The 283160-nt window shown below is 47.0% G+C and overlaps 10 protein-coding genes across 32 annotated transcripts; 3 read left to right on the top strand and 7 right to left on the bottom strand.

Annotated features, from left to right (window-relative positions):
* The first annotated feature begins 4636 nt into the window (after positions 1–4636).
* On the top strand, positions 4637–20378 carry MIOX (myo-inositol oxygenase). The gene is made up of 10 exons (XM_082239261.1): positions 4637–4703; positions 6722–6802; positions 8038–8118; positions 9099–9261; positions 11745–11812; positions 14760–14869; positions 15211–15278; positions 16519–16568; positions 18597–18709; positions 20240–20378. The coding sequence occupies exons 1-10, from the start codon at positions 4686–4688 to the stop codon at positions 20346–20348; spliced, it is 861 nt and encodes a 286-aa protein (XP_082095387.1). The 5' UTR covers positions 4637–4685; the 3' UTR covers positions 20349–20378.
* A 1968-nt stretch (positions 20379–22346) lies between these two features.
* On the bottom strand, positions 22347–56140 carry LMF2 (lipase maturation factor 2). Its single transcript, XM_082238876.1, has 14 exons — positions 55995–56140; positions 51212–51465; positions 45792–45820; positions 42648–42844; positions 40881–41059; positions 39073–39211; positions 36832–36966; positions 34815–34920; positions 33409–33505; positions 30763–30945; positions 28260–28428; positions 27238–27349; positions 25886–25994; positions 22347–23096 (listed from the first exon to the last, which is right to left on the bottom strand). The coding sequence occupies exons 1-14, from the start codon at positions 56092–56094 to the stop codon at positions 22731–22733; spliced, it is 2175 nt and encodes a 724-aa protein (XP_082095002.1). The 5' UTR covers positions 56095–56140; the 3' UTR covers positions 22347–22730.
* Positions 56141–56336: 196 nt separating this feature from the next.
* On the top strand, positions 56337–89640 carry NCAPH2 (non-SMC condensin II complex subunit H2). Of its 4 annotated transcripts, none has more exons than XM_082238974.1 (21): positions 56337–56426; positions 58977–59178; positions 60232–60333; positions 60454–60509; positions 62201–62282; positions 64181–64252; positions 68130–68209; positions 68799–68935; positions 69095–69187; positions 71224–71348; positions 71438–71503; positions 72729–72795; positions 74659–74766; positions 77047–77100; positions 78611–78684; positions 80097–80202; positions 80490–80558; positions 82503–82558; positions 85312–85413; positions 86665–86814; positions 89361–89640. In XM_082238974.1, the coding sequence occupies exons 2-21, from the start codon at positions 59056–59058 to the stop codon at positions 89499–89501; spliced, it is 1863 nt and encodes a 620-aa protein (XP_082095100.1). In that variant the 5' UTR covers positions 56337–56426; positions 58977–59055; the 3' UTR covers positions 89502–89640. The 4 variants fall into 4 exon arrangements, with proteins under 4 accessions (XP_082095100.1, XP_082095097.1, XP_082095098.1 ...); XM_082238971.1 differs by having other exon boundaries at positions 71221–71348; XM_082238972.1 differs by having other exon boundaries at positions 56344–56426; positions 58980–59178; positions 71221–71348.
* A 3407-nt stretch (positions 89641–93047) lies between these two features.
* SCO2 (synthesis of cytochrome C oxidase 2) lies at positions 93048–97953 on the bottom strand. Of its 3 annotated transcripts, none has more exons than XM_082239242.1 (2): positions 97864–97953; positions 93048–94242 (listed from the first exon to the last, which is right to left on the bottom strand). In XM_082239242.1, exon 2 carries the CDS (start codon positions 94229–94231, stop codon positions 93260–93262), a length of 972 nt encoding a protein of 323 aa, XP_082095368.1. In that variant the 5' UTR covers positions 94232–94242; positions 97864–97953; the 3' UTR covers positions 93048–93259. The 3 variants fall into 3 exon arrangements, with proteins under 3 accessions (XP_082095368.1, XP_082095370.1, XP_082095369.1); XM_082239244.1 differs by having other exon boundaries at positions 93048–94257; positions 97864–97925; XM_082239243.1 differs by lacking the exon at positions 97864–97953 and adding an exon at positions 97296–97432.
* A 4761-nt stretch (positions 97954–102714) lies between these two features.
* On the bottom strand, positions 102715–180263 carry LOC309541320 (uncharacterized protein). 7 transcript variants are annotated; one of them, XM_082239070.1, is made up of 5 exons: positions 127279–129940; positions 125991–126031; positions 109495–109667; positions 106366–106509; positions 102715–105358 (listed from the first exon to the last, which is right to left on the bottom strand). In XM_082239070.1, exon 5 carries the CDS (start codon positions 105228–105230, stop codon positions 103668–103670), a length of 1563 nt encoding a protein of 520 aa, XP_082095196.1. In that variant the 5' UTR covers positions 105231–105358; positions 106366–106509; positions 109495–109667; positions 125991–126031; positions 127279–129940; the 3' UTR covers positions 102715–103667. The 7 variants fall into 7 exon arrangements, with proteins under 7 accessions (XP_082095196.1, XP_082095199.1, XP_082095197.1 ...); XM_082239073.1 differs by lacking the exons at positions 109495–109667; positions 125991–126031; positions 127279–129940 and adding exons at positions 122218–122423; positions 124151–124361; XM_082239071.1 differs by lacking the exons at positions 125991–126031; positions 127279–129940 and adding an exon at positions 116802–116820.
* LOC309542449 (uncharacterized protein) lies at positions 114845–116782 on the bottom strand (the record flags this gene model as incomplete). Its single annotated transcript, XM_082241248.1, has 3 exons — positions 116444–116782; positions 115339–116261; positions 114845–114873 (listed from the first exon to the last, which is right to left on the bottom strand). Exons 2-3 carry the CDS (start codon positions 116159–116161, stop codon positions 114845–114847), a joined length of 852 nt encoding a protein of 283 aa, XP_082097374.1. The 5' UTR covers positions 116162–116261; positions 116444–116782.
* On the bottom strand, positions 132069–255098 carry LOC309541280 (uncharacterized protein). Of its 7 annotated transcripts, XM_082238943.1 has the most exons (4): positions 146408–146571; positions 144708–144836; positions 134803–134947; positions 132069–134332 (listed from the first exon to the last, which is right to left on the bottom strand). In XM_082238943.1, the coding sequence occupies exon 4, from the start codon at positions 134177–134179 to the stop codon at positions 132281–132283; it is 1899 nt and encodes a 632-aa protein (XP_082095069.1). In that variant the 5' UTR covers positions 134180–134332; positions 134803–134947; positions 144708–144836; positions 146408–146571; the 3' UTR covers positions 132069–132280. The 7 variants fall into 7 exon arrangements, with proteins under 7 accessions (XP_082095069.1, XP_082095068.1, XP_082095071.1 ...); XM_082238942.1 differs by lacking the exons at positions 144708–144836; positions 146408–146571 and adding an exon at positions 206292–206458; XM_082238945.1 differs by lacking the exons at positions 144708–144836; positions 146408–146571 and adding an exon at positions 181237–181255.
* On the top strand, positions 148109–157092 carry LOC309541278 (uncharacterized protein). 2 transcript variants are annotated; one of them, XM_082238940.1, is made up of 6 exons: positions 148109–148214; positions 151171–151675; positions 151866–151947; positions 152184–152266; positions 153015–153141; positions 154451–157092. In XM_082238940.1, exons 2-6 carry the CDS (start codon positions 151262–151264, stop codon positions 155623–155625), a joined length of 1881 nt encoding a protein of 626 aa, XP_082095066.1. In that variant the 5' UTR covers positions 148109–148214; positions 151171–151261; the 3' UTR covers positions 155626–157092. The 2 variants fall into 2 exon arrangements, with proteins under 2 accessions (XP_082095066.1, XP_082095065.1); XM_082238939.1 differs by having other exon boundaries at positions 154427–157092.
* Positions 213229–278199, bottom strand: LOC309541299 (uncharacterized protein). Of its 4 annotated transcripts, none has more exons than XM_082239010.1 (3): positions 278030–278199; positions 263410–263501; positions 250929–253696 (listed from the first exon to the last, which is right to left on the bottom strand). In XM_082239010.1, the coding sequence occupies exon 3, from the start codon at positions 253521–253523 to the stop codon at positions 251766–251768; it is 1758 nt and encodes a 585-aa protein (XP_082095136.1). In that variant the 5' UTR covers positions 253524–253696; positions 263410–263501; positions 278030–278199; the 3' UTR covers positions 250929–251765. The 4 variants fall into 4 exon arrangements, with proteins under 4 accessions (XP_082095138.1, XP_082095136.1, XP_082095135.1 ...); XM_082239009.1 differs by lacking the exon at positions 263410–263501 and adding an exon at positions 255573–255717; XM_082239012.1 differs by lacking the exons at positions 250929–253696; positions 263410–263501 and adding an exon at positions 213229–216040 and having other exon boundaries at positions 278030–278049.
* LOC309541317 (uncharacterized protein) lies at positions 230816–241832 on the bottom strand. 2 transcript variants are annotated; one of them, XM_082239060.1, is made up of 2 exons: positions 241629–241832; positions 230816–232717 (listed from the first exon to the last, which is right to left on the bottom strand). In XM_082239060.1, the coding sequence occupies exon 2, from the start codon at positions 232506–232508 to the stop codon at positions 230919–230921; it is 1590 nt and encodes a 529-aa protein (XP_082095186.1). In that variant the 5' UTR covers positions 232509–232717; positions 241629–241832; the 3' UTR covers positions 230816–230918. The 2 variants fall into 2 exon arrangements, with proteins under 2 accessions (XP_082095186.1, XP_082095185.1); XM_082239059.1 differs by lacking the exon at positions 241629–241832 and adding an exon at positions 233659–233699.
* Positions 278200–283160: the final 4961 nt, after the last annotated feature.

Here is a 283160-nt window from a genome sequence, read left to right as displayed (position 1 = left end):
AATTTTACACATTTGCATTCCTCTTTTGTTTTTAACTCAGTACTATGCTCCCTAAATTGTAATATTCATGAAGGGGCCAGGCAAAATTTTTCTTCCTCTCCTATTCAAGCTGCTTTAAATTAAAATAAAATAAGTAATGCGATAGGAAAGAGAGAATGTTGTGAATGTGTAGTTAAACTATAGAATTTGCTCCCACAGGAGGCAATGAAGGCCATCAAAAAAGGCTGCTTTAAAGAAGGATTCGACACATTCACAGAGAGGACTATCAATGGCAACTAGACACAATGAATAGGCTGTTTCCACTGTTGGGGCAGCAATACTTCTGAATCCCAGTTGCTGGAGACCCCAGGTGGCATGTGTGCTCTTGTGCTCAAATTCAGCTTACTGGGGCATCTGGTCAGCCACTGTGAGACCAGGAGACTGGACTAGATGGGTCATTGGCCGGATCCAACAGACTCTTCCTATGTTCTTAAATGTTGGGGAGCCACAAGATGGAAATCTGAGGATCCAAGTCTCCCATTGCCTTGCTTTGTTTTCCTAGCTTTATACCTGCACTAAAGAGGCTGGGCAAACAACTGTTTTCAGAGGCAGGAGCCTCTCTCTCTCTCTCTCTCTGCCACCCCCCGAAACCTTTGCCCTGGATGCCACTTGGCAAAGGAATGTTAGTGCTCTAGCAAAGCATCCCAGTGATTTTCCACTGGTAAAGGATGCCAGCATACCCAAACCTCACATCGCAATGCCATTACATCAATCTATGAATTTGCATATTATTTCAAAGCCCCCAAGTCAGGAACACTCTCATTGCCACCTGTGACTTCCATCGTTTAACTATGTGCTGCGTGGAGATGGGCTTCCTTTTCCTGAGTCTTCCAAAATTTAGCGTAATTTAATGCTAACGAGTGCTAGAGGAAGCAAAGCCTTTCTTGAATCCAGCCACTTTCTCCATGCATTACTTTATAAATGTTTATCATGTTGACTCTCCCTCACCTTTTCTCTAAACTAAAAGGTTGCAGACATCGCGGTGGGAATGTTCAGGGAGGCAGGAGAGGATGTATTGTTTATTAATATCCTTTCTAACTTGTGCTAGCAAGTTCTATAATTTAGCAGAGTTTTACATTCTCCTTTCAAACGCACAGCAGGTAGCTGGTTGCAGGCTTGTGTAAGCCTCTCAATATTAGATTCCTGGTAAGTCCCCTCAAAAAAACGAAGATCATGGCCACTGGTCCCATCACCTCCTGGCAAATAGAAGGGGAGGAAATGGAGGCAGTGAGAGATTTTACTTTCTTGGGCTCCATGATCACTGCAGATGGTGACAGCAGCCACAAAATTAAAAGATGCCTGCTCCTTGCGAGAAAGGTGAGGGCAAACCTAAACAGCATCTTAAGATAAGGTGATGACCTTGCCAACAAAGGTCCGTATAGTAAAAGCTATGGTTTTCCTAGTAGTGATGTATGGAAGTGAAAGCTGGACCATAAAGAAGGCTGATCGCCAAAGAATGGATGCTTTTGAATTCTGGTGCTGGAGGAGACTCTTGAGAGTCCCATGGACTGCAAGAAGATCAAACCTCTCCATTCTGAAGGAAATCAGCCCTGAGTGCTCAATGGAAGGACAGATTGTGAAGCTGAGGCTCCTATACTTTGGCCACCTCATAAGAAAATTCCCTGGAAAAGACCCTGATGTTGGGTAAGATGGAGGGCACAAGGAGAAGGGGACGACAGGACAAGGTGGTTGGACAGTGTTCTCGAAGCTACCAGCATGAGTTTGACCAAACTGTGGGATGCAGTGGAAGACAGGAGGGCCTGGCGTGCTCTGGTCCAGGGGGTCACGAAGAGTCGGACACGACTAAACGACTAAACAACAACAACAAGTCCCCTCTTAAAAGAATAAACACACCACAATCTTGTGTTAGGTATATAAAAGTAGTTTACTCACATTCAGTTCACAGTTGGATCCCTGAAGGCAGACCTACTTACAAAATATATGTGTGTGGGTCTATCCCATATGGGGATAATCTCAGTGTCCTCTGTTGGCTGGAAGCCAACGGAGCATTTCTCGCTAAAAAGCTGCTCCAACGACGGAGGAAGTCAAAGAGAGAAGAGGTGTGCTGCGTGACTTGCCCTTTTGTTACCTGGACAGGTAAGGTCACACCCACCTCTAGTCACATGCAAAAAGAAGTATGCCCCAGCCAGAAGGAAACAGGAAGTTTTCAACTGGCTGGACCAAACATCCCTTTGCATGTCCTCTTTAGTGTGGCATTCAGAAAGTAAAGGAAGGATTGAACTCTGATTAATAAGAATACACACAGAGGCTTGAACCAGCAAGACTCTGGGAAGGGTGCGTATAAATCTCTCTCTCTCTACCCCTCAGCCCAGGTCGTTTTATTCACAAAAGAACTTTTTACAGAGTGTTTAAAAGAACCAATCAGATTTCTTCTGAGCATTTCCACAAACCCACGTGGGGACAAGTTAAACTACTAATGCTAATTAAGCATGGTATAAACAAAGAACAGAACTACAAAGGAAGACATCTGGCAACCCCTGAGGTCATAAACAAGCAATATACATGATAAGGAGGATGGCCAGGAGGACAGCGATCACTATCACCTTCATGGGAGATCTGTTTCCTGGCCCTAAGATTAACATCCTAAGATTAACATATCAGAAAGCTACTTCAAAGAAGCTTGCCCACTATCTTTGATGACCCAGGACGCCTGCCTGGCGAAGCAACTGGGCTGTGTACGTGACTTGTGAAGAGAGAGATGCACAGGTTTGTGGGATTTGGTCAGAAATTATTGTCAATGTATCAAACCCAGTCAACACAATGCATTCATCGTGGACACAATGGCTTGATGCATATTTTATAATTCCTCATAGTAATCCCACCTGACCCCACACTCTGGATATTTGCACTCCTACACTCTAGGAAAACAAGGAATGTTGTACTTGACTACTACTTATGTATCACATCCCACAATTGCAACCGAGATTGGAGAAATTCGTGGAGGAGGATGTTAACAGAGAATTCTGAGGGCTCGCTTGGACAAAAAAACAAGGACACCAGCCAGGAATACCCGAGCAAAACAGCAGCCAGTAGGCTTGGCCTTTATTGAAGACTGTTGTGATAGGACTCCCACCTGCCACCAGGTGGAACAAGATGGAAGCCCCAAACAAAAGAGAACGCAAACTTTTATTAGCTACTAATCCCCGTGTTGCACCCCCCCCAACTACATCACTCATACTTCACGGTTACATCATGAAAGGGGAGGTCTGGTGGCAGTAATCTGAGCTTCCTGGACCTTGCCCCATGGTCCCCCTTGCCCTCCACCAAACACCCATCAAGTGAAACAAAAGAGATATTTACTTTTCCGTGTTTTCCAGCCAAGTTAATCACACTCTTTTGTCTTCATCTGGGTTTGTTATTTCTGTCTGGCACTCAGGTATCAGGATGCCAGGGATTATCACTCAGGCTGAGGGGCTGCTGAGTAGCTGAGCTCACATGTCTATATGAATTTCTGAAGTTTCCCCAGTGAGCCAGTACACAGAGACATTTATCAGTGAATTCTTACATGTGGCATTGTGCAGCAGAGGCTGAGTGATAAGAAGAAACTGTGATGGGGTGTTTTGTGGGGACAAGTTACAAAAGTGATGGTGCTGATTTTGGTAGTGGGCTGCATGTGCATGATATCTGCTGGAGGGGCAACCCCCCCAACCTACCGTATTTTTCGCCCTATAGGACGCACTTTTTCCCCTCCCAAAATGAAGGGGAAATGTGTGTGCGTCCTATGGGGCGAATGCAGGCTTTCGCTGAAGCCTGGAGAGCGAGAGGGGTCGGTGCACACCGACCCCTCTCCCTCTCCAGGCTTCAGGAAGCTCTGCGCAACCCTCAGGAGACCGGCTCTGAGGGTTGCGCAGAGCTGCCTGCAGTCCCGGGATCAGCGCACTTCTCCCCATAGCCAGCCCCACAAGCTCGGGGGACAGTGGGGAGGCAGAGCGCGCCTTCCCGCTGTTCCCCGACCTGGTTCTTCCAGCCCCGCACCTGGGGGGGAAATAAAAAAAAAATTCTTTATTTCCCCCCCAAAAAACTAGGTGCGTCCTATGGGCCGGAGCGTCCTATGGGGCGCAAAATACGGTATACATAAATTCCTGCAACAATGAGAGGGCTATCAGTTGGTTGTGCTCTGGCTCCCCGCTTGGACTAGAAGGGCCATTGGCCTGTCCCAGCAGCGCTCTGCTTATGTTCTTATCCACCTTGACCCAGACAATGAAGGAACAGGGTGCAGGGTCCCGCTTTGCTGCCAGGGTGCTTGGCCATGCTCCGTGGACCTGAGACACAAACACCAAGGCAACTGACCAACATCAACCTCTGCTCTGATCCGGGGAAGCCCAGGGCTTGTTTGTGTGCAAAGTGGGAGGGAGGAGTTGCGTCTGTCCCCCTCATAGGATGCTAAGGAGTCCTCTCCTCCTCCTCCTCCACGCAGGATGCTGCAAACTTCAAAACATTAATCGTTTGCTCGGATGCCCTGCTCAGAAAGGAGTTCGGCCCCTGGCAGGTTAACAGGTGACTTATTGCCCCCAGTTCCGGCTCCTGTTAGCTCAGCCTCGCCTCCTTACATAAGGCCAGAGGCTATAAACAGCCGGGCAGGTGCTGCGGACTCCCCAGAGATCTCCCTCCCCACAGCTGGAAGGATGAAGGTGGTGGACGTGGTGAGTGAGCAGAAGCCCCTCTTTCTCAGCAAAGCTCCTCCGTTGGGAGAAGGCAGAAGGCCGAATGGGGAAGGGGTGCTGGAGGAGGGCTGGAGCTCAGCGGTAGAGCGTCGGCCTCGCATGCGTTCAGACTTTTCTGGGATCCCCAGGTGCAGCTGGAAAAGGCTCCTTGGCAGAAACCCTGGAGCGCAGCTGCCAGTCAGTGCAGACAGTGTGGATCTAGATGCTGACTTGGTGGAAGTAGCTTCCAAGATGAGGCCCCTTCAGAGACAGAGAGCAAAGGTTGGGAATGCAGGGATGGTAAAAACCATATTATGCAGGTCTACTCCTTTCCTCTGGGGATTGGATCCAAAAATATCTCCCTAGCTCTTCGACAAATGCAATTATTCATTTTTATTTATTTCCTGAACTTTGTATACCACTTGGCTGCTTTTTTTAAAAAAGCCCAAAACTCAAAGTTATTAACAAAAGAGCTAAAACAATAAAACTGAATGCAGATTAAAACTTGCATCACCTTTCTAAGCCTCTGGGTATGCGGGTTTTTCTCAGATGTCGGAAAAAAGTGCAGTGAAGGAGCCTGCCTGGCGTCCATAGGAAGAGAGTTCCAAAGTTCCACTAAAAGGGCCAAGTTCTTACAAATGTGGAAGGGATATTATGTGGCGCTTGGAGCGGGGCCAGTTCCGCGAATTGCAGCAGCCAATTGCATGTGTATGGGTGAGACGATCTCGTAGGTCAATTGGCTGCAGGTTGTTAAGGGCTTTGTATACTAATAGCAGCATCTTGGACTTGTCTTGGTAGCAAATCTGACCTGGAGGGGTAAGAAAAAGAGAAAAATCCCACCTCCATCCCTGGATCATAATGTTAGGTGCCACCCTTAGCAGTGAGAGATTCCAGAGGGATCCGGATGCTTCTACTCAGGTTCTGCTTCATTGGAGTGAAGGTCAGACGAGACGGGGAAGGGAGGAGACGGGGAAGGGAGGAATGCCGCCGGCTCGGGGTAGGCATGGGAGTTGCAGGCGGGCAGGCGGTGCACCGAATGTCACCCCTCTCAGTGAGGGCACCCAGGGCGGTCCACCCTCATTGTCCCCCTTCCTACGCCCCTGCTCTGGATAGAAGTGTAAGGAGGCGGTGCTGAGCTGGACTGCTATTTAGGTCTCCTTCTGCCCCTTCCAAGTCCCACCTCTCATGTAAATTTCACAGCGTGTTACCTAATAAGAGAGAACTATATGAAAATGCATCACAGGTGGTACCTGGCAGCAGAAAGGCTGGCAAAAATGAATAAAACATATAATAATAAGTGCTAGAGATGTAAGAAACAAAAAGGAACCTTCTACCATATGTGGTGGACATGCCCCAAAATTGGGAAATTTTGGAGCATGATCCATGACGAAATAAAGAAAATACAAAGAATATCATACAGCAAAATGCCAGAGGCATTCCTTTTAGGAATTTTAAATGATGACCTTCCAAAGGACAAAACTATTTTTTTTCTTATACGCAACATATAAGAAACCTGGTGGCTAAGTATTGGAAAGGGAATAAGTTACCCACTAGGGGAGAATATTTAGAATTAGCCAAATTGACAGATATGATAAGACTAAAGCCAAAAAGTGAAGTGAAAAAGGAATGGGAGTGCCTAAATGAATACCTTAAAATCCAAGGTTCGAGGACAGAAATCTGGCTGAGTCTGGAATAACCTTGTGAAGTGAAAGGATAAGAGGGATTTATATCTAGATGCTAGGATAGAGATGATAAGGAAAACAGGAAGACACAATGAGAGATAAAGGAGGTGCTGTGGAATTGGTGGAAGTCAATGTTTGTTTTTCTTTTTAGTGTTTATATTATTAACTTGTAAGAAATGGATTTGTGGTTGTTTTGTATGCTGGTTTTTGTGTTTTGTGTATTGTTATTTTTTGATATTTTTCGTGTTGTTGTTGTTGTATGGAAAATACTAATAAAATTTATTATTTAAAGATTAAAATAAAAAGTCCCAGCTCTCACAGAGCCTTTTTCTTCAGGGCTGTGACCCTTCAGAGGTGTACAGGCCAGAGGGCGATGTGGAGAATGGGAAGTCCAAGGGGGACTACAGGAATTTCAAGGTGAGTGCAGATCTGCCACAGAAAGGGATCTATTTTCCAAGCAATCTCATGAAGACCCAGGAGAGGAACGGGTGGTGATGCCCACAAAATGTCTCTGTCCTCTCCCTGCCAGAGCAGTTCTGAAGAAACAGCCTCCACCTTGAGATCGAGAAAGCACAATAATTGTTTAATAGAGACATTAACAAGAGAGCCCATGTGGCATAGTGGTTAGTGTATTGGACTAGGATCTGGGAGAGCAGGGTTCAAATCCCCACTCGCCCACAAAGCTCACTGGACGAGCTTGGGAGCCAGTAGCTGCCTCTTGGTCTAACCCATCTCATAAGGTTGTCGTGGAGATGAAATGAGGAGGGGTGAGAACGCCGCCATGAGCTCCTTGGAGAAAAAATTGAGATATAAATCTAGCAAATGAATATATTAACACCACCCAGGCAGCTCAAACATAATAATAATAAAATAATAATAATAATAATAATTTATTATTTATACTCCGTCCATCTGCCTTGGTTTCCCCAGCCGCTCTGGGCGGCTCCCAACAGAATATTAAAAACATGATAAAACATCAAACGTTAAAAGCTTCCCTAAACAGGGCTGCCTTCAGATGTCTTCTAAAAGTCTGGTAGTTGTTTTTCTCTTTGACATCTGATGGAAGGGCTTTCCACAGGGCGGGTGCCACCACCGAGAAAGCCCTCTGCCTGGTTCCCTGTAACTTGGCTTCTCGCAGTGAGGGAACCGCCAGAAGGCCCTCGGCGCTGGACCTCAGCGTCCGGGCAGAACGATGGAGGTGGAGACGCTCCTTCAGGTATACTGGGCTGAGGCCGTTTAGGGCTTTCAAGGTCAGCACCAACACTTTGAATTGTGCTCAGAAATGTACTGGGAGCCAATGCAGGTCTCTCAAGACCGGTGTTATATGGTCTCGGCGATCACCAGTCTAGCTGCCGTGTTCTGGATTAGTTGCAGTTTCTGGGTCACCTTCAAAAAGAAAGAGACATTTATTATACTTTTTTTTTTTAAAGAACCACTCCCTGCCCCAAAAGAGCTGATGCATGTGCCAGTGGCGTAGTGTGGGGGGTGCAGGGGGGGCTGGCCGCACCGGGCGCAACATCTGGGGGTTAGGGTTAGGGGGCACACATCCATGGGTTAGGGGGCGCAAATTACTTGCCTTGCCCCGGGTGCTGACAACCCACGCTACGCCACTGGGATGTGCCAAAGGTCTCTCTCAATCCTGTCTTTTTCAGGATGGGCCCCTGATGAACCGAGTGTACAACACCTACTTACAGATGCACACCAACCAGACGGTGGATTTTGTACAGAAGAAGGTGGGTTTGCTGGGGAGGTGGGGGGTCTCCAGTGGTAAGGAAGGCTCATGACGCCCAGCTTTTACAAGCAATGGAGGGTCCTTCTCTGCAGCTCAGGTATCAATTCTCAAAACGGTTCTGAAAGATGCACATCAAAGGCAAGTGAATCTCTCTGCATACGACACGCCACTCTCCGACCCCTGAAACGTTGCGAACATTTCCCAATATCTACACCAAATGTTTTTGGGCCCCTTCTCCCTTGGCTTCATCAACTCATCCCCAGGGCCCCCTACCCTATACAGTGGTACCTTGCTTCTCAAACTTAGTCCGTTCCGAAAGTCCGTTCCAAAACCAAAGCATTCCAAAACCAAGGTGCGCTTTTCCATAGAAAGTAATGCAAAACGGATTAATCCGTTCTAAACACTTCTAAAAACAATCCCTAAAACAGCAATTTAACATGAATTTCTAACGAGACCATGGATCTATAAAACGAAAGCAATAATCAATGTATTGCAGTCACACAATCAGTCAATAGCTGAACTGGATTCCCCACAGTCACAAAAACAAATTAACCGGAAAAGCCTCAAAAACAAAAACGCAAAATAGATAGCAAAAACAAAAGCCCCAAACTTAATCCGTTCTGGAAGTCCATTTGACTTCCAAAATGTTTGAAAACCAAGGCACAGCTTCTGATTGGTGCAGGTGCACCAGAAACAATAGCCGCATTGGACATTTGGCTTCCTAAAAATGTTCGAAAACCAGAACCCTTACTTCCAGGTTTTTGGCGGTTGGGAACCAAGGCGTTTGAGAACCAAGGTACCACTGCAGATAAGAAAAGCATTGTTCAGGACAGTGGTTTGCATGGCCCACTAAGAAAAACAACAACACAAAACAGGAGCAATTGAATGCACAATTATTTGGAACCACCGATCTACACCTTCTGGCTGAGCTCCCCCGAACCATGGTTCAATAATAGTGTCCTCACAGTCCCCTCTCCCTAGAACAAGGAGTATGGAGGCTGCCGTCTCCGTCGGATGACCATCATGGAGGCCTTGGACCTGCTGGACAACGTGGTCGATGAATCGGACCCCGACGTCGATTTCCCCAATTCCTATCACGCCTATCAAACAGCGGAGGGGATCCGAAGGGCACACCCCGACAAAGGTGAGTGGCTGGCGACTCCACCTGGGGGATAGATTTCTTTTCATCCTTTTTAGTAGTGATTTTATACACACACACACACACACACACACACACAATTGTAACCGTTTACAGTAGTAAGATAAGGTATACATTTCCCCCATTCCTTATTAAAATTTTGGCCTTCCTGATTTCTGACTCTTCTGGTCATTTTAGCCATTTTGGCATAGTCCATCAACTTGATCTGCCATTATTCTCTGATAGGGACTTTATCTTCTTTCCATCTCTGGGCCAATAACATCTGCACAGCTGTGGTCACATACATAAATAGCCTTTTCTGCTCCCTTGGGATTTCAGCACCTGCAATTCCTAAAAGGAAGACTTCAACTTTGTTGTTTTTTAAAAAAGGTTATTTTAAACATTTTTTTCAACTCATTATATATCATTTCCCAAAATCCTTTTACCACCTTACAATTCCACCACATTCCTTACATATCCAGCATACATTTGAGACTGTTTTATACTTTTTTTGCTAATTTGCTAGGAGCTAAATACCATAGACCAGTGTTTTTCAACCTTTCTTGGGCAAAGGCACACTTGTTTCATGAAAAAAATCACGAGGCACACCACCATTAGAAAATGTTAAAAAAATTAACTCTGTGCCTATACTGACTATATATAAAGTAATTCTCTTGAATAGGAATCAAATAAACACAAAAAAGTATTTTATAATTACTTTATTATGAAATAGTAAGTAAACAGAAATATGAAAAATTTTAAAATACTGGGCCTGTTTGGCTGAACACAAAGCTGATATTCTGGCTGGAATCGAAGAAAGACACACACGTAGCTCTTCGTCAACAGCTCTCAGTCTCTGTATTTAGTTTTTATAGCAATCATGCTTGAAAAGCTCATCTCACACAGATATGTAGTGGAAAATGGGAGCAATGTCAAAATAGCTTTGTTTGCCAGAAGGGGGAACTCCTTGGCAGTATCCAACCAAAAACTGTCCAAAGGTAGATCAGCAAATCTTAGCTTGAAACCACGATTTTGTCTCAGTTCAGTTAGTTCCTCCTGCTCCTGTAAAGTCATGTCCTTTCCACCAACTGATGCTGAGCTATAAGGGTCCCTAACCCACTCAAGGCATTCAGTGGAGACTGAAGAGAAATAAAATGACAACTTCTCCAGTCCTCCTGGTGACTCGAGTCACGACATCTTCTCTGCGCTGCTGCGCACACTGTGCTGGGGCGGGAAGGAAGTCAGAAGATGATGTCCTACTGTGATAGGTCCAGGCTGGAGTCTGGACCAATCACAGCCCGGACATAAGAAAAGTGGAGGATGTCCCCCTGAGGAGCACCAATCGGCGCCCCTGCTGGCTGAGGGTGGGGTCAAAAACCCCACCCCACTCCATACCCAGGACACAGTCCGGCGCCCGCCTAGTGGGCGAAAATTTGAATTTTTTTTTATTTAAAAAAAATCTTTCGAATTTTTCAATTTTTCTTTTTTTAAAAAAAATATTTTTTATTGGTTTTACAAAATTTTTTATAGACAATACAAACAAATAAAGAAACAAACAAACATGTATAATTTCATCTCCTTTTTTTCCATAAGCCTCACTTCTCTGACTCCCCCAAACCTCCCCTTTCTACATCCCAATTTCCAAAATTATTTCAGCAAATCCTAAACTTAATTTTATCAAATTTGTCCCTTATTTGTTCTTTTCTTTTACTTAATCTTTTGTCGCTGTAATCTCCTTTTCTTACTAAAAACCTCAACATTTTAGCATTCATCAATTTTGTAATATTTCTTGAGATAAGTTTTAAATTTCTGCCAATCTTCCTCTGCCGTCTCTTTCCCCTGTTCACGGATTCTGTCAGTCATTTCAGCCAATGTCATATAGTCTATCACCTTCATCTGCCATTCTTCCAGAGTGGGTAGATCTTGGGTCTTCCAATGCTTTGCGATGAGTATTCTTGCTGCTGTAGTAGCATACATAAAAAAAGTTCTGTCTTTCCTCGGCACCGATTGGCCAACAATGCCCAAGAGAAAGGCCTCTGGTTTCTTAGGGAAAGTACATTTAAGTACCTTTTTCATTTCATTATATATCATTTCCCAGAAAGCCTTAATCTTCGGGCATGTCCACCAAAGGTGATAGAAAGTACCTTCAGTTTCTTTACACTTCCAACACTTATTATCAGGCAAATGATAGATCTTTGCTAGCTTGACTGGGGTCATGTACCACCTATAGATCATTTTCATAATATTTTCCTTTAAGGCATTACATGCCGTAAATTTTATACCGGTGGTCCACAACCATTCCCAGTCAGCAAACATAATGTTATGACCAATATCCTAAGAATTTTCCAATTTTTCCCACGGCACACCAGGCAACATCTCGCGGCACACGAGTGTGCCGTGGAACAGTGGTTGAAAAACACTGCCATAGACACATCCTTTTCATACAATTTTCTTTCAACGTATAACATGCCTCTCTTTTCTTGCCGCAGATTGGTTTCACCTGGTTGGGCTACTTCATGACATTGGAAAGATCTTGGCACTCGTTGGTGAGCCACAGGTAAGCAGAAAGGTTGCATACTTGCCCAGTCTCCCTCGTGATCCCCGTTAAGCAAGTTGCCCCCTCTGAGGCTACCTTGCCTAATGCTCAGCTCCTGGGTCCCTGGGCAGGAGAGACCATGCCCTCCCCAATCTCCCCCTATCAGGGAATTTAGCAGGGGTGCCTAGGAACCCCAAACGGGGCAAAATTTCACCTGACCCCCTCCTTCCCCACCTGCGTTTGACGTCTGTAATTTTGTATTTTAGTCAACGAACTTACTATACGCTACATAGAAGTGCCAGTCTGAAGTGGCATATGCAGTCATGCTACTTTTATACTCTGCTCAACTCTCTGAGCAAAGACTGACTCTGGGGAGTCCAGGCACTTACACCCAGGGTTTGGTTTCCTAGGAATGAAAGTCAGCAGAGACACTGGTTTATTAGGGATATGGGATGCGGGTGGTGCTGTGGTCTAAACCACTGAGCCTCTTGGGCTTGCCGATCTGAAGGCTGGCAGTTCGAATCCCCGCAATAGGGTGAGCTCCCATTGCTCTGTCCCTGCTCCTGCCAACCTAGCAGTTCAAAAGCACACCAAAAAGTGCAAGTAGATAAACAGGTACCACAGTGGTGGGAAGGTAAACAGCATTTCCGTGCGCTCTGGTTTCCATCACGGTGTCCCGTTGTGCCAGAAGCATTTTTGTCATGCTGGCCACATGACCTGGAAAGTTGTCTCTGGACAAACGCAGGTTTCCTTGGCCCAAAAGCGAGAGGAGCGCCGCAACCCCATAGTCGCTTTTGGCTGGATTTAACCGTCATGGGGTACTTTACCTTTATTTGGGATATCTTCTTCATCTTTCTTCTTTGTAGCCGAGTAAGATTGTCTTCCATAAACACAGTTTTAACAATGAGTCTGTAAGTGACTGGAGGCCAGTTCTGAATCCACACGTCCTTCCACAGTGGGAACATTGGTTTCCGGGCGGGAGTTGATACTGGTGTGGATTTGCCAAGCATGCCTTCCTCTTAGCACGTTTCTCCCTTGCGTCCTGAGTTCGAGTGTCTTCAGAGCCCATGACACCTTTGGTCAAGGCTGTTCTCCAACTGGAGCACTCACAGGCCCAATTGTTGGTGTTTATACTACATTTTTTAAAGATTTGCCTTGAGAGAGTCTTTGAACCTCTTTTGTTGACCACCAGCATTACGCTTTCCATTTTTAAGTTCAGAATAGAGTAGTTGCTTTGGAAGACGATCATCAGGCACCCGCACAACATGACCAGTTATGGCTTTATTGATGCAAGCTGAGCATAAGACGGAGGGGCTCACAGTGTTAACCCCCAACAGATCTTGCTTCTGCATTAATCACAGCCTTGGGGTAAGCAAGTTCTGTGTCTCCAGCTTCCAGGCTGCTCCCAGCTCAGCTCACACACAACTCTTTGGCGATTTCTAGCAGCTAGGTCTGTGGGGTGGAGGAAACGCCCACCCATTAGCCTGGAGGACACACTCATTTAGCTCTGACAGCCGAGCTTATTTTTTATTTGGGGGGGATACTGAAGAGGACCCCTAAACAGCCAGCTAAGGCCATTGCCTTGCAAAGAAACTTGTCTGATTCGTTCAACAACCTCCTCTCTTAGATTCTAACAGATACTGGTCCAAGACCAGACCACACCATCCAGACTGAACCCCCATCCCAAACCAATGCCAATAATAATTAATATATGTTGTTGCGGCTGCAAGATTACTGTATTTTTCGCTCCATAAGACACACCTAGTTTTTATAGGAGGAAAACAAGAAACAGTGGGTGTATGATTTTTGTGGTTCATGCTGTGGCCACAGACATGTGATTTGACAGTGAGTTTGGGGTAGCCCAATGCAAAAATCCTGAGGATCCATGTGGATCCGTGCTTTGTAACCACATTTTGGTGCCATTGCGGCCCCACAAAACAGTGGGTGCGTGATTTTTTTGCTGCAGGCTGAAGCCATGGACATGCTATGTGATCTGATGGAGAATTTGGGGTGACCCAATGTAAAAATTCTGAAGATCCATGGGCGTTTACCTCCCTCCTCCCAGGCAGCCTCCTTTATTGCGTCCCTTATCTTCCTCCCGATCACTTGCCGATCAGCTGCTTCCTTTCAACACTCCCTTCCCTCTTGTTTGCCTTAGTGTCTTTTCCTCAGCTGGAGCAGGTTTTTTGCTCCTCCTTTTCTTCTAATTTCTCTCCTCATTGATTTAGTCTTCCTGTCTCCTCTCCTTGCAAGTTTGCTGTTTTTACCTCCCATGCAGCCTCTTTTATCACTAGCATCCTTTATCTCCCTCCTGATCACTTGCCTGTCAGCTGCTCAGTGGCTTCATTTCAACACCCCCTTCCCTTTTTCTAAAAAAAAAGCACGATCTGCTTTTTGCCCCTGGGCAATTTGGCTCCAGGGACCACACATTCACTCCCTAAGACGCACAGACATTTCCCCTTACTTTTTAGGAAGAAAAAGGTGCGTCTTATGGAACAAAAAATACGGTATATCCAATGAAGTCATCTGTTCATGGAAGAACCTCCACTTACATAACACAACTTTCCCTCCCTCTCTTCCCCTGCCCTTGAATATCTATTCTGGGGGTCCCTCTTCAGGCCTTTGAGGCAGATTTGGGAGTGGTGCAGGGGGGCGTTCAGGGAGAGGAGTGGGAAGCTGCATTGCACCATCAGATGTCCGTGCGCAAACGGGATAAGTTTGGGGGATCTACAAGCCCCTGTTGACAATATTGTGGTTCTCCAGGGAGCCTAGCTCAGCTCATCTCCTTGAGAAAGGTGACACACCCAGTCCTTGCCGGGTTTATTATTGAAAATGAACACAAGGCTGGGATGGAGGCTCAGCAAAACAGGCCAAAGAACAAACCGGTTTGCAGGCACTCTGGATGGCCAAGAGGAATGGGGGGGGGGAGCTCACTGACCTGCTCTTCCTTCCCCTCCATTTCTTGCAGTGGGCTGTGGTGGGTGACACTTTTCCAGTGGGCTGCAAGGTCCAGGACTCTGTCGTCTTTCAGGACTCCACTTTCCACAACAACCCCGACATGACAAACCCCTTGTACAAGTAAGCATTCGCTCACATCCCTGTTTTGTTCTGTGGGCAGGAGAAAGAGAGCCCTTCATTTGGAGGGACAAAAACGTAAGAAGTCCACAAAAATGCCAATGGATATCACAAATGGATATAGAAGTGTGAAGAAGTAAATTGTCTGGAGAGCTGAGAAGCTGAAACCAACAGTTTCTGTAATAGTGGCCTAACCCTCCCTCTCCAAGTATTAATCCAGAATAGCCAGCAGAATCCAAGATGGTCCCCTTTCCTATCTTGCGATAATCCCATTCGTAAGAAGGAGCCTGAGGTACGTTGGGGAGCGAGCCTTGAGATTTGTCTTCTCTTTCTCTCCTCCTCAGCACTAAGTATGGGATCTACCAGCCTCATTGTGGTTTGGAGAATGTCCTGATGTCCTGGGGCCACGACGGTAAGAGCTCCAGCTTTGCATCTGAGGCAGGAGGCTATGGAATGCTAAATTAAAAAGTTAGTTTCAACTAAGCTTGTGGAGAGGTTTTATGACATCCACTGCTTATGAAGCAGTGGAGAGCTTCTATAGCACTGGATCAAGCAAATGATCTCCCTTGCTATCAAATGTATTAACTTTCCTTTCCGCAAAAGTCTGTTCTGTGCCGTGGAGCCTGAATCTGCTGGCTGTTGGACTTGAGTTCGACCGAGCTACTCCTCCGGTCGAGTCCTCAGACGGTGATTAACGACCTAAGCCTTTGATGAGGCTCCAGGTACATTCCCTTACTCAGAGTATCCAAGCAGCAGCAGAAGGACGAAAAATATGAGCTGCATTGCTAAGAGTTTTATTTCTAACTATGCAGACAGAAAATAATATGCATCCTTTCTCTGTGAAAGCAGAGGGGCAATTGGTACAAAGAAACAGGAAACCAGTAAAATCAACATCCGTCTCCTGTCTCCCTTGAGACTTCCAACAGTCTGGAATCTCTGGAATGTAAACAGAGTCTTGTGACTCCAAGCACTGCACAGTGGCACGAACAGAAACCTAACTTCCTCCCCCTTTCTGTGAACACCACTGGGCAGTGTATCAGTACAATCTCAGTACAAACCCAGTTTCTGTGCATAGGTACAGTGTAGATCCCTCGGAACAACCTTGGACAACAAATCAGCAGGAATTTCATTTCCTGGCATGTAGGACACCATTACGAGTCCTTTCTGAACACATTCCCTAGCATGTTGCAGCTTCAATTGCAGGTGCTTCGTGCTTTGCTTACAACCTTCAGAAGTCAGCAAAGCCAAACATGCTTTGTTGTCCTGATAAACCTGGATTGGACACTTTACACTAATTCCCATGTCTTTACACAATTGTAACAACCATTCACAATCCACAAGCAAATAAGACAGTGCATTCAGCTCAGCTTCACAAGAACTTAAGCTTACTGTTGTTTGCCTCTTGCACGCCCAATCAAATAGACCCTGGTTGTACATGTAGCAAACTCCAGATGTGCTTTTCCTGTCTGTAGTGTCACTTCCAAAACTCGCATCAGCAAATATCTCAAGACTGCCAAACTTTCGATTGTTAAACAAAGTCTGTAGTGCATTGTGCCTTTCAAATCGCAAAAACAACGAGCAGTTTAGAAGTACCCAGAAGAGGAGACAAAGCCCCCTTTTGTCTTCTGTTTCTCTTCTTCTCTCCACTCCAGAGTACATGTACAAAGTGATGAAGCACAACAAATTTGCTCTCCCTCAGGAGGTAAGCTGGAGATCTCACCATCTATGCCCCAAATGCATTCCTACTTGTTTGTTCCTACTTGTTCCTGGTAAAATAATAACAGCCAGTGCTTTTTTTCAGGGGGGGGCACACGCATACCCCTAAACATTTTGTGAATCTTTGTACTTTTGTCCATTGACTGTATTTATTTTCCCTGATTTGAACTATAAAATGGTGATTTTCTTGAGTCAAAATGAGAGTACCCCTAAACATTTTTTAAAAAAGAAAAAAAACACTGATAACAACACTTTCTCTGTTTTGCCTTTTGGAAGTTGGTAAGGATTCAAGCACCATCAGCACCTAATGTGAGGCTAAGGGAACTCTATTGGAAGCAAAGAGGGAGAGTCGAGTTTGCTAACACCTGTCTGAGGTCTGTGCAAAGTGTTTCCTTATACAGGGGTTGGTTTTGCTCTCTGCGCTTTTCTTTAAGCTGTCCATCAACAGCATCTCCAAAAAAAAATTACACATCACTTGGGAAGACAGGTGAACTAACACCAGTGCCCCGGGAGAAGCAAAGATCTCCAGTGTTGAAGCAATGATTCTTCAACATCAACTTTGTTGGACTGGTCATATTGTGCGGATACCATATTGATCGTCTTCCAAAGCAACTACTCTACTCCGAACTTAGAAATGGAAAGTGTAATGCTGGTGGTCAACAAAAGAGTTTAAAGACTCTCTCAAGGCAAATCTTTTAAAAATGTAGTATGAACACCAATGATTGGGAAACACTGGCCTGCGAGTGCTCCAGTTGGAGAACAGCCTTATTAAAAGCTCTCTGCCCCTTGCTTGGAGGGCAAGACCTGCCTGGTGCACCCACTGCAGATGGGTGGTCTTGACAGGGGCAGTTCAAGGATACTCATTTTTGCATGTGTGAGCCGTTGCCAGATCATAACCCTCACGTAATATACAATCCTGCTGTACTACCAATGCAGAGCCGGTAGCTATTCCAAGTTAGTCCATTTTGGGTAGAAATTAAAGGGGGGAAGTGAGTCTGCCAAGATTTATTTTTATTCTCAAATCTGCCTTTCGGCAAGAAAAATCTTAAGACCGAATTCCTTATCAGCAATTAATTAGCATGTTGTTTGCTGGAGGGAGAGGTGGTGCAGAAGGAGCAAAGTCCATGTGAGATAAGCAGGTTTATTTCCATCAACAGCTCTCCCACAAACGACTGATAAGTTTCCTTTTGCTTTTTTGCCGACGAAACATTTTCAGAGTTCTTAAATTCTGATGGCATCTGTGTTGGCAGTGCAATGAAGGAGTCTCCCCTGCTTTGACTTGGGGTCACGAAATTAAAAGAGACCTGCTTCTTGGGAGAAAAGCAACGACAAACCTAGACAGCATCTTAAGAAGCAGAGACATCACCTTGCCAACAAAGGTCCGTATAGTGAAAGCTATGGTTTTCCCAGTAGTGATGTATGGAAATGAGAGCTGGACCATCAAGAAGGCTGATCGCCGAAGAATGGATGCTTTTGAATTATGGTGCTGGAGGAGACTCTGGAGAGTCCCATGGACTGCAAGAAGATCAAACCTCTCCATTCTGAAGGAAATCAGCCCTGAGTGCTCACTGGAAGGACAGATCCTGAAGCTGAGGCTCCAAGACTTTGGCCACCTCATGAGAAGAGAAGACTCCCTGGAAAAGACCCTGATGTTGGGAAAGATGGAGGGCACAAGGAGAAGGGGACAACAGAGGACGAGATGGTGGGACAGTGTTCTCCAAGCTACTAACATGAGTCTGACCAAACTGCGGGAGGCAGTGGAAGACAGGAGGGCCTGGCGTGCTCTGGTCCAGGGGGTCACGAAGAGGCGGACACGACTAAACGACTAAACAACAACCCCAGAGATTCTGCCTTGCCTTGGGTGTGTCCAAAAGTCACCCTGCTTGCCTGGGGGGGGGCAGTAGTGGGGTTTTCCCAAAGCTTCAGGGCTGCATGGCTTTCTCTTTGCACACCCCTCTGTGCTCTAAGGCAGTGGAGGCTGATGCAGCTTTGCTTTCCTCTCCCTTCTCTGCAGGCTTTCTACATGGTCCGCTTCCACTCCTTCTATCCCTGGCACACAGGGGGAGACTACATGCACCTGTGCAATGAGGATGACCTCCGGATGCTGCCCTGGGTGAAAGAATTCAAGTACGTGGCTGCAAGCCTACGGAGGGAGAGGCAGGGATGGAGGCATTGGGGTCTCTTCTCAGGAAGCAGCGTGGTTCAGTGGTTAGAGTGCTAGACCAGGACCCGAGAGACAAGGGTCCCCAGTCCCCAGTTGCAAATTCTCAGCCTGGCCTACCTTGCAGGAGTTGTGGGGATGAAGCAAAGACCGAGATGCCACCTCGAGCTCGGAGGAAAAGATGGGTATATAAAAACATCAGTAAGAGAGGGCCCATCTAACTCAGTGCTGTCAGCACTGACTGGCAGCTGCTCCCCAGGGTAGGAAGTCTCCCACGTGGAGATTAAATCTGTGACCTTTGAGGTTCAAAATAGGTGCTCTGGATCATCATCATCACCATAATATATTATTTCTACCCTGCCCATCTGGCAGGGTTTCTCCAGCCACTCTGGGCAGCTTCCAACAAATTATTAAAAACACAATAAAATGTCAGACATCAAAAACTCCCCTAAACAGGGCTGCCTTCAGATGCCTTCTAAAAGTCAGATAGTTGTTTATTTCCTTGACATCTGATGGGAGGGCGTTCCACAGGGAGGGAGCCACCACCGAGAAGGCCCTCTGTCTGGTTCCCTGCAACCTCACTTCTCGCAATGAGGGAACCGCCAGAAGGCCCTCGGAGCTGGACCTCAGTGTCTGGGCAGAACGATGGAGGTGGAGACGCTCCTTCAGGTATACTGGACCGAGGCCATTTAGGGCTTTCAAGGTCAGCACCAACACTTTGAATTGTGCTCAGAGCCAATGTAGGTCTTTCAAGACCGGAGCTACGTGGTCCCAGCTGCTGGTCTCTGTCAGCATTCTAGCTGCCACATTCTGGGTTAATTGTAGTTTCAGGGTCACCTTCAAAGGTAGCCCTACGTAGAGTGCATGGCAGTTGTCCAAGCAGGAGATAACCAGAGCATGCACCACTCTGGCGAGACAGTCCGCGGGTGGATAGGGTCTCAGATGGAGCTGGTAGACAGCTACCCTGGACACAGAATGGACCTGTACCTCCATGGACACCTGTGAGTCCAAAATGACTCCCAGGCTGCACACCTGGTCCTTCAGGGGCACAATTATGCCATTGTCCTCCACACCCACCCACCCCCTGACCCCCAAAAAGAGTACTTCTGCCTTGGCAGGATTCAACCTCAATCTGCACTGTTACTAATATAAACCCATCAGTAACAGAGGGCCCATCTAACTCAGTGCAGTGAGCACTGGCTGGCAGCTGCTCCTCCGGTAGGGAGTCTCCTCCTTGGAGATGCCACTGGAGATGAAATCTGGGACCCTTGGGGTTCAAAATCTGGATCACGACCTGCCCTCTCCCACCTTGGACCCCCAAGCCAGGCAAGTGTTCCTTAATCTTGGGTCCCCAGTTATTGTCAGACTACAAGCCCCATCAACCCTGACCCCTGGGTTCTGCTAGCTAGGGATGATGGGATTTGTAGTCCGACAACAGCCGGCACTCTGTGGGTACCAGGGAGCAACCCCACCTTCCTTATTCCACCCCCTTGCAGCAAGTTCGACCTGTACACCAAGTGTGGGGAGTTGCCCAATCCGTCAGAGCTGAAGCCGTACTACCAGAGCCTGATTGACAAGTACTGCCCTGGTGAGCTTTCCTGGTGATGCTCAGAATGGGCTCTGCTTCCTTGTCGCTGACCCAGGATGGACGTGTGCCAATCTCTCGAGGACTTCACAACTGCAAGAAACAGGGAAACACGTGGGAGGGCAACACACTTCAGGCCGTTTCAGCATGTTTTCTGAAAAACGGCGAAATCCATTCGAAATGGCGCAAGATCCCTCTGTCAAAAACCAATAAAACGCTATTCAAATTGTAATGGACAGAAATCTGCCCTCATTCTCTTATGGGGGACGCAAGAGCCTTATAGAGTCCTTTGTAGGTTCTCCATCAGTCAGAGGCCAAGCAGAGAATATTGAGAAGCAAAGCAGCTAGGAAGCCTGATCTTTACTGAACTGTTGCAACAGGGTGCCCCCTTCACACACAGGACGAGGACCCAGAACCCAGGTGTGCCTGCCCTTATATAGACATTTTAAATTGCCTGCCCTGGAGTCCAAGACCACCCCCAGATACATCATACCTACATCACAGAAATGGCGGTCTACAGCAGAAATCTGAGTGCGTTGTTTACCTCCTGTCTGGCAGGTTACCTGTTAATGGTCACTTGACTGGATACACTGGGGAGCCTGGCCAGTCTTTTGTAATGATAAATACTTAGTTCCCGAGCCAGGTCACAGGCTCACCCTATTCCTACACAGACATACCCTTAAGACAGGATGTGTGAAGGAAGAGACAATGGGGAGGCTTTTTTCCTTTGACCTTGCAGAGAAATGTCTGAGGTCAATTTGGGAGGGACAAAATGGTTTCAGGACTTTCGGGGGGGGGGTGTTTCAGACATGTGGCTTATATATCGATGTACGTGCTTGATTGGTGCATTTATGAACCTTAATTAAGACCTTAATTTTTTTTATTTCAAAATCGGCAGGTTGTGGTCTCTGCTCTTCCTCCACGGCTGGAGGTAGGAAAGCTGAGCACCAGGTTGCTGGAACCTGCAAGGGGGGGGGAGACCACTGCCTTTGGGCTCAAATCCTATCGCAAAATCAGAGTTGGAAAGGGTCCCAATGGTCATCTAGTCCAACCCCATGCTATGCAGGTATCTCAGCTAAAGCAGGTGGCCATCTTGATTGCTGGGTCCCCCCCCCCCCAATCTGGGCATCGGGTTGCTCCCTGCGAGAACAGAATGGGCGCTGGCCTGATCCTGCAGGCTCTTAATGTTAACACAGCATGTTTTGGCTGCACCAGCATGAGATCCGGCTTACTGTGTTGGGAGCCCAACTGGTAGAGTGCCACAAAACTCAAGCAGAGGGTCGAAAAACCTGGCGCGGGTTCGAATCCTCTGGGGGCGCCAGACTCCTCACATTCCCACTCCTGGGGCCCAGACATACACACACACAGGAGAAAGAAAGCTGGAATGTAAAGGCTTTATTTAGAAAATTATAGATCACTCTGTCTCTGGGCGCCGGCAGCGCACCTCCTTCCGGGGGGGGGGGGGCCATCTGCTACAGCCAACAGGCCCACCGAGGCTGCTGTTCAGGGCCCTCCCACTAGAGGGCAGCACAGGGGTGGGGGCGGCAAAGCCAATCTCACCTGCCCCCCCAGGTGGAGGGGGGGAAGGGAGGCACAATTGAGGTCAAGGCAAGGGCCAGGAAAATAGGGGGGGGGGCTGGCCCAGAAAGAAGTTTGTGGGTTGAGGCAAGGCGGCCACGTCTGCTGCCCCTCTTTTGGGGGGGGGGCACCCACCACCTCACAATAGTGCTCAGCAAGAGAGAAAGGGTTTTCCCCTGGGGGGGGGGAAGCTCCCTTGTAAATCCCCCCCACCAAGACCAGCAGACTTTCGCACTCAATGCCAGCTCCAGCAGCAGAGCCAAAAATCCAGGAGAGATATTTTTTTATCTAAAAATGAAGATTTTTTTTGGGGGGGGATACATACTCTCCCCACACCCGGTTTTCAGGCATTCAGCTCCTCGTGAGGAGCAGGAAGAGCCCCAAGAATGAAACCGCGTTCAATAAGCAGCATCAAATAAAAGAGGGGGTTTTTTTTGGGGGGGGGTGTGCAGAGGTGTCTTAAGAGGCCAAAGAGGCCTTTTGTCTAGCCTAGAACAGCCTCATCCTTCGCCTTGGGAAGGGCTTTGGGGGGGCCTCCACCACTTCACGGGCGGCATGTGGGAAAAGCTTTGGGGTGCAGGGAAAGGAAAAGGTTCAACGGGCCCCCAGACCCGAAAGCCCTGTGCAGGTGAAGCAGAGCCCCCCAAACAGGAGGAGGAGCGGGGAGCGAGGGTCAAGAGAGATCCCCAAAGAGACCCGCACCCCAAAAATCTGCGGGCGTTTCTGGCCGAAAGCGGCAGGGCCCTGTGGGAGCATCCGCCAGCCCCTGGAAGGTGGGGTTGGGGGCACAGAATGGGGCACCCCTCCAGGAACAGCACCTATTATTATTTCTTCTTCTTGACGTTGCGGGGTCCGTCTGCGGGGGGCTCGGCCATGCCCCTGGACTTCTCCGCTGCTGCTGCTGCCTCCTTCCTCCTCACTTGCCCGTTCTTCTCGCTGGCGGCCGCCTGGTCTCCTGCGGCCCCGGTGTCCACTTCTGCCCGCTTGCCGCCCTTGGGCTTCCCAGGCCCGCTGGGGGTGCCCCCCGCCAGCAGCCAGCCCCCCGCCGCCCTCAGGAGGCAAATGGCAGCCCCCGTGAGGTACAGGGACCAGATGACGGCCGGGCCGCTGTACGGGTGGAGGTACTCTCGAACTCGCTGCAGGGCCGTCGATAGCGGGGCAGCCGAGGCCCTCTTCGGGGAGGCCTTGTCCTACGAGGGAGGGAAGAAAGTGTTGGCAAGGCAAGGCCATAGCTCGAGAATCACAGAATTGGGACCTCCAAAGGTCATCCAGTCCAACCCACTGAAATGCAGGAATCTCTCCTAAAGCATCCCTCGCAGGTGGCTCTGCTTAGAAACCTCCAAGGAGGGAGAGAGTCTACTACCTCTCCTGGGAGTCTGTCCAACTTGTTGTTGTTATTGTTGTTGTTTATACCCTATCCATCTAGCTGGGTTTACCCAGCCACTCTGGGCGGCTCCCAGTGGAATATTAAAAATAGAATAAAACTTCAAACATTAAAAGTTTCCTTAAACAGGGCTGCCTTCAGACATCTTCTAAAAGTCAGATCATTGTTTATTTCCTTGACATCTGGTGGGAAAGCATTCCACAGGGCGGGTGCCACTACCGAGAAGGCCCTCTGCCTGGTTCCCTGTAACCTCACTTCTTGCAGGGAGGGAACCGCCAGAAGGCCCTCGGAGCTGGACCTCACTGTCCGGGCTGAAGGATCGGAGTGGAGATGCTCCTTCAGGTCTACTGGGCCGAGGCCGTTTAGGGCTTTAAAGGTCAGCACCAACACCTTGAATTGTGCCTGGAAACATACTGGGAGCCGATGTAGGTCTTTCAGGACTGGTGTTATGTGGTCTCCGCGGCCGCTCCCAGTCACCAGTCCAGCTGCCGAATTCTGGCTTAGTTGCAGTTTCCAGGTCACCTTCAAAGGTAGCCCCACGTAGAGCTTACAATATCGTGACAAAATTTTGCATGTCGTCTCAAGATCAAGGAGCAACTTGGAAAACAGCTGGACACCATTCTAAATCAAGGCTGTACTTTTCCAAACTGTACTGGTTTTAGCTACTGATTTCAAAACTGCCCTAATTTGGGAGTGGGGGTTCTTAATATTCAAACCCGTGCAATAGAGGGATCTCTGCTCTCATTGTCAGAAAGTTATTCCTGATGTTTAGCTGCACTTCTGCTGTGGGATGAGCAGGGGAACATCTAGCGAACACGAATGGTTTGGCTTTCACGCAAACAGAACGGAGGAAAAGAATTTATTTTAGAAAATAGAATTATCGATTTATTGTGGATTGATCATTAGTCGGTTAACCTCACTTGTAGGTATTGCAAATGTTAAAAGACTGTACGTGCAGGAACTGGCAAGGGGATAGCTGACGGCTGATAATGGGTTGTTTTTAAAAAATAATAATACTGTAGTATAAGGTTAATTGTAAGGAATGCTATGCGAATTAGGAATAACTTGGAAAATAATGCGGAAGCAAAAAAGAAACTTTGGACACATCAAGAATGGAGGCGGGAAACCAATTTTTGGAAAAATTGTATTAAATTTGTTTTCACATGGGTGATTTGGTAAAAATTTGGAAAATCAATAAAAAGGATTTGGCAGGGCAAGGGGCTCTCCCCACAAAGCGCGAGGAAGCAATCTTCCATCATCAAGCTGCTGAACCCCCCCCCCCCCATTTTCTGAGAGCCAGGAGGGAAGAGAAATGGGGGGGGGGGACTAGAGTGGGGACTCTCGTCTTCTGCCGTGGCAAAGGGGAGCCACACAGGGCTCCCCCCCCACCACACTCTACGCCATTGAAAGGTTCAGGACAGGTCAAAGAAAGTCCTTCTTTACGCAGCCAGAGTTAACCTGTGGAACTCCCTCCCACAGGAGGCAGTGAAGGCGGCTTTAAAAGAGAGTGGGACAAATTCCTGGAGGAGGAGAGGGCTCTGGGTGGCTCCTATGCTCTGGCCTCCACAGCTGAGTGAAGCCATGCTTCTGAACTGCTGTCCCTAGAAACCACAGGAGGGGAGAGGGCTCCTGTGTTCGAATCCTGCTTGCAGGTTTCATTTTGGGACAGCTGGATGGCCCCTGTTGGAAGAGACCCTGAGGATCATCTAGAACAGCCCCAGGGCCGGATTTAGGTTTGAGGAGGCCCTCAGCTCCTGAAGGTAATGGAGCCCTTGATATCTCCAGCTGACCTTTGTCAACAACAAATGGTCGCTGTTTTTTTGTGCATCTCAAGCCATTTGCATATAACAAAATATGTGTTTTATCAAAGTAATTGCTGAACAATTAAGAAGTATATTAATAGTGAAATACAATTAAGAAGTAGTACATATTACTAGTGAAATAATGATTAAGCTCAAACTTAAAATGATTTTTTATTCATAACAAACTTAATAATGCAAACACATTGGCATTGGGTAACAACAAATGTTCCTCTAGAAACACAGTTTACAAAGACTCACGATCTAGTCTCTAGAAACTTGCTATAACATGAAATAATAGCTGTAATTATATGATGCAAATAATTATAAATAGCAGAATGTGGGCACCCTCTGTATAGAAATGAGCAAAGCAGTGATATTTGAGGGAGCAGGCGAGCAGGCGGGGCCCATGACTTACATCACAGGAGCCTACACAACAGAAAACACTGTTGCTGTATGTAGGTTTTATTTTATTTGCTTTTTTATCTTATATTTTGGAAATGTACATCCAGTGGTTTTTTTCCCTTTAATTTTTTGGGGGCCCCCAAGAGAGTGGGGGCTTATACTTAAGCCTGTTGAGCTTATACGTAAATCTGGCACTGCACAGCCCTCTGCAAGGCAGGAATAGGCAGTTCCCCCATACGGGGATCGAACCTGCAACCTTGGCATCATCAGCACCACGCTCTAACCAATGGAACTATCCAAGCACGCCCGATGCTCCCCCGTTCCCCCTGTGCTCACGCACCCCTCCTCACCCTCTTGAAAGGGCATAGATGCTCCCTGCCCCTCAACTCACCTTAAGCCCATGTTGGACCAAGAGGCTGTCCAGGACGGGGTCGCCGAGGAAGACAGCCGGGTAGAATTCCTCCTGCCACTGCCGCCTCCACCACCGCTGAGGGAGGGACCTGAAGGGGGCAGAAAGCGGGAGAATAACTGGGTGCACTTAGAATCATAGAATCATAGAGTTGGAAGAGACCCCAAGGGCCATCGAGTCCAACCCCCTGCCATGCAGGAAACACCATCAGAGCACTCCTGACATATGGTTGTCAAGCCTCTGCTTAAAGACCTCCAAAGTAGGAGACTCCACCACACTCCTTGGCAGCAAATTCCACTGTCAAACGGCTCTTACTGTCAGGAAGTTCTTCCTAATGTTTAGGTGGAATCTTCTTTCTTGTAGTTTGGATCCATTGCTCCGTGTCCGCTTCTCTGGAGCAGCAGAAAACAACCTTTCTCCCTCCTCTATGTGACATCCTTTTCTATATTTGAACATGGCTATCATATCACCCCTTAACCTCCTCTTCTCCAGGCTAAACATGCCCAGCTCCCTTAGCCGTTCCTCATAAGGCATCGTTTCCAGGCCTTTGACCATTTTGGTTGCCCTCCTCTGGTCACGTTCCAGTTTGTCCGTGTCCTTCTTGAACTGTGCTGCCCAGAACTGGACACAGTGCTCCAGGTGAGGTCTGGCCAGAGCAGAATACAGTGGCACTATTACTTCCCTTGATCTAGATGCTATACTCCTATTGATGCAGCCCAGAATTGCATTGGCTTCTTTAGCTGCCACATCACACTGTTGGCTCATGTCAAGTTTGTGGTCAACCAAGACTCCTAGATCCTTTTCACAGATCCCGCCTTGGATCAAATCTATGCTTCCAGCTGCCATAAGAAAGCTGCAGAGATAGCGCAGGATAGTGTGCACCCCGGAAATGATCTCTTTCAGCTTCTGCCTTCTGGAAGAAGGTACAGGGTTATAAAGACTAGGACTAGCCGTGGTGTCTAGATTGTGGTGTCTTTATTCTTTTAAGAGGGATTCAAGGGAACTTACCAGGAACGTGCAATTCAGTCTGAGTCAGACTGAATTGTATAATAGTGAGAGGCTCACACAAGCCTGCAACCAGCTATCTGCTGTGCATGTAAAAAGGGGAATGTAACTCTACTACACAAAGGAACTTGCTAGCGCAAGTTAAAAAGGCTCAGTGGTTTAGACCACAGCGCCACCCGCATCCTTAGCACAAGTTAGGAAGGATATTAATAAACAATATATCCTCTCCTGCCTCCCTGAACATTCCCACGAGAAGATGGTCGAGGAGAGGACGAAACAGCCCCAAAGGATTCCCTGCCCTCTCCCAGAAAGCGCTTCATGTCACTCACCAATCCTGGCCGGCGTCCGTGAACCAGTATTTGTACAGCTGAGCCCGGATGTATGTTGGGGGTTTGGAGCTGAAGGGGTATTTGGAGTCGTCCACCTGCACAAGATGGATCACTGTGGGAGGGAAAGGAAGTTCTTTCAGGCCCAGTGGGTCCGGATGTCCCACCCACTTAGACCCACGGGGCTTTTGTGGGTTTAGGATAAGAACTGTGTCTGCCACCTTGAGCTCCTTTGGAAAACAAGGTGGGATATACAAATGCAATCACAAACGATATTCCTGATAATCACAGGAAAGTTTTCCTCTATGCGACAACAGCTGCCAGGATGCTCATAGCAAAAAATTGGAAAGGGAGAAAAATTCCATCAATGAAAGAGTGGCAAATTAAAATTTGCAAATATATACATCTGGCAAGTCTCACAGCATTCATAAGGGGACAATCGGACTAAAAATTAGTAAAAGAATGGGATTGTGCTAAAGAGTATATGAAAAGATATTGTTCTGGAGTAAGTATATCGGTATGTAACGAATGAAGCTTTGCAGGGTTAAAGAAAGTGAAAAATGGTGCAGAAAATATAAAGATAGAGGTAATCTACATTAGACACAACAATTTAGAAAGAGTAAAAATTTTGAGGTCTTAGAACAAAGGAAGGAGGTCAATATGTACGTAATGGTTAGAATGATAAGGTTTTATTTGTAGTTGTGTGTTTTTTTGGTTGTTTCTTTTTCTTGTTTGTATTGCTTTATTTTGGATTTAATGTTTGTAATTTTTGTTGTAATTTTGCATTGAAAATAAAATAATAATAATTTTTTTTAAAAAAAATGCAACAAATGAATCAACAGCAATAATAACAGAAGGCAGAATTAGACAAACAGCTTGATTGGAATAACTTCCACGGGTCTTAATATTTTAGTGTTCTCGTTCGGGGGGGGGGGGAAGGAGAAGCTGTAGTAAGTCGCCCCCCAATATCAGAATTCTGTAAAATGTGGGAAATGGCCGTCCTCTGACTCTTTCCCTCCTCTCACCTTCTTTCTTGCCCTGTAGGAGGCGGTAGACGAATCCCGTGAACCAGGGGCTGTGCGCTTGGGGAGCCAGGGCGGCAAACCACATCTGCCAGTCGAGGCGCGGTTGGTGCGGGGTCACGACAGGGGGGGCAGCGCTGACGTTGCCCGGCTTGTACATGAACTCAATCTCCTGCAGGCGAGAGGGGCACTGATCACACACACATCGCCTGAAGCCTTATATCCCAGGTCAGCGAGGTTCATTGGACGACCACGAGAAAGTGAGCCTTTGGGTGTCATCAGCCCAGTCCTGCGGGACTCCCTGCCACTTGACACCCAGCAGGTGCCACCCGAGCAAACTTTTAAATGCCTGCTGAAAACTTCTATATTCCTCCAGGCTTATGCAGGCAATTAAGAACATACCAAACCACAGGGATGCACAAATATCTTTACAAATGATATACAGTGGAACCTTGGCTCTCGAACAGAATCTGTTCTGGGAGTCCGTTCAACTCCCGAAACCGTTTGAAAACCAAGGCGCGGCTTGCAATTGGCTGCAAGAGCTTCCTGCGCTCAAGCGGAAGCTATGTCGGACGTTTGGCTTCCGAAAAACGATCAAAAACCAGAACGCTCACTTCCGGGTTTTCAGCGTTCGGGAGCCAAAATGTACAAGTACTAAGGCGTTTGAGAACCAAGGTACGACTGTACATAAATATATATACGTGATATATATAAATGAAACCACCCAAACCCCCAGGATGCTGTGCTTCCACCGTCAGCTGCCTCCCAAGTCATGCAAATGACTCATTAGTCCACCCTGGCTTGTGCCCATCCTCCATGAGGTCTAGCACCTTGTGCAAGCATTGTTTTGCCAAAGTCCTTGGACGGCATCAGCGGCTGCAGGCAGAAAAGAGGCCCGAATCCTCCTCCAAGAGGAGGATAAAAGTGTGTGGTCTAAAATTGCGTGCACCAAAAACTCCTCTCCTGCGGACTCCACCCACATCAGCTTCTCACGACGGGCTTTATTAAAGCAAAAAGGCTAATTGGACAGTGTCTGAAGGACTTAGGAGCAACAGAACAATCTGGCCATTATAAAGAAATTCTGTCCTTGGTATGACTCCCCCCCCCCCTTCTTAGCTTGATTCCCTGGCACCATATTTGTATAAATTAACTATCCCAAAATACAGATGTGCCTTCTTCACACTGGTCAGATTGGATGTGATGCCCTCTGCCGTACTTGAGGGCAGATACCAAAAGATTCCAACTGAGAAACAACTCTGCCCCATCTGGAAACAGTGTCTCATGTTCCCCTGTCCTGTCCCCTTTGCAAAGATCTGAGGAATGAGATCATCACCCCACTCCTACTCACCATCCCAGGCCGCCCATCTGCGGCTACATTGTTCTTTCTTTTATCAGATCAAAATGATCAGACAACAGCAAAGGTTGCTAGGTTTATCGAGGGTGCAGTGAGATTAAGGGCCACTATCTGAACGATAAACCTGGTCATTTGATTGCCCTTTTTATCCACTGTTTTCTTTTTAATTGCATACCGTAGTTTTCGCTCTATAAGACGCACCTAGTTTTTGTTAGAGATAGGTAGCCGTGTTGGTCTGCCATAGTCAAAATAAAAAAATTCCTTCCAGTAGCACCTTAAAGACCAACTAAGTTAGTTCTTGGTATGAGCTTTCGTGTGCATGCACACTTCCTCAGATACACTGAAACAGAAGTTGCCAGATCCTTCTATATAGTGAGAAGGTGGGGAGGGGTATTACTCAGAAGGGTGGTGGGAATGGGAGATTGGCAGATAGCTGAGATGAGCCTGTTGACGACTCTTAACGACTGTAATAGGTCTTAAAGGAAAAGAACTAACTTAGTTGGTCTTTAAGGTGCTACTGGAAGGAATTTTTTTTATTTTGACCTAGTTTTTGGAGGAGGAAAACAAGAAAAAAAATATTCTGAATCCCAGAAGCCAGGACAGCCAGCAGGATCACAGCGCAGCGATCTCACTTGCTGTCCTGGCTTATGGGATAGCCGCGCACAGCCTCTCCCGGGCAAGGGGAGCCCTCATATTTCATATTTCAATTGTTGTATTTTAATTTTTAAGTTGTATTCATTCAACTTGTTTTTATTATTGCTTGTTAGCCGCCCTGAGCCCGGCCTTGGCTGGGGAGGGCGGGGTATAAATAAAAATTATTATTATTATTATCCCCTGCCCAGGAGAGGCTGTGTGCAGATAAGGCTCTCCCCCCCCCCCAGAGTCACACTCCCTTTAAAGAGCGTGCAGTGTGTCCGGCTCTTGGGGGCTTTTGCCCGAGGAGGGAGGAAAAGAGCCGTGCGGCTCTTTAAAGGGAGTGCTGAGCAGAGTCTCCCACCTGCATTCGCCCCATAAGACGCACACACATTCCCCCTTACTTTTTAGGAGGGGAAAAGTGCGTCTTACAGAGCGAAAAATACGGTATATGGCTTGTTTTATGTTGCTATGGCAGTTGGCTAATGCGAATAAAGTTTATCTATCTCCATGAATTACCGTCCATGTTTCCTTGTCATAGCTGCCTTCCAAGACCACCTCGGGTCGCCCGCCGACCCCCGTCATCCGCCGGAAGAGGCCGTAGGAGTTGGCCAGTTGGTAGCGGTCAACAGCGCTGAAGAGCTGGTGGACGCTGGGCCAGAGTTTCCCGTTGGACTCGTACTCAATGTAGGTGAAGGGGACCTGGGGCAAGAGAGAGAGAGAGCAAGGAGGGGAGAGGTTTTTTTGGGGGGTCAGCCTCTCCTGGAGACAACGTTGCTGGAACAGGAGCGGCAAGGGCTTAGCTGTCTAAAAAACATGCATCGGGTATGTGGAACCCCGTCTCTGAATGAATGAAGCCCCGTGTTATAAGGAAAAATTGCTCCTTTTCCCTTATGGTGTACCCAAGAGCCCATATAGAGTCCTTACATAGGTTCCCTATCGGTAGCAGAAAATAATAGAGGCCAACCAGAGAATATTGAGAAGCAAAGCAGCTAGCAAGACTTGATGTTTTCATCCCCCAAAAAGTTTTATAATAATAATAATAATTTATTATTTGTACCCCGCCCATCTGGCTAGGTTTCCCCAGCCACTCTGGGCGGCTTCCAACAAAGATGAAAAATACACTAAAATGTCACATATTAAAAACTTCCCTGAACAGGGCTGCCTTCAGATGTCTTCTGAATGTCAGGTAGTTGTTTATCGCTTTGACATCTGATGGGAGGGCGTTCCACAGGGCGGGCGCCACTACCGAGAAGGCCCTCTGCCTGGTTCCCTGTAACTTCACTTCCCGCAGGGAGGGAACCGCCAGAAGGCCCTCGGCGCTGGACCTCAGTGTCCGGGCAGAACGATGGGGGTGGAGACGCTCCTTCAGATATACTGGACCGAGGCCGTTTAGGGCATTAAAGGTCAGCACCAACACTTTGAATTGTGCTCGGAAACGTACTGGGAGTTTTTTTGATTTGAGTTTCTACTGAAAAGAGGATGCATTTTAATGCTGTATTTTAATCTTGTTTTTAAGTTGTATTTCAATCAATTGTTTTTATACCAGTGTTAGCTGCCCTGAGCCCAGTCTTGGCTGGGGAGGGTGGGGCATAAATAAAATTTAATAATAATGATCTTTATTAAACTGTTGCAACAGGGTCCCCCGGCTCACCCCACGCAGGGAGGGAAAGGAGGAATCCAGAACATTGGTGCGCAAGCTCTTATATAGACTTTTGAAATTGCCTCCCCTGTAGCTGAAGACCACCCCCAAAAAACATCATACATGCATCACAGAAAGAGGTGGTCCCCAGCAGAAATTTGAGTGTGTTGCCTCTCTCCTGTCTGCCAGGATACCTGATAATGCCTTATTATCCGATTGCCTTTTCTGGGTAGCCTGGCCATTTCTTGGAGATGGTAAATACTTAGTTCCTGAATCTCTTACGCACGTTAACAGATACAGTGGTGCCTCGCAAGACGAAAAGAATCCGTTCTGTGATTCTCTTCGTCTAGCGGTTTTTTCGTCTTGCGAAGCAAGCCCATTGACGGATTAGCGGATTAGCGCTATTAGCGGCTTATCTGCTGATCGGATCAGCTGATAAGCGGCTCAGCGGCTTAGAAAAAGGGGGGGGAGGAAAAAACCCCGCAGGAACTCGCAAGGCATTGTCGTCTTGCGAAGCAAGCCCATTTTGCGAAGCCCATTTTGCGAAGCACCTCCAAAACGGAAAACCCTTTCGTCTAGCGGGTTTTCCGTCTTGCGAGGCATTCGTCTTGCGGGGCACCACTGTACTTGCCAGACTGTATTCACAGGGAGGTGTAAGCAGCCCCTACAGTCCAAAGACAATTGGAAAGCTTTCCCCATTTCCTTCCTCCTGGCAGAAAAATCTTTGAGGTCAAACTGGGAGAGTCAAAATGGCTTCAGGATTGTTCTCCTGTACTATTTCAGAGACACGGTTTATATACTTATGTATGTGTTTGCCTTGTACATTTATGAACATTTATTTCATATATGTAAATGTAAAGGGACCCCTGACCATTAGGTCCAGTCATGGCTGACGTGGGTTGTGGCGCTCATCTCGCTTTACTGGCCAAGGGAGCCGGCGTACAGCTTCTGGGTCATGTGGCCAGCATGGCTAAGCCGCTTCTGGTGAACCAGAGCAGCGCACGGAAATGCCGTTTACCTTCCCGCCGGAGCGGGACCTATTTATCTACTTGCTCTTTGATGTGTTTTTGAACTGCTAGGTTGGCAGGAGCAGGGACCGAGCAACGGGAGCTCACCCTGTCGCGGGGATTCAAACTGCCAACCTTCTGATCGGCAAGTCCTAGGCTCTGTGGTTTAACCCACAGCGCCACCCACGTCCCCTTTCATATATGTAAGACCTTAGAATTCCTATAACACCAGGAATCCCCACCACTAGGGATCCCTTTCCAAGTGAGAGCAACTGTTAGGGGGGCTTTGCTTCCCCCCAATTTGCTTTAAAAGGAAACAACAGGACAATATATTCATTCCACAGTGAGATGCAAGGTTCATATTTATACGAAAAGCACCCCTCCCTCCCACTTCTCTTTCCCCTGCCATCGTTCAAAGGTGCCATTTTTCTTTTTTCTGAGTTGGCACATTTGGCAGCTTTCGAGGCCCACGCAAGACGTCATCCCTTTCCCCAAGCTGCCGCCTGATTTACTCACCAGGCTGATGGTAAACATCCCGAGAGCTGCAGTGGCGAAGATGGCCCACTGGGTGGCGCTCCAGAGCTTCCAGAAAAAGCCACGGGTGCAAGCACTCCTGGGGGGGGGGGAGAGAAAGAGGGCAAATAGAGGGGGCAGCAAATTAACTTCTGCCATCTCTTATTTTATTTTACAGTTCAGTTTTTATTCGTTTATAAACAATACATCCAATCACCTCGAAACACCAAAACACAAAAGCGTTACGAACAAACCGCCACCAATACAAAAAAGGACAATATGTAACTGAAAAAGGAAAGAATAAAGCAACTTTCTTCTCCACCTGACGACTTCCTCTGCCTCCTTTATTTCCTTGTTAATCTGGTTTTTTTTTTTAGTAAACTTAACCAACATTAAATGTTTGTATTCTTTTTAAACTTGTGTTATTACAAGAGTTAATCAAAGCATACTAAGGATTTGATGTGGGGACAATGTTCTTTTAAATATAGTCTACAGATGTCCCACTCTTTGTTATACTTTTGGATCGACCGGTCCCTGGCCTTTTCTGTCGTGTTTGCTAATTCTATATACAGTGGTACCTTGCTTCTCAAATACCTTGGTACTCAAACAACTTGGAACCCAAACACTGCAAACCCAGAAGTGTTCCGTTTTGTGAACTTTTTTCAGAAGCCGAACGTGCTCTGTTTTGAGCGTTACGCTTCCGTTTTGAGTATTATGATGCGGTGTGTCTGTTTTTGCTATTTATTTTGCGATCTTGTGGCTCTTTTTTTTTCTTTTTGTGACTGTGTAGAACCCAGTTCAGCTATTGATTGTGTACATTGATTATTGCTTTCATTTTATGGATCAGTGGTCTCATTAGATAGTAAAATTCATGTTAAATTGCTGTTCTGGGGGGTTGTTTTTAAATTTTGAGGTATTTAGTAAAGAGTTACAGTCATACCTCATGTTACGTGCGCTTCACGGTTTTTCAGGTTGCGTCCTGTGGCGACCCGGAAGTACCGTAAAGGGTTACTTCTGGGTTTTGCCGCTCGCACATACTCAGAAGCACCAAATCGTGCTATGCGCCTGCGCAGATACGGCACTTCAGGTTGCGGGCTTTTCATGTTGTGAACGGGCCTCCGGAACGGATCCCATTCGCAACCAGAGGTACCACTGTACATTAGAACTGAAAAATATATAAAATGCTATAATATAAAGGTTAGTTTTGAAAGCCAAGAGGTGGGAGGGAAGGAAGTTGACAGGCTCTAAGGAGCCAAAGAAATGGACAAGAATGATGTGATTATATACGTTTAAATGGAAAAGTAATAAAAAATATTTTTTTAAAAAGGAAAAAAAGAAAGCAGCAGGGACACTGCCAAGGCCTTTCCCCCAAAAGACACTGCTTCCCCCTTTACCTGTGAGGCACTCACCTGTACCCAGCCTGAAGGATCTCCCAGACCAGAGAGGCAAGTCCGATGGCCGCCAGAGGGAGGGTCACCATCCGCAACCACAGCATGAACTCGTGGTAGGTGAAAGCTGGAGAGAGACAGACAAGTTGTCCACGTACGTGAAAAAGCCGGGAGCAGGGGTGACAAGCCCCCAGCCCAAATCAGTGAACTTTAAACTAAGAATCAGAGAACAGTAGGCACCCCTACGGCGTCTCCCGAGACAGACAGGGGCCCAAAACAGAACCACAGATGCACCCTTTCGGAAAGATTCCTGGCTCAGTGCTAAGCTTGGCAAGCAGAATGTCCCAGGTTCAGACTCTGATGGTCTCTCCAGGCAGGGCTAGCACAGGCCTTGCCTGAAACCTTGCTGAGCTGCTGCCAGCCTGTGTCCGGTAGTACTGCGCTGGATGGACCAGGCGTCTTCCTCGATGCAAGGCAGATCCCCATGCTCCGCATTCAAAAGAACTCAGTTTTTGAACGTGGCAGCATCTACACTGCGGAACTCCTTGCCTATTGATAGCAGGCAAGCAGCTTCACTTCACTTTTTTCGGCGCCTCCTAAAAACGTTTTCGTTCAGACAAGAGTTACAGAGTTGGTGCAAGCTCTGTTTTCGGGCCTATCATTATTTTAACTTCAGGAATGCATTAAATTATTGTTGCTCTTTTTTCTGGGTGGTAATTTTATTGCTTTATCTCATTTTTGTAAAGCATGTTGAGGGGTTTTTTATTATTAAAAAAATACAATCAAGCAGTGTACGCATTTTATGAAAGAAAGAATGTTCCCACGAATTGAACAATTTCCTTTATGGTATTAAATTTTCCTGGTGCCCAAATTGGCACATTTTGACCTTAGATCATCAGGCTTTTTTCCAGACCCATGATCATCTTGGTTGCCCTCCTCTGCCCACCTTGCAGCTTGTCAACATCCTTCTTAAATTGTGGTGCCCAGAACTGGACACAGGATTCCAGGTGTGGTCTGACCAAGGCAGAACAGAGCAGGAACATTACTCCCTTTGATCTGGACACTAGACTTCTGTTGAAGTTACTGTTCATTGTCATCGATGGCAAAAGCAACACATTCTTTCCATAGGAAAAAAGCAGTGAAAAGCCCTCGACTATTTATATGGATATTCTCAGGGCTGGATTTAGGTTTGATGAAGACCTCAGCTACTGAAGGTAAAGGGGCCCTTGATATGTCCAGCTGTCCTTTGTCAACAACAAATTGTCACTGTTTTTCGTGTGGAATATATGCTATATAGTAATTTATGGACCCAATAGGTATCTCAAGCCATTTGCACATGTTGCTATGCACCCAGTCCATGCGGAATGTAGGCACCCTATATATAGAAAGGAGCAAACCAGTGATATTTTAGGGTGCAGGCGAACAGGCAGGGCCCATTACTTACATCCTAGGAGCCTACGCAACACAAAACACTGTTGCTGTATGTAAGTTTCCTTTTGTTTTTTTATGTTATATTTTGGAAATGTACACCCAGGTTTTCTTCCCTTTAAATTTTTTTGGGGCCCCCAAGAGAGTGGGGCTGTAAGCTATAGCTTGTTTAGCTTATACGTAAATCTGGCACTGGCATATTCTATTTTCATCCTGCCACGATTATGGCAGCATCTTGCTCCCCGACGTTTCTTTTTAAAAATTCTTTATTACAAAATAATTTACATAACAAAAAACACCATAGACAGACTAACAACCCCTCATTTGACATTGTATACCCTTTAACTTCCGATTCACCTCATTGTGCTTTTTATACCTTACTAGTCTATACGCACTTCATTTTTAATAATTCATTTTGGTTAATTATCAGGAAAAAAATTACTTTATAAATTCCTCAAACTTCAAGATTCAATCCAAAATCTGTGAGGAGATTGGTGTTATTACAGTACTTTTTAAGGTATTCTTTGAACGTTGTCCAATCTTTACTAAATTTCTGGTTAGAATTTCCCCGTGATCCTTGCAAGTTCTGAGTATTCTGACGTTTCCATACCTGCCTTGGACTCAATCAGCTTCTTCTCCCAGTTGACCTTCAGGTCGAAGTAAAGAGCCGTCCAGTAGACCAGCAAGCCATAGGCGCCCAGTTCGGACAGAAGAGACATGACGGACGCCAAGCTGGGAGGCCAAGCTGCGGACAAGAGACAACACGGAGCAATGCAAGGATGGAGGGGGGTGGGGTGGGCATGGAGGGGCAGTGGACACCCCCCCTAGATGGGTCACTGGGCAGAGAGGGCGGAGAGAGCGACTCAAAATCCTTACCTGCTTTGAGGGAAGAGAGTTTCAAGGCTGATGCAGCGGCCCCAACCTCCCACTGCGGGAACTCAAAATATCTATCTTCCTAGAAGTTTGGGGGACAGGAGGTGGGCGGGTGTGGAGGACTCCCTGGTCGTGAATGGGGCAACTGTGTCCCTGAAGGACCAGGTGCGCTCCATCTGGTACGCAGGATGAGACGCTCCCTGTCCACAAAACTGTCTGCCAGAGTGGTGCATGCTCTAGTTATCTCTCGCTTGGACTCCTGCAATGCGCTCTGCATGGGGCTACCTTTGAAGGTGATTCGGAAACTACAACTAATCCAGAACGTGGCAGCTAGACTGGGGACTGGGAGCAGCCGCCGAGACCACATAACACCGGTCTTGAAAGACCTTCATTGGCTCCCAGTACGTTTCCAAGCACAATTCAAAGTGTTGGTGCTGACCTTGAAAGCCCTAAACGGCCTCAGCCCAGTATACCTGAAGGAGCGTCTCCACCCCCATCGTTCTGCCCAGACACTGAGGTCCAGCGCTGAGGGCCTTCTGGCGGTTCCCTCCTTGCGAGAAGTGAGGTTACAGGGAACCAGGCAGAGGGTCTTCTTGGTAGTGGCACCCGCCCTGTGGAACGCCCTCCCACCAGATGTCAAAGAGAAGAAGAACTACCAGACTTTTAGAAGACATCTGAAGGCAGCCCTGTTTAGGGAAGCTTTTTATGTTTAATAGGTTATTGTATTTTAGTGTTTTGTTGGAAGCCGCTCAGATTGGCTGGTATAAATCATCATCATCATTATTGTAGATAGGAAGGAGTTCACTGCTCAGAATTTGCACTAAGGTGGTCTTATTGCTGCTCCCCAGTGGCATCGCCTAAAGGGGTGCTAAGAGGTACCGGGGAGGGAAGGAGGGGGCGATGGAAGTGTGAGTCAGACTTTGAAAAGGTTCCCAAATACTTTTTGGTGCCCGGCCCTCTTGACTCGATAAACTCATCCCCTGCACCTCCTACCCTACAAAAAGCATTACTTAGAATATTGTAATAATGATGATGATTCTATTATTGGTACCCCGCCTATCTGACTGAGCCGCCCCAGTCACTCTGGGCGGCTTCCAACATATAAAAAACCAGAACGTGGCAGCAGACCTACATTGGCTCCCGGGACGTTTCCGAGCACAATTCAAAGTGTTGGTGCTGACCTTGACAGCCTTAAACAGCCTTGGCCCAGTAGACCTGGAGGAGTGTCTCCACCCCCATTGTTCTGCCCGGACACTGAGGTCCAGCTCCGAGGGCCTTCTGGTGGTTCCCTCCCTGCGGGAAGTGAAGTTACAGGGAACCAGGCAGAGGGCCTTCTCGGTGGTGGCACCCACCCTGTGGAACGCCCTCCCACCAGATGTCAAAGAGATAAACAACTATCTGACATTTAGAAGACATCTGAAGGGAGCTCTGTTTAGGGAAGCTTTTAATGTTTAATGCTGTATTTATTTATATTCTGTTGCTCAGAGTGGCTGGGTATAAATTGCTGTTGTTGTTGTTAAACATTAAAAAAACTTTAAACATTAAAAAGCTTCCTGATACAGGGCTGCCTTCAGACGTCTTCTAAAGGTTGTACAGTTACTCATCCCCTTGACATCTGTTGGGTGGGTGCCGCTACCGAGAAGGCCCTCTGCCCGGTTCCCTGTAACCTCACTTCTCGCAGTGAAGGAACGCAAAGCCCACCAAGAAAGATAGTAACACAATATTCGAAAGAGCAACCATGAAATGCACATTGATTCAAAACCCAGTGAAAACTATTTGGCTTAATTCAACACTGGAGGGGGACGACGACTTGATCTGGCGATGCCAGATTCTTGAACTCTGAACCCCCAGTGCCCCTTTGCCTCTTGGCAACCTCTCAGAGGACACCAGCACCCACCTGGGGATCAGATGATACAGACCCTCCCCGTCGCTAGCCCTGGACCCATTTTACAGAGCCACGGAGACCAAAGCCGCTTACCGGCTGCCGTTTTCCTCCTGCCGTGGCCCAGCCACATCCCCAAATGTTCGTCATCCAGGAGGGAGAAGCTCAGCACGATGGTGAGAAGGTTGAAGAAGTTGTAGTTGCCCGTGGCGATGATGAGGAGCTGCAGGAGGACCTGGAAAGGGTTTCGGAAACCTGTCGTTATGATCTTAAACCTAGGTTTTAAAAGACAACCCACCCACCCCACGACCGGACCGGATGCAAACGGACAGGGACAGGGTCTATACAAAGAAGCGCATTTATCAGGGCCGAGAATAGATGTATTTGTAAGAGAATCTCCACAGCCCAGCTGAAAGTTTGAGCGTATTACACCGATCCTGGTCTGACTGCACTGGCTACTGATTAGTTTCTTTTTTATATATATATAAATGTTTATTGGATTTTCACAAATTATAAGAACACACACAATACACAAAACAAACATACACACACAAAAACAAACATGTATAATTTCGAATCCTTCTTTTCTTAAAACTTACTTCACCGACTTCCCCATACCTCCCCTTTCTGTATCCCAGTTCCCAAATTTATTTCAGCAAATCCTCCCCCTTAATTTTATCTAATTTTTCCTTATTCTTTTCTTTTACTTAATCTTTTACAGCTGTAATCCCCTATTTTTTGTAACCGCAACATTTTAGCACTCATTAATTTTACAATATTTCTTAAGATAAATTTTGAATTTCATCCAATCTTCTTCCGCCGTCTCTTTCCCCTGGTCTCGGATTCTGCCAGTCATTTCAGCCAGTCCCTGGCTACTGATTAGTTTCCGGGCCCAATTCAAAGTGCTGGTTTTGACCTATGAAGCCTTAAATGGCTCAGGACCGCAAGACCTCAAGGACCGCCTCTTTCCATATGAACCCACCTGAACCCTGAGATCATTTTCTGAGGCTTCCTCCTTGAGAGGTCCGGAGGGTGGCAACACGAGAATGGGGCCTTTTCTGCAGTGGCTCCCTGTGCATGGAATGCTCTCCCCAGGGAAGTTTGCCTGGCGCCTTCATTATACAGTCATACCTCGGGTTACAGATGCTTCAGGTTGCGTTCTGTGGGTTACGAACCTGCCGAAACCCAGAAGTACTGAAACAGGTTACTTCTGGGTTTCGGCGGCCGCGCATGCACAGAAGCACTAAATCACGCTTTGCACATGTGCAGAATCGCAACCTGCGTGTGCACAAACGTGCCGCTGCGGGTTGCGAACGTGCATCCTGCACGGATCACGTTCGCAACCCGAGTGTCCGCTGTACTCCTTTGGGCGCTAGGCAAAAACATTCTTTTTTAATCAAACCTGATTGACATCCTATGCCCTTTTAAAAAGTGGTTCGTTTTGAGAGGTTGTTATTGGGCTATTGATCTTATTTTGATTTTATATACAGTGGTGCCTCGCAAGACGAAAAGAATCCGTTCTGTGATTCTCTTCGTCTAGCGGTTTTTCCGTCTTGCGAAGCAAGCCCATTGACGGATTAGCGGATTAGCGCTATTAACGGCTTTTAGCGGCTTATCTGCTGATCGGATCAGCTGATAAGTGGCTTAGCGGCTTAGAAAAAGGGGGGAAGGAAAAAAAAAAACAGGAACTCGCAAGACATTGTCGTCTTGCGAAGCAAGCCCATAGGAAATTTGTTTTGCGAAGCACCTCGAAAACGGAAAACTCTTTCGTCTAGCGAGTTTTCCGTCTTGCGAGGCATTCGTCTTGCGGGGCACCACTGTATTGTGTGAAGCGCCCCAAGACCTCCGGGTACAGAGCGGTATATAAATTAAATGAATGAATGAATGAGGTTGCCTGTGGATACCTGGCTGTAGAAGGCAAAGAGGCGGAGGCGCCGCAGAGGAGCGAAGAAGAGTGCTGGGATGGCTATCTCGATGACGTAAGTGGCCACCACACTGAACTTCTGGAACCAGACGGGCAGCTGGTGGACGAACCACGAGGCTGGTGTGGGGATGCACTGGGTCTCGTAGTGGTAGGTTAAAGCTGGGGAGACAAGTGGTTATGGGATGCATAAAAGGATCCGGAACGAGGGGTTCAGAAAGGAGATTCTGACCGAACATTCTGACCACAATGTGGGATGTAATCCATTGGATCAGTCAAATGCAACATTCCTTCTTTCCCTAGAATGGGCACAATTAGGGGGACATCCTGTTTCACAGCATGTGACCTGGGAGATGGACATGGATCTGGCTGACTCCATGAAAGAGCCGAGTCACACAGCCATTTTCTCAGCCTTGATTTCTAGCTTTTGTCTCTCTCTTGTCGCTGTTCTTTTGCTAACGTTAAATAAGCTGGAGTTCTTGTTATTAAATATACCAAGAAAAAAGCACACCAGGAACTCAGGCCATTGTAAGTTTCAATAGCGGGAGTGGTCCCTACTTGCTAATCAAAAGTCAATTTTAACAAAAACTGATCCATTCAAAAGTATGTATTCTGACAAGGATTACAAACTCTAATAGAGATTACAAACTCATGAAGATATGTATAACACAGTAATTCGTTACAGAATTAGAGATAAGAGTTTATGAGGAGAGACAAGTTCAGGTTAGTCCATAGATTCAACGTGAAGGTCTTCGTTTCAATCACTGAGCAAGTCAGAAGTCAGTTATGGATCAGAAACCAGTACGTTCATGGAAAACGCACAGAAAAGCCCAAGATACATGTTGATCTACCCACATGTAGTTGTCATCTCTGAGAAACGTAGAAAATAACAGGATACATTTATCCAAAAGTCTTCAAACTTACACAACCCTTTAAAAATTAGCTGATGAAGGTGAATACATCGAAACAGGATCCTGTCCTGGTTTCTGATCCATCACTGACTTCTGACTTCTGCTCAATGATTGAAACTTAGCTGTTCTTTTGCTGCCTGCTGCTCTCCTGCCACCATTTTCTTACCAAAATGTGATTTTGCTGTCTGCCGGCTCTCAGCCAGCAGCACACGAGTCCAGTCTCCACGTGAGAAGCTCAGTTTCTTTCTGTAACTACTAAGTAAAGCCTAACTTTCAGGGATCAAACCGTGAACTGAAACGTGAGTAAACCTTGTTACCTTACTCAGAAAGACTCTCGTGTCTTTATTCTTTTAAGAGGGATTAAAGGGGACACAAGGAAATAATCTTAACTAGGAGATTCAAACAAATCTGCAAACTAGCTTCCACCTATATCACTTCACTAGTGTGAGTGAAGGAAGGCTAATACTTATTCAATATATCCTTTCTGACTAGCCTTAACATTCCCACAAACAAGAGCTGTTTGAGGTTTAGAATCATAGAATGATAGAGCTGGAAGAGACCACAAGGGCCATCGAGTCCAACCCCCTGCCAAGCAGGAAACACCATCAGAGCACTCCTGACATATGGTTGTCAAGCCTCTGCTTAAAGACCTCCAAAGTAGGAGACTCCACCACACTCCTTGGCAGCAAATGCCACTGTCAAACAGCTCTTACTGTCCCCTTCCTGCTCTTACTGTTTACTACCCCCTTCCTGATTTTATAACACTACAGCTTTCAAATCCAGGCCTTGCCTCTTCGTTTTGCTGCCGCGACTCCTTCGCCTGTGATTTCCCCACTGACCTGTGAGCCCCCACCAGGTGGGGCAGCGGCTGGTCAGCTTCACCACCCCTGAGGCAAACATGAGGCGGAAGAGCAGCCAGCGCAACAGCCAAAAGGTCACTCCGTCGTGGGGCCGCCATGCCGTTGTGCGCCACTTGAGCAGGTGAAGCGGGGCCACCAGAACCGCCAGGAAGCCCGTCTCCAGCAAAAGGCTGTCCCTGGGAGGGGGAGAAAGATACGGGGAGATTGGAGGAGAAATCAGGGGAGGCCATGCGCTCTGAGATGCCGCTCTTCACACAGACACACAGGGTCAAGGCCTGGGTCTCGTTATTTTATTACAGAATGCTTAAGACAACTTTTGTTAAAAGACTAGAAGCCTTTTTGCTAGGTATTACAGGTCAAGTCTTGCCAAAAGAGTGGAAAAGACTATTTATGTACAGTGGTGCCTCGCAAGAAGGAAAACTCGCAAGATGAAAGAGTTTTTCGTTTTTTTAGTTGCTTCGCAAGACGAATTTCCCTATGGGCTTGCTTCGCAAGACGAAAAACGAAAAAAACGAAAACATCTTGCAAGTTTGTTTCCTTTTTCTTAAAACTGTTAATACCCAGGGTGAGTTCGAGGAGCAACTCATAGCACGCGGTGTGGTAGCCTTTTTTGAGGTTTTTGAAGACTTTGGTGATTTTGAAGACATTGGGAAACCGTGCTTCGCAAGACGAAAAAACTCGCAGAACGAATTAATTTCGTCTTGCGAGGCACCACTGTATACCACAACGGCGGCTAGAATGTTAACTAGCCCCCAGATGGAAAGACAACAAGATAGAGTCATGCCAGGGGTTACAGATGCTTCAGGTTGCGGATGCGCCGAAACCCAGAAGTACAGGGAACAGGTTACTTCTGGGTTTGGGCGGTTGCGCATGCGCAGAAGTGCCAAATCGCGCTTTTGCATGCGCAGAAGCGCTGAATCTCAACCGCTGCGGGTTGTGGACACTGCGGTTGAAACGTGCATCCTGCACGGATCAGGTTCGCAAATCCGAGCGTCCACTGTACCAACCAAAGGAGAATGGGATGAAAAACTGATGGAATAGGCGGAAATGCAGCGCCGTCTTTCCCATAGGGCTTAGTGCACCTGGGTGCTGGCCTCCCAGGGGTGCCCCAGCGAGTGGGGGAGCTGGACGGCTTTGCCGGGGGGCTCCCCTTTCCCTGAATGCCCCCCAGCTGCGCCCTGCCAACCATAAGGCTGGCAGGCGTGCAGCTTCCCTTTCAAGCCTCCTCGGGAGGAGAGCGATCCCCGCAGTGGCTTAGGACAGAAGCTGTGCCCCCACCACCCATATGGCTGGAGGGTACGCAGCTTCCCTCCCAAGCCTCTGCTGTCCCACAGCAGCATGGGGGAGAGTTGTGCCCACCCCCCCATGGCTGGCAGTGAGCAGCTACGGGCACCCCAACACTATCCGTGGTAATTTGGGGGCGCTGGGTGGATATTTGCACCCCGGCGCCGCATCTGCTAAAGACAGCCCTGCTGAAATGGCAAAACTAACTGGACAACTAAGAGAAAAGGACCATAGAGACTGCAAAAAGGACTGGGAACCGTTTATGTTGTACAGTGGTGCCTCACAAGGCGAAAAGAATCCGTTCTGTGATTCTCTTCGTCTAGCGGTTTTTTCATCTTGCGAAGCAAGCCCATTGACGGATTAGCGGATTAGCGCCTTATCTGCTGATCGGATCAGCTGATAAGCGGCTTAGAAAAAGGGGGGGTAGGAAAAAAACCCTGCAGGAACTCGCAAGACATTTTCGTCTTGCGAAGCAAGCCCATAGGAGATTCGTTTTGCGAAGCACCTCCAAAACGGAAAACTCTTTCGTCTAGCGAGTTTTCCATCTTGCGAGGCATTCGTCTTGCGGGGCACCACTGTACTTACAGAAACATCGTAAAGATGTGGACTCACTAGCAGCGTTTGAGTAAACGCTTACAATTAAGAAAATAAGCATAAAAGTTAAGAGGTAATAATGGGAAAATAATAAAGGGTAGGATGTAATACGAAAAACTACGGAACAAAAATGGTAAGATTACGATAATATTTAACTAAAAGATTAAAAAAAATTAAGGTAAAATAAAACAAATATTCAAAGAACCAGAAGAGGAAGTTGAGGGAAATCACGGGGGGGGGGGGAGGATAGGGATTTATACATTATTTTTGTGACAATAATGATTGTGTTGGATATCAAATTGTAAAACTTAATAAAATTTATTTATTTATTATTTATTGTTATTTTATTTTATTAGAATCATGCCTTGGTTTTCAAATGCCTTGGGAGTCGAACATTTCAGCTCCCAAACAATCGAAAACCAGAGGTGACTGTTCCGGTTCCTGAACGTTCTTGGGAACCCAAACATCCGACGTGGCTTCCAATCAGCTGCAGGAACTTCCTACAGCTGATTGGAAGGTGCGCCTTGGTTCCCGAATGTTTTGGAAAGTTGAACGGACTTCCAGAACAGATTCCGTTTGACTTCCAAGGTACTACTGTACTTATTAAACCTGTACACCACCCTATAACAGTTGATCTCGGGGTGGTTTGCAACAGAAAAATTAAAAAAAATATAAATTCTGTCCTCCTCACCACCAAAATGCCAGATTCTGCTTCCAAACAAATGACGGCAAGCTTGCAGGATGAAGCAAGGAGGCGCAGAGCCCAGGGGCTACATCCTGCCGCTCAGCTCCTGACGCACAGCGACGCCACGGCCCACTTTGCAAAGCTGTCCGTCCTCTCTGCTCCTCAACATGTAGGAAAGCTTAACCAGGCATCCCCTGCCCCAGATTTTAGCCATCCGTTGTCTCAAGGATTGGATGTGCACGTTCCGTCCCCCAGTTTATGCAAACAATAATTGCATAATTGCTGTCCTCTTTAATCCCCCCTTTTTTAAAGCGGAAGGCTGAGAGTAGAGGACATGCAACACACACCCACACCCACAATGTCATTTGCAGCCTGCCGTCCCCAGCAGGTCAGAGAAAGGAAGCACCACACCCAAAGTCTGGATGTTTAATGTTTTATTGTGTTTTTAATATTCTGTTGGGAGCTGCCCAGTGTGGAAACGCAGCCAGATGGTTGGGGTATAAATATTTATTATTATTATTATTATTATTATTATTATTATTATGCAATATGCCACTTACCACTGGAAATACAGGAAGACCTGTCCAACCTGTGGGGAGAGAAAGGGGAAAGCACACATCAAACGGGGTTCAGACCCCCTCCATCCACTCCATTTCGACTAATTATTTTCTTTGCACCCACCTCCCGGCTGTAGCACCGCTGGCAAAAAACCACCCTGGCAAATCTCACGGTTTTCAGATACAGCCGCTTGCAGATTTCGGTGGCCAGCTTGCCTCTGGCTCTCCCACTAGCGCAATGCCCCTCAAAGGCTCAGGACGCTCCAAATATCTGAAGCTTCGCCTGCTTCCCTACAGACCCTTGTCAGTGGCGAAATCGGCAAAGGGGACCCTCTTGGTGGACCCCCCCCACCTCCCGTCTGCAGAGGTTTGGGTGGAGGCAGCCCAGAGGGTGCCTCTGCGGTGGGACTCCCTCCCCACAGAAGAACTGTCACTAAGCACTTTTCAACAACTGCCAAAGATGCGCCAGTTTACCCTGGCCGTGGACACCCGAGTTGAATACCGTATTTTTTGCTCTATCAGACTCACCTTTTCCCTCCTAAAAAGTAAGGGGAAATGTGTGCGCGTCTTATGGGGCGAATGCAGGCTGCGCAGCTATCCCAGAAGCCAGAACAGCAAGAGGGATTGCTGCTTTCACTGTGCAGTGATCCCTCTTGCTGCTCTGGCTTCTGAGATTCAGAATATTTTTTTTTCTTGTTTTCCTCCTCCAAAAACTAAGTGCGTCTTGTGGTCTGGTGCGTCTTATAGAGCGAAAAATACAGTACTTCTGAATATTCCTATTCTTGAGACTGCAATCTGTTATACTAGTTCTATTTTAAATCGGTGTTTCCCAAACCCATTTGGGGCTACTGCCCCCTTGGTTCCCTAAACTCATCCCCAGATCCCCCTGCCCTATTTTTAATTTTTTTTTAAAAAGGCATCATTCAGAAGAGCGATTTGCACGACCCACCAAGGATGGTAATAGTGTTAGGTATCATTCGTTAAGAAACAGTAAAAGGGTGCAGAGAACTTTAAGGACTTTTTCTGTGAGTTCTGGGTGTGGTTTTCTAGGCCGATTAGGCACAGATGGTAATATGTATAAAGGAAGAAGAAGTTGCAGTTCAAATTTGCCTGCAGAAAGAGAATACCCACACGCTTTGCGTTTGTAGTTTTGTATAGTGGCAATGAAACTTTTGCTTGCATATTTTACACCAGTCTTGTGGTTCTGTCGTCTGTTTCAGCTTCAATAAATAGCACCATAAAATTCAAAGCAGGAACAGCGAGTTGCACCTTTCTTCGAAACCCAGCTAAAAATGGTTTAATTAATTGAGCCAATCTGACGAATTCAATCTGGCGATTCCTGCTTTTCAAAGTCTAACAGTCCTTTACTCCCAACGCCCTTTAAAAATATGCTGGGGAGAGGGATATTATTGGGTTGTCATTTTTATTATGTATCTTGTGCTTTTATACTGTACAGTAATACCTCGGGATAAATGTGCTTCAAGTTAAGCATTTTCAGGTTGCGCTCCGCAGCGACCCGGAGGTAATGGAGCGCGTTACTTCTGGGTTTCGCCGCGCACGCATGCGCAGAAGGTCAAAATGACATCACGCACATGCGTGGAAGCAGCGAAACACGACCCACACACGTGCACTTGCAGGTGGCCTTCACTTCAGGATGCGAACATGGCTCTGGAACGGATCCTGTTCACATCCCAAGGTACCACCGTATTGTGATTTTAGCCTGCAGTAGGGCAGCATACAAATTTAATTTAATTTAGGGCAGTATACAAATTTCAAAAATAATACTCCTGAGCTCCTCTGCTGCCCCTAGCACCCCTCCCCCCCAATAATCTAATTGCCCCCTCTTAGGGACACTAGTTCCCACTTTGGGAACCACTGCAATAGATTGCTTTGACCCTCCCTGAGACCTTAGGGTGAAGGGTGGGCAATAGATCCAACTGAGAATAAATAAGAAGAAGAGGGATGCAAGTGGCAAGCGCGTTGTGCATGCCCGCTCCCTGCGGAACAGTGCAGGTTTGGGTTTCCCCCAATGCTGCAGGCACCCCCCCCCCGGTGAAATCTCCACCAAGATCTTCCCGCAGAGGGCTGCACGGCCCGCCAACTGGACCTGCGCCTCGCCCGCCCCCACGCAGGGAGGGAGCCAAGACGGAGGAGAAGGATGAGGGCCGGCTGCAGATTGCTGGCGCTGAACCCAGCTCCCTTGCCACGGGCTCGGATCCAGAGCCGCTCCACCACCTGCCCAACCCGCCAGGAGGTCCCGGGGGCTGTCAATTGTGACAGCACAATGGCGTGGGAAGAGGAACCCGGGAGGAAGGAGGGAGAGTGCAGGCCTGGCCCCTTTTTCGGAGGACGTCAAGCTCTCGGGATCAACCCAGCAGCTGCCACCTTTGGGTGAAGGATTTGCAATTTGGGGAATAGCAATGGAAGCCGGAGGAGAACCTGCAGGATCAGGCCAACGGCCTATCTAGACCAGAATCCTGTTCTCACACTCAGGGCCAGATTTCGGTATGATGAGGCCCTCAGCTACTAAAGGTCATGGGGCCCTTGATATGTCCAGCTGTCCTTTGTCAACAACACATTGTCGCTGTTTTTGTGTTGAAAATATGCTATATATGGTCATTGATGGACCTGATAGGTGTCTCAAGCCATTCGCACATGTCTTCATGCACCCAGTCCATGCAGAACGTAGACACCCTATATAAAGAAAGGAGCAAACCAGGGATATTTGAGGGAGCAGGCGGGGCCCATGATTTACATCATAGGAGCCTGCAAAACACAAAACACTGTTGCTGTATGTAGGTTTTATTTTATTTGTTTTTTTATCTTATATTTTGGAAATGTACAACCAGGTTTTTTCTCCTTTAAATTTTTTTAGGGGCCCCCAAGAGGGAGGAGCCCTAAGCTGTAGCTTGCCTAGCTTATACATAAATCTGGCACTGATATATTTATCTACTTGCGCTACTAATAGTATAAAGAGCAGAATGTAGGCACCCTATATATAGAAAGGAGCAAACCAGTGATATTTCAGGGAGCAGGCGGGGCCCATGACTTACATCATAGGAGCCTACACAACACAAAACACTGTCGCTGCATGTAATTTTTATTTTATTTGTTTGTTATCTTATATTTTGGAAATGTAAACCCCAGGGGGGTTTTTTCTTTAATTTTTTGGGGGCCCTAAGCTGTAGCTCGCTTAGCTTATATGTAAATCCGGCACTGCTCACACTGGCTGACCAGGTGCCTGCAGGGAAACCCAGAAGCAGGATTCAAGCATGAAACCACACTTCTCTCCTGTGTTTCCCAAGAAATGGCATTCAGGAAAATTGCTGCCTCTGACTGCGGAGACCAGGGCATGGGCCATCCTGGCTATCAGCCACTGACAGCCGTCTCCTCCTCCATGAATATGTCTCAATCTCTTTTAAAGCCATCCGCGTTGATGGCCGCTGATGCCTCTTGTGGCAGGGAGTTCCACAGTCTAACTAAGAGGAACTTTCTTTTGTCTGACCTGGATCTTCCACTTCTTTGGATATTCATGAGTTCCAGTGTTATGGAGGAGAAAAAGCCTTTGTCTATCCACTTTCTCCACCCCCAGAATAATTTTATAAGCTTTCTATCCCGTCGCCTTTAAGATAACCCCCCCAAAAAAACTGCCTGCATCCCTTTGGTGATTCTGACGGCCCTTTTCCAAACCTTCTAAATTCTCAACCTCTCCAAAGCTCTCCCACCCCACTGGCAGAGATTCTCCCATCAACCGGGACGTGGAAGACATCTGGGGCTGGGGGCTGGATCAATAGGGCCAGCACAGAACGGAGAGTCTGTGCCCAGAGGGAGATGTGATGACAAATGCCAATTCTGGTCGCGGGAGGATTCCTGAAATGACCCACCCCTCCCCAGATCTAGGTCAGAGTTTTGTCTGTCCGCTGGAATCCTCTGCGCTCCAACACAGCCTTAAAAGGAAGGAGGGAGAAGACTGCCTGGCGGAGGAGACTGGAATGTCACTCTGAGAAGCTCTAAAAGCAAGGGAATCCCTCTCCACGCTGTGATTCCCCTGACCTTAGGGAAGAACGCAGGAACATCTGAAGTGGTACCCAAAACTCTGGATGAACGGTGACTCAGGGCTTGCTCCTCATCTGAAGCCCCTTCCCTCCTGTTTGAGGGTCTCTATCGGCCTCCCTCTTCCTAAGAAATTCTCGCTCCGTTTTTTTCTTCTGTGTCAGCTGGCAAAAGGACCTAGCGGGGGGGGGGGGGGACGGGACACGACACAGAAGGCAAAGGGAGCACACATTTCACGACACAGCCAAGTTGGAACAATTCAAACCCCACACAAAATATTGCGGGGGCTCCCTTAACTGTGTTATTCTGCTGACTTAAAGCAGTGGTACCCATTGTGGGTGGTACCACCCCTGGGGGGGGCAGTGAGATTACCTGGCCGGGGGTGGGGGGCTAAGAGCAAGGGGGCGAGAAGGGGGCACTGGAGGTGTAAATGGCTATCTGACTTTGAAAAGCTGATATCGCCGGATCAACTCCACCCATTGCATTGATTTAAGCTACATAATTTTAATTGGATTTTGAATAAATGTGCATTTGTTTTGAATTTTACTGATTACTGTTATGTGTATTAATACCTCACCTTCCCCTGATAGGAATGAAATTTTACTGGGCTATCATGTGGGCCGTGCAACCTGCTATCCTGAATAATGCTTTTCTTGGGGGAGGGGGGCATTGGGGGTGAGTTTACGCAACACGGGGATTTTTGACAGCTGCTGGCTTAAACCATTTAACACCCCGTCTTCCCACCCAAGAGACCCTAAAGGCTGCTGAGAATCCAGATTTTACACTCAAGTGGGCTCTGTCCAGTCAACCTAAATTGCATTTGCCAACAGCACAGAACGGCAGGCAAGGGGTTTCGCCTTGGCCCTCTTAGTTTTTTTCAGTGCTGCACACTGCAAACCGCCTTGAGCTCTTGGGCAGAAAATATAGGCGTGCGCCGAGCGAAACGATGCGCAACAATTAAGAATACAGAGGCATTTATTTCCAATACAAAGACACCCCCAGCAAGGAAGAGATTTGCTCTTCGAGGGCCTAATTCCCCCCAAAGTAAGCAGCGGCCCCTCTGAGCTCCCAGGGGTGAGGGTTTGCACACGAGGAGTCATAGGAGAAAAGGCCCCGCTCCTGGGGGGCATTAACGCAGCTTGCCAAAAGGCTGGTGGGGTTTTAAAGCCAGGATCTGACGAGTGAATAAAACTGCCTCTGAAAGGTATCTAAGTCACCTTGGCTCTTTTATGGTTTTGATTTTGGCTGCTTACCTTGGGCTTCCAAGGACACCCCCCCCCACTGCAAAGCACCAGCAAGCAGGCACCTACTGCCCCCTACTGCCGCCACACACACCCCAAGGCCACGCGCCGCTTGCCGCCCCATCATACCTGATAAACGGAGAGGTAGAACGCCCAAAGGGCCAGGAAGACCAGGCTGTCTCGCAGAGGCTCCAGGATCAGGGCCCCGAAGGAGAGCAGCGTCCCCAGCAGGCAGAGCAGCTCCAGACCCTGCTCTGTGTCCAGTCCCAGGCGTGGCCCCAGCCACAGCAGGGTGGGCGAGTCGCGCAGCTGCTCCCAGAAGCCCTTGCCAGTGAAGCGAAGCACCTTCCGGGCAGGCAGGATGCCATCCTTCCCGTAGAGGCCTGCGAGGAGGTCGAAGGAGGAGGAGTTGGCGGCAGCGGTCACAGGCAAGACCTCATCCCGCCCACCCCTTTATGGGGGGGCACAACACCTCCCACCCCAACAGATCCCCCAGCTCCAGCCTTCCCCAATTCGGCACCCTCCTGATGCTTTGAACTTCAATGCCCATCCCTGCAAAACACCAACTAGCCTGGCAGGCCCAACATCATTGGTCCATTTAACTCAGAGTTGTCGGCACAGACTGGCAGCAACACTCTGCGGGTTCAGAGGCAGGGGGCTCTCCCAGCTGGAGACGCCATTAGGGACTGAACCCAGGGCTTTCAGCACAATAATAATAATTTATTATATACATGCCGCCCATCTGGGTTGCCCCAGCCACTGGGCAAATAATAATAATAATAATAATAATAATAATAATAATAATAATAATAATAATAATTGTATTTATATCCCGCCCTCCCCAGCCAAAGCCGGGCTCAGAGCGGCCAACAACAATAAAAGCAACACAATACACATAAAATCACAATCAATTGAAATGCATTCTAAATCAATTCATTCTAAAATGAATTCAAAATCAAATTAATGGCAACCATTGGGCTAGAGTTCTGTGAGTTTTACTGAAGGGGGGGGGGGTCAGGCAGTGCCTTGGCCAAAGGCCTGGCGGAACAGCTCTGTCTTGCAGGCCCTGCAGAAAGATATCAAGTCCCGCAGGGCCCTAGTCTCTTGTTCCACCAGATCGGGGCCACGGCTGGAAAAGCCCTGGCTCTGGTTGAGGCCAGCCTAACCTCCCTGTGGCCCAGGACCTCCAAAGTGTTTTTGTTTGAAGACCGTTAGGTCCTCCGTGGGACATAGAGGCGGTCCCGTAGGTACGAGGGACCTAGGCCGTATAGGGCTTTAAAGGTTAAAACCAGCACCTTAAACCTGATCCTGTACTCCACCGGGAGCCAGTGCAGCTGGTATAGCATTGGGTGAATGTGACCTCGCAGCGAAGACCCTGTAAGGAGTCTCACCGCGGCATTCTGCACCCACTGGAGTTTCTGGGTCAGTCTCAAGGGCAGCCCCACGTAGAGCAAGTTACAATAATCAAGTCTGGAGGTGACCGTCACGTGGATCACAGTGGCAAGGTCAGGGTGAGAGAGGTAAGGAGCCAACTGCTTAGCTTGGTGGAGATGAAAAACATCAAACATAAATTTCCCTAAACATTCCCTTCAGATGTCTTCTAAAAGTCAGATAGTTGTTTATTTCCTTGACATCTGACGGGAGGGTGTTATACAGGGCAGGTGCCACCACCTAGAAGGCCCTCTGCCTGGTTCCCTGTAACCTCACCTCTCGCAGGGAGGGAACTGCCAGAAAGCCCTCGGCGCTGGACCTCCGTGTCCGGGCAGAACGATGGGGGTGAAGACGCTCCTTCACGGATACAGGATCTGAAGCAAGTGTCCCACCCCCTAAGCTACAACCCTTCCCGTGCTGCAACGGTCCCATGCCCCAAAAAGTATGTGTGGAGGAGCCCACCTCCCTAGGAAGGACAGTTGTTGTCTCAAAAGACAACAATGGAGTGCACCTCCGATGGTGAAGCCACACTGCTGTGTTAGAAGCAACAAAGTGACCCACCTCCCCGGGCTGCAAGACTGGGCTGTGTGCCTGGAGGTCTGGGGCTGCCCAAAGGACAAGAAACCCCCTCTGGACCTGGCTGACGGGGTCCAAAGGAAAGGAGAGCTTGGCTGTTGGAGATGCTGCAAGGAGGTGTACAAGGCACCATCTAACTGTCTCAGGGACTCCGGATTTGTGTAGGCTTTGTGCATGACCCTTTTCTAATTGATTTTTGAATTTCATTGTTATTCTTGTTTTTATATTATATTTTATGCTGCTTTTACAATTAAGTGAAAGGAATTTTAAATGGGAATACAAAAGGGGAGGTGTGAGGAAGTCAGGAATCAAGTAAATGAACTATAAGATATGAAATACTGATTTTTCTTTTTTTTAAAAACTGATTTTTACTTTTTGTGTGTTTTGTTTTTGGTATTTTTGTACCCTTTTTTCTTTTTTCTACTGTGGCTATTCTTTGTTTTTATCTTTTATGCTTAAACTTTGTAAACTTTTATTGTCTTTAAAATTCTAATAAATATTATATATATATAAAAAAATACAATTAAGTGTTTTAAATTTGTTGTTAGCTGCCCTGAGCCCAGTTTTTGAACTGGGAAGGGCGGGGTATAAATAAAAATTATTATTACTATTTTCTTCTCCTAACGATGTCCCGCAGAGGCAGCACAGGCTTAGGATCTGAATTCTCCTTCTCCTCAATGGGTTCCCACCCCAGGTGGTTGAGCCCCACCTGCCCCACACTTCCCTCTGCAGAAGCTGCCTTCTTGACCGTTGGACCCATTCTGGGTCTCATCCGCTCAACCCACCACCTGCAGAGGAAGACGCCAACTCACCAGTGGGCCCCAGAGACAACTGGGAGATTTCCCTGAGTTTGCAAGGGGGCAAGGAAAGCCAAAGGACGGCTTTGGGCTGCGCGGGGGAAACTTCCCGCAGCTGAACAGGGCCCTGGGCTTGATTTTCGGCACAGCCTCCAGCCATAAGGAGATTAAGAGCTGGATTTGGAAGCATGAGAGGCCCTTGGCGGAGGTCCCAGAAGCCGGAGGGGAAGGAAAGGCTGGCAGGAAACTTACAGAAAAGGGGAAGAGAAACCAGGAGGAGGGGGGGGTTCAGCTCTGACAGTAGCTGCAGGCAGGATGGGCTGGGCGAGGTGGAAGGCATTGCCTGGCAAAAATAAAAGGTGTGTAAGAGCTGACCGCAAGCCACATGCACTGACACCCTCACACCCCCTCCAAAATCCTGCACCGAGCTTGCACTATTGCAATGTGGATGCCACGTGTTATGTGGAAAGGGGAGGGAGGGGCGCAGCAGAGGGAGGGGAAAGTTCCATAGGATATCCGGCCCTGGAGAAAGGGGGTGGGCTGAGGGCAGTGGGCTCCGTTCCACAGCCGGGACTTGCTGAGAACGGGCAGGATTTGGGTGGGGGAGAAGGTAAGGGGTGGGCTCTTTAGGGCGGATGGGACCGTGAGAGGAGACCTGCAAGATTAGGCCGAGAGTCCGTCTACCCCAGCATCCCGTAGCCCCACAGAGCCAAGAAGCTGGATAGACTGCCGCTGGCCCTGGAGGTTCCATCAGAAGAGTCTGGTTGCTGGATCAGGCCACCGGCCCACCGAGCCCAGGCTCCCCGACAGGAAACCCGCAAGCAGGATTTGACCCTCTCCTCTGGCGTGGTTTCCAGCAACAGGGCCCTGTGAGGAAGGGGGCCGGGCCATGGACCCCTTTAGCTGAAGAGGACTCAGATCAGCCGCCTCCCACCTTTGCAGACTCAAGACCCCCTTCTAACCCAAACACGGATTTGGGGACCCCTTAATCTGTCACCACGTCCTTGCCCAGGGGTCGTACACCTGCTGCAACCCACCTTGGATCAAGACCAGAATTCTAGGCCAGGGATGGGGAACCTGTAGCACTCCAGATGTTGTTCTCCTCCAGCTCCCATCAGCAACATCTGGAGAGTCCCAAGTTTGCCACCCCTGCCCTGAATAAAGCTGTTAGCAATGTTAGGGTATATTTCCACGGTGTTGCATAATCACTCTGTGCTCCTACAGGAGGAATAACAGGACAAACATGAATAATGGGTTCACCCAGCGCCTTCCAGCTGTTTTGGACTACGATTCCAGCTGTTTTACCATATCACCAAAGCTCGCTCTTGTCAACACGGTGAAGAGTCAGGTATGGGGGAAGCTGCAGTCTTCAACATATGGAGGGCACCACGTTGGGGACCCCTGCTTTGTACCAAGCTGCTCCCGGGGAAGCGGAGCGGGCGGTTTCGTCCCGCCTCCACCTGCCGAGCCAGAGGGGTGCCCTGCACAGACCCGGCTCCGCTGCCCGGGCCAGCTCCTCCGAAGTTGCCAGCATCTGCCCCGGTCCTTCCAGGCCCAAGCCGACAGCCACGTCTCCCTCTCTCTCACACACGCGGGGTTCCGTGCATGCTTCCCTCCGGCCTCACCTGCAGCCCCCAGCTCGCAATGCCTAGAATCCTCAGCATCACAAAATGCTCAGAGTCCAAAGGGACCCCCAAAGGTCATCCAGTCCGACCCGCTGCAATGCAGCCAGGCCCGGTTACCGAGGTCACCCGAACCCACACGCCACAAGCTCGACCCCCGAGAGCTGCTACCCACATTTCATGCAGACCCAGCGAAACCCCCGCCCCTGCCCCCAAGGAGCCTCAAAACGCCACTTCCCGTGCAGGAGAGCAAGAGGGCACCTGAGCGCGTGCAGAGTGCAATGGCTCGGCTCAAGGCTTCCCGCTTCTCCCTCGCGGCCCTTAGCACAAACCCTGGCCCTCTTCCCACCCCTTCCCCGGCGGCCTCCTCCCTCTCTCCGGCCCGCGGGGCCCTCGCCGGCCCCCGGGACGGAGGCGAGCCTCGCGTAGCAGCGGCAGGGCCCGAGTCCCGGGGGGAAGAGGGACCCTTCTCGGCGCCGCGCTTACCGGGGACCTGGACGTAGAGCGAGGCGAAGGCGGCGACGTAGACGGCGGCCAAGCCCCGCAGGAACAGCTGGCGGGCCAGGCGGGGCGGCTCGGCTCCCATGGCGGCGGCGGCGAAAGAAGCAGCCTGCGCTCGCGGCTCGCTACAATGTAGCCAACTTCGCCAGGGAGGCGGGCTCAGAACGCCAGGGCCGCCGAGCTGATTGGCTCAGACGCCGCGAGGGGGGCGCGGTTAGAACGCCTGCGCCCAGGCGGGGCGCGGGGGAGGGCGGGGCCGGGAAGAGAGCCGGGGGCGGGGCCTGCGCTTAAGAAACGAGGAGGCGTCGCCGAGGGATCGCGTCACAGGCGGCGCGGCTTCGTGGGCGTCACTGCGCCGCGACGGGCGGGAAAGACGAATTCGCGGAGCGTTGGGAGCGGCGCGCGAGGGAGCGGAGGGTGAGTCCGGGGGAGGGAAGGGGGGTCGGGTGGGGGGGGGTCTCCCGGTCTCCATAGCAACGCCGCCGCCCATTTCCCCCCTCTCATTTACCCCCTTCGTTTAAGTATTCGCGGGTCTCATTTGCTTGTTCATTTATTCCCTTTATTCTTCGGTGGTGTTCTTAGGTTTTTTATAGTTATTAATTTATCTAACAATAATAATAATAAAAATTTATTTATATCCCGCCCTCCCCAGCGAACGCCTTGCTCAGAGCGGCTGGCAACAGTAAAAATAGCACCATTTACATAAAATCAATTCAGAATCAAATTAATTTGTTCAGTCGTTGTTGTAGGAGGTGTTAAATTTTTACACCGCCCAGGGTTTAGGTTTGATGAGGCCCTAAGCTGCTGAAGGTCATGGGGCCCTTGATATGTCCAGCTGTCCTTTGTCAACAACAAATTGCCGCTGTTTTTTGTGTGGAATATATGCTAGATGGTCATTGATGGACCTAATAGGTATCTAAAGCCATTTGCACATGTTGCCATTCAACCGGTCCATGCAGAATGTAGGCACCCTATATATAGAAATGAGCAAACCAGTGATATTTTAGGGAGCAGGCGGGGCCCATGATTTACATCATAGGAGCCTGCAAAACACAGAACACTGTTGTTGTATATAGGTTTTATTTTATTTGTTATCTTATATTTTGGATATGTACATCCAGGGTTTTTTCCCCTTTATTTTTTTGGGGGGCCCCCAAGAGAGTGGGGCCCTAAGCGATAGCTTGTTTAGCTTATACGTAAATCCGGCACTGACACCACCCCTTCATCTTAGGATCATGCGGTGGTTCTTGGAAAAAAAACACCCATAAAATTACTCGGCGTTTTCATTCCCTTTACTAATTCGTTTGATTGTTGCTTCCCTTCATGCATTCGGTCATTCAGTCCACCAATCCACCAATGAATTATTCATTCGTTGAATTTGTGACCTGCTTTTATTTTGCCCAGGGCAACCTAAAGCAACACCCCCCAAGCCACCTAGATATAGCATTAAAACCAAAAGGAAACGACCCACCCAACTCCAAAAGATTTGTTCCTTTAATTGATTGGTTGATTGATTCCCTTCATTTGGCGCCTCTGGTGCACATGCTCTTCAGATGAGCTCTTAGGACTTCCTAACTGCTCCCCTCCCAGCCCGCCTTATTCCCGTGACTCTAATTGAAGCTCTACTTTTAATATACCGTGTTTTAATTGTGGCCACCTGCCCAGGGGAAGAGCAGATAATTAACAAAAACCATAATAACAGTAGGATGCATTTGGCATCAGTGTAAAAATACGGGGTGGAGACCGGAGTGAAAACAGTTGCTTTATTTCAGGCATTTATGTACTGTCTGATAATCAGAATTTCTAAGAGGCACACGGGAAGCACGTGCAAAGAACAGGATAGCAACTTTGTAAAAGTTTGGTGTGTCCCCCCCCCCGGGGCTGTTTTTCTTTTTCTATTTCTCTCTCTTATTTATGTCTCACCATGTTTAGTGCACATATAATTATGTACTTTTTAACTGTCAATAAAGATGTCGGGGGGGGGGAGAGAACAGAAATGGTTTACGACTGGAAGAAAGGGGCGTGCCCTTAAAATACACGCCTTTCCTGTGGTGTGTTTGGAAATTCCCTTGAGACACATGGAACAGGTGGTTCATGAATTGATAAGTGATAGTAGATTCTGCAATCTTGTCCAGCAGGACAGAAAGATTTTTTTAAAAAAAATAATAACAGTTTCAACAAAACAAAATATCAAAACATCTCATTATCCCCCCCCCCCATTTCACCTCCCCATCAAACCCTGCCTCCCTCCTCCCCGGAGACCTCTCTCAGCTCCTCCCTCTGATTTCTCAACTCATATTGTTCTCTGCATACTGTAAAATTGTATAAATCCTTATCTATCTACTATGTTAACAATCAAGAAATTTGTGTATGTTTATTCAAAACCTGCAAAGGAGTCCAATTCATTTCGTTGTCTTTTTAAGTAATGTGTGAAACGTTCCCATTCTAGGACAGAAATATTTAAAAAAACATTATTTCAGGTGTTTACGTAGCATGTTTGCAAATCGCCTTGGGACACATGTAAAAGTTGATATGTAAATTGATGATAAATGGGTAAAGAGGGAGTCTTCAGCATGGGGCAGAAAACAAGATGGAGGGTTCTAAAGCCAGGCTGCTTGGTTTTGCCAAGGTGTGGAGCCTGATGGTGGGTTTGAACCCTGGTCTTCCAGGAGGTCATAGTCCCTACACTCTAACCCAGAGCTTTCCAAACTGTGTGTTAGTGGACAGGTGTGTTGCTCAAACACTCCCTGCCACTCAAACTGAGTGGGGTTAGCTCAAACTCTGGTTTACTAGTAAAACTGAATTACTTTGTTGTGAAATGACGCATATCTGAAAAGCATACGTCGCCAATGTGGGGTGTTTGGAAAGCTCTGCTCTAACCACTGTACCACACTGGCTCCTGTTCTTATTGGGTGGGATTATGCAAGTCTCTCTCTTCTTTATTTTGGTTATTTGTTATCTGAACAGCAGGTCTTCGAACAGCGGGCGGAACCCGAACCTTCATGCCTAAAATGCATTAAACCCCTGGAGTGTGGGTCTGTTCTGGATGGGATTTGCTGCCATGGAGGACGTGGAGTCTCGTTTCGTGCACTTCCTCAAGCCGATAAGGGACCTCACTGCGAACTGGGCGGTGGATGTGGCAGCTCAGCTGGGAGAGTACCTGGAGGAGGTAAGTGCCTCCATTTGCTCCTGCTTTGAGGGAGAGCATGTGTGCAGGGAACTGCTTTGGCATGGGAATCTCATTCTACCTATGGTGTCTCTGCCACTGCAGAGTGAAAGTCTCCTTCTGAACAATACGACCAGCGAGTGAATTTAAGACTATAGATTGAAAATCAAATACGTAATGGAAGGAGATATTTGATACTTATCAAAAGGATGGAGGGAAGTTCAGATTGTGTGTTGTTGTTGTTTTTTCCGGATGTGTGGTTTTTCTTTTTCTTTTTCGTAATTTTTTCTCTGTATTTTCATATATGTCTCTTTTTTGTGTATAACTTTAATAAAAATGCATTTAAAAAAAAAAAAGAAAGTCTCCTTCTAGCTGCGGGCGGGGCTTTAAAGGAAGAGTAGCACCTGTCTTCTGTGTCCAGGGCAGCTGTCTGCCAGCTCCATCTGGTACGCAGGCTGAGATCCTCCCTGCCCACAAAACTGTCTCACCAGAGTGGTGCGTGCTCTGGTTATCTCCCGCTTGGACTACTGCAACGCGCTCTATGTGGGGCTCCCTTTGAAGGTGACCCAGAAACTGCAACTAATCCAGAATGTGGCAGCTAGACTGGGGACTGGGAGTGGCCGCCAAGACCACATAACACCAGTCCTGAAAGACCTACGTTGGCTCCCAGTACGTTTCCGAGCACAATTCAAAGTGTTGGTGCTGACCTTTAAAGCCCTAAATGGCCTCGGTCCAGTATACCTGAAGGAGCGTCTCCACCCCCATCGTTCTACCCAACACTGGGGTCCAGCACCGAGGGCCTTCTGACAGTTCCCTCACTGCGAGAAGCAAAGTTTCAGGGAAGCAAGCTATGGGAGATCCAACATGTCTCCATTTGTTCCCTGTTAAATTGGGATATAAGCAGTACCCTTAGTTGCTTTTCGATGCTGATATGATTGAAGAACAAAATCAAACAAAGCTCTTGCTGTCTGTTAGAATTACTTTGCCGAAACAGAATCTATTATTCCTGTATTCTCTTGTCACCTCATGTATTTATTTATTTTTTTAACCCTGCAGCTGGCGCAGATCTGCATTTCATTTGATAATGGAAGAACCACCATGAACTTTACAGAAGCAGCAATGCTCATCCAAGGTTCTGCCTGCATCTACAGTAAGAAGGTGAGGTGGCTATCAAGAATGCTCAAACTAGATGGACCGTGGAACTGCAACAAAATTGATTGGCTTAGCAAACCTCCATTCTTGCCTCTAAACCTGTTGCCTTTTTTCCCTTTTTTTCAGGTGGAATCTCTCTACTCACTGGTCTTCCAGGCACTTGATTTCATTTCCAATAAGAAGTTAGTTGAACTTTTTTTGAGGGGAGGGAAGATTTTCACTTCGGAGTGGCTAGAGCTCTTCATATTTCTGTCCTGGAATCCCTCACCTTCCTCTGCCCATTGTGCTGCCTTTGACTTAGTTACAGTCAAACCTCGGTTGTCGAACGTAATCTGTTCCAGAAGCCTGTTCGGCTTCCAAAATGTTTGACAACTTCTGCGCAGCTTCTGATTGGTTGCAGGAGCTTCCTGCACTTATGTGGAAGCTGCGTCAGACACTCGGCTCCCGAAAAACGTTCGAAAACCGGAGCATTTACTTCCAGGTTTTTGACGTTCAGGAACCGAAACGTTCCAAAACGGAGGTGTTCGCGATCTGAGGCTTGATTGTATTGCCAAGATAGCTTTGTCTCTCTCCATTGTTTTTTTTACTTTAGACAAATCTTTTAAGTTGTCAGGTGTACTTTTTTCTAATATTGGCAGTAAAAATTTGGTTAGTGGAGCTGAATAGCTTCCTTTTCTGGAAGTTTTCTGGCATTGAGAGTGCTCTAGGTTTATGTCCTCATATTGTGAAGGAGCAATTTTGTTTTGCTGCTTCCAAATGTTTGCCTCTTTTGTCTTAAGTTGGCATGTCTTTCGCTTGCTCGTTTCCTGCTGCCTCGTGTTATGACCGTGGGGCTAGGTGTTTCCACCATTCATAGAATCATAGAGTTGGAAGAGACCACAAGGGCCATCGAGTCCAACCCCCTGCCAAGCAGGAAACACCATCAGAGCACTCCTGACATATGGTTGTCAAGCCTCTGCTGAAAGACCTCCAAAGGAGGAGACTCCACCACACTCCTTGGCAGCAAATTCCACTGTCGAACAGCTCTTACTGTCAGGAAGTTCTTCCTAATGTTTAGGTGGAATCTTCTTTCTTGTAGTTTGGATCCATTGCTCCGTGTCCGCTTCTCTGGAGCAGCAGAAACAACCTTTCTCCCTCCTCTATGTGACATCCTTTTATATATTTGAACATGGCTATCATATCACCCCTTAACCTCCTCTTCTCCAGGCTAAACATGCCCAGCTCCCTTAGCCGTTCCTCATAAGGCATCGTTTCCTTATGACTCTCTGTTTGTTTTATCATAAGAACAATTCCAGAAACACAGCTCCTCTGACGTGCTAGCTTCCTTGCTAGCAAGGAGAGGTGTCATTGTTTTGACATAAAACCACATTTGTCTATGTACTTTGAAACCCACCTACCCCACCATTTGTAGATAGAAATGATCAGTGCAAAGAATTTTACACTGGCTTATTTTTCTGACTGCATCCAACCAGTCATTACTATAGCTGTAAGTAGGCAGAAAGTTCTGTGGTACCAAAGACTCGGGACCGCAATACCTCAAGGACTGCCTCTTCCCATATGAACCTTCCCGGTCCCGGAGATCATCTGAGGCCCTCCTTCGTGTGCCTCCTCCTTGAGAGGTCCGGACGGTGGCAACAAGAACAGGGCCTTTTCTGCAGTGGCTCCCACTCTGTAGAATGCTCTCCCCAGGAAAGTTTGCCTGGCGCCTTCATCCTGAACCTTGCCTGTAGTATTGCCTCGTAACCTGGATTCTGAAATTGCACTCTTCGGGGGGACTTTCATTGGCTTGAAAAAGAGAGGGATTAAAATTTAAAAAACAACAATTTGCTCTGATTTTCCTTTTCTCGTGACTCTTTCAACTCCCACCAATTAGGCGTGAGAAGCAGGCTGCATCAGTAGGAGAAGATGGAGTTGACAGAGATGTCAGCAATGGACCAGCAGCAGAAGAGGAAAAGGTGAGGCCCATTGCCATTGTGCAAGAGAATGTGTCCATATTCTCTCTCCCTCTGCAGGCAAAGCTGTTCTTTTGACGGGGCCAAAGGCAGCAACAGAAACTGGCTGCAGATGGATTCTGTCAGAGCAACGCCAAAGCAGCTCTTGCCTGTGGCTGTTCTGCTTCATCCATCTGTAGAACAGCCTTTGCCAACCTGCCAGCCTTCAGATGCTGGGCTACAGCCTCCCATCAGCTGAAGGGATGTCCTAGTTTAACTGGGGGGGGGGGCACCAGGTTGGCAAAAGCTTTAATTTTTGCTCTTGGTGATGACTGTAGGCTTCTTCTAGTTGCAGAAACGTACAGGAAAATGCTGCCAGTAATCTCTTTGTATAAATTCCAGAGGGGCGGCTGGGCTTGCCTGCTCTAGCAGAAGCAACATTGGAGTCCTGCAGCTCCTTTAAACCTCATAGAATTGTAGATTCGGTTTCGGTCCGGTATACCTGAAGGAGCGTTTCCACCCCCATCACTCTGCCCGGACACTGAGGTCCAGATCCAAGGGCCTTCTGGCAGTTCCCTCCCTGCGAGAAGTGAGGTTGCAGGGAACCAGGCAGAGGGCCTTCTCGGCAGTGGCACCCGCCCTGTGGAACACCCTCTCTTCAGATGTCAAAGAAATAAACAACTATATGACATTTAGAAGACACCTGAAGGCATCCCTCTTTAGGGAAGTTTTTAATGGCTGATGGTTTAATGTATTTTTAATCTTTTGTTGGAAGCCGCCCAGAGGGGCTGGGAAAACCCAGCCAGATGGGTGGGGGAGAAAATAATAATAATAATAGTAATAGTAATTTTTAGAGTTGGAAGGGACCACAAGGATCATGTAGTCCAACCCCCTGCAATGCAAGATTCTTGACCTTGAGATTGAGTTTCAAGCACTGCTGACCTAATGAATGCTTTATGGCATAAAGCAGCTCAGGGCCCTCATTTACGGAACCACCTCTCCTGGTCTGCCCCACAGAGGACCATGAATAGCCCTAGTTTAGAGGTCCCAGGCCCTAAGGAAGTCAGACTATCCTCCACCAGGGCCAGGGCCTTTTCAGTGATGGCTCCAACCTGGTGGAATGCTCTGTCCCAGGAGACTAGGGCCCTGCAGGATTTAATCTCCTTCTGCAGGGCCTGTAAAACAGAGCTATTCCGCCTGGCTTTCAATTTGAACTTAGCCTGATCTTTTATTCCCCTTCCTTCCCTCCCCCTCTGCTTTCTCTGAAGATTACCCGCTCTGGCATCCCACAGCTAATTCTCCCCTGGCCTCCTCACTGGCCCAAGTAGGACCAATTCAGCCAGCTAGCCCTGGTGATTATCTAATGCTTATTTCCCCTAAACTGATTTCTGAATTTTGAATTTCATTGTTATTCATATTTTTATACTGTATTTTATGCTGCTTTTACAATTAAGTGTTTTAAATTTGTTGTTAGCTTCCCTGAGCCCGGTTTTTGAACCTGGAAGGGTGGGTTGTTGTTGTTGTTGTTGTTGTTGTTGTTATTATTATTATTATTATTATTATTATTATTATTATTATTTATTATTATTTATTGAACCGGGAAGGGTGGGTTATAATTAATTAATAATAATAATAATAATAATAAGGTTATATAGATGGAAGTCTATTTTGTCAGGTGCATGTATCTTTTTATGTTGCTTAGATACACTTAATGTCACTTCAAAATTGTAGCCTGCCTTGAGGACTAGGGATGGGGCAGGCTAGATTTTTATCTTTATTTTTAAATGGCAGCCATGGCACCTCCCATTAAAAGCAATTTAGTATGTAGCTTTGGGCAGGCTCCCTTTTCTTCTTCTGCCCTCCCACTCCTTGCTTGCCTAGGCAATGTGCGCCATTGATGGAGTTTCTCTGTTTCTCTGTAGTTCCTCTCTTTGGACGACATCCGCGATACCAGCAGAGCAAGCAATGACATGAGGGAGAACCAGAAAAATAGTGTGAGTAGCCTCTACTGTTCCCATTTTTGATGTCTGAAGATGAATGGAATGGGAGGGGTCAGGAATTCAAGGGGGGGTATGTTGAGCTTCATACAAGTTTCACCACCCCCACCCCCTCTGCCCCACTGCTGAAATTGTGAATTCGGCCACAAGTAGCGCGGTGTGTGTCATAACACATCTAAGTTTAACATGGGGAACTGTGGTTTTGGTATTGGAAGATATAATTATTAATTAAGAGAGGGAGAGGCTGAAAACAACTCCATCTATCTCAACATCTCCTCTTAAAGCCAGCTTTGAGGAAGAAATCTCAAAGCTATTTACCACACATTCCAACATCAGATAAAACAATCCAGAACAAAACATTACTGAAGAAAGTCAGATGTAGATATCCAAAGCAAAGTAATTAACAGGAAATTATAATATTATCTTAAAAGGTTTCAAAGTAAAACGTTGCAAAGAAGGTCAATTGCAGAATGCACCTTGAGCACAGCAAAGTTAAAGAAATAATTGCCTTGAATTCAAAAGAAAACATTACTAAAAAAAGGTCAAATACTAAGTGCACATTTCAAACGGCACGGTTATCAAGAGGATAAAATATTATAAGCATAGAGCATAACTGCTGCTGTCGCCACCAGTTCTGCCAATGGTGGTTCGTGGCCAGGGGCAGCTGTGGAAGCTCAGATTCGATGACCTGGGTCTGCTCCAAGAGGCAGCCAAGATGGTCTCTGGCCTCTTCAGCAGCATTGACTTTTTGTAGCTGGAGTCAGTCCGGGCCCCACCCTCCCAGGCCAGATGGGAGGAAGCCTGCAGGGCAGGGAGCAGATCTTCCAGGGCTCCCAGCCAAGGTGATGAAACTGAAGCAATGGGAAGCTGGCTTATTCTGGGTCAGGCCTTTGGTGCATTTAAGAGAGTTTTTGTCTACGCTGACAGATAGTGATCCTCCAGAGTTCAGACCAGGAACATTCCCGGCCTTGCTTGGAGATGCTGTAGATGCAAGGAGGACCTGTTGCATGCAAGGCATGGCCTACAGCCTTCCTTTCCAAGTCCCTTGCTCATAGATGTTTGTGGCCATTGAAATATCACATTGCTGTGAGTTCCAGACTGAGAACTGTTGCTTCGTGGCTGGCACAAGATGTCAGGTCAGCCGGAAACAGCATTCTTCCTACGTTCTTTTTTTTTTTTTTGTAAGATATTTATTAAGATTTCTTTAAGATATTACAATACAAAATGAAAAACAAAAAAAAACAACAACAAAAAATGATTAAAAACCACTCCATTTTTCTATTACTTATTTTCCTTAGCTTGTTTCCCAGACCTCCTCATACCTTCCTTTTTTGTATTCCAGTTCAATTTGTTGGCTCAGCAAATCCTTACCCTTTTTGTTTATCCTAATCTTTGGTCTTAAAATAGTAACATTAGATTTTTCCCTATTAACAACCCATTTTTTATATTCCCTTAAAGCATTACAGCTGGAGACCACTTAATTTCTATCCAACATCATTCTAACATTCATTAATTTTACAATATTTCTGTAGATAGTCTTTAAATTTCTTCCAGTCTTCTTCCACTGACTCTTCTCCCTGGTCTCAGATTCTGCCAGTCATTTCCGCCAGTTCCATATAGTCCATCACCTTCATCTGCCATTCTTCCCGGGTGGGTAGATCTTGTGTCTTCCAATACTTTGCAATGAGTATTCTTGCTGCTGTTGTAGCGTACATAAAAAAAGTTCTATCCTTCTTTAGCACCAATTGGCCGACTATGCCCAGGAGGAAGGCCTCTGGTTTCTTGAGGAAGGTATATTTAAATACCTTTTTCAGTTCATTATATATCATTTCCCAGAAAGCCTTAATCCTTGGGCACGTCCACCAAAGGTGAAAGAATGTACCTTCAGTTTCTTTACATTTCCAACATTTATTATCGGGCAAATGGTAGATTTTTGCAAGCTTGACTGGGGTCATGTACCACCTATAAATCATTTTCATAATATTCTCTCTCAAGGCATTACATGCCGTAAACTTCATACCTGTTGTCCACAACTGTTCCCAGTCAGCAAACATAATGTTATGTCCAACATCTTGTGCCCATTTAATCATAGCAGATTTCACCGTTTCATCCTGAGTATTCCATTTCAACAGCAAGTTATACATTTTTGACAAAATCTTAGTTTTAGGTTCTAACAGTTCTGTTTCTAATTTTGATTTTTCCACCTGGAAACTAATTTTCTTATCCAAATTATATGTCTCCATTATCTGATAATAATGAAGCCAGTCTCGCACTTTGTTTTTTAATTTCTCAAAACTCTGCAATTTCAATCTATCTCCCTCTTGTTCCAAAATTTCCCAATATTTCGGCCATTTGGCCTCCATATTGAGCTTTTTCAGAGCTTTTGCTTCCATCGGTGACAACCACCTTGGAGTTTTATTTTCCAATAAGTCCTTATATCTTATCCAGACATTAAACAATGCTTTCCTGACATTCTTCCTACGTTCTTGTGCTTTCGACCTTCCGAGTCCAGCTCTGTCATCTTTCTGTCACACTCCTGTTCCCCTAAGCCAGAAGGCCCTGCTTGTTTATGCCTCCTTTAATCACCAAGCGGACCCATCCGATTTCCCCTTTCCTGGAAGGTCTCCAACAGCACTGCGTGTGCTTCCCCCACCCTCCACTGTTCTAGATACATGAAAAGGGCTGTGGCTCAATAGCAGAACATCTCTTTTATGTGGATTAAGGGTAAAGATATAACTTAGAGATAGAGGGTTTTATACTTTCCTTTCTTCATTTTATTCCTTTTTTATGCTCTTCTATTTCTATCTTCTCACTCTATTTTGCTTTTATTGTACTCTATGTAGAAAACTTTTAATGGAAAGGGTTATTTAAAAAAAAATAGCAGAGCATCTATTTTGCTAGTAGGGCGGGGTAAGACTGAAACTCTGAACAGTGGTATCTTGGTTCTCAATCCATTCCAGAAGTCTGTTCCAAAACCAAAGCGTTCCAAAACCAAGATACACTTTCCCATAGAAAGTAATGCAAAACAGATTAATCCGTTTCAGATTTTTAAAACGACCCCTAAAGCAGCAGTTTAACATGAATTTTACTAACGAGACCATTGATCCATAAAATGAAAGCAATAATCAATGTTTTCTACTATAAAATAAATAAGACAGTATTCTAGATGATAAAAATTAAAATTATCTTTTCCTTACCTGCACTGATGATGAACGTTGTTTGGATTGGGGGGCTTTTATCCATTTCCGCAGTCACACAATCTATCAATCCGTAGCTGAACTGGGCTCCACACTGTCACAAAAACAAATTAACCGAAAAAACCTCAAAAACAAAAATGCAAAAGAAATAGCGAAAACAGAAGTGCCAAACTTAATCTGTTCCGGAACTCCGTTTGACTTCCGAAATGTTCAAAAACCAAGGCGCAGCTTCTGATTGGTGCAGGTGCCCCGGAAACAATAGCCGACAGCCGCATCGGAAGTTGGGCTTCCGAAAAGCGTTCGAAAACCGGAACACTTACTTCTGTGTTTTCGCTGTTTGAGTACTAAGCCGTTTGAGAACCAGGGTACCCCCTGTATTGCTGCTTCCAGCCAGTGTGAGCAAAACTGCACTAGATGGGCCCCAATGATCTAGCACAACGCAAGGCTGCTTCCTGTCTTCCTGTGATCCCTTTGCTCACAACTCCCAGCTAGAAAAATGGGGCACTGCCAGCAGCTGAAGAGGAGCACTCAGCTGAAGGGAAGCTCAAGAGCTCTCTAGCCTGAGATGGCCGAGTCTCCAGGAGGCCATAGGTGCTCAGCACCCCTCCTGCCCCAGAGGACGACCCCCACCGCCCCTCTCCCTAGACACGTTGGAACTCGAGTCCTTATCTTTCCAGGCGAACGACGTTGTCCCCTTGACTCCAATGGCCCTGGTTCCACCAGATGACGCAGAAAAGACGAACAATCCCCTCTTCAGGTAAGGATCCCCCGCCCCAACCTTTAATTTTCCTAGTCAGAGGGGATTCTCAATGCGCTCTGGGGGAGGCGTGCCTTCTCATGCTGCCCAGCTCTCTAGGGCTTGTCAGGAGTTCAGCCTACACTCAAGTAGGACCCTGGCAGAGACACCTGCCCGACTGGCATGTTCCCTCCCTCCTGGTCAATCGTTCGGGAGCTTCACAATCTTTCTTCAGCCCGAACATCACAGCGGCCGATGCCCACAGACATCGGCACACTTAGGGATCTACAGAGTTTGTGCAAGTTGTGTAACAGAGCTCAGCAACTCAGCATTTTGGCTAATCAGCTTTATTTACATATAAACACACACGGAGCACTGCAACATGGCTCCCTCTCTCTAGCATCAGACAGCAAAGAGAAAGAACAAAGGACAATAGTCCCACTTCACGGAGCACAGTAACACAAACATCCTGTCTCTGTCACTTCCCACTCTGTGGAGTCAAAACCTACACCGTCATGTGAAAGACAGCAATCCCATGACTGCAAACCTGGAGCAGGGATTCTAACAGGGCTGGCCTACAGACTGAAGAGGTCACTGTGTTTCCTTGCAGCCAGAAGGGGGAGAAGTTGGCGAGCCGGAAGGATTTTCACATGAACATCTGCACTCCTCAAATCACCGGCAGGCTGGAGCTGGTGGGGCTCTCGCCGATACAGGACAGGAACTGGGACCGGGGGATCGGCTCTATAGGTAGGGGCCGGCGCACAGCGCTTCTCTCTTCCCTCTTGCTCCCTTGGAGGGGGGGGATGTTAAGAGCGTAAGAAGGGGCCACATGCCTTGGGGTCGTTAGGGGGATGTTGCTGCCATGCTCTAGGGTGGCCCTCTCAGTCCCCTCTCCTTCCTCTATAGGTGTGCAGGGCCTTCTTCCAGCAGGCTCCACGCCCATGGACGTCTGCGGGTTCCGGACGCCTGTCGCTGCGCTAGACTTCTCCGAAGAAAGCGGTGAGTTGCGCCTGGCAAGACAAACGTCAAAAGATTTTGAATAAATGGACAAGTTATAGGAATTGGATAGCATGGGGGGAAGCCAACCCAAGCATCCAAATTAGAATGAATAATCTGTGCACATGGTTAGAAGAGAAAACAATTTTTGGGGGGGAGGGATCAAAGGGGAGGGAGGAAGGGGGGGAAAGTTAGGATAAATGAGTAGGAACAAAAGTATATACTGTTAGGCATAACTAATAGGAGGATGATTTTGATGCAGGTTATTGTTAGACTTGCGACTGAATGGTTCTTTTGTAAGTTATTTGAAGTGCCTGGATGAAAGTGTGATTATAAAGAATGGGGCGGGGGGGGTGGAGTTGCGCCTGGCTTTCTGGAGGCGACTGAGGGCATCTGAAAAATAAGAGCCCGTATTGGAGATGCTTAAAAAGAGGTTCCTAGACTGGAACTATTCCTCCCAGAAACCCAAAAGAGAAGGGCGCGTGCTCCAAGCAAGAGTCCTTCATTGAAATACAAATTCTCAAAGGGACAGCCTCAGAAATAAGGAGGAGTCTGCAGGGTTCCGCATCCAAAGCCATGTTTTTTGTACACTTCCAGATTACAGACGCCATTTCCTTTCCCCATTCAAAGAATCACAGCAATCTTATTAGTTGCAACCCAAAGTTGTCATCCTGAACCGATCTAAACCGTTTGGCTTTTCAGATCAGCCCTCATCATAATATCATGCGATTACGTATAACAATTTTCTGCTGTCTTTCCTTATTAAGACTTTGACTGATTTTCCTGTTCGTTAAGTCTTCCAATGTCCCCTTTCATCTGTCTACAAAACAATTGAAGGTTGATTGCAATGGCCATGCCTAGCTGATTCTCTTTTCATGCATCTACAATGGCCACGATGGATTCGAACAGTTTACTCTTTCATAGGTACCTAAAAGCAGCTACAGGCCTTTTCAGTTTAGCTAGGCCATAGACTCAAAACGGAACAATCAAAATGCAGTTTTATGAAATTATTATTTTCTCCAGCACCTGCTGGTCAGCCCAATGACCTCGTACAGGATCCTGTTCTCACAGTGGCAAACCGGGTGCGCCCAAAGGAAACCTGAACGCAGAACCCAAGCGCAAGAGTCCTCTCCCCTCCTGTGCCTTCCACCAACTGGAATTCAGAAGCATCGCTGTCTCTGGTTGTGAGGGCAGAGCAGAGCCGTAAATGGCTAATAATAAGAATAATACAATTTTATTTATACCCCACCCTTCCTGGTTCAAAAAACCGGGCTCAAGGCGGCTAACAACAAATTTAAAACACTTAATTGATGCAACAAAAAACAGCATAAAATAGAGTATAAAATGTGAATAACAATAAAATAAAAAATCAATTTAGGGGGGAAATCCATCCAGTAAACATTGGGTGATCACCAGGGCTAGCTGGCTAAATTAGTCCTACTTGGGCCAGCGAGGAGAACAGGGGAGAATTAGCTGTGGGATCCCAGAGCAGGTAATCTTCATAAAAGGGGGAGGGGGGAGGGAAGGAAGGGGAATAAAAGATCAGGCTAAGTTCAAATTGAAAGCCAGACAGAGTAGCTCTGTCTTACAGACCCTGCAGAAGGAAGTGAAATCCTGCAGGGCTCTGGTCTCATGGGACAGAGCATTCCACCAGGTCGGAGCCACTACTGAGAAGGCCCTGGCGGAGGATAGTATGACTTCCTTAGCACCCGGGACCTCTAACCTATAATCATATAGGTTAGAGGTCCATGGACCTTAAGGTCCTCTGCGGGGCAGACCAGGAGAGGCAGGTCCGTAGGTACGAGGGTCCTAAGCCACCCATAGCCCTCTCCCCCTCCATGAATTTCTCCAATCCATTTTTGAAGCCATCCAGGTTGTTGGCCTTCATGGGGGAGGGAGTTCCACCGTTTAACTTCCTTTCCCAAGGAAAGCAGTCGGTATAGGCAGCTTTGCAGCGAGAGCGCAGCCCATCCCACGGCCGCTGCTCTTTTGCCGGGCCGGAAGATCACCTCCCTCCTCTTCCTTTCTCCCTGAAGCAGGTGCAGCAGCGCCCATGGGTGACGATAACGACGACTGCGACAACTTCCTGCCAGCGCTTCCCGAAGACGTCCTGGATGGCTCGCCAGCAGGGGAGGAGGAGGAGGTCCATGTTGAGCATCAGATGGTATTTGGCAGGACGAGGGGAGGAGGAGAGCAGGAGGCTGCCTAGGCGTAGTGACAAACCCTTAGCAATCTTTCCCCTCTGCCTTCTAGAGCATCCCTCAGAGGAAAGGCTACATGCTGCGAGAGAGAAGCCCTGCCCCGGGTGCCTGCGTCAAGGTCAGGGGAACGAAATGCCCCAGCCTCGCGTCATGAGAGCCACTGTGGGGTTGTGGCTACAGCGTTCGCCTACGGCCTGGGAGACCAGAGTTCTAGTCCCCGTGTGGGTGACCTTGGGCCGGTCGCTGACTCTCAGGCCAGCATACCTCACAGGGCTGTTGTGAGGATAAAATGGGGAGAACCCTGTTTGCTGCCTTGAGCTCCTTGAGACACGGTGGGGGTGGAAATGCAATAATATAAGCAAACAAACTTGGGCAGAGGGCTGTCTTTCAGCAAACCCATCAGCTATTATTATTATTATTATTATTATTATTATTATTATTATTATTATTATTATTATTATTATTATTATTGTTATTATTTTATTTATACCCCGCCCATCTGGCTGGGCTTCCCCAGCCACTCTGGGTGGCTTCCAACAAAATATTAAAATCTAGTAATGCATCAAACATTAAAAGCTTCCCTAAAGAGGGCTGCCTTCAGATGTCTTTTTAGCTGGGTTCTCTCGTACGTTGAAAATTTGTCCCAATGTCTTGCATGTGCCAGAGGAAATTGGAGCCACAATTGTTTTGTGCTTGCCGGCATTGCACAAACATTATGAGGGTTTTGACGCCACTTTGGCCAGAGCCGGGCTCAGGATGGCTAACTCCAATAAAATCACAGCAAAAACATAATAGGGGAGAAAGAGAAGGGGGGGGGGACCAATTTTAAATACAGGTTAAAATGCAGCCTCATTTTAAAGTAGCCGATAAATCAAGACCATAAGGGGAGGGAAACATAAGGGTCAGACCGAGTCCAAACTCAAAGGCCAGGCAGAACAGCTCTGTCTTGCAGGCCCTGTGGAAAGATGTCAAGTCCCGCAGGGCCCTGGTCTCTTGGGACAGAGCGTTCCACCACGTCGGGGCCAGTACTGAAAAGGCCCTGGCCCTAGTTGAGACCAGTCTAACCACCTTGCGACTTGGGACCTCCAAAATGTTATTTGTAGACCTTAAGGTCCTCCACGGGGCATACCAGGAGAGGCGGTCCTGTAGGTATGAGGGTCCTAGGCCGCCTAGGGCTTTAAAGGTCAAAACCAGCACCTTAAACCTGACCCTGTACTCCACTGGGAGCCAGTGCAGCTGGTATAGCACTGGATGAATGTGATCCCACGGCAAGGACCCCGTAAGGAGCCTGGCAGTGGCATTCTGCACCCGCTGGAGTTTCTGTGCCTCTGTTTCTCTTCCAGGAGATGCTGGACCCCTGGCGCAGCTTGGACCCCTTCAGCTCCTCCGATGATAAACCCCTGAGGAAAGGTATCTGGAGAGAGGGAGGGAGGCTGGGTGGGTTGGCTGGCTGCAGGGTGGATTTGATTTAAATCACGATTTAAACCACTAGTCAGTAAGACTTGATTTAAATCATTATTATTTTACAGAAAGTCTCATTCTTGCTGGTATCATCTTAATATTGACAACCAGATGAAGGTTTCGTTTTTGGAATAATAAATTTTCAGAGTAGTTTTTACTGATTTGGTTATACTGTTAGAAACACATGGACAGATAATTATGAAATGATTGTTTATATTTGGACAACTTTTCTGCTGCAGTTTATTGGCAGGAGAAAAATAACCATTCCCTTAATAACAATTAAAACAATTTATTTAACTAAAACAGTAACATTGTAGCATATGCATTCATGTTTGTTAGCTGATGTGGTTAAACAGTTTTTTAAATAAAACTTAGGCTGAGTTTTAGCACACATGAAAAACTTAAAACAAATTATTATTTCCTGATTATAGCCTTTGGACTATAATGTAACTCTAAAAATAGTTTTCTGTTTAAAAGATTTTATTTTAAAAATCCAAGTTAAATAAAAAATTACAATTTTAATTATTTTTTTATTTTAAAATAGTTGATTTTTATCCACCCTGCCTGGCTGGCTGCTGCAGAACCCTCCTTAGTAACCCACCTCCCGAAAAACCATCAGTTAGACCCTGTATGGGCTGTGAGGAGAGATTTGCCCCCTGAGGTTTCCTTAAGAAAACTTATTCCATAGAATCATCGAGTTGGGAGGAAGCCCAGGGGTCTTCTAGTCTGACCCACTGCAATGCAGGAGTTGCAACTCAAGAATCCCTGACAGAGGGCCATCTAACTGCTGCTTAAAAACCTTCAATGAAGGAGAGTCCACCGTTTGTGGCAGGAAGTGTTAGAAACTCAGATATACAGTGGCACCTTGGAAGTCGAACGGAATCCGTTCCGGAAGTCTGTTCGACTTCCAAAACATTCGGGAACCAAGGCATGGCTTCCGATTGGCTGCAGGAAGCTCCTGCAGCCAATCAGAAGCTGCAGAAGTTGCATCGGATGTTTGGGTGCCAAAGAATGTTTGAAAACCAGAACAATCACTTCCGGTTTTTGATCGTTCAGGAGCCAAAACGTTCGACTCCCAAGGCGTTTGCAAACCAGGGTACCACTGTATGCTCCAAAAGGCTCCTTAAACCAGGGTTACCGTCCCCAAAACAGAATGCCTCGTTGCCATTTGGGGGCCAGACAGCTCGAAAGTCGTCATTTTTCAACACGACTTTTTGGTTCCTGAAATTCGTGCTGATTGTGCAGATAAAATATAACGGATAGCATTTGAGAGGCTGTGGTATTACTCTGTGAAAAGGTCCAGATCCAAGGATCCCCAGGCATACACTTCCAGATGGTGGAGACGTCAGGCACCGTCCTGGCCCCCGGGCATCTTCACTTGGTCCCAAAGGCCAACAGCTGGGTGCAAAATGTGCCTGGCAAATTTTGAACGCCGGTGGCACGTGACAGCCTTTGGCCATTATCTTGGTCCCTTTGTGGGACGCAGCAGATACTGGAAAGGGACGGAAAACCGGGAAAGTGTTAGACCAGGCTTCCTCAACCTCGGCCCTCCAGATGTTCTGAGACTACAATTCCCATCGTCCCTGACCACTGGTCCTGCTAGCTAGGGATCATGGGAGTTGTAGTCCAAAAACACCTGGAGGGCCGAGGTTGAGGAAGCCTGTGTTAGAAGCCTATAAAGTGTGAAACGTAACAGTAAGAGGGGAGTCTTGGCTGTTGACTGTTGGGGGTTTTCGGTGGGACTGGGAGGGCCTGTTTCTGCCCCCGTGACCCGATGTAGGAGGGCAGCCCCTTCCGCTTCTCTCTCGTTAGGCAAGCCGTTCACGGTGCCACATGCCCTGGAGAACTTGCCTGGCACCAAGCGGAAGAGGAGGCTGCCCAGCAAGCTGCAGGAATTCACGGCCTGGTTTTCAGCTACAGGTGAGTACAGTGGGGCGCGAGCGTGGGGCTGCTGTGGGATTTGACCTTGCCACCTCAGGCTTGCTGTATCCAAGAAGTCTCTGTTTCATGAACGCAGCTTGTCCTCTGTTGTGGATGTGCTTGTTCTGCCCCTGTGCCCCCCACCACGTACCGTATTTTTCGCTCAGTAAGACACATCGGACCATAAGATGCACCTAGTTTTTGGAGGAGGAAACTAAGAAAAAAAAAGATTCTGAATCTCAGAAGCCAGAACAGCAAGAGGGCTCACTGTGCAGCGAAAGCAAGGATCCCTCTTGCTGTTCTGTCTTCTGGGATAGCTGTGCAACCTGCATTCTCTCCATAAGATGCACGCACATTTCCCCTTACTTTTTAGGAGGGGAAAAGTGAGTCTTATAGAGCAAAAAATATGGTAGGTCAGAGGGTGCTGCTCTTGGTAAGGCCTAAGAACCGAAGAGGAGCTTGCTAGTTCATCCCAGCTTCCTGTTCTCACAGTGGCCAACCACTTTTCCTGGGGGAAATCTGCAAACAGAACCTGAACACAAGAGCTCTCTCGCGTGGCTTCCAGCAACGGGTATTTAGTCACATCCTGTTCTAGCTCTTCCAAGTCGTCTTCTTTGGCCATCCCTCGCAGCCAAGTAAGATTGTCTTCCACAAACACGGTTTTAACAGCGAGTCCGCAAGTGACTGTGGAGGCCAATTCTGGATCCACACGTCCTTCCACAGTGGGGACGTTGGTTCCCGGGTGGGAGTTGATCCCGGTGTGGATTTGCCAAGCGTGCCTTCCTCTTAGGACCTTTCTCCCTTGCGTCCTGAGTTCGAGTGTCTTCAAAGCCCATGACACCTTTGGTAAAGGCTGTTCTCCAACTGGAGCACTTGCAGGCCAGTGTTTCCCAGTTATTAGTACTTATACTACCTTTTTTTTAGATTTGCCTTGAGAGAGTCTTTAAACCTCTTTTGTTGACCACCAGCATTACGCTTTCCATTTTTAAGAGTAGAGTAGTTGCTTTGGAAGACGATAATCAGGCATCCACACAACATGACCAGTCCAACGAGGTTGATGTTGAAGAATCATTGTTCAACACGGGTGATCTTTGCTTCTTCCACTACACTGGTAGTGTAGTTCGCCTGTCTTAGTAGTCACTCTTGCAGCTCATAGGGAAAGGGCCGTCGCTTTGCAAGCACAGCATCTCTGGTTCAATTCCCAGATAGGAATAGGAGGAACTCCTTTCCTGAAGCCCTAAAGAGCCACTGCCAGTGTCAACAACACCAAGAGAGGTGGAACAAAGGTTGGACTTGGTGTAACTACTTGGAAGTTTCATCACAACTGAGCAACATACAGATTCTATTAAATAATAATATTAACAAAATTTTATTTATACCCTGCCCTCCCCAGCCAGAGCCAGGGTCAGGGCGGCTAACATCAGTAAAATCACAATAAAAACATAATTGGGGGGGGGGGGCGGAAACCAATTTAAAATACGGGTTAAAATACAATTTAAAATGCAACCTCATTTTAATAGTAGCCCATAGATCAAAACCAGAAAGGGAGGGAAACATTAGGGTCAGACTGAGTCCAAACCAAAGGCCAGGCGGAACAGCTCTGTCTTGCAGGCCCTGCGGAAAGATGTCAAGTCCCGCAGGGCCCTAGTCTCTTGTGGGAGAGCCTTCCACCATGTCGGGGCCAGTACTGAAAAGGCCCTGGCCCTAGCTGAGACCAATCTAACCACCTTGCGACTTGGGACCTCCAAAGTGTTATTTGTGGACCTTAAGGTCCTCTGCGGGGCATACCAGGAGAGGCGGTTCCGTACATACGTGGGTCCTAGGCCGCCTAGGGCTTTAAAGGTCAAAACCAGCACCTTAAAGCTGATCCTGTACTCCACCGGGAGCCAGTGCAGTTGGTAAAGCACTGGATGAATGTGATCCCATGGCAGGGACCCCGTTAGGAGCCTCGCCGCGGCATTCTGCACCCGCTGGAGTTTCTGGGTCAGCTTCAAGGGCACCCCACATAGAGCGAGTTACAATAATCAAGCCTGGAGGTGACCGTTGCATAGATCACTGTGGCCAGATCAGGGCGGGAAAGGCAAGGGACCAGCTGCTTAGCACGGCGAAGGTGGGAAAATGCCAGGTTCTTGCATAGCATCGTCTTTCCCTTTGACCTGACGCATTGCCTGGCCTTGGAAGCGCCTCTGTGCCACCTGGAGCAGGGAGGGAGCAGGGAGGGCCGCTGAGCCAGAGAACCTCTGCCGTCTCCCTCTGAGCATGTACTTCTTCTCTCCCCAGAGCACCACAGAGCTGGCAACCAGAGAAGCAGGAAGAAAGGTGCAGTGTTCCCTGGTGAGTGGGTGCAGCTCATGGGTGGGTGGTTGGGAAGGTCACTGACCTGGGTCCTTTGTCGGTTTGCCTTCCCCTCTTCATTAGCTTGACTTTGCGTTTAATAAGAAACAAGCAAAGCTGCAGGGAGCAAGTTAGAACTATCAAAGCAGTCTCTGCATTTCTTTGGGCTCCACTCTGGGCATCTTCCAGACTCCTCTCCTTCAGGCAGTCCAATTTACAGCCTTGGGGCATTGCTCTCATACAATCCTAGGGTTGGAAAGGACCCCCAGGGGTCATCTAGTCCAACCCCCTGCAACGCAGGAATCTCAGCTAAAGGATCCCTGACAGGTGGCCACCTGACCTCTGCTTAAAAACCTCCCATGAAGGAAAGTCCACCACCATCAGAGGTTTTCCATTCCTCTGTCAAATGGCTCTCGCCATCAGAAGATTCTTCCTGAAGTTTCTTGTCATGTGACTCCATTGGGTGCTCCCCTCTGTAGTTCTCATGTGACCTCTCCTTGGGGTGGGTGCGGCATTTCCTTCTACACACACACACACACACACACACACACATATATATGGTAGCTGAGGGTTAGTCGGATCCCAGGTGTTGCCTTGCAGCCTGTGGGACACCCAACTGCCCATTCATACTAATAAAACCTGCACATGTTCCCACATGGGCGGGCAGGTGTCTCGGGACCCTTCCACAGCCACTGAGCATCTTTTCGGCACCAAAATGTGCACAAAATGTAGAAGCAGCAATGGAGCCCCTCTCCAGAGAGCTTGAAAATAGATGTGACTACAGATTTCATCATCCTTGACCCGTGGCCATACAGCCTGCTGGGAGTTGGAGTCCCACAACATCTGGGACAGGAATCGCCGTTTCTCTGTCGAGGGCAGTGGGAGATGGTTGGGTGTTGGTATAGACCCAGGGGTAGGCAACCTAAGGCCCGGGGGCCGGATCCGGCCCAATTGCCTTCTAAATCCAGCCCGCGGACAGTCTGGGAATCAGTGTGTTTTTACATGAGTAGAATGTGTGTGTTTTTTTTCAAATGCATCTCTGGGTTATTTGTGGGGCCTGCCTGGTGTTTTTACATGAGTAGATTGTGTGCTTTTATTTAAAATGCATCTCTGGGTTATTTGTGGGGCATAGGAATTTGTTCTTTTTTCCCCCTAAAATATAGTTCGGGGCCCCCCACAAGGTCTGAGGGACAGTGGACCAGCCCATGGCTGAAAAAGGTTGCTGACCCCTGGTATAGACAGTTGAGAAGGGAGCTAAGCTGAAGCCAAGCTGGGTTGGGGAGGATTTCAGAAGGGATTTTGGAGTCAGCCACATAAGAATCCGGGGCAGGAAGCCTGGGGAACAGCAAAGCAAGTTCTGCAGAAGAAGGGCTGGATGGAGAGTGGCTTTTCGCTGCTCCTTGCAAAGCTGCTTCCCAGAGCCTGGGAGCAGGACAAGGGGATTTGGGGAGGGGGAGAGAAGCTGGGCTTTGTCGAAGACTCTGTTCCTGATCCTGTCATTTCTGGACAGATCTCGAAGTCCTCTACTTGAATCATGTGAAGGAGCGCTTGGCTGCCCAGAAGAAGCTGCAGAGGATGAGGATGGTGAGGACCTTTCATTCATTCGTTTTAACTTCGCCGCCCCTGATTTCCTGCCAGTGCAGACAAGGCAGTTTGCAATCTGATGAAACACAATCTAATAGGCACACGACTTGCAAGGAGAAAAGGGTGGCAGCTGAGAGTGTTGTCTGTGTTGGGAGCCCACTCTGATCCCCGTAGAAGTGGTCCAGTTTGCTAGCATCTCTGCATGATCAAGTTTATCTAGTGCATTTTTCCTCAAGGTGGGACACACATTGTTCTTGCCCTCCTCATTTAATAATAATAAATTATTATTTGTACCCCGGCCAGAGCAGGGCTCAGAGCAGCTAACATTATATAAATAATACAATATTCGATCCCCACAACACCCCTGTGAGAGGTAGGTTAGGCTGAGAGAAGGCAGTGACAGGCCCCCGGGGTCACACAGTGAGCTTCATGGCTGAGTGAGAGGGATTTGAACCCAGGTCCCAGCCTGATACTAGCCACTACAACACTGCTGTTGTAATGCAAGAAAATTGGTGCTCTTCTTGCAAGAAGAGTCCTGGTGCTCTGGCAAGAGGAATATCTGCCCAATGCCCTCCTCCTGCCCAAATATCGCAGGTTTTGGAGACGCTTGTGAGGCTCGCTAGAGCCCTCTAAGGCCCAGGCTCAGAAGAGGAGCTACTGTCCCTTGTCTAATATTTGGGAGCAATTAAGTTCATTTCCAGTGCTGGTGGAATGGCTAGTGTGTCGGGCTAGGACCCAGGAGTAAGGTAAAGGGACCCCTGACCATTAGGTCCAGTTGTGGCCGACTCTGGGGTTGTGGCGCTCATCTCGCTTTACTGGCCGAGGGAGCCGGCCTACAGCTTCCGGGTCATGTGGCCAGCAGGACTAAGCCGCTTCTGGCGAACCAGAGCAGTGCACGGAAACACCGTTTACCTTCCCACCAGAGGGGTACCTATTTATCTACTTGCACTGGCGTGTTTTCGAACTGCTAGGTTGGCAGGAGCAGGGACCAAGCAGCGGGAGCTCACCCCGTCGCGGGGATTCGAACCGCCAACCTTCTGATCAGCAAGTCCTAGGCTCTGTGGTTTAACCCACAGCGCCACCCACATCCCTCAGGACCACTCGGTTCAAATCCTCAACTCAGCCATGAAACCCACTGGGTGATTTTGGACCAGTCACTGCCTCTATCAGCCTAACTTAACTCACAGGGTTGTTGTTGGGGATTAAATGCGGGGGGGGGGGAGAGATAAGTGGGTGTGCCACCTTGAAGGAAAAAGATCAGATATAACCGCCACAAATGAATGACTAGAATAAGGCTGCTCCCACCTGGGAAGGCAAGCTTTGCTCAAAACCTCATGAAAAGTGACTGACCCTGAGCGAGAACAGGGTGACAGAAACAGGCCTGGTTTTTGTTTTTATCTTTCCCCCTGAAGCAAGATGCGCAGCTGGTCAATCGGTTAGAGGAGCCCGAAGCCCTGGAGGAGGAAGAGGAGCAAGACAACGATGACGCCATGGGCGATATGGATGTCGGAGGGGCAGGTCTGTCCACAGTTTCTGGGCTGAGCGCTGGGAATCTCTCGGGCCTCTCCCCCAAAACCAGGGCCTCCATTTTCAGCCCAGAATTGGCCGTTGCAATGGGGGGCCACACGATGCTCCTTCCACACAGGTCCCCCACCCCTGGTTTAAAGCAACCGGTGGAACGAAGGAACCACATTTCTGGACGCCCAATCTCGGTGCCCATTTGCCCACAGCCGTTGTGCTCAAGCCTTTCCCCAAAGGCTCCCCCCGTCGCACTTGCCTTGACCGCCCCCTTTCTCTGTCCACAGATGACTTTCTGGATCCCGAAGGCGCCCCCCAGGGGGAAGCTGCAGAGGAGGCACCAGTTGGCCTGATAGGTAACAATTGTCAGGTGGCGTTGTTAGCTGGGCTGGGGGCTGGGCCTGTAAGAATAGCTGGAAGCTGGTCAGTTAACCCACAGCCCAATGGGGAGCAATTGGGGGGGGGCAAATCTTGGGTTCAGCACTGAGCAGCTGATTATTATTATTATTATTATTATTATTATTATTATTATTATTATTGTTATTATTATTATTATATTTATTTATTTATACATACATACATACATACATACATACCCCGTCCATCTGGCTGGGTTTCCCCAGCCACTCTGGGCGGCCTCCAACAGAACACTAAAATACAATAACCTATTAAACATGAAAAGCTTCCCTAAACAGGGCTGCCTTCAGATGTCTTCTAAAAGTTTGGTAGTTATTTTTCTATAAACAAAAAACTATAAAAATTACAAACAAACACATCAAAATCGAACAAATCCCCGAACCCAACCAAATATCCATTCCACCCCCCCCCCCCGCAAAAAAGAACATTTTAAAAAGAACTCTGCACCGCTCCGAGTCCTCCTGGGCAGCAACAGCAGCAATGGCAACCATCCTTATGAGGCCTGTCAGGCCCTGTCCTGGGCCAGGTGGTGAGTGGCAGGAACGGGGGGCCCTTAGGCACTTACGCAGGGGAACTATTTGTGTTATTTCTGTTATTTGTGCCAAAGAGCCCTGTGGGGCATAGCCGAATAATTTGGCTGCTTTGCACAACTCACAGCTGCGGGTTGAGAAAGATACCTAATGAATATTTATCCTGCACCAACTGGTGACCAGGGAAGCCTAGGCTTCGAAGTGTGTTGGGGGTGCAGTGAGTGAGTGGCCCCATCAAGAGAAGGCTCTGACCTGTGGTTGTCTGGAGACAATGGAGGAATGCACCTTGGGGGTGCAGGAGAGACATGTTTTGTTGCAGCTGGGGCAGGTGAAGGCGTCCAGTTGTGCTGCTGCTGATGCCCCATGCTGTTTCTTCTCTCTGAGCTCCTCCCAGCCGTCATTCCTCCTCTGGTCACTTCACTGCTATGAATGCACAACTTGTCCACCTTCAGCATACGTGAAGAAGCATCTCCACCCCCATTGTTCAACCCAGACATTGAGATCCAGCGCCGAGGGCCTTCTGGCGGTGCCCTCACTGCGAGAAGCAAAGTTACAGGGAACCAGGCAGAGGGCCTTCTCGGTGGTGGCGCTCGCCCTGTGGAACGCCCTCCCGTCAGATGTCAAGGAGATAAACAACTATGAGTTTTAGAAGACATCTGAAGGCAGCCCTGTTTAGCGACGTTTTTGGTGTCTGACATTTTATTGTGTTTTTAATATTTTTTGTTGGAAGCTGCCCAGAGGGGCTGGGTATAGATAATAAATGATGATGATGATGATCCAGAGCACCTATTTTGAACCCCAAAGGCTCCAGATTTAATCTCCAAGTGGGAGACTCCCCACCTGAGGAGCAGCTGCCAGTCAGTGCCCAGAGTAGCTGGGGAAGCCCAGCCAGATGGGTGGGGTATAAATTACAGTGGTGCCCCGCAAGACGAATGCCTCGCAAGACGAAAAACTCGCTAGACGAAAGGGTTTTTCGGTTTTGCGTTGCTTCGCTAGACGAATTTCCCTATGGGCTTGCTTCGCAAGACGAAAACGTCTTGCGCTTTTTTCTTAAAGCCGCTTGAAGAGGCGCAGTTGCGACGGACCGTGCTTCGCAAGACGAAAAACATCGCAAGACGAAAAGACTCGCAGAACGAATTATTTTCGTCTTGCGAGGCACCACTGTATTATTATTATTATTATTATTATTATGCCTGTCTCCAGGCACTGTGGTCGTCTGCCAGGGATTCCAGCCTCTGGCCCCTGCAGCTGTTTCTGGGGTGCTTTTGGTGTTGTGGGATGTAAGCAGGGCAGTTGCCCACAGCTAATCTGAGACGTTTAGGAGAACCTCTTAATTTCTGCATTTGCTTACAGATCTTGGTGACATCACCCCTGCCATCAACTACGAGGAATACGTGCAAAGAAATGTGGTGCGTATCGTGTGTGTGTTGGTCACGTGGCATTTAGGTGTGTCCCAGGCAGCCACCCATCAAAACACTGGCCAGACTCACACCTGATTATCTTACTTGGTGAGGTGATGGTCTTGCCTGCTTTCAGAGCCATGCCCTGGGGACGCTCGGCCTCACTGTGTCTCCCACCACTTGTTACTGAATTTATATCCCGCCTTTTCCTGTTCCTGGTTCTCCCTTTCTCCATTTTAACTGTACAACAATCCTGTGAGGTTCGCCAGGCCATGAGAGATCATGGCTGGCCCAAGTCACCCAGTGAACTTCATAGCTGACTTGAGATTTGAGCCACGGTGTCAGGCCCTAGTCCTAGACTCTAGGCACTAGCGCGTCTTATTTCTTCCCCTTTTTTAAATTCAAAATTTACTTCTTAATAAAATACAGTGGTACCTCGGGTTAAGTACTTAATTCGTTCCGGAGGTCCGTACTTAACCTGAAACTGTTCTTAACCTGAAGCACCACTTTAGCTAATGGGGCCTCCCGCTGCTGCTGCGCCGCCAGAGCACGATTTCTGTTCTCATCCTGAAGCAAAGTTCTTAACCTGAAGCACTATTTCTGGTTTAGCGGAGTCTGTAACCTGAAGCGCCTGTAACCTGAAGCGTATGTAACCTGAGGTACCACTGTAAAGCAAAGATAAAGAATTTGAGTAAATACTCGTAACGTTACAGCAGGTTGAAAGCAGCATAAGGTTGAACAATATAATTAAATGTACTGTTCCAAAACATTACAAAAAAGCCCGTTTTTCCATAAATATTTTAGGCTGGTTTATATGTATTCTTTTGTAATAAGTTAGCTTAATCATGGTCACTACGGACCCGATTTTCTCAGTTCATTTAGAAATAGTAGGATATATGTTCTTCTCCCCTCCCCCAACACACACTTTTAGCTATTATAATAGCTAAGCAGGTTCCCAGTCTTTTTTGAAGTCTCTGTTGTCCGTGTCTCTCTGAGTTTCCCTGTTAGCTTTGCCAGTTCAGCATATTCCATCAGTTTTTCTTGCCATTCCTCTTCGGTCGGTGTCTTCTCATCGTTCCATTTCTGGGCTAGTAAAATCCTAGCTGCTGGTGTTGCAGGAAGCCTTATTTCTGCCTCTCATACTGGGGACCCCTTGAGACAGGCAGCCAGAGCCCCAGCCATCCAGGGGGCAGCTATTGCCCAAGATAATCTTGGATGAGAGGGCCTAGCAGTGGCAATTGGCCACGATAGTTTAATGCAGGGTTACCAGGTGTCCCTGTTTCCCGGGGACAGTCCCCGGATTTGCGAGTAAGTCCGCGGACAAATTCCATCCCCCGGATTTCATCTAATGTCCCCGGGAAACGCAGCAGTGGCAGTCACAGCAGCCTGGAGCAGTTGGCTCTGGCTGGCTTCAGGAGCTGCTCAGAAGTCCCCATATGACGGTGGTGCAGGGGCTCTAAAATGCCACTTCCGGGCTGCCTCCACCTTCCCTGACCCCAGCAACTAAGCTGTGAAGGGAGGCTTCATGCTGCCTATCGGAGCAGCCTCCCAACTCCTAATTGCGTGCAAGCAGGAGTGGAGCAGGGATCTCTCAGCTGTGAAGGGAGGCTTCATGCTGCCTATCAGAGCTTGAGTGCAAGCAGGAGGGGGCAGGAACCTCTCAGTTAGGCAACGGGAAGTCTCCCTTCCCAGCTGAGGAATCACAGCCCCTGCTGCTTGCACAAAAGTAGGAATGGGATTGGGGCTGCTCCGATGGGAAGGGAGGCATCGCGCTGCCCGGGCCTCATTGCCGCCGCCGCTCTCGGCCCTCCTTCTCCGCCTTCCATGCCTGACCTACTGCGCACCGCTTCCCCACCACCACCGAAGAACCAACAACTCAGGGGCTGCCCAGGCTCAGGGAGAAAGGAGATAGAAGCCACAGACGAAGGGGAAACGTGGCGGTTGAGGTCAAGGCGGCAGCCACCCCTCTGCCACCGCCATCACTGCATCAACAACGTCCTGAACGTGTAGTATTTATTTATTTGAAGTGTCCCCAGATTCATTGAAAAAAATCTGGTAACCTTAGTTTAATGAGCCCTCCATGTTCAGATGCAGTCTACCCTGAGGACAGGACAAAGTGCGTGGAAAGCAGTATCTGGAAACAGCCTCTTTTGGCGGCGGGGGGGGGGGTGCTGCCTAACTTTCTGCCTCCCACTTACTTTGCCTCTCCAGGAAGAAGAGAGGGCTTACTAAGCAGGTTGTGTTCTGCTGGCTTATTATGCAGTAGCAGTTTGGGATTAAAAAAAAAATCAGAGCGGTTGGATAAAAAACAGCTGCCTTGTGCTAGCCTCCCAGCTCTGAGCAGTAGTTGGCCTTTGCGACCAGAGCGCTCCTTCAGAGCAGGATCAGAACCCCACCTTCTGCGGATCTTGAGCGCAAGGCCCTTGGTTTGATGTTTCATCCCCAAAAAGTTTGATTTGATGTTTTCATCCCCAAAAAGTTTGATTTGATGTTTTCATCCCCAAAAAGTTTGATTTGATGTTTTCATTCCCAAAAAGTTTGATTTGATGTTTCATCCCCAAAAAGTTTGATTTGATGTTTTCATCCCCAAATTTTTTTGATTTGAGTTTCTACTGAAATGAGGCTGCATTTTAATCTTGTTTTTAAGTTGTATTTTAATCCATTGTTTTTATACCTGGTGTTAGCCACCCTGAGCCCGGTCTTGGCTGGGGAGGGCGGGGTATAAATAAAAGTTTTTATTATTATTGTTTTTCTCTCCCCAGGAAGTGTTCATCTCGCACTCCCAGAAATACGCCCGAGAGACCGTTCTGTCCCGGCACGTTCGGGACTGGGAGGAGATGGTGGTCCCGAAGCTGGAGGAGCAGGTGAGGCTCAGTTTGGGGGGGCAGGCCTCCCTGACTCCCCCTATTTCCCTGGTCCCACACCTCTTGCCATCTCCCGCCAACAACACCCTCAAGTGCTTTTGTGTAGCTGTAAGGCAGGGGTCGGGACGCGAGTGGCGCTGTGGGTTAAACCACAGAGCCCAGGATTTGCCGATCAGAAGGTCAGCGGTTCGAATCCCCACGACGGGGTGAGCTCCCGTTGCTCAGTCCCTGCTCCTGCCAACCTAGTTCGAAAGCACATCAAAGTGCAAGTAGATAAATAGGCATAGGCACCGCTACGGCGGGAAGGTGAACGGTGTTTCCGTGCGCTGCTCTGGTTCGCCAGAAGTGGCTTAGTCCTGCTGGGCACATGACCCAGAAGCTCTATGCCAGCTCCCTCGGCCAATAAAGCGAGATGAGCGCTGCAGAGTCGGCCACAACTGGACCTAATGGTCAGGGGTCCCTTTACCTTTTAAGGCAGGGGTCAGCAACCTTTTTCAGCCAGGGGCCGGTCCACTGTCCCTCAGACCTTGTGGGGGGCCGGACTATATTTTGAAAAAGATCCGCCGGATAGCAGGCAGCTATCCCGAAGCAGCAGCAACCGCGGCAGCCTCCCCTTCCCACGGCGAGGTGGTACGCGGCTTTGGCCAGGGCTCCAAGGAGCTGGGCATCCCAGCAACTGCCAGAACTACCAGCCGGTAAGCGCTGCTAGTTGGCTGCAGGTGGGGGTGGTCTTATACGGCGAGTATATCCCAAACTCTGTATTTTAACAGGAAAAGTTGGGGGTCATCTAATACGCCCAGTCGCCTAAAACGCCAGAATCTACAGCACTCACATAAAGACTACCTTACACTGCGTTTAAAACCAAAATCGCATTTGGATGGAAACTGTTTCTCAGGCGGCTAGTCCTAGCCTTTGGCCAGGGCATAGCCTGACTCCCTCCCCCGGCAATCTTCGCAGAGCTCTGGCCCAATGGTTGCCAGTGGCCTGAATTAATTAATTTTATAATGAATGATTTTAGAGTGTTGTTTATGTTATACTTTTATACTGTTTTATTGTTGTTAGCTGCCCTGAGCCCGGCTTCGGCTGGGGAGGGCGGGATATAAATAAAATTTATTATTGTTGTTGTTATTATTATTATTATTATTATTATTATGACCCTGTACCCTCTTCCAGAAGGCAGAAGCTGAAAGAGATCATTTCCGGGGTGGGCACTATCCTGCTTCCCTAACCCGCTTCCCCCTCTCCACGTAGGAATCGCACGAAGCCTTGGACATCCACAGCTATGGGGACATGCTGGTGTCCAAACTGGGCACCGTGGGCGAGTGGCACTCCTTCGCCAGCCTGGTGGCGGGGCAGCCGCCTTTCGAAGTCTGCCGCTGTTTGCTGGCTTCCCTTCAGCTGGTGAGTACGGCGTTCCAAAGGCCGGAGGGTGGGGGCCCTTTTGTGGTTGGGGGTTACGGGGTCCACCTGGGTGTGCCACCCCACCCCTTTCCCCTTCTCCTATCGTAGCCAGGTTGCTTTCCAGCCTGGGGGGAAGGGCTGCAGGTCGGTGGGTAGAGGTCAAAGGTCCCAGGCCCATTGGAGGTATTTAGTAATAATAATAATAATAATAATAATAATAATAATATAATTTTTTATTTATACCCCACCCTTCCCGGTTTGGGACGCAGGTGGCGCTGTGGGTTAAACCACAGAGCCTAAGACTTGCCGATCAGAAGGTCGGTGGTTCGAATCCCTGCGACGGGGTGAGCTCCCATTGCTCAGTCCCTGCTCCTGCCAACCTAGCAGTTCGAAAGCATGTCAAAGTGCAAGTAGATCAATACAGTAGGTACTGCTCCAGTGGGAAGGTAAACGGTGTTTCCATGCGCTGCTCTGGTTCGCCAGAAGTGGTTTAGTCAATGCCGGCCACATGACCCGGAAGCTGTACGCCGGCTCCCTCGGCCAATAAAGCGAGATGAGCGCCGCAACCCCAGAGTCGGCCATGACTGGACCTAATGTTCAGGGGTCCCTTTACCTTAACCTTTCCGGTTCAGAATACCGGGCTCAGGGCAGCCAACAACAAATTTAAAACACTTAATTGTGATACAACAAAAAACAGCAAAAATATGGTCTAAAACTTGAATAACAATAAATTCAGTATTCAAAAATCATTTGGGGGGGGAAATCCATCCAATAAACATTACATAGTCACCAGGCCAACTGGCTAAATTAGTCCTCTTTGGGCCAGCAATGAGACCAGAGGAGAATTAGCTGTGGGATCCCACAGCGGGTAATCTTCATAAAAAGGGGAGGGGGAGGGAAGGAAGGGGAATAAAAGACCAGGCTAAGTTCAAATTGAAAGCCGGCCGGAATAGCTCTGTCTTACAGGCCCTGCGGAAGGAGGTTAAATCCTGCAGGGCCCTGGTCTCACGGGACAGAGCATTCCACCAGGTCGGAGCCATCACTGAAAAGGCCCTGGCCCTGGTGGAGGATAGTCTGACTTCCTTAGGGACCTCTAAACTATGGTTGTTCATGGACCTTAAGGTCCTCTCGGGGCAGACCAGGAGAGGCGGTCCTGTAACTACGAGGGCCCTAAGCCACAAAGGGCTTTAAGCAGAGGTTGGATGGCCACCTGCCAGGGATACCTTCGCTGGGATTCCTGCAACGCCAGGGGTTGGGCTGGATGACCCTTAGGGGTCTTTCAACTCTTAAGATTCTGCGATTCATTCCCCGGTGACATCTCTAGGTAGGGCAGAGAGAGAGATGTCTCGGATCCCCGAGAGTGTTGCTGCCAGCCCGTGTGGCCAATACTGAGCTAGGCAGACCCCAGGGACTCGCATGGTGTAAGGCAGCTTCCCTGGTTCCACATTGTAGCCTGTGGGTTAGCTCAGCTGGTAGAGCACGGGACTCTTAAATCTGTGGGTTTGAGCCCCACGTTGGGCAAATGAATTCCCGCATTGCAGGGGATTGGACTGGGTGATGATGATGATTTATTTATTACTTATCTCCCACCCATCTGGCCAGGTCTCCCCAGCCACTCTGGGTGGCTCCCAACAGAACATTAGAATAAAACTTCAAGCATTAAAAACTTCCCTAAGCAGAACTGCTTTCAGATGTCTTCTAAAAGTCAGATACTTGTTTATTTCCTTGACATCTGATGGGAGGGCATTCCACAGGAATTGTGGATCATCTCTCTGTAGTGATGTAGGGATATAGGAAAAGGTGAACAGGTTCTTACTTTTTTATTGTTAACTGCCTTGGGAATAATAATAATAATAATAATAATAATAATAATAATAATAATAATTTTTTATTTATACCCTGCCTATCTGGTTGGGTTTCCACAGCCACACTGGGCGGCTTCCAACAGGAGGTTAAAAATACATGAAAACATCAGTCATTAAAAACTTGCCCAAACAGGGCTGCCTTCAGATGTCTTCTAAAAGTCAGATACAGTGGTACCTTGGGTTAAGTACTTAATTCATTCTGGAGGTCCGTTCTTAACTTGAAACTGTTCTTAACCTGATGCACCACTTTAGCTAATGGGGCCTCCTCCTGCCGCTGTGCAATTTCTGCTCTCATCCTGAAGCAAAGTTCTTAACCTGAAGCACTATTTCTGGGTTAGCGGAGTCTGTAACCCGAAGCGTATGTAACCTGAGGTACCACTGTAGTGGTTTATTTCCTTGACATCTGATGGGAGGCTGTTCCACAGGGCGGGCGCCACCACCGAGAAGGCCCTCTGCCTGGTTCCCTGGAACCTCACTTTTCGCAGGGAGGGAAACACCAGAAGGCCCTCGGACCTCAGTGTCCGGGCAGAATGATGGGGGTGGAGACGCTCCTTCAGGTCTACAGGGCCGAGGCCGTTTAGGCCTTTCAAGGTCAGCACCAACACTTTTGAATTGTGCTCAGAAACGTCCTGGGACCTTCAGGGCTCCCTTCCCATTCTCTGATTCCACGTCTTCCTCTAGGCCAACGACTACACAGTGGAAATCTCCCAGAAGCCTGGCCTGGAGGAGGGCATGGACACCATGGCTCTGCGCCTGCTGACCCAGGACAAGGCACACGACCGTTTCCGCACCTACACGGCTCCCTCGCTCGGCCAGCACTGACGCCTCTCCTCCTGCGCACATGCATATGTGTTTGTGTGTATATATGTGTATATATCTCTGTACAGCTTCTGCACCCTCCTTTCCCCACTCTGCTTAGACCCTCTTCTCTTTGCCACAATAAACTCGTGCGCTGGAGTCATTCCTGGGTTTCCTTTCTGAGCGCCGGGCACTGACCGCAAGGACAAAACTCGGGATCTGTTCCCTTCTGGGATTTTGTTTCCGTTGGGAGCATGGGGCGGACGGGGGGTTCAAGATGCGCAAGCCGAGGGATCCCGCTCTGTCTGGTCCCTGCGGCCCTTAGGCCTAACCTTCCTCTGCTGGCGGCAAAGAGGCTGTTTGGAACCTGGAGGCCGGCTGAAACAAGAGCTGCACTCATTGAGTTTGTGTGACGCTGGTTTTGTTCCCTGCAGCGCAGTTTGAGGAAGCACAGCTCTGCAGTGGTTAAGCTTTACTGCACATGAGATTAAAGGCTTCTGTGCAGCCGAAGTGTTTGTCCGCACAGGAGGTTGTCTGCTGTATAGTATCTCTCTTCTGGCCACGGAAGCAGCAACAGCATTTGGTCACTAGGAAAGCTACCGCCCTTAGTGGGTTCATGCTCCAGGATTGCCTCTGCATTCCCAGAAGCCACAACCAGCCAGACACATAAGTGCTGCTCTTGGAAATGCAAAGAGCGGGCAACACTCCCAGAGTTACAACCATTTCAGCTGTAAACTCGAGGCTACAGAATTACACATGCTTCCCGCAAGACACCAGGTGTACCGGGAATCTGTTGTTATACAGTGGTACCTCGGGATGCGAACGGGATCTGTTCCAGAGCCCCGTTCGCATCCTGAACAGAACGTAAGACACGTGTGCGTGGGTCGCGTTTCACTACTTCCGCGCATGCCATCATTTTGAGCGTCTGTGCATGCACAAGTGGCGAAACCCGGAAGTAACATGCTCCGTTACCTCTGGGTCGCCACGGAGCGCAACCTGAAAATACTTATCCTGAAGCGTATTTATCTCGAGGTATGACTGTACTGGCAGGGAAGCCTACAGCAATAATTAAAAAGGAAATACAAAAAGAACCCCAAAGCTACTAAATCGCAAGGCTGTCTAGCAGTAAGGGGCGCCCCCACCCTGGCTGTGAGTCCAGGAAGGCCTTTCCCCACCTGGCCTGACTCCAGCTGCAAAAGAAGAGGTTGCTGAACAGACTCTTGGGCTGGGGAGCTGCTGTTGGTTTTTTTGTACCTTCAGCTTAAGAACAGAGATCTGTTCTTAAGCTGAAACCATTCTTATCCTGAGGCGCGCTTTCACTAATGGGGTTTCTCTGCTGCCCATGTGCCTCTGACGCACGATTTCTGTTCACATCCCGGGGCAAAGTTCACAACCAGGAGACCTGCTTCCGGGTTAGCGGAGTTCATAACCTGAAGCGTTCGTAACCAGAGGTACCACTGTACGGTGGATGCTCGGGTTGCGAACATGATCTCTGCAGGATGGACGTTCGCAACCCAGGGTGTTCGCAACCCGCAGCAGCGCGTCTGCGCACATGAGCGTTGTGATTTGGTGCTTATGCACAAAGCGTGATTTAGCGCTTCTGTGCATGCGCAACCGTCAAAACCCGGAAGTAACCTGTTCCGGTACTTCTGGTTTCAGCGGTCCGTAACCTGAAAAAACGCAACCTGAAGCGTCTGTAACCCAAGGTATTACTGTTATATTTTGCTTACTGTTTGACTACTCTTGTTGTAGTTATGTGGGGGGGGGGTTCCCATGTTGTAAGCTGCCATGAGCGCAGTTTGAGCTGTGGAAACCTGGCATACAAATAAAAGGATGTCTGCATGTACCCAGCAAACCTCTGTGGAGAGGCTTCCACAATGCGTGGCACCAGAGAAGGCAGTCGAAATGATGCCCAGAGGTAGATGGGCTCTCTGTGACATTCTGGCCATGGCTGGACAGCAACTCAGCTATATCAGCTAGGTGCCAAATGGCTCCTTAACCCAGGACGTGGGTGGCACTGTGGGTTAAACCACAGAGCCTAGGACTTGCTGATCAGAAGGTCGGCGGTTCGAATCCCCGCGACGGGGTGAGCTCCCGTTGCTCGGTCCCTGTTCCTGCCAACCTAGCAGTTCGAAAGCACGTCAAAGTGCAAGTAGATAAATAGGTACCACTCTGGCAGGAATGTAAACGATGTTTCCGTGCGCTGCTCTGGTTCGCCAGAAGCGGCTTAGTCAGCTGCACTCCGGCTCCCTCGGCCGATAAAGCGAGATGAGCGCCGCAACCCCAGAGTCGGCCACGACTGGACCTAATGGTCAGAGGTCCCTTTACCTTTTTACCATTGCCAAAACATAATGCCTCATTGCCATTTGGGGGCCAGGCGGCTTGAAAAACAGAACATTTTGGTTCCTGAAATTCATTCTGAATTTGTGGAGGTAACATATATAACCAATAGAATTCTGCAGAATACGTTGCTAGGGTGTGAAAACAGGCAAGATCCACGGATCCCCAGAAAGACATCTCCAGGCGGCATCCTGGCGCCCGGGCATCTAAACTTGGCCGCAAGTGGCAGGTAAAGGGACCCCTGGCCATTAGGTCCAGTCGCGGCCGACTCTGGGGTTGCGGCGCTCATCTCGTTTTATTGGCCAAGGGAGCCGGCGTACAGCTTCCGGGTCATGTGGCCAGCATGACTAAGCCGCTTCTGGCGAACCAGAGCAGCGCACGGAAACGCCGTTTACCTTCCCGCCGGAGCGGTACCTATTTATCTACTTGCACTTTGAGGTGCTTTCCAACTGCTAGGTTGGCAGGAGCTGGGACAGAGCAACAGGAGCTCACCCCGTTGCGGGAATTCGAACCGCCGACCTTCTGATCAGCAAGCCCTAGGCTCAGTGGCTTAACCCCCAGCACCACCCGCCAGGTGCAAAATGCGCCCAGGGGAATTTCAAACGCTGGCGCTGATCAAAGGGCTGCAGCAGCGCCAAGAGCAAAGACGTTTGGGACTTCTCAGTTTGGCGGGGGGGGGGGGAGAGAAAAGGGGAGGATATAAAATGCATGTATGGAGAAGGGACAGAGATGTTTCTCTTCCTCAGACTGAAGCTCGGATAGCCGGGGGGGGGGGGAGAGAGATTCAGGCCAGACGACAGCATATTTAAACTGGATTTCACTGTTGCAAGATGTGATGGTCCCCAACTCGGATGATCTTAAAAGGTATTTTAAAACTTAATGGAAGGCAAGATTGGTCAAAATTAGCAGCTGCTGTGGCTGTCTGTCAGACTGCAGGAGAAGGGATGAACCAGCATTCCTGGGAGGGAACAGCAGGTCCTCGCCCCTCGAATGTACCCCAGATTAACCAAACTGCTGCAAGCAGAGACGCCCATTTTATAGTGGGGGGGCATCTGCGCTTAACCTGGGGGCTTTGTGCTTCAGAGGGAAAGAATCGGAGCAGTAGGGGTGCCCATCCACAAACAGTAGCTCTTTGAAAAGCAATCTTGAAAGCCTTTGCTGCAGCTCTTGGAAACCACAGCGGACAGACAAAGAAGTATGTTTGCGTTTGTTAAAAAGCACCCCAAAATATTTTGTAGGAAGCAAAGCAAACCTCTCTTCTCCCCCAGGTAACCCAGTAAATGAACATACGCAATATCAGTGAGTAGCAATGTAATTTCTCCCTTGACATAGCCTCCGGAACTCACCACCACAAGGTGCCAAGACAGAAGCTTGTAAGTTGAAACAGCACCCCCCCCAAAAAAAAGAGCAGCGTTGAGAGAGCCGCCTGCCAGGCCCCCCTCTCAGCCAAAGAGGCTCTCGTAGGTGTTCATGTGTCCCTGCACACTCTTGGCGATCTGCGCCTCCGTCTTGTTCCGGTTGTAATAGTCCAGGAAGAGCCCATCTGGGCTAAGCAGGTAGATGATCACAGTGTGGTCCACAATGTAGTCGCCGTCCTCGTCTCTGGGGCCGGCGCTGGCGTAGACCCGGAAGGCCCGGCCCACTTCCCGCACCTGCTCTGGGGTGCCCGTCAACCCCAGGAGCCGCGGGTGGAAATCCCGGACGTACTTGGCCAGCGCAGGCACGTCGTCCCTCTCGGGGTCGACCGTGATGAAGACGGGCTGGACTCTCGGCAGGTGAGATTCGCCGTCCAGCAGTTCCACCACGCGACTCATCTTCTCCAGCTCCTCAGGGCAGATGTCCGGGCAGTGGGTGAAGCCAAAGTAGAGCAGGACCCAGCTGCCCCGCAGGTCGGCCTTGGAGCGGGGCCGCCCCGTGTGGTCCAGCAGCCGGAAATCCCCCTGCCCGAGGGCCAGCTTCCGCAACTCCTCAACGCGCCTCAGTTTCTCCTGCCGGAGCTTTTCTTTCCGCAGGTACAGCCAGCCGGCCAGGATGCCGCCACCAAAGAGGGCCGTGATGAGCAGTCGAGCCTTGAACGGGAGGCGGGGGCCGGACGAGGGGCTCTGCGGGGTCCCCTGGGAGAAAGACCTCCAGCCGGCTGCGTGCCGCTGTGTCCTGCTGGGGTGCGAAGCCCCTCTCGCTCCCAGACAGGCGCCCTGGGCTGCGGAGTCCGAAGCACCCTTTTCCAAGGGATTCAGCAGAGATGCCTGCCAACCTGTGCCACCAACCAAAGATGCAAGCCGGCTGTGCCAGGCTGCCTGGAAGCGGCACCTGGCTTGTTTGCAGAGAAACGGGCATCTTCTTCTCCCCCAAAGGCGGGGGGCCTGGCCTGGTGCCACATGCCAGAGGCTCGGGCTGACAAAGGACCGAAGCATCCCGGACAAATCTGGAAGGAGAAAACCTTATGCGCTTAAATAATAATAATTATACCCCGCCCTCCCTAGCCAAGGGCGGCTAACAACTAATAATAAAATAAGTTGATTAAAATACAATTTAAAAGATTAAGATACAACATTAAAACATTAGGGTGCAATCTCTTCATAGGAGGAGAAAGGAAAAAGAAAGAGGGGGAGGGAATCAAACTAATTCTAAGCCAAAGGCCAGGCGGAACAACTCCATTTTACAGGCCCTGCAGAAAGAAATCAGATCCTGCAGGTCCCTGGTCTCAAGAGACGGAGTGTTCCACCAGGCTGGAGCCAGTGCTGAGAAGGCCCTGGCTCTGGTTGAGGCTAATCTAACTTCCTTAGGGCCCAGGACCTCTAAGGTGTTGCTATTTATGGACCTTGAGGCTCTCCGTGGGGCATACCGGGAGAGGCGGTCGCGTAGGTACGAGGGTCCTAGGCCATATATGGCTTTAAAGGTCAAAAGCAGCACCTTAAATCTGACCCTGTACTCCACCAGGAGCCAGTGCAACTGGAAAAACACTGGGTGAATATGCTCCCATGGCAGAGATCCTGTGAGGAGCCTCGCTGCAGCATTCTGCACCCGCTAGAGTTTCTGGGACAGCTTCAAGGACAGCCCCGCGTAGAGTGAATTGCAGTAGTCAAGCCTGGAGGTGGCCATCGCATGGATCACTGTGGCCTGGTCAGGGCGGGATGGCCATCCATTAACAGATAGAGCTGAGTGTCGTCAGCATATTGGTGACAAGCCAACCCAAAGCCCCGGATAATCTGGGCAAGGGGGCGCATAAAGATGTTAAAAAGCATCGGGGAGAAGATTGCGCCCTGCGGCACTCCACACACCAAGGAGTGGTGCGACGATATCTCCCTCCCTAGTGCCACCCTCTGTCCCCGACCAGAGATAAAAGAGCACAGCCATTTAGGGGCTATGCCCTGTATCCCCACATCGGCGAGGCGGTGGTCCAAAAGATCATGATCGACCATGTCAAAGGCTGCTGAGAAATCTAAGAGAATCAGCAGTCCCAACCCGCCTCGATCCAATTCAATTTATGCCCTTGTATTTGTGGGGCGCACAGGGGTTTCCCCCTGCCCACGTTTTTTCCTCAACCAGCCTATGTTGCAGGTTGGACAGAGCCACAGCAATTGGTCCCCGGTCCCCCAGCAAACTTTGCGGCCGAGCAGGAGCTCGCACCGGCGCAGTGTGCAAGCTTTCGTGAAACACCAGGTTCTTCCTCAAGCTAGGTAGTTCCAAAAAAGGCAAGGAAGAATTGGAGAGCGTCTGAGCAGTGGAGCAATATTAGACTGGAAATGCTAACAGGAGCTTTTATGAAATCTCCCCTTACCAGGGAAGGTCCCCAGGGGAGCCACTGCCTCTCAGCCAACCTACCTCCTCCCAAGATTGTTGTGAAGATAAAAATGGGGGAAACAATTGCATGCCAGGTTGAGCTCCCTGGAGGAAAATGGTGGGCCATAAATACAATTAATAGCAATAATTAACAAGAAGCCTTCTGTTAAGGGAAATAGGGGTACAAGGATCCTACCATTGGCTCCCAGTACGTTTCCGAGCACAATTCAAAGTGTTGGTGCTGACCTTGAAAGCCCTAAACGGCCTCAGCCCAGTATACCTGAAGGAGCGTCTCCACCTCCATCGTTCTGCCCGGACGCTGAGGTCCAGCGCCGAGGGCCTTCTGGCGGTTCCCTCATTGCGAGAAGCAAAGCTACAGGGAACCAGGCAGAGGACCTTCTCAGTGGTGGCACCTGCCCTGTGGAACGCCCTCCCACCAGGTGTCAAGGAAATAAACAACTATATGACATTTAGAAGACATCTGAAGGCAGCCCTGCTTAGGGAAGCTTTTAATGTTTGATGCATTACTGTATTTTAATATTTTGTTGAAAGCTGGCCAGAGTGGCTGGGGTATAAATAATAAATTATTTATATTATTATTATATTATATTACCATTCATCTGGGAATATGGAATGTGAAACCACTGAGAAAGAGCACTCTGGCGCTCTTCTCCCAAAGGACTATGGGTGGGGAAGGGGGCAGGAGAGAAAGATTGTTAAATAGCTCAAAGATAGCACAGCAGTTGAAGCCGGCCTGGGGGTGGCGAGTTCAAGTCCATCCCCTGCTGTGGATTCAGAAAGCCCAATTTCTTGGCCTCATATCTCCACTTTTGCAGCTCAGGGCAGTCACTCCGGGGGGCTTCAAGAGCCACCAAGGCACAGTCCCCAAACCCACCCTTTCCTTTCCAGAGGCCATTCTCTCCCCACTGCAGTTGGAGGCAGCAGGGCTGCTGAATCCCTGTTGCTGGAAACTACAGGAGGAGAGAATCGCTCGTTTTCAGATCAGGTGGGCCATTAGCCTGCTCCAGCGAGGAGGATTTAAAATTGTATAATTGTTCTTTCCTAAGGCCCCCTCCTCGCTTCCTTCTGGGGCGACCCTCCCCCTCCCCAAACAGGGTCCTAACTCAAAAAACCCTGGGAAGCCTCAAAGGTCTTTCGGGAACTGGGAGGGGGAGCAGATCCTGCTGGAGGAAGGAACGGGGTGCAATGTGAAAATGCCCCCCCCAATTTAACCCCTTCCCTGGGACGCTTTGAGGAGAAAGAGGCAAAGCTCATGCGAACCCTGTGAGGATGGTGGCAGGCAAAGGTCTGCGAGGAAGAGAAGCGGAACTTGTCGCGCTCTCTTTCACCACCTTTCTCTTTTCGGCTGGGTTTCTCCACCTGTCAACCTTCAGACAGGCAGAAATTCAGCAGGTGGGGAGGATTTGCCTCCATTGCTGGTGTTGGAAAGTTTGCTTCCACTTGACCCTCGCCACGGATTGCTTTGAAGTCATTTCTGCACCAGGGAAAGTAAAATTTAGCCCAGTTCCACACACCCCCCCTCCACCTGTCCAGCAGCAACTTAGAGACCAACTAAGTTAGATACTGGTATGAGCTTCTGTGGGCATGCAGATGGGTACTACTGGAAGGAATTTATTTTATTTCTTAATTTATTTTATTTTGCTTCGATTATGGCAGACCAACACGGCTTCCTACCTGTAACCAGAACCCTGCTCTCCTTTTCCTCTGATCCACTCCCTCCTTTTCCCAACTCAAACCTGGGGGGGGGGGGGTTCTCTCTGATCGCCTCCCTCCCCCCCCCCTGAACCAAGCAGGGCTCGGACCCCCTGCAGGCTCCCAATTGCCCCCATGCAATGCATCCCCCTCCCCTCCCCCAATGCATCCCCTCCCCCAATGCACCCCCTCCCCCAATGCACCCCCTCCCCTCTCCCAATGCACCCCTCCCCCAATGCATTCCCCTCCCCTCTCCCAATGCACCCCCTCCCCCAATGCATTCCCCTCCCCTCTCCCAATGCACCGCCTCCCCCAATGCATTCCCCTCCCCCAATGCACGCCCTCCCCCAATGCATTCCCCTCCCCTCCCCCAATGCATCCCCTCCCCCAATGCACCCCCTCCCCCAATGCATTCCCCTCCCCTCTCCTCTCCCAATGCACGCCCTCCCCCAATGCATTCCCCTCCCCTCCCCCAATGCACCCCCTCCCCCAATGCATTCCCCTCCCCTCCCCCGCATCTGCTCCCACCAGCCACGTGCTCCCTCCTTACTTCCGGGTTCTCCTGCCGGCGGACACCTTGGGCTCGACCTCGCCGATTCTGCGCATGCGTGCTTGGGTGTCCCGCCGGCTCCACCTCCTCGGCCCTCCCCTTCTCCCTGCCTTGCCTGTTCCCCGGAGCGGCCAGCCGAGGGAGCTCCAGCGCCGCGCGAGTGGGAGGGGGGGGGAATGGGCTGACGTTTCTTTCTTTTTCTTTCCCCCCCAGAATTAGTTATTATTATTATTATTATTGCAGATTGGCTGTTGTTAAGGAGTTGTTGCACGCTTCCATAGTATTATTTACTTATTGCGCTTGCACCGCTTCTCCCCCTTCCTTGCATAATTTCACCTTGAGAGAGGAAAAGGCGGTGCGGTGCAAATGCAATAAGTAAATAATACTGTGGAAGCGTGCAGCAACTCCTTAACAACAGCCAATCTGCAACAACAACAACAACAAATTATGGGAGGCTGGACCATAAAGAAGGCTGATCGCGGAAGAATGGACGCTTTTGAATTCTGGTGCTGGAGGAGACTCTTCAGAATCCCATGGACTGCAAGAAGATCCAACCTCTCCATTCTGAAGGAAATCAGCCCTGAGTGCTCACTGGAAGGACAGATCGTGAAGCTGAGGCTCCAAGACTTTGGCCACCTCATGAGAAGAGAAGACTCCCTGGAAAAGACCCTGATGTTGGGAAAGATGGAGGACACAAGGAAAAGGGGACGACAGAGGACGAGATGGTGGGACAGTGTTCTCGAAGCTACCAGCATGAGTTTGACCAAACTGTGGGAGGCAGTGGAAGACAGAGGTGCCTGGCGTGCTCTGGTCCAGGGGGTCACGAAGAGCCGGACACGACTAAACGACTAAACAACAACAAGCCCCTTCCTTTCTCGTCTAGTTTTGCACAAGCCCTGGTCGATTCAACACTTGGGCCAAACAGAATGAGAAGGTGGGGGGGAGGCTTTTCCCGGGGACAGGTTTGCAAAGGAGCCATGGGGGACCTTGCAGGTGATGTCTGGGAGTGGATGATAATAATAATAATAATAAATAATAATACCCCGTCTATCTGGCTGGGTATAGGGATGTGGGTGGCGCTGTGGGTTAAACCACAGAGCCTTCTGGACCATCTTGAGGGGCTGGGAGCTGGGGGCACTGTCATACAGTGGTTCTGCTCCTTCCTCCTGGGCCGTGTTCAGAAAGTGGTGGTGGGGAATTAGTGTTCAGACCCCTGGGCTCTCACTTGTGGGGTGCCTCAGGGTTCTGTCCTCTCCCCCATGCTTTTTAATAGCTATATGAAGCTGCTGGAAGAGATCATCAGGGGGTTTGGGCTGGGTGTCCATCAATATACAGATGATACCCAGCTCTACCTCTCTTTTAAATCAGAACCAGTGAAGGTCCTGTGTGAGTGTCTGGAGGCGGTTGGAGGATGGATGGCGGCTAACAGATTGAGGTTGAATCCTGACAAGATAGAAGTACTGCTTTTGGGGGACAGGAGGCGGGCAGGTGTGGAGGATTCCCTGGTCCTGAACGGGGTAACTGTGCCCCTGAAGGACCAGGTGCGCAGCCTGGGAGTCATTTTGGACTCACAGCTGTCCATGGAGGCACAGGTTAATTCTGTGTCCAGGGCGGCTGTCTACCAGCTCCATCTGGTACACAGGATGAGACCCTACCTGCCCGCAGACTGTCTCGCTTGGAATCTCCCGCTTGGACTACTGCAATGCGCTCTATGTGGGGCTACCTTTGAAGGTGACCCGGAAACTGAAATTAATCCAGAATGCGGCAGCTAGACTGGTGACTGGGAGTGGCCGCCGGGACCACATAACACCATTCCTGAGAGATCTGCATTGGCTCCCAGTACGTTTCCGAGCACAAATCAAGGTGTTGGTGTTGACCTTCAAAGCCCTAAATGGCTTCAGACCTAGGAGTTTTTATAGCCTTTGGGGGTATATAGTGGTACCTTGGTTTACAACCATACTGTGGTGCCTCGGGTTAAGTACTTAATTCGTTCCAGAGGTCCGTACTGATACGGAATGGGGGGGGCATGTCTTCTTCACCTTCTTCTTCGCTACATTATATCCATTTATTTCCAATTGTCAATGTCAAAAGGGACTAAAATCTATAAAATTCATAGAAAATCAACGTGCCAATTTGCCCAATTTCTCTAGGACTCCATGACACCTCCCCTGTCCTCCATAATCCCTCAAGCAAGGTGTCAAGACCCTAATCCTGTCAAATCACTCTGCCAAGCCTTTCCTCCGGGCAAGGCCAGGTGGCAGACTACCATTGTCTTCTCATCACCGGTACTCAGGATGTGTTTATCTGCGCATATCTCCAGCTCTGCATATTCCCCCCTCCCTCCTCCATATGTTAATCCTGTGTAACCCAACCTCTTCTTAATGTATTCATGATGTAACTGTGATGTATTTGCACTGTATTCTGGGTCATGGAGGGAAATTTCAAAAGTTCATGTCACCCCTTTCTCGCTGTTCAATCTCGCCTTGAACCTGTTGCGCAATAAACTTGGATCTTCTGCAGTTTGCTCCTGTCTCCGGCTGAGCTCATTTTCCTCTGCAGGGACCAGCGGACCTAGTCCGACAAGCTGGGTGGCAGAGCAGCCTCGCACCCAGATTTTACCGTAACAGTACTTAACCTGAAACTGTTCTTTTTTAAAAAAAAAATAATAATATTTATTAAAGTTTTAACAATAAACACAAACAATAACAACAAAACAACACAAATACAAAAAATAAACAATCAAATACTTAAAAGGAAACACAAAAAATTAAAATTAAACCTTCTGTAATATCCCTTCATTAGCTTGTTTCTTTGACTTCCTCACGCCTCCCTTTGTGTATTCTGCTTCAGTTTGTTATTTCAGCAAATCCTTTCCATTTTTCCCAAGTTTTGTCCATAATTTATTAAAACAGTGTAGTTTAACCTTTCCTGCTTTCCATCAATATTATTCTTAACTGTTCTTAACCTGAAGCACCACTTTAGCTAATGGGGCCTCCTGCTGCCGCCACGTCACTGGAGCACGATTTCTGTTCTCATCCTGAAGCAAAGTTCTTAACCCAAGGTACTATTTCTGGGTTAGCATGGTCTGTAACCTGAAGCGTACCACTGTAATCCATTCCGGAGGTCCGGTTGTAAACCAAAGCAGGTTGTAACCCAAGGCGTGCTTTTGCCAATGGGGCCTCCTCCCCCCCCAAAAAATGGGTTGTAATCCAAAAACAGGTACACACACTTCGGTGTTTGACGTGGTTGTAATCCAAAACGGTTGTAATTCAAAGCGGTTGCAAACCAAGGAGCCACTGCACAACATTTGGTGCCGTGACTCAGATAAATCGAGGCTTTCTTTGAGCCCACCCAACTGTGGGTGCCTGAACCGAGGGAGCCGTGGGCTGCGGATCTGTGTGTCTCGGCCAGCTGTGGGTGCCTCAAGCAGGCAGCAGCCGGCTCCCAGCTCTGTGAATGTCTACGTATTGTCTCTATCTCGGCCAAGAGGGGCTGAGGCTGTGAGGAAAGAGGGGGAAGATTTCTCGCTTTGTGTTTTGCTTGAAGGCTCCTGTCCGGCTGAGGGCTGGGCCTGCAGAGATCAGGCTCTCTGTCCCCTTGGCACAACTGCGAGTTCTCTGCCCAGGACTGGCGGGCTGTGCAGCCGAGGGGGGCGTTTACTTATGTGTCTTTTCTTTCTATAGGCTTTCTCACTGTCAGCCCTGCTGGCCACCAGTCTCTTTTCAAAAGGCTTCCCCCCCACCTTTTATTTTATCTGCAACGTGTCGGAAGGGCAGGGAGTCCCCCTTGTGTAACAGCTTAAGCAGGAGGGCATAATGGGGGGGTCACACTCACAGGAGGAATGGACTCCATTACAAGGCGTGGTGAATACTTTTGGCAAATTCAAGCACAAATATGGTGGAGCGATGAACCTCAAACGACTAAGAACTCCCTGCTGCCCCCCCCAGGGCTCATAGGACCTGGACCTAACCAACCAGGTCTTTAGGAGTGTGACAAAACACCCTGGATGTTCGGAGCAGTTTGCATAGGCAGTCTCCTGGGTAGTGGTCCTGAGAGAAAACTCTACATGGCGACAGAAGTTGAAAGGACAGTATTGTACCTCGCTGAGGATGCAGTGGGCACTGAAGGAGGCAAAAGTGATCAAACCCCAAAAGAAAGGGCAAAAGTGATCAAACCCCAAAAGAAAAAGAAAGAACCGACCTGGCCCCCAACGGCTCCCATATCAGCCTTTAATTGGCCAGACCTAGGAGTTTTGATAGCCTTTGGGGGCATACAAGACCCGGACTTTGAGCCTTCTTCCCTTGGGGGTTCCCCAGCTGGTGCCTCCCCCCCTTTCACCCAGCCAGTCCATGGCAGCAACAGCAGCAACAACAGTAAATTCAGTACGATAATAATATGCACACTGGTCCTCTGGCAGGAAGAATAATAACTTCTGGGACTATGTAAAAGTACTATCTTCCCCAAACCCCAGAATAAGCAGGAGCTCTGGGGTTGCCCCATGGGGTTCTTGAGTGAAGATGGGCCCCCCAGGAGACTTCCCTGGTACCTGCAGCCCCTCCTTCCCCCTCTTGCAATAAGGCATGGGGAAAATCTCCCATTAAATTACAGTATTTTACGTTTTCTTCAGAACACGTAGGAGGCAGGGAGAAGTTCTAGTGAAGAAGCAGTATTCGGAGATCATGTGGTGGGGGTGTGAGAGAGTTTGGTGCAAAAACAAGTCACACACAGATGCACCCGTCTTGCATTCTTGAGTACAGCAACTCCAGGGCATGAGCCAAGTATCGGCAGGGTAGGGGCCACATGTAGCGCAATTCCCACGCTGAGCTCAAAAACACACACAAAGGATGAAGGACTTCTTCAGTAATAGTTAACTGAGTTTTCAAAGCATACAGTTCTCCCTGGGCCCCCAGTGATACACAAAACTTTGCTTCTGAGAGCAAATCCAGTTTCAGCCGTAAAGAAATACACCACACAGGATATCTAAGTCAGGCACACAAACCGGCAGAAGGGAGCAAGGGAGGAAAGAGGCTGGAAGGACACAGGGCAATGGAGGTGTGTTTCCCTTCCTGTGGTTTTGGAGGGAAGTCAGCAACTCGGCATCTGCTGGGGCTTCACAAAGTAAAGCTTTCTCCCAGCTGCTTCCAGGCAAATGAGCATCCCAGACACGGTGATCTGTGGGGTTTTGCCATATCAATTGTTTTTGGAAGCTTATCATGATGTGGTCTAGACTAGAAACCAATATGAAAAAATATATCGCCCAGCCCTAATCCTCACTGACCACCAGAAATCCAGATAAACCCTCACCCTTTCTCTATCAAAAGGTACTTTATATCTTAGATTATAATCACATTGTTTGACATTGCCTTCAATATTTCATTACTATACAGTTTTACACATAAATTCCAGAACTTCGCATACACATGTGTTAATGACTGATTTCCTGCTGAGTTCATTTCTGTGAAGAAAAGAGTGGACTCCGAGAGGAAGATGTCCCACACTCCAGACATCAAAATGGGTTCTTCCATGTGAGAGTCCCTGGATGTTCCTTAAACACTCCATTGTAAATAAAGCGCTTTTTGCAAACTTTTCATTTAAGCTGCTTCTCCTCTTTGAGTTTCTTGATGGTTTGTAGGGTTTCAACTCCTAAAGTTTTTCCTGTCTGTGAGTCTGTTGATTTAGAACTTCCACTAGGACTGAACCTCTATCTACTTTCCTGATATTTATAAGGTTTGTGTTTTGTGTGAGTTTGTTGACATGAATCAAGGGTTCCACTCTGACTGCAGCTCCTACCACATGCCATACATTTAAACAATTTCTCCGTCATGTGTTTGCCAATGTTTTCTAAGGGGTCCACTCCGACTGAAGCTCTTTCCGCACTCCAGGCATTTAAATGGTTTCTCTCCTGTGTGAGTCCGTTGATGTGTTCTAAGGCTTCCATTATGACTAAAGCTCTTTCCGCACTCTATACATTTATATGGTTTCACCCCTGTGTGAATCCGCTGGTGTAATTTAAGGTCTCCATTCTGACTGAAGCTCTTTCCGCACTCTATACATTTATATGGTTTCTCCCCTGTATGTGTCCGTTGATGTGCTCTAAGGCTTCCATTATGACTAAAGCTCTTTTCGCACTCTATACATTTATATGGTTTCTCCCCTGTATGAGTCCGTTGATGTCTTCTAAGGCTTCCATTATCACTAAAGCTCTTTTCACACTCTATACATTTATATGGTTTCTCCCCCGTGTGAGTCCGCTGATGTGTTCTAACTTTTCCATTATCAGTAAAGCTCTTTCCGCACTCTATACATTTATATGGTTTCTCCCCTGTATGTGTCCGTTGATGTGCTCTAAGGCTTCCATGATTACTAAAGCTCTTTTCGCACTCTATACATTTATATGGTTTCTCCCCTGTATGAGCCCGTTGATGTGCTCTAAGGTTTCCACTCTGACTGAAGCTCTTTCCGCACTCCAGGCATTTAAATGGTTTCTCCCCTGTGTGAGTCTGTTGATGTCTTCTAAGGCTTCCATTATCACTAAAGCTCTTTCCGCACTCTATACATTTATTTGGTTTCTCCCCTGTGTGAATCCGCTGGTGTAATTTAAGGTCTCCATTCTGACTGAAGCTCTTTCCGCACTCTATACATTTATATGGTTTCTCCCCTGTATGTGTCCGTTGATGTGCTCTAAGGCTTCCATTATGACTAAAGCTCTTTTCACACTCTATACATTTATATGGTTTCTCCCCTGTATGAGTCCGTTGATGTCTTCTAAGGCTTCCATTATCACTAAAGCTCTTTTCGCACTCTATACATTTATATGGTTTCTCCCCCGTGTGAGTCCGCTGATGTGTTCTAACTTTTCCATTATAACTAAAGCTCTTTCCGCACTCTATACATTTATATGGTTTCTCCCCTGTGTGAGTCCGTTGATGTCTTCTAAGGCTTCCATTCTGACTAAAGCTCATTCCGCACTCTATACATTTATATGGTTTCTCCCCTGTATGAGCCCGTTGATGTGCTCTAAGGTGTCCATTCTGCCTGAAGCTCTTTCCGCACTCCAGGCATTTAAATGGTTTCGCCCCTGTGTGAGTCCGTTGATGTATTGTAAGGCTTCCATTATCAGTAAAGCTCTTTTCGCACTCTATACATTTATATGGTTTCTCCCCTGTGTGAATCCGCTGGTGTAATTTCAGACTTCCATTCTGACTGAAGCTCTTTCCGCACTCCAGGCATTTAAATGGTTTCTCCCCTGTGTGAGTCCTTTGATGTGTTCTAAGTTTTCCAATATCAGTGAAACGTTTCCCACACTCCATAACATCAAATGTTTTCTCCCCTGTTGGAGGTCGTTGATGTGAACTATGTGTGCTCATTCAATGATGCATATTCCACATTTCACACATTTTAATTTCTATTCCTAATGGGGGGGACAGGTACCCAATCCCCTGGAGTTTTGACTGTCTTCTCCATCTCCTTCTTCAGAGTGGGAAGAAAGGGAATCCTGTTTTGATTTCAAGGAAGAGAACAAAGGGAAAGAGAACACATCAAGCTCCATTAGCACCTTCTCCTATTTCAACGTCTCCTACATTCCCTCACCTCCTACCCATGTTCCCAACTTTCAGGAAATGAATATGCAATTATGTCAAATGATAGTAATGCATCAGGAACATTTCCTAATCCTCAACCAATGTTCATAAAGCTGTTACGATATGAATGCAATGCCGATGCAAATTGCTAGCTTGAAAACATCACATGATGGAATGTTGGGACTGTTCCGTGGGAAACAGAGGGACAGTCCATTCACAGTGCAAAGCACCTGAAGTAGCTCAGAGTGTAATATGAGCTGTTACGTTTGTTCCTGTCTAGAAAGGACAGGAAGTGTTTGTCACTGGACTGCCGGAGTTTGATGAGAGCAGGCACGTTTTTGTAATGCTGCAAAGACAGAAATGAAGGCATGCAAATATGTTTCTGTCTATCTCTTTCCCCTGTCTGGGAGGGGGGGCAGGAAAGAGGGAGTGTGTTCTTCTCACGCTGAGAAGGATCACTTATTGTGGCCTAGCCTGGATCTTGCTGGGGAATGCAGCCAGGGAGGTCAACAGGAGATCAAGCCGGGTGCCTGGGAGAGTTGCCAGTTTCTCCTGATATAGACTTGATTTCCGACAAAAGCAGCTTGATTTTTTAAAGAACGATGTGCTGTCTGATCTCGTGCCCGTCTTTTGACACAGGACTATCCTAAAATGACACTGAAAAGCAGGATATTCAAGGCAAAATGATAAACTGTACTTAGTGGAATATGTAGTACCTTGGAAATGTAGTAATGATTCACTAATGGCCTGAAGTTGTGTTATTTCTCGGGACATGAATTTATTCCTGTTCTGTCTTAAAGATCATAATCATACGATGTCATGGGGTGTTAGCGGAGTGTTAGTACCTTTGGTGGGTGAAATGTCATGCACCTTACGAGGTAATTTCTCCACCATTGGTCCCCACCCTGCACTCAGCTCTCACCTGTTTCTTCCAGAAGCTGTCAGGATGGAATAGGGGCCACAATCCCAGGAACGGCTTCAACTGGCTGGCTAAACCAGGTGAGGATACCTGATGGGTCTCAAATCCTTGGTGTATGAGGGAATTCTGTTGAGGTGAAGGCAGGCCCTGGTGGATGGAGAGGATGAGAACAACAGTAAATCCCACAGTCAAGAAGGCAGATTCTGCCCATTCTGCAGAGGAAAGTGAAGGGCAGATGGGGCTTGTCAACCGGGGAAGGGAGCTCATTGAGAAGGAAAACTCTAGTCGTAATACTTTGGTGCACTCCTTCGCTTCCTCTTGAGTTATCTTCAGGAGAAGAAGAAGAAGAAGAAGAAGAGTTTGGATTTGATATCCCGCCTTTCACTCCCCTTCAGGAGTCTCAAAGCGGCTAACATTCTCCTTTCCCTTCCTCCCCCACAACAAACACTCTGTGAGGTGAGTGGGGCTGAGAGACTTCACAGAAGTGTGACTGGCCCAAGGTCACCCAGCAGCTGCATGTGGAGGAGCGGAGACACGAACCCGGTTTCCCAGATTACGTGACTACCGCTCTTAACCACTACACCACACTGAAGAAAAAGCTATGGAGGAAAACCTACACAAATCCAGAGTGGACTCTCTTAGATGGTTGGATGGTGTCCTGCACACCTCCTTCCAGCCACTCCTGCAGCCAAGCTGGTGCCTAACATACTGCTCTGCTTTCCTTGGGACCATATAAGCCAGGCTGAGAAGGGGGTTTTGTTGTCTAGGCAGCCCTGAACCCCCAAACACACTGTCCAGGCTGGCAGGACTGCTAACACAGCAGTTTCAGGGGGAGCGATGAACTCAGACCTGTGTATCAAAATCTCTCCAATGTGGAATATGTAAAGCAGAAGTGCTGCTTATATCATACATCAATTAAAAAGTATTTAGAATATTTGTCTTTTGAAGAAAAGACCACCAAGTATCCGATGGCCCCTTCAAAGCTAATGAAAGTCCTGTGCCTGGAGCTTTTGGGGGTGCAGGACCAGGAAAGCTTCTGCCACCATTATCCTTCCAGTTGGGATTCAGGCCTCATCATGCAACAGAAACTGTCCTGGTTGTGCTGCGTGATGATCTCTGATGGGCTAGAGTCTGAGGGGAAAGCTGTTTCCTGGTTCTGCTGGATCTCTCAGTGGCTTTGGAGACCTTTGACCATTGTATCCTTCTGGACCCTCTGGGGTGCTGGGGACCCTGCTATGCAGTGGTTCCCCTCCTTCCTCCTGGGCCATGTCCAGAAAGTGGTGTTGGGGGATGAGTGTTCAGACCCCTGGGCTCTCACTTGTGGGGTGCCTCGGGGCTCTGTCCTCTCCCCATGCTTTTTAATATCTATATGAAGCCACTGGGAGAGATCATCAGGGGTTTTTGGCTGGGTGTTCAGAGGCATGTGGGTGATACCAAGCTCTTCTTATATTTTAAATTGGAACCAGTGAAGATAGTGAATGGCCTGTGTTGGTGGCCTTGGTGGTTTGTGGATAAATGGCGGCTAACAGATTGAGGTTGAATCCTGACAAGACAGAAGCACTGTCCCTGGGGGACAGGTGGCAGGCAGACCCTACCAGCCTGCAGACTGTCTCACTAGAGTGGTCAATGCTCTGGTTATCTCCTGCTTGGACCACTGCCATGCGCTCTACATGGTGCTACTTTTGAAGGTGACCCAAAGACTGCAACTAATCCAGAATGTGGCAGCTGGACTAGTAACTGGGAGCAGCTGCCCAGACCACATATCATTGGTCCTAAAGGATCTTCCCTGGCTTCCAGTGTGTTTCCAAGCGCAATTCACACTGTTGGTGCTGACCTGTAAGTCTCATGGCTGCATTTTTCAGGAAAAGAAAATTGTTGATCTAATGTATAGAGATCATTCCTAGTCTATTGGTTCAAGAAGGTTCTGTTGGTTTTACTCTGTGTGAGTCAAAGCTGATGTTTTCTCTAGCTGGAATATTTTAGCTGATCAGGGAGTTTCCTTTCTGCTGAGAGCAGGTGGTGGGATCAGTTGCTATGAGATTATGCTGAACCTTGTTTCTGGGAACCAGAAGAAGCTGGTTTAAACTGGAGAGAGCCAGGCTTGTTATCCAGTCTCAAGGTTACTCTGACATTGAATTGTTTATAAATTACAGTATTGAAAGGCACCTGGTCCCACTTCCTATTCTGCTATTCTCTACTCTGCTTGTGTCTTTCTTACTTGAGTGCTGTTTTGATATACCAAGTTAAGTATATCAAGTTACGTTTTTGCGATTTTTTGGATTCATTACTTAATTTCTCTGCTGAATGAATATTTTGCTGCCTCTGAGTGTTTTTTCCTACTCTGCTAACTATATGTCAGTCTTGGAGATCATTATGGAGGAGCAAGATCTGCGACCTAAAGCCCTCAACCGCCTTGGCCCTGTAGACCTGAAGGAGCGTCTCCACCCCCATCCTTCACTCTGAACACTGAGGTCCTTCTCTGAGGTCCTCCTGCTGGTCCCCTCCCTGCAAGAAGTGAGGGTACAGGGAACCAGGCAGAGGGCCTTCTCGGTGGTGGTGCCCGCCCTGTGGAACGCCCTCCTTTCAGAGGTCAAGGAAATGAACAACTATCTGACATTTAGAAGACAGCAGAAGGCAGCCCTGTGTCAGGAGGTTTTTAATGTTTGATGTTTTACTGTCTTTTATGTGTACAGTGGTACCTCAGATTACATACGCTTCAGGTTACAGACTCCGCTAAACCAGAAACAGTGCATCAGGATGAGAATAGAAATCGGGCTCCGGTGCTGCGGCAGCAGCAGGAGGCCCCATTAGCTAAAGTGGTGCTTCAGGTTAAGAACAGTTTCAGGTTAAGTACGCACCTCCGGAACAAATTAAGTACATAATCTGAGGTACCACTGTACTGGAAGCTGCCCAGAGTGGCTGGGGAAACCAAACCAGATGGACAGGATATAAATACTACAATCATTCTTATTGCATTGTGATTTTTTCTAGTTATTTTGGAATTTGTACTGCAATATCAGCTCATGAAATGTTATGGGTGGAGAAAATCACAGGGTTGCCGTAAATGATAATCCCACCCACAAACTCTCATTCACATATAGTCTATAAATTTGGGGAGGTCACACACTTTGCCTGTGCTAATACTGGCAGTCTTTGGCCTGCACAGGCACACCCGGTGTGTAGAGCCTCCAGCCCCAGGCACTGTCTATCATGAAAATGGCTCCTTTGACTGTGAAGATTTGTCCAATGGCTGTCATCAGATGCTGAAGGATTGTATCTCAGCTTGTCAGTCACTCTGACACTGCCTACAAAGAATAAGAGGAACAGAAATGCTTTTGAGGTGCAACTTCTGTATCAATCCTGAGAGCCATTCCATGGACTCTGCACCCCTGTTTCTGATGACAGGTGTACATTATCCTCATCCTCAATGAACCAGGCAGAGGAAAAGACACTTAAAGATGGAAGCCTGAGAGAGAGGAAAAGGTTTCTGGCTGCTTCCCGGGTGGGATTGCGGAAACCAAGAGCCGCTTCTGAGAAGGCCCCTCCTCTCCCCTCTTCCTCTCCGGATTTCCTCTGCTCTCCAGGGGACCAGTGGTTGGACTGGGCAGAAGCGCTGTGTCTGGACAGGGCAGGGGCTTATGGGGTGGAAGGAGGATGGAGCTTGCAGGAAAGAAGGAGTGGGGGAACTGGACCCCCCACTTTCCAGGGATCCCTCTCTGGTCGCCTTGAAGGGGTGGCCGTTTCCTGGGCGGGAGGGAAAAGCCAAGGCAGCCCCTCGATAGAGACGTCTCCCCAAAGACTGGTCTCCTCCCCCCCCCCGCCGCCAATGCTGCGCTTCCTTCCCCAGGGATGCTCCCCGCTCCCCTCCCTCCTCCCCCACCCTTGGCCCCCTCCCTCTCTCCCGGAGTCTCCCCTGCACCCAGAGGCCCCCTTAGCGCGGCTCACCCCTCGCCATGCGCGCCCCATCTCTCCATCCGGAGGGGCCCCCCAAAATGAGATGGGGAGGGACAGGGGGGTCTCTATCCAGGCGTCTCCCGCACCCATTAACCCTTTCCTGGCCCGCTTCTCCGAGCCCCAGGGATGCCTGCGAGGGGGAAACGGGGCCGGGGAGTCCTCGTGGGACCCCGTGGGTGGGCGCCCCCACGTCCTCCCCTGCCAAGGAAAGCCCCCTTCGCTGCAGGCGTGCAGGGATCCAGGCCCCACGGAAGGCGCTTGGGGGAGCTGGCCGGGTCTCTGGGTCCTTTTCTCCCCCCCCCCCACCGCGACCCCTTTACCTCTTTGTCCTCGCTCCTGATTCTCCTTTCCTTTCCTGCAACATCCACGGGGGGGGGGTCCCCTGCCTCCTCCCTCCCGTTTCCGAAAGCGCCCCCCCTAGAGCCGCGGGGCGGAGCAGCAATCCGGAGTGGAAGCTCCACTTCCGGGAGAAGCAGGCAGTTGGGGGGGGGCTCACACCCCCCATTCCCGGAGCGAAGCCGGATTGGAGGAGGAGGAGGAGCAATGGATTGGGGGAGGGATTTGGGATGGTGGGGGCGGGGTGAGAGGAGGATGTGCCGGGAGGGGAGGGGAGGTATAGAGGAGGGGGGAGGAGAAAGTTCCCCCCCTCTCCTCTTCCTTTAGTGGATCGGAGAGCGGGGGAGGGGCTGATCCCGGAGATCCAGCTGCAAAGTGGGTCCCGTCCCTCCTACAAGGTTTGCATTGCAACACCCTCCCCTCCCCTCCCCCACCCCACGAGCTTAGATCCCTCCGTGTTTTAGGTCTTGGTGCTCTTCAAACCAGGAACGGGGGGCAGCTAAACGACTCCCCCCAAATCCCAGCTCCCCACCCCAGACTCTGACTAAGGCCAGGACAAGGACCGTGGACACAGGCTCCGTCCCTGCACAACAGCCAAGAGGCTCAGAAAAGCAGCCGATACAATTGTAGCCAGAAGCGGATTCCATGTGTCAAGGGAGAAATCTGCGGACGTGTTTGTACGCTTGGGGGAGTATGGCTGCCTTGTGTCAAGTCTCTCCCCCCCCCCCCCTTTGATAGTTCTTCCCTCATGGTGTAAAATAAAAGTGGAACTGTGCAGATCCGATGTATGGCTGATTTTCTATGAATTTATAACAGAAGCATTCCGTATGTCGTGTGTGTGTGTGTGTGTGTGTGTGTGTGTGTGGTGTTTGTACAAATTGAATGATTGGGGGGGGGGCTTCCTGCAACACATGAATCCCAATCCCAAAGAAAGGCAGTGCCAAAGAATGCTCCAACTACTGCACAATTGCGCTCATTTCACACGCTAGCAAGGTTATGCTTAAAATGCTACAAGGAAGGCTCAAGCAGTATGTGGACCGAGAACTCCCAGAAGTGCAAGCTGGATTTAGAAGAGGCAGAGGAACCAGAGACCAAATTGCAAACATGCGCTGGATTATGGAGAAAGCTAGAGAGTTCCAGAAAGACATCTACTTCTGCTTCATTGACTATGCAAAAGCCTTTGACTGTGTCGACCACAGCAAACTATGGAAAGTTCTTAAAGAAATAGGAGTGCCTGATCACCTCATCTGTCTCCTGAGAAATCTCTATGTGGGACAAGAAGCTACTGTTAGAACTGGATATGGAACAACTGATTGGTTCCAAATTGGGAAAGGAGTTTGACAAGGCTGTATATTGTCTCCCTGCTTATTTAACTTATATGCAGAATTCATCATGCGAAAGGCTGGGCTGGATGAATCCTGTAATAAAAAAATTAAGGTCTTATATATATAATAAATGTTCATAAATGTAGCAAGCAAGCACATACATAGATATGTGGACCACATGTCTGGAGCAGCACAGGAACACCGTCCTGAAACCATTTAGACTCCCAAACTGACAAAACGTTTTCTCTGCAAGGAGGGAGGGGGTGAGGGAACCTTCCCATTGTCTCAGGAATTGGGAAATCACCATCTCAAAGGTATGACCAGACTACCAGGAAAGGGAATCAGATAAGCCATTATCAGATAACCTGGCAGACAGGAAAAATGACAACATTCAAATTTCTGTTGTAGACCACCTTTCTGTGATGTAGGTATGATGTATGTGGGGGTGGTCTTGGGTTACGCCCTTTCTGTGATGTATGTATGATGTATGGAGGGGTGGTCTGGAGCTCCAGGGCAGGGAATTTAAAATGTCTATATAAAGGCAGGCACACCTTTGTTCTGGGTCCTCCTCCTTTTCTGCGTGTGAGGGGAGCACCCTGCTGCAACAGATCAATAGAGATCAGGCTTACAAGCTACTTTGCTTCTCAGTATTCTCTGGTTAGTGTCTGTTGTTTTCTCTTACCGATGGAGAACCTACAAGGGACTCTATAAAGGGCTCTTGTGTCCCCCATAAGGGAAGAAGGGCAGCTTTTGTTTACAACAGATGGCACCCCAGATAGGACCTTCGGTTGCCCAGATTCAAGGGGGGCCAAAGAAGGACCGGTGATCCAGCGCGCACCAGGCCATTTGCCAGGAGGAGCCACCAGTCCTCTAGTGACCCCAGGGTCTAGAAAGAACTGAGTTCTAGCAGGGCTAACCAGAGGAAGCAACGCTTGATCAGGCCAGCCACAAATTGATTTACTTTTTAAAATAATCTTTTCAAGATCTGTCCTTCCAGTGAGGACCCAGGGCTAATTTCCTTAAGAACGACTTGGATGATGGACTCAAGGGCATCCTGATCAAATTTGCAGATGACACCAAACTGGGAGGGGTGGCTAACACCCCAGAGGACAGGATCACACTTCAAAACGACCTTGACAGATTAGAGAACTGGGCCAAAACAAACAAGATGAACTTTAACAGGGAGAAATGTAAAGTATTGCACTTGGGCAAAAAAAATGAGAGGCACAAATACAAGATGAGGCACAAATTCTGGGCTGCATCAATAGGAGTATAGCATCTAGATCAAGGGAAGTAATAGTGCCACTGTATTCTGCTCTGGTCAGACCTCACCTGGAGTACTGTGTCCAGTTCTGGGCGCCACAGTTCAAGAAGGACACTGACAAACTGGAACGTGTCCAGAGGAGGGCAACCAAAATGGTCAAAGGCCTGGAAACGATGCCTTATGAGGAACGGCTAAGGGAGCTGGGCATGTTTAGCCTGGAGAAGAGGAGGTTAAGGGGTGATATGATAGCCATGTTCAAATATATAAAAGGATGTCCTATAGAGCAGTGAGAAAGGTTGTTTTCTGCTGCTCCAGAGAAGGGGACACAGAGCAATGGATCCAAGCTACAAGAAAGAAGATTCCACCTAAACATTAGGAAGAACTTCCTGACAGTAAGAGCTGTTCGACAGTGGAATTTGCTGCCAAGGAGTGTGGTGGAGTCTCCTCCTTTGGAGGTCTTTAAGCAGAGGCTTGACAACCATATGTCAGGAGTGCTCTGATGGTGTTTCCTGCTTGGCAGGGGGTTGGACTCGATGGCGCTTGTGGTCTATTCCAACTCTATGATTCTATGAATGGATGCGTTTGATCTTCTTGCAGTCCATGGGACTCTCAAGAGTCTCCTCCAGCACCATAATTCAAAAGCATCAATTCTTTGGCGATCAGCCTTCTTTATGGTCCAGCTCTCTCTTCCATACATTACTACTGGGAAAACCATGGCTTTATGGATCACTGCCCCTTCATGGATCACGACCTTGCCGTGGCGAAGGGGCTTGAATAACTCAGAGAAGCTATGAGCTATGCCGTGCAGGGCCACCCAAGATGGACAGGTGATAGTGGAGAGTTTTGACCAAATGTGATCCACCTGGAGCAGGAACCGGCAAGCCACTCCAGTATCCTTGCCAAGAAAACTCCATGGACAAAGACAACAGGCATATGAATCATGTATTAGCCTCCCCTTTTCTGATGTAGCAATGATGCTCCACGAACTGTATGCTGGGATAAGATAGAAACTTTGAAAAGTCCTTGTCACCCCATCCTCGGGGTTCAATTCCTCTTTCAACCTGTTGCGCAATAAACTTTGATCTACAGCTATTTGCTCCGGTTGGTGGCCGGACTCCTTCCTTTATTCATCAGGGACCGACGGGCTCTCCCCGATGAGCTGGGTGGCAGAGCAGCCTCACCCCTGGATTCTCCCCCCCCAACACCAAATTAACCTTTTATTGGTCAGACCTAGGAGATTTGATAGCCTTTGGGGGCATACAACACCCGGACTCCGAGCCTTCTTCCCTTGGGGGTCCGCCAGCTGGTGCCTCCCCCCCCTTTCACCCAGCCAGTCCATGACAGCAGCAGCAGCAGCAACAACAACAGTAAAATAAGCATGATAATAATATGCACACTGGTCCTCTGGAGGAAGAATGATAATTTCTGGGACTATGGAAAAATACTATCTTCCCCAAACCCCAGAATAAGCAGGAGCTCTGGGGTTCATGAGTGAAGATGGGCCCCCCAGGAGACTTCCCTGGTACCTGCAGACCCTCCTTCCCCCTCTTGCAATAAGGCATGGGGAAAATCTCCCATTAAATTACAGTATTTTAAGTTTTCTTCAGAACACGTAGGAGGCAGGGAGAAGTTCTAGTGAAGAAGCAGTATTCAGAGATCATGTGGTGGGGGGGGGTGAGAGAGTTTGGTGCAAAAACAAGTCACACACAGATGCACCCGTCTTGCATGCTTAAGTACAGCAACTCCAGGGCATGAGCTAAGTATCGGCAGGGTAGGGGCCACGTGTAGAGCAAGTCCCACACTGAGGTCAAAAACACACACAGAGGCAGCAGGACTTCTTCAGTAATAGTTTACTGAGCTTTCAAAGCATACAGTTCTCCCTGGGCCCCCAGTGATAGACAAAACTTTGCTTCTGAGAGCAAATCCAGTTTCAGCCGTAAAGAAATACAGCACACAGGATATCTAAGTCAGGCACACAAACCGGCAGAAGGGAGCAAGGGAGGAAAGAGGCTGGAAGGACACAGGGCAATGGATGTGTGTTTCCCTTCCTGTGGTTTTGGAGGGAAGTCAGCAACTCGGCATCTGCTGGGGCTTCACGAAGCAAAGCTTTCTGCCGGCTGCTTCCAGGCAAATTTAAGTTCTGGTGCAATTTAAGTTCTCCATTCTGACTGAAGCTCTTTCCGCACTCTATACATTTATATGATTTCTCCCCTGTGTGAGTCTGTAGATGTATATTGAGGTGTCCACTCTGACTGAAGCTCTTTCCACACTCCAGGCATTTAAATGGTTTCTCCCCCAGGTGAGTCTGTTGATGTGTTCTAAGTGTTCCATTATCCTTAAAGCTCTTTCCGCACTCCATACATTTATATGGTTTCTCCCCTGTGTGAGTCTGTTGATGTGTTCTAAGGGTTCCATTATCAGTAAAGCTCTTTCCGCACTCCATACAATAATATGGTTTCTGCCCTGTGTGAGTCTGTTGATGTGTTCTAACTTTATCACTCCGATAGAAGCTCTTTCCGCACTGCATGCATTTAAATGGTTTCTCCCCTGTGTGAGTCCGTTGATGTGTTCTAAGGTTTCCATTCTGACTGAAGCACTTTCCAAACTCCATGCATTTAAAAGGTTTCTCCCCCGTGTGAGTCCATTGATGTCTTCTAAGTGTATCACTCCGATAGAAGCTCTTTCCACAATCCAGACATTTAAAAGTTTTTTCCCTTGTGTGAGTCCGTTGATGTAATCTTAAGTGCCCATGTTGACTGAAGTTCTTCCCACACTCCCTGCATTGCAGTCCTTTCCTGCCCATGTGAGTCCGCTGATTTGTTCTAAGTTTTCCACTATCAGTGAAACGTTTCCCACACTCCATACCTTTAAATGGTTTCTCCCCTGCTGGAGGTCGTTGATGTGAACTATGTGTGCTCATTCAAAGAAGCATATTCCACATTTCACACATTTTAATTTCTATTCCTAATGGGGGGAAAAGGTACCCAATCCCCTGGAGTTCTGACTGTCTTCTCCATCTCCTTCTTCAGAGTGGGAGGAAAGGGAATCCTATTTTGGTTTCAAGGAAGAGAACAAAGGGAAAGAGAACACATCAAGCTCCATTAGCACCTTCTCCTATTTCAACGTCTCCTACATTCCCTCACGTCCTACCCATGTTCCCAAGTGAAGTTGCAATGTCAAATGATAGTAATTTATGAGCAACTTTCAAAATCTTCAATGAATGTTAATAAAGCAGCTTGATTTTTTAAAGAATGATGTGCTGTCTGATCTTGTGCCCGTCTTCTGATGCAGGACTATCCTAAAACGACATCGAAAAGCAGGATATTCAAGGCAAATAGATAAACTGTACTTAGTGGAATGTGTAGTATCTTGAAAATGTAGTATTGATTCACTAATGGCTTGAAGGGGACATGAATTTATTCCTGTTCTGTCTTAAAGATCATAATCATACGATGTCATGGGGTGTTAGCGGAGCGGTAGTACCTTTGGTGGGGGAAATGTCATGCACCTTCTGGGGTAATTTATCCACCATTGGTCCCCACCCTGCACTCAGCTCTCACCTGTGGCTTCCAGAAGCTTTCAGGATGCAATACGGGTGTGATGGCCTGGGATTCCGAGTCTGAGAGCGATCCGGAGGAATCCCAGCTGGCACAGGAGTCCCCGCCTCCAGGGCCGGCTGAACTGGGGCAAGGCCTAGATGCTGAGGAAACTCAAGAGCAGGCACCAGGTGAAATCATTCAGGCCCCAGAGGTGCTGGAAGACTCAGTGGCTACAGGTGAGCCTCCCCCGGGGTCCAGTAACCCTTCGGCCTCTCCTGATCTGCAGAGGCTTAGGGCAGAGAGGCGAAGGGAACTGGTGTCTCCCAGGAGGAGTGCTCGCCTTAAGGCCAAGAGAGGCAGGGCTTCTGGGGGTCGGGACCGCCCCCGGCCTTAGAAGAAGATAAAGGTCAGGCAGCCCGGTCCCAGGTTGCGGGAGCAACGTCGTTGTGGAGTACCTGCTTTACCCAGTCCTTGTTCGGCACTCCCAGTGTGCCTGTTCCTCGCTCGGCTTCCTGCTTCTGCCTTACCAGTGTTCCTGTTCCTCGCCTGGACTTCTGCTTCTGCCCTACCAGCGTTCCTGTTACCCCGCCCGGCTCCCTGTCTCAGACCTCGCGTCTCATCTAGTGATCGTCTGCCCTGCTAGAGACTCTGGGCTGTTCTTGGGCTACAGTAATAGTACCTTATTCCCCCTGGGACCAGCACAACGGGCCACAATCCCAGGAACAGCTTCAACCGACCGGCTAAACCAGGTGAGGATACCTGATGGGTCTCAAATTCTTGGTGGGTTGGGGAATTCTGCTGCAGGTGAAGAAAGGCCCTGGTGGATGGAGAGGATGAGAACAACAGTGAATCCCACAGCCAAGAAGGCAGATTCTGCCCATTCTTCAGAGGAAAGTGAAGGGCAGATGGGGCTCATAAACCTGGGAAGGGAGCTCCTCGAGAAGGAAAACTTTGGTCGTAATACTTTGGTGCACTCCTTCGCTTCCTCGTGAGTTATCTTCAGGAGAAGAAAAGGCTATGGAGGAGAAATTACACAAATCCAGAGTGGACTCTCTAAGACAGTTGGATGGTGTCCTGCACATCTTCTTCATTCAACTCCTGCAGCCAAGCTGGTGCTTAACGTACTGCTCTGCTTTCCTTGGGACCATATAAGCCAGGCTGAGAAGGGGGTCTTGTTGTCTAGGCAGCCCAGGACCCCCAAACACACTGTCCAGGCTGGCAGGACTGCTAACACAGCAGTTTCGGGGAGAGCGATGAACTCAGACCTGTGTATCAAAATCTCTCCAATGTGGAATATGTAAAACAGAAGTGCTGTTTATATCATACATCAATTAAAAATTATTCAGAATATTTGTCTTTTGAAGAAAAGATCACCAAGTATCCGATGGCCCCTTCAATGCTAATGAAAGTCTTGTGCCTAGAGCTTTTGGGGGTGCAGGACCAGTGTTAATGAAGAAATCTGAGGGCTCCCTTGGACAAAAAACAAGGACAGCAGCCAGGAATACCAGAGCAAAACAGCAGCCTGTAGGCTTGGTCGTTACTGAAAACTGTCGCGACAGGACTCCCTCCTGCCACCAGGTGAAACAAGATGGAAGCCCACAACAAAAGAAGACCCCAACTTTTATTAGTTACTAATTCCTCAAACTACACCCCTAAAACTACATCACAACTACATCACTGATACATCACAAAAAGGAGGGGTTGAGGGAGGAGTTGTGGTGGTAACCTGAGTGTCCTGCCACCTGGCCGGTTCCCCCCTTTCCCCCTCCCCAGGAGTACTTTCCATGTGACAAAGGGGAGTTTGCAGTTTCCTGCCCCCAGAGGGAAGAGCTGATCATTGTCCTTTGCTCCAGTCCATGTTGAATCCACTCCTATATGCAAGTTCTTTGTTACCTTGATAGTCTTATGTCTGGGACCATCAGGGTTGGCATAACAACTGGGCAGGGCTCCTGTGGATATGCTGGTATGCTCAAGGGATTATGGCCACCCTGTATTAAACCTATCCCCTTTGATAGTCCTTTCTTCATGGAGCAAAATAAAAGTGGACCGGTGTACTGTATTTTTCGCTTGATAACACGCACCTGACCATAACACACACATAGTTTTTAGAGGAGGAAAACAAGAAAAAAAAATCTGAATGAAACAGTGGATGTATCATTTTTGTGCTTCATGCTGTGGCCACAGACATGTGATTTGACGGTGAGTTTGGGTTAGCCCAATGCAAAAATCCTGTTAATCCATGTGGATCTGTGCTTTGTAACCAAGTTTTTGCACCATTGCAGCCCCAGGCAACAGTGGGTATGTGATTTTTTGGGTGCAGGCTGTAGCCATGGATATGCTATGTGATCTGATGGTGAATTTGGGGTGACCCAATGCAAAGATCCTGAGGATCCATGTGGATCCGTGCTTTGTAACCACTTTTTTGCACCATTGCAGCCCTGTTTTTGCATTGGTTCATTGCCATGTGATCTGATGGTGAATTTGGGGTGACCCAATGCAAAGATCCTGAGGATCCGTGCTTTGTAACCATGTTTTAAGTGGGGAGGGAAGGAAAAACATAGAAGGGGCAAGGAGCACCGAGAGGGGTGTGCGGAGAAACAGCTGGCTAAGAATGCAGGAGAGGGGTTTTACCGGAGGGAGGAAAGGAAGGCAAAAGTTCCCCCACCCACCCACCCACCCAAGCCAGCCAGCTCTCTCTCTCTCTCTCTCCCCCTCCCCACCTGCATGTTGCCTGCGAGTCCCTAGACGCAGCAGCAGCACCAGAGCACAGCACGGAGAGGAATTAGAAGGAAGGACGCTCTGCTTTCCCCTCTGCTTGCCTGGAGGGGAGGGGTTTTTACTGCCCCACTGCTTCCAATTTTTTAAAAGGCAAATTGCAGGAGAAGATGCAGCAGTCTGTCACTCTCTCACTCCCTCCAAGCACCCACGCTAGCGAACAAACACAGGCAACCGCACACTCACAAAGCACACACACTAGCAAACACACAGTCGTGCTGCAGAGTGGCCAAACCTCCTAGCAAGCACTTCCCTGGCTTCTGCTGACCGCAACGAAGACGACCCTCGAAGAAAATGTGTGATGCACACATTTGCTCAATAACACGCATGGACAGTTCCTCTTACTTTTTAGGAGAAAAAATCTGCGTGTTATGGAGGGGGAAATACGGTAAATCTGATGTACAGTTGATTTACTATAAATTTATAAGAAAAACGTCGTGTATGTTGTGTGTGTCGTTTAAGTACAAACTGAATGACTGGGCTGGGGGGTACCTGGAACAGCAGGAAAGCTTCTTCCACCATTATATAATCACTCATATTCAGAAGGAGCTAGACACCACCGTGGGAGCAGGGCCGGGGCGGGAGAGTGCTAGAGCCCTGTCTGGTCAAGTTGCATGGAATCAATTTCAATCCGTTACCCCCGAGGATGTGGACAGGCTGCTTGGACGCGTGAAACCAACCACCTGTCTCCTTGATCCTTGCCCATCCTGGCTAATAAAAGCAAGCCGGGAAGGGCTGGGCGATGGGCTCTGCGGGGTGGTGAATGCTTCCCTCTGTGAGGGAACATTCCCAGATCCGCTGAAAGAGGCGGTCATTAAACCGCTTCTTAAAAAACCATCTTTAGACCCGGCCAGTATGGCCAACTATCGCCCAGTCTCAAATCTTCCATTCTTGGGCAAGGTGATTGAGCGTGTGGTTGCTGAACAACTCCAGGCACGCCTGGAGGATGCGGACCATTTGGATCCATTCCAATCAGGGTTCAGGCCTCATCATGGGACTGAAACTGCCTTGGTCGCACTGGTTGATGATCTCCGGCGAGCTAGGGACAAAGGTGAGAGTTGTTTCCTAGTTCTGCTGGATCTCTCAGCGGCCTTTGATACAATCGACCATAACATCCTTCTGGACCGTCTAGAGGGGTTGGGAGCTGGGGGCACTGTCAGACAGTGGTTTCGCTCCTTTCTCCTGGGCCGTGTTCAGAAAGTGGTGGTGGGGGATGAGTGTTCAGACCCTTGGGCCCTCACTTGTGGGGTGCCTCAGGGTTCCGTCCTCTCCCCCATGCTTTTTAACATCTATATGAAGCCGCTGGGAGAGATCATCAGGGGGTTTGGACTGGGTGTCCATCAATATGCAGATGATACCCAGCTCTACCTTTCTTTCAAATCAGAACCAGTGAAGGCGGTGAAGGTCCTGTGTGAGTGCCTGGAGGCGGTTGGAGGATGGATGGCGGCTAATGGATTGAAGTTGAATCCTGACAAGACAGAAGTACTGTTTTTGGGGGACAGGGGGCGGGCTGGTGTGGAGGACTCCCTGGTCCTGAATAGGGTAACTGTGCCCCTGAAGGACCAGGTGCATAGCCTGGGAGTCATTTTGGACTCACAGCTGTCCATGGAGGCGCAGGTCAATTCTGTATCCAGGGCAGCTGTCTACCAGCTCCACCTGGTACGCAGGCTGAGACCCTACCTGCCCGCGGACTGTCTGGCCAGAGTGGTGCATGCTCTAGTTATCTCCCGCTTGGACTACTGCAATGCGCTCTACGTGGGGCTACCTTTGAAGGTGACTCGGAAACTACAGCTAATCCAGAATGCGGCAGCTAGACTGGTGACTGGGGGCGGCCGCCGAGACCACATAACACCGGTCTTGAAAGACCTACATTGGCTCCCAGTACGTTTCCGAGCACAATTCAAAGTGCTGGTGTTGACCTTTAAAGCCCTAAACGGCTTCGGCCCAGTATACCTGAAGGAGCGTCTCCACCCCCATCGTTCTGCCCGGACACTGAGGTCCAGCGCCGAGGGCCTTCTGGCGGTTCCCTCATTACGAGAAGCGAAGCTACAGGGAACCAGGCAGAGGGCCTTTTCGGTGGTGGCGCCCGCCCTGTGGAATGCCCTCCCATTGGATGTCAAGGTGATGGACAACTACCTGACATTCAGAAGACATCTTAAGGCGGCCCTATTCAGGGAAGCTTTTAATGTATGATATTTTAGTGTTTTTTGGTTTCTGTGGAAGCCGCCCAGAGTGGCTGGGGAAACCCAGCCAGATGGGCGGGGTACAAATAATAAATTATTATTATTATTATTATATATCCTTCCAATTGGGATTCAGGCCTCATCATGGGACTAAAACAGCACTGGTTGCACTGGATGATGATCTCCGATGTGCTAGAGTCCGAGGGGAAAACTGTTTCCTGGTTCTGCTGGGTCTCTAAGCGGCTTTGGAGACCATCGACCATGGTATCCTTCTGGACCCTCTAGGGGAGCTGGGTGCCCTGCTCTGCAGTGGTTCCCCTCCTTCCTCCTGGGCCTTGTTCAGAAAGTGGTCTTGGGAGAGGAGTGTTCTGACCCCTAGGTGCTCCCTTGTGGGAGCAACAGAGTTGCCGTAAACGATAATCCCACCCACAAACTCTCATTTACACACATCCTGTCGATTGGGGGGGGGGGTCCCACACCTCACCTGTGCTAATGCTGGCAGTCTTTGGCCTGTATAGGCACACCCTGGGTGTTGAACCTCCAGCCACGGGGGCTGTCTATCATGAAAATGGGTCCTTTGACTGGGAAGATTCACGCAGCCGCTGTCATTGAATTTTGATGGATTGTATCTCAGCTTGTCTGTCAGTCTGACACTGCCTACAAAAAGTTAGAGGAACAAAAATGCCTTTGAGATGGGACTTCCGGGTTGGCGCCATCGCCGAATGGCGGACTCCCTCCGAGCTCCGGAGGGTACCTGCTCGGCAGGGCTCGGGTTCTACCGCGCCGGCAACGCGGGGACCCTTAAAAACCACGGGCACGGAGACCATGGACATGGGTGACTCGGCTGGCACCGTTAGCGCCCTCCCGACTCGTGAAGGAGCCTTTTTAAAGGCTACGGATCGGGTGCCGGGGAGTGGCGTGGTGCTTTGAGTCCTCTGCTTCCCCTGCTGAGCGAAGCCGCATGCCATCCGGTGGAGAGCGCCGACTTCTTCCATTGAAAATTCGGACTTTTAACAACAACCCGTGAGTAATCTGATAACCGGGTTTTAAAGGAGAAAAAAAGGGAAAAAAAATTCGGATTCGGCACGAGCGGGGGGGATCTAAAAAGGAAGTCAGTCCCCCCTCCCTATTGTAAGCATTTCAAAACAAGGACTGAGTAACCAAGGTCCAAAGAGAAGTGTATTTCGGATAAAAACCAAGAATTTCACTATGGGACATTACAAGAATTGTGCTGGAGGAGAAGAGTGGGGTGAGAAGGGAAACGTAACCCCCCCCGGGAACCGGGGCGACCCGTGAGAGAGCCTGGGGAAAAGAGAAGCAGACTTTGACAGCTGTCAAAGTGGCTGTCAAAGTCGGAAAGTGTAAAGAGGACTTTGCTATGAGGACTTTGCTAGTTAATTTCGTTACAATTGGTTACGATTTGGATACAAAATGTTGAAAATATGGAATAACAATTGGACTTTTGGACAAGAGGAAACAAAGTTACTGCAACCCCCCTAGAGGAGTTTCGGGACATTACAAGAACTACAAGCGGAAAAATACTCTGGGAACTGTATAGGACTTGCTATCTCCTGAGAAAGCTGCAAAACTGAAAAAGTATTTTGTCTACAGGGGTGTTTACATTAAAGGAGACAATAGAATTCTCTATTGAAGAAAGGAAGGGACTGGACGTAAGTTTTTGTTCCTGAATAACAAACCCCTGTAGAGGCATCAAACTTCTGAATTAGAACGTTTTAGCAGCAGAACAGGACAAGAAACTTGACAACAACATGGAACAGAACAATGGGGGGAACCCCTTCGGGGTCTTTTTTGGATTGGACGTTTGAAATTAAACATTACAAAAATAACATTTAAATTAAAAAAGGGAAAAAAAGGAAAAGAAACTGGCAAGGTGGAACTGATTGGTGTATGGATCAAAGATTTCCAGGCAGACAACAGACAGACAGATTGATGGACATGGGGAATGCGAACCGGGGAATGGGGGGGGGGGAGAATCAGAATCCAAAGGCTGTGTAACTATATATTTTTTTTGAATCTTTTTTATATTATGCTGGGGTGTTATTAGTAAATTAAAAAGGGAATTCGTGGAATGAAACCAAGGGGGCCTTGGGGAGAGAATTTTTGATTTATATTTTTTCATTGTTAAGGGAAAGATGATGATTGTATAATTTAAATTGGAATATTGGGCTAAATAATTTAAGGTTTAAATTGGGAGTGAGAGCTTGTAGAACCAACATTATGAAAGGGGAATACAGTAGGGAGGGGGAGGGGGAGGGGGATGTCCCGGAAAGTGGGTAACGAAAATAAGATTCTAAAAGTATTTCATTTTTGTTTTATTTTTGTTTTTTATTTTTTCCCCTGTATTCTGAAAATTTTAATAAATATGATTAAAAAAACAAAAAACAAAAATGCCTTTGAGATGCAACTTCTATATCAATCCTGAGAGCCATTCCATGGACTCGGCACCCCTGTTCCTGACAACAGGTGTACATCTTCTGCATCCTCAATGAACCATGCAGAGAAGAGACACTTAAAGATGGCAGCCTGAGAGAGAGGAAAAGGTTTCTGGCTGCTTCCTGGGTGGGATTGCGGAAACAAAGAGCCGCTTCTGAGAAGGCCTCCCCCCTCCTCTCTTCCTCTCAGGATTTCCTCTTGTAGCAGGAACCCCCCCCACCCCAATCATTCTGTTTGTACAAACTTCACACACACACACACACTCACACACACACTACATACGCCACATTTCTGTTATAAATTCATAGAAAATCAACCATACATTGGGTTTGCACTGTTCCATTTTTATTTTACTCCATATGACAAGAACTAACAAAGGGGGGTGGTTGACCCTGGTCAGCCAAAATCCCTTCACCGGCTCAGTACATCTGCAGGAGCCCTGCCCTGATGATCCCAGACAGAAGACAATCAAGATCACAAAGAACTTGCATATGGGAGTGGATTCAGCATGGACTGAAACAAAGGACAATGATCAGATCTTCCCTCTGGGGGCAGGAAACTGCAAACTCCCCTTTGTCTCCTGGAAGTGACTCATGGGGAGGGGGGAAAGGAGGAACCAGCCAGGTGACAAGACACTCAGGTTACCACCAACTCCTCCCTCAACCCCTCCTTTCTGTAATGTATGCATGATGTTTCTTGGGGGTGGGCTTGACCTAGAGGAGGGGAATTTCAAAAGTTTTTATAACACTTGGCACACTATTCTTCTGGGTCTTTCCTCTCACCTGCAAGTGAGGGGAGCACCCTGTCGCGACAGTCTTTCTTCAATAAAGACCAGGCCTACAGGCTGCTGATTTGCTTCAATTTGCTCTGGTTGGTGTTTTATTTTTGTCCAAGGGAGCCCTCAGATTTTTCCTGCAACACTCTCCTCTCCAGGGGGAACAATGGTTGGACCGGGCAGAATTGCTGTATCTGCCATTAATTTGATTTTGATTTTATATTAGAATGAATTGCTTTTAGAATGCATTTTAATTAATTGATCATGAGCCCGGCTTCGCCCGGGGAATGGTGTTATATAAATTTATTATTATTATTATTATTATTATTATTATTATTATCTGGGCAGGGCAGGGGCTTATGGGGTGGGAAGCGGGTGAAGCTTGCAGGAAGGAAGGTGCGTCTTGCTAATGGAGAAATCTGAGGGGCCCCCTGGAGAAAAAACAAGGACACCAGCAGGGAATACCAGAGCAAAACAGCAGCCAGTAGGCTTGGTATTTATTGAAGACGGTCGCGACAGGACTCCCACCTGCCACCAGGTGGAACAAGATGGAAGCCCCGTACAAAAGAGAACCCAAAATTTTATTAGCTGCTAATCCCAATGTTACAGTCCCCAAAATACATTATGAAAGGGGAGGTCTGGTGGCTGTAATCTGAGCATCCTGGACCCCGCCCCATGGTTCCCCTTGCCCTCCACCAAACATCTATCAGGTGAAAGAAAAGAGATATTTACATTTCCCTTCTAGGAGCAGAAGTGCGTCAGTAGCCAGGGTGGAACAAGGGGGGAGGAAGTGCAAACAAACATGACCGCCATGTGGCCTGACTTATTCCCCCCCCCCCCAAGAAGGGAAATGGCTGGCATGCGGCCTACAGCTAGAGGGTGGTGGATGGCTATGCCCCCCCCCGCCACCGCAAAACAAAAAGGTTGCATCCTAGCTGGGCGCCCGCCCAGAAAGAAAAGCCACAAAATTGCGGCCTAGCCTGGTGGAGGAACCATGACCCTTCCAATCAGGCCAGAACTTACCTTAATCTGGCCGCCAGGACGCGCTCCTGAGGATCCTGATCCTGCAAGGAAGAAAACCCAAAGAGGCTTGGACAAAGGGGTCGGCCTCTTTTCTTTGGCCTTTGCCCCACCCCCTGCTGGCCATCCATTGTCCTTCCTGACCAAGGGTGGGTCAAAGGCCGGCCCAAGCAGGTGGGGGGCACCCGCCCAGGTGAGCCCTATCTTGGTGCCACAAACCCCACCCACCTGTGGGAAAGGGAGGGCGGACATTCCCTGTTTCCCAGCCAAGCTAATCACACCCTTTTGTCTTCATCTGGTTTGGTTCTTTGTGGAATGGCTACCTGTCTGGCACTCAGGTATCAGGATGCCAGGGATTATCACTCAGGCAGAGGGGCTGCTGAGCTCACCTGTCTATAGGAATTTCTGAAGTTTCCCCAGTGAGCCAGTACATAGAGACATTTATCAGTGAATTCTTACATTTGGTATTGTGCAGCAGAGGTCCTTTGAATAGATAGGAAGAAACTGTGATGAAGTGTTTTGTGGGAAGAAATCACAAAAGTGATTGTGCTGATTTTGGTGGTGGGCTGCATGTGCATGATATCTGCTGGAGGGGCAACACCCCCAACCTATACATAGATTCCTGCAACAGTCTGGACAGGGCAGGGGCTTATGGGGTGGGAAGATGATAGAGGTTGCAGGAAGGAAGGGGTGAGGGGACACGACCCCCCACTTTCCAGGGATCCCTCTGGCTGCCTTGAAGGGGTGGCCGATTCCTGGGTGGGAGGGAGAAGCCAAGGTGGCCCCTCCGGAGATTCCCCACGGGAGCCACTATGGATAAGTCTCCCCAAAGACTGGTTTCCTATCTCCCCCCCCCAATTCTGCCCTTCCCTGCCCCAGGGATGCTCCCCCTCCCCACTTCCTCGACTCCCTCTCTCTGTCCCAGAGTCTCCCCTGAACCCAGAGGCCCACCTTGGCGCGGCTCAGCCCTCATCCCCCATCTTTCCATCCTGAGGGGCCACCCCAAGACGCACAGATTAGGGACAGCGGGTCTCTATCCAGGCGTCCCTCATGCCCGTTAACCCTTTCATGGCCTGGCTTTATCCGTGCGGAGCCCACAGGACCCCAGGGATGCCTACGCGGGCAAATGGGGCGAGGGGGCTTCGTGGGATCCCCTGGGTGGGCTTCCTAAGGGTCCAAGGTAAACCTCTTTCATTGTACGCGTGCAGGGATCCAGATCCACGAAAGGCGCTTTGGGGAGCTGGCGGGGTCTCTGGATCCTTCTCTCCCCTTCCCCCCGCGACCCCTTAACCTCTTGTCCTCGCTCCCGATTCTCCTTTCCTTTCCTGCAACATCCACGTGGGTGGGGGGGATTTACCTGCCGCCCCTCCTCCCCTTTCCGAAAGCGCCCCCCCTAGAGCTACGGCGCAGAGCAGCAATCCGGCGCAGAAGCTCCACTTGCGGGAGAAGCAGGCAGGTTGGGAGGGGGCTCACCCCCCCCCCACTTTCCCGAAGCAGGAGCCGGATGGCGAGGAAGAGGAGCAACGTATTGGGGAGGGGATTTGGGCTTTGCGGAGGCGGGGTCTGGGAAGGATGTGCCGGAAGGGGTGGAATTTGGGGGGCGGGGAGCAGAGGAAGGTGTCCCCCCTCCCCTCTTCCTCCTGAGAATCAGGAGAATGGGGGAGGGGCTGATCCCGGCAATCCACTTGCAAAGTGGGGTACCCCACCCCACAATGTTTATATTGCAAAATCCTTCCCTCCCCCACCCCACGCCAGGAGCTTAGATCCCTCCGTGTTTTAGGTATTGCTGCTGTTAAATCCAGGAAGGGGGGGAGGCGCAGTCAAGACAGAAATCCATCGGGATGGGGGATTGAATCTTGATACTTTCCAAGGCGAAGCGCAGGAAAGCATTGCAGCTGGGGGATGTGTGAATACTATTGTGATGCTTTGGGGAAGAGGGTAGTTAAAAGGTGTGGGAAAGTGGGGTTGTGGTGGAGCGATGAACCCCAAATGACTGAGAATTCACTGTGAACAGGACTGGCCCACCCAAGCCTCACCCCCTTCCCTAAAAGCCTGACACCCCGCAATGTGACAAGGGTGTGACTCCTGCCCTCAGCAAGCAAAATAGTCCCCGTCCCCACCGGAGGAAAGGAATCTATGGGATGCTGAGGTGCCCTGAGGGCTGTGCGGGACCCCCGTTCCTTGAAATGGAGGGAGCCGTGGCCTGTCAGCTCTGTGTGTGTCTCAGGCAAAAGGGGGGGGGGCGCTCTGTGTGTTTTGCTAGCAGTTAAATTGCACTTTTTGGGGAAAGAGCTTTCTTTTTGTGTGCTTTGCATTGAGACTCGTGTTTCCAGCTCAGCCAGGGGAGCTGGGGCGGGAGAGCCCCCTGTGTGTGTGAGAGAGGGGGGGAGAAACCCCCCCCCCCCGCAATAACCGGCTCCCATCTCTGTGTATGTCTCAGTATTTATTGTCTCTATATCTCGGCCAAGAGGGGCTGAGGCTGTGAGGAAATAAGGGGGAAGCTGCTTTAAGACCCAGAAGTGGTGAAAAGCAAGATATAGTCTGTGTTCTAGGATTATGATCATATTTTATTCTCTTGCTGATTATGCTGTTTTCAATGTGCATTTTATATTTCCCCTCCTTTAGCAGTGTTTTCTTCTGAATGAAACTGAACTGTGACACACACCCCAAAAGAAAAAATCTCAGGAAAGTATTTGTTACAGAAATTACAAGGCGGGGTGGGGCACATCCTTAAAGTTGTTAAATGTTACAAATATTATGCCTGAATGTATCCTTTTGGCTTGACAGCTCAGGGAAGATACCTAGCTTTAAAAAAATCATATAAAATCAACTCCTTTGCCAGTTTCCTCCATTCCAAAGCTATTTTGCCCTTGGAAAAGGGACTCTTTTTTCCTGCCACCTGTTGGACTTGGGTTCGACCGAGCTCCTCCGATGATGATTAATGACCCGAGCCTTTGATGAGGCTCCAAGCACACTCCCCATTCAGCAGAGTATCCAGCACGCAGGGAAGGACGAGAAGTTTATTAGCTACATTGCTAAAGAGTTTTATTTCTAACTACGCAGAAAGAAAAGAAATATACATGCTCTCTCTGTGAAAGCAGAGAGCAACTGAAAAACATAGGAACAGGAAACAGTAACATCACATCCGTCTCCTGTCTTCCGTGAGACTTCCAACAGTCTGGAATGTCTCTGGAATGCAAAACAGAGTCCTGTGACTCCATGAGCACGGCACAATGGCAACACACAGAAACCAACACCACCTCCCCAAGGGTGAAGATGTGTAGACACACCTCCTACCCCAGGAAATGCCCAGAGGTGACAATTGCTGGGCTCACTGTTAGCCAAGGGAAGCCAAATCTCATCACCAGCCAAATCTCACCAGGCTGCAGACATTAAAGGAAGTTCTGTTGTCCTTTTGGGTGGTGGGTACTTGAGACATGTTTGCCTAATATTGTACTTGGGTGTTGCCCTGACATATCTGCCTATGCTAATCTTGTGTAATCCTCCCCTTTCTGACGTTTTAGTGGTGTAGCAATGATGTATTGATGCTGCTGTGCGAACTGTATCCTGGGATTTGGTGGGAAAGTTTTAAAAGTCAATGTCGCCCCAGGGTCAGAGTTCCCTCACTGCTGTTTGAACCTGTTGCACAACAGTAAAGGATCTCAGTCTACTGACTGCTCTTTGCTCCAAAATGCTTGGCTGGAATTTCCTTCGTTTACTGACCGCATGGACCCGTGGGGGACTTGTACCCTGGTGAGCTGGGCTGTTGAGTAGTCTCCAAACCCATAATTTTCTTTAACATGTTGAAAAGTCCTTTCCCATTCCCAATATTGACTGCCTGTAATAAAATCGTTGGATTCTTATCTCCTCCTGGCTCCTGAGTTTATTGGCCAGACCTCGGAGTTTTTATAGCCTCTGGGGGTATACAGTGGTACCTTGGTTTATAACCATACAGTGGTACCTTGAGTTAAGTACTTAATTCATTCCAGAGGTCCGTTCTTAACCTGAAACTGTTCTTAACCTGAAGCACCACTTTAGCTAATGGTTTCTCCTGCTGCTGCCGCGCTGCACGATTTCTGTTCTCGCCCTGAAGCAAAGTTCTTAACCCGAGGTACTATTTCTGGGTTAGCAGAGTCTGTAACCTGAAGTGTATGTAACCTGAAGCGTATGTAACCCGAGGTACCACTGTAATCCATTCCGGAGGTCCGGTTGTAAACCAAAACAGGTTGTAACCCAAGGCGTGCTTTCGCCAATGGGGCCTCCCCCCCCAGTGGGTTGTAATCCAAAAAAAAGGGGCACGGACTTCGGTATCAGGAAAAAGCAGCAATGCAAAAGCCAGCTGCAGGTGGCTGGAATGCAAAACAGGATGTTGATGTCTGGAACTGTACTGTTGGGAAAAAGGGGCAGTCTATTCTCTGTACTGAGCACCGGATGTTAGCTCAGAGTGTCATCTGACCTGTACTGGAAGTACAGGGGTGGAGTTGTGACTCTACTGCCAGAGTCTGGAGAGTGCAGTCATGTTTCTCTGTACTGCTGAAATGACAGGAATAAAGAAATGTAAATAGACTCCTGTCTGTCTCTTTTCCCCTCCCTGGGGGAATGCAGGGAGAGGGAGGATGGTGTGTTCTTCTCACGTCTGAGGAGGATCGCCGATTTATGGCCTTGCCTGTATCCTGCCGGGAGAAGCAGATCGGAAGGTCAACAAGTATCTCAGTCGGTTGCCCGGGGGAGGCCAGTTACCTCTGACTGCGAGCTGAGATACTGACAGGTTGTAATCCAAAACGGTTGTAATTCAAAGCGGTTGCAAACCAAGGAAGCACTGCACAAGATTTGGTGCCGTGACTCAGATAAATCGAGGCTTTCTTTGAGCCCACCCAGCTGTGGGTGCCTGAAACGAGGGAGCCGTGGGCTGCGGATCTGTGTGTCTCGGCCAGCTGTGGGTGCCTCAAGCAGGCAGCAGCCTGCTCCCAGCTCTGTGAATGTCTACGTATTGTCTCTAGCACGGCCAAGAGGGGCTGAAGCTGTGAGGAAAGAGGCGTTTTCTCGCTTTGTGTTTTGCTTGAAGGCTCCTGTCCGGCTGTGGGCTGGGGCTGCAGAGATCAGGCTCTCTCTCCTCTTGGCACAACTGCGAGTTCTCTGCCCAGGACTGGCAGGCTGTGCAGCCGAGGGGGTTATGAGTCTTTTTTTTTTCTATAGGCTTTCTCACTGTGGCCCTTGCTGGCCACCAGTCTTTTCAAACTGCTTTCGCCCCACCTTTTATTTTATCTGCAACATGTCGGAAGGGCAGGGAGTCCCCCTTGTGTAACATCTTAAGCAGGAGGGCATAACCTCGCTGATGGTGCAGTGGGCACTGAAGGAGGCAGAAGTAATCAAACCCCAAAAGAAAGAGAACTTTTCCAGAGGAGAGGCGAAAAAGAAAGAACCGACCTGGCCCCCAACAGCTCCCATATCAGCATTTAATTGGCCAGACCTAGGAGTTTTGATAGCATTTGGGGGCATACAAGACCCGGACTCTGAGCCTTCTTCCCTTGGGTGTCCCCCAGCTGGTGCCTCCCCCCCTTTCACCCAGCCAGTCCATGACAGCAAAAGCAGCAACAACAGTAAATTCAATACGATAATAATATGTACACTGGTCCTCTGGCAGGAAGAATAATAACTTCTGGGATTATAGAAAAGGACTATCTTCCCCAAACCCCAGAATAAGCAGGAGCTCTGGGATTGCCTCATGGGGTTCGTGAGGGAAGATGGGCCCCCCAGGAGACTTCCCTGTTACCTGCAGCCCCTCCTTCCCCCTATTGCAAAAAGGCTTGGGGGAAATCTCCCATTAAATTACAGCATTTTAAGTTTTCTTCAGAACATGTAGGAGGCAGGGAGAAGTTCTACTGAAGAAGCAGTATTCGGAGATCATGCGGTGGTGAGGGTGAGAGAGTTTGGTGCAAAAACCAGTCACACACAGATGCACCCATCTTGCATGCTTGAGTACAGCAACTCCAGGGCACGAGCCAAGTATCGGCAGGGTAGGGGCCACGTGTAAAGCAATTCCCACACTGACGTCAAAAACACACACAGAGGCAGCAGGACTTCTTCAGTAATAGTTTACTGAGTTTTCAAAGCATACAGTTCTCACTGGGTTATCAGTGAGGCACAAAACTTAGCTCCTGAGAGCAAATCCAGTTTCAGCAGTAAAAAAATACAGCACACAGGATACCTAAGTCAGGCACACAAACCGGCAGAAGGGAGCAAGGGAAGAAAGACGCTGGAAGGACACAGGGCACCTACCACACGCCATACATTTAAACAGTTTCTCCCCTGTGTGTCTGCCGATGTACTCTAAGGTGTGCACTCTGCCTGAAGCTCTTTCCACACTCCATGCATTTAAATGGTTTTTCCCCTTTGTGAGTCTGTTGATGTATACGGAGGTATCCACTCTGATTGAAGCACTTTCCACACTCCATGCATTTAAATGGTTTCTCACCTGTGTGAGTCCGTTGATGTGTTCTAAGGTCTCCATTCTGACTGAAGCTCTTTCCACACTCCATACATTTATATGGTTTCTCCCCTGTGTGTGTCCGTTGATGTGATCTAAGGCCTGCATCGTGACTGAAGCTCTTTCCGCACTCCATGCATTTAAATGGTTTCTCCCCTGTGTGAGTCCGTTGATGTGTTCTAAGGTTTCCATCGAAACTGAAGCTCTTTCCGCACTCCATACATTTATATGGTTTCTCCCCTGTGTGAGTCCGTTTATGTTTTCTAAGGTCTCCATTCTGACTGAAGCACTTTCCGCATTCCTGGCATTTAAATGGTTTCTCTCCTGTGTGAGTCCGTTGATGTTCTCTAAAGTTTCCATTGAAACTGAAGCTCTTTCCGCACTCCAAACATTTAAATGGTTTCTCCCCTGTGTGAATCTGTTTATGTATATTGAGGTATCCACTCTGACTGAAGCACTTTCCACACTCCAGACATTTAAATGGTTTCTCCCCTGTGTGAGTCCGTTGATGTCTTCTAAGGCCTCCATTATCATTAAAGCTCTTTCCGCACTCCATACAGTTATATGGTTTCTCCCCTGTGTGAGTCCGTTGATGTGTTCTAAGGCCTCCATTATCATTAAAGCTCTTTCCGCACTCCAAACATTTAATTGGTTTCTCCCCTGTGTGAGTCCGTTGATGTATATTGAGGTGTCCACTCTGACTGAAGCTCTTTCCACACTCAAGACATTTAAATGGTTTCTCCCCTGTGTGAGTCCGTTGATGTGTTCTAAGGCTTCCACTCTGACTGAAGCTCTTTCCGCACTCCAGGCAGTTAAATGGTTTCTCCTCTGTGTGAGTCCGCTGATGTGTTCTAAGTTTTCCATTTTCACGAAAGCTCTTTCCGCACTCCAGGCATTTAAATGGTTTCTCCCCTGTGTGAATCCGCTGGTGTAATTTAAGGTCTCCATTCTGACTGAAGCACTTTCCGCACTCCATACATTTATATGGTTTCTCCCCTGTGTGAATCTGTTTATGTATATTGAGGTGTCCACTCTGACTGAAGCTCTTTCCACACTCCATACATTTAAATGGTTTTTCCCCTGTGTGAGTCCGTTGATGTATTCTAAGCTTTCCATTATCACTAAAGCTCTTTTCACACTCCATACATTTATATGGTTTCTCCCCTGTGTGGGTCAATTGATGTATTCTAAGTGTATCACTCCGATAGAAGCTCTTTCCACACTCCATACATTTAAATGGTTTCTCCCCTGTGTGAATCTGTTTATGTATATTGAGATGTCCACTCTGACTGAAGCACTTTCCACACTCCAGACATTTATATGGTTTCACCCCTGTGTGAGTCTGTTGATGTTTTCTAAGGTTTCCAGTATCACTAAATCTCTTTTCACACTCCATACATTTATATGGTTTCTCCCCTGTGTGAGTCCGTTTATGTTTTTTAAGGTCTGCATTCCGACTGAAGCTTTTTCCACATTCCATACATTCATATGGTTTCTCCCCTGTGTGAGTCCTTTGGTGTAATTTAAGGCTTCCATTTTGACTGAAGTTCTTCCCACACTCCCTGCTTTGGAATCCTTTCTTGCCCTCGTGAGTCCGCTGATGTGTTCTAAGTTTTCCACTATCAGTGAAATGTTTCCCACACTCCATACCTTTACATGGTTTCTCCCCTGTTGGAGTTTGTTGATGTGAACTATGTGTGCTCATTCAATGAAGCGTATTCCGCATTTCACACATTTTAATTTCTATCCCTAATGGGGGGGAATTGTGCCCTATCCCCTGGAGTTCTGAGTGTCTTCTCCATCTCCTTCTTCAGAGTAGGAGGAAAGGGAATCCTGTTTTGGTTTCAAGGAAGTTGAACTAAGGGAAAGAGAACACATCAAGCTCCATTAGCACCTTCTCCTATTTCAACGTCTCCTACATTCCCTCACCTCCTACCCATGTTCCCAGTTTTTAGGAAGTGAAGTTGCAATATCAAATGATAGTAATTCATGAGCAACTTTCAAAATCCTCAACCAATGTTCATAAAGCAGCTTTATTTTTTAAAAAATAATGTGCTGTCTGATCTCGTGCCCATCTCCTGACGCAGGACTATCCTAAAATGACACTGAAAAGCAGGATATTCAAGGCAAATAGATAAACTGTACTTAGTGGAATATATAGTACCTTGAAAATGTAGTATTGATTTATTGATGGACTGTATTAAAGATCATAATCATACGATGTCATGGGGTGTTAGGGTAGCAGTAGTACTTTTGGTGGGGGAAATGCCATGCACCTTATGGGGTAATTTCTCCACCATTGGTCCCCACCCTGCACTCAGCTCTCACCTGTGGCTTTCAGGAGCTGTCAGGATGGAATAGGGGCCACAATCCCAGGAACAGCTTCAACCGGCAAGCTAAAGCAGGTGAGGGTAGATGATGGGTCTCAAATCCTTGGTGTATTAGGGAATTCTGTTGCAGGTGAAGGCAGGCCCTGGTGGATGGAGAGGAGGAGAAAAACAGTGAATCCCACAGTCAAGAAGGCAGATTCTACCCATTCTGCAGAGGAAAGTGAGGGCAGATGGGGCTCATCAACCTGGGAAGGAAGCCCATCGCGAAGGAAAACTCTGGTCGTAAAACTTTGGTGCACTCCTTCACTTCCTTTTGAGTTATCTTCAGGAGAAGAAAAGGCTATAGAGGAAAACCTACACAAATCCAGAGTGGACTCTCTAAGAGGGTTGGATGGTGTCCTGCACACCTCCTTCCAGTCACTCCTGCAGCCAAGCTGGTGCCTAACGTACTGCTCTGCTTTCCTTGGGACCATATAAGCCAGGCTGAGAAGGGGGTCTTGTTGTCTAGGCAGCCCTGAACCCCCAAACACACTGTCCAGGCAATGCTGCTAACACAGCAATTTCAGGGAGAGCGATGAACTCAGACCTGTGTATCAAAGTCTCTCTGATGTGGAACAAGGAAAACAGAAGCGCTATTTACATCATACATCAATTAAAAAGTATTCAGAATATTTGTCTTTTGAAGAAAAGACCGACAAGTATTGGATGGCCCCTTCAAAGCTAATGAAATATTGTGCCTGGAGCTTTTGGGGGTGCAGGACCAGGAAAGCTTCTGCCACCATGATCCTTCCAATTGGGATTCAGGCCTCATGATGGGACTGAAACTGCACTGGTTGCGCTGGATGATGATCTCCCATGCGCTAGAGTCTGAGGGGAAAGCTGTTTCCTGGTTCTGCTAGATCTCTCAGTGGCTTTGGAGACCTTTGGCCATGGTGTCCTTCTGAACCCTCTAGGAGAGCTGGGGAAATGGTTATACAGTGGTTCCCCTCCTTCCTCCTGGGCCATATCCAGAAAGTGGTGTTGGGGGATGAGTGTTCAGACCCCTGGGCTCTCACTTGTTGGGTGCCTCAGGGCTCTGTCCTCTCCCCCATGCTTTTTAATATCTATATGAAGCTGCTGGGAGAGGTCATCAGGGGTTTTGGGCTGGGTGTTCACGAATATTTGGGTGATACACAGATCTTCTTCTCATTTTAATCAGAACCAGTGAAGGTGGTGAATGCACTGTGTTGGTGCCTGGAGGTGGTTTGAAGATGGATTGTGGCGGACTTCCGGAGGCGGCGCGAACGGCAATGGCGGCCTCCTTCGCGCTGTGAAGGGGAAGCTCCACAGAAACGGGTCGTCTGCTACGGCGAAGCAGGGACCCAAGTCGGAAACCCACAGGCAGCAAAAGCCTGTGGTCGTGGGACTCGGCGGGCACCAGAAGCGCCCCCCGAAACGAAGAAGGGACCTCGTAAGGGGCTCCGGAACATGGAAGGGCTGGCGCGGTGCTGTGAGTCGATTGCTCTTTCTGTGGAGTGAAGCCGCGTAGCTGCTGTCGGTGAGCGCTGACCTTTTTTCCTGGGAACATTCGACTAGCAAAGCAACAACCCGTGAGTAAGAGGGACTGTATGAATTTGGGACTAATTTAATTTAAAATTCGGCCAAAGCAAGAGACGCAACCAGGAAGTCCGTCTCCCGGCTCTGCTTAAAGACTTAAAGCAAAGACTTTGATCTGTCTGGTGCCTTTGAAGCTGCGCCTAAAGGAACTAATTCGTGCATTACCTGAACTGACATTGTTGTTATCAATGGATTTAACTCTTCTAGTTGTGGACTTTGTTTTTACCTCTTCCCCTGGATTTACAAATTGATTAAGGAACCTAGGCAGTCGGACTGCCAGACTGTCAGAACTGTCAGATTGTGGACTTTGTTACTTTGGACTGTTACATCTGAGTGCTACTTGAACTGTTACATAGAAATACTGTTTCTGGCACTTTTTAGAGACATTGTTTTACTTATAAGGATAACTCTGCTAACCATAAGAGACCTGAAGGCTTTTTGGAACTTTGGAATTTTGAGGCTGTTTTGACATTGTTTTAAAAGTTTTGAAGCTTTGGAACAATTTGAGAAAAAACTTTTTATGAACTATAAATTTGCTGCTTCCCTCAAGATACGTTTGAACTCCCCCTAGAGGATTTTGGATTTACAACTTTCTGGGACTTGTTTTTCTTTCTTTTCTCCTCTCTCTTTGTTTACTCTCTGGGCTTGTGGATTCCCATGGGATCGCATGCAGTTTGACCTTGGCACGTAGACAGAAGTGGAATGAGCGGCACTGGGAAAACAAGATCAGCCAAAGCTAAAGCTAAACAAACGACTTCACAGCTGCGTAGATCATCTGTTCCTGCTATTTTGGTGACACAAGAGGAAGAAACCGAGCAAACTACGCCAGAAGGCATGGCTGCAGGAGGATCTCCCTCAATACTGGACAAAATTTTTGAAAAGTTGGAAGGTTTGAGTAAACAAGTGGCTGAGCAATCATCTAAAATTGATCAAAACACAGCCAGCGTAAACAAACTGACTCAACAAGTGGCACTGAATGCACAATCAATTGGGAAACTATTTGAAGCCACCACAGAAAACCGTGAATTGGCTGAGGAAGCTAATCAGAAAGTTGAAGCTTTAAAGGAGGAGGTGAAACCTATGCGCAAGCAGATTGGCGATCAGCAGGCCTATCAGTCTATGATAGAACTACGAAGCAGGGGAAACAACCTGAGATTGAGGTCAATCTTAGAACTTGAAGAAGGGGACTTAACTGAGTACCTGACAAAAGAATTTACAAAAGGACTTTAAAATTGTGAGTGCTTTTAGACTTGGAAAAGTAGCAAGGAGAGACAGGCCCAGAGATTGTTTGATTGCTTTGAGATCAAAGGAGGAAAGAGATAAGATATTGAGTGCACACTTCCAAAAGTCACTTGAGATTCAAGACCTGAGAGTAGAAATTTACAAAGATATCCCGAAACAATTATTGGATCTCAGATCTAGCTACACAGAGTTGGCGAAATTGCTGAGGAGTAATTCAATTGTCTTTAGGTGGGAATTTCCTCAAGGACTATCTTTTACATTCAGAGGGAAGAAAGTGAAAATCAAAACAGCCGGGGACAAAGAAAAGTTTCTGAGTGACTACGGAGAAGACCTTCAGAAAGGGACCGTAGGAACCCCAGGGTCTGGGCCACTGCCTGTACCTATACCTTTGGGGCCTGAAGAACAGAAGAAAGAGACACCACCACTAAAGGGATAACAGATCTGTCCAGGATGTCTCTGCAGCTCTTAAGCTGGAACATTAATGGCTGCAATTCCCCGGAAAAAAGGAGAAGGATATTTCATCTATTAAAGAAAGAGCAATTAGACATGATTTGCTTGCAGGAAACACATGTGACTAGGCTCCACAGAAAAGTGCTAATTAACAAGAGATTAGGCCAAGAATTTATTTCATCGGACCGAGTGAAGAAAAGAGGAGTGGTGATATATGCAAAGGAGAGCCTGTCACCAAAATTCCTTTTTAAAGATGAGCAAGGAAGAATTTTGGCAATTGAAATACAAACACAAGGGGGAAAGTTTTTGATATTGGGAATTTATGCACCGAATGAGGGGAAATCGGAATTCTACAAGAAGCTGCATGAGACAATGCTGGACTATCTGGACTATAGCAACATCATTATGATGGGTGATATGAATGGGGTGGTATCTACAAACATGGACAAAGCGCAAAGTCAAAGTGTGACAAAAGAGGGTAGACTACCAAAAACCTTTTTTGAACTAACCGACAATATGGACTTGATTGATATTTGGAGGACAAAGAACCCCCTGGGAAGAGAAGGGACATTCTTTTCTGAAGCCCAACTGACATGGACAAGAATTGACCAAATATGGATAACTAGAGGACTGGCACCTAAGACCAGAAAGGTGGAAATCTGCCCAAAAACCTGCTCCGACCATAACGCAGTAAAAATGGAAATGAGACTAATTCCAACCGGCTCCTTTAGATGGAAGATGAATGACATCTTGTTAAGAGACCAGGAGATTATCAAGAAGGCCCAAAAGACTTTGAAAGACTATTTTGAAATAAATTTGAACACCACAGTGGAAAAAAGAGTAATCTGGGACGCAAGCAAAGCAGTTATGAGGGGGTTTCTGATACAACAGAACACGATAAAGAAAAGAGTACAGAACGAGAAAAAAGATAAGATCTTGGAGAAAATAAAGGAATGTGAGAAAAAGCTAAGATCGAAACCAAAGTCACAGGAGATTCTGAGAGAAATTAAACTTTATCAAGCACAATATTCCAAACTGATAAATCAGGAAGTTGAGTGGAAAATTAAGTTAATGAAACAAAGGACTTTTGAATCGGCAAATAAATGTGGAAAACTGCTAGCATGGCAGTTGAAAAAGAGACAAAAACTGAACACGGTTACTAATCTAGAGATTGAAGGGAGAAATATTCAGAATCCTGTGGAGATTAGAAAGTGTTTCCAGAGATACTTCAAACAACTCTACACTCAAGGGCCGCAAAAAGAGACTGAGATAGACCAATTTTTAAGAAGTAATGGATTACCAAAACTGTCTCAAGAAAATAGGACAATACTGAACTATAAAATAACACAAGAAATTGAAGGTGCCATTCAGAATATGCAATTGGGCAAATCTCCAGGGCCAGATGGGCTTACCTCCAAGTACTATAAGATATTGAAAGATTATTTGATACAACCATTAATGGAGGTTTGCAATGAGATTATGGAGGGGAAGAAAGCACCGGAATTGTGGAAAGAAGCTTTCATCACATTGATACCCAAATCGGAAACTGAAAAGACACAACTGAAGAACTACCGTCCCATCTCTCTTTTAAATGTGGATTACAAATTTTTTGCAGACATTTTAGCAAATAGATTTAAAAGAGTGCTAAATGAAGTGATTCATAAAGATCAGGCAGGATTTCTCCCAGGTAGACATTTGTTTGATAATACAAGGAACATTATTGACATTCTGGAACTTCTGCAAACGAACATTAACACAAAAGCAGTATTGATTTTTATAGATGCGGAGAAGGCCTTTGACAACATCTCATGGAAGTTTATGAAGAAAAACCTTGAAGGGATGGGAGTGGGACGGGGGTTTGAAAATGGTATAGATGCAATTTATTCAGAACAAAAAGCTAAATTGATAGTTAACAATGTGGTGACAGAAGAGTTTAAGATTGAGAAAGGAACACGACAAGGTTGCCCTATTTCCCCTTTGTTATTTATTTCGGTCCTGGAGGTGCTCTTGAACATGATTAGAGGGGACCGGTTGGTTGAAGGAATCCAGGTCGGAGCCAAACAGTATAAACTTAAAGCTTTTGCAGATGACCTGGTCTTGACATTACAGGAGCCAGAATCTAGTACGAAAAGGGTGTTAGAACTGATTCATGAGTTTGGTTGGGTGGCAGGATTTAAACTAAACAAGCAAAAAACTAAGGTTCTGGAAAAAAATTTGACAACTTTAGAATCAGAAAGGTTTCAGAAAGAGACAGATTTAAATGTGGTCAAAAAGGTGAAATACCTAGGGGTAAATATGACAGCCAAAAATTTGAACTTATTTAAGGACAATTATGAAAAGTGCTGGTCAGAAATTAAAAAGGATCTAGAAAGCTGGTCAAGATTGAAGCTTTCATTGTTGGGCCGAATTGCTGCTATAAAGATGAATGTATTGCCAAAAATGCTGTTTTTGTTTCAGACCCTACAGATTGTGGACAAGGTGGAGTGTTTCAGGAGGTGGCAGAGAGACATTTCTAAATTTGTCTGGCAGGGCAAAAAGCCCAGAATAAAATTTAAAATATTAACTGATGCTAAGGAAAGAGGGGGGTTTGCCCTGCCAGACTTAAGGTTGTATTATGAATCAGCAGCTTTCTGCTGGCTGAAAGATTGGCTGCTTCTGGAGAACACTGATATTTTGGATTTGGAAGGGTTTAACAACGCTTTTGGATGGCACGCATATTTGTGGTACGACAAGGTAAAAGTCCATAGAGCTTTCAAGAACCATATTGTCAGGAAGGCAGTGTTTAATGTCTGGATAAAATACAAAGACTTATTAGAAAATAAGACCCCAAGGTGGCTGTCACCAATGGAAGCTAAGGCTCAGAAAAGACTCAATATGGAGGCCAAATGGCCAAAATATTGGGAAATATTAGAAAAAGATGGAGATACTTGGAGATTGCAGAGTTTTGAGAAATTAAAGGACAAAGTGCGAGATTGGTTACATTATGCTCAGATTAAAGGTAAAGGTAAAGGTACCCCTGCCCGAACGGGCCAGTCTTGACAGACTCTGGGGTTTGTGCACCCATCTCACATCTATAGGCCGGGGGCCAGCGCTGTCCGGAGACACTTCCGGGTCACGTGGCCAGCGTGACAAAGCTGCATCTGGCGAGCCAGCGCAGCACACGGAACACCGTTTACCTTCCCGCTGGTAAGCGGTACCTATTTATCTACTTGCACCCGGGGGTGCTTTCGAACTGCTAGGTTGGCAGGCGCTGGGACCGAGCAGCGGGAGCGCACCCCGCCGCGGGGATTCGAACCGCCGACCTTTCGATCGGCAAGCCCTAGGCGCTGAGGCTTTTACCCACAGCGCCACCCGCGTCCCTCATGCTCAGATTAGGGAGGCCTTTAATCTGGACAAAAAAACAGGCTTCCAGGTGGAAAAATCGAAATTAGAAACAGAACTGTTAGAACCTAAGACTAAGGTACTTTCAAAAATGTACAACTTGCTGTTAAAATGGAACACTCAAGAAGAAACGGTTAAATCAGCTATGATAAAATGGGCACAGGACATTGAGTACAATATTATGTTTGCTGACTGGGAAAGGTTATGGACCACCGGTGTGAGGTTCATGGCATGTAATGCCTTGAAAGAAAATATTATGAAAATGATATATAGGTGGTACATGACCCCAGTCAAGCTTGCAAAAATATACCATTTGCCAGACAATAAATGTTGGAAATGTAAGGAAACTGAAGGAACATTCTTTCACCTCTGGTGGACTTGCCCAAGGGTTAAGGCTTTCTGGGAAATGATCTATAATGAGCTAAAAAAGGTATTTAAGTATACCTTCCCTAAGAAACCAGAGGCCTTCCTTTTGGGCATTGTCGGCCAAAGGGTGCTAAAGAAGGACCGAACTTTCTTTATGTATGCGACAACAGCAGCAAGAATACTCATCGCAAAACATTGGAAGACTCAAGATTTGCCCACTCTGGAAGAATGGCAGACGCAACTGATAGACTATATGGAATTGGCAGAAATGACTGGCAGAATCCGAGACCTGGGAGAAGAGACAGTGGAAGAGGATTGGAAAAAGTTTAAGGACTATTTACAAAAACATTGTAAACTGTATGTTAAGATGATGCAGGATAGAAAACAACATGGCATCAGTAACTTAGTTGAAAGAAGTATGAAAATAAGTAATACATAAGAACAAAGATGAAACCTTGATTAATATTATGTCAAACTTAAATATCTGATAATAATATTTAAAATTGGAGACATAATATCTGAAAACTGCAAAATAAGAGTCGAAAGAAGGTGAAGAATTGCTGTTTATAACTTTATAACTGGGAACGCAGGAAAGGGAGATGTGAGGAAGTCCGAAAGGTTATGGAAATTTGGTTCTTTGACACTTGATTATGTTGTATTTCATTTATTCTGTGCTAACTTTTTTGCTTTTTGCTTTTTTGTTTGTTCTATGTTGGTGATGGTGTTTTATGTGTCTGGTGATTCATTGTTTAAAACCTTTAATAAATATCTTTTTTAAAAAAATGAAGATGGATGGTGGCTAACAGATTGAGCTTGAATCCTGACAAGACCGAAGTACTGTCCCTGGGGAACAAGGGGATGGGCAGGTGTGGGGGACCCCCTGGTCCTGATGGGGTAACTGTGCCCCTAAATAACCAGGTGTGCAGCCTAGGGGTCATTTTGGACTCACAGCTGACCATGGAGGTGCAGGTCAATTCTGTGTCCAGGGCAGCTGTCTAGCAGCTCCATCTGGTACGCAGGATGAGACCCTACCTGCCTGCAGACTGTCTCGCCAGAGTGGTGCATGCTCTGGTTATTTCCGGCTTGGACTACTGCTATGTGGTCTACATGGGGCTACCTTTGAAGGTGACCCAAAACTGCAACTGAATGGGAGCAGCGCCGAGACCACATATCACTGCTCCTAAAGGACCTTACCTGGCTCCCAGCACATTTTCAAGCACAATTCAAACTGTTGGTGCTGACCTTTAAAGTGTCATGGTTGCATTTTCCAGGCATAGAAAAGTATTGATCTAATGCAGGCTTCCTGAAACTCGGCAGTTTCCTTTCTGCTGAGAGCTGGTGGTGGGATAAGTTGTGATGAGGTTATGAAGAACCTTTCTTGTTTTGGGGAACCAGATGAAGCTGGTTTAAACTGGAATGAGCCAGGCTTGTTATCCAGTCCCAAGGTTACGCTGACATTTAATGGAATATAAATTACAAGGCTTAAAGGTGCCTTGTCCCACTTCCTAGTCTGCTATTTCTCTACTCTGCTTGTGTGATTCTTAGTTGAGTGCTGTTTTGGTATGCTAAGTTAGGGTTTTACGTAAGTTAAGTTTTTGCTATTTTTTGAATCCTGTTATGTTTCTTTGCCTTCAGTAATAAATTTATTTGCTGAATGAGATTGTTATGGAGCAGCAAGATCTGCAACCTAAACCCCTCAACAGCCTCAGCCCTGTAGGCCTCAAGGAGCATCTCCACCAACATCGCTCAGTCTGGACAGGCAGGTGGTCCTTCGAAGGTCTTCTGCTGATTCTCCCCCCCCCACGCAAGAAGCGAAGTGTTACAGAAATTACGGGGGGGGCACATCTTTAAAGTTAAATATTACAAATATTATGCCTGAATATATCCTTCCAACTTGACAGCTCAGGGAAGTCACCTAACTTTAAAAATAATATAAAATCATCTCCTTTCCCAGTTCCCCCCATTCCAAAGCTATTTTCCCCTGGCAAAAGGACTCCAGGAAGTTCTCAGAGGTGAAAATTGCTGGGCTCATTGTTAGCCAAAGGAAGCCAAATCTCATCACCTGACTCGCCTCAGGCTCCAGACATGCAAAGGAATTGTACTTTTGGGTGATGGGTACTTAAGACATATTTGTCTATGCGGGGGGGGGGCACCAGGGGGCGAATTGGAAGATGGCTGACAATAACATCTCTCCGACCCACACAAGGTAATTAAGAGGCTGTGATGGGAGTATGCAGCCTCCCTTGCCCCCCCAAAGGGAATGGGGGGGCTGCCTTGCCTGCTGTGCCCATAATTCACGCCCAGATTCGAAATAAGGGGGTGAGGGCACTAGGCATAAAGCCCTCGGGTGGAGTCCGGCTCTCCCGGATGCTGTCTCTGATTGTGCACTGGTTTGCATAAGCTCAAGATATTTAATTGGAAATTAAGCAAATGCACATATTTCAAGTGAAGAATGGGAGTGAAAACTGCTAACTGAAGTGGCCTCTGTGAAACGAGAGCAACGGGTTTGGATTTAACGGAATACAACATGAAGAAATTACATCAGGTTCAGTATGCCGGAGCGGGACTGGATGGAGGGGGGGGGACTTTTTTTCTTTTCTTCAATAACCCCTTCTCAAAAAGAACCGCTGCATAATCGACCTAAGCAGGATGATTAAAAACTGTGTGGAAATAATTTACTACCGAAAGCTTGACATGTGAGATCGAGAAAAAGAACAAGGGCTTTTGATGGCGCAGCAACAAAAAGGGAGTCGCCATTTTGACGGGTCTTGTCGAAAGATTTATCGGGAGGAGGAAGCTTTGTTTTCACACTGGATTCCTGGTAGAACCTGGTAGAACCTCCTCGAGGACTGAGAAAGAGGGACAAACCTGTGAAAAGTGAATAAGTAGATAGCAAGAATGTTTTTCTTTATGGAAGCGATGAAATACGGCGGCTGTCTGAAATACGACTCTTGGACGAACGGAAAAACCCACACAGGAATACAAATTTGTTTGAACCTGCTTATGGAGACAATCAGAGGCCACAAAGACAGAGAGAGAGGAAAAAATATATGAAAACAACTAGAAGAGATGTGGAAAACAGCAAGAAAGGATTGGACAGAATTTTGAACATTATTTGGACAGATTTGTGGACTTTTAAAGCAGTAGCAATAAGAGGATTGGACCCCTTTCGGAACTTGAAATATGGGTACCCCAACAAAATTTAAAATTAGGCTCTGTAATTCAGAATTTATGTGATTTGATTTGATATGATTGGTCTGTTAATAAAAAAACCATTTTTTTAAAAAAAGACACATTTGTCTATGCCTGAGTCTGATACCTGAGTCTTGCCCTGCCATGTCTGCTTATGCTAATCTTGTACCAAGGACTTGTCTGGACTTGTTTGCCAAGGTTAACCTCTCCCCTTCGAACTGTATTCTGGGATGTGGTGGGAAAGTTTTAAAAGTCTTTGTCACCCCATCCTCGGGGTTCAAAATTTGCTCTTTGAACCTACTGCGCAATAAACTTTGGTCTACAGCTATTTGCTCCGGTTGGCTGGACTCCTTCCTTTATTCTGCAGGGACCCGCGGGTTCTGCCTGACCAGCTGGGGGATTTTTCCTTAACAGAAGTTACAGAGAAGCAGGCTGAGGGCGAGGAAATGGGCAACATTCTGACATTTAGAAGACAGCTGAAGGCATCCCTCTATCGGGAGGTTTTTAATGTCTGATGTTTTACTGTCTTTTCTTTGTACTGGAACCATGAGGTGGAAGAGAAACTTAAAGATGGAAGCCTGAGAGAGAGGAAAAGGTTTCTGGCTGCTTCCTGGGTGGGATTGCGGAAACCAAGAGCCGCTTCTGAGAAGGCCTCTCCCATCCTCTCTTCCTGGACAGGGCAGGGGCTTATGGGAAGAGGATGGCGGTTGCAGGAAGGAAGGGGTGGGGGACATGATCCCCCCACTTTCCAGGGATCCCTCTGGCTGCCTTGATGGGGTGGCCGATTCCTAGGTGGGAGGGAGAAGCCAAGGCGGCCCCTCGAGAGAATCCCCGCGGGCGCCACGATGAAGACGTTTCCCCAAAGACTTTTCTACCTATCTTTTCCCCCATCATTGCTGCCCTTCCCTGCCCAGGGAGGCTCCCCCTTCCCACTTCCTCGACTCCCTCTATCCCAGAGTCTCCCCTGCACCCAGAGGCCCCCCCTTGACGCGGCTCAGCCCTCACCCCCCATCTTTCCATCCTGAGGGTCCACCCCAAGACGAACAGTTTAGGGACATGGGGGGTCTCTATCCAGGCGTCTCTCACGCCCGTTAACCCTTTCATGGCCCGCCTTTGTCCGTGCGGAGCCCACAGGACCCCAGGGATGCCTGCGCGGGGGAAACGGGGCAAGGGGGCCCTCGTGGGGACACCCTGCGTAGGTGTCCCATGTCCGCCGCTGCCAAGGCGCCTAAGGGGCCAAGGAAAGCTCCCTTCACAGCACACGTGCAGGGATCCAGGCCCTGCCGGTAGTGTCCATGAAAGTCGCTTTGGGGAGCAGGCGGGGGTCTCTGGGTCCTTTTCTGCCCTCTCCGCCCCCCCCCGCGAGACCCCTTTACCTCTTTGTTTTCGCTCCCGATTCTCATTTCCTTTCCTGTAACACCCATCGGGCGGGGGTTCCCTCCCCTGCCGCCCCGCCTTTCCTTTCCGAAGCGCGCTCCCCTACAGCTACGCCGCAGAGCAGCAATCCGGCGTAGAAGCTCCACTTGCGGGAGAAGCAGGCAGTTTGGGAGGGGGGCTTTCCCCCCTCATTCCGGAAACAGAGGCCGGATTGGAGGAGGAGGAGGAGGAGCAGCGCGTGGTGGAGGGATTTGGGGTTGTGGGGGCGGGGTGAGAGGAGGATGTACCGGGAAAGGAGGAATTGAGGGGGACGAAGGAGAGGAAGGTTTCCCCCCTCCCTTCTTCCTTAGGGGGATGAGGAGATCGGGGGAGGGGCTGATCCCGGCAATTCAGCTGCAGAGTGGGGGTCCCCCCCTACAATGTTTACATTGCAAAATCCTTCCCTCCCCCCGCCCCCCACGCCACGATCTTAGATCCATTCCATGTTTTAGGTATTGGTGCACACTGAGCAGCGGGTTGGGCTCTGTGACTCCTGTGTTACGGAAAAATGGGGCTTGGGCTTTTGCACACACGCCTCCCCCCCCCCCCCGACACCCAGGTAAAATTCATCCCTTGTGTCTCCGTCAGAGGCAACACAATGAGGCCAGGAAGAAAGCGCAGAGCCCCCCCCCCATGCGAGGAGTGAAGCAGCCCAGAACTAAAGCGCGTTGCAATTTGTACACCCTCAGATAGTAGCCCCCCCGTCACAGAGCGAGCACCCCAGAAACATCTCCGTTTGCGCCACAAAATGCGTTGTACATGGAAATCAGATCAGACTCCGAGTTCGTGTTTTGGCAACATGACAGGTCTGTCCATCGGGATGCCTGACGATTCCTGCTCGCTGCCTTTTCCTGGCCAGCCTGAGAGATCACTGGAAAGGGCGGATTTCTTGACTCCAGAATCCATCATCGCAGACCCGTTTCATTTAGGCACAGAGATCTGCTCTTTGGACCTGTCTGGTTGGATCATGTGGATCATCAATGGATCATCCATGATGTAATACCCACCTCACGGGGGGGGGGCCTCAGGCAGAATCTCCTGCCACGTGACTGGGGGAGTCTGGAGGCTGACGGGGGTCAGACAGGGCTGCTGTTTTGCTCTCCTTCCTATTTCAGCTCAGCTTTACTGGCAGAAGTTACATTTCATCCAGAAATGGGCGGATTCATTGAGGAAACGGGGCTACCTTGCAAAGAGGCAAATGTGTATACTTTGTTACCATCCTGTGAGTTGTGTTGCAAAGGCCATTTGCAGAAAGGCTCCTATTGTATCACCTGCGGCTACATGTTTTGATCTTTTTGCGGAAATGTTTTCCTCTGGCTGAGACCATTTAGGGCTTTCAAGGTCAGCACCAACACTTTGAATGGTGCTCGGAAACGGACCGGGAGCCAGTGAAGATTTCTTAGGACCCTTGTTCAGGGGCCAGCTGTTAGGGGGCCTTTCAGCAGCTGTCCAAAACTGAATGTATCCCTTGCCGGAAGTAATCCATAAACCTCTCCTCCTCCGCCTTCTCGGGATGCCATTGGGGCGCGATGCTCCGCCTCTCGAAAGAGGGAGAGGCGTGAGTTGGGTGCGTTCGGCTTGCCAATGGTTAAACGGAAACGAGCTAGATTCCTAGACAGGAAAGTAAGACGGGGGGGGGGGGGCAAAGTAAGTATGACTTTCCGGAGCGAAAGCCCAACCCCTCCCTTTCCTGCAAGAAGTCAGGCGTTTGTGGGTCCCTTTGGTTCGGCTCTGCAGAGGCTGCCTGGGGGCGCCTGCTGGGATCCGGTGAGTCTCCTCTCTCCCAACATAGGGCCCATGGGGAGAGCGGGGGTCCCTGCGCTGCATGGCGAGAGGGGGGCAAGTCAGGGCGCGGAGGGTCGCAGGAGGGCGGCAGCTCGGCTCTTCCTTTGCATGGATGCGCTGCTGGCCCCTTGGATCCAGGAGTGGGAAAATGCATGCAGAGAAACCCCATTCAGATGTATGGGTCAGTCCCCTTGTATAACGCAGGCTACATCCGGACATGAAATATACCCTGGTCCCTAAAACCTCACTGGTGCAAGGAAGGAAGGAAGGAAGGAAGGAAGGAAGGGAAGCGAAAGCGCTTCCTCTTGCAGGGCAGAGTAAACCTGTGGAACTGCCTCCCACAAGAGCCAGGGAGGCCACCAATCAAGGTGGCGTTAAAAGAGGAGGAGGCCAATTCGTGGAGGAGGAGGAGGAGGAGGAGAGGGCGATGGGGGAATCCTCTGCCCTGTCTCCCACATAGGAGGCAGCCCTATGGTCTGATCCTGCAGGCCTCATTTTCTCCTCCAGTGCTTAGTGTTGGGATGCAGCCAAGGAATTGGGGGCAAATGGCAGCCCCCCAGCTGTGCTGGGCGATCCCCAGTCCTTGGATCAGCATGAAACTGCGACCCGAGCTTCAGCAGTCTTCAGTAGCTGGGCACGCACACTCAGCAGAGTAAACGCACAACAGAAGTGGCTGGAGAGGCATGTGTGAGCAGATTTACAAGCAGTTTATTCAGCACACGTTTCCTGCTTGGCAGGGGGTTGGACTCGATGGCCCTTGTGGTCTCTTCCAACTCTATGATTCTATGATTCACACATCAGGACAAAGGAATCATGTCTGCTCTCCTTCATGTCCAAAACAAGACAGCATAAGCAAAATCTATACAGTGGTACCTCGGGTTAAGTACTTAATTCGTTCTGGGGGTCTGCACTTAACCTGAAACTGTTCTTGACCTGAGGCACCACTTTAGCTAATGAGGCCTCCTGCTGCTACCACGCTACCAGAGCACGATTTCTGTTCTCATCCTGAAGCAAAGTTCTTAACCCGTGGTAATATTTCTGGGTTAGCGGTGTCTGTAACCTGAAGCGTCTGTAACCTGAGGTACCACTGTACACAAACAGAAGTTCCCAGCAAGCTGTGCTGCAGTGTAAACAGGCATGTGACACACAACAGTCATGCCTGTCCCTTAAGATGGAACGGAAATATTCTAACACTTAGTTCCTCCAGATGCAAGCCTGGCCTCTGAGATTGCTGGGGGTTGGACTAGATGATCCTTGGGGTGCCATCCACCTCTATAGTTCTATGAAAGCACCACAGGAGGTCTCACAAGCCAAGGGATTCAGAGCAGGAGAGGTCCTGCTGGAAAGGAAACAACCAGTGCAAGAGTTTTTAAAACAGGAATCCAATGTGTTTGTTGTGGGGGGACTCAGTGGGGAGGGGTAGACCCCTGGATGCCACCTTGATCTGCTTGGGCAAAGAGGTGGGAGAGAAATGCCATTCATAAAGAGAGGCAGCCCAGCCAATCATCTGGCTGCTGCATTTTGGGCCAGTTCCCAAGTCGCCTTCAAGGCAGTTCCACACAGAGAGCGTTGCCACCATCCCATCTGGTGCAGAGAGGACCAGGGCCATGTCTTCTCTGTCCCAAAAGGTCTGTGGGGTGGGGAAGTAGCCTGAGCTGGACATGGGCCTCAAGCGACCATGATGGACCCAGGAGGGCCCACAAGTATTCACGCTCTTTAAAGGGTGCACGGCTCCTGCGGGCTTTTCTACGAGGAGGGAGTGACACGGCCAGTCAGTTCCTTCTCCCTCCTCGTAGAAAAGCCCGCAGTTGCCGCGGACCCTTTAAAGAGCGTGCGGCTCTTGCTGGCTTTTGTGGGAGATGGGGGAAGGGACAGAGGGCAGCCCCTCAGTCCCTTCCCCCACCTCCCGGAAAAGCCCCCAAGAGCCACACTCCCTTTCACTAGCCGCATGGAGCATGTGTGCGGCTCTTGGGGGCTGCTCCCTCCTGGGGGCTCTTGAAAGGGAGCGCTGAGCAGAGCCTGGGATGCACACGGGCTCTGCTCAGCACTGTTGCTTTCTGAGGCCAAAGGAAAGGACTGGACCCAGATTAAAATAAGACACGAGGCTTTGACCGGCAAGGCTCTCGGAGGAAGTGCGTACACCACACCTCTCACCAGGCCATTTTATTAGCAAAAGAATCCTTTACACAGTGCTCGTAAGAACCAATCAGATTTCCTCTGAGCATTTAAACAAACCCCAAGTGGGGACAAAGTTAAACTATAAACACTAGTTAGGCATGCATACTTTGGAGTAAATGAATGAAAACTACAAAGGAGCACATTCAGCAATCAATACACATGATAAGAAGGATGGCCAGGAGGACAGTGATCATTATCACCTTAATGTGAAACCTGTTTCCTGGCCCTAAGGTTAACATCCTAAGATTAACATGTCAGAAAAGCTACATCGATGAAACTGCCCGTTGTCTTTGAGGACCCAGAACGCCTGCCTGTCTAAATGTGTACGTGACTTGTGAAGAGAGAGAAATGGGCAGTAGAGGGAAAAGGGCATGAATGTAGAATCTTATGGGATTTAATCAGAAATTATCATCAATATATCAATCCCAGTTAACACAATGCATTCATCGTGGACACAATGGCTTGATGTATATTTTATAATTCCACATGGTAATCCCATCTGATCCCTACAAGCGCTCCCTTTAAAATATTTGTTTTCTTGCATTCCCCTTCTAAAAACTAGGTGTGCCTTATAGTCAGGTGCATCTTATGGAGTGAAAAATACGTTTTGCTTCTCCTTTCTAAAGAAACCTCAAGAGTCTGGGTTGTGGTGCAGTCCAGAGCTGGCTCTTCCAAGACTCATACATACTTCCTCATGGAACATTTTTCTCTTCCAGGCAATAGGTCAGTTTTGTAACAGAACGATGTATTTGCTTTGTAGAATTTGCAAGGATCTCTAATTCAGACAGACAGAACTTGGCAGAAGATCAAGGGATTCCTTCATCTCTCTTGGAGTCTTCCTGAGAGCACAGATGGATGAGCAAGACTCAGCTGGCCCTGAAGCAGGAAGAGATCATGTCATCAGAACTGGGAGCAGTGGGGGATTCTGGGGGAAAACTGTGCAGAAGATCCTGGGTGAGGAGGACACTCTCCGCTCAGAGGTGCAGAGCCAGCAGTTCAGGCAGTTCTGCTTCCAGGAGGCCAAAGGACCTCGAGAGGTTTGCAGCCGACTCTACCACCTTTACCACCAATGGCTGAAGCCAGAAAGGCACACGAAAGCTGAGATGCTGGACCTGGTGATCTTGGAGCAGTTCCTGGCTGTCCTTCCTCTGGAGATGGAAAGCTGGGTGAGGGAATGTGGAGCAGAGACCAGTTCCCAGGCGGTGGCCCTGGCCGAAGGTTTCCTCCTGAGTCAGGCAGAGGAGAGGAAGCAGGCAGAGCAGCAGGTGAGAGAGACTTTCCTCTGGATACTCCCAAGGGGCTCCGAACGTGAGTGAGGGTATCTGAAAATTCTCCATCCTTCTTTTGGAAAGCAGCCATTGAATGCTATCAGATTGCCCTTCAGTTTTTGCCTCTGTCATTCCTTTTCTAACTCTTCTTTATATTCTCTGTTTTGAAACATTGTTGCTATTTCAGAGACAGGATCTGTTTGCAGAAATGGGCCCAGATTCCTCTGAGACCAAAAGGATTCTGTTGGACACCAGAGAGAGGCTGCTGGGTAAGGAAGGAGTCCGTTCTCCATTTGGTCCCTTTCTGTGGATATCAAAACAAATCCATGGGTTCTTTTCCTCTTTTTTTTTTGGGGGGGGGGTAGACACTTGGGGCCAGGAGCACCAAGGAGGGAGATGTATTTTTTAACCCAACTAAATTATGAAATGGGTCCAAATGTCCAGATGCACTCAGAAGGTGAGACTTCTGCACTCCTGGCTTCCCACTTACCTCTGTCTCTTGCAGGTGACCAGATGATGCCAGCAAGACCTCCTCATCCATCTATTCCTGGTGGGGAAGGAGAAGCAACGGTTGTGGAAGCAGCTCAGGTAGAGGGAGGGAGCCCTGTGGGGAAGGGGGCTGAGGGGTGGGGCAGCCAGGGTGCCTCTGGCCCCCAAGGAATCTCTCTCCTCCTCTTGGCTTCTGTCCAAGCTTCTCTGAAGGCATCTTTGTCAAGGGCAGCCTAGATAGAAGCCAAGAGGCTGGGAATGCCGTTCAAGAAGCTTAATGTGCTGAAAATAAGGAACAGCCACCTTGCCTTAACTCACCTTCTGAAGGTCAATAAGATCATTCATAAGTCATTGTCGTTTTATTTGTAGAGTTATCATTGAATGCTAAAATAGACTTCTAAGCAGTTCAAAAAGCCTAAAAAACAGTTCCCAGGATTCACCTATCCTGTCACATCAGTTGCACAGTGGGGCTTTCCCCACCTTCTCCTCCCCCCCTTTCCCCCCAGTGCACTTCTGAAAGTTGTCTTTAGGGCATCAGAAAGGTCTCTCCCCCCCCCCAAAGAACAGGACATGGGGAGCAGAGAGGGGATCCTTCCATCTGGCACAGACAGAAGGATTTTAAGAACACAATGAAGAGTTCCTTCCATTTACACAAAGATTAATGTCCATCACTAAATCACACAAGAAAAGAATTCCACTAAGACATTAAAAGCAACACCCACAATTAAAACGTGCAGCAGGATGATTCCATTGAAACAAAACACCATTTAATGAGCAGAAAGAAACAGCAATGTGTAGCAGACAACCTTAGTGCTCTCTAAAGAGGACCTTTTCCTTTCTCTCTTAGGGTCCAGTGTGCTTTGAAGATGTCGCTGTTCATTTCACAGATGAGGAATGGGCGTCGCTGGATCCTGACCAGAGAGCTCTGCATAAGGAAGTCATGGAGGAGAATTGTGGGATCGTGGCCTCTCTCAGTAAGGCTCCCTTTTGGATCCCAATCTCTCTTTGGAAATTCCATGCATCTCTCTCTCTGATAAGCCTCCCTGGTTTTGAGGGAGATCTACAGGGCCACTTGCAGCATCTGGGATTCTAATACCCCTTAAACTCACCTTAAATGGAGGGCTATCAGCATGTTTTGACCTTGGACATGATCAAGCCAGCATAGACTTTGCTGAGAATGGAGTGGGAACATGCTGGGAATTTGAGGTTAGGAAAGCACATCTTTGTTTGACCCTGTCCTGCCTTGTATTGCCCAAAATCTTCCTGACACAGAGCTTGTGGAAGGCATTGAAGGGTTGTTTCTGATGGTTTTAATTGTCCACAATTCACTACACAAAGCAGCTTGCTCAACACACAATCCTGATAGACCTTCATCTTGGTATTGAACGGTTAGCATCCCATTCACCCATACAGTTGTCCCTTGGGTTACAGACACTTCAGGTTACAGACGCTTCAGGTTACAGACTCCACTAACCCAGAAATAGTACCTCGGGTTAAGAACTTTGCTTCAGGATGAGAACAGAAATTGTGCAGCAGCGGCATGGCGGCAGCGGTAGGCCCCATTAGCTAAAGTGGTACCTCAGGGTAAGAACAGTTTCAGGTTAAGAACGGACCTCCGGAACGAACTAAGTTCTTAACCAGAGGTACCACTGTACTCTTTTGGAGAGGTGAGCCATTGCCATAAGTGCCTCGCCAGTACACATGTCCAGGTCAGTATCAATGAAGAGGTTGTTGGTTTCTTAGGTAGACACAATCATCCACCACCTCCAGTGTCTGAAACTCACATGGTGCTAGGCGCATTTTGCAACAGGGAATGTCATAGACACGAACAGTTTCTGAGCTCTGCTCACAGAATCTAATATTTCAGATTAAAACTGCAGAGTGGAAGGAAAGAAGGACCTTTTTCTTCCTCTCCACTTCCAGCTACTCTCTAAAGACTGAAGGAGAGACCTTCTTTAAAAATCAGGGGGGTGGGCAGGGGAATGACTAGACCATGTGAAAAATGAACATATTATTTCAGCTGCAGTTCATTCCTTTTCAGCTGTATTTTTTTGTCATAAGAGAGTGCATATGGACATTCCATTTTTGAGCCCATAACCTAGGTTTAAGGTCATCTTTATGTCCTAGCTGTCCTATCTCTGTTTCTAACACTGCCCACCTCTAGTGTGTGGTCACCAATGTTGATGCATGGAATTCTTCCTCTATCACAAGGGTTAATGATCAATATTCAATACAGTGGCCCTCCATTTCTTCCGGCAGCTCTAATCCATTTCTTCATTGCAGGTGGTGATGATTTGGAAATTGAGAGAGAGGATGCCCATGACAGAATCCACACAGTGGAGAAGCCATTGCCACTCTTGGAGTGTGGAGAGAGCTTCAGTCACAGTTCCTATTTGACTACCCACCAAAGAAATGCTATTGAGAAGAAACCCTCTCAGTTCTCTGAATTGGGAAAAACTCTCTGTTGGAATGAAAGCCTCACTTCACAGGAAATAATTCACACAGGGGAGGACCCACTGAAATACTTGGAATGTGGAAAGAGCTTCAGTACGAGTGCACATTTCATTTCACATCAAATAACTCACAGCAGGGAGAAACCCTATCAGGGCTTGGATTGTAGGGAAAGCTTTAATACAAGCACAACCTTCCATAAACACCAGAGAATTCACAGGGGCGAGAAGCCATTTCAATGCCGAGAGTGTGGAAAGAGCTTCAGTCAAAGCACCCATCTCACAGCCCATCAAATAATTCATACAGGTGAGAAACCCTATCAGTGCTCGGAATGTGGGCGGAGCTTCAATCACAGGGCAAATCTCACGGCCCATCAAAGAATTCACACAGGAGAGAAACCCTATCAGTGCTCAGAATGTGGGAAGAGTTTCACTGTGAGCTCCGGTCTCGCTTCCCACCAAAGAATTCATACTGGGGAGAAACCCTATCAATGCGTGAATTGTGGAAACAGCTTCAGTCAGAAGGCAAGTCTCATTTCCCATCAAAGAATTCACAGTGGTGAGAAACCCTATCAGTGCTCGGAATGTGGGAAGAGCTTCAGTCGGAAGCAAAATCTCACTTCCCATCAAAGAAGTCACACTGGTGAGAAACCCTATCAGTGCTCGGAATGTGGAAAGAGTTACTGCCATAGAGCCAATCTCACTTCCCACCAAAGAATTCACAGTGCTTGGAACGTGGAAAGAGCTTCTGTAAAAGTGCCCATCTCGCTACCCATCAAAGCATTCATACCGGGGAGAAATCCTATCAATGATTGGATTGTGGAAAGAGTTTCCCCCAGAGAGCCGATCTCACTTCCCACCAAAGAATTCACACAGGGGGGAAACCATATCAGTGCTTGGAATGTGGAAAGACCTTTAGTCACCCTGCCAATCTCGTGGCACACCCAAGAATTCACAGTGGTGAGAAACCATAACAGTGCTCCCAATGTGGGAAGAGCTTCACTGTGAGCTCCAGTCTCGCTTCCCATCAAAGAATTCACAGTGGTGAGAAACCCTATCAGTGCATGGAATGTGGAAAGAGCTTCAGTCAGAAGCAAAGTCTCCCTTCCCATCAAAGAATTCACAGTGGTAAGAAACCATATCAGTGCTTGGAATGTGAAAAGAGCTTCGGTAAGAGGACCAAGCTCATGGCCCATCAAAGAGTTCATACAGGGGAGAATCATAGACTTTTAGACCTGCAGGAGACCCCTGGGTTGTCTAGTCCACTGCAGGACTCTCAACTAAAGCTTCCATGACATATTGCCTTCAAACTTCTCCTTACAAACCTCCAAGGAAGGAGAGTCCACAACCTTCCAAGGGCATCTCTAATTTGAAGCCATTGGTTTGGGTCCCAGCCTCCAGAGCTGGTGAAAACAAGCTTGTTCAATCTTCCACGTGATAGTCCTTCCTGTTCCTCAGAAGGCTTGGTTTCCAACTCTTAATTCTCTTGGTCACCCCCCTCTGCACACCTTCCAGCTTGTCAAAATCCTTCTTAAATTGGGGCACCCAGAACTGGACACAGGATTCCAGGTGTGGTCTGAACAAGGCAGAAGAAATTGGGGCTGTTACTTCTCTTGATCTGGACACTTGACTTCTTTGGACACAGCCTAGAATAACAGCCTTTTTTGCTGCTGCATCATACTGTTGACTCATGTTAGTCTAAGACCCTTTTTCCACATGTACTACTGGCAAGCCCGGTATCCCCCATTTTATATTTGTGCAGCAAATTCTTCTTGCCTAAGTACAGCAACTTACCTTTCTGCTTAGTGAAATTTATTGGATGCCTTTATATACCACCTGTTTCTTCAGGAAGCTCAGTGTGGTCTTAAGTCGTTCTCCCCCTCATGGTTTAATCCTGACAACAACCCTGTGAGGGAGGTTGGGCTGTGAAGCCATCACCCAGTGGGCTTCATGGCTGAGTGGGGATTTGAACCCAGGTCTCCCAGTTCCTAGTCCAAAACTCTTAAGCACTGCACCCCACTGGCTCTCGAATGAGACTCTTGGAAAGTGCATGCATGCGCATTTCCCGAAAGTTTCAGTGCAATGTCTTGGTGTTTGTAGTTAACGTTTTATACGCATGTATCAATGACATTAATGTATAAATGGTAATTACAGTAGAAGAGTAAATTTTAGGTAATGCTAGACAGCGATAGGGTTAGTTTGGAATGCTGGGATTGAAAAATTGAATAATTGAACAATTTCCACATGAAACACAAGAAGTTCTAAAATATAAATACAAAACGGCAACAGCAACAACCCCTGAAAAAGCCCCATGTCATGTATTGATGAAGTTGTTAGAAAATTTATTATGGGAAAGGGGGTAAAAGTCTTAAAAGTTCATGCAACCATCTTCTCGGGGTTCCTACTCTTTCTGTGGATGAACCTTGTTGCTACAAATAAAGATCAGGTCTACTGACCGCTGTTTTGCTCCTTTAACTTGCCTGGATTCTCCTTCTTTGCTGACCCCGGAGGGACCGTGGGGTGTGGCCCCCTGGGGAGCTGGGCAGCGGAGGAATCAGCACCCCAGGATTTTTTCCTTCTCAGTGCTTTTCCACCTGAGCCTCTTACCTAAAAGCCTGACACCCTGCAATGAGACAAGATTGTGTCCCTGCCCTCAGCAAACAAAATAGCTCCCCCCTCCCAATATACTGAGGTGCCCTGAGGGCTGTGCGGGACCCCCAGTCATTGAAATGAAAGGGGGAGAGGCTCAGGAAAGTTTCAGGGAGCAGGCAGAGAGGGGGCCGCACAGGCTCCAGAAGCTCCGTCTCGCTCATTCCTCCACACTACTCCCCCCCCCAATTATACCTGCCTCCCCCCCATGGCTCCTTCACAAGTGTGGGGAAGCTGCGCCCCCTCTGCCCCCCGTCACAGTTCCTTTAAGACCCCATATTTCAGGGGGCAGGCTCATCTGCAGCGAAGCAAAACGCAGCTGCCCTGGCCGAGTGGAGCCAGGCTGGGGGGCACTGTGGGGACCCCGGAAATGTGCCCTTAGAAGAAAAATGTGCCCCTCTGTCGGAGGCAGCCCTCCTTCTGAAACACCAAAAGAGTGAAAAGGACAGTTCTCTGAATGGAGAGGAGCAGAAAGCGGAGTCCACTCAAGATCAGTATTGGGACCTGTGGCTTTTCAACCTGTTCATAAATGATATAGACTTAGGAGGTAGCAAAGTTTGCTGATGGCAGTAAATTGTCCAGGGTTTTTCCAAGAAAGAGAGATTGCAAGGAGCTCCAAAAGGACTTCTTCAAAGGGGGTGAATGGGCAGAAAATACAGTTCATTATCAGTAAGATTAAAGTGATGCATGTTGGGACAAAAAACCAACACCTGTTAATATCATGTACAGGCTCATGGGGTCTGAACCAGGTTTCTCTGTGTGCTCTAGGAGAACAGGGGAGAGGGGAGCTGGTCGCAGCAGGAGGGGGAGTCTCCCTGGATGCTTCAGCAGCCGGCCTCCTCTGGGTCTCCTGGCCCCCTCCTCTCCTCCCTCTGAGGCTGAACTGCTCTCTGACCCAGACTCTTCCTGCTCACCAAACCCTGTTTCCTCCTCAGCTTGCAACACCTCCCGTCCTGGTCTGCTCCCTTTTCTCCCTCTTTCTGCTCATTGCCATCCCACCACCAGTCCCCAGGATCTGAGCCTTCTTCCCTTGTGGGTCCCTCAGCTGGTGCCTCCCCCCCTCCGCACCCACCTGCTCTATGACAGCAAAAGCAGAAACAACAGTGCAATCAGTATGATAGCAATATGATCTGTGGGCCTCTGGTAGGAAAACTCCCTACCAGCATGATTGAATAAAAACTTCTGGGACTATGGAAAAGTACTATCTTCCCCAAACCCCAGAATAAGCAGGCGCTCTGAGGTTGCCCCATGGGGTTCAAGAGTGAAGATGGGCCCCCCAGGAGACTTCCCTGGTACCTGTAGCCCCTCCTCCCCCCTCTTGCAATTAGGCTTGGGGCAAAATCTTACATTAAATTACAGCATTCCAAGTTTTTTTCAGAATGCTTAGGAGGCAGGGATGAAGTTCTGGTGAAGAAGCAGTGCTTGGAGATCATGCGGTGGGGGGTTGGTGACAGAGTTTGGGGCAAAAACCGTCTTGCATGCTTGAGTAGAGCAACTCCAGGGCAGCAGGACTTCTTCAGTAATAGTTCACTGAGCTTTCAAAGCATACAGTTCTCATTGGGTCCCCAGTGAGGCACAAAACTTGGCTCCTGAGAGCAAATCCAGTTTCGGCAGTAAACAAATACAGCACACAGGATATCTAAGTCAGGCACACACACCGGCAGAAGGGAGCAAGGGAGGAAAGAGGCTGGAAGGACACAGGGCAATGGAGGTGTGTCTTTCGCTTCCTGTCATCTGGGAGGGAAGTCAGCAACTCAGCATATTCAGGGGCTTCACAAAGGAAAGGAAAGCTTTCTTCTTTTTTTCAAAAAAAATAATTCATTTTATAACACAAATAAAGAACACAAACAGAAAAACAAACAACACAAACAGATTATTCTCTTATCCTTATTTTTCTAAACATTGTTACGTGGGCTTCCCCAAGTCCTACCTATCTGATTTTCATTTTCCTTCATCTTTAGCAGTTTACATATATAATAGTTTCTAACCATCTTTTTTTATCACACTTAAATTAACTTCACATTTTATCGCTTACAAATAATATTATTTTAAAATACACTATCTTCTACTTCTACTTCTACAACCCTATCCACTTCCAGAACTATTCTTAGATTTAAATATTAACATATTTTTTAAAATATTCCTTAAACTTCTTCCAATCTTCTTCCACCATCTCTTCTCTCTGGTCTCGGAGTCTCCCGGTCAGTTTGGCAAATTCCATATAGTCCATCCATCATCTTCATCTGCCATTCTTCGATAGTTGGTAAATCTTGTTTCTTCCAATTCTTTTTTCCACAATTTCTCCCAGTCCACCATCATGGTATTGTGCCCCACATCCCTGGCCCATTCAATCATTACAGATTTCACTTGTTCATCTCTTGTATGCCATTCCAGCAATAAATTATACATCTTAGATAGGTATTTTGTTTTTGTATCTAATAATTCCATTTCTAGTTTGGATTTCTCTGTTTGAAAACCAATTTTCTTATCCATTTTAAACATTTCATTTATCTGGATGTACTGGAACCAATTGTGGATCGAGAACTTCCAGAAGTGCAAGCTGGATTTCAAAGGGGCAGAGTAACTAGAGAGTTCCAGAAAAACATCTACTTCTGCTTCATTGACTATGCAAAAGCCTTTGACTGTGTCGACCACAGCAAACTATGCCAAGTTCTTAAAGAAATGGGAGTGCCTGATCACCTCATCTGTCTCCTGAGAAATCTCTATGTGGGACAAGAAGCTACAGTTAGAACTGGATATGGAACAACTGATTGGTTCAAAATTGGGAAAGGAGTACGACAAGGCTGTATTTTGTCTCCCTGCTTATTTAATTTATATGCAGAATACATCATGCGAAAGGCTGGGCTGGATGAATCCCAAGCTGGAATTAAGATTGACGGAAGAAATATCAACAACCTCAGATATGCAGATGACACAACCTTGATGGCAGAAAGTGAGGAGGAATTAAAGAACCTTTTAATGAGGGTGAAAGAGGAGAGCGCAAAATATGGTCTGAAGCTCAACATCAAAAAAACGAAGATCATGGCCACTGGGCCCATCACCTCCTGGCAAATAGAAGGGGAAGAAATGGAGGCAGTGAGAGATTTTACCTTCTTGGGCTCCATGATCACTGCAGATGGTGACAGCAGCCACAAAATTAAAAGACGCCTGCTTCTTGGGAGAAGGGCAATGACAGGCCTAGACAGCATCTTGAGAAGTAGAGACGCCACCTTGCCAACAAAGGTCCGTATAGTTAAAGCCATGGTTTCCCCAGTAGTGATGTATGGAAGTGAGAGCTGGACCATAAAGAAGGCTGATCGCCGAAGAATTGATGCTTTTGAATTATGGTGCTGGAGGAGACTCTTGAGAGTCCCATGGACTGCAAGAAGATCAAACGCATCCATTCTTAAGGAAATCAGCCCTGAGTGCTCACTGGAAGGACAGATCCTGAAGCTGAGGCTCCAAAACTTTGGCCACCTCATGAGAAGAGAAGACTCCCTGGAGAAGACACTGATGATGGGAAAGATGGAGGGCACAAGGAGAAGGGGGCAACAGAGGACGAGATTGTTGGATAGTGTTTTCGAGGTTACCAGCATGAGTTTGACCAAACTGCGGGAGGTAGTGCCTGGCGTGCTCTGGTCCATGGGGTCACGAAGAGCCGAACACGACTAAACGACTAAGCAACAACAACTGGAACCAATCATCTAATTTATCTTTCAACGGATCATAAGATTTTAATCTAAATTGGTCCCCTACTTCCATCAAACTATCATTATACTTCAACCATGTATCTTTCATATTCAACCTTTTATGGGTCTTAGCTTCCAATGGTGATATCCATCTGGGTGTTTTCCTTTCTAACAAATCCCTGTATCTTATTCAAACACCATCCAAAGATTTTCTAATTATATGATTTTTAAATCCTTTGTGAGCTTTTAGCTTGTCATACCATAAATATGCATGCCAACCAAATACATTATCAAAACCTTCCAAATCCAAAACATTTGTATCTTCCAATAAAAACCATTGTTTCAGCCAGCAAAAGGCTGCAGCTTCAAAGTAAATCCTTAAATCTGGCAGGGAGAAACCCCCCCTCTCTTTTACATCTGTTAATAATTTAAACTTAATTCTGGGGTTTTGCCCCTGCCAGATAAATTTAGATAATATATTTTGCCATTCCTTAAAACAATTCAACTTATCAATGATAGGGAGTACTTGGAACAAAAATAACACCTTAGGCAATACATTCATCTTTATCGCAGAAATTCAGCCCAACAAAGATAGTTTCAACCTTGTACAAAAATCCAAATCTCTTTTGATATCTTTCAATAACTTTTCATAGTTGTCTTTGTACAAATGCATTTTTTGCAGTCATATTTACACCCAGATATTTCACCTTTTTCACAAACTTCAGCCCTGTGGGTTTCTCTAAATTAAGTTTTTCATGTATCATTATTTCCCTCCCTAAAACTTTGGTTTTATTCTTATTCAATTTGAAACCTGCAACTTGTCCGAACTGTTGAATTATCTTCTGTGCTTTGATTGCACTGATCTCAGGGTCCTGTAAAGTCAATACCAAATCATCAGCAAAGACTTTTAACTTATATTGTTTAGTTCCCACTACTATGCCTTTAACTTCCTCATCATTCCTTATCCTATTCAGCAGCACCTCTAGGACAGAAATAGAAAGCAGGGGGGGGGAGGAAGTGGGCACCCTTGCCTGGTTCCCTTCTCAATCCTAATTTCTTCTGAGACCACATTGTTAATTATAATTTTTGCTTTCTGCTCCAAGTAAATTGCATTAATACCATTGAAAAATTTTTGACCGATCCCCATATTACACAAGTTCTGTTTCATAAAACTCCAAGAAACATTATCAAAGGCTTTCTCTGCATCAATAAACATAAACATTGCTTTAGGATTCTTTTTTGCCTCTAATCTTTCCAGCACATTCCTAATATTATCTTTCATATGCCTCTCAGATAAAAAACCTGACTGATCTTTATGTATGTGCTTATTCAAAATCTTCTTCAATCTTGTAGCCAAAATATTTGCAAATATTTTATAATCCACATTCAACAAGGAAATTGGTTGCTGATTCCTTACTTGAGCTCTATCTGTATCTGGTTTGGGTAACAGAGTGATGAAGGCCTCTTTCCAGGACTCGGGTGCTTTGTCCCCCTTTAATATTTTGTTACAAACATTCATCAATTCTTGTATCAGCCAATCCTTAAATATTTTATAATACTTGGAAGTTAAAGCATCAGGTCCCAGTGCTTTGCCTATTTTCATTTGGGCAATTGCCCCTTCAACTTCTTGTCTTGTAACCAGTTCATTTAGTAGGCTTGTTTTGTCCGCTGGAATTTTCTGCAATCCATTTTTGTCCAAAAACTGTTCCATTTTATCCATTTTTCCTTTATGTAAAGCTGCTTACAGTACTTTTGAAAACATTTTCTAATCTCTGTTGGGTTCTCAATATTCTTACCATCCTCCATAATATTAATTATTGTACTCTCCTTCTGTCCCCAAGCCAATAATTTTCTGCATTTATTTGCCGATGCAAAAGTCTTTTGTTTCATCAATATAATTTTCCATTCAATTTCTTGGTTTACTATTTGTGAAGACTAAGATTGTAATGCTTTAATTTCCTTTTGAATCTGTTGATTTTTTGGGTTACATCTTAGCTTTTTCTCTTTCTCCTTTGAGACAGAACTTTTTCCTTTTGCTCATTCTGTGCTTCCTTCCTGATAGAATTCTGTTGAATCAAAATACCTGGCATTACCACTTTACGTGCACCCCTTGCTTCAATTCCAGGATTCAGGTTCAATTCAAAATAGTCCTTTAGGGTCTTTTGAGCTTTATTTACGATCAATTCATTTCTCAGTAAAACATCATTCATCTGCCATCTAAAAGTACCCTGTAGAGACAATTTTAACTCTGTCAGCACAGCACTACGATCAGAACAAGTCCTTGGGCAAATCTCTGATTTAGTGACTCTTGAGGTCAGGTCTTTAGTTAGCTGTCAGGGAATTGGAGGCTGCGAAAGAGCTGAGGAGGAAGCAGAGAGGCAAGAGTATCTGGTGGCGTGGGAAGGGGCCCCTAGTTCAGAGAATACCTGGGTCCCGGAGAGTTGTATCACTGACGAGGGTCTAGTGGAGGAGTTCCACAATTTCTTCCCCGACAAACCCAAATCCCGGGGTAGATTTTTCCAACAGGTGTTCGGGCCGGCCGACGATGAAGAGGGGGTGGATGTCAGGGAATTGGAGGCTGCGAAAGAGCTGAGGGGGAAGTAGAGAGGCAAGAGTATCTGGTGGCGTGGGAAGGGGCCCCTAGTTCAGAGAATACCTGGGTCCCGGAGAGTTGTATCACTGACGAGGTTCTAGTGGAGGAGTTCCACAATTTCTTCCCCGACAAACCCAAACCCCGGGGTAGATTTTTCCAACAGGTGTTCGGGCCGACGGATGATGAAGAGGATTTCGAGGGATTCCCACCATCTGATGAAGAGGAAGAAGAAGAGGAAAGTGTCTACTGGGGAACACGAGGAACTGTGGGTTTGAGGGAGGACTGGAGGACGGTTTTTGAAGATACGGATGAGGAGGAGGGTAGTTTTCCAGGCTTCACCCCCGCCACTCCGGAGAAGGGTAAATTGGGGATGGTCGATTCTCCCGAGGGGGAGGGGGCCTTTGAGGAGGGGGTGGATGTCAGGGAATTGGAGGCTGCGAAAGAGCTGAGGGGGAAGCAGAGAGGCAAGTACAGAGAGCCCACGCCGGTAATTAGCAGTTTCTCTTCCACGTCAGAGGAGGAAGCTGGGAGGGGGGAGCCAGTGCTGGGAACCAGTCACTCACAGAGCAGAGGAAGCAAGAGGCATGGGCTCAGGAAATGGGCTTGCTGGGGGAGGCTCCGAGAGATGAAGTGTGTCTTTGAACTCTTGTAACTGCTTTGAAGCTTAGCAATAAATCTCTTGTAGAGAGATGGCTGTGTGCCCGGAGCATTATCTCAGCTAGCTTGTCAGCACAACCCCTACATTAGCCATATATAATCCAAACGTAAAAGGTACACACAATACAGTCCTTTTGATGTTGGAAGAATTGACCGCTAATGCCTCGCAGTCTCGCAGCTTCGTATAATCACAGGAAGCTTTATGTCCGATGTGTCGCAGCTCCAACCCCCTCGTTCTTGGAGGTCAAAAACAGAACTTTCCAGGGAGGGGGGAGCCCACTTTTGACACCTGCCAGATTCCATGTCCTCAAAATGCTCGATTTGAGGTTTTCCCGGGGGTCTGCTGCGCTGGAGCAGTTTCCCCTGCCTTTGATATACCGAGGTCTCCTCCGATAAAGAGATCTCCAACTGTGATGGCGAGCAATCAACCAGAGCCCTTCATGAAGCAAAGCTTTCTGCCGGCTGCTTTGAGGCAAATGTGCATCCCAGAAACACACACCGGGATTTGTGGTGTATTGCCATTTTGGTGTATTTTCCAAAGGTTATCACAATGTAGTCTAGAAACTGGTATAGGATGAGATCAATATATGCCCAGCCCTAATCCTCACTCACCACCAGAAATACAGATTCACCCTCTCCCCCTCACTATCAAAAGGTACCTTACATCTAAAATTATACTCATTATTGTGGGATATTCCCTTCATTATTTCATTACTATACAGTTTTACATATAAACACCAGAACAAATACATGACATGCTTTGAAGATGGATTTTCTGCTGAGTTCATTGCTGTGAAGAAGAGTAAACTCTGAAAGGAACACGTTCCTCATGCCATACATTTAAATGGGTTCTCCACTCTGAGAAGAAGAAGAAGAGTTTGGATTTGATATCCCGCTTTATCACTACCCGAAGGAGTCTCAAAGTGGCTAACATTCTCCTTTCCCTTCCTCTGTGAGGTGAGTGCTGCTGAGACAATTCAAAGAAGTGTGACTGGCCCAAGGTCACCCAGCAGCTGCATGTGGAGGAACGGAGACGCAAACACGGTTCCCCAGATTACGAACCACTCTTAATACACTACACCACACTGGCTCTTAGATGTTCCTTAAACACTCCATTATAACTAAAGCACTTTCTGTAATCTTTCCCTTTAAACAGCTTCTCCTCTTTGAGGGTTGATGGGTTTGTAGGGTGTCAACTGTTAAAGTTCTTCCTGTCCATGAGTCTGTAGATGTAGGATTCCACTAGGACTGAACCTCTACCTACTTTCCTGATATTTATATGGTTTGTCTTTTGTGTGAGTTTGTTGACATAAATCAAGGCTTCCACTCTGACTGAAGCTCCTTCCACAGTCCATACATTTAAACAGTTTCTGCCCTGTGTGTCTGCTGATGTGTTCTAAGATTTCCATTTTGACTGAAGTTCTTTCCACACTCCATACATTTAAATCGTTTCTTACTGATGTGAGTCTGTTGATGTACTCTCAGGTTTCCACTATAACTGAAGCTCTTTCCACACTCCATACATTTAAAAGGTTTCTCTCCTGTGTGAGTCCGTTGATGTATTCTAAGGTTTCCAATCCGAATGAAGCTCTTTCCACACTCCATACATTTAAATGGTTTCTCCCCTGTGTGAGTCAGTTGATGTTGTCTAAGGTTTGAATTGAAACTGAAGCTCTTTCCACACTCCATGCATTTAAATGGTTTCTCCCCTGTGTGAGTCAGTTGATGTTGTCTAAGGTTTGAATTGAAACTGAAGCTCTTTCCACACTCCATGCATTTAAATGGTTTCTCTCCTGTGTGAGTCCGTTGATGTTGTCTAAGGCCTGCATCATAACTAAAGCTCTTTCCACACTCCATACATTTAAATGGTTTCTCTCCTGTGTGAGTCCGTTGATGTGATCTAAGGCTTCCACCATAACTAAAGCTTGTTCCACACACTATGCATTTAAATGGTTTCTCCCCTGTGTGAGTCCGTTGATGTGATCTAAGGCCTGCATCATGACTGAAGCTCTTTCCACACTCCATACATGTATATGGTTTTCCCCCTGTATGAGTCCGTTGATGTATTCTAAGCTTTCCAATCTGAATGAAGCTCTTTCCACACTCCAAACATCTAAATGGTTTCTCACCTGTGTGAGTTTGATTGTGTAAAGTTAGATGCACATTTTGACTAAAGCTCTTTCCACACTCTATGCATTTAAATGGTTTCTCCCCTGTGTGAGTCAGTTGATGTTGTCTAAGGTTTGAACTGAAACTGAAGCTCTTTCCACACTCCATACATTTAAATGGTTTCTCTCCTGTGTGAATATGTTGATGTTTTCTAAGGCTTCCACTATCACTAAAGCTCTTTCCACAAGCCATGCATTTAAATGGTTTCTCCCCTGTATGCGTCCGTTGATGTATTCTAAGGGTTCCACTATCACTAAAGCTCTTTCCACACTCCATGCATTTAAACGGTTTCTCCCCTGTATGTGTACGTTGATGTATTCTAAGGTTTCCAATCCAACTGAAGGTCTTTCCACACTCCATACATTCATATGGTTTCTCCCCTGTGTGAGTCAGTTGATGTTGTCTAAGGTTTGAACTGAAACTGAAGCTCTTTCCACACTCCATACATTTAAATGGTTTCTCTCCTGTGTGAATATGTTGATGTTTTCTAAGGCTTCCACTATCACTAAAGCTCTTTCCACAAGCCATGCATTTAAATGGTTTCTCCCCTGTATGCGTCCGTTGATGTATTCTAAGGGTTCCACTATCACTAAAGCTCTTTCCACACTCCATGCATTTAAACGGTTTCTCCCCTGTATGTGTACGTTGATGTATTCTAAGGTTTCCAATCTGACTGAAGGTCTTTCCACACTCCATACATTCATATGGTTTCTCCCCTGTGTGAGTCCGTTGATGTGATCTAAGGCCTGCATCGTAACTGAAGCTCTTCCCACACTCCATACATTCATATGGTTTCTCCCCTGTGTGAGTCCGTTGATGTGATCTAAGGGTTGTATTGGAACTGAAGCTCTTTCCACACTCCACACATTTAAATGGTTTCTCCCCTGTGTGAGTTTGTTGATGTATTCTAAGTGTATCTCTTCGACGGAAACTCTTTCCACACTCCATACATTCATATGGTTTCTCCCCTGTGTGAGTCTTTTGGTGTAATTTAAGGTTTCCATTCTGACTGAAGCTCTTCCCACACTCCCTGCATTTGAATCCTTTCTTACCCATGGGAGTCCGCTGATGTATTCTAAGTTTTTCACTATCAGTGAAACTCTTTCCACCCTTCAAATCTTTAAAAGGTTTCTCTCCTGTGAGTTAGTTGATGTGAGCTATGTGTGCTCATTCAGTGAAGCATATTCCACATTTCGCACATTTCAATGTTATTCCTAATGAAATGAAAGGTTCTCCATCCCCCGGAATTCTGACGTTCTTCTGTAACACCTTCTTCAGAGTGGGCAGAGAGGAAGTCCTTTTTGGATTCCAAGGAAGAGAACAAAGGGAAAAGAACAAATCAATTACCATTAGCCCCTTCTATTATTTCAACATCTCCTACATTCCCCCTCTTCCTACCCATGTTCTCAATTTTTATGAAATAATAATAATAATAATAATAATAATAATAATAATAATAATAATTTATTATGTATACCCTGCCCATCTGGCTGGGCTTCCCCAGCCACTCTGGGCAGCTTCCAGAAAAACATTAAAATACTGTAATACATCAAACATTAAAAGCTTCCCTAAAAAGGGCTGCCTTCAGATGTCTTCTAAATGTCTGGTAGTTGTTTATCTCTTTGACATCTGGTGGGAGGGTGTTCCACAGGGAGGGTGCCACTACCGAGAAGGCCCTCTGCCTGGTTCCCTGTAACTTTGCTTCTCGCAGTGAGGGAACCGCCAGAAGGCCCTCGGTGCTGGACCTCAGTGTCTAGGTAGAACGATGGGGGTGGAAATGCTCTTTCAGATATACTGGACAGAGGCTGTTTAGGGCATTAAAGGTCGGCACCAATACTTTGAATTGTGCTCAGAAACGTACTGGGAGCTAATGTAGGTCTTTCAAGACCGGTGTTATGTGGTCTCGGTGGCCGCTCCCAGTCCCCAGTCTAGCTGCTGCATTGTGGATTAGTTTTAGTTTCTGGGTCACCTTCAAAGGTAGCCCCACGTATAGCGCATTGAGTCCAAGCGAGAGATAACCAGAGCATGCACCACTCTGGCAAGGCAGTCCACAGGCAGATAGGGTCTCAGTCTGTGTACCAGATAGAGCTGGTAGACAGCTGTCCTGGATACAGAATTGACCTGCGCCTCCATGGACAGCTCTGAGTCCTAAATGACTCCCAGGCTGCACACCTGGGCCTTCAGGGGCACAGTTACCCCAATCAGGACCAGGAAATCCTCCACACCTGCCCACCTCCCCCAAAAGCAGTACTTCTATCTTGTCAGGATTCAACCTCAATCTGTTAGCCACCATCCATCCTCCAACCGCCTCCAGACACTCACACAGGACCTTCACTGTGATACGGAAAGGGGGGGGCATGTCTTCTCCACCTTCTTCTTCGCTACAATATATCCATTTATTTCCATCTGCCAAGCCCTTCCTCCGGGCAATGCCAGGTGACAGACTATGCAAACATGGACCACTGTCTTCTCAGGATGTGCTTATCTGCGCATATCTCCAGTTCTCTGCATATTCCCCCCTCCCTTCTCCATCCAGCTCTCTGCATATTCCCCCCTCCCTCCTCCATATGTTAATCTATGTAACCCAACCTCTTAATGTATTCATGATGTAACTGGGATGTATTTTGTACTGTATTCTGGGATATGGAGGGAAATTTCAAAAGTTCATGTCACCCCTTTCTCTCTGTTCAATCTCGCCTTGAACCTGTTGCGCAATAAACTTGGATCTTCTGCAGTTTGCTCCTGCGTCCGGCTGAGCTCATTTTTCTTCCGCAGGGACCCAGGGACTTAGTCCGATGAGCTGGGTGGCAGAGTAACCCCGCACCCAGATTTTTCCATAACAGTTGGCGCCCAACGTGGGGCTTGCGGTTCTCCCGAGCTGCTGACTGGGGGCCCCGAAATCTTCAGCCGGCTCCAGGCCATTTTGCCTGGGAAGATCCTTTTGGACCCCCAGCCATCTTCTGGGTGGTAATCGAAAGCCCTAGGAGTTCAGCCGGGGAGCAAAAGAGGGATCCAGCCGGCTTATTCATCGATCCCGGGATCATCATAGAAGACGCGTGAGTATAAGGAAAAAGGAAAATCCAGTGCACTGGTGGGAAGGGGGTGGAATCTCCTGGCAACTGAATTCTCTGCCCTCCTCTCTATCGCTCCTTCTTGCCTTTCTCTTGGTCCAGTTAGTGAGAGAGACCGTGGACCGCTGCTCAACCTGAAAGGGGGGTTCTGAGCTCTATCTCTTTTCCTTAAAATCTCCAGCCAGCCGCACCAATTGGGAGCCCGAAAGTAAGACGGAGAGACCCGACTTGAAAGATAGCCGACTCTCCGCAATGGGCATCCCAGTTGAAAGCAAGGGGTTGGAGCTCTCTTTCCGAACTTCCCAAGCGTCCTTGCTAGGGGGCAGGAAGTGGTCTTGCTTTCTGTATCAATCCCAGCCGCACCGGTCGGAGCTACGTACCACGTGTATCGTAAGCCCGCTTCCGAAAGCAAGGGGGATTTTCGATTCAAAATTCTATCCAGGGATCACCCGATCTGGCACCGCATGGCGCGGGCGTCCAGTAGGGCCCCTTTTCCTGAGATGTGACGATAGGTAGGAGGTTGCCAGGAGGGATAGCCCATGAGGAATTGGGCAGGACCGGCAGAGTGGAAAGAGACCCCAGGTTATAGGAAATAAGGAAATAAGGAAATAAGGAAATAAGGAAATAGGAAAGGGAACGCAAGGAACCGGATAGCTAGAGCTCTCTAAAACCCACTAAGGAAGTTGCCAGGCAACTAGAAGCCCCTTCTCTTCTTTACTATACGTCCCTGTACTAAGCATACCAAACCCCTAGACATACCAATCCTTACAGACCCCTTTCTTTCCCCCTTTTCTGTCTAGACACGCGTGAATCATAAAGGGGTACCCAGTCAACCAAGCGTTGTGAGCCCTGCCAGTTTGATTAACTGGTGGTGTGTTTAAAGAGGCAAGGAGGCTCATAAAACCATGTGGGACCTTCCTACTAATTTCACTTAATGAAGCCAAAGGTAGTGGCCCAACTTCTTGCAACAACCAACTAAAGGATGAGAATATATATGTTTACATGTTGTCTGTTATGTGTGTTGTCTGTTAATACATATATGAGAATATGTATGTTTACATGATGTCTGTTATGTGTGTTGTCTGTTCCTTCTGTCTCTGGCAGACTGCCTTTCTTAAGTGTGCATAGTTTAAACTGCAAGCTTGCTTCAAAATTTAAATCTAAGGAAACCATGCTGGACCTTAGCAGTCCTAAATAAGACAAAATTTGAGAATGAAGTGTGCAAATGTTTGTTATTTGAGAGGGGCTCCAAAAGAGAGTTTTCCTCCCAAGTGGTAAAACCTAATGTTTCTGCTGCAAAAGCCTAGTTGAGCCAACTGCTCTCAAGCTAAAATGCAGTGTATGTATTTCATTAAGCATATGCCTATGAAAGTATGGTGTTCCTTCTAAGAAAAATATCTGAGTCCAGTTTTAACTTTGATTTGGTTGGACAGAAGAGTTATTGTAAGGCTCCTGATATCAGTCTCTATAAGACTTCCTGGCCTCTTTTCTTAGAAAATGCCCCCCCCCGTTTCATTCTGTCTCTTTCAGGTTTTTTTTCCTTCTTTTCTTCTTCTTACTTCTGTGCCAAGTAAATTTACTCCCGAGTAAGCTTCCTTTAAAGGAAACTGCAAAGGGGGGGGCATTGATTAGGCTTACTATTCCTCTGCAAGTTCAGGAAAAATGTCACTTTTGTATTCCTTTCAAATCAAATCTATGGCTGTTTTAACTATGCTTTATAAGAGATCCTCTCCCTATCTTAGGAAAAATGTTCACTTCAATCTTCCTTTAAAGATAATTTATCTAAGAACTTGCACTCTTTAGTCTAAGGAAGTAAACTCTCACTCAAACTAGCTTCAAGATCTGCTAAAAGGGTTCTGTGTAAAGTTGGGTACTTTTATTTTCCTCTTCCTTAGTACATGATAGGCGCATGGTTTGTGATAGGCGCATGGCTTGTGATCTCTTCCCCAGTTGTGTCTGTGTACATAAGTATGTGTGTGTTTCTGGTAGTACAAATCTTGCTATGAACCCTGTATTTTAGGGTTGGACTAGATGACCCCAGGGTCCCTTTCAACTTTCCCAATTTGTGGCTGATGAGTTGAAATCCAGCCCAGATTTGCTCTTTGTTTTTTAAAAGGTGTGAGGTGAAGCCGTGATGTTTGAAGCAGAATTGGTGATATCAGGCATTTAAGTGATTACAGTGTTTATCGTTTTGTCTATTATTTACAAAAATCAGACTTAAAAGTCTACTCAAAGTTTAAGCACATACAAATGAATAATCAAGTAGAATTAGCCTTGACCAATCCTGTAAATAAAGGGCAGGAAAAAAATTGTCTGCAAATGGTAAGGCTGAAATGACTGAGAATGTTAAAAAATCCTATGAATTCTGACTCTGGCCATTTTTACTCATAAATAAGAGAGCGGTTGATTGTTCCGCGAATGACCAGATAAAATGACCAATAATGATAGCCCTTTCCTGTACATTAAGGAAGCAGTCCCTTTTGCTTGGGCTGAAATTGCTAGCTTTGGTGAATACTTAAATTGCTGAGTTTCTCTTTTTTGTTTTAAAATCTAACCCTATTTTTAAAATCTACCCCTTACCTTTCCCTTCCTTATTCTAATTGAGCCAAAAGATGCAACATTTTCAATAGTATAAAAGGTTTGCTGAGACATGAACTCTGCACATGCACAAAGGCTAGATCAGCTTTAAAAAAGAGAGAGAGAGCGAGAGAAAGGAGGGGGGGAGAGAGAAGGTTTCCAGAGCTTGGACTGCAGGGAAAAACCTTTCCAAATTTCCTTATGTAAAACTTGGAACCACTGAGGGAAATCACCCTTAATGTGACTTGCTCCAGGGGCTACGTAAGACAAAAGGGTTCGCCTCCCCAATGGAATTTGAATTTTATAAGTTGTTTTTTGTTTGTTTGTTTTTGGTGTGTGTGTGTATATGCCTATACATTTTAGGAACAGCATTTCCTGACAGACCTCTCACATGAAATAATTTTGCCTGAGAGCCAGTGTGGTGTAGTGGTTAAGAGCGGTAGTCACATAATCTGGGAAACCGGGTTCGCGTCTCCGCTCCTCCACATGCAGCTGCTGGGTGACCTTGGGCCAGTCACACTTCTGTGAAGTCTCTCAGCCCCACTCACCTCACAGAGTGTTTGTTGTGGGGGAGGAAGGGAAAGGAGAATGTTAGCCGCTTTGAGACTCCTTAAAGGGAGTGAAAGGCGGGATATCAAATCCAAACTCTTCTTCTTCTTTTAACAGAGTGTCCTTTCTTTTCTCCCACAGCACAAATGATAATGAGGGGATGCAAACAGTGATTTAAATACTCTATAAAAAGTAATTGCATTTGTTTTTCTTTTGTCTTTCTTCCCTTAAAGCCAAACAGTCACTTTCTTTCTGTTCAGCAAAACAAGTCTGAATCCCTGCTATATTAGTGACTTCCCCTCTATCTCTTTGTGGCTTTGACATTTTTTTAGGTTACAAATAATCTGTTTTCGTTTATTAAGTTCGTTTTATCAGTTCTTCCATTATATATATGAAATTAATCGAAGCACAACCAAACATTGTTTGTGGAATGGTATTTGTTTACCTTTTTGCCTGAGCATTTCTTAATTCTGTCATTTTGGCTAGTGCAAGGTACTTGTACAACTTTAAATTGCCATTCATTTTTTCTTGGTATTAACTCATTTCCCAGTATTAACATTACAGCTGATGTTGTCACATCAAGCAACACTATTTTATTTTCATTTGGGATGTTAGAATGCCAAAACAGATTACTTCAGGTTACTTATTAATTGTGTGTCTTAGCATTTATTTATTTTTGGTTCCTCATAGCTCATTTTGTGTGTGTGTGTGTTTTACTTTGGGGACATGTTCATCACATGTTGAAAGTCAGTTTCATGAAGTTCTTTTATTGGATAGCACATGGTGAATTTTAAGTTTTCCCCATTGTTTCCCATTTTTTTCAGTCCAGTGGTAATCTGTGTGGTTTTGATAATATCTTTGTACTATTTAATAATAGTTCTTTTCTGAATCTGATGTCTTTGTGTCAAGTCTGTTTTCATCTAACTGGCAATCTAATTATCTAATTTTTTGCTTTCTTTTTATTTTTTAACCTTTCTTGTATTTTTTACAGTTCTCTTTCTCTACATGTGGAGTAATTTTTATTAAGTGAAGGAAAGCAAACAAACTTAACAGATAATAACAGTAATTATATGGAAATGTGATAATGAATAAAATGTTTAATCCACTAAGATTGTTATTATTTGCAGCTTCCCATGGAAACTGGAGAACATCCTTTTTGCCTTTTGCCCCTTCCTTGTCTAACTGTGTTTTAAGTCACCCCAAAACCCTGCCCCTTACAGGATATCACCTATACAGATGTGCAATGATGAAAAGCAGCAACAACCCCTCAACTCAGTTCTTCACCATCACAAGACCTGCAACACCAGAGTTTTCAAAGTGCCCACAGCTATCTCTTTCAAAGGATATAGACTGAGGGGGGAGTGGGGCTGACAAAGGGGGGAGGAGTTGAATTGCAAGGACATTTTCTCACTTTTGAAACTCAAGCCTCTGCTCCAGGATTCAAAAGATACATACGTAAAAGATCACAATTGTGTCAAGATATGCAACTGATATTTAATTAGTTTGTTTTGTATTATGTGTTATTATGTAGGAATGTTGAAATGTGTGATTTCCACAAAGGGGGGGGGGATTTTTTGTGTGTAACTGTTTTTATGTTTAATGTCTTATTCCTTACACCCCAGTGGAGGATTCTCATGCATTTTATACTTTCTAATAGCTCACACTATTGTGTAGTCCAATGTTTAGATAACCACAATTCGTTGTCCCACCTGGCACTATGCCAACCTTCCCTACCCATTTTAAAAAATGTGCTAAAACTTGCTTTACCAAGGAGAAGCTTCTAAGAAACATGAAGGTGGATATGCTTTGGTTTAGCAGGAATGATCCCTTATAGACTTAAATTGACTTATTTGGACAACTGCCCTTGTTAAGAATGGTTTTCTTTTAACAGATTGGTTTGAAGAGTTGAGAACCATGGGGCAAGATAAATTCAAATTGGACTCAGTTTGAATTGGGCAAGTGTATCCAGGCTGCAATTAGCTTTTTGGTCCTTTAAGTGCAAGTGAGCAACTTCCCATGAGTGCAAGACCACAGCCTATAATAAAATCCCATAGCTAAAGGCCAAGGCGAAGACCTCTCCCTCACGAGATGTCCAAACCTGTGCCAGCTATGGTGAATGCTAGGCAACATGGTTAAATGAAAGCCCTGAGGGGATTCAACAGACAGGATGTGTTGCTGTAGCACTATGTCAGTGTGAGACCACAGAAGAGCTAGCTTGACACCTGAGAAACACACAAAAATGGCGAAGGGCAAAACACCAACTGCATTTTTCAGTCAGTAGTGGACCTTCCTGCTAAATGTAAAGTATACACCACTATTGAAAATGTTTCTCCCAGGAACTAGGATGCCACGAGTAATTTAGCAACAAAATACAGGAGGTGTTCTTTTATATAATACCCTATATGCAGCTACCTACACTGCTATACTTGCAAATGACCGTAAGAGGCATGGCTTGCAAGTCCCTTTCAGGTTTGCATAAAGCCACACATCCCATTCACCGAGATTTAGGGTGCGGAGAAAAGATTTGCAAGTTCTTACAGAACTTTAATGCAAATCTATCTCCGAATGGGGGACTGATACGGAACGGGGGGGGCATGTCTTCTTCACCTCCTTCTTCGCTACAATATATCCATTTATTTCCATCTGCCAAGCCCTTCCTCCGGGCAATGCCAGGTGACAGACTATGCAAACATGGACCATTGTCTTCTCAGGATGTGCTTATCTGCGCATATCTCCAGCTCTCTGCATATTCCCCCCTCCCTCCAGCTCTCTGCATATTCCCCCCTCCCTCCTCCATATGTTAATCTGTGTAACCCAACCTCTTAATGTATTCATGATGTAACTGGGATGTATTTTGCACTGTATTCTGGGATATGGAGGGAAATTTCAAAAGTTCATGTCACCCCTTTCCCTCTGTTCAATCTCGCCTTGAACCTGTTGCGCAATAAACTTGGATCTTCTGCAGTTTGCTCCTGCGTCCGGCTGAGCTCATTTTTCTTCCGCAGGGACCCACGGACTTAGTCCGATGAGCTGGGTGGCAGAGTAACCCCGCACCCAGATTTTTCCGTAACAACTGCCTTCACTGGTTCTGATTTGAAAGAGACGTAGAGCTGGGTATCATCCGCATATGGATGAACACCCAGCCCAAACCCCCTGATGATCTCTCCCAGCGACTTCATGTAAATGTTGAAAAGCATGGGAGAGAGGACAGAGCCCTGAGGCACCCCACAAGTGAGGGCCCAGGGGTCTGAACACTCATCCCCCAACACCATTTTCTGGACACGGCCCAGGAGAAAGGAGCGGAACCACTGTATGACAGTGCCCCCAGCTCCCAGCCCCTCTAGACGGTCCAGAAGGATGTTATGCTCAATGGTATCAAAGGCCGCTGACAGATCCAGCAGAACTAGGAAACCTTTGTCCCTAGCCCACCAGAGATCATCAACCAGTGCGACCAAGGCAGTTTCAGTCCCATGATGAGGCCTGAATCCCAACTGGAAGGGATCCAAATGGTCTGCTTCTTCCAGGCGTGCCTGGAGTTGTTCAGCAACTACTTGCTCTATCACCTTGCCCAAGAATGGAAGATTTGAGACTCAGCGATAGTTGGACATCGTGGCCGCATCTAAAAATGGTTTTTTAAGAAGCAGTTTAAGAACTGCCTCTTTCAGCGGGTCTGGAAAGGCTCCCTCATGGAGGGAAGCATTCACCACCCCACCAAGCCCATCGCCCAGCCCTTCCTGGCTAGCTTTTATCAGCCAGGATGGGCAAGGATCAAGGAGACAAGTGGTTGGTTTCACTCGTCCAAGCGGTCTGTCCACATCCTCGGGGGTAACAGGTTGGAACTGATCCCACACAACTTGACTAGACAGGACTCTAGCACTCTCCCGCCCCGGCCCTGATGCCACGGTGGAGTCTACCTGAGCGACTTGAGCGACCTGAGTGAATCTGAGCGACTTTATCTGTAAAAAACTTTGCAAAATCATTGCAGGAGATCATGTGGGCCGCACTGAGCCCTGATGGAGTAGGTGGTTCTGCTAAATTGCGAACCACCTGGAAAAGTCTCCTGCTGCTGTTTTCTGCAGATGCAATAGAGGCGGTGAAGAAAGTAGTTTTCGCCGTCACTCCCACAACTTGGTAGGCTCAACATTCAGCTCTAACCCATGTCTGGTCAGCTTCAGAATGGGTCATCCGCCACCGGTGCTCTAGCCATCTCAACGATTGTTTCATTGCCCTCAGATCCGTGGAAAACCACGGGGCTGTTCGGACTCCATGCAATCAGAGAGGGTGCTTCGGAGCCAGTCAATAGCCCAGGTTAACTCCACATTCCAGCGGGCCACCAGGGAATCATGGGATAAAGCATCCCCTACCACTCTCTGGAAACCATTTGGATCCATTATATGGTGGGAGCAGACCATCCAAATCGGTCCCACCTCCCTGCAGAGGGGAAGGGTCGCAGAGAAGTCCAGTTGCACCAGGAAGTGATCTGACCATGGCACTTCTTTTGTTTTGCTTTTACTTAGTGTCAGATCACCAACATCCGTAGAGGTGAAGACCAGGTTTAAGGCATGTCTGCGGCTATGGGTTGGGCCAGACTTATTCAGGGACAGCCCCATGGAGGCCATGCTTTCCACGAAGTCCTGAGCGGCCCCTTGTAAGGTCGTGTTGGCATGGATGTTAAAATCCCCTAGGACAACCAAACTAGGTGTCTCCAGGAGAACATCCACCATGACCTGAAGCAGCTCGGGCAGGGAATCCTTGGTGAAGCGGGGGGGGGGGGGTTGGTACACCAAAATGAATCCTGTACTGCCCCTATTGCCCAACTTCCAGAACATGCACTCAGAAAACTGGGTCTTCCCAATAGGACGCCTGGTGCAAACTAATGACTTCCTAAAAATCACTGCAACCCCCCCTCCCCGCCCACATGACCTGGGTTGCTGTGTGTAAGAGAAACCTGGTGGAGAAGCAGCGGCAAGGATAGGCCCATCTACTTCATCCAACCAGGTCTCTGTCACACATGCCAGGTCAAGTCCTCCATCCATGATCAAGTCATGGATCACAATGGTTTTATGGATCATTGACCTGGCATTGCACAGCAGCACCTTCAGGTTGTGTGGGTATCCCTTTGCTGATTCCAGTATCCCGTCTGGTCAAGACCAGACCTGGAGGCAGGGATAGTCCTCAAACAATGACTAAGCCCGCTTCCTCGGTAATGACGTGATCTGGTCTTAGCGTAACTCCTCCTCCTGCCCGTGATCACTGAGATTGGTTGTACATCCCCCCCCCGTGGAACCTGCCCCAGCCATTTTGTTTGTTGGGATCCACTCCCAGGCAGCCCTGACCCCTCCCCTTAAAATCAAATTAAAACCTATACAAAAAACAAACTAACAAAACAATAAAACAAACAAAAAAGAGAATGTTACAAACACACCATAATTAAATTAAACAAATTTCCGCACCCAACTAAACACCCACCTCACCCCCTCTTACGCACAGCAAATGAAAAAGCAATGTCATCAAATGATAGTAATGCAGCAGCAACCTTTCATAATCCTCAATCATCGTTAATAAAGCAGCATGATCTTGGAATACAGCCTTTTCAAATCAATTGTTTCCTCACAGGAAACGCAGCTGCTCTCTGTCCATGAACAGGCCCTCTCTTTCTCTGGTCCATCATTCCTTTGGACATTCCCCATCCTCTGCATCATAAAGACACTGAGGTCCAGCTCCGAGGGCCTTCTGGCGGTTCCCTCATTGCGAGAAATGAGGTTACAGGGAACCAGACAGAGGGCCTTCTCGGTGATGGTGCCCGCCCTGTGGAACGCCCTCCCTTCAGATGTGAAGGAAATAAGCAGCTATCCTATCTTTAAAAGACATCTGAAGGCAGCCCTGTTCAGGGAGGTTTTTAATATTTAACGCTGTACTGTTTTAAACATTTGATTGGGAGCTGCCCAGAGTTGCTGGGGAAACTCAGCCAGATGGGCGGGGTATAAATAATAAATTATTATTATATTATTATTATTATTATAATCCTCCATCCAGCCCTGTTTCCACCTCTAGATCTTCATGAGTCACCTTCACAGTCCCAATGGCCTCAAGAGGTCCAAGTGGACCATTTTGGGAGACCCAGGTCTTCGTCTTTTCCAGGGACTGTGGTCTGGGTCAGTCAGAGAACTAGTGACAAGGCTTGGTGCTTGGGGTCAGCTGAATGGGAGCTCAGGGAAGCTCCTGTTCTGGGAGATGGACCTCTGTCTACATGCCTTGCATTGCATGGAGAGAGCAGGAGAAGCAGAAGGAAAGCAGCTGGCAAATGGGAAACACCCCACCCCAATTGTTCCTTATAATAATGATGTGCTGCCTGATCTCGAGCCCCTCTTCTGACACAGGACTATCCTAATCTGGCACTGACAAAGCTGGATATTCAAGGCAAAGGGATAACTGTACTTAATGAAAAGTTCAACCTTGTAACGCTGTCCTAAAGGATCTTCACTCGCTCTCGGTGCATTTCCGAGCACAATTCAAACTGCTTGTGCTGATCTTTAAAGTGTCATGGTTGCATCTTTCAGGCAAGAAAAGTATTGATCTAACATATAGAGATCATTCCTAGTCTATTGGTTCAAGGAGGTCCTAGTAGTTTTGCTCTGTGTAATTCAAAGCTGGTGTTTTCTCTAGCTGGAGCATTTTAGCTGCTAAGGGAGTTTCCTTTCTGCTGAGAGCAGGGGGTGGGATCAGTTGTAATGAGGTTATGCTGAACCTTCCTTGTTTTGGGAACCAGAAGAAACTGGTTTAAACTGGAGTGAGCCAAGCTTGGTACCCAGTCCCAAGGTTACTCTGACACTGAATTGTTTATCAATCACAGTATTGAAAGACGGCTGGTCCCACTTCCTATTCTGCTATTCTCTACTCTGCCTCTGTCTTTCTTACTTGAGTGCTGTTTTGCTATGCTGTGTTAGGGTTTTACTGTAAATTCAGTTTTTGGATTGTTATGATTCTTTGCCTTCAGTACTAAATTTATCTGCTGAATGGATTTTTTGCTGCCTCTGAGTGTTTTTTTCTACTCTGCTAACTATATGTCGGACTTGGAGATCATTATGGAGGAGCAAGATCTGCAACCTAAAGCCCTCAACCGACTTGGCCCTGTAGACCTGAAGGAGCGTCTCCACCCCCATCCTTCACTCTGAACACTGAGGTCCTCCTCTGAGGTCCTCCTGCTGGTCCCCTCTCTGTGATAAGTGAGGGTACAGGGAAGCAGGCAGAGGGCCTTCTCGGTGGTGGCACCCACCCTGTGGAATGCCCTCCCTTCAGAGGTCAAGGAAATGAACAACTACCTGACATTTGGAAGACAGCTGAAGGCAGCCCTGTGTCAGGAGGTTTATAATGTTTGATGTTTTCCTGTCTTTTATATGTACTGGAAGCTGCCCAGAGTGGCTGGGGAAACCCAACCAGATGGGCAGGGTAGAAATACTACAATTATTATTCTTTTGCTCACGAAATGTTATGGGTGGACAAAATCACAGGGTTGCCATAAACTATAATCCCACCCATGAACGCACATTCACATACATTCTGTAAATTTGGGGAGGTCACACACCTCACCTGTGCTAATACTGGCAGTCTTTGGCCTGCACAGGCACACCCGGTGTGTAGAGCCTCCAGCCACAGGCACTGTCTATCATGAAAATGGGTCCTTTGACTGGGAAGATTCATGCAGTCGCTGTCATCGGATGCTGAAGGGTTGTATCTCAGCTTGTCAGTCACATTGCCTTCAAAGAATAAGAGGAACAGAAATGCTTTTGAGGTGCAACTTCTGTACCAATCCTGAGAGCCATTCCATGCACTCTGCACCCCTGTTTCTAATGACAGGTGTACATTATCCTCATCCTCAGTGGAAAAGACAATTAAAGATGGAAGCCTGAGAGAGAGGGAAAGGTTTCTGGATGCTTCCTGGGTGGGATTGCGGAAACCAAGAGCCGCTTCTGAGAAGGCCTCCCCCCTCCCCTCTTCCCTTCTGGATTTCCTCTTCTCTCCAGGGGACCAGAGGTTGGACTGGGCAGAATCGCTGCGTCTGGACAGGGCAGGGGCTTATGGGGTGGGAAGAGGATGGAGGTTGCAGGAAGGAAGGGTGGGGGGACAGGACCCCCACTTTCCAGGGATCCCTCTCTGGTTGCCTTGAAGGGGGGGCATTCCTGGGTGGGAGGGAGAAGCCGAGCCGGCCCCTTCGGAGATTCCTCGTGGGCGCACGATGGAGATGTCTCCCCAAAGACTGGTCTTCCTCTCCCCCCCCCATTGCTGCGTTTCCGTGACCCGGGGGCGCCCCCTCCCTTCTCTTCCCACTTCCATGACCCCCTCTCTTTCCCTGAGTCTCCCCTGCACCCAGACGCCCCCTTGGCCCGGCTCACCCCTCGCCATGCGCGACCCATCTCTCCGTCCCTATTGCGCCCCCCAAGATGAGCCGGGGAGGGACAGGGGGGGTCTCTATCCAGGCGCCACCCGCACCCCTTAACCCTTTCCTGGCCCGCTTCTCCGCGCCCCAGGGAGTCCTCGTGGGTGGGCGCCCCATTTCCGCCCCTTCGCAGCACGCGTGCCGGGATCCAGGCCCCACGGAAGGCGCTTTGGGGAGCTGGAGGGGGTCTCTGGGTCCTTTTCTCCTCCCTCCCTCCGACCCCTTTACCTCTTTGTCCTCGCTCCCGATCCTCCTTTCCTTTCGTGCAACGTCCACGTGGGTGGGTGGGGATTTACCTGCCGCCCCTCCTCCCCTTTGAGAACGCGCGCCCCCCTAGAGCTACGGCGCAGAGCAGCAATCCGGCGCAGAAGAGCCACTTCCGGGAGAAGCAGGCAGTTTGGGAGGGGGATCACACACCCCCATTCCAGGAACAGAAGAGCCGGATTGGAGGAGGAGGAGCAATGTATTGGGGGTGGGATTTGGGATGGTGGGGGCAGGTTGAGAGGAGGATGTGCAGGGAGGGGAGGGAACGTTTGAGTGGGGTGGGGAGGAGAGGAAGGTTTTCCTCCCTTCCTTGTGGATTGGAGAGCGGGGGAGGGGCTGATCCTGGAGATCCAGCTGCAAAGTGGGTCCCGTCCCGCCTACAAGGTTTACATTGCAAAATGCTCCCCTCCCCCACCCCATGGGCTTAGATCCATCCGTGTTTTAGGTATTGGTGCTGTTCAAACCAGGAATGGGGGGCAGTTAAACGACTCCCCCCAAATCCAAGCCCCCCACCCCAGCCTCTGACTCAGGCCAGGACAATGACCGTGGACACAGGCACCGTCCCTGCACAACAGCCAAGAGGCTCAGAAAAGCAGCCGATACAATTGTAGCAAGAAGCGGATACCACGTGTTAACGGAGAAATCTGCGGACGTTACGGACGTGTTGGTACGCTTGGGGGATTATGGCTGCCTTGTGTCACGTCTCCCCCCTTTGATAGTCCTTCCCTCATGGTGTAAGATAAAAGTGGAACGGTGCAGATCTGATGTACGGCTAATTTTCTATGAATTTATAACAGAAGCATTATGTGTATGTTGTGTTTGTACAAACTGAATGATTGGGGGGGGGGGGTTTCCTGCAACACATGATTCCCAATCCCAAAGAAGGGCAGTGCCAAAGAATGCTCCAACTACTGCAGAACTGCACTCATTTCACACGCTAGCAAAGTTATGCTTAAAATGCTACAAGGCAGGCTTAAGCAGTATGTGGACCGAGAACTCCCAGAAGTGCAAGCTGGATTTCGAAGGGGCAAAGGAACCAGAGACCAAATTGCAAACATGCGCTGGATTATGGAGAAAGCTAGAGAGTTCCAGAAAGACATCTACTTCTGCTTCATTGACTAAGCAAAAGCCTTTGACTGTGTCGACCACAGCAAACTATATCAAGTTCTTAAAGAAATGGGAGTGCCTGATCACCTCATCTGTCTCCTGAGAAATCTCTTTGTGGGACAAGAAGCTACAGTTAGAACTGGATATGGAATAACTGATTGGTTCAAAATTGGGAAAGGAGTTTGACAAGGCTGTATATTGTCTCCCTGCTTATTTAACGTAGATGCAGAATTCATCATGCGAAAGGCTGGACTGGATGAATCCTGTAATAAACAAATTAAAGTCTTATATATAAAATAAATGTTCATAAACGTACCAACCAAGCACATACATTGATATGTGGACCACATGTCTGGAGAAGCACAGGAAGACCGACCTGAAATCATTTTGACTCCCAAACTGACCAAATGTTTTCTCTGCAAGGAGGGAGCGGGTGAGGGAACCTTCCCATTGTCTCTGGAATCGGGAATTCACCATCTCAAAGGAATGGCCAGACTACCAGGAAAGGGAATCAGATAAGGCATTATCAGAGAACCTGGCAGACAGGAAAAACAATAACATTCACATTTCTGTTGCAGACCACCTTTTCTGTGATGCAGGTATGATGTTTGTGGGGGGTGGTCTGGGGTTACACCCCTCTGTGATGTATGGAGGGATGGTCTGGAGCTCCAGGGCAGGGAATTTAAAATGTCTATATAAGGGCTGGCACGCCTTGGTTGGGGGTCCTCCTCAGGGGAGCACCCTGTTGCAACAGATCAATAAAGATCAGGCTTACTAGCTGCTTTGCTTCTCAATAATCTCTGGTTGCCTCTGCTCTTTTCTCCTACCGATGGAGAACCTACAAGGGACTCTATAAAGGGCTCTTGTGTCCCCCATAAGGGAAGAAGGGCAGCTTTATTTACAACAGATGGCACCCCAGATGGGACCTTCGGTTGCCCGGATTCTGGGGGCAAGGAAGGACTGGTGATCCAGTGCGCACCAGGCCATTTGCCAGGAGGAGCCACCAGTTCTCTAGTGACCCCAGGGTCTGGAAAAAAGTGGAGTTCCAGGGGGGCCAACCAGAGGAAGCAATGCTTGATCAGGCCGGCCTCATATTTATTTATTTTTTTAAATAATCTTTATTGATTTAAATTACAAACATATACAAATAATTTGCAATCTCATACTGCAAAAAGAAGATTAAAGAAAAAACAATGAAGAAAAAAGGAAAGAAGAAAATATTCGTTAATATTGTTCCGGTCTACTCCACAAACAGTATTTGTTGTGTTTACAAGTATCACTCAAGTTCTGCTAATATGGTGTGGTTGGTACTATATGATCTTATATAATCCTTAAATATTCTCCATTCTCCAAAAATTTCCCGGTTCAGTACTCCTCTAACTCTTCCCGTCAGTTTTGCTAGTTGTAAATATTCTAACATGCGTATCTGACAATCTGTAATTGTCAGTATTATTTTCCATTTCATCACCACAAGAATTCTGGCTGCTGTGGTGACATACATGAACAGTGGTCTTATTTCTTTTTTAATTTCTAATGGTAATATGCCTAAAAGAAAGATCTCTGGTTTTTGTAATAAGTGAGTCTGAATAATTTCTTGAACTCAAGAGTTATCCCATAATTGCCTAATGATTGCACAAGTCCACCACATGTATGACCCCACATCTATTTTACATCTCCAGCAAGCTGGTGACCCTCCGTTATACATTTTCACTAGTTTCAAGGGGGTACGACGCCATCTATAGAACATCTTCATGATGTTCTCCCTAAGGTTATAGCATGCTGTGAATTTAATACCTTCCGCAGTCTCTCCCACTTATCCACATATATATGTTGTATCCAAAATCCTGTGCCCATTTCACCATAACTGCCTTGACTGGTTCTTCTTTCCCATTCCAAAAGGTAATCATAGATTTTTGAAATATTTTTTCCTTTCATAAAAATTAATTCTCTTTAAAATTTATATGTTTCTTTTGCAATTCCTTGTTTTAAATCCATGGCCAATCTTTGGTGTAACTGAAAATATTGTAACCAATCCGTTAGGACGGTGATTTTTAATTTAATCCTAATTTTTCAATGTAGGCTTGTCTTTATCTATTTCTAGGATTAATCCTAACGTAGACCAATCTGCTTTCATATTTCTTTTTCTTACTGCCCTGGCTTCTCTTGGTGATGTCCACAAGGGTATTTTTGGCTCAAGTATTCCTTTATATTTGTTCCAGATTTTATATCATGATTTTCTTATCACATGGCTCAAAAATCCCCTGTGGACCTTCACTTTTCCATATATTAAAGAAGCGTGCCATCCAGACTGATTCTCGTGACCTTCCAAGTCTAATAGGTCTGTATCTTTTAGTGTAATCCAGTCTTTTATCCAAACCAATCCTGCCACCACATGGTAAAATTCCAAATCTGGCAATGAAAAACCTCCTCTCTCCTTTAGATCTGTTAATAACTGGTGTTTAATTCTCAGTTTCCCCCCAGGAGTAATGTATGGAAGTGAGAGCTGGACCATAAAGAAAGCTGATCGCCGAAGAATGGATGCTTTTGAATTATGGTGCTGGAGGAGACTCTTGAGAGTCTGATGGACTGCAAGAAGATCAAACCTCTCCATTCTGAAGGAAATCAGCCCTGAGTGCTCACTGGAAGGACAGATCGTGAAGCTGAGGCTCCAAGACTTTGGCCACCTCATGAGAAGAGAAGACTCCCTGGAAAAGACCCTGATGTTGGGAAAGATGGAGGGCATAAGGAGAAGGGGATGGCAGAGGACGAGATGGTTGGACAGTGTTCTCGAAGCTACCAGCATGAGGCAGGCAGTGGAAGACAGGAGTGCCTGGCGTGCTCTGGTCCAGGGGGTCACGAAGAGGCGGACACGACTAAACAACTAAACAACAACACAATTATCGGTTTCTTTTCACTCCATATAAATCTAGATATTTCCCTTTTCCACTCCCTAAAACAATTCATTCCTCCTAAAATGGGCATTGTTTGGAATAAGAAAATCATGTTGGGGAGGATATTCATTTTCACAACCGAGACTCTTCCCCAGAGTGAGAGTTTGGTCCAGGTTTCCATATTTTTTTAAATTTCTTTCCATACTTTACTAGAATTATCCTCATATAAATTTAAACTTTTATTTGAAATCCAGATCCTTAGGTATTTAACCTTATTTTTAATTCCCAGGCCTGTTTCTTTCTTGAAGTTCTTTTTTTCCTTCCATTGTGAGGGTTTTTGTCAGTAATTTAGTTTTTTTGGTAGTTTATTTTCAGCCACAGGCCTGCCATAAATTAATCTTGTAATCGTGACTCAACTCACGGAAAATGAGAAAAAATTGGTAACAAAACCAAAAGATGAACAAATTAAACAGACTATTAAAATGTTACAAACTCAGTTCTCCATGTTGGTGAACCAAGAAGTGGAATGGAAATTAAAACAAATGAAACAGAAGTATTTTGAATCAGCCAACCAAACTGGGAAGCTACTGGCATGGCAACTAAGAAAACGTCAAAGTCAAAATATAATTAATAAAATTAGGATAGGAGAACAATTGACGGAAGACCCAAAAGAAATAAGAAGAGCCTTCCAAGGATTCTATAAGGAACTTTACAGGAAAGAAAAGGAAGACATAAATAAAATAAAGAGATACTTGGAAACACATAAAGAAGAAAGAGAACAACTAAATGCCCTAATAACAAAACAGGAAATCCAAAGGTCAATAAAGAGGATGAAACAAGGTAAAGCCCCAGGACCGGATGGGCTTACCTCAAAGTATTACAAAACACTGAGTGAACAGTTGATACCGGTTCTCTGTGAAGTAATGAACTCTATTCTACAAGGAGGAAAAAATACCAAATTCCTGGAAGGAGGCATATATAATGTTGATCCCCAAACAAGACACAGATCATTTGAGCGTTAAGCATTTTAGACCAATATCACTGTTAAATAATGATTACAAACTATTTGCGGACATTATGGCAAACAGATTGAAAATAATATTAAATGAGCTACCGTATTTTTCTCTCTATAACACGCAGATTTTTTCTCCTAAAAAGGAAGGGGAAATGTCTGTGCGTGTTATGGAGCGAATGTGTGGTCCCTGGAGCCGAAAAATCAGACAAAAAACAAATCGGGCTTCACGGAGAAGGGAAACCTGAAAAGAGGAAGCGGCTGCTTTCCTGCATTCTGCCTCAGGGTCTTACTGCCCACCCTCCTCTGTTTCGTTACTGTGTTTGCTCAAACGGAACAAAGAGCAGGGAAAGCCCCTCCCCTCCAGGCAAGAAGAGGGGAAAGCAGAGTGTCTGCTTTCCTCTCTGTGCTCCGGAGGGAATAATGTTTGTGAAGGGAAGAGAGATTACAGGTTCAGCTTAAAATTCTGATTTGACTTCCTGCTTTTTGTTTTTGGGGACACACAGCATTCAAATATGCTTTCTTCAATTTAAAAGGATGAAATCCTTAAACAGTGTTTTGCCTGTAAATTCATGCGATCTGGAAGATTACAGTGTCTGTACCTCTTAAGGGATGGCAAAGCTTAGGTTTCGCTGCTAAATAGTTCTTAATGCAGTTAAAATGCTTTCTTCTGTCAAGGCAGTTAAAAAAATATATATATCAGGCAGCCGGAAAACATGCAGGTGGGAGGGAGAGAGAGAGAGAGAGCAAGCGCTGGCTGGCTTGTGTGGGTGGGTGGGGAGAAACTTTTGCCTTCCTTTCCTCACGTTATAGCCCTCTCCTGCATTCTTAGCCTTCTGTGTTTTTCCTTCCCTCCCCACTTAAAATGTGGTTACAAAGCATGGATCCACATGGATCCTCAGGATCTTTGCATTGGGTCACCCCAAATTCACCATCAGAGCACACAGCATGTCCATGGCTACAGCCTGCCCCCCCCCAAAATCACGCACCCACTGTTGCCTGGGGCTGCAATGGTGCAAAAACGTGGTTACAAAGCATGGATCCACATGGATCCTCAGGATCTTTGTATTGGGTCAGCCAAAATTCACCATCAGAGCACATAGCATGTCCATGGCTACAGCCTGCCCCCCCCCAAATCATGCACCCACTGTTGCCTGGGGCTGTAATGGTGCAAAAACGTGGTTAAAAAGTATGGGTCCACATGGATCCTCAGGATCTTTGCATTGGGTCAGCCAAAATTCACCATCAGAGCACATAGCATGTCCATGGCTACAGCCTGCCCCCCAAAAATCACGCACCCACTGTTGCCTGGGGCTGCAATGGTGCAAAAACGTGGTTACAAAGCATGGATCCACAGGGATTCTCAGGATTTTTGCATTGGGTCACCCCAAATTCACCATCAGATCACATGTCTGTGGCCACAGCATGAAGCACAAAAATGATACGTCCACTATTTCATTCAGAATATTTTTTCCCTTGTTTTCCTCCTCTAAAAACGATGTAAATGTTATGGTCAGGTGCGTGTTATAGAGCGAAAAATACGGTAATTCATAAAGACCAAGGAGGTTTTTTACCAGGCAGGCAATTAAAAGATAATGTAAGACATATTATTAATACATTGGAATATTTAGAGGTAAGAAATGATAAACCAGCTGCACTAATGTTTATCGATGCTGAAAAAGCATTTGATAATATATCTTGGTTATTTATGAAGAAAAGTATGGAGATGATGGGGGTTGGTGGTTCCTTCCTGAGAGAAATTGAAGCAATTTACTCAGAAAAGAGAGCAAAACTAATAGTGAATAATGCCTTGACAGAATCATTTGACATCACAAAGGGTACCAGACAGGGGTGCCCACTGTCCCCGCTATTGTTTATTATGGTTCTAGAGGTATTAGCAAATTATTTGAGATAAACATCAGAGATAAATGGAGTTAAAATAGGTGTTAAAGAATTTAAACTTAAGGCCTATGCAGACAATTTAGCATTATAGAATCATAGAATAGAATCATAGAATCATAGAGTTGGAATAGACCACAAGGGCCATCAAGTCCAACCCCCTGCCAAGCAGGAAACACCATCAGAGCACTCCTGACATATGGTTGTCAAGCCTCTGCTTAAAGACCTCCAAAGAAGGAGACTCCACCACACTCCTTGGCAGCAAATTCCACTGTCAAACAGCTCTTACTGTCAGGAAGTTCTTCCTAATATTTAGGTGGAATCTTCTTTCTTGTAGTTTGGATCCATTGCTCCGTGTCCGCTTTAACCTTAGATGAACCTCAGGAAAGTGTTAAAAAAGCATTGGAAGAAATGGGAAAATTCAGACAATTGGCAGGATTTAAATTGAACAAGACAAAGATGGAAATGCTGGTCAAAAAAATTAGAAATGAATGAGGTAGAAAGGTTGGAAGAAGAAAGTGAAATTAAGGTGATTAAAAAAGTAAAATACTTGGGAATCTGGAAGATGGCAAAGAATATAAACTTATTCAATGATAACTATCAAGCAGTGTGGAAAGAGATTAAAAGAGATTTGGAAGTATGGGATAGATTAAAATTGTCCATAAGTGGAAGAATATCAGCGATCAAAATGAATACATTACCAAAGATGCTATTTTTTTTCCAAACGATTCCGATAATCAGAGGCATAGGACAATTTAGAGAATGGCAAAAGGTTCTCTCGCGCTTCATATGGCAAGGGAGAAAACTGAGAATTAAATTTAAAATACTGACAGAGAGAAAGGAAAGAGGGGGGTTCTCAGTACCTGATTTGAAACTTTATTACGAAGCGGCCTGTCTGTGTTGGATAAAGGATTGGATAACCCTGGAAAACTCAGACCTGTTAGATCTGGAGGGATATAATAACAGATATGGGTGGCACTCCTACCCCTGGTATGGTAAAGTGAAAGTGCACAGAGGTTTCACAAACTATGTGATAAGGAGTGCCCTATATGAGGTCTGGGACAGAAATAAGAATCTGCTAGAAAGGAAAACACCGTGGTGGCTCTCACCAGTTGAAATGTTAACAGTAAAAAAATGGAATATGGAAGGGAGATGGGCTACATATGAGGAGATTTTGATGAAATCTGAGAAAGGATGGAAATTGAAGCCCTATAATTGTATTGAGGAGAAATTGACAGGATGGTTGCAATACCATCAAGTTAATGATGTTTTTAAGGATGATAAAAAATTAGGATTTGAAGATAAGAAATTGAAATTCCAAATTGACATTATAGAAAGCAAGACCAAACTACTCTCAAAAATGTATAATTTCTTATTAGAATGGAATACAAAAGATGAATTGATAAATGGGCAATAGACTTTGGGCATAATATAGAATATGATGCATGGCTTAAACTTTGGAATGAGAATTTAAAATATACTGCATGCTCTACTTTAAAAGAGAACGTAATGAAAATGGTTTATCGCTGGTATCTTACTCCCACCAAACTAGCAAAAATGTACAGGACGAGCAGCAAAATCTGTTGGAAATGTAAAGAAAAGGACGCTGATTTTTACCACATGTGGTGGACATGTGATCAAATGAAAGAGTTTTGGGAATTGATCTATAATGAATTAAAAAATATGTTTAAATATACTTTCCCAAAAAAAGCCTGAAGAACTACTGCTAGGTTTGATAGGAGAGGATATTAAGAAGATGGACCAAAGTCTATATATGTATGCTACAACAGCAGCCAGAGTTCTGATAGCCCAAAAGTGGAACACACAGGAGATACCGACTGTAAAGGAGTGGCAGACAAAGTTGGTCAAGTACGCGGAACTAGTAAAACTGACACATAGGATTCGCAGTCAGGAGGAAACAAAGTACCAAAAATAATGGAGTAAATTTATGGTCTATATAAGTGAGAACTGTAGAAATCTGAAGACGTTAGCAAAACTGAAATAAATCTTATGTCATGGTTTAGTCTTTTATTAATGGAACTGTGAATTAAGGATTGGAATAAGAAAACCTGGGGAAGGGAAGGAGGGAAGTCAATGGCTCTATGGAGCATAAAGTAAGATGGATGTAAAAAGATTTGATATATTTGTTTGTTGGTGTATTTAAAATGAAAACTTAATAATAAAAAGCATATTAAAAAAAAAGAAGAAGACCCTGGGATGGCCAGGAGCAGCGCATGCGGACGTGAGTCTAGGAATGGAGAAGATTGTGGGCGGGATTCTCTGAAACACCCAGCAACCCAGATTCTCATCCTTTGCTGTCTCTTTTGCTTATGGTCTTCACTCCCAGCCTTCCTGGCAAGAGGTAGCGAGGAGGGGGAGGGGAGAACGGGAGAATTGGGGTTCTGCAATTAGAGAGGCAATGAACTGCAAGGGGAGAACGCCAATCAAAGCTCTCATTCCCTGTTGGGGAACCTGAGATCTGAAACTTTTCCTTTTTCCCAAGGAAGACGCCCCAAGGCTGGTCCAAGTGGCCACTTTGGATAGCAAGGGACTTGGGCTCGGTTTCAGATTTCTTTTTTTCTCGTAAATGCAGCTGCACCAGCAGCACCAAGATCCGGGAGGAAGTGACTGGTGCGTGTCAGAGCGCAAAGGCGTTTACAGCTCCTTTCCCTTCTCCCTGGAGCAGCCAGATTTGGCACTGGGCTGCCAGGCATCCAATGGAAAGGGACTCTTTTCCCTTAAAAACCAAGGTTTTAGAGAAAAATTTAACACCGATCGAAAGAGATAGGTTTCAGAATGAGACAGGATTGACTGTGGTAAAGAAAGTGAAATACATGGGAATTAATATGACAGCCAAAAATGGGAATTTATTTAAAGATAATTATGAAAAATGTTGGACTGAAGTGAAAAAAGATTTAGAAATTTGGTCAAATTTGAAGCTTTCACTGTTGGGTCGAATTGCTGTGATAAAAATGAATGTATTGCCGAGAATGTTGTTTTTATTTTAGACATTGCAAATTGTGGACAAGATGGATTGTTTTAAGAGGTGGCAGAGAGATATTTCTAGATTTGTTTGGCAGGGCAAGAAGCCTAGAATAAAATTTAAGATACTGACAGATGCAAAGGAAAGGGGTGGATTTGCCCTGCCAGACCTTAAACTTTATTATGAATCAGCAGCCTTTTGCTGGTTGAAAGAATGGCTACTTCTTGAAAACACTGACATTTTGGATTTAGAAGGTTTTAACAATGTATTTGGATGGCATGCATATTTATGGTATGATAAGGTCAAAGCTCATAAAGCATTTAAAAATCATATTGTCAGGAAAGCTTTGTTTAATGTCTGGATAAGATACAAAGACTTGTTGGAAAATAAAACCCCAAGAAGAAAGCATTGTTTAATGTTTGGATAAGATATAAGGATTTATTGGAAAATAAAACCCCAAGGTGGTTATCACCGATGGAAGCGAAAGCTTTGAAAAGGCTTAATATGGAGGCCAAATGGCCGAAATATTGGGAAATTCTGGAACAAGAAGGAGACAAATTGAAATTGCAGAGTTTTGAAAAATTGAAAGACAAAGTGAGAGATTGACTTCATTATTATCAGATAATGGAGGTTTATAAATTGGACAGGAAAATTGGCTTCCAGGTGGAAAAGTCAAAATTAGAAACAGAGCTGTTGGAATCCAAAACTAAGAATTTGTCAAAGATGTATAACTTGCTGTTGAAATGGAATACGCAGGATGAAACAGTCAAATCAGCTATGATTAAGTGGGCGCAAGATATTGGTCATAACATTATGTTTGCTGACTGGGAACAGTTGTGGACCACCGGTATGAAATTTACGGCATGTAATGCCTTAAAAGAAAATATTATGAAAATGATTTATAGGTGGTACATGACCCCAGTCAAGCTTGCAAAAATCTACCACTTGCCTGATAACAAATGTTGGAAATGTAAAGAAACTGAAGGTACTTTTTTTCACCTTTGGTGGACATGCACAAAGATTAAGGCTTTCTGGGAAATGATATATAATGAAATGAAAAAGGTATTTAAATATACCTTCCTTAAGAAACCAGAGGCCTTTCTCTTGGGCATGGTCGGCCAATTGGTGCCAAAGAAAGATAGAACATTCTTTATGTATGCCACAACAGCAGCAAGAATACTCATCGCAAAGTATTGGAAGACACAAGATCTAACCAGCTTGGAATAATGGCAGATGAAGGTGATAGACTATATGGGACTGGCAGAAATGACTGGCAGAATCCGAGACCAGGGAAAAGAGACGGCGGAAGAAGATTGGAAGAAATTTAAGAACTATCTTAAGAAACATTGCAAAATTAATGAATGTTAGAAGGATGTTGGTTTAGAAACTAAGTGGATTATAGCTGTAAGGATTAAGTTAAAAAAAAAGAAAGGTTACAAACTAGATAAAATTAAGAGTAAGGATTTGCTGAATTAAAATTTGAAATTGGAATGCAGAAAGGGGAGGTATGGGGGAGTCGGAGAAGTAAGTTATAAGAAAATAAGGGTTTGAAATTATACTTGTTATTTGGTTTGTGTTTGTCTGTTTTTTGTGTTTGTCTATTTAATTTGTGAAATTTTAATAAATATTCTTTTTAAAAAAGAAAATAAAACCCCAAGGTGGCTGTCACCAATGGAAGCGAAAGCTTTGAAAAGGCTTAATATGGAGGCCAAATGGCCGACATACTGTGAGATTTTGGAAGAAGAAGGAGATAAACTGAAATTGCAGAGTTTTGAAAAATTAAAAAACAAAGTGAGAGACTGGCTTCACTATTATCAGATAATTCTATTAGCAGACAGCAGCGGGCCCACCCGGATGGAGCACTTGTGGTTGCTGGTGATTTCAACCGAGCCGATTTAAGGACTGTGCTCCCTAAGTTCCACCAGTATGTTGATTGTCCCACTAGGGGGGGAAACACCTTGGACCGAGTATATAGTAACATCATGCATGGATACAAGACCAAGCCCCTGCCCAATTTGGGGCAGTCAGACCACATATCCTTACTTATGATACCATCATATAGACCTCTCGTACGCAGAATTAGACCATCAACTAGAGAGATACGAGTGTGGCCAGTAGGTGCATCTGAGCAACTCCAAGACTGCTTTCGGAGCACCGAGTGGTCGCTTTTTGAGGAGAATAATGTGGACACATATGCTTCAACAGTACTGTTTTACGTTAAAAGCTGCATTGATGTTGTCACTACCACCAAACAAATACGGGTGTTCCCTAACAACAAGCCCTGGCTAAACAGGGATGTGTATCTTCTGTTAAAGGCAAGAAATGCTGCTTTTCACTCTGGTAATGTGCAGCGGTATAGAGAAGCTAGAGCCAAATTGAAAAAGGGCATTAGGAACGCCAAAGCTATGTACTGCCGGAGGATCGAAAAACATTTTGAGAGCTCCGACCCTCGTCGAGTATGGCAAGGCTTGAGACAAATTACAGGGCAAAATACTAAAAACGAATTGGCTAGCAGCAGTGCGCACCTGGCTGATCAACTGAATCAATTTTTTAGCCGCTTTGAGGAGGGAACTGGAACTACTGTCACTACAGCATTGGCCACCAGCACATTATCAGAAACTACTACTGATAGACAACCACTTTTATTACAGACCTGTGACGTACAACGTGCCTTTCGGAGCATTAACATCAGGAAGGCAGCTGGACCGGATGGAATCATGGGACGGGCTATTAGGGACTGTGCTGCAGAATTAGCCGGCGTATTTACGGACATTTTCAACCTATCCCTGTTGCAGGGTTATGTCCCTACCTGCCTGAAGACATCGATTATAGTGCCAGTCCCCAAGCAGTCAGTGGTGGTATCTCTCAATGATTATAGACCAATAGCCTTAACATCTGTTGTTATGAAATGTTTTGAGAGATTGGTGCTAGATTATATTAAGGCTAGTCTTCTGTTACGGAAAAATTCTGGGTGCGGGGTTACTCTGCCACCCAGCTCATCGGACTAAGTCCGTGGGTCCCTGCGGAAGAAAATGAGCTCAGCCGGACGCAGGAGCAAACTGCAGAAGATCCAAGTTTATTGCGCAACAGGTTCAAGGCGAGATTGAACAGCGAGAAAGGGGTGGCATGAACTTTTGAGATTTCCCTCCATGTCCCAGAATACAGTGCATGAAACGTCACGAATACATTATGGGAAGGTTGGGTTTCACAAGTTACATCATGAATATACTTTACACGTCATGAATACATTATGAAAAGGTGGGATTACATTAATTAGCATTTTCGGATGAGGGAGGGGGGATATGCGGAGCGGGAAATATACATAGATACACATTTATTGAGTACCGGTGGTGGCAAGACAATGGGCCAGGAATATACATCGTCTGTCACCTAGTATTGCCCGAAGGAAGGATTTGCAAAACTATCTGACAGGATTAAGAAGTTCCTGCGTACGTGACCTGCCGCTTTGGGGATTATGGAAGTAGGGACAGCATCATGGAGTCCAAGGGGAACTGAGTTGAATGGCACCGAGAACGAGCAGATCAGAACCACGGCTGATTTTATATCAATTTTTGAAGATTTCAGTGATTTCTAAGCCACTCTGTACTAGAGAGCAAAAGCAGAAACAGAGTGGATACATTGTAACAGGATTTTGACAGTATTACTTGAGAGATTATGGAGGACAGGGGAGGGGTGATGGAGTCCTAGAGAAATTGAGCAAATATATTGTAGTGAAGAAGACATTGCCCCCCCCCCCCCCGTTCCGTATCATCTTCCATCCACTTTAGACCCGTTCCAGTTTGCATACAGAAGAAACAGATCTACTGATGATGCTATTTCCATCGCCGTCCATACTGTATTGAGTCATCTAGAATGACAGGGAACCTACGCAAGGCTGTTGTTTGTGGACTACAGTTCTGCCTTCAATACAATTCTGCCAGACAGGTTATTTCTTAAAATGACCAACTTGGGTATACATCAGAAGATCTGTCTGTGGGTAAGGAATTTCCTGACTGATAGGCCGCAGACAGTGAGAATGGGACCTTACTATTCTTCTACTCTAGTATTAAGCACAGGAGCCCCTCAGGGATGCGTGCTAAGTCCCTTTCTCTATTCTCTGTACACATTTGATTGCACCCCACTGTATAAGTCCAACACAATCATCAAATTTGCGGATGATACAACAGTGGTGGGGCTCATCAGTGAGAACGATGAGACTGCTTATAGGAAAGAAGTACAGGGGTTAATTCAATGGTGTAAAGAAAATAATCTTATGCTTAACACCAAAAAAACCAAAGAACTCATAATTGACTTTAGGAGAAAGAAAAGTGTATTGTTACCATTGCACATAAATGGCGAGGAAGTGGAGAGGGTTGGTAGTTTTAAATACCTGGGCATTTATATCTCGGAGGACCTCTCATGGACTGCAAATGTTAATATGGTTGTGAGGAAGGTGCAGGGGAGGTTGTATTTCCTGAGAATGCTCAGGGGACTGAATCTATCCCAGCACCTACTTCTGTCCTATTATCATAGTACCATCGAGAGTGTCCTAACCTATAGTATATTATCGTGGTATGGGAGCAGCTCTGAAACGGATAAAAAAGCTTTACAGCGAACAATTAAAATTGCCCAGAACGTTATTGGGCTCCGACTACCAACCCTGGATGAGATCTTCACGTCTCGCATCTTGAAGAAGTCACATAATATTCTGAGAGATCCCACCCACCCTGCTCACAACTTCTTTGAACTATTGCCTTCGGGCAGAAGATATAGGACAATGAAAACACGAACCACACGCCTTCTGAATAGTTTCTATCCAAGAGCTCTGATTGCACTAAATAATGATCTCAGGGCCAGTTGCAATGTTTAGTAAGTAGGGAGTGGAAGGAATGAGATAGGTTTTAGGTTATGTTATGTTTTTAATAGGTCATGCTTTATTCTGGATTATGTTATGTTTTATAGATTATGTCTAAATAGGATGAGAGTTTGGAGATACGTGCAAATGTATATGTGAACCCGGTCTTTGGGTGGGTGTTTGATTTTCGTTGTTGTGTATACTGTGTATATACGGACAATGACAATAAATTTATCTAATGGAGGTATACAATTTGGATAAGAAAATTGGCTTCCAGGTGGAAAAGTCAAAATTAGAAACAGAACTCTTAGAACCCAAAACTAAGAATTTGTCAAGAATGTATAGCTTGCTGTTGAAATGGAATACGCAGGATGAAATGGTGAAATCTGTTATGATTAAATGGGCACAAGATGTTGGACATAATATTATGTTTGCTGACTGGGAACAGTTATGGACCACAGGTATGAAGTTTACGGCATGTAATGCCTTAAGAGAGAATATTATGAAAATGATATACAGGTGGTACATGACCACAGTCAAGCTTGCAAAAAATCTACCATTTGCCCAATAATAAATGCTGGAAATGTAAAGAAACTGAAGGTACATTCTTCCACCTTTGGTGGACGTGCCCAAAGATTAAGGCCTTCTAGGAAATGATATATAATGAATTGAAAAAGGTATTTAAATATACCTTTCTGAAGAAACCAGAGGCCTTTCTCCTGGGCATTGTCGGCCAATTGGTGCCAAAGAAGGACAGAACTTTTTTTCTGTATGCAACAACAGCAGCAAGAATACTCATTGCAAAGTATTGGAAGACACAAGATCTACCCACCCTGGAAGAATGGCAGATGAAGGTGATTGACTACATGGAATTGGCAAAAATGACAGGCAGAATCCGAGACCAGGGAGAAGAGTCGTTGAAAGAAGACTGGGAGAAATTTAAAGACTATTTACAAAAATATTGTAAAATTAATGAATGTTAGAAGGATGTTGGATAGAAACTAAGCTAATGCTAAGCGAAACTTAAACTAATGCTTTAAGAGATATATATATATAAAGGTTTCACAAATGGGTAAAAGTTTAATGGTAAGGATTTGCTGAACTAACAAATCGAACTGGAATACAAAGAAGGGAGGTATGAGGAGGTCCGAGGAAATAAGTGTACGGAACTTATGTTACTGAAAATTAATGTGTGTTTTTAACTGTTTTTTATTTTGTATGTTTATTTTTCTTTTTTTGTTATATCTTAAAAACTTTCAATAAATATCTTTTTAAAAAAAAAAAAGGAAAGGGACTCTTTTCCCTAGAGTGTAAGAAGCAGAAAAGGTTGGTGGGACCCTATGGGAAAAAGAGGGAGAAGGACTTTGTAGAGTCCTTCGTAGAGAAGACGAATGACAGTGAGGTCAGGAAAGACCTGGGAAAAGGCTGGCGGGTTTTTGTTTTGGTTATGGCTTTGCTTGAAAAATGGGATCCCCACATTCTAAGAGTTCTAACCGCCAGACGCAAAGGCATGTGCTAGTCGCAGCAGGAGGGGGGGTCTCCCTGGATGCTTCAGCAGCCGGCCTCCTCTGGGTCTCCTGGCCCCCTTCTCTCCTCCCTCTGAGCCTGAACTGCTCTCTGCCCCAGACTCTTCCCGCTCACCAAACCCTGTTTCCTCCTCAGCTTGCAACACCTCCCCTTCCGGTCTGCTCCATTTTCTCCTTTCTGCTCATCCCACCACCAGTCCCCAGGCTCTGAGCCTTCTTCCCTTGTGGGTCCCCCAACTGGTGCCTCCCCCCCCCAGCCAGTCCATGACAACAACAGCAGCCACAACACTGTGGTCCTCTGGTAGGAAAACTCCCGAGTAGCATGATTGAATAAAAACTTCTGGGACTATGGAAAAATGCTTGCTTCCTCAAACCCCAGAATGGGCAGGAGCTCTGGGGTTGCCCCATGGGGTTCATGAGTGAAGATGGGCCCCCCAGGAGATTTCCCTGGTACCTGCAGCCTCCTTCCCCCTCTTGAAATTAGGCTTGGGGGGACATCTCCCATTCAATTTCAGTATTTCAAGTTTTCTTCAGAACGCACAGGGCAGGAGGCAACGATGAAATTCTGGTGAAGAAGCAGTGCTTGGAGATCATGCTGTGGGGGGGGGGACAGAGTTTGGTGCATAAACCAAAGATACTTTACATATAAAATTATGCTCACTATTCTGAGATGTTGCCTTCATTATTTCATTATTATACAGTTCTACATATAAACACCAGAAGTTTGCATATACCTCATGCTTTTAGGAATGATTTCCTGCTGAGTTCAATGCTCAGAGTGGACTCTGAGAGGAAGACATCCCACACTCCATACATCTAAATGGGTTCTCCCATGTGAGAGTCCCTGGATATACCTTAAATAAAGGTAAAGGTAAAGGGACCCCTGACCATTAGGTCCAGTCGTGACCAACTCTGGGGTTGCGGCGCTCATCTTGCTTTATTGGCTGAGGGAGCCAGGGGACAGCTTCCGGGTCATATGGCCATGACTAAGCCGCTTCTGGCGAACCAGAGCAGTGCACGGAATCGCCGTTTACCTTCCTGCTGGAGCAGTACCTACTTATCTACTTGCACTTTGACGTGCTTTTGAACTGCTAGGTTGGCAGGAGCAGGGACCGAGCAACGGGAGCTCACCCCGTCACAGGAATTCGAACCGCCGACCTTCTGATTGGCAAGTCCTAGGGTCTATGGTTTAACCCACAGCGCCACTCGAATCCCTGTACTTTAAATACTCCGTTATAAATAAAGCACTGTTTGCAGTCTTTTCATTTAAACTGCTTCTCCTCTTTGAGTTTGTTGATGGTTTGAGGGGTTTCAACTCTTAAAGTTATTCCTGTCCTGTCCGTGAATCTGTTGATTTTGACTCTGACAGAAGCTCTTTCCACACTCGATACATTTAAATGGTTTCTCCCCTGTGTGAGTCCATTGATGTTTTTTAAGGCTTCCATTTTCACTAAAGCTCTTTCCACACTCGATACATTTTTTTTAATAATCTTTATTAAAGTTTCAAAAGGTTACAAAAAACAAAACAGAAAAACAAAAGAAAACACAAAAAACAACAAAAAAATTCCACCTTTTAGGTCTCATTTTCAATAACTTCTTTTCATGACTTCCCCACGCCTCCCCTTATTGTATTCCAACTCCAGTTGTTTGTTCAAACAAGTTTTTATCCTTAGTGTCCTAACCATAATTTGTTAATTTACTTAACCATAATTTGTTAATATAATTCTTTATAGTAGGTTTAAACCTTAGTTCATTATTATCCTTAATTTAGTTTATTTAGCAATTTTTAAAATATATACCTTAATCATATATGAAAAAAGAGAAAAGAGATATAAAAACATAAAAAGAGATACCTTTCCTAAGGCTGTCCCTAGTTCCCATCCACGGATTCCCCATTCTTAGAACATATAATTTTTACACTGCAAAGTAAGAATCAGGCCGCCTTTGGACTTCTAAACCCCACCCTTCTCTCCCCGGTTTCAGTCCCAAACCAAAGTCCAGTTAGTCCATCTTTTTAGCCTGGTGACCTTACGTCCAAGGCTCTCAAATCTATCTCAGTCCCTTTCAGCCGGCTTCTTCGGAGGTCTCTCATACTAAATATCCAAGGTCGAAGAGGTACCTTCTCAGTGCTGACCATGTTTCTTCCAGCCATGCCTACTTGTTTAAAGGTGGAGCTCCAGCTCTGTTTCTTAAGTCTATATGTCCCAAATAGTCCAGCTTTCACCTTGGTCGAATTAGAGTTCATCTTGGCAGATCTCCGGCTCTCTTTTGTCTTCTGTAACATTTCAGCCATCCCTTCTTTCTGCTCCTCCTGTTCAGCAGGTGTCTTTTCCTCCTCTTCAATCTTTGATTTCATTTCTTGTCCAGCTGCCTGTGTTTTGAGCATCAAGTCCCTTTCCAACTCAGTAGGTATATTTTCTGTTAACTTCGGTTTTGTGGGGCTTGTAGACAAAACATGGCCTTGCTCGCTCATCTCTCGCAGCTTTCCCACGAGAAAGATAAGCTCTTGCAAGTCAGCTCGTATTTCCCGACCTAGTTCCATTCTTGTAATGTCCAAGAATCCCCCCTAGAGGGATTCTGGTTACTTAGTATTCTTTTCCCTTCCGATCCAAAAGTCAGATTTATTTGTATCAGTCTTTCTTTACTTTCAATATTTTGTAACAATATAACCGGTTAAAATTTAAGCTTTCGCTTTTTCCCAACTTTGACAGCTAATTTGACAGCTGTCAAAAGTTTTCTGTAGATCCTCAGCAGGCTCTTTTCACGGGTTACTCCCGGGCTTGAGAAAAGTGGTACTTAATCCAAACAAATGAACTCTTGTCCTCCAGCACATTAGCTTAGTCCTTTAAATCCGTGGAATTTATATTTTTTATCCAATCACAACAATTCTTCTCGCAACCTTAGTTGACAGATCCTTGCTTTAAACTGTTTACAATAGGGGGGAGACGGACTTCCCTTTTTTTTTCACCTCCCCCGCTCGTACCAAATCCAAAACCGAATTATTTGTAATCCAATTTCCAAATTAGTCACGGGTTGTTGTTCTTGATTTTAAGTCCAAATTTTAGCAGGAAGAAGTCAGCGCTCTCTGACAAATGGCATGCGGCTTCGCTCGGCAGGGGAAGCAGTAGACTCACAGCACCACGCCGCTCCCCGGCACCCGTTCCGTAGCCTTTAAAAAGGCTCCTTCATGAGTCGGGAGGGCGCTAACGGTGCCCGCCGAGTCACCATGTCCACGGGCTCCGTGCCCGTGGTTTTTAAGGGTCCCCGTGTCGCCGGCACGGCAAGACCCAGCCCCCTGTCAAGCCGATTCCCTCCGGAGCTCGGAGGGAATCCGCCATTAGCCGATCGCGCTAACCCGGAAGCTAACACTCGATACATTTAAATGGTTTCTCCCCTGTGTGAGTACGTTGATGTTTCCTAAGGCTTCCATTTTCACTAAAGCTCTTTCCACACTCGATACATTTATATGGTTTCTCCCCTGTGTGAGTCTGTTGATGGGATCTAAGGTGTCCATTCCGACTGAAGTCCTTTCCACACTCCATGCATTTAAATGGTTTCTCCCCTGTGTGAGTCTGTTGATGGGATCTAAGGTGTCCATTCTGACTGAAGTCCTTTCCACACTCCATGCATTTAAATGGTTTCTCCCCTGTGTGAGTCCGTTGATGTGTTCTAAGGCTTCCACTATAACTAAAGCTCTTTCCACACTCGATACATTTAAATGGTTTCTCCCCTGTGTGAGTCCGTTGATGTTTCCAAAGGCTTCCATTTTCACTAAAGCTCTTTCCACACTCGATACATTTATATGGTTTCTCCCCTGTGTGAGTCCGTTGATGTCTTTTAAGGCTTCCATTTTCACTAAAGCTCTTTTCACACTCCATACATTTAAATGGTTTCTCCCCTGTGTGAGTCTGTTGATGGGATCTAAGGTGTCCATTCTGACTGAAGTCCTTTCCACACTCCATGCATTTAAATGGTTTCTCCCCTGTGTGAGTCCGTTGATGTGTTCTAAGGCTTCCATTTTCACTAAAGCTCTTTCCACACTCAATACATTTAAATGGTTTCTCCCCTGTGTGAGTCCGTTGATGTTTCCTAAGGCTTCCATATTCACTAAAGCTCTTTCCACACTCGATACATTTAAATGGTTTCTCCCCTGTGTGAGTACGTTGATGTTTCCTAAGGCTTCCATTTTCACTAAAGCTCTTTCCACACTCGATACATTTATATGGTTTCTCCCCTGTGTGAGTCCGTTGATGTCTTCTAAGGCTTCCACTATCACTAAAGCTCTTTTCACACTCCATACATTTAAATGGTTTCTCCCCTGTGTGAGTCTGTTGATGGGATCTAAGGTGTCCATTCTGACTGAAGTCCTTTCCACACTCCATGCATTTAAATAATTTATCCCCTGTGTGAGTCCGTTGATGGGATCTAAGTTGTCCATTCTGACTGAAGTCCTTTCCACACTCCATGCATTTAAATGGTTTCTCCCCTGTGTGAGTCCGTTGATGTCTTCTAAGGCTTCCACTATCACTAAAGCTCTTTCCACACGCGATACATTTATATGGTTTCTCCCCTGTGTGAGTCCGTTGATGTGTTCTAAAGCTTCCACTATCACTAAAGCTCTTTCCACACTCCATACATTTAAATGATTTCTCCCCTGTGTGAGTCCGTTGATGTTTTCTAAGGCTTCCACTACTATTAAAGTTCTTTGCACACTCCATACATTTATATGGTTTCTCCCCTATGTGTGTCCGTTGATGTATATTGAGGTGTCCACTCTGACTGAAGTTCTTCCCACACTCCCTGCACTTAAAACGTTTTCTCTCTCTGTAAGTCCGCTGGTGTGTTCTAAGTTTTGCATTGAAAGAGAAGCTCTTTCCGCACTCCACACCTTTAAATGGGTTCTTTCCTTTTTGTGTTCGTTGATGTGAACTATGTGTGCTCATTCAGTGAAGCATATTCCACATTTCACACATTTTAATGGCTATTCCTAATGAAACAAAGGGTGCCCTGTCCCCTGCAATTCTGTCTCCTCCATCACCTTTTTCAGAGTGGGCAGAAAGGAAATCCTGTTTGGGTTTCAGGAAAGAGAACACAGAAAAAATGGACACATCAACCACCATTAGCACATTCTCTTATTTCAACATCTCCTACATTCTCCCATGTCCTAGCCAGGTTCCCAATTTTTAGGAAATGAAAATGGTATGATGTCAAATGGTAGTAATGCATCAGGAACCTTTCATAATCCTCAATCATCTTTAATAACACAGCATGACCTTGGAATGCTGTTGTCCTCTGAGACTGCCTTTCAAATCAAGTGGTTCCCCCATTTCCACCTCTAGATCTTCATGAATCACCTTCACAGTCCCACTGACCTCAGGAGGTCCATATGGACTATTTTGGGAGACCCAGGCCTTCATCTCTTCCAGGGACTGTGGCCTGGGTCAGTCAGAGAACTAGTGACAAGGCTTGGTGCTTGGAATCAGCTGAATGGGTGCTCAGGGAAGCTCCCATTCTTGGAGATGGACCTCTGTCTACATGACTCACATTGCATGGAGAGAGCAGGAGAAGCAGAAGCAAAGCAGCTGGCACATGGGAATCCCAGGCGGAAACACCCACCCCAATGGTTCTTTATAATGATGATGTGCTGCCTGATCCTGTGCTTGTCTTCTGACAGAGGACTATCCTAATCTGGCACTGAAAAGCAGGATATTCAAGGCAAGGAGATAACTGTACTTAGTGGTAGGTAGACATATTGGTCTGACACAGCTGAAGTAAAAAAAGTAACAAAAATAGTCCAGTAGCAACTTAGGGACCAACTAAGTTTGTTTTAGGTATAAGCTTTCATATGCATGCACACTTCCTCTTATAGTGAAGGGTAGTGGGAGATCGTAGTAGGAGTACCCTTCTGAGGAAAACCCCCACCTCCCATGATATATAAAGGTCTGGTGACATCTGTTTCAGTGTATCTGAAGAAGTGTGCATGCACACGAAAGCTTATACCTAGAACAAACTTAGTTGGTCTCTAAGGTGCTACGGGAATATTTTGTAATTTTTTATTTCAACTGCGTCATATCAACACTGCTACCTACCTGAATGTAGATGTCATGGGGTGTTTGGGATAAGTAGTTCCTTGGGTGGGGGACATGTCCTGCACCTTCTGAGGTCATTTTTCCACCCTTGATGCCCACCCTGCACTCAGCTCTCACCTGTGGCTTCCAGAAGCTGTCAGCATGCAACAGGGGTTCAAGCAACGGCTTCAACCAGCCGGCTAAACCAGGTGAGGATAGCTGATGGGTCTCAAATCCTTGGGGGGCTGGGGAATTCTGCTGCACCTGAAGTCAAGCCCTGGTGGATGGAGAGAATAACCATGAATCCCACAGTCCAGAAGGCAGATTCTGCCCGTGCTGAAGAGGAAAGTGAAGGGCAGGTGGGGCACGTCCATCTGGAGGCCTTTTATCTAGTCCCAGGGTTACTCTGGCATTGAATTATATATAAATTGCAGTATTGAAATGCGCCTGCTCCCACTTCATATTCTGATATTACTCTACTTTGTTTGTCTGTTTCTTACTTGAGTGCTGTTTTGGTATGCTCTGGGTTTTACTGTGAGTTACATTTTTGCTATTTTTTGGATCCTGTTATGCTTATTTGTTTTCAGTACAGTCATACCTCATGTTACGTTTGCTTCAGGTTGTGCATTTCTGTCTTGTGTCCCATGGCAACCCAGTTACTTCCGGGTTTTGCCGCTCGCGCATGCGCAGACGTGCAAAATGATGTCACATGCATTCGCAGCAGTGAATCGTGACCTGCACATGCGCAGACGTGGTTTGTGTTCTGCGCATGTTGCGAATGGGCCTCCGGAACAGATCCCGTTCGCAACCAGAGGTACCACTGTAATACATTTCTCAGTTGAATTATTTTTTTGCTGCCTTTGAGCATTTTTCGCTACTCTGCTAATTATTGCTCTGGAGATCGTTATGGAGGAAAAAGATCTGCAACCTTAAGCCATAAACAGCCTCAGCCCTGTGGACCTGAAGGAGCGTCTCCACCCCCATCGCTCAGTCCGGACAGGGAGGTCCGCCTCCGAAGGTCTTCTGCTGGTTCCCTTGCTGGCAGAAGTGAAGTTCCAGGGAACCAGGCAGAGGGCCTCCCGCCCTATGGAATGCCCTCCCTTCAGAGGGCAAGGAAATGGGCAACTCTCTGACATTTAGAAGACAGCTGCATTGGGATGTTTTTAATGTTTGATGTTTTATTGTCTTTTTTATGTACTTGAAGCTGCCCAGAGTGGCTGGGGAAACCCAACCAGATGGGCAGGCTATAAATACTGCAATTATTCTTATCATCCCCCTGAGCACGGCCTTTGCTGGGGAGGGTGGGGTATAAATAAAACTTTATTTTTATCATCATCATCATCATCGTCATCATCTTGTGATTTTTAAAAGTTATTTTGGAATTCGTACGGCAATATCAGCTCACGAAATGTTATGGGTGGATAAAATCACAGGGTTGCCGTAAAGTATAATCCCACCCACAAACTCTCATTCACATAGAGTCTGTAAATTTGGGAAGGTCACACACCTCACCTGTGCTAATACTGGCAGTCTTTGGCCTGTATTGGCACACCCTGTGTGTAGAGCCTCCAGCCACAGGCACTGTCTATCATGAAAATGGGTCCTTTGACTGGGAAGATTCATGCAGTCGCTGTCATCGGATGCTGAAGGATTGTATCTCAGCTTGTCAGTCACTCTGACACTGCCTACAAAGAATCAGAGGAACAGAAATGCTTTTGAGGTGCAACTTCTGTATCAATCCTGAGAGCCATTCCATGGACTCTGCACCTGTTTCTGATGACAGGTGTACATTATCCTCACTCTCAGTGAACCAGGCAGTGGAAAAGACAATAAAGATGGAAGCCTGAGAGAGAGGAAAAGGTTTCTGGCTGCTTCCTGGGTGGGATTGCGGAAACCAAGAGCCGCTTCTGAGAAGGCCTCCCCCCTCCCCTCTTCCTCTCAGGATTTCCTCTCCTCTCCAGGGAGAACAATGGTTGGACTGGGCAGAAGCGCTGTGTCTGGACAGGGCAGGGGCTTATGGGGTGGGAAGAGGATGGAGGTTGCAGGAATGAAGGGGAGGGGGGACTGGACCCCCCTTTCCAGGGATCCCTCTCTGGTCGCCTTGAAGGGGTGGCCCATTCCTGGGAGGGAGGGAGAAGCCAAGGCGGCCCCTCCGGAGATTCCCCGAGGAAGGCACGATGAAGACCCAAAGACTGGTCTTCCTAGCTCTCCCCCCCCAATACTGCTGGGATGCTCCCCTCCCTTCCCCCCACTTCCTCGACCCCCTGCCTCTCTCCAGCGTCTCCCCAGCACCCAGAGGCCCCCTTGGCCCGGCCCAACCCTCGCCATGCGCGCCCCATCTTTCCATCCGGAGGGGCCACCCCAAGACGAGATGGGGAGGGACGGGGGTGGGGTCTCTATCCAGGCGTCTGTAGCGCCCGTTAAACCTTTCATGGCCCTACTCTCTTCCCGCGAACCCCACAGCGCTCCGGGGCAAGGAAGCCCTCGTGAGGACTCCCTGGGAGGGGGCCCCATGTCCGCCTCTGCCAAGGCGCCTAAGGGGCCAAGGAAAGCCCCCTTCGCAGCACGCGTCCAGGGATCCAGGCCCTGCCCGTGGGGCCCACGGAAGGCGCTTTGGGGAGCTGGCGAGGGGTCCCTGGGTCCTTTTCTCCCCCCTCCTCCCCCCGTGATCCCTTTACCTCTTTGTCCTCGCTCCCGATTCTCCTTTCCTTTCCTGCAACATCCACGGGGATGGGGGTTCCCTGCCGCCCCTCCTCCCCTTTCCGAAAGCGCGCGCCCCTAGAGCTATGGAGCAGAGCAGCAATTCGGCGCAGAAGCTCCACTTCCGGGAGAAGCAGGCGGGGGGGGAGGGGGGCTCACACCCCACATTCCCAGAATAGAAGCAGACTTGCGAGGAGAAGGAGAAGGAAGAGGAGCAACGTCTGGGGGCGGGATTTGGGGTAGTGCGGGAAGGGCTGAGAGAGTGATATGCTGGGAAGGAAGGGAAAGAATTGAGGGGGGAGGAGAGGAAGATTCCCCCTCCCCTCCTCTTTCTGGGGATCTGGAGAGCGGGAGAGGGGCTGATCCCGGCAATCCAATTGCAAAGTGGGGTCCCGCACAAACAGTGTTTACATTGCAAAATCCTTCCCTCCCCCACCCCACGCCATGAACTTAGATCCGTCCCTGTTTTAGGTATTGGTGCACCAGGAATGGGGGGAGGGGTTAAACGACTCCCCAAAAACCCCAAGTCCCCAACGCAGCCTCTGACTAAGGCCAGGACAATGACCGTTGACACAGGCACCTTCCATGCACAACAGCAAAGAGACTCAGAAAAAAGTCTATAAAAATGTAGCAGTAAGCGGATACCATGAATCGGACTGTGTCCTCCGACTACCCAATACTGTATAGAAAACTGAAAAAGCTTCAAATAATCGCCAACATTCAACGGTTTGACGGATTTCCTGGGTTCCAACGCCTAATGGCTCCTCTGGAATTGGGGGATCCAGGGCTCCCCCTGACTCCATAATCCCTTAGGAGGCAGGAGGCGATCAAGGGCAGCACATGCCCCAGGCAGAAATCCATCGGGGTGGTGGATTGAATCCTGATGCATTCAAAGGAGAAGCCCAGGAAAGTCTTGCAGCTGGGGGGATGGGTAAATACTATTATGGTTCTTTGGGCTGTATATTGTCTCCCTGCTTATTTAACTTATATGCAGAATTCATCATGTGAAAGGCTGGGCTGGATGAATCCCAAACCGGAATTAAGATTGCCGGAAGAAAAATCAGCAACCTCAGATATGCAGATGACACAATCTTGAGGGTAGAAAGTGAGGAGGAATTAAAGAACCTTTTAATGAAGGTGAAATGGCTGCGCTCGTTTCTCTCTGGTCGGGGACAGAGAGTGGCGCTTGGGGGGGAATTGTCATCGCGCCACTCCTTGGTGTGTGGAGTGCCTCAGGGTGCGATACTCTCCCCGATGCTTTTCAACATCTTTATGCGCCCCCTCGCCCAGCTTGTTCGGAGTTTTGGGCTGGGTTGCCATCAGTATGCTGATGACACCCAACTCTATCTGTTGATGGATGGCCATCCTGACTCGGCCCCAGACACACTGACCAGATGTTTGGAAGCTGTGGCTGGATGGTTACGTGGGAGCCGGTTGAAGCTAAATCCTTCGAAGACAGAGGTCCTGTGGCTAGGACGGGGCGATATGGGATTGGGGGGGCAACTCCCATCTCTTGCGGGGGCGCAATTAGTGCCAGCACTGTCTGTTAAGAGTTTAGGTGTAATCTTCGACGCCTCCCTTTCCATGGAGGCGCAGATTGCAGCTATAACAAAGGCGGCATTTTTCCATCTCCGCCAAGCTAAGCAGTTGGCTCCTTACCTCTCTCGCCCTGACCTAGCCACTGTGATCCACGTGACGGTCACCTCCAGACTGGATTATTGTAACTCGCTCTACGTGGGGCTGCCCTTGAGACTGACCCAGAAACTCCAGCGGGTGCAGAATGCTGCAGCGAGACTCCTTACGAGGTCTTCGCTGCGAGATCACATTCACCCGGTGCTATACCAGCTGCGCTGGCTCCCGGTGGAGTACAGGATCAGATTTAAGGTGCTGGTTTTAACCTTTAAAGCCCTATACGGCCTAGGACCCTCGTACCTATGGGACCGCCTCTCCTGGTATGCCCCACAGAGAAACTTACGGTCTTCAAATAAAAACATCTTGAAGGTCCCAGGCCACAGAGAAGTTAGGCTGGCCTCAACTAGAGCCAGGGCTTTTTCGGCTGTGGCTCCGATCTGGTGGAACACTCTGTCACAAGAGACCAGGGCCCTGCGGGACTCGACATCTTTCCGCAGGGCCTGCAAGACAGAGTTGTTCCGCCAGGCCTTTGGCCAGGGCACAGCCTGACTCCCTCCCTCGGCAATCTTCGCGGAGCTCTGGCCCAATGGTTGCCAGTGGCCTGAATTAATTAATTTTACAATGAATGATTTTAGAGTGTTGTTTATGTTATACTTTTATACTGTTTTATTGTTGTTAGCCGCCCTGAGCCCGGCTTCGGCTGGGGAGGGCGGGATATAAATAAAATTTATTATTATTATTATTATAAAGAGGAGAGCGCAAAATATGGTCTGAAGCTCAACATCAAAAAAACGAAGATCACGGCCACTGGTCCCATCACCTCCTGGCAAATAGAAGGGGAAGAAATAGAGGCTGTGAGAGATTTTACGTTCTTGGGCTTCATGATCACTGCAGATGGTCATGAAATTAAAAGACTCCTGCTTCTTGAGAGAAAAGCAATGACGAACGCAAACAGCATCTTAAAAAGCAGAGACATCACCTTGCCGACAAAGGTCCGTATAGTTAAAGCTATGGTTTCCCCAGTAGTGATGTAGGGAAGTGAGAGCTGGACCATAAAGAAGGCTGATCATTGAAGAATTGATGCTTTTGAATTCTGGTGCTGGAGGAGACTCTTGAGAGTCCCATGGACTGCAAGAAGATCAAACCTATCAATTCTGAAGGAAATCAACCCTGAGTGTTCACTGGAAGGACAGCTGGAGCAAACCGGCTGCTAAGTCTGATTTTTATTAAGGTAAAAAAAGGTAAAGGACCCTTGGACTGTTAAGTCCAGTCAAAGGTAACTATGGGGTTGCCACGCTCATTTTACTTTCAGGCCCAGGAAGCTGCTGTTTGTCCACAGACAGCTTCCTGGGTCATGTCGCCAGCATGACTAAACCGCTTCTGGCACAACAGGACATCGTGACAGAAACCAGAGTGCACTGAAATGCCGTTTAGCTTCCCTCCGCAGCGGTACCGGTTTATCTACTTGCACTGGCATGCTTTCGAACTGTTAGGTTGGCAGGAGCTGGGACAGAGCAATGGGAGCTCACCCCATCGTGGGGATTTGAACCGCTGGTCAGCAAGCTCAAGAGGCTCAGTGGTTTAGACTGTGATACATAGATAGCAGTCAAGTACAACATTCCTAGTTTTTCTAGACTGGACATGAGAGGGAATGTTTGGTCCAGTCAGTTGAAAACATCCTGTTTCCTCCTGACGGGGACAAACTTCCTTTAGCATGTGACTAGAGGTGGGCGTGACCTTACCTGTTCAGGTAACAAAAGCACAGGGCAAGCAGCTGCAGTGACTGACAGTCTGCAGTCACTGGGATTAACCCCTCATATGAGGTAGATCCACGTGTATATACTTTGTAACTAAGTCTGCCTTCAGGGATCCATCTGTGAACTGAATGTGTGAGTAAACGTCTTTTATATACTTTACACAAGATTGTGTTGTGTCTATTCTTTTTAAGAGGGATATAAAGGAAATTACCAGGAATCTTATATTGAGAAGCTGAAACAAGCTTGCAACAAGCTAACCACAGTGTGTTTAAAAGGGGAATGCAAAACTCTGCTAAGTTATAGAACTTGCTAGCGCAAGTTAGGAAGTATATTAAACAATATATCCTCTCCCGCCTCTCTGAACATTCCCACAAAGGGTTATTGGCCCCAGCGTTGCGTATTTTTGAAGGATTGAGATCCTAAGCAGAAAAGTATTTTTCTGAGCATACTTCCTGGTAAGCACATGGTCCTTTGTTCCATAGTGTAGTGGGGATTAAGCACCCCCCCTTCAGTCCCTTAGAGTTCACAGTGACCTAAAGCAGTGAAGATTTGTTTTGTATTTTGAGATTTTTTGCTATTTTGATTTTGAGATTTTGACAGCTTTTGAAATTTTGAATATTTTTGAATTTTGAGATGGCCAGTATTGCTTTTGATAGTGATGCAAGGCAAGAAATGCCTATGCTGAATGAATAAAATTTTGTGCACCGGAAGCAACATTTAATAGCACTTCTAAATGCAAAAGGAGTCTCTGGAGGTCTAGGGACAAAGTGAGAGCTGTTTCCTAGTTCTGCTGGATCTCTCAGCGGCTTTTGATACCATCGACCATAACATCCTTCTGGGCCGTCTAGAGGGGCTGGGAGCTGGGGGCACTGTCATACAGTGGTTTTCCTCCTGGGCCGTGTTCAGAAAGTGGTGTTGGGGGATGAGTGTTCAGAGCCCTGGAACCTCACTTGTGGGGAGCCTCAGGGTTCTGTCCTCTCCCCCATGCTTTTCAACATCCACATGCAGCTGCTGGGAGAGATCATCAGGGGGTTTGGGCTGGGTGTTCATCAATATGCGGATGATACCCAGCTCTATCTCTCTTTTAAATCAGAACCAGTGAGGGCAGTGAAGGTCCTGTGTGAGTGTCTGGAAGTGGTTGGAGGATGGATGGCGGAAAACAGATTGAGGTTGAATCCTGAACTGTTCTTGGGGGACAGGGGGCAGGATGGTGTGGAGGACTCCCTGGTCCTGAATGGGGTAACTGTGCCCCTGAAGGACCACGTGCGCAGCCTGGGAGTCATTTTGGACTCACAGTTGGACTCACAGAGGCACAGGTCAATTCTGTGTCCAATTCTGCGTCCAGCTCCATCTGCTATGCAGGCTGAGACCCTCCCTTCCTGCAGACTGTCTCGCCAGAGTAGTGCATGCTCTAGGTATCTCCCGCTTGGGCTACTGCAATGTGCTCTACGTGGTGCTACCTTTGAAGGTGACCCGGAAACTGCAATTAATCCAGAATGTTGCAGCTAGACTGGTGACTGGGAGTTTAAAAGGGGAATGCAAAACTCTGCTAAGTTATAGAACTTCCTAGCGCAAGTTAGATAGGATATTATTAAACAATATATCCTCTCCTGTCTCCCTGAAAATTCACACGTAGACCACAGTGCCACCCGTGTCCTCCCTGATCTTTTATTAATAGACCTTCTCAAGGCACTCACGCAGGAAGAAGGAGGGAACTCTGAACAAAAGACCATACTTTTATAAATGTCAGAAAAGGTTGTCCACCCCACCTTTTCCCGCCCTCATAGATCTGTCATGGAGGACGTCAGAGAGGAGGTGCCCCAGCGTGAGATTACAGCTAAGGATCCTTTGTGAAGTGGTGGGTGATAGTGACATGTTTGCTATTCATGTGTTTGCAAAGTACCTGCTGCCGGTGTCTGGGCTGAACCCATTCTGTTAATGGCGGTCCCTTTTGTGATGTTGCAGGAATGGAGACGACAGAGGCAACAGCACCGGAAGCGATAATTAGAATGTTGTGCTAAGATGTTCCCAGCTTTGGGACCGGGAGAAGACAGTCTTTATTTGTGAAAGGTTGTTACTTTGTTTGAAGAATGGCTTATTCAATAAATGTGCCTTAGTCATGAATGGGTGTGTTTTTCACTGTGGAGCCATGGATCCAAACTACAAGAAAGAAGATTCCACCTAAACATTAGGAAGAACTTCCTGACAGTAAGAGCTGTTTGACAGTGGAATTTGCTGCCAAGGAGTGTGGTGGAGTCTCCTCCTTTGGAGGTCTTTAAGCAGAGGCTTGACAACCATATGTCAGGAGTGCTCTGATGGTGTTTCCTGCTTGGCAGGGGGTTGGACTCGATGGCCCTTGTGGTCTCTTCCAGCTCTACGATTCTATGAGCCACTGGATGGCAGTGTGGGGTGGTCTATATTGGGTAAGTCATGACAGCAACAGTTTCACTTAGTTCCAGCTATTTTGTACAAAGTTTTACAAAGTCTGTTTCAGTAGCAGATTCAAAGCATTACACAGTACAATTTTGTATCAACATGACCACGCTAGAGCCAAGGCTTTACACTTTTGGGAGCATACATTTCTTAATAACAATCACAGAAACATAACAGAGAACACCCCCCCCCCCGTTTCCCATATACATAAATGGGAATTCAAGTCAGGCCCTCGAGGTGGCTCTGGCAAGTGAGCCCAGCTGCATGTGACAAGGGTGGGGAGAAATTCCTTCCTGGCTGTCACCTTTGAGTATAGGGGTCACTGCCCCTATTCCTCTAGCACAGGGATCAGCAACCTTTTTCAGCTGTGGGCCGGTCCACCGTCCCTGAGACCATGTGTGGGCCGGACTGTATTTTGAAGGGGGGGAAATGAACGAATTCCTATGCCCCACAAATAACCCAGAGATGCATTTTAAATAAAAGGACACATTCTACTCATGGAAAAACACGCTGATTCCTGGACTGTCTGTGGGCCGGATTGAGAAGGCGAATGGGCCATATCCGGCCCTCGGGCCTTAGGTTGCCTACCCCTGCTCTAGCAGGAGCGATTGTGGGGCTTCCTTGCCCGCTTCCATTCAGCTCCGCCATCCTCAAATGGCAAGTATTCTTCAGCGATTGTGGGAGCGGACAGGCTGGAAGCTGAAGCGGCTTCTCTTGAAGTAGGCTTTGCTTTGCTTTCTGTTGACACCTCAATCTGTGTTTTTAATGTTCTGGTGGGTACCTGCAGCTCCTCCTTCCCCCTTTTGCAATTAGGCTTGGGGGAAGATGTCCAATTAAATTACAGTATTTTAATCTGTCTTCAGAAAGCGTAGGAGGCAGGGAGACGTTCTGGTGAAGAAGCAGAGTTTGGAGATCACACGGTGGTGGGGGTGAGAGAGTTTGGTGCCTAAACCAGTCTGACACTCACACACACACCCCCTTCTTGCATGCTTGAGTAGAGCAACTCCAGGGCATGAGCCAAGTAGCAGCAGGGTAGGGGCCACGTGTAAAGCAATTCCCACGCTGAGGTCAAAAACACACACAGAGGCAGTAGGACTTCTTCAGTAATAGTTTACTGAGCTTTCAAAGCATACAGTTCTCACTGGGTCTCCAGTGAGGCACAAAACTTTGTTTCTGAGAGCAAATCCAGTTTCAGCCGTAAAAAAATACAGCACACAGGATATCTAGGTCAGGAACACACACTGGCAGAAGGGAGCAAGGGAGGAAAGAGGCTGGAAGGACACAGGGCAATGGATGTGTGTCTTTCGCTTCCTGTCATCTGGGAGGGAAGTCAGCAACTCGGCATCTGCAGGGGCTTCATGAAGAAAAACTTTCTGCCTCCTGCTTCCAGGCACATCCCAGAAACTCACACTGTGATTCACGGTGTATTGCAATATCAATTGCTTTACAAAGCCCTGATCCTCAGCACCAGCAATCTAGATTCCCCCTCTCTATCAAAATGTACTTTACATATAAAATTATAATCACTGTTGTGAGACATTACCTTCATTATTTCATGACTATACAGTTTTACATATAAGCACTCCATACATCTAACAGGGTTCTCCCCTTTAGATCTCCCTAGATGTTTCATAAACACTCCATTGTAACTAAAGCACTTTCTGCGATGTTTCCATCAAACTGCTTCTCGCCTTTGAGTTTGTTGATGGTTTGTAGGGCGTCAGCTCTTAAAGTTCTTCCTGACCATGAAGAAGAAGAAGAAGAGTTTGGATTTGATATCCCATTTTATCACTACCCGAAGGAGTCTCAAAGCGGCTAACATTCTCCTTTCCCTTCCTCCCCCACAACAAACACTATGTGAGGTGAGTGGGGCTGAGAGACTTCAGAGAAGTATGACTGGCCCAAGGTCACCCAGCAGCTACATGTGGAGGAGCGGAGACGCGAACCTGGTTCCCCAGATTACGAGACTACCGCTCTTAACCACTACACCACACTGGCTCTGTTGATGTAGGACTTCCAATAGGACTGAACGTCTACCCTTAAAGTTCTTCTTGACATTTATGTGGTTTGTCTCTTGTGTGATTTTGTCGACGTAAATCAAGGGTTTCACTCTGACTGAAGCCATACATTTAAGTGCTTTCCCTCCTCTGTGTCTGCAAATGTCTTCCTCTAAGATTTTCACTCTTACTGAAACTTTTCCGCACTCCATTCATTAAAATGATCTCTCCCCTGTATGCGTCCGTTGATGCATATTGAGGTGTCCACTCTGACTGAAGCTCTTTCCGCACTCCATACATTTATATGGTTTCTCCCCTGTGTGAGTCCGTTGATGTGTTCTAAGGTGCGCAGTTTGACTGAAGCTCTTTCCGCACTCCATGCATTTAAATGGTTTCTCCCCTCTGTGAGTTCGTTGATGTATTCTAAGGTTTGCATTAAAATGGAAGCTCTTTCCGCATTCCATACATTTAAATGGTTTCTCTTCTGTGTGAGTCCGTTGGTGTGTTCTAAGGTTTGCATTGAAACTGAAGCTTTTCCCACACACTATACATTTAAATGGCTTCTCCCCAGTGTGAGTCTGTTGATGTATTCTAAGGTTTCCAAGCTGACTGAAGCTCTTTCCACACACCATACATTCACATGGTTTCTCCCCTGTGTGAGTCCGTTGATGGGTTCTAAGGTTTCCAAACTGACTGAAGCTCTTTCCGCACTCCATACATTTAAATGGTTTCTCCCCTGTGTGAGTCCGTTGATGTGTTCTAAGGGTTGCATTGAAACTGAAGTTCTTTCCGCACTCCATGCATTTAAATGGTTTCTCCCCTGTGTGAGTCTGTTGATGTCTACTGAGGTCTCCATTCTGACTGAAACTCTTTCCACACTGAATACATTTAAATGGTTTCTCCCCTGTGTGTGTTCGTCGATGTAAATGGAGTCTTGAACTGTCACTAAAGCTCTTTCCGCACTCCATACATTTGAATGGTTTCTCCCCTGTGTGAATCCGTTGATGTGTTCTAAGGTGTGCACTCTGACTGAAACACTTTCCACAATCTATGCATTTAAATCGTTTTTTACTTATATGAGTCTCTTCATGTGTTCTAAGGGTTCCACTAAATCTGAAATTCTTTCCACACTCCATACATTTATATGGTTTTTCACCCGTGTGAGTCCGTTGGTGTAATTTAAGGTTTCCAATCTGACTGAAGCTCTTTCCACACTCCCTGCATTTGAATGGTTTCTCTCCTGTGTGAGTCCGTTGATGTGTTCTAAGGTGCGCAATTTGACTGAAGCTCTTTCCACACTCCCTGCATTTAAATGGTTTCTCCCCTGTGTGAGTCCGTTGATGTGTTCTAAGGTTTGCAGTGAAATGAAAGCTTTTTCCACACTCCATACATTCATATGGTTTTTCACCCGTGTGAGTCTGTTGATGTATTTTAAGGTTTCCATTCTGACTGAAGCTCTTTCCACACTCCATGCATTTGAAAGGTTGTTCCCCTGTGTGCGTCTGTTCATGTTTTCTAAGGTTTCCATTCTGACTGAAGCTCTTTCCACACTCCATACATTTAAAAGGTTTCTCACCTGTATGTGTCCGTTGATGTAAAGTTAAGTGTCCCCTCTGACTGAAGTTCTTTCCACACTCTGTGCATTGAAATCCTTTCTTGCCCATGTGAGTCTGCTGATGTGTTCTAAGTTTTCCACTGTCAGTGAAACTTTTTCCACTCTCCATACCTTTAAATGGTTTCTCTCCTGTTTGAGTTCATTGATGTGAGATATGTCTGCTCATTCAGTGAAGCATATTCCACATTTCACACATTTTAATGGCTATTCCTAATGAAACGAAAGGTTCCCCATCTTCTGGAATTCTGACTGTCTTGGGTATCACCTTCTTCAGAATGGGCGGAAAGGAAATCCTATTTTGGTTTCAAGGAAGAGAACAAAGGGAAAGAGAGCACATCAAACACCATTAGCAGCTTTTCTTATTTCAACATCTCCTATATTCCCCTGCCTCCTACCCATGTTCCCAGTTTTTATGAAATGAAGATGCAATGTCATCAAATGATAGTAATGCAGCAGCAACCTTTCATAATCCTCAGTCATTGTTAATAGCGCAGCATGATCTTGGAATACAGCCTTTTCAAATCAATTGTTTTCACACAGGAAAGGCAGCTGCTCTCTGTCCATGAAGAGGCCCTCTCTTTCTCTGGTCCATCTTTCCTTTGGACATTCCCCATCCTCTGCATCATAATCCTCCATCCACCCCTGTTTCCACCTCTAGATCTTCATGAATCACCTGCACAGTCCCATTGGCTTCAGGAAGTCCATATGGACCATTTTGGGAGTCCCAGGCCTTCATCTCTTCCAGGGACTGTGGCCTGGGTCAGTCAGAGAACTAGTGACAAGGCTTGGTGCTTGGGGTCAGCTGAATGGGTGCTCAGGGAAGCTCCTGTTCTTGGAGATGGACCTCCATCTGCATGCCTCACATTAAATGGAGAGAGCAGGAGAAGCAGAAGGAAAGCAGATGGCACATGGGAATCCCAGGCAGAAGCACCCACCCCAATGGTTCTTTATAATGATGATGTGCTGCCTGATCACATGCCCCTCTGCTGACACAGAACTATAATCTGGCACTGACAAAGCTGGATATTCAAGGCAAAGGGATAACTGTACTTAGTGGAAATTTCAGCCTTGAATATATGGTATTGATTCATTGATGCCCTGAAGTTGTGTTATCTCTGGAGACAAGAATTTATTCCTGATTTGTCTTAAGTATCATAATTATACAATGTCTTGGGGTGTTAGAGGAGCGGCGGTACCTTTGGTGGGGGAAATGTCATGCACCTTATGACATAACCTATCCACCACTGTGCCCCACCCTGCACTCAGCTCTCACCTGTGGCTTCCAGAAGCTGTCAGCATGCAACAGGGGCCACAATCCCAGGAATGGCTTCAACCGGCTGGCAAAACCAGGTGAGGATTGTTGATGGGTCTCAAATCCTTGGTGGGTTGGGGAATTCTGCTGCAGGTGAAGGCAGGCCCTGGTGGATGGAGAGGATGAGAACAACAGTGAATCCAACAGTCAAGAAGGCAGATTCTGCCCATCCTGCAGAGGAAAGGGAAGGGAGCCCACTGAGAAGGAAAACTCTGGTCCTAAACTTTGCTGCCTCATGACTTATCTTCAGGAGAAGTGAATGCTATGGAGGAAAACCTACACAAATCTTGAGTGGAGTCTCTAAGATGCTTGGATAGTGCCCTGCACACCTTCTTCATTCAACTCCTGCAGCCAAGCTGGTGCCAAACATACTGCTCTGCTTTCCTTGGGACCATATCAGCCAGGCTGAGAAGGGGGTCTAGTTGTCTAGGCAGCCCAGGACCCCCAAACACACTACCCAGGCAGTGCTGCTAACACAGCAGTTTCAGGCGGAGAGATGAGCTCAGACCTGTGTATCAAAGTCTCTCCAATGTGGAACAAGGAAAACAGAAGTGCATAATATGTCACTGTAAGAGTATTTGAAAAGACAAAGAATCTGGTGGCCCCTTGAAAGCTAATAAAAGTATTGTGGCTGAAGCTTTTGTAGGCTGCAGGACCAGGAAAGCTCCTGGCACCATGATCCTTCCAATGGGGATTCAGACCTCATCATGGGACTTGAACTGCCCTGGCTGATTATCTCCAATGGGATAGATATTGAGAGGAAAGCTGTTTCCTGGTTCTGCTGGATCTCTCAGTGGATTTGGAGACCTTTGACCATGGCATCCTTCTGGACCCTCTGGGGAGCTGGGGGAATTACTATGCAGTGGCTCCCCTCCTTCCTCCTGGGCCATGTCCAGAAAGTGGTGTTAGGTGATGAGTGCTCTGAGCCCTGGGTGCTCCCTTGTGGGGTGCCTCAGAACTCCATCCTCTCCCCCATGCTTTTTAATATCTATATGAAGAAGCTGGTTTGGATTGGGTTTGGATTGGGTGTTCACCAGTATGTGGGTGATACCAAGCTCTTCCTCTCTTTTAAATTGGAACCAGTGAAGGCGGTGAATGCCCTGTGTGAGTGCCTGGAGGTGATTTGAGGATGGGTGGCGGCTAACAGATTGAGGTTGAATCCTGACAAGACAGAAGTACTGTCCCTGGAGGACAGTAAGTTGTGGAGGATTCCCTGGTCCTGAATGGGGTAACTGTGGCCCTAAAGGACCAGGGGCACAGCCTGGGGATCATTTTGGACTCACAGCTGTCCATGGAGGCGCAGGCCAGTTCTGTGTCCTGGGCAGCTGTCTGCCAGCTCCATCTGGTACACCGGATGAGACCCTCCCTGCCCTCGGACTGTCTCACCAGAGTGGTGCATGCTCTGGTTATCTCCAGTTTGGACTACTCCCATGTGTTGTACATGGGGCTACCTTTGAAGGTGACTCAGAAACTGCAACTAATCCAGAATGCGGCAGCTGGACTAGTAAATGGGAGCAGCCGCGGAAACCACATAACACTGGTCCTAAAGGATCTTCCCTGGCTCCCAGCACATTTCCAAGCACAATTCACACTGTTGGTGCTGACCTTTAAAGTGTCATAGTTGCATTTTTCAGGCATAGAAAAGCATTGATCTAATGTAGAGAGATCAATCATTCCTGGTCTATTGCTTCAAGAAGGTTCTGGTGGTTTTACTCTGTGTGATTCAAAGCTGATGTTTTCTCTAGCTGGAACATTTTAGCTGATAAGGGAGTTTCCTTTCTGCTGAGAGCAGGTGGTGGGATCAATTGTTAGGAGGTGTACATTATCCTCATCCTCAATGCACCAGGCAGTGGAAAAGACTCTTAAAGATGGAAGCCTGAGAGAGAGGAAAAGGTTTCTGGCTGATTCCTGGGTGGGATTGCGGAAACCAAGAGCCGCTTCTGAGAAGACCTCTCCTCTCCTCTCTTCCTCTCCTGATTTGAACCGCTGCGACTGGACAGGGCAGGGGCTTATGGGGTGGGAAGAGGAGGGAGCATGCAAGAAGGAAGGGGAGGGGGGACACGACCCCCCACTTTCCAGGGATCCCTTTGGTTGCCTTGAAGGGGTGGCCGATTGCTGGGAGGGAGAAGCCAAGGCGGCCCCTCCAGAGAATCCCCGCAGGCGCCACCATGGAGATGTCTCTCCAAAGACTGGTCTTCCTAGCTCCCCCCCCCCAATGCTGCCCTTTCCTGCCCCAGGAATGCTCCCCCTCCCCACTTCCTCGACTCCCTCCCTCTGTCCCAGAGTCTCCCCTGCACCCAGAGCCCCCCCCTTGGCGCCTTATATGGTTAGGGTTATGTCTGCCGCTGCCAAGGCGCCTAAGGGGCCAAGGAAAGCCCCCTTCGCAGGACACGTGCAGGGATCCAGGCCCTTCCCATGGGGCCCACGAAAGGCGCTTTGGGGAGCTGGCGGGGGTCTCTGGGTCCTTTTCTCCCCTCTCCCCCCCCCGCGACCCCTTTACCTCTTTGTCCTCGCTCTCGAGTCTCATTTCTTTCCTGCAACATCCACGGGGGGCGGGGATCCTCCTCTTCCCATCCTCCTCCCCTTTCCGAAAGCGCGCTCCCCTAGAGCTACGCCGCAGAGCAGCAATCCGGCGCAGAAGCTCCACTTGCGGGCGAAGCAGGCAGTTTGGGAGGGGGGCTCTCTCCCCTCATTCCAGAAACAGAAGCCGGATGGAGAGGAGGAGGAGCAGAAGGAAGAGGTGCGACATACTGGGGGGGTTTGAGGGTTGTGGGGGCGGAGTGAGAGGAGGGTGTACCAGGAAGGGAGAAATTGAGGGGGGCGAAGGAGAGGAAGGTTCCCCCCTCCCTTCTTCGTTCAGGGGATGAGGAGAGCGGGAAAGGGTTGATCCCGCCAATCCATTTGCAAAGCGGGGTCCCCCCCATACAATGTTTGCATTACAAAATCCTTCCCTTCCCCACCCCACGACATGAGCTGAGATCCGTTCCATGTTTTAGGACGATATTGGAGCACACTGAGTAGCGGGTTAGGCTTTGTGACTCCTGTGTTACGGAAAAAATGGGGCTTGGGCTTTTGCACACACGCCTCCCCCCCCCGACACCCAGGTAAAATTCATCCCTTGTGTCTCCGTCAGAAGTAACACAATGAGGCCAGGAAGAAAGCAAGGCAGCTGTTGATCCCCCCATGCGAGGAATGAAGCAGCCCAGAAGTAAAGCGCGTTGCAATTTGGACACCCTCAGAAAGTAGCCCCCCCCCCGTCACTGAGAGAGCACCCCAAAAACATCCCCGGCTGCGCCACAAAATGCGTTGTACACGGATATCAGATCAGACTCCGAGTTCGTGTTTTGGCAACATGACAGGTCTGTCCATCGGGATGCCTGACGATTCCTGCTCCCTGCCTTTTCCCGGCCAGCCTGAGAGATCATTGGAAAGGGTGGATTTCTTGACTCCAGAATCCATCATGGCAGACCCGTTTCATTCAGGCATAGAGATCTGCTCTTTGGAACAGTCTGCTTGGATCATGTGGATCATCAATGGATCATCCATGATGTCATACACATCTCATGGGGGGGTCAGGAAGAATCTCCTGCCACGTGACTGGGGGAGTCTGGGGGCTGACTGGGGTCAGACAGGGCTGCTGTTTTGCTCTCCTTCCTATTTCAGCTCAGGTTTTCCTGGCAGAAGTTACATTTCATCAAGAAATAGGTGGGTTCGTTGAGGAAACGGGGCTAAGCGAAAGCATCCGTTGAAAAGAGGCAAATGTGTATACTTTGTTACCACCCATTGAGTTGTGTTGCAAAGGCTATTTGCAGAAAAGGCTTCTATTGTATCACCTGCGGCTACATGCCGGAGTTTTGGTCTTTTTGCGGAAATGTGTCTGTGTAAATGCGCTTATCCCTGTGCATTTATAATGGCAAGACATTAAATCCCTTGAGATCCACAAGCACCAGAACCATAAGCCCACATAGGAGTCCAAAAGCACAGAACGAAGCAGCCCTATCAAAAGCTGGATGTCTAACAAAAACAACAACAACTTTTTTTGTACCCCATCCATCTGACTGGATTGCTCCAGCCACTCTGGGCAGCTTCCAAAAGAATAGAAGAAAACATAACCGAACATGATATATTAAAAGCTTCTCAATACAAAGCTGCTTTCAGGCGTAGGGCTTTCAAGATCAGCACCAATACTTTGAATGGTGCTCGGAAGCGGACCGGGAGTCAGTGAGGATTTCTTAGGACCCGTCTTCAGGGGCCAGCTATTAGGGGGCCTTTCAGCTGCTGTCCAAAATGTATCCCTTGCCGGAAGTAATACTGTAATACATAAACCTCTCCTCCTCCGCCTTCTCGGGATGCCATTGGTGCACGATGCTCGAGAGAGGGAAAGGCGTGAGAGAGAAAGTAAGGGGGGCAGGGTCCTCCAGAGCGAAAGCCCTATCCCTCCCTTTCCTGCAAGAAGTCGGGCGTGTGGGGGTCCCGTTGGTTCGGCTCTGCAGAGGCTGCCTGGGGGCGCCTGCTGGGATCCGGTGAGTCTCCTCTCTCCCAAAATAGGGCCCATGGGGAAAGCGGGGGTCCCAGCGCTGCATGTTGAGAGGGGGGCAAGTCAGGGCGCGGAGGGTCGCAGGAGGGCGGCAGCTCTGCTCTTCCTTTGCATGGATGCGCTGCTGGCCCCTTGGGGAGGGGTCTGGGGTCCAGGATCAGGGAAATGCATGCAGAGAAACCCCATTCGGATGTATGGATCAGTCCCCTTGTATAACAGAGGTTGTCTGCAGATGGAAACATTCGGACATGAAATATGCCATGGTCCCTGAAACCTCACTGGTGCAAGGAAGGGAGGAAGGGAGGAAGGAAGGAAGGAAGGAAGGAAGGAAGGAAGACAGAGAAGAGAAAGCACTTCCTCTTGCAGGGCAGAGTAAAACCTGTGGAACTGCCTCCCACAAGAGCCAGGGAGGCCACCAATCAAGGTGGCGTTAAAAGAGGAGGAGGCCAATCCGTGGACGAGGAGGAGGCGAGGGCGATGGGGGAATCCTCTGCCCTGTCTCCCGCATAGGAGGCAGCCCTATGGTCTGATCCTGCAGGCCTCATTTTCTCCTCCAGTGCTTAGTGTTGGGATGCATCCAAGGAATCCGTGTGCTGGGCGATCCCCAGTCCTTGGATCAGCATGAAACTGCGACCCGAGCTTCAGCAGCCTTCAGTAGCTGGGCACACACACTCAGCAGAGTAAACGCACAACAGAAGTGGCTGGAGAGGCATGTGTGAGCAGATTTACAAGCAGTTTATTCAACATACATCAGGACAAAGGAATCATGTCTGCTCTTCTTCATGTCCAAAGCAAGACAGCATAAGCAAAAGCTATACAGTGGTACCTCGGGTTAAGTACTTAATTTGTTCTGGAGGTCCGTTCTTAACCTGAAACTGTTCTTAACCTGAAGCACCACTTTAGCTAATGGGGCCTCCTGCCACTGCGCTGCTGGAGCACAATTTCTGTTCTCATCCTGAAGCAAAGTACCTAACCCGAGGTAATACCGTATTTTTCGCCCTATAGGATGCACCGTCCCATAAGGTGCACCTAGTTTTTTTTGGGGGGGGAATAAAGGGGGGGAAATTCTTTCCCCCCTAGGTGCGGGGCTGGGGCGGGGGAAGCCCAGTGCTGGCTCCCGCTGCTTGCCGAGAGGTGTGCGAAGCCTGCATTCACCCCATAGGACGCACACACATTTCCCCTTCATTTTTGGAGGGGGGAAATGCGTCCTATAGGGCGAAAAATACGGTATTTCTGGGTTAGTGGTGTCTGTAACCTGAAGCCTCTGTAACCGGAGGTACCACTGTACACAAACAGAAGTTCCCAGCAAGCTGTGCTGGAGTGTAAACAGGCATGTGACACACAACAGTCATGCCTGTCCCTTAAGATGGAACGGAAATATTCTAACACTTAGTAGTTCCTCCAGATGCAAGCGTGGCCTCTGAGATTGCTGGGGGTTGGACTAGATGATTCTTGGGGTGCCATCCACCTCTATAGTTCCATGAAAGCACTACTGGAGGTCTCAAAAGCCAAGGCACTGAGAGCAGGAGAGGTCCTGCTGGAAAGGAAACAACCAGTGCAACTGTTTTAAAACAGGAATCCAATGTGTTTGTTGGGGGGGGGGATGGGACTCTGTGAGGAGGGGTAGATCCTTGATCTCCTTGGATAAAGAGGCAGGAGTGCAAAGTCCTTCATTAAGAGAGGCAGCCCAGCCAATCATCTGGCTGCTGCGTTTTGAGCCAGTTCCCAGAGTCGCCTTCAAGGCAGCTCCACACAGAGAGCGTTGCCACCATCCCATCTGGCGCAGAGAGGACCAGGGCCATGTCCTCTCTGTCCCCAAAGGTCTGTGGGGTGGGGAACTAGCCTGAGCTGGACATGGGCCTCAAGAGACCATGATGGACCCAGGAGTGCCCTCAAGTATTCATGACTGGGGAGGGGGAGCGTTAAGCAATGTAACATCATCATCATCATCATTAGTTAGTTCCCTGTCTGTACAGTGGTACCTCGGGTTACATAAGTTTCAGGTTACAACTCTGCTAACCCAGAAATAGTGCTTCAGGTTTAGAACTTTGCTTCAGGTTGAGAACAGAATTTGTGCTCTGGCGGCGCGGCAGCAGCTGAAGGCCCCATTAGCTAACATGGTGCTTCAGGTTAAGAACAGTTTCAGGTTAAGTACGGACCTCCAGAACGAATTAAGTACTTAACCTGAGGTACCACTGTAATCCGAATCTCCTAGAGCAGATTACAAAATTTTATAAAAACAGTAAAAACAGTTGAAAGCACATCACCCTCACCCTTCCTTTATCGAAAGGTACTTTACATCTTAGATTATAATGACATTGTTTGGCATTGCCTTCAATATTTCATTACAGTTAGAAACAGAGCTGTTAGAACCCAAAACTAAAAATTTGTCCAAAATGTATAACTTGCTGTTGAAATGGAATACGCAGGATGAAACTGTTAAATCAGCTATGATTAAGTGGGCACAAGATATAGGTCATAACATTATGTTTGCTGACTGGGAATGGTTGTGGACCACCGGTATGAAATTTACGGCATGTAATGCCTTAAAAGAAAATATTATGAAAATGATTTATAGGTGGTACATGACCCCAGTCAAGCTTGCAAAAATCTACCATTTGCCCGATAATAAATGTTGGAAATATAATGAGACTGAAGGTACATTCTTTCACCTTTGGTGGACATGCCCAAGGATTAAGACTTTCTGGGAGATTATCTATAATGAAATGAAAAAGGTATTTAAATATACCTTCCCTAAGAAACCAGAGGCCTTTCTTCTGGGCATTGTCGGCCAATTGGTGCCAAAGAAAGACAGAACATTCTTTATGTATGCTACAACAGCAGCAAGAATTCTCATCGCAAAGTATTGGAAGACAAGACCTACCCACCGTGGAAGAATGGCAGATGAAGGTGATAGACTATATGGGATTGGCAGAAATGACTGGCAGAATCCGAGACCAGGGAAAAGAGGCGGCAGGAGAAGATTGGAAGAAATTCAAAAATTATCTTAAGAAATATTGTAAAATTATTGAATGTTAGAATGACGCTGGCTTTAAAAAGTAAGGGGTTTACAGCTGTAAGGGTTAAGCTTAAAGAAAAATAGAGGAGGTAAATTAAACAAAATCAAGAGTAAGGATTTGCTGGGAAAAAATTGAAAATAGAATGCAGAAAGGGGAGGTATGGGGAAGTCGGAGAAAGAAGTTACAAGAAAATAAGGATCTGAAATTATACTTGTTATTTTTGTGTGTGCTTGTTTGTGTTATCCGTATTTGTTTAAAAATTTGTGAAAAGTGAATAAAATTATATATATATATATATATATATATATATATATATATATATATATATATGCTTTCGTAGATTTTCACGGGTACAGGAATGCAGGTTTTGGTGTCTTCGGGTGTCTTCCCGTGTAAGAGTCGGGGTGTCTGGGCGACGTTTCGACGAGGTCTCACTCGTCATCTTCAGGCTGGTGCTTTCGGCTTCTTGTTACTGGAACAGAGACAGTAACAAGAAGCCGAAAGCACCAGCCTGAAGATGACGAGTGAGACCTCGTCGAAACGTCGCCCAGACACCCCGACTCTTACACGGGAAGACACCCGAAGACACCAAAACCTGCATATATATATATATATATATATATATATATATATATTACTGAACCCCCCTTGGAAGCAGGAGAAGAGGGGGGAATTTTCTCTGGACTGTTTAAACCTGCAGAAGAGAGAGTAAAAAAAAGCAATTTTCCACCGTCTTGAACCTGGGAGCGGGGTGTCAGGACAGACATCCTTGGGAAGTTCATTGACTATAGACAAACATTTTTGACAGATAGTTAAAAGAAGAGAAACATATTGATTCCATTGTTCCCCTTCGCATCTAAAAAGAACAAAATATTGACAAAATACCTGAAAGAGGAAACTTTGTTGTTAGATCTGCTTTTTTAAAAAAAAGAAGCAGAAGAAGAGATGGATACAAATAGAAGCTTTTTCCCCTAGAGGGAGCTTGTGAAACTGTTATTAAATTTGAACTGGGGAGCTTTGCAGCTGCAATAGATTAAGATTGTGGGATCAGACTTTGACCTTGCACAAGAATGTACTCGGAGGCTCTGGTGCTTGCCTTCTGCAAGACAAGTGCTCTATTGGAACAGCTACATGAGAAGACGCATTTGATGACTGTTGCGATTGGAAATTTTGGACAGGCAGTGGGTATCTATATAGATCGCACTCAGGAATTAATCCAGGAGTGTGCTCTGACAGATCAGATGAGGGAGGAGGTTGTTGCTGGACCTCGGGAGGCAGAGATGGAGGGAACTGTGGCCCAGCAGGAACATGAGTTGCTGGATCTGACGAATGAACCTGGAAAAAGCCAGATTTGGAGAGATAGAGTCTTGTTTGGTTTGGAGATGGGGGGCTGGATAGACCCCCCCCCCCTATGCAGGGATGTTTTGACCTGTCAAGTCTGGCTTTGGGCTGGGAGGAGTTCAGAGTTGTGGGGGCCCTTAACTTTGGAGGGACCTTGAAACATGCTTTTAAATACTACATGGAGTACAGTGTTGACTATGAAAAAGGGGCTGATCTGTCGAGAAGGGACAAAAATATCGTCAAGCTGGAGTCTCCACGAATGAAAGGAGCAGAAGACAAAGTAAAATACAGGTATAAATATGAAGAAGACTTGCGGAAGGGACATGGAAGAGATTTAAGGGTCTCGGACATAAGGTTACCGGGTTGATGAACTAGATGGATGGGATAGAAAGGACTGACAAAACCCGAGACCAGGAGGAAGAGACGTTGGAAGAAGATTGGGAGAAAGTTTTAAAATAATTATTTAGGAAAATTTTCGTAAAATTAATGAGTATTAGAAAAATGTTGGAACAAAATTATTTGTCTTTAGCAGAAATGTTAAAAAGAATTATGTAAGAATATGTTATGGTTATGAGAAATTGGTATAAATAAGATTTAAGTTTTAAATTTTAAGGTTTTTTATGGTAAGATAAGGTTAAAATAGATCAAGGTAATTTAATGACAGAATATTATGAAAGATGGAAAGGATTTGCTGAGATAATTAATAACTAGAATACAAAAAAGGGAGGTGTGAGGAGGTCGATGAAATAAGGTAATGACAGTTAAGGGTTTCAGAATACTGGATCTGTTTTTATTTTATTTTTTTGTTTATTTTTGCTTTTTGATTTTGATGTATTATGTGCTTTGCTTTTGCTTTTTGATTTTGAATTGTTATTTGTTTTTCCTTCTTCTCTTTGTTTTTTTGTAATCTTAAAATTTTCAATAAATATTATTTTTTTTAAAAAAAAAAAATTCTTCCGTCACTACATTATTCACAATTAATTTAGCCTTTTGTTCTGAGTAAATTGCACCTATACCATTTCCAAAACCTTGACCTACCCCCATCCCCTGTAAATTCTTCTTCATAAAACTCCAAGAGATATTGTCAAAGGCTTTCTCCGCATCCACAAATATCAGAACTGCTTTAGTATTAATATTCACTTGTAGTTTTTTTAAGATGTTAATTATGTTCCTCGTATTGTCAGACAAATGTCTGCCCGGGAGAAAGACCGCTTGGTCTTTATGAATTTCTTCTACTAGCACCTTTTTTAATCTTTTAGCCAAAATATCTGCAAAAATTTTATAATCCACATTAAGCAACGATATGGGGCGGTAGTTCTTAAGATGTGTCTCTGTTTTCGGTATAAGTGTAATATAAGCTTCCTTCCACGACTCTGGTGCCCTTACCCCTTCCAGTATTTCATTACAGACTTCCTTTAAAGGTTGTATTAACCATTCTTTCAGAGATCTATAATATCTTGAAGTCAAACCATCCGGTCCTGGAGATTTACCTAATTGCATGTTCTGAATGGCCCCTTCTACCTCCTGCTCCGTTATTTTGTAATTCAGCATTAGCTTATTTTCTTGAGAGATTTTTTGTAGTCCATTTGTTTCCAAAAATCGGTCAATGTCCATTTCTTTCTGCGTCTCTTGTGTATATAATTGTTTAAAGTACCTCTGGAAGCACTTTCTGATCTCCACTGGATTCTGTATATTCTTTCCTTCCACTTCCAAATTCATAATGGTATTAGGTTTTTGTCTTTTTTTTCATTTGCCAAGCCAGCAGTTTTCCGCACTTATTTGCCAATTCAAATGTCTTTTGTCTCATCTGTTTAATTTTCCATTCTATTTCCTGATTCATCATTTTCATATATTGTACTTGATATAACTTTATCTCTTTCAGGATCTCCTGCGACTTTGGTTTCGCTCTCAATTTCTTCTCTCCTTCCTTTATTTTCTCCAGAATTTTGTCTTTTTTCTCATTTTGAGCTCTCTTCTTGATTGCATTCTGTTGTATCAGAAATCCTCTCATAACTGCTTTACTTGCATCCCAGATTACTCTTTTTTCCACAGTATTCATATTTATCTCAAAATAATATCAAGGTTTTTTGGGCCTTCTTGGTCACCTCTTCTTTCCTAAACAAAGTATCATTCATCCTCCATCTAAAGGAACCAATTGGTGTCAGTTTCATTTCCATCTTCACAGCATTATGGTCAGAGCAAGTTTTAGGGCAAATCTCCGTTTTGCAGATCTTCGGGACCAGTCCCCTGGTTTCCCAAATTTGGTCGATTCTTGTCCAAGTCATTTTAGCCTCAGAGAAAAAAGTTCCCTCTCTTCCCAGAGGGTTCTTCATTCTCCAAATCTCAACTAAGTCCATACTTTCAGTCATGTCAAAGAAGGTTTTTGGTAGTCTACCATCCTTGGTGACTACCTGTCTCTGTGCCTTATCCATATTTGTAGGCACCACTCCATTCATGTCTCCCATCAAAATCATATTGTAATCCATATAGTCCATCAGAGTCTCATGTAGCTTCTTAAAAAATTCCGATTTTCCTTCATTTGGTGCATAAATTCCTACTATCAAAAATTTCTCTCCTTGTGATTGAATTTCAATTGCAACAAATCTTCCTTGGTCATCTTTAAATATAAATTTCGTTGATAGGCTCTCCTTTGCATAAAGGACTACTCCTCTTTTTTTGACTTTATCTGATGAAATAAATTCATGGCCCAATCTCCGCCTTTTTTCCGGGGAGTTCAGTCCATTCACATTCCAGCTTAATACTTGCAGTGCCATGATGTAATTACTCTGATTTTCCTCCAACTGCGCCCAATGCTTGCTCTTCTTCTGTTGGTGGTGTTGGTGTCACATTCACTGGGTGGTCCAGTCCAAAGGATAATGTTGCTATATCCAGTATTCCTCTATTTACTGATCCTCTGTCCGATGCTCTTTGCTCTAGTCCTCTGTCTGGTGATCTTTTGTCTGATGCTCTTGGCTCTTTTCCAAGTTCCTTCTGCAGATCTTCTTCGTAGTTATTCAAAAACTTTACTTTATCCTCTACTGATCTTATTTTTATTTTCCTTCCTTTGAAACTGAAGGATAGGCCTTGGGGAAATTCCCACCTGAAGATGATTTTATTCCTTCTCAGCAGGGCAACCAAATCTCCATAATTGGACCTTAGGTCCAAAAGATGTTTCGGGATATCTTTAAATATTTCCACTCTTGACTTCTGTTAGTGCCAACCCAAAATTTTATCTCTCTCTTCTTTGGATCAGAGGGTAATCAAACAGTCTCTTACTCTGTTCTTCTCTTTCTTCCCTCCTCTCCCAAGTCTAAAGGCCCTCACGATTCTAAATTCCTCTTCTTCCAAATCCAAATCCCAAAAATCTGCAAATTCCTGCGTGAGAAAATCTATCAAACTGTCCTTCTCCAGTTCAGGTACAACTCTGATCCTCAAATTCATCTGTTTTTCCTTGAGCTCAATCATAGAAAGCGTCGACTTGTGGTCCTCAAGTTGCCTCTGTAGGTCTGGGACTCTCTCTGTTTCCAGTTGTGTTACCTTAACTTCCACGGCAGCAACTTTTCCCCTGGCTTCCTCTGCGGTCTGTGGAATCGAAGTAGATTCATGTATCAGTTTCTTGATGGTTTCTGTGTTGGCATTCACCTTTTGTCCCAAATTATTTAAACTTTCTGTGTTTTGATCAATTTTAGTAGATGCAGCATCCACTTTCTTATTTAGCTGTTCCAATGAGTGATTTATCTTACTTAATGCAAGTGCTAAAGCCTCTTCTGATAACATTCCTCTTGGTTTAGAACGTGTTAGTACAGCCGCAGATGACGCAGAAGGGCCGGATGTTGACGCTCTTCGCTGCCAAGACTTCCCAGACCTTGTTGTTTTGTCTGGGATTGAGGAATCTATTTTTTCTTTTCCATCTGCCATAACACTTAAGAAATCCAAGGTCAGTCCCCCAGTCCCACAGTTTTACCTTACAGCTGGAAAATTCCCCTGCTCCAACTCTTGCAACAGTTTTAGAAACTTCCTCTCGGGGGAAACAGTTGCTATTTGTATTAATCCATAATAACGCCTTTTAAGACACAGTTCAAACAATAAAGTTAGTTTCAATTTTCAGCTACTTTTCCTCCTTTTTAAGATCAGAAGAGGACAGCTAAAAACAATGTATCTCCCTTATTCAGCTAGCTGTCAGCGAACGGTCTATTCACAGTCAATGCACGTTCCAAAGTACGGCAGTCTTATTGGCAGCCCGTTTCCAGGTTCTGAGCAGTGGAATTTTAACTTCCTTCCCTCTCTCTTGCAGGTATATATGGTCCAAAACTTCCCCCCTCTTCTTCTGCATCCAAGGGGGGGGGGGTTCCACTATTTTTTAGTGCTGGAAAATTAGTCCTTTCCAATAGGCTTTCCAAGACTTTAGCTTGCAGCCTCTTTGCTTTAATCTATTTACAAAAGCAGAAGGTGGACTTCCTGTTTTGAGCCTCCCCGTTTTGGTACCAAATTAAGTCTTTTTTTCTTTAAGAACTTCCAATTTATTCTACTCACGGGTAGTTGCTTTTAGAATCAGATTGTCCACAGGAAAAAGTCAGTGCTCTCCGGCGCTTCGCTCCGTGGAAGAAGCAGTCGATTCAAAGTACCGCGCCGCTCACCCCAGTTCGCTCCGGATCCCCGAAACTGGGTTTCCCCATGAGTAGGGGAGGCGGAAAAGATGCCCGCCGAATCCCACGTTCACAGGCTTCACCCGCCTGTGATTTTTGAGGGGTCTCTGCCTTCACCGTGGCAGCCAGACCCAGTTTCCACAGAGCAAATTCCTCCCGATCAGAGGAATTCCGCCATTACCAAAGGCGCTAACCCGGAAGTCTCCGAACCCCTATCTTCTTTCCTGATATTTATAAGGTTTGTGTTTTGTGTGAGTTTGTTGACATAAATCAAGGGTTCCACTCTGACTGAAGCTCCTTCCACAGTCCATACATTTAAACAGTTTCTCCCCTGTGTGTCTGCTGATGTTTTCTAAGATTTCCATTCTGACTGAAGCTCTTTCCGCACTCCATACATGTAAATGGTTTCTCCCCTGTGTGAGTCTGTTGATGTCTTCTAAGTTTTCCATTATCGCTAAAGCTCTTTCCGCACTCTATACATTTAAATGGTTTCTTTCCTGTGTGAGTCCATTGATGTATATTGAGGTGTCCACTCTGACGGAAGCTCTTTCCACACTCCATACATTTAAATGGTTTCTCCCCTTTGTGAATCAGTTGATGTTTTCTAAGGCATCTATGATCACTAAAGCTCCTTCCGCACTCCATACATTTATATGGTTTCTCCCCTTTGTGAATCCGCTGGTGTAATTTAAGGTCTCCATTCTGACTGAAGCATTTTCCACACTCCAGGCATTTAAATGGTTTATCACCTGTATGAGTCTGTTGGTGTCTTCTAAGCTTTCCATTATCAGTAAAGCTCTTTCCGCACTCCATGCATTTAAATGGTTTCTCCCCTGTGTGAATCCGCTGGTGTAATTTAAGGTCTCCATTCTGACTGAAGCACTTTCCACACTCCAGGCATTTAAATGGTTTTCTCCCTGTATGAGTCTGTTGATGTCTTCTAAGGTTTCCATTCTCACTGAAGCTCTTTCTGCACTCCATACATTTAAATGGTTTCTCCCCTGTATGAGTCCGTTGATGTGTTCTAAGGTTTCCATTGAAACTGAAGCTCTTTCCGCACTTCATACATTTAAATGGTTTCTCCCCTGTGTGAATCCGTTGATGTATATTGAGGTATCCACTCTGAGTGAAGCTCTTTCCACACTCCATACATTTATATGGTTTCTCCCCTGTGTGAATCCGCTGGTGTAATTTAATCTCTCCATTCTGACAGAAACCTTTTCCACACTCCATACATTTAAATGGTTTCTCCCCTGTGTGAATCCGTTGATGTTTTCTAAGGTCTCCATTCTGACTGAAGCTCTTTCCACAATCCAGACATTTATATGGTTTCTCCCCTGTGTGAATCCGTTGGTGTGTTCTTAGGGGTCCATTGTCACCAAAGCTCTTTCCGCACTCCTGGCATTTAAATGGTTTCTCCCCTGTGTGAATCCGTTGATGTGTTCTAAGGTTTCCATTATCAGTAAAGCTCTTTCCACACTCTATACATTTATGTGGTTTCTCCCCTGTGTGAATCCGTTGATGTGTTCTAAGGTTTCCATTGAAACTGAAGCTCTTTCCACACTCCGTACATTTATATGGTTTCTCCCCTGTGTGAGTCCGCTGATGTAAACTTAAGTGTCCATTCTGACTGAAGCTCTTTCCACAATCCATGCATTTAAATGGTTTCTCCCCCGTGTGAGTCCATTGATGTCTTCTAAGTGTATCACTCCGATAGAAGCTCTTTCCACACTCCAGACATTTAAAAGGTTTTTCCCCTGTGTGAATCCGTTGATGTAAACTTAAGTGCCCATGTTGACTGAAGTTCTTTCCACACTCCCTGCATTGGAATCCTTTCTCGCCCATGTGAGTCCGCTGATTTGTTCTAAGTTTCCCACTGTCAGTGAAACTTTTCCCACACTCCATACCTTTAAATGGTTTCTCCCCTGTTGGAGTTTGTTGATGTTAACTATATTTCCTCATTCATTGAAGCATATTCCACATTTCACACATTGTAATTTCTATTCCTAATGGGGGGAAAAGGTGACCCATCCCCTGGAGTTCTGACTGTCTTCTCCATCTCCTTCTTTAGAGTGAGAGGAAAGGGAATCTTGTTTTGGTTTTGAGGAAGAGAACTAAGGGAAAGAGAACACATCAAGCTCCATTACCACCTTCTATTTCAACGTCTCCTACATTCCCTCACCTCCTACCCATGTTCCCAATTTTTAGGAAATGAAGTTGCCATGTCAAATGATAGTAATTCATGAGCAACTTTCAAAATCCTCAATCAATGTTCATAAAGCAGCTTGATTCTTTAAAGAATGATATGCTGTCTGATCTCATGCCCGCCTTCTGACGCAGGACTATCCAGACACGACACTGAAAAGCAGGATATTCAAGGCAAATAGATAAACTGTACTTAGTGGAATATGTACTACCTTGAATATGTAGTATTGATTTATTGATGGACTGAAGTTGTGTTATTTCTGGGGACATGAATTAGCGTATTTTTCGCTCTATAACACGAACCCAACCATAACACGCACGTAGTTTTTAGAGGAGGAAAATCCATAGGCATGCCACCTGTAGGCATTCCCTCCATAACACGCACAGACATTTCCCCTTACTTTTTAGGAGGAAAAAGGTGAGTGTTATGGTGCAAAAAAGACAGTAATTCCTGTTCTGTCTTAAAGATCATAATCACACAATATCAAGTGGTGTTAGGGGAGCGGTAGTACCTCTGGTGGGGGAAATGTCATGCACCTTATGAGGTACCGTATTTTTTGTTCTATAAGACTCACTTTTTCCCTCCTAAAAAGTAAAGAGAAATGTGTGCACGTCTTATGGAGCGAATGCAGGCTGCGCAGCTATCCCAGAAGCCAGAACAGCAAGAGGGATTGCTGCTTTCACTGAGCAGCGATCCCTCTTGCTGTTCTGGCTTCTGAGATTCAGAATATTTTTTTTCTTGTTTTCCTCCTCCAAAAACTAGGTGCGTCTTGTGATCTGGTGCGTCTTATAGAGCGAAAAATACAGTAATTTATCCACTATTAGCTCCCACCCAGCACTCAGTTCTCACCTGTGGCTTCCAGAAGCTGTCAGAATGCAACAGAGGCCATACCCGATGGGTCTCAAATTCTTGGTGGGTTGGGGAATTCTGTTGCAGGTGAAGGCAGGCCCTGGTGGATGGAGAGGATGAGAACAACAGTGAATCCCACAGTCAAGAAGGCACATTCTGCCCATTCTGCAGAGGAAAGTGAGGGGAGATGGGGCTCGTCAACCAGGGAAGGGAGCCCATTGAGAAAGAAAACTCTGGTTGTAATACTTTGGTTCACTCCTTCACGTCCTCTTGAGTTATCTTCAGAAGAAAATGCTATGGAGGAAAACCTACAGAAATCCAGAGTCTAATTTCTATGATGGTTGGATGGTGCCCTGCACACCTCCTTCCACTCACTCCTGCAGCCAACCTGGTGCCTAATGTACTGCTCTGCTTTTTTTGGACCATATAAGCCAGGCTGAGAAGGGGGTCTTGTTGTCTAGGCAGCCCAGGACCCCCAAACACACTGTCCAGGCTCACAGTGCTGCTAACACAGCAGTTTCAGGGGGAGCGATGATCTCAGACCTGTGTATCAAAATCTCTCCAATGTGGCATATGTAAAACAGAAGTGCTGTTTATATCATAAATCAATTAAAAAGTAATCAGAATATTTGTCTTTTGAATAAAAGGCCACCAAGTATCCGATGGCCCCTTCAAAGTTAATTAAATTCTTGGGCCTGGAGCTTTTGGCGGTGCAGGATCAGGAATGCCTCTGCCACCATTAACCTTCCAATTGGGATTCAGGCCTCATCATGGAACTGAAATTGCCCTGGTTCTGCTGTTTCGTGGTTCTGCTGGATCTCTCAGCAGTTCTGGAGACCTGTGACCTTGGTATCCTTCTGGACCCTCTAGGGGAGCTGGGGCCCTGCTATGCAGTGGTTCCCCTCCTTCCTCCTGGGCCATGTCCAGAAAGTTGTGTTGGGGGATGAGTGTTCAGACCCCTGGGCTCTCACTTGTGGGGTGCCTCAGGGCTCCGTCCTCTCCCCCATGCTTTTTAATATCTATATGAAGCTGCTGGGAGAGATCATCGGGTCTTTTGCCTGGGTTTTCACCAGTATGTGGATGATACCCAGCTCTTCTTCTCATTTAAATCAGAACCAGTGAAGGTGGTGAATGCCCTGTGTTGGTGCCTGGAGGTGGTTTGAAGATGGATGGTGGCTAACAGATTGAGCTTGAATCCTGACAAGACAGAAGTACTGTCCCTGGGGAACAAGGGGATGGGCAGGTGTGGGGGACCCCCTGGTCCTGATGGGGTAACTGTGCCCCTAAATAACCAGGTGTGCAGCCTAGGGGTCATTTTGGACTCACAGCTGACCAAGGAGGTGCAGGTCAATTCTGTGTCCAGGGCAGCTGTCTAGCAGCTCCATATGGAACGCAGGCTGAGACCCTCCTTCCCCGCAGACTGTCTCGCCAGAGTGGTGCATGCTCTGGTTATTTCTGGCTTCGGCTACTGCTATGTGGTCTACATGAGACTACCTTTGAAGGTGACCCAGAAACTGAATGGGAGCAGCTACCGAGACCACATATCACTGCTCTTAAAGGATCTTACCTGGCTCCCAGCACATTTCCAAGCACAATTCAAACTGTTGGTGCTGACCTTTAAAGTGTCATGGTTGCATTTTTCAGGCAAAGAAAAGTATTGATCTAATGCAGGCTTCCTGAAACTCGGCAGTTTCCTTTCTGCTGAGAGCTGGTGGTGGGATAAGTTGCGATGAGGTTATGAAGAACCTTTCTTGTTTCATGGAACCAGATGAAGCTGGTTTAAACTGGAGTGAGCCAGGCGTGTTATCCAGTCCCAAGGTTACTCTGACATTTAATGGAATATAAATTACAAGGCCGAAAGGCACCTGGTCCCACTTCCTAGTCTGCTATTTCTCTACTGTGCTTGTGTGATTCTTAGTTGAGTGCTGTTTTGGTATGCTAAGTTAGGGTTTTATGTAAATTAAGTTTTTGCTATTTTTTGAATCCTGTTATGCTTCTTTGCCTTCAGTAATAAATTTAATTGCTGAATGAGATTGTTATGGAGCAGCAAGATCTGCAACCTGAAGCCCTCAACAGCCTCAGCCCTGTAGACCTGAAGGAGCATCTCCACCAAAATTGCTCAGTCTGGACAGGCAGGTGGTCCTTCGAAGGTCTTCTGCTGATCCCCCCCCCCTGCGAGAAGCGAAGTTACAGGGACCCAGGCAGAGGGCAAGGAAATGGGCAACATTCTGACATTTAGAAGACAGCTGAAGGCAACCCTGTATTGGGAGGTTTTTAATGTCTGCTATTTTACTGTTTTTTATTTGTAGTGGAACCAGGAAGTGGAAGAGAAACAGACCATTGGCTGTGGTGAGGACTGCAGGGCCTGCTCCCTTCCAGGGCCCTTTCTAACTGGCCCAGGGGGCGTGGCCCAGGCCCTTATTTGGAACAAACTTTTGGGAAAGTGCTGGAAGTTGTTCTGCTACTGCTTCCCTGTTCCAAGTGGTTAATGTGTTTTAAAATGTCCTCAAGCAGTCGGTGGCATTTAATTCCCCCCCCCCCCTTTTTTCCTTTGTTGGGAGTGGGTGGGTGGGATGGATATTTGGTTGGGGATTCATTTGAGTATAATTGTTCTGTTTTTGTTTTTTGTTGTTTTATTGGTTGTGTATAGTTTGTGTTTCATTTTTAAGGGGCAGGATCAGGGCTGACTGGGAGTGGGGCCCCAGCCAACACAATGGCTGGGACAAGTTCCACGTGGGGCGGGAAGCACTAGGACATCCGATCTGGGTGATCATGGGCAGGAGGAGGAGTTACGCTAAGACCAGACCATGTCATTACCGAGGAGGCAGGTTTAGTCATTGTTTGAAGACTATCCCTGCCTCCTGGTCTGGCCTTGATGAGAGGGATGCTGGAATCAACAGGGGAAACCCACATGACCTGAAGGTGTTGCTGTGTAATGCCAGGTCAAAGATAATTAAAACCACTGCCATCCACGACCTGATTGTGGATGGAGGATTTGACCTGGCATGTGTGACAGAGACCTGGTTGGATGAAGCAGATGGGCCTTTCCTTGCCGCTGCTTGCCCACCTGGTTTCTCTTTTTTAAATAATAATAATAATAATAATATTTATTACTTTTATAGATTACAAAAAGGGAAGAGAAAAACAGAAAAAAAGACAAAGGAGGAAAGAAAAAAGGAGAGAAGAAAAAAACAATATAGTACAATATATAGACAATGCAAAACACAACCTAAACTAAACACATTAAACTAAACTAAACAAACCCCACTCCCTAACCTTAACCCTAAATAAAACAAAACAAAAACAATTTAAAAACATACATCATCCCTTTTCCGTACTCTATTTTTCATTCCCTTGTTTCCTCGACCTCCTGTCACCTCCCTTTTTGTATTCCACTTCTATTAATTGTTTCAGCAAATCTGCTTAACTCCTTATAACATTTCTGCTAATGGTGGAAAAAATCATTCCACCATTTTTCTATCACTCATTAGTTTTATCATATGTTTATATATAAACTTTAAATTTTCCAATCTTCTTCCACCATCTCCTCTCCCTGGTTTCAGATTCTGCCAGTCCTTTCCGTCAACTCCATAGAGTCCATCAACCTGGTGATCTTCTGGTTGCTTACGCACAGCAACCCAGGTCATGTGGATGGGGGGGGGGTGCAGTGATTTTTAGGAAGTCATTAGCTTGCATCAGGCGTCCTACTGGGAAGACCCAATTCTCTGAGTGCATGTTCTGGAAGCTGGGCAATAGGGGCAGTACAGGATTCCTTTTGGTGTACTGACCTCCCCGCTGCACCAAGGATTCCCTGTCCGAGCTGCTTCAGGTCATGGCGGATGTTCTCCTGGAGATACCTAGTTTGGTTGTCCTAGGGGATTTTAACATCCATGCCAACATGACCTTACAAGGGGCTGCTTGGGACTTCGTGGAAATCATGGCCTCCATGGGGCTGTCCCTGAATAAGTTTGGCCCAACTCATAGTCACGGACATGGTGTTCACCTCTAGTGACGTGGGTAATCTACACTAAGTAAATGTGAAAGAAAAGAAGTGCTATGGTCAGATCACTTCCTGGTGCAACTGGACTTCTCCACGACCCTTTCCCTCTGCAGGGAGGTGGAACCAGTGTGGATGGTCCGCCCCCGCCACTTAATGAATCCAAATGGTTTCCAGAGAGTGGTAGGGGATGCTTTATCCCATGTTGATGGCCTTTCAGCTGATTTCCTGGTGGCCTGCTGGAATGCAGAGTTAACCAGGGCTATTAACTGTCTGGCTCTGAAGCGCCCTCTCTGATTGCATGGAGCCCAGACAGCCCCGTGGTTTTCTTTGGAGCTGAGGTGATGAAACAATCGCTGAGACGGCTAGTGCGTCGGTGACAGAAAACTCATTCCGAATCTGACTGGACACAGGTTAGAGCTCAACGTCGAGCCTACCAAGTGGCGATAGCGACGGCAAAGAAGACTTTCTTCACTGCCTCTATTGCATCTGCAGAAAATAGTACCAGGAGACTCTTTCAGGTGGTCCACAATTTAACAAAACCACCTTTACCACCTATGCCTTGTAAAGACCCCAAGATCTCCTGCAACGATTTTGCAAAGTTTTTTGCAGATAAAATCACTCATATTCGGAAGGAGGTAGACACCACCATGGGAGCAGGGTCGGGGGAGGAGAGTGCTAGAGCCCTGTCTGGTCAAGTTGCATGGAATCAATTTCAATCCGTTACCCCAGAGGATGTGGACAGGCTGCTTGGATGCGTGAAACCAACCACCTGTCTCCTTGATCCTTGCCCATCCTGGCTAATAAAAGCAAGCCGGAAAGGGCTGGGCAATGGGCTCTGTGGGGTGGTGAATGCTTCCCTCTGCGAGGGAGTCGTCCCAGACCTGCTGAAAGAGGCGGTCATTAAACCACTTCTTAAAAAAAATCTTTAGACCCAGCCAATTTGGCAACTATCGCCCAGTCTCAAATCTTCCATTCTTGGGCAAGGTGATTGATCGAGTGGTTGCTGAACAACTCCAGGCACGCCTGGAGGATGCAGACCATTTGGATCCCTTCCAGTCAGGATTCAGGCCTCATCATGGGACTGAAACTGCCTTGGTTGTGCTGGTTGATGATCTCCGGCGAGCTAGGGACAAATGTGAGAGCTGTTTCTTAGTTCTGCTGGATCTCTCAGCGGCCTTTGATACAATCGACCATAACATCCTTCTGGACCGTCTAGAGGAGCTGGGAGCTGGAGGCACTGTTATACAGTGCTTTCGCTCCTTTCTCCTGGGCCGTGTTCAGAAAGTGGTGTGGGGGATGAGTGTTCAGACCCCTGGGCTCTCACTTGTGGGGTGCCTCAGGGTTCTGTCCTCTCCCCCAAGCTTTTTAACATCTATATGAAGCCACTTGGAGAGATCATCAGGGGGTTTGGAACTGCATCAATATGCAGATGATACCCAGCTCTACCTCTCTTTCAAATCAGAACCAGTGAAGGCGTTGAAGGGCCTGTATGAGTGCCTGGAGGTGGTGGGAGGATGGATGGCGGCTAATGGATTGAGGTTGAATCCTGACAAGATAGAAGTACTGTTTTGGGGGGACAGGGGGCAGGCTGGTGTGGAGGACTCCCTGGTCCTGAAAGGGGTAACTGTGCCCCTGAAGGACCAGGTAGTCAGCCTGGGAGTCATTTTGGACTCACAGCTGTCCATGGAGGTGCAGGTCAATTCTGTATCCAGGGCAGCTGTCTACCAACTCCACCTGGTACACAGACTGAGACCCTACCTGCCCGCGGACTGTCTCGCCAGAGTGGTGCATGCTCTGGTTATCTCTGGCTTGAACTGCTGCAATGCGCTCTACGTGGGGCTACCTTTGAAGGTGACCCGGAAACTACAACTAATCCAGAATGCGGCAGCTAGACTGGTGACTGGGGGTGGCTGCCGAGACCACATGACACCAGTCTTGAAAGACCTTCATTGGCTCCCAGTACGTTTCCGAGCACAATTCAAAGTGCTGGTGTTGACCTTTAAAGCCCTAAACGGCCTCGGCCCAGTATACCTGAAGGAGTGTCTCCACCCCCATTGTTCTGCCCCGATGCTGAGGTCCAGTGCCGAGGGCCTTCTGGTGGTTCCCTCATTGCGAGAAGCAAAGCTACAGGGAACCAGGCAGAGGGCCTTCTCGGTAGTGGCGCCCTCCCTGTGGAACGCCCTCCCATCAGATGTCAAAGTGATAAACAACTACCTGACATTCAGAAGACATCTTAAGGCAGCCCTGTTCAGGGAAGTTTTGTGACATTTTAGTGTATTTTTGGTCTCTGTGGAAGCCACCCAGAGTGGCTGGGGAAACCCAGCCAGATGTGCAGGGTACAAATAATGTTGTTGTTTATTCGTTTAGTTGTGTCCAACACAACTTCGGCGATTAGCCTTCTTTATGGTCCAGCTCTCACTTCCATACATCACTACTGGGAAAACCATGGCTTTAACTATACGGACCTTTGTTGGTAAGGTCTCTGCTTTTTAAAATGCTGTCTAGGTTTGCCATCGCCTTTCTCCCAAGGAGCAGGCGTCTTTTAATTTCGTGACTGCTGTCACCATCTGCAGTGATCATGGAGCCCAAGAAAGTAAAATCTCTCACTGCCTCCATTTCTTCCCCATCTATTTGCCAGGAGGTGATGGGCCCAGTGGCCATGATCTTCGTTTTTTTGATGTTGAGCTTCAGACCATGTTTTGCACTCACCTTCAATAAAAGTTTCCTTAATTCCTCCTCACTTTCTGCCATCAATGTTGTGTCATCTGCATATCTGAGGTTGTGGATATTTCTTCCAGCGATCTTAATTCAGGCTTGGGATTCATCCAGCCCAGCCTTTCGCATGATGAATTCTGCATATAAGTTAAATAAGCAGGGAGACAATATACAGCCTTGTCGCACTCCTTTCCCAATTTTGAACCAATCATTTGTTCCATATGCAGTTCTAACTGTAGCTTCTTGTCCCACATAGAGATTTCTCAGGAGACAGATGAGGTGATCAGGCACTCCCATTTCTTTAAGAACTTGCCATAGTTTGCTGTGGACGACACAGTCAAAGGCTTTTGCATAGTCAATGAAGCAGAAGTAGATGTCTTTCTGGAACTCTCTAGCTTTCTCCATAATCCAGCGCATGTTTGCAATTTGGTCTCTGGTTCCTCTGCCACTTCTGCAAGCTGGATTTATTATTATTATTAGAAAGATGGAATCCTGAGAGAGAGGAAAAGGTTTCTGGCTGCTTTCTGGGTGGGATTGCAGAAACGAAGAGCTGCTTCTGAGAAGGCCTCTCCCCTCCCCTCTTCCTGGACAGGGCAGGGGTTATGGGGGCTTATGGGGTGGGAAGAGGATGGAGGTTACAGGAAGGAGGGGTGGGGGGACTGGACCCCCCACTTTTCAGGGATCTGTCTCTGGTCTCCTTGAAGGGGTGGCCGATTCCTGGGTGGGAGGGTGAAGCCTAGGGGGCCCCTCCAGAAAATCCCCGTAGGCGCCACCATGGAGAAGTTTCCCCAAAGACTGGTTTCCGATCTCTCCCCCCCCCCAATGCTGCCCTTCCCTGCCCCAGGGATGCTCCCCCTCCCCACTTCACTCCCTCCCTCTGTTCCAGAGTCTCCCCTGCACCCAGAGGCCCCCCCTGGCGCGGCTCACTCCTCACCCCCCATCTTTCCATCCTCAGGGGCCACCCCAAGACGCACAGATTAGGGACAGGGGGGTCCCTATCCAGGCGTCCCTCACGCCCGTTAACCCTTTCATGGCCCGCCTTTATCCGTGCGGAGCCCACACGTCCCCAGGGATGCCTGTGCGGGGGAAACGGGCAAGGGGGCCCCATGTCCGCCGCTGCCAATGCGCCTAATGGGCCAATGAAAGCCCCCTTAGCAGCACACCTCTAGGGATCCAGGCCCCACGGAAGTCGCTTTGGGGAGCTGGCGGGGGTCTCTGGGTCCTTCCCCCCCCCCGCCACCCGCGACCCCTTTACCTCTTTGTCCTCGCTCTCGAGTCTCATTTCTTTCCTGCAACATCCACGGGGGGCGGGGATCCTCCTCTTCCCATCCTCCCCCCCTTTCCGAAAGCGCGCTCCCCTAGAGCTACGCCGCAGAGCAGCTATTCGGAGTAGAAGCTCCACTTGCGGGCGAAGCAGGCAGTTTGGAAAGGGGGCTCTCTCCGCTCATTTCGGAAACAGAAGCCGGATTACGGGGAGGAGAAGGAGGTGCAGCGCATGGTGGAGGGATTTGGGGTTGTGGGCGCGGGGTGAGAGGAGGATGTACCGGGAAGGGAGGAATTGAAGGACGAAGGCGAGGAAGGTTTTCCCCCTCCCTTATTCCTTATGGGGATGAGGAGCGCGGGGCAGGGGCTGATCCCGGCAATCGAGCTGCAAAGTGCGGTCCCCCCCCTACAATGTTTACATTGCAAAATCCTTCCCTCCCCCCGTCCCCCACGCCATGATCTTAGATCCATTCCATGTTTTAGGTATTGGCACATTGAGCAGCGGGTTGGGCTCTGTGACTCCTGTGTTACGGAGAAAATGGGGCTTGGGCTTTTGCACACACGCCTCCCTCCCCCCGACACCCAGGTAAAATTCATCCCTTGTGTCTCCGTCAGAGGCAACACAATGAGGCCAGGAAGAAAGCAAGGCAGCTGTTGATCTGTTTGCGCGCAGAACCCCCCCCCCCCCATGCAAGGAGTGAAGCAGCCCAGAACTAAAGCGCGTTGCAATTTGTACACCCTCAGATAGTAGCCCCCCCGTCACAGAGAGAGCACCCCAAAAACATCTCCGTTTGCGTTGTACATGGAAATCAAATCAGACTCCGAGTTCATGTTTGGGCAACATGACAAGTCTGTCTGTCAATCGGGATGCCTGGTGATTCCTGCTCCCTGCCTTTTCCTGGCCAGCCTGAGAGATCACTGGAAAGGGCGGATTTCTTGACTCCAGAATCCACCATGGCAGACCCGTTTCATTCAGGCACAGAGATCTGCTCTTTGGACCAGTCTGCTTGGATCATGTGGATCATCAATGGATCATCCATGATGTCATACCCATCTCACGGAGGGGGGAGGGCTCAGGAAGAATCTCCTGCCACGTGACTGGGGGAGTCTGGAGGCTGACGGGGGTCAGACCGGGCTGCTGTTTTGCTCTCCTTCCTATTTCAGCTCAGGTTTTCCTGGCAGAAGTTACATCTCATCAAGAAATGGGTGGATTCATTGAGGAAACGTGGCTAAGCGAAAACATCCGTTGAAAAGAGGCAAATGTGTGTACTTTGTTACCATCCTGTGAGTTGTGTTGCAAAGGCCATTTGCAGAAAGGCTCCTATTGTATCACCTGCGGCTACATGCCAGAGTTTTGGTGTTTTGCGGAAATGTGTCTGTGTAAATGCACTTATCCTCGTGCATTTATAATGGCAAGACATTAAATCCCTTGAGATCCACAAGCACCAGAACCATAAGCCCACATAGGAGTCCAAAAGCACAGAACGAAGCAGCCCTATCAAAAGCTGGGTGTCTAACAAAAACAACAACTTTTTTTTGTACCCCATCCATCTGACTGGATTGCTCCAGCCACTCTGGGCAGCTTACAAAAGGATAGAAGAAAACATAACCCAACATAAAACATTAAAAGCTTCCCATACAGAGCTGCTTTTAGGCATCTATGGAGGTCGTGTAATGGTTTATCTCATTGACATCTGGTGGGAGAACGTTCCACAGGGCAGTCACGACGCCCGAGAAGGCCCTCTTTAGCCTCACTTCTCGCAATGAGGGAACTGCCAGAAGGCCCTCGGAGCTGGACCTTATGCTTTTCATATAATCAGTTAGTCATATATCAATATATAACCATATTTCCTTATAATGGTTTTTTTTTATAATCCATGTTTGAATCATGAAGGCTTCTGCAAAGCTTAGGGCAAAATGCTTAGATTTGAAAAATCCAAAATGAACTCTGCCCCAGTTCTCTCCCCTTGTTCTTCTCAATGTCTCGCTAACATAAGGGGGGAAGCAATAAATCTGCTGTGCTGGCATTTTCCTCCTGTCCAGACAGGGTCCTGAGCAGCTAAAAACAGGAAGATGCTAACCACAAAATGTCCCTGTTTGGCAGATGTTGCGTAGGAGAGCTTAATGGCTGAATACAGTTCCTTTCTCCTTTTTATTAGGGGAAAGGTTGGACTAATGTTCAGACTGAAGAAAGCAGAAGTTGGGAGGGAACTCTTTACATGATCAGGGGGCAAGGCTTGAATGCGCTCATCGGTTCTATTTTTGCTGCCATGTGTGATTGTATTCGATTATGTCATGATCTATGATGTATGTACTCAGGTATAAAGCCTCAGGGCGCTAGAGCTGGGGTGTCCAGTCTCTGGAAACGATTCCACTGGGTCAATTATTGCTTAGCAATAAATATCACTTTCTTTTTCTCCAGTGCTGTGTCTGTCAATTCTTGGACACAATTTGAGTGGGTCACAGGTACCTTAAAAATCCTTGCTACAAGGCGGCCCTCGGAGCTAGACCTCAGTGTCCGGGCTGAACTATGGGGGTGGAGACGCTCCTTCCCTTCTACTGGGCTGAGACCATTTAGGGCTTTCAAGGTCAGTACCAACACTTTGAATGGTGCTCGGAAACAGACCGGGAGCCAGTGAAGATTTCTTAGGACCCGTGTTCCAGCAGGGGCCATGTTATGTACTGAGTTGAATAGGATCCAAACTGCAGCAGTCTGATTGGTCCTAGAACAATAGGATCCAAAACGCAGCAGTCTGATTGGTCCTAGAACAATAGGATTCAGAATGCAGCAGTCTGATTGGTCCTAGAACAATGCAGCAGTATGATTGGTTGGCAGGAACCACCCAATCATTCTCCAGATAGAAGCGAATCCACAACCTGATTGGCTTACAGTAGAATTCCAGAATTAGCCAATCATGTGCAGCCCATTGTGTAAATAATGTATATAAAGCAGATACTTTGAGGGGACATTCATTCATTCCTCCTCACCACTATGAGCTGAATAAAGAGCATGAAATCACTTTGCGACTCTGTTTCACTGGCGATGAAGGTGGGATCCCGCTGAGCTGACTGCCACACACAGCACCGCAGCACTGCCACCTGCCGCACCGCTGCCTCGCACCGTTTATCCAGGCTTCAGCTCCAGGACACAAGGAACTCAGAATGGCAACTGACAGCAGCTTCTCGCCGTTCAACCCAGCATCCGGAGACTGGGAAGCATACGCCTCCCATTTCACCTTCCTCCTAGAAGCCAAAGGGGTCACCGACGACAAAGACGCCAGGAAGAGGGCGATATTCTTCAGCATCTGCGGAGAGGAGACGTTTGAAATCGCCCAGGGTCTCCTTGCACCTGAGGACGTCGCTACTGTTCCATACAAAACAATAATGGAACAGCTGAAGGGGCACTTTTCGCTGCAGCCCTCAGTGGTGGCTTGTCGAAATGCCTTCTACGCAAAGCGGCAAGCCCCTGGGGAAACCATAACTGGGTTTGTGACCTCTCTCCACCAAGCCGCCCGGTTCTGCAACTTCTCAGAGCTGGAGAACATGCTTCGTGACCGCCTCGTCGGTGGCCTGAAGGATGAGAAGCTTAGCCTCTACGCTAAGAAGGATCTAACGTTCCAGGTCGCTCTGGAGGAGGCCCTGGCAACGGAAGCTGCCGAGAGGTCGACGCAAGAGGCACGGCCGAGCCTGCCGTCCCAACTGAGGGTCCACCACGAAGACCTCACCGATGACTCAGGATCCGACAGGGAGGAGGTGCACCGAGTACAGCAGCGCACTCAAGCAGCCCACATACCACACCTGCCTCGCCGAGAAGGAGGGAAGTGCGCAAGCTACGGGGAAAGTCACAAGAGGAGGACCTGCCGTTTCCGCAACGCAGAGTGCAGGCAGTGCAGAAAATCGGGACACATCGCCTGGGTGTGTCGGGCTCGGCCCACCTGACGCCAGGCATCAGATGACCAATCCAAGAGCCCCAGGTCCTGGGGCCCAACGCACCAAGGCAACGCGACGGAGCTCACGGACTTCCAGGTATACCAGTTGCCCCACCCCAACGTAGAGAAAATTTATGTAGAGGTACAGATAGAGGGGGCCCCATGCCACATGGAGCTTGACACAGGTTCAACTCTATCCATAATCTCAGCAAGGACCTTAAGGAAACTGTGTCCTACTGGGGGTCCCAAACTCAGGCCGGCCCCATTCACCCTCTGGGACTTCCAGAAATGTAAGGTCCCCACAGTGGGGGTGGGGACCTTCAGGGTGCAATACCGAGGGTGGACACGGCAACTGGACTTGCTTGTGGTCAAGGGCCCCTACATTAGCTTACTGGGATTGGCATGGTTTGGACCACTGGGGCTAGCCGTCACCGGGGTGAACCACACTAGCTTACAAGTGGATGTGGACGCCATATGCAAGGAATTTCCGGAGGTTTTTGATGGGAAATTGGGACAGTATACGGCCCACCCCCCCATTGCTCTACAGCTTGACCCCGCAGTATGAACGGTCAGGCTCAAGGCCCGCCGGGTCCCGTTCGCCCTGAAACCCCATATAGACGAGGAATTGGACCGGCTCATGGAGCAAGGCGTGCTGGAGCCGGTACCTAATGCCCCCTGGGAAACCCCAATCGTCACACCCGTCAAGCCTAATGGTTCGGTCCGCATCTGCGCAGACTACAAATGTACCATAAACAAGGCCCTCACGGCCCACGCATACCCAGTGCCAGTGGTCAGCCATATCCTTGCCACCCTGGCTGGGTCGAAAATTTTTGGCAAGCTGGACTTGGCCCAAGCATATCAACAGCTGCCAGTAGATGAGGCCACAGCAGAGGCACAGACGATTGTGACGCACAGAGGAGCGTTCAGGGTAAAGCAGCTGCAATTCGGTGTCAGTGTGGCACCAGGCATATTCCAGAATCTAATGGACTCGCTCCTTAAAGGGATTCCTGGCATCACCCCCTTTTTCTATGATGTGTTGATTGCCGGGCCCACACCAGAGGAGTTTGAGGACCGCCTCCGCACCATTTTGCACTGTTTCCAGACAGCAGGTCTTAAGGTGAAGCGGGAAAAATGTCTACTAGGAGTGCCTCAGGTGGACTTTCTGAGATCCAGAAAGGGGTCCACCTGACTGGGGACAAGGTACGGGCCATTTGTGATGCCCCAGCGCCCAAGAGCAAGACTGAACTCCAGGCCTTCTTGGGACTATAGAACTTTTACCATTCCTTCCTTCCCCACAAGGCGGCGGTAGCGGAGCCCCTACACAGACTCCTGGACAAGCGGGCCCCTTGGGTGTGGGGCCAGTGCCAGGAGGCCGCATTCCAGGCAGTCAAGGACTTGCTTGTCTCAAACTCGGTCTTGGCACACTTCGACGAGAAGCTGCCGGTGGTGCTAGCATGCGACGCCTCGCCCGATGACATCGGTGCTGTCCTGGGACACCAACTCCTGGATGGAAGAGAGGTACCGGTGGCATACTTTCCCCAGACACTCAACACAACTGAGCGGAACTACTCGCAAATCGACAAGGAGGGTCTGGCAATCGTGAAGGGAGTAAAAAAATTCCATGATTTCTTGTACGGGCGGCCCTTTACCGTGGTGACTGATCACAAGCCGTTGCTTGGCTTGTTTGCCCCCGAAAAGCAGACCCCCCAAGTGCTGTCTCCTCGCGTCCTCAGGTGGTCAATTTTCCTTGCCAGCTACCAGTATGCACTGATTCACCGCCCTGGGAAGGCGATGGGCCATGCGGACGGCCTCAGCAGGCTACCACTACTGGAAACAGGCCCCGACCCAGCACCTGCACAAGAGGTTATGAGCCTGGAGCTGCTTCCCAACCGCCCCATTCAGGCACAAGAAGTTGCACACCATTCCAAGAAAGATAGGGTCATCTCCCGGATCCTGGACTGGGTGTGGAGGGGATGGCCCAGCAGCAGCCCCAGGCCAGAATTCGCCGGCTACACAACCCGCAAACATGAACTGTCGGCCCACAAGGGGTGCCTGTTATGGGGAAGCAGGGTCGTTGTTCCCCAGCCCCTCCGCAAAGGGTCCTCACAGCCCTACACGAGACACACCCAGGGGTAGTAAGAATGAAGGCCCTGGCCAGGAGTTATGTGTGGTGCCCGGGGATGGATGGAGAGATAGAAGCCTGGGTCAAACACTGCCAGGCCTGCCAAGAATGCCACCCAGATCCCCCAAGGGCCCCAGTCCAGTCCTGGGAGTCCGCCCGAGCACCATGGTCACGCCTGCATGTGGACTTCGCTGGCCCCTTTCAGGGGAAAACATTCTTCATAGTGGTGGACTCCTACACCAAATGGCTGGAAGTCGCACTGGTACCGTCCACTTCTACGTCCGCAGCCATCCAGGTACTTCGCAGGCTGTTTGCAACCCACGGGCTCCCTGACACTCTCGTCTCAGACAACGGGACTGCATTTACGTCAGGAGAATTCCAAACCTTCACAGCGCAGAACGCCATCCGCCACATCAGTTCGGCGCCATTCCACCCTGCCACCAATGGCCAAGCAGAACGCATGGTGCGGACCACCAAGGACACCCTTCGCCGCATGACGCAAGGGGACTGGGAGTACCGCCTTGCCACATTCCTCCTAGCACAGCACAGCACCCCCAGCTCAACGACTGGCCGGAGCCCCGCTGAACTACTAATGGGTCGGCGCCTTGCACTATGAGCTGAATAAAGAGCATGAAATCACTTTGCGACTCTGAGTATATTTCAGACCAGGGGGCCGAAACTGAAAGTATCCCTTGCCGGAAGTAATCCATAAACCTCTCCTCCTCCGTCTTCTCGGGAAGCCATTGGTGCATGATGCTCAAGAGAGGGAGAGGCGTGAGTTGGGTGCGCTCGGCTTGCCAAGGGTTAAACAGAAACGAGCTAGATTCCTAGACAGGAAAGAAAGACGGGGGGGCAGGGTCCTCCAGAGCGAAAGCCCAATCCCTCCCTTTCCTGCAAGAAGTCGGGCGTGTGGGGGTCCCGTTGGTTCGGCTCTGCAGAGGCTGCCTGGGGGCGCCTGCTGGGATCTGGTGAGTCTCCTGTCTCCCAGGATAGGGCCCATGGGGAGAGCGGGGGTCCCAGCGCTGCATGGCGAGAGGGGGCAAGTCAGGGCGCGGAGGGTCGCAGGAGGGCTGCAGCTCTGCTCTTCCTTTGCATGGATGCGCTGCTGGCCCCTTGGGGAGGGGTCTTGGGTCCAGGAGCGGGGAAATGCATGCAGAGAAACCCCATTCAGATGTATGGTTGTTGTTTAGTTGTTTAGTCATGACCCCCTGGACCAGAGCATGCCAGGCACTTCTGTCTTCCACTGCCTTATCTCCTCCTGGCTCCTGAGTATTGTTGGCCATACCTAGGAGTCCCTTAGGAGTCCTAAGGGACGCGGGTGGCGCTGTGGGTTAAACCACTGAGCCTAGGACTTGCCGATCAGAAGGTTGGCGGTTCGAAGCCCCACCACGGGGTGAGCTCCCGTTGCTCAGTCCCTGCTCCTGCCAACCTAGCAGTTTGAAAGGCACTTCAAAGTGAAAGTAGATAATTAGGTACCGCTACGGCGGGAAGGTAAACGGCATTTCCGTGCGCTGCTCTGGTTCGCCAGAAGCGGCTTAGTCATGCTGGCCACATGACCCGGAAGCTGTATGCCGGCTCCCTCGGCCAATAAAATGAGATGAGCGCCGCAACCCCAGAGTCGCCTGCGACTGGACCTAAAGGTCCCGGGTGCCTTTACCTTTAATAGGAGTTTTTATAGCCTTTGGAGGTACAGTGGTACCTCGGATTAAGAACTTAATTCGTTCCGGAGGTCCGTTCTTAACCTGAAACTGTTCTTAACCTGAAGCACCACTTTAGCTAATGAACCCTCCTGCTGCCGCCGCGCCTCCAGACCACGATTTCTGTTCTCATCCTGAAGCAAAGTTCTTAACCTGAGGTACTATTTCTGGGTTAGTGGAGTCTGTAACCTGAAGCGTATGTAACCCGAGGTACCAGTGTATATATACATTTGGTGCTGTGACTCGGATAAATTGATGCTTTCTTTGAACCCACCCAGCTGTGGCCCCCCCCAGTTCTCTGTGTGTCTCAGGCAAGGGGGGGGGGGCTCCTCTGTGTGTTTTGCTCACAGTTAAATTGCACATTTTTTGGGCGGAGAGAGCTTTCTTTTGTGTGTTTTGCATTGACGCTTGTGTCTCCAGCTCAGTCAGGGGAGCTGGGCTGGAGGGCCAGCGCTCTCTCTCTCTCCCTCTGCGTTTGTGGACCCCCCCCCTCCCTGGCAGCAGTGCACTGCCAGCTGTGGGAGCCTCAACCAGGCAACAGCAGGCTCCCAGCTCTGTGAATGTCCATGTATTGTCTCAAGCTCGGCCAAGAGGGTTGTGAGGAAGGGGGGGTGGAGTTTTCTCACTTTGTGTTTTGCTTGAAGGCTTTTGAAACATGACAAAACACCCTGGATGTTGGAGCAGCTTGCATACACAGACTCCTGGGTAGCGGTCCTGAGAGAGAACCCTACATAAGTTCAAAGGAAAGTGTTGTACCTCGCTGAGGATCCAGTGGGCACTGAAGGAGGCAGAAGTAATCAAACCCCAAAAGAAAGAGCACTTTTCCAGAGGAGAGGCGAAAATGAAAGAACCGACCTGGCCCCCAACGGCTCCCATATCAGCCTTTAATTGGCCAGACCTAGGAGTTTTGATAGCCTTTGGGGGCATAAAACACCCGGACTCTGAGCCTTCTTCCCTTGGGGGTTCCCCAGTTGGTGCCTGCCCCCCCTTTCGCCCAGCCAGCCCATGACAGCAAAAGCAGCAACAACAGTAAAATCAGTACGATAATAATATGCACACTGGTCCTCTGGCAGGAAGAATAATAACTTCTGGGACTATGGGAAAGGACTATTTTCCCCAAACCCCAGAATAAGCAGGAGCTCTGAGGTTGCCCCATGGGGTTTGTGAGGGAAGATGGGCCCCCCCTGGAGACTTCCGTGGTACCTGCACCCCCTCCTTCCCCCTCTTGCAATAAGGCTTGGGGGGAAATCTCCCATTAAATTACAGTATTTAAAGTTTTCTTCAGAACATGTAGGAGGCAGGGAGAAGTTCTAGTGAAGAAGCAGTGTTTGGAGATAATGTGGTGGTGGGGGTGAGAGAGTTTGGTGCAAAAACCAGTCACACACATTTGCACCCGTCTTGCATGCTTGAGTAGAGCAACTCCAGGGCATAAGCCAAGTATTGGCAGGGTAGGGGCCACGTGTAAAGCAATTCCCATGCTGAGGTCAAAAACACAGAGGCAGCAGGACTTCTTTAGTAATAGTTTACTGAGCTTTCAAAGCCTGCAGTTCTCACTGGGTCCCCAGTGAGGCACAAAACTTAGCTCCTGAGAGCAAATCCAGTTTCAGCAGTAAAAAAATACACCACACAGGATATCTAGATCAGGTACACACACCGGCAGAAGGGAGCAAGGGAGGAAAGAGGCTGGAAGGACACAGGGCAAAGGATGTGTGTCTTTCGCTTCCTGTCGTCTGGGAGGGAAGTCAGGAACTTGGCATCTGCAGGGACTTCACGAAGCAAAGCTTTCTGCCGCTTATCATGATGTGGTCAAGAAACCAGTAATGGACAATATATTGCCCAGCCCTCACTGACCACCAAGTAATCCAGATAAACCCTATTCCCTTTTCTATTGAAAGGTATATTACATCTTAGATTATAATCACATTGTTTGACATTGCCTTCAATATTTCATTACTATACAGTTTTACACATAAATACCAGAACTTCACATACACAAAATGTTTTAAAGACCAATTTCCTGCTGAGTTCATTTCTGTGAAGAAAAGAGTAGACTCTGAGAGGAAGACGTCCCACACTCCATACATTTAAATGGGTTCTTACATGTGAGAGTCTCTGGATGTTCCTTAAACAATCCATTGTAAATAAAGCACTTTTTGCAATCTTTTCATTTAAACTGCTTCTCCTCGTTGAGTTTGTTGATGGTTTAAAGGGTTTCAAGTACTAAAGTTCTTTCTGTCCGTGAGTCTGTTGATTTAGAACTTCCATTAGGACTGAACCTCTATCTACTTTCCTGATATTTATAAGGTTTGGCTTTTGTTTGAGTTTGTTGACATAAATCAAGGGTTCCACTCTGACTGGAGCTCCTTCCACAGTCCATACATTTAAACAGTTTCCCCCCTGTGTTTCTGCTGATGTTTTCTAAGGTGTCCATTCTGCCTGAAGCTCTTTCCGCACTCCATGCATGTAAATGGTTTCTCCCCTGCGTGAGTCTGTTGATGTCTTCTAAGTTTTCCATTATCACTAAAGCTCTTTCCGCACTCCATACATGTAAATGGTTTCTCCCCTGTGTGAGTCTGTTTATGTATATTGAGGTGTCCACTCTGACTGAAGCTCTTGCCACACTCCATACATTTATATGGTTTCTCCCCTGCGTGAGTCCGTTGATGTGTTCTAAGTCTTCCATTCTCAGTGAAGCACTTTCCACACTCCATACATTTAAATGGTTTCTCCCCGGTGTGAGTCCGTTGATGTGTTCTAAGGCTTCCATTCTCACTGAAGCACTTTCCACACTCCATACATTTAAAAGGTTTCTCCCCGGTGTGAGTCCGTTGATGTGTTCTAAGGCTTCCATTCTCACTGAAGCACTTTCCACACACCATACATTTAAATGGTTTCTCCCCTGTGTGAGTCCGTTGATGTGTTCTAAGGCTTCCATTCTCACTGAAGCACTTTCCGCACTCCATACATGAAAATGGTTTCTCCCCTGTGTGAGTCTGTTGATGTCTTCTAAGGTTTCCATTATCACTAAAGCTCTTTCCACACTGCATACATTTAAATGGTTTCTCCCCTGTGTGAGTCCGTTGATGTTTTCTAAGATTTCCATTATCACTAAAGCTCTTTCCACACTCCATACATTTAAATGGTTTCTCCCCTGTGTGAGTCCGTTGATGTGTTCTAAGGGTTGGATTGAAACTGAAGCTCTTTCCGCACTCCAGGCATTTAAATGGTTTCTCCCCTGTGTGAGTCCGTAGATGTTTTCTAAGTTGTCCATTATCACTAAAGCTCTTTCCACACTCCATACATTTAAATGGTTTCTCCCCTGTGTGAGTCTGTTTATGTATATTGAGGTGTCCACTCTGACTGAAGCTCTTTCCACACTCCATACATTTAAATGGTTTCTCCCCTGTGTGAGTCCGTTGATGTATATTGAGGTGTCCACTCCGACTGAAACTTTTTCCACATTCCATACATTTATATGGTTTCTCCCCTGTGTGAGTCCGTTGATGTTTTGTAAGTTGTCCATTATCACTAAAGCTCTTTCCGCACTCCATACATTTATGTGGTTTTCCCCCTGTGTGAATCCGTTGATGTGTACTGAGGTGTCCACTCTGACTGAAGCTCTTTCCACACTCCATACATTTAAATGGTTTCTCCCCTGTGTGAGTCCGTTGATGTTTTCTAAGTTTTCCATTATCACTAAAGCCTTTTCCACACTTCATACATTTATATGGTTTCTCCTCTGTGTGAGTCCGTTGATGTGTACTGAGGTGTCCACTCTGACTGAAGCTCTTTCCACACTCCATACATTTAAATGGTTTCTCCCCTGTGTGAGTCCGTTGATGCTTTCTAAGTTTTCCATTATCACTAAAGCTTTTTCCACACTCCATACATTTATATGGTTTCTCCTCTGTGTGAGTCCGTTGATGAATATTGAGGTGTCCACTCTGACTGAAGCTCTTTCCACACTCCATACATTTATATGGTTTCTCCCCTGTGTGAATCCGTTGATGTATATTGAGGTGTCCACTCTGACTGAAGCTCTTTCCACACTCCATACATTTATATGGTTTCTCCCCTGTGCTATTCTGTTGATGTCTTCTAAGTTTTCCATTATTGCTAACGCTCTTTCTGCACTCCATAACTTTAAATGGTACCCCCCTGTTGGAGGTCGTTGATGTGAACTATGTGTGCTCATTCAATGAAAATATTCCACATTTTAATTTCTTTTCCTAATGAAATGAAAGGTGCACCATTCCCTGGAGTTTTGACTGTCTTCTCCATCCCCTTCTTCAGAGTGGGAGGAAAGGAAATCCTGTTGGGTTTCAAGGAAGAGAAGTAAGGGAAAGACAACACATCAACCTCCATTAGCACATTCTCCTATTTTAATGTCTCCTACACTCTGTGTGTGTAGGAACTCTGTGTTTCGAATCCCCGCGGCGGTTCGAATCCCCGCGGCGGGGTGCGCTCCCGCTGCTCGGTCCCAGCGCCTGCCCACCTAGCAGTTCGAAAGCACCCCCGGGTGCAAGTAGATAAATAGGTACCGCTTACCAGCGGGAAGGTAAACGGCGTTCCGTGTGCGGCTCTGGCTCGCCAGAGCAGCGTTGTCACGCTGGCCACGTGACCCGGAAGTGTCTGCGGACAGCGCTGGCCCCCGGCCAATAGATGTGAGATGGGCGCACAAACCCCAGAGTCTGTCAAGACTGGCCCGTTCGGGCAGGGGTACCTTTACCTTTACCTTTTACACTCTGTGTAGGAGTGCCACAGGGTTCTGTCTTGGACCCGGTCTTATTCAACATCTTTATCAACGACTTGGATGATGGACTCAAGGGCATCCTGATCAAATTTGCAGATGACACCAAACTGGGAGGGGTCGCTAACACCCCAGAGGACAGGATCACACTTCAAAACGACCTTGACAGATTAGAAAACTGGGCCAAAACAAACAAGATGAATTTTAACAGGGAGAAATGTAAAGTATTGCACTTGGGCAAAAAAAATGAGAGGCACAAATACAAGATGGGTGACACCTGGCTTGAGAGCAGTACATGTGAAAAGGATCTAGGAGTCTTGGTTGACCACAAACTTGACATGAGCCAACAGTGTGACGCGGCAGCTAAAAATGCCAATGCAATTCTGGGCCTCATCAATAGGAGTATAGCATCTAGATCAAGGGAAGTAATAGTGCCACTGTATTCTGCTCTGGTCAGACCTCACCTGGAGTACTGTGTCCAGTTCTGGGCACCACAATTCAAGAAGGACACTGACAAACTGGAACGTGTCCAGAGGAGGGCAACCAAAATGGTCAAAGGCCTGGAAACGATGCCTTATGAGGAACGGCTAAGGGAGCTGGGCATGTTTAGCCTGGAGAAGAGGAGGTTAAGGGGTGATATGATAGCCATGTTCAAATATATAAAAGGATGTCACATAGAAGAGGGAGAAAGGTTGCTTTCTGCTGCTCCAGAGAAGCGGACACGGAGCAATGGAGCCAAACTACAAGAAAGAAGATTCCACCTAAACATTAGGAAGAACTTCCTGACAGTAAGAGCTGTTCGACAGTGGAATTTGCTGCCAAGGAGTGTGGTGGAGTCTCCTACTTTGGAGGTCTTTAAGCAGAGCCTTGACAACCATATGTCAGGAGTGCTCTGATGGTGTTTCCTGCTTGGCAGGGGGTTGGACTCGATGGCCCTTGTGGTCTCTTCCAACTCTATGATTCTATGATTCTATGATTCTATGATTCACTCCCTCATCTCCTACCCATGTTCCCAATTTTTAGGAAATGAAGTTGCCATGTCAAATGATAGTAATTCATGAGCAACTTTCAAAATCCTCAATCAATGTTCATAAAGCAGCACAATTTTTTAAAGAATGATGCGCTTTCTGATCTCGTGCCCATCCTCTGACACAGGACTATCCTAAAATGACACTGAAAAGCAGGATATTCAAGGCAAATAGATAAACTGTCGTTAGTGGAATGTGTAGTACCTTGAAAATGTTGTATTGATTCACTAATGGCCTGAAGTTGTGTTATTTCTGGGGACATGAATTTATTCTTGTTCTGTCTTAAAGATCATAATCATATGATGTCATGGGGTGTTAGGTGAGCGGTAGTACCTTTGGTGGGGGAAATGTCATGCACCTTAAGGGGTAATTTATCCACCACTGGTCTCCACCCTGCACTCAGCTCTCACCTTTGGCTTCCGGAAGCTGTCAGCATGCAATAGGGGCCACAATCCCAGGAACGGCTTCAACCGGCCTGCTAAACCAGGTGAGGATAGCTGCTGGGTCTCAAATTCTTGGTGGGTTGGGGAATTCTGCTGCGGGTGATGGCAGGCTCTGGTGGATGGAAAGGATGAGAACAACAGTGAATCCCACAGTCAAGAAGGCAGATTGTGCCCATTCCTCAGAGGAAAGTCAGGGAAGATGGGCCTCGTCAACCGGGGAAGGAAGCCCATCGCGAAGGAAATCTCTGGTCGTAATACTTTGATGCACTCCCTCACTTCCTCTTTTTAAAATTTATTTATTTATTTATACATACAACAAGAAAAGAACACACACACAAAACACACAAATACCAAATTACAAACAAATTACAAAAATAACCATAGACACATAATTTTCTTGGCAAACAATAAAACATCTATTGGTCTTAACACTAAAGACCCAACTTCCCGTCTATTCCATATTTCAAATTCATATTAAGTATTGCCAATACACACATTTTTTTTCATAATTAAACTTATTCTCAATAAATCTAATTTCTTCTATCTACCTAGCAACTATCACTGAAGTTCCTCGAATGCTGCAACAGAATTTAAACTACTATATTTATTTTTCAGGTATTCTTTGAAAACCTCCCATTTAGAAACAAATTCCTGTTTTGATTTATTCTTTATTTTTTCTGATAAACCATCTAATTCGGCATATTCTGTCAGCTTGTGGATCCAATCTTGTATAGAGGGAATTTCATTACTCTTCCATTTTGCTGCGATTAAAACTCTTGCTGCCGCCGTCGCATATAAAAAGATTCCCTTCCTCTTTTGTGGAATATCCAGATCTGTTATTCCCAGGAGGTAGGCCTCTGGTTTTTTATTGAAAGAGATCTTTAGCATTTTTTGCAGTTCTGCATGTATACTCTCCCAGAATACCTGTATTTTCCTACATATCCACCACATATGGTAGAATGTTCCTGAGTCTCTCAGTTGAGACAGAACCAGCCAAACTTGAAATTTAGAGGAATTCCAGAGGAGCCAAATGAGAACATAAGATTTAAAATGGTGAAGGAGCTGGCAATTTGGTTAGATAGGAAGGAGGAAGAGATAAATTCCTCCCTAGCAAATATATTTCGGATAAAATCAAAATCAGCTAGAGCTAGGGTGAAAAAATTACCAGGAGATGTAATAGCCATGTTTAACTCGTTGGAGGGGAGGAACGAAGTATTGAAACAGAACTATAGCAAAAGGCTATATATTGAAGGAATCCCAATTATTGTATTTAAAGAGATTCCTTCGAGATTTCTTTGAAGGAGGGATGTGTATAAAAAATTAACCAACCAATTGAAGAAAAATGGGATCTTATATAGATGGGAGTTTCCGGAAGGAATTTCTTTCTATTTTAAGGACAAAAGATTCAAGCTGTCTAGCTATTCAGAACTTGAAATATTTGCAAGAAGATACGAGAAGGAGCTTGGAAGGATGGCAGGGGGGAGGGGGAGCAGAGGGGGGAGGGGGCGGGGGCGAGGAAAGCGAAGAGGAAGAGAGAGAGACAAACTTAACAGAAGCAAGGGAAGGGGAAGAGAAAGAAGACAGAGAACAGTAGTTTAATCCAGATCGGATAATTTACTAATTTTAAATACTTGATGGCCTTAAAAACACTGTCTTGGAACGTGAACGGACTGAACAATAAAAATAAAAGGAATCAGATTACACATGTATTATTAAAAAAGAATCTTGACATAATCTGTCTACAAGAGACTCATGTAACAACAAAACATAAGAGAATTCTTAATAATAAGAAACTGGGGGTGGATTTTGTGACATCAGATAAGGTTAAAAAAAGAGCTGTGGTACTATATATAAAGGAAAAATTTGACCCAAAATTATTGTATAAAGATGAGCAGGGGAGAATGATAATAGTACAGATTGTATTTCAAGGAATCAAAATAATTATCGTCGGAATATATGCCCCTAACAATAAAAAATTGGCTTTCTTCTTAGAATTAGGCAATAAGTTATTAGAATGGATTGACCAAAAAATGATATTGATGGGCGATTTTAACAGAGTGGTGTCACCAAATTTAGATAGGTCAACAAAAAAGCAAGAGACAAAGGAGGGCAACCTACCTCGAACGTTCTTTGATCTGGTGGATAATATGGGATTAATTGATGCCTGGAGATTTAAAAACCCTACTATAAAACAATATACCTTTTTCTCAAATCCAAACCAGAGTTGGGGGAGAATAGACAACATTTGGATCTCGAAAGAGTTGATACAAAACTTAGTCAAATCTGAAATACTCCCACAAACTATATCTGACCATAATCCAGTATTTATGGAGATAAAGGGTAAGGATAACAGAGCAGTTAGATGGAGAATGAATGAAGGTATATTTAATAACCAAAAGATAGTAAGTGAAGCGAAAGAAACAATCGAAGAATATTTAAAGTGGAATTTACATAAAGAAACAGCTACAGAAATGGTCTGGGATGCTGGAAAAGCCGTTATGAGGGGCTTTCTGATTCAGAAAAACAGCCATTTAAGGAAAGAAAAAGAGAAAAAGAAAGAAGAGATTCTAACGCAGCTTATGGAGAACGAAAGACAATTAGCTATTAAACCAGACGAGGAGACAATAAAACAAAACTTAAAAATATTACAAGCCCAATTTTCTATGATAGTTAACCAGGAAATTGAGTGGAAAATTAAAATGCTGAAACAAAAGAACTTTGAATCAGCTAATAAAGTAGGAAAACATTTGGCGTGGCAAATAAGAGAAAGGAAAAAACAAAATACGATTTGTAAGATAAGGGATGGAGAAAAGTTAGTGGAAGAGCCAAAAGAAATAAAAAAGATATTTCAGAAATATTGTAAGGAACTATATAAAAGAGGAAATGAAACAGAATATGAAATAGACAGATATCTGGAAGAACACCACCTACAACAGATTACCAAAGAAGAGAAAGAGCTATTAGACCAGATGATTACAGAAGATGAGATAAGGAAGGCAATAAAAAAGATGAAAATAGGGAAAGTGCCAGGGCCGGATGGTTTACCAGCTAAATATTATAAAATACTAAGTGAACAATTATGCCCAATTTTACGTGAAGTGATGAATAATATCTTAAAAGAGGGAAGAATTCCGAACACCTGGAAGGAAGCATATATTACTTTAATACCTAAAAAAGATGTGGACGCCTTAGAGGTGAAGAACTATAGGCCGATTTCGTTATTAAATAACGATTATAAACTGTTTGCGGATATAATGGCAGAAAGATTAAAAACGGTATTAAAAAATAAAATCCATAAAGACCAAACGGACTTCCTACCAGGAAGACAATTAAAAGACAATGTAAGAAATGTGATAGACATCATTGATTATCTGGAAACTAGAATAGACAAACAGGCGGCCTTGGTATTTATCGACGTGGAGAAGGCATTTGATAATGTCTCTTGGCGCTTTATGACGGAAAACCTGAAGAGGATGGGAGAAAGATTTAGAAAGGGCATAGAGGCCATCTATTATGAGCAAAAGGCAAAACTTATAATAAATAATTCTACATCAGAATTTTTTGACATTTCTAAAGGGACCAGACAAGGATGCCCCTTGTCTCCCCTACTTTTTATTTTAGTATTGGAAGTTCTTAATAAGAAGTTGAGGGAAACAACAGAGGTTAAAGAAGTCAGGGTAGGAATCAAGGAACATAAAATTAAAGCCTTTGCGGACGACATTGTTCTAACATTAGAAAATCCAATACGTAGTGTAAAAGAAGCCTTACAAAAAATTGAAGAGTTTGGAGCTGTAGCAGGATTCAAGGTTAATAAGAATAAGACTAAAATACTGACTAAAAATCTATCTAAGGAAGATATAGCAGACTTAGAACAAAAGACAGGAATTATGACGGCAAAGAAGGTGAAATACCTTGGAGTTTGGATTATGGCTAAGAACATCAATCTATATAAAGATAATTACGAGGTCACCTGGAAGTATATTAAGAAAGATTTAGAAATTTGGGAAAGAATGAGACTATCTTTTTTGGGGAGGATTGCGGTTATTAAAAATGAATGTTCTGCCCAGAATGCTATTTCTATTTCAAACCATCCCGGTACTTAAAGGCCTAAAGCAATGTAAAGAATGGCAAAAAGCCTTAGCAAGATTCATCTGGCAGAAAAAAAGACCGCGAATAAAAATGAAAATATTGGTAGACAGAAAAGAAAGAGGGGGTTTTTCCCTTCCGGATTTATGTCTATACTATGAGGCGGCGTGTTTAATGTGGTTGAAAGACTGGATAACGCTAGAAAATAGAGATATGTTAGATCTTGAAGGCTTTGACAACAGGTACGGATGGCACACGTACCTGTGGTACGAAAAGGTGAAAGCACATAGAGGCTTTCGGAACCATATTTTTAGAGGACCAATATTCCAAGTATGGGAAAGAAATAAAAACCTATTGGAAAGGAAGACACCCTGGTGGATTTCACCAATAGAGGTGTTAACGGTCAAAAAAGTTAATATGGAAGGGAAGAATGCCACCTATGAAGAACTTACAAGAAAAACGGATCAAGGTATAAAACTTAGACCATATGAAGAGATTAAAAACTCGTTTACTGGGTGGTTGCAATACCACCAAGTAAATGACTTGCTAAAAGAAGATAAAAAGAAAATAGGATTTGAAGACAAAAAATCTAAATTCAATGTGGAAGTTGTTGAAGGAAAGACCAAAGTACTGTCTAGAACATATGATATATTATTGGAGTGGTATACAAAAGACGAAGAGGTGAAGGAGGTTATGATTAAGTGGGCAATAGATTTCGGCTATAATATTGATTTTGAGAGATGGCTAGAATTATGGAATACCAACATGAAATTTACGGCATGTATGGCGCTAAGGGAAAATATATGGAAGATGATATATAGGTGGTACCTTACACCAGTGAAATTGGCTAAGATATATAGATTAAAAAACAAAAAAATGTTGGAAATGTGAAGAAACAGATGGTGACTTCTACCACATGTGGTGGTCATGCAGCAAAGTGAAGGGCTTTTGGGAATCAATCTATAATGAACTTAAAAAAAAAATTAAATATACGTTTCCCAAAAAACCCGAAGCTTTCCTGCTAGGAATGACAGGCAAAGAAATTAAAAAAGGAAGATAAGGTACTATTTCTATATGCCACAACAGCCGCAAGAACAATGTTAGCACAAAATTGGAAAATGGATGTCATACCCAATATATACGATTGGCAGATTAAATTAACAAATTATGCCGAGCTCGCTAGAATAACTGTGAGAATAAGAGATCAAGATGAACAGAAACTCCATGACAACTGGGTTAAGTATTGGACATATATCGGAACTAAATTTTAAATGACACTAGCGGGACTGGAAACAACTCTAACAGTAAATGGCTACTATGTGAAACAGATAAAATACGTGAATATAAGGTCTATTTGAAACTTACCAAAGGAGTAGAAGGAGGTCCAAGGCTCGGCAGAGCCTAAAATGAATGTATTTACAACTTATGGAATGAATATATTTTGTGCAATTTAAGTATTGGATTTTGTATAAGTTTATTTGTACATATGTATAATATCAATAAAAATTTATCAGCAAAAAAAAAAGAATGTTCCTGAGTCTCTGCATCTCCAACAATTACTTCACACATTTTTATACATTTTTGAAAGTTTCCATGGTGTTAGATACCATCGATGTTGCGTTTTTTGAAAGTTCTCTCTAATTGTGTAACAGTTTGTGAATTTCCAATTGATCTTCCATAAATTTTCCCATTGGGCCATGGTTCCCTCACTTCCTCTTGAGTTATCTTCAGGAGAAGAAAATGCTAAGGAGGAAAACCTACACAAATCCAGAGTGGACTCTCTAAGATGGTTGGATGGTGTCCTGGACAACTTCTTCCAGCAACTCCGATGGCCCCTTGAAGCTAATGAAAGTCTTGGGCCTGGAGCTTTTGGAGGGGCAGGACCAGGAAAGCTTCTGCCACCATTATCCTTCCAACTGGGTTTCAGGCCTCATCATGGGACTGAAACTGCCCTGGTTGCACTGCTTGATGATCTCCGATGGGCTAGAGACCAAGGGGAAAGCTCTTTCCTGGTTCTGCTGGTTCTCTCAGCAGCTTTGGAGACCTTTGACCATGGTATCCTTCTGGACCCTCTAGGGGAGCTGGGGGCACTGCTGTGCAGTGGTTCCCCTCCTTCCTCCTGGGCCATGTCCAGAAAGTGGTGTTGGGGGATGAGTGTTCAGACCCCTGGGCTCTCACTTGTGGGGTGCCTCAGGGCTCTGTCCTCTCCCCCATGCTTTTTAATATTTATACAAAGTCACTGGGAGAGATCATCAGCGGGTTTGGGCTGCGTGTTCCCCGGTATGTGGATGATACTTAGCTCTTCCTCTCTTTTAAATTGGAACCAGTGAAGGTCCTGTGTGAGTTTCTGGAGGCAGTTGAAGGATGGATGGCAGCTAACAGACTGAGGTTGAATCTTGACAAGACAGAAATACTGTCGCAGGGGGACAGGGGGCAGGCAGGTGTGGGGGACCCCCTGGTCCTGAATGGGGTAACTGTGCCCCAAAAGGACCAGGTGTACAACCTGGGGGTCATTTTGGACTCACAGCTGTCCATGGAGGCGAAGGTCAATTTTGTGTCCAGGGCAGTTGTCTGCCAGCTCCATCTGGTATGCTGGTTGAGACCCTACATGCCTGGAGACTGTCTCCCCAGAATGGTGCGTGCTCTGGTGATCTCCCGCTTGGACTACTGCCATGTGATACATGGGGCGATCTTTGAAGGTGACTCGTAAACCTCAACTAATCCAGAATGTGGCAGCTAGACAACAGAATGGGAGCAGCCATTGAGACAACATAACACCAGTCTGAAAGGATCTTCACTGACTCCCAGTACATTTCTGAGCACAATCCACATTGTTGGTGCTGACCTTTAAATTGTCTCGGTTGCATTTTTCAGGCATAGATTCCTGTTATGCCTTCTGTCACAAATTTATTTGCTGAAGGAATTTTTTGCTGTCTCTGAGCTTTTTTTCCTACTCTGCTAATTGTATGTCGGACTTGCTCTGGAAATCATTATGGAGGAGCAAATCATTGACCTAAAGCCCTACAGCCTCACTCTCTGTAGACCTGAAGGAGCGTCTCCACCCCCATCCCTCAGTCTGTACACTGAGGTCCTCCTTCGAGGGTCTTCTGCTGGTTCACCCCCCCACCCCCATTGAGAAGCGAAGTTACAGGGAAGCGGGCAGTGGGCAAGGAAATGGGCAACTATCTGACATTTAGAAGACAGCTGAAGGCAGCCCTGTATCAGGATGTTTTTAATGTCTGATGTTTTGCTGTCTTTTATATTAAAAAATTCCTTCCAGTAGCACCTTAAAGACCAACTAAGTTAGTTCTTGGTATGAGCTTTCGTGTGCATGCACACTTCTTCAGATACAGTTGGTCTTTAAGGTGCTACTGGAAGGAATTTTTTATTTTGACTATGGCAGACCAACACGGCTACCCATCTGTAACTGTCTTTTATATGTACTGTAATTTGCCCAGAGTGGCTGGGGAAACCCAGCAAGTTAGGCAGGGTAGAAATACTACCATCATTCTTATTATATTGTGATTTTTTTGGTAGATATTTTGGAATTCGTACTGCAATATCAGTTCATGATATGTTATGGGTGGAGAAAATCTCAGGGATGCCATCAATGGTAATCCCACCCACAACTTCTCATTCACATACATTCTGTAAATTAGGGGAGGTCACACACCTCACCGGTGCTAATACTGGCAGTCTTTGGCCTGTATAGGCACACCTTGTATGTAGAGCCTCCAGCCACAAGCACTGTCTACCATGAAAATGGGTCCTTTGGGAAGAATCTCAGCTTGTCAGTCACTTTGACACTGCCTACAAAGAATAACAGGAACAGAAATGCTTTTGAGGTGCAACTTCTATATCAGTCATTGAAGGAATGGGTTTCCCAAACCCAAAACTGACTGTACAGGCATTTTTAAACTGCACCAAAATCCCCATTTCTCCTTAGCTAAAATGCATAAACTTTAGCTGTTGAGCAAATGCAAAACAAGAACACAGCTCTCTCCTTATCAGTTTGACGGCAAGACTTGTTAGGATATTTCCGTTCCACCTTAAAAGGGAGCAGGCTTTTGGGAGTCAGAGTCTGCGCATGTCCTGTTGACAGGATGTTTATGTTCTTATATTCCTTTCGATTTCAGTTGGCCAGAGATGCTGACACAGAACGGTCACGTTTTCTTTTGTTCTGTTAAACGCTAATAAAGTCTGTAAATTATGCTCTTCTGCGGTGCAAGCTTTTGGCTGTGTTTCTGCTGATAAACAGTGTACACAAGCCTGGAATGTGGCTAGGAATTTCCAGAGGCTTCGTGTCGCTAACTGTTGGATCTGAGTGACTATGGGAGGCCGATGGACGTCCAGAACTCCGGCTTGGGGGCTCAGATGGACGTTATCTCCCTGGCAGTTTCCCAACAACAAGGTTTCGGGCCCAGATTCACGGCACCTACAGGAGAGTAAAGCTGCAACAGACTGCGTTTGAGAGGTATGAAGGGGGGGAAAAGCGAAAGGAAAGGGACGCTTTTCTGTTTTACCTCGCAAGGAGTCTTTGATCTCCGGCAGATTAATTGGCCTGGGAGCCGAGCCAGAAAGGCTTCGTGATTAATGGCTGCCAAGATAAGGAGTCTTTCAAGTTAAAATAGACTCACGGCTAAAGTAAAAGCTGGAATGGAGTTTTTCCAAGCTGATGGGGATACTCAGTGTCCTAAGTTGGATGGGCAGAATTATGAAACCTGGGCAAAATGGTGTGAATCTTTGCTGCGTCAGTTTGGGGTCTGGCATGTTGTTTCTGAAGCCCCCCCAGTTCCTCTGACAGAGAGATGGAAATCGCATGATTCGAAAGCGATTGACGTAATAGTCTTATCCGTATCTCTTGAGGAAATTAAGACGCTGGCTGGCAACACCACTGCACGTGGAATGTGGACTGCATTGATGAAAGCTCACAAGCCAATAATCCCAGCCCAGAGTTTGACTGCATCGGAGGTCCTAGCTGTTTCCCAGAATGCGAATGAATGTAGGGATGCTGAGGGCACCGGTTGCAAGCTGCAGGGGGAGCTGACCGTCACGTCATCCCAGGCAGCATTCCAGCCTCCAGGGGGGGCCAAGGAGTCGGCAGCTGAGAGCTCTGTTTCTCATGGGAACCAAGGCCATCGCCTTTGCAGAGGCCGGAAAGGCAAAAGTAAACAGAGCCAGACGCAGACGTCTGCAGATGGCCAGGAGCAGAGGGAGGGTGAAGAGCCCGCGCAAGAGAAAAACAAAGCATTGTTTGCTGGCACAGCTTCACCAAAGGCTAAAGGCACATCTGCTGACCAGAAGCAGGGGGGCAAGCTGCAAAAGCCCACGCCAGTGGAAAGCAAGGTTTTGCTTGCTGGCACAGCTTCACCAAAGGCTAAAGGCACGTCTGCTGGCCAGGAGCAGCAGGGGGGCAAGCTCCAAAAGCCCATGCCGCTGCAAAACAAGGGTTTGCTTGCTGTAAGGACTGCTCCAACTGCCAAAGGCAGGTTTATTGTGGATTCAGGTGCGTCCCGCCACATTTCGAAGGATCGCCATCTCTTTATCTCCTTCAAGCCTCAGGAGGGTGAGATCCACCTGGCTGATGGAAGGACGTTGCAGATTGCAGGAGAAGGGACTGTGAAACTTGCAAGTCTGCACACTACCATCAGTAATGTACTTTTTGTTCCAGGAGCTGCAAGCAACTTGTTGAGCGTCCCACAGCTTACTGGACGTGGTTTTCAGATTTCCTTCAAGAGGAGCGTCTGTGTCATCAGTAAAGGCAAAGAGGACTATTTGCATGCAAAGTTTATGGATGGTTTGTTCCATATAACTTATGAGGACACTGCTGTTGTGTCAAATGCTGGTTCTTGTTGTGTTGCACAAACTAACAAAGTTCTTCATGCAGGTTGCATTCATGATGCGCATCGACAGTTTGGTCACCTCTCTTGGAAGGCACTGGCCAAGATGCCAGAGGTGGTTGAGGGTTTGAACATCAAACCCTGTAAATTTCACATGAAATGTGTATCTTGTGCAGAGAACAAGGTGAAGGTTGCTCCAAAAGGCAAGGAGTCTAGCAGGCAGGCTTCCAAACCCTACCAGCTAGTGCATGCGGACCTGGTTGGGCCACTTGCGCCCTCTTTAGGAGGAGCAAGGTACTTCATGGTTCTGATTGATTCTTTTTCTAGGTACATTCATGTGTTTTTGCTCGAACAGAAATCGCAAGCGTTTCCGAAGTTTAGGGCATTCTGTGCTTGGTTGGAGAATGTGCACGGCAAACGTATTGCCTGTCTGTTTTCCGATCGAGGCGGGGAGTTCACTTCTCAGCAGTTTGAAGCTTTCCTGACTGAGAAGGGAATCCAGCATGACATGTCAACGCCCAGATCGCCATGGATGAATGGTCTTGCAGAGAGAGCAAATCAAACATTGCTGCAAGGAATCAAGACCTTGTTGCATGATGCCAATCTCCCTGATAAGTTTTGGGGGGAGGCTTTGGGGAATTTGGTTTACAGTTATAATCGCAGATTGTCATCACCCATTGGCTGTACCCCCTATGAGAAGATGTTTGGCAAGAAACCCAACACCAAACACATGAGAATTTTTGGTTCGGACATGTGGGTACGCACACAACAAACCAACAAGCTTGGGAAGCGTGGGGCACATGGTTTGTTCATGGGGTACGAAAAAGGTGCATACAGGGTATGGATGACTGACTCTAAATCCATTAAGTTCACAAGGAGTGTTGAGTACAATCCTAAGTGGGGGGAAAATGTGGGAATTTTCCAGAGTTACCCAGAGGAGGATGAAGGTGATGTCAAGCAAGCAGCTAAAGGTGAGAAAGCTGCTGCTGCTGATGATGAGGATGAGGATGATGAGGATGATGATGATGATGATCAGAGTTCGGATTCCAGTTCAGTGGGCGGCGCTGCTGCTGCTGGTGTCAGTGACAGTGACGACACAGCAGACTACCAGAGCGCAAAGGCCTCAGTCAGACCATCTGATGCGTCTGACAATGAACTGGAAGAACCACTGTTCACCATTGGTCACTTTTCTCCTAAGAAAGAGGAGATGAGTCCAGAAGACTTGCGTCTAGTACGCAGATCTGAAAGGGCGACCAAGGGCAGACCTCCAAAGAGGTATGCTGATGAGTTTGCTAAGACAGCAACTGCTGTTCTTAGTAGCTCAAAGAAGGTATGGGAACCTTCAAGCTTCAAAGAGGTTCAGGAGTTAACCTCTAAAGATGCTGAGCCTTGGCTTAATGCCATGAAGGCTGAAGTTGATTCCTTGAACAGGAACCAAACTTGGGAACTGGTACCGGTAGTCCCAGGAATGAGACTGGTTGGCAGCAAATGGGTCTTCAAGGCCAAGACAGACCAGAATGGCAAGGTAGTCAGACACAAAGCCAGATTGGTTGCCAGAGGTTTTTCACAGGTACCAGGACAGGATTACCACGAGACCTACTCACCCACAGTCAAATATGAGAGCATTCGGCTGATGCTCAAGGTCGCTGCGGAGGAGAAACTGCATGTTACCCATCATGACATTAATACAGCTTTTTTGTACGGGGTTTTGGGGGAGGAGATGTTCATGCTTCCACCTGATGGGATGCAGATACAGAAGGGAATGGTCTGTAAACTGCGGAAATCCTTGTATGGTCTCAAGCAGAGTGCCAGGTGTTGGAACACAAAACTCACTGAGACATTGCTTTCTCTAGGTTTTCACCAGGGCAAAGCTGATCCATGTGTGTTTGTCAAGGAGGAGGGGCAAAACAAACTGTATTGTTTATGTTTTGTTGATGATCTTCTGATGTTTTGGAAGAATCAGGCTTTTTACCAAAGCACCCTAGCTCAGCTGAAGGAGCACTTTGACATGAAGGATCTTGGTGAGGTATCCAACTATCTTTCTCTGCAGGTGGAGAGGGACCAAGCAGGTAATTTTCTGGTACACCAAACACAGAAAATTGCTGATGTATTAACCAGGTTGAATTTGGTTGATGCAAACCCAGCAGACACACCAATGGTGACAGGTTACCAGGTAGACAGTACTGCTGAAGCGTTTTCTGACACAACGCTATACAGATGCATTCTAGGCAAGCTGAATTTCATTGCCAGATGTTCAAGACCTGACATAGCTGTAAGCTGTAATCTGCTTAGCAGACATGCCAACAATCCTACGGTTCAGGATTGGAAAGCTCTGAAGCGCATAGCCCGCTATTTGAAAGGGACTATGCACTACAGGCTGAGGTTCACCAGTCAGAAGACTGGAGGTCTTGAAATCTTTGCAGATGCAAGTTTTGGAAGTGACACCACGGATGGTACAAGCACTTCTGGAGTATGCTACATGTACAACCACTGCCTGTTTGACTGGTTGTGCAAGAAGCAAACAACAGTGAGCCTAAGTTCCTGTGAAGCAGAACTCAATGCTCTGTCATTTTCACTCATGGATTGTGAATGGTTGATGCAACTGTTTAAGGACATCGGGGTTTCTGTGAAATGTCCTATACAAGTGTATCAAGACAATAGATCTTGTTTGGCTTTGCTGAACTCAGAGAGTTGCAAGCAAAGAACCAAGTACTTGCAGATTAAGCTACATCGTGCAAGAGAGTGTATTCAGAAAGGACTGATTCAGGTGTCCTACATGGCAGGAAATGAAATTCCTGCTGATCTGTTGTCTAAGGTTGTTAACAAAGAACAACTTAAGGTTTATGTACAAAGGTTGCAATTGGGTGAACCACAGGTACAACAGGTTACACGGAAAGGGGGAGGATGTTAGGATATTTCCGTTCCACCTTAAAAGGGAGCAGGCTTTTGGGAGTCAGAGTCTGCACATGTCCTGTTGACAGGATGTTTATGTTCTTATATTCCTTTCGATTTCAGTTGGCCAGAGATGCTGACACAGAACGGTCACGTTTTCTTTTGTTCTGTTAAACGCTAATAAAGTCTGTAAATTATGCTCTTCTGCGGTGCAAGCTTTTGGCTGTGTTTCTGCTGATAAACAGTGTACACAAGCCTGGAATGTGGCTAGGAATTTCCAGAGGCTTCGTGTCGCTAACTGTTGGATCTGCGTGACTACGGGAGGCCAATGGACGTCCAGAACTCCGGCTTGGGGGCTCAGATGGACGTTATCTCCCTGGCAGTTTCCCAACAAGACTGGCCTTGACTTTACCAGTAGAACAGACACAGACATATCTTATGTTCTGACCACAAATGACGGGGAGACCCAAGTCTGGGACTAACGCCAGAGCATGTTCTCAGAAGTAGTGACCTTTTGCTCCAAGATAGGAGTAGGAACAGGAATATCCTTTTATGGTCAGGAGTGCAGGAAGGAAATCCCTTTTATGGTTGAGAGTACCAGAGCAGGAACATATGTGATGTCAACCTACGTATACAAGCTGACGTGGTTGGAAGGAGGGAGAGGGTGCCTGGAGGGTATATATACTGCATGAAACTTGTCATTTCTTTGGACTTGCTGTGGACTCACCACGCAAGTGCCTTCTGCTATCCGGAGAGCAGAATAAACTCTTTCTTTGAACCAACTTGGTGTCATTTTGACTTCCTTCCTCCTGTCACGGAGCAACGCGGACCCAATCAGTGAACTCCAATAAGGCTACATTTCTTGGTGCATTGGCCGGGAATCCGCGTTCTCCAAGGACAGGACAAAGGACCGAGGCGTCACTGCGAAGCAAACAGCTCGGTCGGCGTCGGTGGCTCCAAGCGCGCACCCTACCATTTCTAGGGGGAGCCCCCCACCCCGTACCTGAGTGGAGATGCAGCAGAGGCAGAAGAAAGACAGCAGCTGCACGGGGAAAAGGGTGCCCAAGGGAAGGGAAAGGTAGGCTCCACAGCTTGTTTGTGGGAGTCAGGGGTTTGATCAGCCCCGCCCAGTAGGAGCAGTAAAGTGCCGCTGGGTTTAGCCAGTAGAGAGCAGTAGTGTGCCGCTGGTTTGCCGGTAGAAGAGCAGTAAAAGTGCCACCGGCTTTGGGAAGTTTGTGGGTAAAGGGGATTGGGGAGGTGCATGGGGTTTGTATGTGTATGGGGGTTTGTATGTATGTGTATTTATTTGTGTATGGGGACACTCCAGTGAATGTTTTGAGTGGATGAGACGTTGGGGCTCAGAGCCACTGACGAAGCGAAGTGTGGTCCTTGTAAGGTGCGGTTCCTAGCGATGTGAGTCCATCTAGGCCACTAAGAGGACGCGGAGAAAGGTGACTGGGTGAGAAACAACTCTAGGTGGACGGAGTGTCTCAGGGCTATGGGGAAAAAAAACAAAAACAACAAACAGCAAACCAACCCCCTTGCAGTGTTTGTTCTTTTTGGACAATTGGAAATGTCAAGCTACAGTTGAAAAAAACCCTTTAAGCTCCTTTCTGTATTCTGGCAGTGACCAGCATAGGTGCGTCCAGTTGGCTTGTATTGTATTGCCAACACGTGGGGTCCGGGGGAAAAAAAAGGGTATGTGCTCTGCAGAGGCGCCAGGAATAGAACCCTGCGTGAAGGGGTTCTCAATTCTGCCACATTCACTGTGCTGCATGTTAGGGGATTGGGAAACAGACCTTAAAACACCTAGAATCTTGCAGAGTACAAGTATAAGAAGGGATTATTTGGTCTTTAACACTAAAAGTGACATGAGTTGCTCATGAGGTCAAATTTTATATTTTCATGTTAAAGGTGAGAAGGTTTCAATTACTAATACAATCATGTAATCATGTACTGGTTTCAGAATTTGAATGTCATCAATTCACTGTGCTTTGATCTACCTGGTATCTTAATGTTTTTGTTAATAAGTTTGTTTCTTATTGACTCTGTTGCATAAGGTACCCTGAGTGATTTAGAAACCACTTGTTAAATGTTGATCAAAAGTAAAAATGTACAAATGTATGGGAAAAGGTAGTGGGGTTTTAAAGGGATGGAGTTTTAAATCCCATGTTCAGACAGATGAGAAGAGAAGTGAGAGGGTTACGGGGACAAAGCAGTAAATCATCCCCCTTGCAAACGCTATGCAGCCCTTGGTGGAGTCTGGAAACCAGCTTAAAATGGGGCCAGAGACCACTCAGGAAAATTACAAATTACCAAATATTGCAGAGCAGGCCAACCCCCCAGAGCAAGAGTACCTGTGTCATTTAAACATATGATCTCTTTTGTTATCATAGAGGTGGTTCTGTAAATTTGACACACCTTTACATCTTGCAGGTAGCAGCAAAAGGGAATTTGCAATACTTGCAGACCTGTGTTTTAAAACTTGAAGGGGTGTGCAAGTTAGATTTTATTATAAATCTCAGCTCAGTTTAAAATAAGGAATAGCACACTATTTGATACCAAAATTGATTTTTGCACTACCTTTCTTCTGATATATTTTTGAAATGTGTATAATTTTTATTTGTAAAAAGGATGAACAATTGTATGCAGAAGATGAAGTAGTGGTCTGGGCTGCAGAAGGTAGAGGGAAGTAGAAAAGAAGGTGGGAGGGAGAGGAGAAAAGTGAGAATGTTGGGACAGGAGAAAAGTTGGGTAATGGGCTGTAAAGACGGTTGAGTGTTTATGCTGATGAGTATTAATGAAAGTAATATATTAAGATGCTATTATTGAGAGAGAGTTTACTAAATATAGTAAAAGCTGAGTTGCATAAAGGGTGTGTGTGACCAGCGACACACTGGTGTCAAAGTCTTGCATGTGCTGTTAAAATGCAATCAGATTCTTGGTTGAGGTTTTCATGAGTAAAACCAGCTTTTAAAGAATTCTGAATTAAGAATTAAGAATATAATATATTATAGAACAGCCCTCTTTTTGGCTGGCTGGACAGCTAACCATCCATAAATGAACGGCAAGATTAGAGACCTGGAATGTTGTTTGTATTTTTTTAGTATGTCCCTCCCATGAAAGATACTCCTTGGACATCTATTAATTGAAAATTGAGATGGCTCTGAGTGTACATGCCAGGAGAGGTCTTAGGCAAAATAATTTTTATTTCCCTGTTTACATTAGGCTGTGGAAAGTGTTCCAAAACGAACATCTTATATGAGAAAGGGAGATATTGAAGCTCTTTGTGTTGATTGAACCTCCAAAGTTGGCAAATGCATTAGTGACAGCAGAATCAAGATGTTGATAGACAAATACCTCAATGCTTATTGATACAATTACCCCCCCCCCACTAGAGGACTAGTGGGTAGATCCAACCCAATATTTGTGTGTTAATAATGTCTACAGCTTCAAAAGCAAACAAAAGCTGTATTAGAGGCTCTTTCCTTCAACTATACAATCTTGCAGGAAGTGCAGAGAAAGTGGAACTTGGGTTTTCAAACCAAAATGCTAAGTAAAACAGAATGATGTGAACACTGGCCCAACTGAATGCATGAATGTGTGAATCCATTTAGGAAGAGTGTTGGGGTGAAATAGCAAATGTGTGTATTGGGAAACTGGGACCTTAATTCATAAAGCAAATAACACCAAGCAAGCTTTGTCCTTCAGCAGAATACACTTAAGATACGGTGTACACAAAGCTACAGTGATACACAAAAGCTACAGAGCTTTTCTCTAGTGTAGGATTTGTTTACATCCTCTGTAGCATACGCAAGCAGGACCAAAAATGCAGGAGGAATCAGATGCCACATTTTGAAGTAGGTGAAGGCCCCACTGCCTGTATTCGTTCATTTGTGGTGTGTGCCTTTCTTTGTGGTTTCAAATATGAAAGTTATCAGGCACTTCTTCTTATCAGGGCTGCTGATGTCATATGCTTTCGTAGCCTTCTCCGACATGGTGGTGTTCCCTAAAATGTTCCTAGTGCTCTAGGTCAGATATTTAGTTTCACATTATGAAAAGGAACAAGCAGGAACCTTTCCCCTAAACAGTGTCTTGCTTGGTATCAGCTATCTCACCCCCCCCCCCATCTGCTCTACATAGGATTAACTAGATATGCCAAAAAAAAAAAAAAGTTGGTGTTAAAGAGTTGAGTTGCACTCTGTCTCCTTCTGTGTGTAATATACAGATGCAGAAATGAGTTTATATTTAGTCAGCATGAGTTGCTTATTCCTCCTGTTTAATAGGAATACCCTTTCTGACTGTCATCAGATGTTTTCTTATAAGAAAATTTAGCCACACAGCAGGTAGCACTTAACTTATTGTTGTACTATAATTATAAATGAACCACTGTCCCAAGTCAATTAAGTATGTGAATATGTATATCAAGATTAAATCATTTGCAGATAAATAATAGATAATAATAGGGGGAAACTGGGAAGGACTGTCCTACAGTTTATCAAAAAGGTCAATCAACTTTCAAATGCAGCCCAACAGAACCCCCTTTCACAGTGAATATTCTGCAGAAAGAATTTAAAACAGAAGCATATCTTAAAAGGCAAAGGAAGGGTAATCACGGTAATATGCTACCTTTCAAGAGGATCTCATTCTTTTGTGATTTAATTTCTGCTTGCAATTTGTGTGTATATGCTACAATCACATTTAACCCTGGAGAAGAGAGCCAGCATCTGGTACATGTTTTTTTTTGTGTGTTTTTAAGCTTTGTTTGTGTGAATGATTTCAGATGCCAGATCATAACCTGTGTCACCTTGTTAACATACTTCATCTTTGTGTCAGTGTCAGAGAGAGAGAGAGAGAGAGAGAGAGAGAGAGAGAGGGGATGAGAAGGGGAAAATAATAATAATAATAATAATAATAATAATAATAATAATAATAATAATGGGACTGAAGAATTTAGAAAGGACCTAAGAAAAGGAGGTGAAGTAGACAAAAGGACAGTACAAAAGGGTGTTTCAGTATATAAGATCATATAGCGATAAAGTGGGTGGAGCGCCTTTGGTCCTGAGGGCAGCAGAGTACAGGGATGGGAATTGGCTGAAGAAACAGAAGGCATTAATGGGGTAATGGGGCCCTTTGGATGTCCAGCAGTCCTTTGTTGGGCTCAAATTGTTGTTTTCTTGTGTGTGTTGAATATATGCTATATGGTGATTTGTGGACCTAGTAGGTATCCAAAGCCATTTGCACATGGCAAAATATGTTTTTTATCAAGGTAATTTTATCAAGGTAATTGTTAGACCCTGATGATGACCAACCCATAGCCTATTTGTCTGAAAAATTAACCACTACGAAACAAGGTTTGCCTCCCTGCATGCGAACAGCAGTGACTGCTGCCACTCTGATTACAAAAGCTGACAAGTTCACCTTTGGACAGGAAACTACGTGCGTCACTCCTCACGCTGGGCCAGCATTGTTGGACATGAAAGGAACTTATTTTTCTATCTCCCTTTGCCAAGCACTGCTCATGCACCCGCAGTTCCAGCTTCGAGTTACTGAGGTTCTTAACCCGGTTACGCCACCACCTATGGGAGAGGATGGGCCTCCAACACCTGACTGCATATATCCCAGCAGGCCTGATTTGAAGGATGAAGCAAACCCCAGGCAGTACCAGACTGGACTGCTACGATTGATCTACACCAACCCCTTCGACTCACCCTACAGACGCTGCCTCACGCTTCTCCTCACCGCATCGGCTCGGCGCCCACCAGACGACCGCCCTGCTGGTGCCACTTACGCATGGCAAAAGAAGAATCCAGCATGGACTAAAAGAGGACATTTTCTTTTCTTTCCCTTTGAATATATAGCTTTGTATGTAGCTTTGTGGAAGGTACCCCAGGTGTTAGAAAAAGAAGGTATTAGGAAATAGATATATCCCTGTGCCCAAATGATGCAGGTAGGGCTGTGGGGGGACATGGTCTCTGCACCCCATGGACTCTGCACCCCTGTCTCTGATGACAGGTGTACATTATCCTCATCCTCAATGAAGCTGGCAGTGGAAAAGACATTAAAGTTGGAAGCCTCGGACTTCCGGGGTGGCGCCATCGGTAATGGCGGATTCCCTCTGATCCGGAGGGACTGGCTCTAAGGAAAACGGGTCTGTTCCGCTACGGCGAAGCGGGGACCCTTTAAAAAATCACAGGCGGATGAAGCCTGTGACCATGGGACTCGGCGGACACCTTTCGCGCCCCCCCCCAAATCATAAAGGAACCTAATTACGGGCTCCGGAGCGAAGAGGGGCAAGTGGCGCGGTGCTGAGAGTCAACTGCTTCTTCCGTGGAGTGAAGCCGCACAGCCGTTGCCGGAGAGCGCTACCTTTTTCCTGGGACAATTTGGCTACAAAAACAACTACCCGTGAGTAGATTAAATTTGGACAATTGGACTTTAAACAACGACCTGCGAGTAAAACGGAAAATTGGATTAAGAAATTCCTCTTAATTTGGCACAGAAGCGGGATGGTCTAAACAGGAAGTCAGCCTTCCGTTTCTTGTAGATAGATTAAAGCAAAGACATGGCAAACTAGAGTTCAGAAAATCGTTTGTAAAGGATCAACTTTCATCATCTAAAACTACTGAACCCCCTTCGGAAGCAGGAGAAGAGGGGGGATTTTTTTCCGGATTATTTAAACCTGCAGAAGAGAGCGTAAAGAAAAGTAATTTTCCACCGTCTTGAACCTGGGAGCGGGGTGTCAGGACAGACGCTTTTGGGAAGTTCATTGACTATAGACAAACTTTTTGACAGACAGTTAAAAGAAGAGAAACATAGTGATTCTGTTGTTCCCCTTCGCATTTTAAAGGAACAAATATTGACAAAATATCTGAAAAAGGAAACTTTGTTGTTAGATCTGCTTTTAAAAAGAAAAGAAAAGAAAAGAGATGGATACAAATAGAAGTTCTTCCCCTAGAGGGAGCTTGTGAAACTGTTATTAAATTTGAACTCGGGAGCTTCGCAGCTGCAATAGATTAAGATAGTGGGAACAGACTTCTGACCTTGCATAACAATGTATTCAGAGGCTCTGGTGCGTGCTTTCTGCAAGACAAGTGCTTTATTGGAACAGTTACATGAGAAGACAGATTTGATGACTGTTGTGATTAGAAATTTTGGACAGGTAGTGGGTATCTATATAGAACCCACCCAGAAATCAACTCAGGAGTGTGCTCTGACAGATCAGATGAGGGAGGAGGTTGTTGCTGGACCTCGGGTGGCAGAGATGGAGGGAGCTGTGGCCCAGCAGGAACATGAGTTGTTGGATCTGACAAATGAACTTGGAAAAAGCCAGATTTGGAGAGATAAGAGTTTTGTTTGGCTTGGAGATGGGGGGCTGGATAGACCCCCCTATGCAGGGATGTTTTGACTTTTCAAGTCTGGCAATGGGCCGTGAGGAGTTTGGGGTTGTGGGGGTCCTCAACTCTGGAGGGACCTTGAAACATGCTTTTAAATACCACATGGAGTTCAGTGTGGACTATGGAAAAGGGGCTGATCTGTCGAGAAGGGATAAAAATACTGTCAAGTTGGAGTTTCCACGAGTGAAAGGAGCAGGAGACAAAGTAAAGTACAGGTATAAATATGAAGAAGACTTGCGGAAGGGACATGGAAGAGACTTTAGGGTCTCGGACATAAGATTACCAGGTTAATGAACTATATGGATGGGATAGAAAGGACTGTCAAAACCCGAGACCAGGAGGAAGAGATGTTGGATGAAGATTGGAAGAAAGTTTTAAATTTTTTATTAAGGATTGTTTTGTAAAATTAATGAGTATTAGAAAAATGTGGGAACGAAATTATTTGGCTTTAGCAGAAATGTTAAAAAAAATTATGTAAGAATATGTTATGGTTATGAGAAATTGGTATAAGTAAGATTTAAGTTTTAAGTTTTAGGGTCTTTTATAGTAAGATAAGGTTAAAATAGATTAAGGTAATTTAATGACAGAATATTATGAAAAATGGAAAGGATTTGCTGTGATAATTAACAACTAGAATACAAAAAAGGGAGGTGTGAGGAGGTCGATGAAATAAGGTAATGACAGTTAAGGATTTGGAAATATTGGATCTGTTTTTAAATTTTTCTGGTTTATTTTTGCTTCTTGATTTTGATGTGTTATGTGTTTTGTTTTTGTTTTTTGTTTTTGATTTTTATCGATATGTATTGTTTGATTGCTGTTTGTTTTTCCCTTGTTTTTCCCTTCTTTTTCTCTTTGTTTTTTCTGTAATTTTAAAAATTCTCAATAAATATCATTAAAAAAATAATAATAAAGTTGGAAGCCTGAGAGAGAGGAAAAAGTTTCTGGCTGCTTCCTGGGTGGGATTGCAGAAACCAAGAGCCGCTTCTGAGAAGGCCTCTCCCCTCCCCTCTTCCTCTTGAAATTTCCTCTCCTCTCCAGGAGGACCCAAGGTTGGACTTGGCAGAATGGCTGTGTCTGGACAGGGCAGAGGCTTATGGGTTAGGAAGAGGATGGAGCTTGCAGGAAGGAAGGGGTGGGGGAACTGGAGCCCCCACTTTCCAGGGATCCCTCTCTGGTCGCCTTGAAGGGGTGGCCGATTCCAGGGCGGGAGGGAGAAGGCAATGCGGCCCCTCCAGAGAATCCCCACGGGCGCCAGGAAGGAGACGTGTCCCCAAAGACTGGTCTACCTAGCTCCCCCCCCCGCCAATGCTGCCCTTCCCCGCCCCAGGGATGCTCCCCCCCCGACTTCCTCCACCCCTCCCGACTTCCCTGAGTCTCCCCTGCACCCAGAGGCCGCCTTGGCGGGGCTCACCCTCACCCTTCACGCCCCACCTCTCCATCCAGAGGACAACACCCCCCCCCAACACGAGGGTCTCTATCCAGGTGTCCCTCGCGCCCGTTAACGCTTTCCTGGCCCGCCTTTCTCCGTGCAGATCCCACAGGGCCCCAGGGATGCCTGTGCGGGGGAAACGGGGCAAGGAGGCCTTCGTGGGGACCCCCTGGGTGGGGGTCCCATGTCCGCCGCTGCCAAGGCGTCCAAGGGGCCCACGAAAGATGCTTTTGGGAGCTGGCGGGGGCCATGATGGAGACAAGCCCCAAAGACTGGTCTACCTAGCTTTCCCCCCCCCCATTGCTGCCCTTCCCTGCCCCAGGGATGCTCCCCCCGACTTCCTCGACCCCCTCCCTCTTTCCCTGAGTCTCCCCTGCACCCAGAGGCCGCCTTATCGGGGCTCACCCACCGCTCGCCCTGCGCGCCCCACATCTCCATCAAGAGCCCCCCCCCCAACACGAGCCACACGGGGGTCTCTATCCAGGCGTCTCTCGCGCCCATTAACCCATTCGTGACCCGCCTTTCTCCATGCGGAGCCCACAGGGCCCCAGGGATGCCTGCTTGGGGGAAACGGGGAAAGGGGGCCCTCGTGGGGACCTCCTGGGTGAGGGCACCATGTCCGCCCCCGCCAGGGCCCCTTAGGGGCCAAGGAAAGCCCCCTCCGCAGCACTCGTGCAGGGATCCAGGCCCTGCCCGTGGGGCCCACGAAAGGCGCTTTGTGGAGCTGGTGGGGATCTCTGGGTCCTTACCGCCCCTCCCCTCCCCCCGCAACCCCTTTACCTCTTTGTCCTCGCTCCCGATTCTCCTTTCCTTTCCTGCAACATCCACGGGGGGGGGTGTCCTCCCCGCCTCCTCCCTCCCCTTTCTGTAAGCGCCCCCCCTTGAGCTACGGCGCAGAGCAGCAATCCAGCGCAGAAGCTCCACTTCCGGGAGAAGCAGGCAGTTTGGGAGGGGGGCTCATCCCCCCCATTCCCGGAACAGAGGTCGGGTGGCGAGAAGGAGGAGGAGGAATGGGTGCAACGTACGGGGGCGGGATTTGGAGTTGTGTGGGAGGGGTGAGAGAACGATGTGCCGGGAGGGGAGGGGAGGAATTGGGGGGGGGAGGTTTCCCTCCTCCCCTCTTCCATCTGTGGATCAGGAGAGCGGGGGACGGGCTGATCCTGGCAATCCAATGACAAAGTGGGGTTCCCCCCGCTATAATGTTTATATTGCAAAATACTTCCCTCGCCCACCCCACGCCACGAGCCGTGCGTCCGTGTTTTAGGTATTGGTGCTCTTCAGACCAGGATGGGGGGGGGACAGTTATACGACTCCCCAGAAACCCCAAGTCCCCACCACACACCACACAGGCACCTTCCATGCACAACAGCAAAGAGGCTCAGAGAAGCAACCTATACAATTGTAGCAAGAAGCGGATACCATGAATCGGACTGTGTCCTCCGAGTATCCAATATAGAAAACTGTAGAATCGTCCGATAATCGCCAAAATTCAACGGTTTGACGGATGTCCTTGGTTCCCACGACTAATGACTCCTCTGGAATTGGGGTCTCCAGGGCTCCCCCTGACTCCATAATCCCTTAGGAGGCAGGAGGCGATCAAGGGCAGCACATGCCTCAGGCAGAAATCCATCGGGATGGTGGGTTGAATCCTGATGCATTCAGAGGAGAAGCGGAGGAAAGCCTTGCAGTTGGGGGGGATGTGTAAATACTATTAAGGTTCTTTGGGGATGATACGGAACGGGGGGGGGGCAATGTCTTCTTCACTACAATATATTTGCTCAATTTCTCTAGGACTCCATCACCCCTCCCCTGTCCTCCATAATCTCTCAAGTAATACTGTCAAAATCCTGTCACAATGTATCCACTCTGTTTCTGCTTTTGCTCTCTAGTACAGAGTGGCTTAGAAATCACTGAAATCTTCAAAAATTGATATAAAATCAGCCGTGGTTCTGATCTGCTCGTTCTCGGTGCCATTCAACTCAGTTCCCCTTGGACTCCATGATGCTGTCCCTACTTCCATAATCCCCAAAGCGGCAGGTCACGTACGCAGGAACTTCTTAATCCTGTCAGATAGTTTTGCAAATCCTTCCTTCGGGCAATACTAGGTGACAGACGATGTATATTCCTGGCCCATTGTCTTGCCACCACCAGTACTCAATAAATGTGTATCTATGTATATTTCCCGCTCCGCATATCCCCCCTCCCTCATCCGAAAATGCTAATTAATGTAATCCCACCTTTTCATAATGTATTCATGACGTGTAAAGTATATTCATGATGTAACTTGTGAAACCCAACCTTCCCATAATGTATTCGTGACGTTTCATGCACTGTATTCTGGGACATGGAGAGAAAACTCAAAAGTTCATGTCACCCCTTTCTCACTGTTCAATCTCGCCTTGAACCTGTTGCGCAATAAACTTGGATCTTCTGCAGTTTGCTCCTGCGTCCGGCTGAGCTCATTTTCTTCCGCAGGGACCCACGGACTTAGTCCGATGAGCTGGGTGGCAGAGTAACCCCGCACCCAGATTTTTTCCGTAACAGTTGGCGCCCAACGTGGGGCTTGTGGTTCTCCCAAGCTGCTGACTGGGGGCCCCGAAATCTTCAGCCGGCTCCGGGCCATTTTGCCTGGGAAGATCCTTTTGGACCCCCAGCCATCTTCTGGGCGGTAATCGAAAGCCCTAGGAGTTCAGCCGGGGAGCAAAAGAGGGATCCAGCCGGCTTATTCATCGATCCCGGGATCATCATAGAAGACGCGTGAGTATAAGGAAAAAGGAAAATCCAGTGCACTGGTGGGAAGGGGGTGGAAGTCTCCTGGCAACTGAATTCTCTGCCCTCCTCTCTATCGCTCCTTCTTGCCTTTCTCTTGGTCCGGTTAGTGAGAGAGACCGGGGACCGCTGCTCAACCCGAAAGGGGGGTTCTGAGCTCTATCCCTTTTCCTTAAAATCTCCAGCCAGCCGCACCAATTGGGAGCCCGAAAGTAAGACGGAGAGACCCGACTTGAAAGATAGCCGACTCTCTGCAACGGACATCCCAGTTGAAAGCAAGGGGTTGGAGCTCTCTTTCCGATCTTCCCGAGCGTCCTTTCTAGGGGGCAGGAAGTGGTCTTGCTTTCTATCCCAATCCCAGCCGCACCGGTCGAGCTACATACCACGTGTACTGTAAGCTCGCTTCCGAAAGCAAGGGGGATTTTCGACCCGAAATTCTATCCAGGGACCACCCGATCTGGCACTGCATGGCGCGGGCGTCCAGTAGGGCCCCTTTTCCTGAGATGTGACGATAGGTAGGAGGTTGCCAGGAGGGATAGCCCATGAGGAATTGGGCAGGACCGGCAGAGTGGAAAGAGACCCCAGGTTACAGGAAATAAGGAAATAAGGAAATAGGAAATGGAACGCAAGGAACCGGATAGCTAGAGCTCTCTAAAACCCACTAAGGAAGTTGCCAGGCAACTAGAAGCCCCTTCTCCTCTTTACTATACGTCCCTGTACTAAGCATACCAAACCCCTAGACATACCAATCCTAATCAACCCCTCTTTTTCCCCTTCTCTATCCCAGACACCCCCCCAAAAAAGAAAAAGCAAAAAAAGCAACAACAGCAACGCATGCATCTATAAAGGGGTACCCAGTCAACCAAGCGTTGTGAGCCCTACCAGTCTGATTACCTGGTGGTGTGTTTGAAGAGGCAAGGAGGCTCATAAAACCATGTGGGACCTTCCTACTAATTTCACTTAATGAAGCCAAAGGTAGTGGCCCATCTCCTTGCAATAACCAACTAAAGGATGAGAATATATATGTTTACATGTTGTCTGTTATGTGTGTTGTCTGTGAATACATATATGAGAATATGTATGTTTACATGTTGTCCGTTATGTGTGTTGTCTGTTCCTTCTGTCTCTGGCAGACTGCCTTTCTTAAGTGTGCATGGTTTAAAATGCAAGCTTGCTTCAAAATTTAAATCTAAGGAAACCATGCTGGACCTTAGCAGTCCTAAATAAGACAAAAAAATGAGAATGAAGTGTGCAAATATTTGTTATTTGAGAGGGGCTCCAAAAGAGAGTTTTCCTCCCAAGTGGTAAAACCTAATGTTTCTGCTGCAAAAGCCTAGTTGAGCCAACTGCTCTCAAGCTAAAATGCAGTGTATGTATTTCATTAAGCATATGCCTATGAAAGTATGGTGTTCCTTCTAATAAAATTATGTCAGTCCAGTTTTAACTTTGATTTGGTTATTGTGAGAGTTATTGTAAGGCTCCTGATATCAGTAGTCTCTATAAGACGTCCTGGCCTCTTTTCTTAGAAAATGCCCCCCCCTTGTTTCATTCTGTCTCTTTCAGGGTTTTTCCCCCCTTCTCCTTCTTATTCTGTGCCAGGTAAATTTACTCCCGAGTAAGCTTCCTTTAAAGGAAACTGCAAGGGGGGGGCATAGATTAGGCTTACTATTCCTCTGCAAGTTCAGGAAAATTGTCACTTTTGTCTTCCTTTTAAATCAAATCTATGGCTGTTTTAATTATTTGTGAGTGGTTATATCAATTGAATTAACTTTGCTTTATAAAAGATCCTCTCCCTATCTTAGGAAAAATGTTAACTTCAATCTTCCTTTAAAGATAATTTCTATAGGTATGTGTGTGTTTCTGGTAGTACAAATCTTGCTATGAACCCTGTATTTTAGGGTTGGACTAGATGACCCCAGGTCCCTTTCAACTTTCCCAATTTGTGGCTGATGAGTTGAAATTCAGCCCAGGTTGGCTCTTTGTTTTTTAAAAGGTGTGATGAGAGGTGAAAGCCATGATGTTTGAAGCAGAACTGGTGATATCAAGCATTTAAGTGATTACAGTGTTTATCATTTTGTCTATTATTTACAAAAATCAGACTTAAAAGTCTACTCAACGTTTAAGCACATACAAATGGATAATCAAGTAGAATTAGCCTTGACCAATCCATTTGTCTGCAAATGGTAAGGCCGAAATGACTGAGAATGTTTAAAAAAAAAAAAAAAAAATTCCTATGAATTCTAACTCTCTGGCCATTTTTACTCATAAATAAGAGAGCGGTTGATTGTTCCGCGAATGGCCAGAGGGATATTAGCCCTTTCCTGTACATAAAGGAAGCAGTCTCGTTTGCTTGGGCCGAAATCGCTAGCTTTGGTAAATACTTAAATTGCTGAGTTTCTCTTTTTTGTTTAAAATCAAACCCTGTTTTCAAAATCTACTCCATACCCTTCCCTTCCCTTATTCAAATGTTAATTTAGCCAAAGGATGCAACATTTTCAATAGTACAAAAGGTTTGCTGAGACATGAACTCTGCACATGCACAGAGGCTAGATCAGCTAAAGAAGAGAGAGAGAGAGGACGGGGGGGGGGGACTGTAAGGAGGGAGAGGAGGTTTCTTCCAAATGTAAAAGAAAAGTCAGAACCATTGAGGGAAATCACCCTTAATCTGTCTTTGCCCCAGGGGCTACTTAAGACAAAAGGCTACAAAAAAAAAAAAAAAACTAGCCCATCAAAAGTCAAGAGCTTTCCAGGTTCCAAATCTTAACATGCAAAATTCTTTTCACAGGTAAATATCAAAGCATTCCCCCCTGATTGGGAATTTTAGGAACAGCATTTCTTGACAGGCTTCTCACATGAAATAATTTTCCCTTTTAACAGGATATGTGAACCCCGATAACAAAGTGTTTGTCCCTTTTCCTCCCACAGCAACTTTCTTTCTGTTCTGTGAAACAAGTCTGAATCCCTGCTATATTAGTGACTTTCATCTCTTTGTGGCTTTGACACTCTTTTAAGTTACAAATAATCTGTTTCATTTATTTAATCCGTTTCTCCATGATGTCTATGAAGTTAATCGAAGCACAACCAAACATTGTTTGTGGAATGGTACTTGTTTACCTTCGGCCTGAGCATTTCTTATTAATTC

The sequence above is a fragment of the Podarcis vaucheri genome (assembly GCF_965113315.1).
Source record: "Podarcis vaucheri genome assembly, chromosome: 10".
NCBI classification, from domain to species: Eukaryota; Metazoa; Chordata; class Lepidosauria; order Squamata; family Lacertidae; genus Podarcis; species Podarcis vaucheri.
The sequence above is the reverse complement of the archived record's forward strand: the minus strand, read 5'-3'. Positions and strand labels throughout refer to the sequence as shown.

Excerpts from the sequence above, each read along its gene's own strand:
- NCAPH2 (XM_082238971.1), top strand. The coding sequence starts at position 59,056 with ATGGGATTTGCTGCCATGGAGGACGTGGAGTCTCGTTTCGTGCACTTC. Across the intron at positions 64,253-68,129 it reads GGGAGAACCAGAAAAATAGT|GCGAACGACGTTGTCCCCTT; the intron begins GTGAGTAGCCTC and ends TTATCTTTCCAG. Across the intron at positions 71,504-72,728 it reads CCCCGGGTGCCTGCGTCAAG|GAGATGCTGGACCCCTGGCG; the intron begins GTCAGGGGAACG and ends TTTCTCTTCCAG.
- LOC309541280 (XM_082238942.1), bottom strand. The coding sequence starts at position 134,179 with ATGAGCACACATAGTTCACATCAACAAACTCCAACAGGGGAGAAACCA.
- LOC309541278 (XM_082238939.1), top strand. The coding sequence starts at position 151,262 with ATGGATGAGCAAGACTCAGCTGGCCCTGAAGCAGGAAGAGATCATGTC. Across the intron at positions 151,948-152,183 it reads CACCAGAGAGAGGCTGCTGG|GTGACCAGATGATGCCAGCA; the intron begins GTAAGGAAGGAG and ends TGTCTCTTGCAG. Across the intron at positions 153,142-154,426 it reads TGGGATCGTGGCCTCTCTCA|CTCTAATCCATTTCTTCATT; the intron begins GTAAGGCTCCCT and ends TTCTTCCGGCAG.
- LMF2 (XM_082238876.1), bottom strand. The coding sequence starts at position 56,094 with ATGGGAGCCGAGCCGCCCCGCCTGGCCCGCCAGCTGTTCCTGCGGGGC. Across the intron at positions 51,466-55,994 it reads GCTCTACGTCCAGGTCCCCG|GCCTCTACGGGAAGGATGGC; the intron begins GTAAGCGCGGCG and ends ACCTCCTCGCAG. Across the intron at positions 34,921-36,831 it reads GCTGATTGAGTCCAAGGCAG|CTTTCACCTACCACGAGTTC; the intron begins GTATGGAAACGT and ends GTCTCTCTCCAG.
- SCO2 (XM_082239242.1), bottom strand. The coding sequence starts at position 94,231 with ATGCTTCGGTCCTTTGTCAGCCCGAGCCTCTGGCATGTGGCACCAGGC.
- LOC309541317 (XM_082239060.1), bottom strand. The coding sequence starts at position 232,508 with ATGGAGTGTGGGAAAAGTTTCACTGACAGTGGGAAACTTAGAACAAAT.
- MIOX (XM_082239261.1), top strand. Across the intron at positions 6,803-8,037 it reads GGGACTACAGGAATTTCAAG|GATGGGCCCCTGATGAACCG; the intron begins GTGAGTGCAGAT and ends TGTCTTTTTCAG. Across the intron at positions 11,813-14,759 it reads CACTCGTTGGTGAGCCACAG|TGGGCTGTGGTGGGTGACAC; the intron begins GTAAGCAGAAAG and ends CATTTCTTGCAG.
- LOC309541299 (XM_082239010.1), bottom strand. The coding sequence starts at position 253,523 with ATGGAGTGCAGAAAGAGCGTTAGCAATAATGGAAAACTTAGAAGACAT.
- LOC309541320 (XM_082239072.1), bottom strand. The coding sequence starts at position 105,230 with ATGAGCACACATAGTTCACATCAACGACCTCCAACAGGGGAGAAAACA.